Raw genomic sequence first — 282537 nt, 5'->3', positions numbered from 1 at the left:
AGCCTAAGGAAAACCTCGATGACGCTCCAGGTCAAACTCTTAGTTTTGCCAACTGCGGCTCAGGAGAGCTCCCACCTGCTCCAGGTCTGGGGCTGAGCCGGAATCAGCCCAGGTCACTGGCCTCTCAGTGAGGCGCCCTGACTCTCCCCACCCAGGGCCTCAGCCAGGCCACTGAGTCGAAATGTGCCTTGACTGTGTGGGACAAGAGAGAGCTCGAGCCACCAGGCAGGGTGCAGAGGATGAGGGCTTTGGGGTGGTCAGAGCAGGGCGCCCCATTCTCCAGCCCTGTGACCTGGGCTCCTTAGTCTCTCTGAGCCCTGGGGTCTCATCTCCAAAATGGGGCCACATCATACTCACCTGGCAGCTTTGTCCAGAGGTAAAGGAGGTGACAGGTGTAAAGTGCCCTGACACAATAGCAAACCACTGTGTGCTGTTGTTATGTTTATTGTGATTATTATTATTATTGGAGGTCTGGGCAGCTTCCACGCCCTTGGGCTAAAAGGCACACCATGTACACCATTTGGCTGCCTGAATCTGCACCTGGCAGCCTGCACCACCGTCTTGGGCGAATCACAGGAACCCCACGGTTACCCCTCCTCAGCTGTGGTTTCGGTGGGGGTAAGTTTCCCGGCCCTGAGCCTCTCTTGTGCCAGCATCATTTCCATATCTGGTGACTCACCCTGCTGGTCCTGCTGGAATGTGCTGCCTCCCCCAATGGCATGGTGCGGGGACAGGGCGCCCAGCCACTGTGGCAGCTCTGGAAAGCTCTGCCTCAGTTTCCTCCTCTGTAAAATGGCCAGCCTTCCTTACCACGGCAGACTCTGGGCATGTTGAAATCTGAAGGGAACTTAGAGGTTGTCCAGCTGTACCCTCTTATTGTCCAGACAGGGAGCTGAGGTCTAGAAAAAGGGGGTCTTCCTGAGGTCCTGAGGCATGAGCAGAACTTGCAGGCTCTTCTACATTGAGCCTGGAGTCTAGACTCCTGGGTCCTGGTCCTGGCTCCTGCTGCTGGGAGCTGAGTGACCTGGATAATTAATTCCTTACCCAGAGCTAGGGTGGGGAGAGGGTCGAATGAAGGACAGGAGGTAAAGCCTTTTTGCAAACTGTAAAGTGCTCTACAAATGCAGGGAGTTATTAGGAGGGTCACTTTGGGAGCCCTCATGAGGGTGTTGATGCTGTGGCCTAGAGACCCCAAAGGATGGACAGCAGGTGGGCCAGACCTGTCCCCGTGCTCTTCCATAGACCCAGTGGAGGGCTCTGGGATGGCTGGTTCCCCCAGCCCAGAGGCTGCGGGGTGAGGGGAGGAACAGGCCCGACATAGGTGAGGAGGGGCAGCTGAGGGGTTCCCTCCTGGCTTTGGAGGTGTAGTGGGTGTGGTAAGGTGACAATCTCCAACAACCTCAAAGTGAAACCAGCTTCCTTCAGGAACGGGGCACTTGCAAGTGGGTTGACGAGGTCCTGCCATCTCTCCGCTCTGGTTTGGTCCCTGTCCTTGAGGAGCTCTCAACCTGGTGACCTTGCCACTCATCACTTTAGCTCCAGTTCTCAGCATAGTGCCTGGCACATAGTAGGAGCTCAGGGAATGTTTATGGGATTGAAGGGGGTGATGCTGCTGAGACAACCCTGCTACTGGCAGGATGAGGTGTATGGGTGGAGACGAGGTCTGTGTCTTGCCTCGAAGTGGGAAATGGAGAAGGAGCGAGTGAAGTGACAGATTACATGGGCACAAGGCCATGAGCGGGGCCGGGGAGGACTTGGAGGCACACTGTCCTTGCTCTGTGACCTCTTACTGGCAAGCTGGTTCCCTTCTCTGAGCCTCAGTTTCCTTATCTGTAAAACAGGGACAACAGGATATATATTCATGGAGTTGTCATGAGGTTCAAGTGTGGCAGCGCACGGGTGTGTGGTAGGCTCTCAGCTGCACACAGCTGGATGTTCAGATGAGCAGAGATCTTTAGAAAGAACAGCTATCAATTATAGAAGTGTTGTCAACAGATGAAGAAATAAAGATGAGTTGCATTAAATTAGATTCAGAGAGACAAAGATAGATTTCATTCATTCCAGGGACACAGAGGGACCCAGGCACTGCCCTTGCTTTTGAGGCCCCCCGTCCCAAGAAGGAGACAGGTGGATAAACCCCCATTTCTCTGCAACACCCAATAGTGGTGGTCAGTGCTAGGGGGACCTTCTGAATCCTTGGCATTGGAGGCTCAGGGATCAGGTCCTATAGGCTGTTTTTTTTGCCCTCAAAAATGTTGGCGACCTAAGAAAAAAACACCAGCTTCAAAATATGCAAAGAAGGGCCGGCCCGTGGCTCACTGGGTGAGCGTGGTGCTGACAACACCAAGTCAAGGGTTAGGATCCTCTTACCAGTCATCTTTAAAAAAAAAAAAAAGAAAAAAATGTGAAGAAAACAGCAAAACAGAAAGTAATCAAAATTTCAAATGAAAAATTGCAAAAACCTTTTAAATCTTGTTTATGGCCATCAATTCTATTTAGTATGTGATGTGGATACATTTTAATATGCTTGACTTGGTGGGGGGGATCAGTGTGGGTCCTACTATAAAATGCACCTGTGCAGCAGGGTCTGAGGGTGCTCAGCAAAGGCTGCTGTGTCTGGGGACAATCGAGGAGGAATTCCCACTGGAGGTGATGTTTGAGCAGAGGGAAAAGTTGCTTTATGATGGTTGAGGTAGAAGGAGAGGCAGGAGCAAAGGAACAGAGAAAGGAGAGCAGATGGAGAATTCGGGAGAAAGGCGGGACACTCGGAACACAACATGTCTTGGGCTTTGGATGTAGAGAACAGGGAAGGGGCTAGAGTGACACTAGAAAAGTTAGCAGGACCTTATATACTGGCCCTGGGCTTTATCCTAAGGACAGTCAGGAGCCATGGAAATGTTTTAAGAAGGGGGTGGTGGTGACATGGTTGGTGGGGAGGGGACAGAGGTGCTGGAAGAGACTGAAGCTTGGGAGACCTATTGGGAAGTGGGGTGTTGATCCTGGTTGAAAGTGACGAGGACCTGTACTGGGTGGGGCCAGGGGGTGAGGGCAGAGGAGGAGAGATTCGAGCCATCACTGTGGGCCTGGAGCCTTCTGCTTACAAGGCCTGAGCTTCTGCTCACTGAGTCCTCATACCTGCCGGTGTGGAGAGAGATGGGGGGCAGACCTGGTTTAACTGGAATCTGCATCATGCGATCTTTCAACGAACTAGAATTCTCATGTGCCATGCACTTGTGTCAAAAAACAAGTGATAAACATTCGTTGTAGACACATTGTAAAATATAGAGAAACAAAAAGAAGGTAAAACTCACGCCGAATCCCATGGTCCAGAGAATGTAACAGTTTGGTGCAAATATTTCCAAACTTTTGTCCCTATGAGCGTGCAGCTATGTGCGTACCTGAATGTCTGCATGTCTGGCTGAGCAGTGAAATACACAGTGGATGAGCTGATCTTTAAGTGGAGGATGCGGCAGACGTTTGGAGCATGTCTGCCCACATGTGTATATTTGGGTCTTTGGGTTTATGTCAACTTCATCGTCAGCAAACTATTCTAGACTCTTGCTTTTGTTCACTCGATCTGTCAGGGAATGAGAAGAGAGGACTAAGGTCTCCTATTCCCAATGTACTTTAATCTCTCCTCAAATCTCCTATAATTTTCTGCTTTATGGATTTTGATGCTATGTTCTTTGGTACATAAATATTTGTATTTTTAGATCTTTATTATGATTGCCTCTAAGCTTTATAAAATCCACTCTTCTCATCATTTTAAATGCTTTTTGGCCCAAATTTAGCCTTGCCAGATTTTGAGGTCACAACCATTGATTGGGTTTCCTTGGCATGCCTTTACCATCAGCAAACATTTAGTACACGTGTACATATTTAAAAGTTTGAACTCCAGAGGCTGACAGAACTGAGTTGGAATCCTGATTCTGACACTCATGGGTGTGTGATCTTGGTGAATCCCTTCATGTTTCAAATTTCCATTTTCTATGAAAGAGAGTAATTCTGGGGTTGTTGTGATTAAGTAGGAAAAGCCTTGCATTAAAAATAAAACATTTCTATGAGTGAGCACCCACTGTCTGCAGGACCTTGTGCTGTGGAGAATTTGAGGATTTTGGAGCAGCTGCTTGCAGGGTCTGTGGGGTGCGAGCACATTCATCTGCAGAGTTGATGACAGGGCCAGGTGGGACACTGGACTTCCACACAAGTGGCTGGCAGAAGGGCTGTCTGCTGCAGCTTGGAGGATGGAGGCCAAAAGCCCAGAGGTTTTTAGGGAAGGCTTCCAGGAGAGGGGCCTCGAGATGGGACCTAGTGAGCTGAAGAGGAGTTGGGGTCAGAGCATTCCTTGCAGGAGGCAGTCCTGATGCACGGTGAGTGTGTAGACCAGCGGATGCAGTGGCCTCTGTGGATCCCAGGTTTGCATGGAGTGTGAAGGAGAGCAGGTCGGGGAGGCTGCAGGTGCAGGCTATGGAGGGCCCTTAGTTCAAGAGTTTGGAGCCCTGATGTAGGGGAACCAGGAAGGGTTTCAGCTCAGGGATGATGGGAGCGCCATGGAGCATTAGCAAACTGGCCCTGGCCAGGCGGGGGCAGGACCGAAGGCAGGAGAGCCAGGTACTGGCCTGGGGGCTGGTGAGGAGGGGTCCCACCAACCGGACATGAGGATGGAAGGAAGCTGGCGATCGAGGTTGTCAGGCAAAGTTGGGATGGAGGGGTGACACTATCACCTGAAATGACAAAATCTAGAGTGGCACCCTTCATGTGAGGTCTATGGACTGGTACTGTCCCTGAACTGTTTGTTGCTGGTCCCAGCAAGGTAAGAGATAAGTACAGAACTTAGATGAATATAGTTGAGAACTGTAACAATTAGATGTAGAATCACTGGTCTAGATGGACAGCTGGCGTCAAGGGAGGGCAGGCCGGTCGGAGAGGCAGTGAGCGGGCGTGTGGGCGTCTATGCATGTGCCCCAGGGACCTGGGATTATTTGTGGGGTCAGAGTGATCACGGGCAGCCGACCAGAGCCGCCCATCCCCTGGAGAGGGCCATCCTCCTGCAGCCATTCCCTCAGCAGACATTCACTGGGCATTTACTACACGCCAGGCCCATGTTGGGAATACGGAGGAGAGCGAGCCAGACCTGTCCCTGTCCTCCCACTCCAGTCCCAAGGGGTCCATGCCAGAAGGGAAACCAACTTGGCTCTGGGGAGGGGCAGGCGAAGGGAGCAAGGAGCAGCTTTTCTATCCCAGCTGACCCTTTACCCCACATGCTCCACCCACACAGAGCCCCTGGGAAGGGCCTGGCTCGGGCAGAGACAGTAGGGACAAGGGACAGGGTATAGGACTTGGGGGAGCAGCCATGGTCCCAGCATTGTCGCTCCTGTTTTTGCTGTGGTCCTGGGGAGGCCTGTCTTCTCTCGGCTCCAGCTACCTGATCTGCATGATCGGGATCCTGAATCCTCCGTCCTCACCTAAAGAACTGAGATGAAAACGAGATCCTGGTTAGAAAGAGCTCTGGGAGGGCAGTGTGCTGGCTATGGTCACAGTTCACGTTTGTGGGCTGTGTTCGGCTGCTGTCTTCTTCCAGAGCTTCTGGAAGGCACAGGCTCACCCATCTGGAAGGAACTTGGGTTTTACCAGTATGAGTCCTCCATTTTACAGTGAATAAAACTGAGAGGACTAGAGAGGGAAAGGGACGTGGCTGAGGTCGCCAGTGGTGAGCCTCAGAGTGGGAAGGTGAACCGGGCTCCTGACTTGAGGTCTGCACCCTGGAAGCCTGGCGGGAGGGGCTCTCCCAGCGCAGTGTGAGCACCTGGACCGCAGGGACCGTTCTCTGGCCAGCCTCAGCCCCTTCCTTGTTAGGTCTCCTGACAGCACCTGCCCAGGACTACATCTGGGTGGGGGCACCTGCCAAGAAGGCACAGGGAGAGCAGGCTCAGTGGCAGGGCAGACCCCAAGGGGCTTGCAGGGCAGGAGGTGGCCCAGGCAGGCAGCAGCAGGGTGGCTGGCAGGCAGGAGGGGAAGCCAACTGCAGGGAGTGATGTTGGGGGACAAGACTCCTGACCCGTGAGCACGAGCTAGAAAAAGGAAGGCCCCTGCTCAGAGGATCTGGGGAGAGGTGCAGGACCGCAGGTGCGGGAGCGGGGAAGAGGCTGGAGAAGCTGGCGCTGCCAGAGTGGGGTCAGGTTAGGCTTAAACCATCGAGCAGCCCCAAGGCCTCCAAGACCCTCTTCCATATGCACGCAACGAGATTGGAAGCAGTTCTGGTGGGGGCGTAGGTGCCACAGGGCGTCTGGTTCCCGGGGCAGCAGACCAAGGCTGTCTGTTCTTTGAGGAGTCCCCAGAGCCCTTTCATGGGCCGGCAGCAGCAGGCCTCGTAAGTTCTTATCTGATAAATGAAGTGAGGGAGTGGGGACTGAAACTAGCTGCAGCCCAGGCTGCTTTCTGTCCTGAGGACATGGTGGGTTATGGCTCAGCAGGATCTGAGGCTGACACTAAGCAGCCGTGGACCTCCACGGGCTGCGTGCAGCCCACTCTCCTTTAGGGCTCTGCCCACCCTTTTGCCTCCCCCTTCCCCCTTTAACTCCCTGGCCTTCTTTGGGATGATGCAATTTGCATTTTATGTGCCCTTCTACTCCCCCTCACATCCCTTGTGGACCAAGGCAGAGAGACCACCTAAAGGAACCCAGGAAGGGTTATTATTCCTGTTGTTATAAGATGGGACTCAACTCCTGGAATTGGGGTAGGGGAGGGGCTTGGACCCCAGTTGCTGGGAAGAATCTGGTTGTAGATGGCAGGTGTGACCAGAAGCAATGACCAGATGACCCAAGTTGGATAACTGTGGGCATGTTTAACCTCTCGGTGCCTCAGTTTCCCCATCTGTAAAATGGGGAGAATTATAGAATTTATAGAATCATAGAGTTTCTGGAGGTTTTTGTGATCTGTAGAAAACGCTTAGAACAGTACCTGGTACACATTAAACATTCCTTTTACAAATATCTATTGAACACCTACTATGTGCCATATAACTCTCTTGGGCCCTTGGGCTACATCGGTGAACTATAGCACAATACGTACAAATTCCAGAAAGAAATAAACAGAAAAAAAAATTTTTAAAAACCCCAAAACACCATACAAATTCCAGCTGAGGGAAATAAAAACCCAAATGAGTTCATTTTACATAGTGTGGTATAGGGGGAAGTGGAGTAGCGACAGGGTGTCAGGAGTAGAGAGGAGGGGCTCACAGTTTTAAGTAGGGAGATCAAGGCAGGACCCTCTGAGAAGGTGACATTTGAGTGAAGACCTGAAGTGGCTGAGGCAGTTAGGCACGTGGGTACCTGGGGGAAGAACATTCCAGACAGAGGGACTAGCCAGTGTAGAGGACCCAGGTGGGATCATGGCTGCCCTAGAGGCCCGTGTGGCTGGATGAGTGAGAGAGGGGGACATAGTGGGAGAAGAGGTCAGAGAGACCAGCAGATGGCCACCATGGAACTCGGGCTTTTACTCTGAGAGCACTGGGGCCAAGGAGGGTTTGAGCAGAGCAGAGACATGACCTGACCTGCGTTTTTACAGGATCGCTCAGTCTCCTCTGTCGAGAAGGGTTAGCGGGGCCAAGGCAGAGCTGAGAGGCCGTGAGAGGCTCCTGAGTTAATTCAGAAGAGAGGTGATGGCAGAGGTGGCCAGGGTGGTTGTGGCAGCAGTGGTGAGAAGTATAGAGGTTCCTGGTTGAGTCTGGTTTTCTTTTTAAAAAATTATTATCAGAGGCTGGCCCGTAGCTCACTTGGGAGAGTGTGGTGCTGATAACACCAAGGCCACGGGTTCGGATCCTATATAGGGATGGCTGGTTAGCTCACTTGGGAGAGCGTCGTGCTGACAACACGTAGTCAAGGGTTAAGATCCCCTTACTGGTCATCTTTAAAAAAAACAACCAAAAAACAAAAAAACAAACAAAAAATAAATAAATGAAAAATTATTATTATTTTTAACAGCTTTATGGAGGTATAGTTGACATACAATAAACTGCACATACTGAAAATGTGCACTTGGATGAGAGACGTGTTTGTATCCACATATGAAGCCATCACCACATTCAAGTAAATGAACAAATTCACTGCCCACAAAACGGTCCTCCCGCCCCTTGGCAATCCCTCCCTCCACCCCACCCCATCCGCAGGCAGCAACTGATCTGCTTCCAGGCACTGTAGATTAATTTGCATTTTCTAGAGTTTTATCTAAATGAAATCATAGAGAACTTACTCTTTTGTGTGTGTGGTCTGGGTTCTTTGACTCAGCGTAATTGTTTTGAGATTTATCCATGTCATTGTGGGTATCAGTAGTTTATCCTCTTTATTATGGAGCACTATGCAATTGCATGGGTAGGTCATAATTTGTTTCTCCATTCACCTGTTGATAGACATTTGGGATGTTTCCAGATTTTGGCTATTACAAATAAAGCTTCTGTGAACATTCATGTATAAGTTGTATGGACATATGCTTTCATTACTCGTAGGTAAATACCTAGGAGTGGAATGTCTGGGTCATGGAGTATGTATATTTAACTTTCGAAGGAACTATCAAACTGTTTTCCAAAGTGGCTGTACCATTTTACATTTCTGCCAGTAGGGTGTGAGGGTTCCAGTTCCTCCACATACTGGATAACAGTCTTTTAATTTTAGCTGTTTTAACAAATACAAGGGTACTCCAAAAAGTTCATGGGAAAATGGATTTAAAAGATAATATGAGTCTTTCCGTGGGCGTTTTGAAGACCCCTCCTAGGTAGTGATATCTCATTGTGGTTTTACTTGCATTTCTCTAGTGATGAATCATCCAGAGCCTCTTTTCATGTGCTTATTTGTCACCTGTATATTTTTGTTGGTGAGATGTCTCTTCACATCTTTTGCCCATTCAAAAAATTATGTTGTTTGTGTTCTCGGTATTGAGTTTTAAGAGTTCTTCATATATTCTGATTACAGTGCTTTATTAGATACGCAACTTACAAATATTTTCTCCCAGTCTTTGGTTTGTCTTTTCACTCTCTTAATGATGTCTTTTGAAGAGCAAAAGTTTTAAATTTTGATTAAGTCCAACTTATCAATTTTTTAATGGGTTGTACATTTAATGTGGTATCTAGGAAATATTTGCCTAAGGTCCCAAATCTTTTCTCTTAAATTTTCTAGAAGTTTTATAGTTTTAAATTTTACATTTAGGTCTGTGATCTATTTTGAGTTAAGTTTTTCTGTGTGTGATGTGAGATAAGGATTATATTTCATTTTTTTGTACATGGCTGTTCAAATGTTTGAGCACTATTTATTGAAATGACTATTCTTTCCCAGTTGACTTGTCTCTTCTGCCTTTGTTGAAAATCAGTTGACCATATGTGTGGGTCTATTCTTGGGTTGTCTATTTTTCCATTGATCTACATGTCTATCTTTATGCCAATATTACACTGTTCTTGATTATTGTAGCCTTGTAAATCTTAAGGTCAGGTAGAATAAGTCCTCCAACTTTGTTCTTTTTCAAAATTGTTTTGACTATTTTTGCATTTTCATATAAATTTCAGAATCAGCTTATCAATTTCTACAAAAAAGTTGCTGAGGTGTTTATTAAGATTTGATTAAATCTACAGAACAATTTGAGGAGAATTGCTATCTTAACAATATTGGGTCTTTTGATCCATGAACATGGTATATCTCTGCATTTATTTATGTCTTCCTTGATTTCTCTCAGCAATATTTTATAGTTTTATTTACAGGTCTTCACATTTTTTGTTAAATTTATCCTTAAGTATGTTATATTTTTATGCTATTTTAAGTGATAGGTTTTTTTGGTTTTGTTTTTACTTTTTAGTTTGAAATAATTTTAGATTTACAAAAAGAGTTGTAATGACAACACAAAAAGTTCCCATATATTCTTTACCCAGCTTCCTCTAATGTTAACATCTTACATAACTATAGCATAATTATTAAGACCAAGCAACTAGCATTGGTAAAATACCTTTTGTTAAGCTACAGACTTTATTCAGATTTCCCCAGTCTTTCCATTAATGTCCTTTTTTCGTTCCAAGATCCAAGCCAGAATCCCACATGGCATTTAGCTGTCATAGCTCCTCCAATCTGTTGACAGTTCCTGAGTAGTCTTTCCATGTATTTCATGACCTTGACATTTTTGAAGAGTACTGGTCAGGCATTTTGCAGCATGTCCCTTAATTTTTTTTTTTCCCCTGATGTTTTCTCATTAGACTGAAAATACGGATTTTGGGGAAGAACATCACAGAAGTAATGTGTCCTTCTCATTGCATCATATTAGGAGGTGCATGATATTGACACATCTTTTTAATCATGACGTCAGCCTTGACCATGTAGTGAAGGCAGTGTCTGTCAGGTTTCTCTCTATAAAGATACTATTTTCATACTGTATCTGTTAGAGTTGAGTCACTAAGTCCAGTTCACACTCAGGGAGAGAGAAATCAAGCTCCCCCTCCAGCACCGCAGGGTTATGCTAGTCTTTCTCCGTTGTTTGTTTATAGCTTATTTCTCCAACAGTGAGAAACCTGGCTCTCCTTAACTTTAGTATATTTACCTATTTGTTCAAATTTAGTATGCATGTAAAATGGTCTCAGAATTGCTAATCCTTATCCTTGTCAGAAACAAATTTACCAACTAGCATACAGTGTTTGTGTACAATTCTTTTTGTCTTTAGCCTTACAGGATCTAGTAAAAACACCACTATACAAAGTTATTTAGGTCATCTACTTCCTTCTCCACCTTCTTTGTGTCATTATGTCATACATTTATAACATAAACTTATCCCTAAATATTTCATATTTTGTGATGCTATTTTAAATATTTTTAAAAAATTTAATTGCTGGTTGGTTGTTTCTAGTACACAGTAGCCCCCTTTACCCATTGGGGATATGTTCAGAGACCCCAGTGGACACTTGAAACCGTGGATAGTACTGAACCCTGTATACGCTATGTTTTTTCCTATATGGTAATGCATGGATATACTGGACAAAGGGATGATTCACACCCCGGGCAGGATGGAGTGGGAAGTGCAAGATTTTATCTTGCTACTTACTCAGAGCAGCGTGCAATTTAAAACTTATGAATTGTTTATTTCTGGAATTTTCCATTTAACATTTTCAGACTGATGTTGACCATGGGTAACTGAAACCTCAGAAAGTGAAATCACAGATAAGGAAGGGACTACTTTATAGAAATATAATTAGCTTTTGTATATTGACCTTGTATCTTGCAACCTTGCTCAACTCACTGATTAGTTACAGTAGATTTTTTAATATATTATTTAGGATTTTCCATACAGATGATTATGTTGTCTGTGAGTAAAGATAGTGTTAATTCTTCCTTTCCAATTTATTTTATTTTATTTTATTTTATTTTTTAAAGATGACCGGTAAGGGGATCTCAACCCTTGGCTTGGTGTTGTCAGCACCATGCTCAGCCAGTGAGCCAACCGGCCACCCCTATATAGGATCCAAACCCGTGGCCTTGGTGTTATCAGCACCTCACTCTCCCGAGTGAGCCACGGGCCAGCCTTTCCTTTCCAATTTATATGCCTTTTATTTCATTTTCTTGTCTTATTGCACTGGGAAGACTTCCCAGTACAATGTTGAATAGAAGTGAGATCTAGATGTGTTTTGAAGGTAGAACTGATAGGGTTTCCTAAAGGACTAGAGTTTAGTGACTATTATGCACATCAACTTCCTACTGGAGGAAGAGTTGGTGCCCACAGAAGGGGCATGGGGTCCCAGAGGGGGTTGCGAGGATGGTTTATGGGGAGCAGAGACATGGTCGGGGTGTTTTTGGGAGGCCCCTGCTCAGCAGAGGTGTGAGGTGGGTGAACAAGAGACTTTCTCTTTCTTTCAGTTTGCATGTAAACATGAAGAGGCTAAGAGAATTTCATGTGATTTTTTAGGAAGGAAGACAGGCTGAGACCTGTTTTGGGTCTCAAATAGATTATTTAGTACTCTTCTCTCCCTCAACCCCAGAGTCCTAGTTTTGGGTCCCCCATCCCAAAGCAGTTGAGTGGACAGGAAAAATACCTAGATTTGGAGTTAGGAGCCCCGGTTTGGAGTCATGGTTTTGTAAGTGTCATCTATGTGACTAGAGGAGAGTCCCAGCCTCAGTTGCCCCATCTGTGGGGACCGTAATAGGAAGATAGGGTGATCATGAGAATCCATAACAGCAACAATAGGACACTTATTGAACCTTACCACGTGCCAGGCTCTGTTCTAAGTACCTTATTTGTATTCATCCAGTTAATCTTCCCAAGTACCCTGTAAGATAGGTTTTGTTATTTTCCTCATTCTGCTGAGGAAGGAGCTGAGACCCAGCTCTGCTGGGAACTGTTTGTCACGCTTTAGTTTGTGCTGCCTCCTCTGCTGGACATCATCTCCTCCCAGAACTATCCCCTGAGTCCTCCCTACTCCCTGCCCAGCACAGGCAGTCTCAGGCCCCCTGCCCTGGGCTCCCACACATGCATCACCTGTGCTCCCCCCAGCTGAGGAACTATGTCCTGCTCATCTTCACACCCCTGCACCTAGCAAGGGACTCAGCACCCACTGGGGCATCAGTGAATCTCTTTTGCCTGAAATGCACAGGCAGGGCAGCAGCCTGGGTTGCCGTCATGTAGACTCAATGTCGGCTCTGGCCACACCTTCAGGGTCACTAAGAAGACCTCCTCCAATGAGGTGGGCACTCTGGACAGAGCCCTGGCCCGGAGGCCTCTGGGAGCCTGTCCTCCCTCTGCACCACCACCATGGCCTGGGACGCTCCAGGAAGTGCCATGCAGGACACCCGCCCCCACCCACCTCCTCCCATTGAAGGGACCATTGTGTCCGAAGGGTTAACAAGGGCTGTGAGGAAGGGGCCCTCTAGCCATGATGCCCTCTGACCTTTCATAAATCAGAGGGGCTGGGGGGCGAGGGGGCTGCTTGGCAGGACTTGGTGGGGTGGGGGCTTAGAAGCAGCTGCGCGCGACGTTGACATTGTTCCCACCATTCTAAGTGCAACAAATCCCTCTATTGTGTTCCTGGTTTATCTGGTTCCTCTTGTTTATGAGCAGGGCTCCTTTGGCAGCGCTTCCAGCCCTGGGCGGGTGGAAAGAGTGCTGGCACGCACCGCGGGGGAGGGGGCGGGAGGGGGCCGCCGTCAATGCCCGCATTGTCCCCGTGCTTTTTGTTTCTACTGTAATGACATGTTGGAAGAGAGAGAGAGAGAGAAAGAGAAAAAAAAGAAAAAAAAAAAAAAAGACGCAAGCTGGGGAGGGAAGGGGAGGGCAGAAAAGAAAGAGCCGAGCAAGGGCCCTGGTGTGGATTGATGTCTGGGCCTGGGCGGATGTGCCGGCAGCTGGGCAGCCGGGCTGGATGGAGCCAGGCCGGGGTGCCTGGGGGTGGCGCAAGGAGACAGCCAGCCCCCTACCCCAGCCTCTGCTGCCTGGCACCAGGTCTCCCACCACCCTCCAGCCCTACTAAGGCAGCTGTGGGGCCGTGCCAGAAGGGGGCTGGTGCCAGGGTCTGGGGTCCGCATCCTGCCGTGCCCTCGTCTGGGTGTGCCACCCAAGGCAGCCTACTTAGCCTCTCTTGGTCTTGGTGTCCAAGGTCTGCAAAATGAGGATGCTGGGCGGAAAAGGCTGTTCTGGCATTTTGGAAATGGTGACATGTTCTTCCCAGTTCTGGGTTTGTATTCTGAGCCTAAGGTGGAGTAGGGGACTTGCACTGGGACAAAGAAGCCCAACTGCCCCCAGAGTGACAGTGCCCAATGCCAGCTTGGCTCTGGAGACCTCAGCTCCCATCTGGGCCTGGTCCAGGTGTGGACAGAGGGAGTGAGAGGATCCTGAGCAAGGGAGGGTGGAGCCCTGGTCCCACCTGGCTCTGTCAAGGGCTGTCGAGTTGCTCCCCATCTCTGGGCTGGGTCTGTCCCTCTAGGGTCCTTACAGATCTGGCAGTCTGGGCTGTATCTAGGGTTGTGTCCAGGTTGGGGGAAGCACTCAGGGCACCTGGACAAGTGGGAAAGCCACCAAACTCAACATCTCAGGGCTGGAGGGGCTCTCGGAGGCCAGTTCCTGCCACTTCCTGCAGGCCTCCCTGTAGCACCAGCCAAGAAGTCATCCATCTTGCTGGCCCACCTCCAGTGCCGCAGAGCTCACTACTCCTCATGTGGCTTGTTCTGTCCTTGACCAGCACAGACTTTCAGGAAGTTCTTTCTGAAATCTGTCTCCCCATAGCTTCTACCTTTTGGTTCCAGTTCTATTGATTGGAACCAAATGGAAAAAGTTAAGCCTTCCTGGGAATCGGTTTTCCTATCTTTAAAATGGGCATGATTGTCCCTGCCTCCTGCCACATCACAAAGGCTATCATGTGGATCCTGTGGAACGTTCTCCAGGTCCTCCCAGGCTTCAGTTAGGAGTTTGCTGTCCTGAGAAAGGGGGGAGGACCATCCCTCATATCACTGACGGTGGAGTTTTCTGAGAGGATTGGCTTAAGCTCAGTACTCAGGCTACAGCCAGGGTGAGGGCTCAGGCTGTGGCTGGGGAAAAAGTTCATTCTAGGAGAGAGTAAGGGCTCAGTCTGTGGTCAAAATCAGGACTCAGACTTGGGCCAGGTTAAGGGTTTAGTCTAGGGTCAGGATCAAGGTTGTCCAGGGTTTGGGAGAGGACTCAGTTTACAGATAGTGTCATAGATAGGGTAAGAGTTCTTTCTGGATTTAGAGTCATGGTTCAGTCTGGGATCAGGGCTCAGGCTCACCAGGGTAAGTGTTCATATTTGGGTTCAGGGTCAAGATCCAGTCTGTAACCAAGATCAAGGCTCGTAGTGTTCATTTTGGGTTTAGGGTCAGGTTACAGGCTTGGGTCAGGGTCAGGGTCAGGGTCAGGTCTCAGGCTCAGGCTGGGGTCAAGGCCTTAGGCTATCACCCAGTTTTGATGGACAATCTCTAACTGGTGTCAAGCCTCCATCTTTGGCTGGGCTGTGTCAGGACTCAGTCCGAGGCTGTGTCTTTGACTGTTGGGTGACACAGGCTGGGGCTGGACTCTGGAATGCGCATTTTTTGCAACTTGCTCCCTACTGGCTCAGTCCACCAAGGTTTTCTAAGGTAGACGCCAATTTCCAGAAGTTATCACCAGAGCTGGCAATGCCAGGGTGCATTGGGATAGTGCAGCAGGGAGGATGAGGGTGTCATGTCTCCAGGTGGCCCACGGAGGAGACGAGGGTGTGGCGTATGTGAGGGGAGGAGGCTGGGGGTCAGATTCAGGTGAGGGGTTGGCCTCTGGAGGGCCAGGATGGCGTGGGCAGGTGAGAACCAGGCCACTGTCCTCAGGACTTCCAAAAGATTCTTAGAGTGGTTTGGGGTTGGGAAACTGGAGAAGAATGGGCCAGGGAGGGATGGGGTGGAAAGGGTTTGAAACAGGAGAGAAAGAGGAGCCTGGGGGCAGCTGGCGTTCCTCCTATGATCATGTGCAGACATACCCTGAATGATGGTGTGTGAGTGTGAGAGGGGCTGGGAAGATGTCTGTGTGTGTGGATGCATCTGTGTCTGGGGATGAGTGTGACTGCATGTGTGTTTTGGGGCATGTGTGCAGCTGTGGATGAGTCAGGAAGGGGGTAAGGTGACACCCTCTGCATCCCCCATCCCTGAGCTGCTGGGGTCACTTCCTCAGCCCCCAGGCTCTGCATCCCCTGGGGGTCCCGGCCATCCCCACATGACTGGCATCTGAGCCCTGGATGACCCATCAGCTGAGAGCCCGTGACCACTGCCTGGTAGCTGGAGACATTCCAGGAGCGGTCCTCCCTGGAGCAATCCCATGGCCTTGGCCAAGGGCCTCAGAGAAGGAGGCTGGGGAGTGAGACTCTCAGGTCATAGATCATGGTCATGACCCCTGTAGACCACGCACCTTTCCTCCTGGATTGCCCAAGCACACCCTGTTCATAAGAAGCTGCCCAGGGAAACAGACCAGCCCAAGGCAAACTGGGAGGGGTCCAGTGTGAGGGCACAGAGTGGGGGCACCAGCTGAGGTCAGGCCACTGTTGGGGAAGCTGGCATCCCCTCTCACACGGGTGGGGCCCACTGCAGCCCACGTTTTCAGTGGCCTTTTAAGAAATCGGTGGGATCTGAAGGTTTCCTGCCACCTTCCCCCTCAACCTCCTCCCGCTGCTACTGTTTTCTTGTTTTTTAGTCTGCTGTTAGGGGCTAAGTAGGTAGAAAATACCCACTTCGATCTCTACCCCCTTGTCTCTGTGTTCTCCTTTTCTTATTCTGCCTCCTGCCCCAAGACTTCTGGGGTTTCTTTCTGGTCTGAGGGTTGGCTGCACATTCATTTGCCTCGGGGTCAGGGTTGTCATGGGGTGTCAGCACCAGAAGGGACCTGAGGGGTCTCCCAGCTCCGTCCCTGCATGCACCACCAAGAGTGGAGGCTCCTGCCCCTTCACCCGCAGGCACTTGCTGGGCCCTGCTGTGTACTTGGCTGAGAACTCAGGCCACAGAGGAGAGTCCCACGTGGGCCCATCCCCAGGGAGCCCCCAGCGAGAGGCGGCTGGGGGAAGGCTTCTTGCAGAGGCTCCCCTTGAACTGAAGCTTATAGATGAGGAGGCATTGGCCAGGCAGGTGCGTATGTGTTGGGGATAGGGGAGGGGTGGTCCAGAACTTGCTAATTAATAGGAAGCTTGGTCACAGGACTGTCTTTCCAAACTCTTCCTCGTGGCTTAATGAGAGGAACTCAGTGGAAACAGCACAGTTTTGGGGTTAGACCCAGGCAGGTTGATTCTTGGCTCTGACACTTTCTAGCCCCATAACCTCGGAGAAGCAAATGAACCTCTCGGAGCCTCAGTTTCATCATCTGTAAAAGGGGGCAATAGCATCTGTCTCCTGATGGCAGTGTGACAATGATAGAGTCTCGCTTCTGCCATCTGTCCAATGGGGCCACCCCAATGGTCTAAGCAGATGTCTCTGACTTTTTTAACTGTACACCCTTCTCAGTAAAAATGTGGGCACACAAAGTCCCGGAATGTGTACAAATATTCCTCACTGTTGGAATGTGTTTGACTCCTGAGTTTAGATAGCAAGAATCAGATGCCAGGTTTGATTACTAAAGCCATTATTGAAATACGTTTGGTGCCTGAGTTTGGGATAGTGAAGGATATCTCACGAAATTTCTGGATCTTTTCAGTTCCTAAGTCAGATGATGAGACATACCAGTTTGTTTATTTATTTACAAATTACATACCTTTTCTGCCGTACTAAGCAAACACAAAGTAGAAGTTTTAAAATAATGAGAGTAAAAATGAAAAGGGAAAGAAGTGCGAAGGTTCTCTTTCTGCACTTCTCTGGGTTGCTTTGTGCCCCCCTCGGGGGCCGCCCCTCTCTGAAGACTCCTGGGCTGCCATGGGGGGCAGGGGCTGGAGGATGCCTCCAGAGTGCTTGTCCCCAAGGCCAGTAGGGTCTGGCGGGGGACCTAGTCACAGAAGTCACCTGTTCGTTGGCAGGCTTCACTGTGTGCCCATCGTGCCGACAGCTTGAGCTGGGCCTGGGACACGAGGAGGATGAGGTCTAACATCTGCCCGTAGGAAGCTGGCGGTGTCTGTTCGTCGCCTTCTGTCACCAACAACAGGTTCCACAGCAAGACAAGTGTTTCTTAATCTATAAAAAGGACTTTCTCACAAAAATGACCGGGTCTGGTGCTTTTTTTTTTTTTTTTCCCTAAAAGCTTTTTGTGTGTGTGTGTGTGTGTGTGTGTGGCAAAATATACATAACATAAAATTCGCCATTATGACCATTATTAAGTGTGCAGCTCTGTGGTACATTCACACCGTGCAGCCATTGTCGCCACCCATCTCCAGAACTTTTTCATCACCCCAAACTGAAACTCTGCACCCATTAAACACTAAATCCCCATCCTCCCCTCCCCCGCCCCTGGCAACCACCACTCTACTTTCTGTCTCTGTGAATCTGACGACTCTAGGAACCTCGTGTAAGTGGAATCACATGGTATTTGTCCTTTCGTGTCTGGCTTAGTTCATTTGGCATAATGTCTCCAAGGTTTGCCCATGTTGTAGCATGTATCAGAATTTCCTTCCTTTTTATGGCTGAGGAATAAACAGTCCATTGTATGGATATACCATATTTTGTTTATCCATTCATCGGTCAATGGGCATGTGGGCTGTTTCCACCTTTTGGCTGTTGTGATTAGTGCTGCTGTGAACGTGAGCGTACAAATATCTGTTTAGTCCCTGCTTCCAATTCCTCGTGCCTTTATCGAGAGACTTTGACAAGTTTTCCCATGGCTCTGCTCTAGTGATGACAGTTTTGTAAACTGCAGCACACCACGAGGATGTGATAGATGTATGTGGGAGCAGAAGACAACATTATGGGGGTGCAGCAAGGAAGGGGAAGGGACAAACGGGGGAAGATGGGCACTTGGCGCTGACACCAAATTCCCCAGGCAGACGAGGTGAGGGAGTGCGGGGGCCACGTGCAGAGTGGGGAGGGGTGCGGGCAGGTGGCGAGTCCGAGGACGTGAAGTGCAGGGTGCCGAGGAGCCTGGCGTGGGAGAGAGGGAAGGGGAGCGGGACCTGACCATGGAGGGTGTGACTGGCCCTGACTGGGAGGGAAGAGAAAGCCATGAAGATTCTTGAGTGGGGTGGGAGGGGAGCTCACTCCACCCCAGGGTCTGGTCAACTGCTGGTGCCACCTCCAACGAGGGGAGGCTGGGTGGGGATGAGGCCTCCACCCCATAGCAGGTTTCTCCCGTCTTGGTGTCTCCTAGCCTCTTGGAGGTCCCTTCCACCTCCTGATGTCCCTTCTAGTCCCTCCAGACACCCAAGAGGACATTCCCCAGGCAGCTTGGCCTCTTGATATATTTGACATTTCAAGGCTTAGCTCATTTCGACACTTCCCAAGAAGTGTTCCCAAATGTGATCCTTCATGGTGACACACATGTGCTCACACTCACACACATGCATTTATGCACCCGATGACAATACTCAGGGTCACACCTCACACACAACGCTCACACAAGTGCACACATACACACTCGTGCACACAACTACAACACACATGTATACACATGCCCGTAATTCGCTGACACACATGCACATCCACATACAGGTGCACACACTCATATGCATGCACACAACTCACACACACGCACTCACACATGACCACAAACACACGTGTGCATGCACACACAACCACAACACTCACACATGCACAGGCAAATCACAACCCACATACACACTCACACACTCACATTCACACATAGGCACACGCTCACACCTACGCATGCACACACACGATCACAACACTCACAGACCGCCTCACTCCCTTCTCTCAACTCTCTCATTTCCAGACCTCTCTGCAGGGCTGGGATGAGCATTTACTGAGAAGCTCCCAGCCATCGGCCCACGGGCAGCCTCTTCCCGTGTCTCCTCCCATCGGCTTCTCCTGACAGTCCTGCTGGGTAGCTGTCATCAGCCCATTGTACAGACGCACAACTGAGGAGCAGGATGCAGGGTCACAGGGCACTAAATCCGTACCCTCTTTTGGGGACTTTTCATGCCAATTTGGTGTTGTTTTCTATGTATAAAACTCACTTTGTCAAGTTGATGAGATCCCTGGGGTCAGGACCTTGTCTCCTCCCGCTCGTGTCTCCTGCAGGGGCTGGACTCGGGACTGCTCAACAAATGCTCTGAAGGGCTCAGTCAACGACTCTGAATCTGGAAGTCACAGGGGGCTCTCAGGAGCCACGGTTGTGTCCTCGTGCTGCTCCCTCTGCCTGCAATGTCCCCCATCCTCTCTCAGACTCACCTTTTGGGGCCCAAGCCTGGGGCCCCTGGGGAAGCCCCCCTTGATATCCTCCTCCTGTATTTGGGTTGCTCAGTCTAGTCCCGTCTCGGGGCGCCTCTCTCCATGGGACTTTCATTAGAGTGGTTCGTTTACTCATCTGGGGGCTCCTTGGGGACAGGGCTGTGTCTACTTCACCTTTGGGAACCCAGAGATGCTGCCAGGGCCCACAGAGAGCAGGCGCCTGGAGAATGCACACTATATAGAATTCTGGAATGTTCTCACGTGCATTTATTCAACTTCCTGACCAAGGTGGACTCTCCCGCCTGCTCCTGGGGGAAGGCTTTGGTGGAAGACGCGCTTTGGGAGCCCCTGCCTGAGCCCCCCTCACCCCCAGGCATGACAGCCTTCAGATGCCCGGTAGGTGGGCGCCGGACTGGGGAGGAGGAGGGACTTGATTGGTGTCCCTCTCCATCCTCCTGGGCGCTGGAGCCCTGAGTGGGCAGCTTATGAGCAGAGCACCTAGTTTTCTTCTCTCCGTCTGTGCCCAGGGCAGCTGGCTTGCTGACCTTGGGAACTCAGGCGCCCTCCCTTCAAGCATGGACAAAGCAGTGGGAACAGATGACAGAGAACAGATAACAAGAGGCCTGGGATCCACTCCTTTCTCTGCCACCAGCCAGCACTGTGCTGTGTGACCCAAAGCTAGTCATGCCACCTCTCTGGGTCTCAATTTCCCTCTCCGTAACACCAGGAGGTTGGTCTCCCTGACCCCAGGGCCCTCCCCCGCTGTGCCCTTCTGCGACTGTGAGATTCCGAGAGCAGAGGCGGGAAGGCAGGATGGCCCCTCTTTCCCCACCACCTCTCCCTGTCCCCCAGGGTCACCCCAAAGCCGCCCCCTCCCCCAGCTCCCTGGAACTTCCCTGCAGCTGCAGGCCTGGTGAGACAATTGGGTGTTTTAGAGAAATACATTTTTGGGCTAATTTGCCATGCATAAGTGTTTCTCTTACCCTTTAAAGGCAGAGAACAAAGAGGCCTTTTTGTGCCCGGGCAGGCTGCTGGGGAGGGGACCGCAGCTGTACTGGGCTGGCGACCCTCCTCCTCCCTCCATCCCTGCAAGTGCCCCACCACGCCGCCCACCACCCCCTCCAGGAGATACAGCCTGGACGTTCCCAGCCTCCCCCAGTCCCCTGCTCTGGCTGCTTCTGAGGCCCCTTGGCCCTGCCGCACCCCAACCCCCTCTCACCAGCTGCCCCAGGCAAGAGGGAAAGTGTGCGTGGGTAGGTGGACAGATGGGGAGGGGGCACGCAGGGAGAGAGAGCGGCTTTCCATGTGGCTGGGTGGTGGGGCTCGCTAGGATGGGTGATGCCTGGCTGGGTGTGGGTCGGTGTTCCCGTGGGTTGTGCGGTGTGGTCACGGGATGCAGATGGCTTCAGTCATCAAGTGACTCATCAGCATCTAGGGGGGATACGGTAGTCACTCATTCATTCATTCATTCATTCAAGAAGTCTCTATTGACTTCCCCCGGCATGCAGGTCTCAGAGCGCTCCCATCCTGGTGGGAGAGAGAGCCACCCATGATTACAGAAAAGCATGCTGAGTTCACCACCTACTTCTTAGAGGGGGTGAGCCTATGGAATGGGGCTGCCTCAACCGGGTGCAGAGGCATGAAAAGGAGACATGTAGTCCTGTGTGGGGCTGGGGGGACTTTGCATAATGAGGGGGATGGGAGTCAAGAGCAGTTCATGAAGGTCTTTGTCTTCCTTTGCTCAGTGGCGACAGTCCTGAAGCTGGTGGGTCCTATAGCAAGCCCTCCCTGGCCACCGTTCACCACCCACACCTTTGCTTAGGCTGTTCCGTCAGCTTGGAACTCCCTCCTCTCACCTCCCCTCCATCAGGGCTTGGGTCCTCAGATGTTGCCATCTGTCTCGCCCAGTACACCTAGAGATAGGCGCCGTGTGTGCACGTGTGTGCACGTGGAGGCCCGTGAGCGGCTCTCTCTCTGTCTGCACCCTCCCCTCTTCGTGATCTCCCTGGTGTCTTCCCCAGCACCCAGCACAGGGTGTGCTCAGGGGCAAGGACACTGGATGCCCTCCCTCTGCATTTATAACAGCAGCAGCAAATGTTTATTGAGCACTTACTGCATGCCAGACACTGTGGCAGACATCTGTCAACTCATTTAATTACCTACCCCTATATTACAGATAAAAACACTTAAGACATAGAGAGGTTAGAATTTTGCCGAAGATCATCCAGCTCTTAGGGGTGGAGGCATCAGAGTCCAGGCTCTGAACCATTATATCTGCATTGCCGAGAGCCACCGAGGGCCACTGCTCCCTGGGGCGTCTGGGGCATCCTGGATGACATTGGCTTCTCTTTTTGACACCCTGCAGCTTCCTCTGTTTGTTTCGTCCTGGGCCCCGACTCTCCGCCCCGTGTGCGTGTGAGAGGCAGAGAGAGACTGAGGTAGAGATGCGGGAGGTGCCGCAGGAGAATCGTGAAGACGCGGGTTAGACAGATAGAGCCAGGGTCAGGGGGCCAGCGTCACCTTCTTTCCTGCTGCGCGTAATGCTGCCTCAGGGTGGGGGATGGCCCTGGGTACTCAGATTTCAAGATTGACAAGGGATTGGGAGCCCCTTCTAACAGCTCTACATGGTCTCCCCTGTAGTCAACACACCCGATGGCACGCTGACACCTCCCTGTGCTCCAAATGTCAGTGCAGGGTGATTGATATGGGGTTTGCAACCCTCTGTGTGTGTGTGCGTGTGTGTGCACACACGAGGCATGCTCATGCATCTGTACATGCATGTGCTTGGGAGGTGAAAGAGAAGGCAGAGATTGGAGAGGGGACAGTGGCCACACAGCCACCTTCATCCTCTCTGTGGAATGGGAGGAAGGGGCAGCAGTCTACCCCCATGCACACCCCTGCATGTACTCACCCTCTGGAGCTTAGAATGGGATGTGGCTGTTTGACCTGGGGACTTGAGGGGAGCTCCCCTCCCCCACACTGTAATGGACAGGTGGCTCTCAGGCCCGTCTGAACAAGACTGCTGACTCGCTAAAAGCCTTGCAAGCCCCGACCATCATGGCCATGGGCACTTATGGGTGCTGACTGCGTGCCTGGCTGGGGTGGGTAGGCAAAGCCTCTGCCCTTTCAGAGGAACCCACAGTCTGAGAGAAGAGAGCACCCTGAAAAATGGGGTTCAGGGGTCTGAGGAGTGACCGGTGTGGTCTGTGGGGTGGGGGTGAGGGTGAGGGTGAAGGCAGCCGATGAAGGGGCGTCGCCCACCGGAAGGCTGGGAGCTTAGGGAAGGGGACTTGAAGGTGAGTGACAGGTGGGGAGGACGAGCATCATATCTTCACAGAATCCTAGAATGTGAGAGGTAGAAGGTCCTTGGAGGTTATCTAGTCCAAGTCTAGTTTATACAGAAGGGGAAACTGAGGCTCAGGAAGAGAGGATGACTTGCCTGAGACAGTGATGGAGTCAATCTAACAAGGAGCTCGAAGCCTGCCAGTCACCAGGCTGAGGACTGAGCCTTAGATAAGGCCCCATCTCAGTTGGCTACAGGCTAGTGGGCCATGGACAAACGGACAGCTAAGCACCCGCAAGTGCCGTGTGTGCAACGATCAAAGCGCATACCAGGTAGAGGGGCGGGGGTAACGGAGGACCATTGACTGGGCAACGCCTCGCAGCAGAAGTAGCTCCTGCGCTGACTTTTGAAGGATGCAGAGGAGTTCAAGAGGCTGACGGGAGAATGAAGGGATTGGTTTCCAGGTAATCCGAGTGGTTTGGCTTGGTTCTTGGTTTTGCAGCCCCTGAAAGCAGTGACCAGTCTATCCTCCTGTAACACCCTTAGAGACTGCAAGCCAGCTGGGGAAGGCAGAGGGTTTTGGTAAGTTTCTGTCCTGAGGCAGGGGATTGGATTTAGGGTTTCCCAGGGTCCCAGCCTCCACCCAAGCACCAGGTCCATCCTGATTACGGAGCCTCAATCCAATCCCCTTCCATTCCATCAACAAACATTTATTGACCACCAATTGTGAATAAGCCTTACAGAGCGGGAGGTTATCGAGAGCCAGAGAAGGAGGAAGGGCACTCCAGAGAAGGGAACAGCATGAGCAGAGGTGTGTGTGTCGCAGTGGCAGGAAAGCAGGTGCCTCTTCAGCAAGCATTGTCTATTCCTGTGTGGCTTGGACAGGGGGGCGTGAAGGGCGCAGTTCCATCTGCACAGGGGAAGATTGGCTGGGCTTGGCGCTGGGACCAGAAACCCCGGGGGAGGAGTTTGGGCATTCATTGGTGGCAAGTAGGAGATACTAATGGATTTTAAGAAACAGCAATTCCCCCAAGAGCCAGACACTGGGCTGGGAGCTTGAGAGAACCCACAAGCCACCAGGGGAGCCAGGAGATGGGACCCCTGGGCTGCGTGCTGGTGAACGCTTAACAACCAGCTGTCGGCGGCGGTAGGGGGCTGAGGAGTGGACCGCCAATTTTCACAGTGTAAAAACTTCCATCAGGGCAGGTTTCAAGCTTCCCAGGTAACTTCAGACTTGGAAGATTCCAGAGAATTTAACATTGGCTCTCATGAGCTGTATGAGTTGAGTCTGGCCGCTGTTGCCCAAGGCTCTTCGTGCCTGGCCCTCCTCCTCCCCTGGCTCACTGCCAGCATGACCTGCAAATGGGGGCCCAAAGATGGAACAGTACTGTGTGATCTGTTCAAGCTCGGGGGCCGTGCCATGGTCTGAGACCCCGGGCTTTGCAGGTTCGAGCCTTAGCTCAGCTGCTCATGTGCCAGATGATTCAGGCAAACCCTCACTCCTCTGGGCTGACTTGCTGTGGAGCATTGTTCCTGGGATGAGAAGAGACTCTGCAGTGGGAAGTGTGGGTGGGGGGCAGGATTGTGCTGGAAAGGCCTAGGGAACGTGGGCAATGGTTCCCTGGGGATAAGGAACAGGCCCACCCCCACCCTACGCCCATCTCTTTCGTCTGACAAATCTATCAGATCAGCGGGCTGTCACCCATAGGGTTGGGGTGGATGGGATCTGTGAAGTCAGGAGCTTAGTGACAGGGTGGGGGCCAGAGAGAGCCATGTGGGGGCCCTGGGCAAAAGGGAAGGGGGTGACTACAGACCACCAGCAGCTTAAATCCTGCTTATGGAAAGACAGGTCTCTGGGCCTTGGCACATGCTGGAGTTGCCCTCTCCCTTCTTGTCACTTGGAAAACTACTCAGCACCAGGCCTCAGTTCCAGCACGCCCCTTCCAAGAAGCGGGGGTTAAGAGCAGCAGTTTGGGCATCCTTAGACCTGGAGGCCTTGGACAATCTGCTTAATCTTTCTCAACATCATCTGTAAAATGGGGACAGTGATACCACGTAGCTTGTAGGATGGTTGTAAGGATGAAATGAAATGCACTTGGCCCGGAGGAACCTGCTTCTGACAACAGTGATATTATTGTCCCTTGGCTACCCCCCTACCCCTGTGTCCACGCCAAAGCAGGCTTGTACCTCTGAGGCCCCACCATACCTTGTGGCTGCCTCTTAGATCAGGCTGTAACTGTGGCCGTGTCTATCTCCCCTATAGAACAGCGAAGCCCTGAGGGTGGGATTGAGTCTGATTCACCTCTGGGTCCCCAGAGCCCAGCCCAGGGCCCAGCCCGGCCCTGATGCCAACATTAACATCCTGTCCCAAGCCCCGCACTTTAGAGGTGTCTTGGCCGAATGGCTGCTCCTCACCCAGCCTCCACTTCCTCACGTGTGACCTGCGTGACCTTTGAGGTTGCTTCCCGCCGGATAATGCTGTGAGTCCATGTCCCAAACCCGCGTCACCATCCTGCCCCCAAACCAGCCCCCTCCCCGCTTCCCTGCCCATCAACAGCCCCACTGTTCTCCAGTGACCCAGGCGTGAAACTTTGGAGTCATTTTTGACTCATCCGTCCCCTTCTTCCCCCCACGGCTAGTCATCAGCCATGATAGTTTTTCCTTCAAAACATTGTTCACATCTGTTGCTCCTCCCCAGTGTTCTAGTCCCCTCTTGCTTTCTGTTTTGGTCTGAAGTCTGGATGACTTTGCCCACTTTCTAACTGGCCAGTGTCTCTTCACTTCCCATCCACGGCCATCTCCCCAGCAGAGCTCTCAGATGCCACCATTATGCTGCTTCTAGAAATGCACAGCTGTTACCTGCTGGGGGAACCGTTTTGCACCTGTTAGCTCCCTCGAATCCATTAGCAAAGAGCTCAGCTGCCTCCTCGAGGCTGAGTGGGCCCAGGAGAGACTGGGGTCTCAGCCTGCTACGTTTGGATCTGGGGGAGGAAAAGCAGCCCTGAGTGGATTGTGGGGGTGCGCCTCATCCAACCTTGACCTTTCTGAGGTTGCTGTCGGTCATCTCTGGAGCCAGCTCTTCCTGCGCTCCTGCCCACAGCCCCGCGCACATCCACTCAGCTCACATCTGTGGGACGTGGAGCCAGGCTGCTCAAGACACTGGCCCTGCCCACGCGGAGCTCACACACTGAGTGGGGACCCAGGCAGATAGTGCCACACACCAACACAGTCCATACTGCAGGCACGTACGAGGGGCAGCAGGCGCCACTCCTGCCTGGGATCAGGACGCTTCACAGAGACAGTGGAGCTGGGCCTTGAAGAAGAGCGATTTTTCAGGCAGGGAAGTGGCTTGGGCGTGAGTTAGCAGAGGGGCTGGTAGGTGTTCGGAGTGGCTGTGGCTGGGGTGGCGGGGGGAAGGCAAGCTGAGCAGGGCTCGAAGGGTGGGGGAGCAGCCTTGGGGACCCCTGACTGCTCTCTGTAAGTCATGTCCCTCAAATGGAACTGACTTCCCCAGCCTGGGAGGCACCTTCTCTCTGTTAACATCAAAGTGGCAATCTGTGGACCCAGCACTTTACAGTTTACATAGCGCTGCCCCTCCCTAGTTCCTTGTCTTTCCTCGCCAGCCCTGTGAAGTGGGACTGGGCAGGGCTTATCACCCCCATTTTACAGATGGGGAAGCTGAGACCCACAGAGGGGAAGGGACCTGCCTAGGGTGACAGCTAGTCTTTGGTGGAGCCAGGCCTGGAATTTCCCTGGCCCTGGATCCCAGAGCCTGGAGGTGGCAGAGAAGGGAGGGAGGGGCTCAAGCCCTCTGCCCTAGGTCCCTGTGCGAGGGGCTGGTTCTGTGGGACCAGATGGGTGACAGGCCCAGCTGCTGGGAACCCCGGGACCAGCGATGGTGCCCACGGGGCCTGGCCGAAGCAAGCCCTGTGGGGCTGGTGCAGCCTCTGAGGCTGAGCCCCGTCCCCCAGTGCAGTGGGGGGGTCTGGCCCAGGGCAGCGGGAGGGACTGGGTGGCGGATTTGTGTTTCCACTTGATTTCCTCAGTTGTTTTCCAAGAGCTGTGGCAGGAGCTCGAGGGGCGGGGCGGAGGCGGGGAGGGCACCGGAAGGCGCCATGGCCCCCGCGGCCTGCCCTCCATGTGACTCGGCTGACTGACGACAGTGCCGCGTGGAAGGGCCTCGAGGCTTCCGTCTTGCGCTCGCTGGGCGAGTGTGACGTGGACGAGGGCACTGGGCCCGCACTGCGCGACTCCCCGCGTGATCTGCACCGTCTCTAAGTGTGCTGCCCACTTGGCACCCCAACCCCTTTGATTCCGTGAGTTAAGAGAGGCCGTGACCACCGGCTGACCCCACTTGTGGCACCATCCCGGGGCAGGTAGCTGTGGCTGACCCTGGGCAGGGCAGGGGAGCCTGGAACCCGGGCCTGTGTGCGGCCACCTCCTGCCCTCCCAGTTCCCCTCTGCCCTCGGCAGCCACCCCTTCTCGGTTCTGCCGCCACCTGACACCTGTCTCCTGACTCCTCAACTTAGCTACTCTGGGCTCCCTGTCCCGACTGGTTGTCTTTCCTGCCTTTCAGGGTGGCCCCATGCCGAGGTCACTGGGCCTCAGGCTGTGGCCTCTTTTTTTCCACTCACCCCTGCATGCAGTCCTGTGGCTCAGCCACTCCTGGCTTCAGAACCTGCTCAGCCATGTCCTGGCTGTGTGGCAGCAGGAACGTCCCTGACCTTCTGTGGGCTCAGCTTCTTCCTCTGAGAAGCAGGGGAGGTGAGAACGGAACCAGCGACCCTCCAGCACTGGATCTAAGGAGACAGAAGGGCCAGGTGCAGGGCAGGGTGGGGGAGGCGGCAGAAGAGCTCAAAGGAGCCAGGCCTCTCTCTGAGTTAGAATCCCAGCTCTGACACCAGCTGTGCAACTCTGGACATCTCTCTGAGCCTGTTTCCCTGTAAAATGGGGATAAAATAGTACCTTCCCACTGGGAGGGAGTGAACTAATCTCAGGAGAGAGAGTCCCACCCTGGGCTTCCTAGAGGGGTGTCATATCTGCATAGCTGAGAACAATGAGTCAGAAGTAGCCAGCAAGGACACACTGGGGAGTGTTGGGGGTGGGGGGGGAGCAGGACTCAGCAGAGGCCAGAGGTAGAAAAAAGTTGGGAGCTTTAAGCCCAAGGCTGGGCATGGTGGGAGGTGAGATCTGGAGCTTCAGCCTAGGAGGAGCCGGGCCTTTCCAGGGTCCCACTCCAGCCTCCCCACTCCACCTCGCCAGCCAGGGATGAATGTCTCTTCCTGACCGCCAAGCAGATTCCCTTCTCTGTGCCTTTCCTGGTGCTGGTCCTTCAACCTGCAGCCTTCCCTCCCCTCATGTCTGATGCAAATCCTACCAGTCCCTCCATAATACACATAACTCACAACTTGCCTCTTCCAGGAAGCCTTCCCTACCCCCGCCTTGTTCTCACTCTCCTCTGCAGCACTGCCTGTGGCACAAATTCACTCATTTGTAAAAGGTGCACAAGCCTAGAACCCACTATTGCCAACAGCAGCCTCACTAGGGCTTTACATGCAACCCAGCACATGCACACCCTCCACCTCGCCACCAACCCGTGGGGCCAGAAGATGGGCCCATTTGATAGATGAGAATGCTGAAGGCTCGAGAGGCCGAGAGGCTGCCCAAGGGCCCACAGCAAGTCTGCAGGGCAGGTGGGAACCAGGGATCACTCTCTTGCCCACCCAGGGTGGGGGGCCTTGTAGGGGCATATTTCCTTTCTGTTTGGATGGAATCCCCCAATCTGTCCTGCGCCTGTCTCTGCCATCGAAGCCCTTCTGATACTGTCACTACTTTATGCAGTGACTGCTGCACCTCCGGCCACTGCTCCAGTTGCTGCCTGACACCCAGCAGGTGCTGATGACCAGGGCTGTGCCAAGGCACACACGGGTGCACCAGAAGCCCCAGGGGAGGCAGCGAGAGCGTCAGGAGGCACTGCCTCTTCCCAGTGGGTGATCATGAGTCGTAGCCACACCTCTCAGGGCTGCCCCTTCTGCCCCCTGAAGAATGAGCTGTCTGCTTTTAATGCACCCACAAACCTGCAAGGTGGGCGTGGTTTTACAGATGAGGAAACTGAGGCTCTGAGAGGGCAGAGACCAGTGTGAGGGCACTGAGCCCCTGCTTTTCGGGGCCATTTGCTGATGTCACAGCATGGTGGGGCTCAGGGGATGGGGGTGGGGTGGGAATGTCCTCAGAGCCCTTTGGGAAGCTTTAAAAACTGCCCAACGAAGGCGCTTGTGCATTATGTGCAACCAAGGTGTCCACAGGCAAAGTCTGCCCTCCAGCAGTTCCTTTTCATGGGCTTGGCACCTCCCTGTTAGTGAACTGCCCCGGGGCCACCCTGCTCCTAACTCAACAGCACGTTCCCTCTCAGGGCCTTTGCACGTGCTGTTCCCACTGTCCGAAACGTTTTTCCTGCAGATCTTCCTCTCATCATTCAGATCTTTGTCAAATGTCACAGCCTTGCAGGGGCCTGTCCCTGACCACCGTGTCTAATGTAACAGCCCTCCCATCTCTCCGGACCTTTACCAAGGCCTGTGTTTCATCATGGAGCTTATGTCGGCCTGACGCTTGCTGGTATGTTTACTTGTTTATTGTCCATCTCTCTGACGAGAACATCTGCTCTGTGAGGGCAAGAGTGATCTGTTCTGTCCACGGCCACAGCCCCAGAGCTGGAACAGTGCTGGGCACACACCCAGTGCTCAGTCAATGTTTGTCGAAGGAAGGCAGGGAGGGAGCGAGGAAGGAGAGAGGGAAGACCTCTTTATTCTGCTAACAGGAGCAACGTACGAGTTATCTTTTGTTCGGTGAGTGCCTCCTAAGTGTGGCCCTGTGCTAGGTGCTTTTTGAACAAGTAGTGTCAGCAGAGGGGAGATGCTGTCTTCAGCCAGGTGGCCCCGAGGTAGCCACGGTCATCAAGTTAGTGTGTGTGAAGGTGCCCAGAGCGTGTAGCTGTTGGTGGAGAGCAGCTTCTTCAGTGTCACTTGCCTCATGATCAGAGCTGGTCTCTGGGAGCCTGAGAACCAGGGCATGTGGGTAGAAGGTGGGGATGGAAGATATTTGATTAAATTTTAAGGAATACTTCCTAAAAGGTGAAACTATGCAAAGATGGAAGGGGCTTTCTCAGGAGGAGATAAGCTCCCCGTCAGCATAAGTGAGGCAGGGCAGCTCTAGACCGGGGACCAGCTGTGGGACATGACCTGGGAGGATGTGAGGCCTCAGAGGGATCTTTCTGAGGCTGGGGTGGGCCAGGTCCCACAGCTTGGAGCAAGCGGCTCCCTGCAAAGGAGTCACACGTCCAACCAGGCCCAGGCAGGTAGAAGCCCATGGCTCCAGCGCCCCGGTCCAGAGGCTGCTGGGGTTTGGCCAAGCGGCCATGTTGGGACTCTGGTCCTGTCAACTACAGACCAAACCTGGGAGACAGGAAATGATGCCGCTCGGGTCCCGAAAGGCCCCAAGTGCGCCCTCTCACTCCCCCCCATCTTCCACAGTGGCCTCGGGCCTCTGCGCCCGCGCCCATGGGGTTAAATCTCTCCCTGTCTCTCTCTGCTCCAAGTTGTTTTCCAAGCGAGGCAGAGAATGGTTCTCTTGTTACCAACATGGCTTCTGGGCATTGGGTAATGTGCTCCGTCTTCTCCCTGCCCCGTTCCACAAAGGGACCTTTTGTTCCACTCCCTGCCCCTCTCTCTGGCTCTTCCCTGGCCCCCCACCCACCCCAGCTCCCTCCTCCCCACGCCTCCCGCCCCACTGTGCACCCCTGGGCTGTGAGGAGTGACCGTGGCCTGGCCGTGGCGCCCCCTCTCCGAGGCGCCCTGGGAGGAGAAGGGCCTGCGCGGCCGCGGCGGCCATCCTGAGAGCGGCCCTTCTGGGTGCTCCAGTGCCTGTGAGGCTCGCGGCTGGGGAGGCCTCGCTGGGGTGGCTGGGGCTCCACAGGACTCCTGTGGCCACCTCTTGTCCTCCAGGGAAAGGTGGGAGCCTCGTGCTCCACCCTGGGCCTTCTCCCTGTGCTGAGACGAGACGCCTCCCCATCCTCTGTCCCACTTGATCCGCACCGCAGCCTCCTGGGGCGAGGGACGCCCGTCCTAGGGAGGTGGAGACTGAGGCTCGGAGTGGTGCGTGTCTGTCCCGGTGGCTCGGAGAGCAGGTGCTGCTGCTGGGACCCAAACCTCTCCAGAAAGAGCCCTCTGAATATGCCCTGACCCCTGGGAGACACCCAGCTGGGTCTGGGCTTCCAGAGAAAGCCTAAAACCAAATTTCCTGGAATTTTTGGAAAGTGAAACAGAATGTGTCTGAGATGAGAAAGTCAGGAATCCAGCCAGACAATGAAGTGTCTGCTCTCTGAGATGACAGTTTCTGCCCCCTGTCCCCTCCCATATCCCCTCACAACAGCTCTGCAAGGTAGTCAGGGATGGGCTGATGATGCCGTTTTTCAGATGAGGAAACTGAGGCACAGAGAGGCTACACAGCCAAAACTTGGAGCTCACCTAGTTGACTCCAGCTCTGGCCACCCCTTTCCAAGACCGCTGCCCACCCACCTTGAGAGAGCTGGGTGCCTGGGGAGGGAGGGTCAGAGATACTTGGGCAAATCACAGCCACCCGGGCCTTCTTCTGGAATCCTAGAAGCCAGAGCCCTGGGAGGCTGTGCCAGCCACTCACACATTCACCGATTCCTCCCCTCACCCCGTTCCTGTACTTACAGAAATGTGAAAGCCAAGCGACTGCTCGGTGAGCACCTACATTGTGTTGGCAGTGTGTAGACACTGACTTATAAACACTGTCACACCATTGTGGAGAAGAGGAAACATTTATAGACTTGGTCATGGATAGGATGGGGGGAGGCCGAGGGAGAGGGGGAGTTGTTCAGAGTTGGATAAAACCTGGGCCACCCTTCAAGGAGGAGAGACAGACCAGTAAAGGGCCCATGTGCTGCAAGACAGAGGGTCTTGGAGCACTGCAGAGCTCCTAACCCAGCCTAGAAGTTGGGGAGGGAAGGCTTCCTGGAGGAAGTGACCATGAATGGAGCCTTATAAAAGTTCAGCAGGCAAAGAAAGTGAGAGACAGGGTGGGAAAGGAGCTGGCGTTGGGGGTGAGGCTGGGGAGGACATGGTGAATAGTGGGGTGATGGGGGTGGAGAGGCCCTACCAGGCCCATGTGCTGGAGCAAAGTCAGGGGGCAGGGACAGAGGGAGAGGTGGGCAGAGGGAGCTGTGGTCTGAGCCATGTGGGCTGTGGAGGGCAGTGGGGGGTTCTGAGGACCCAGGGTGCCCTGAGAAGACATATGGACAGGATCTTGAGGTCATTGAAGGATTTTAAAGGGGTCAGATTTGTGTTCTAGAAAGATCATCACCATGCATGCTGGGTCTATGCCAGTCAGGTTTATTATTGTTTTCCCAGCACCTAGTTCAGTGCCTGGCACACAGTAGGGGTTCAATAAATGTTTTGAATCAATACACAGATGCCCTAAGGCAACGGTTAACTCCAGCCCTGGGAGTTTGGGCCTCCGTTTCCTTATCTGTAGAACGAGGGTAACAGCACCTGCTTCGTGGGAGTGTCATGATGTTGAAAGAACGTGGGTGGGCTTAGCTCCGTGTCCTGCATGTGGCCGATGCTCTATAACTGGTACCTGCGCTGTGGGAAAGATGGAGGCAAGGACCCGGTTAGGGGAGGTCGAGTCCCTCAGGAGAGAGAACAGGAATGTTTATCACATAAACATATATTTTATTCATATAGTCCTCAAAACAAGCTAATGAGGAGGGCACTATTGTTATCCTATGTTATCGTCCAGGAAGCTGAGGCTCAGAGAAGTGAAGAGACTTTCCCGAAGCCTCTCAGCCAGTGAGTGGTGGACGGATATGCCCAGCTGGTGTCCACTGCTGGGGACAGAGACTGGTCAGGGCGACTGCCTGGGAGTGGGGGGATGTGGGGACACAGTCCGGACCAATGGACCAGACAGCAGGGGGCAGGCAAGGGAGGGTTCGAGGACGCTCCCCTCCCACTGGTTTCTGCCTTGGGTGACCAGGTCATTCCATTTCCTGAGCAAGGACACAGCAGGACAGACAGGCTTGGGGAGGGGCTGTGGGGCTGTCTGGGTGGAGATGCCGGGAGGCCTGGAGTCTAGGAGAGAGGTCAGGGCTGGGGATGGAGAGGAGGGTGAAATGAGCTTATTGGGCAAGTGGGGGGCATGTGGGTGGTGGAAGAGCCCCAACCCTGGAGAGGGTGACCGGGCCGAGTAATAGTGATGGCAGCCGACGCTATGTAGCATTTACTCTGTGCCGGACATTATTCCAAGTCCTTGTATTAATTCATTTAATTCTACCAACAAACCATTATCAAATGGAGGCACCATTATCCTCCCTATTTTATAGACAGGGAAACCCAGGCAAGAGAAATTAAGTCTGGAATGTCCAGAATAGACAAATCTAGAGAGACAGAAAGTAGATTAGCGGGTGCCTAAGGGCTGGGGGATTAAGGGGATGATGGCTAAAGAAAGGGTATGGGGTTTCTTTTTTGGGGGTGATAAAAATGTCCTAAAATAATTGTGGGAGTTTTGCACAACTCTGTGAATATACTAAAACTCACTGGATCGTATGCTTTAAATGTGTGAATTGTATGGTATATGAATTACATCTCAATAGAGCTCTTACCAAAATAAAGAGAGAGGGAGAGGGAGAGAGAGAGGAGTCGCCCAGTTGGGCCCCTGACATTAAGGCGTAGGGAGAGAAAGAGCCGCTGCAGGAGTGGGGAAGGTGGGACAGAGGAGCAGAGGGCCTGGGCAGGGGTCAAGAGAGGCGCTGGAGGAGGGTGCCGTGTGCAGCAGGAGAGTGAGACCTGGACGCTCTTTGCGGTTTATCAATCCAGTTTCCCTGGTGACCTGGTCCTAATGGGTGGGGAACCCAGGCCCCTGCGGGTGGATGGGCACCTCTAGCAGCAATCTCCAAGGAGGGCTTCAGCTGCCCACCCCAGGCCTTCTGTGGCCTGTGGTCTCGAACACCACAGCGCCCCTCCCCCTGCCACCCCCCAGGCCCTAGGCATGTGTCTGTGACAGGTCAGCAGGGAGGCTGTGGGCGAAGGGCAGTGGGTCTAGCCAAAAATGGCCTGAAGGGTGGAGAGCCTGGGACCCTTGAAGAGAGAGGGCTGGATGGAGTGAGCAGTGGACACTGTGGAATTTGTGGGTCTGGAGCCCAGAAAGGAAGGAGTCTGGCCTAGAGACTTGGATCTGGGAGTCGGAGTTCAGAGAAGACGGGTTAAAGGTGAGCTCCCAGGAAGAGTGGGCATAAGGGTGGGAGGAGATGGCTGCCCAGGACCTGCTCCAGGTGGAGCCGCACTGTCACAGAGGTCGGGGGTGGCCAGCAAAGTGGCCTGGAGAGACAAGGGAGAGAGGCCAGGGAGGCTTCCCCAGAGCAGGGTCAGGAGCATTGGGGAGGGGAGGGGAGGAAGTGTAGACAGCAGGTGCAGACAGTTCTCAGAAGCTCAGCTGCAGAGAGGAGAGGAGGGACAGGGCAACAGCCTAAGGGGGTTTGGATTGTTTTTTTCTGGGCTGAGAGGAAGGAGGGGGAAGAGGGAGAAGAGGTGCTGATGTTGTGGCAGAGAGGTGGGCTAATGGGGGAGGGGTTCCTGGAGGGGGTAGGGGTCCCCCAGCTGGCAGGAGGGCTGGGGGTGAATGGTAGCTGAGAGCTGCATAGCCATTTTGCAGGTTGCAAGAGGGGAGGTCAAGGGGATCCTGTCCAGTGGCGCCTCCTCTCTGTAATGGAGGAGGGATTTGGGGAGGCATGGGGCTTTGGGGGTCCTAAGGTTTGGCTTTACCACTGAAGTCCTGGAAGAAGGAAGCCTTGGGGACCAGAGAGGGTGGTGGAGCTAGAGAGGGCCCTGCACAACTGCTGCTGGGCTGGGTGCAAGTCCTGATCTGAAATGGGATCCTCCTTTCTCTTCCTAGGGCTCTGAGTGCTGGACGTGTGCCCCTGGCCTGGGAGCTAAGGGCCTGTCCTCTGTGGGCTTATTTGCAGCTTTTCAGAGGTGCCCTCATCTGATCCTGGGCAGCTCGTCCTCATCTCGCCCAGTGTGGATGCCAACGAGAACTGACGGAGGTGGAGGAGCAGCTCCAGGTGCTTCCTGTGGCCTCCAGCCACCTTCCCTCAGCTGTGCACTGACCTCCCTTCCCACCTCCACAGGCTGCAAGTGCAGGGGAGGAGGTGGGAGGTGTCCAGATTGTACCTCGGTCACTGCCCTCCACTCCAGGGTCTCAGCACACAGTAGGGCCTCAGTCAGTGTTTGCCCTTATGCTTACATGCTCTTGGCAGATTTCAAAGTACTTTCCCACTAGCTTCCCAAGAGCCCCATTTCTCTACCAGCACCCCAATACACACCCTCTGTGAGGGCAGCAGAGCAGGTGTAATTATCTCAGGAGACTGAGTGCAGAGGAGTTAAATGCTCCTTTCTGGTCCTGGTCTCCTGGTCCACAGCAGGGGCAGGTAGTTCTCTGCACCCCCCTCCCACCAAAATCAGGCACTTTCTCCAAAGGGAGCCCCTTCTGTGCTTCATGGGTCCACTCAAAGCCTATTTATTCCTCCTTTTGACACAGTCATGATACCTTGGTGCTTTGATTTCCTGGGCTGCAGCAGGATAAAAGGAAGGCCATTAGAAAGGAGCATGGAAGGGGGGAGGGCCCAGGAAGAGGGAGAACAGTTGCTACATGGTCTCATTGATGACAACGTTTGTGGCCTCCTTTCAAGAGAGGTTACAGAGCCACTGTATACACTATATACACTGTATACATTTTATACATACTCTATATACTATATATACTGTATACACACTGTATACACCAAATACACTATACATACACACTGTATATACTACATACACTATATATACACCAGATACACTATAAATACCTATATATACTATATACACTATATATACACTGTATACACTATGTACATACCATACATACACTATATACACAGTGTATACACTTTATAGACAGTATATATACTACATACCCTATATATACACTATATATACATGTATACACTCTGCATACACTATATATACTTACACTATATGCATTATATACGCACCATATACACTATAGATGCACTATATGCACTGTAGATGAACTATATACACACTATATATACACAGTGTATACACTATATAGACAGTATATATACTACATACCCTATATATACACTATATATACATGTATACACTCTGCATACACTATATATACTTACATACACTATATGCATTATATACGCACCATATACACTATAGATGCACTATATGCACTGTAGATGCACTATATACACACTACATATACACAGTGTATACACTATATATGTATGCACACTGTATAAACTACATACACTAAATATACACCAGATATACCATATATACCTATATACACTATTTACACTGTATATATGCTATATACATACTATATATACACTGTATACACACCATACACACAGTGCATACGCTACATATACACTATGTACTCTATACTTTATATATACACTATATATACACAATATAAACTATGCACTATATACCCTGTGTATACACTATATACACCTATAGGGCACTTCAAGGAAGGGCTGCTTGTCAAAGGTCACACGGACACTCTGCTGGTTCAGTTGCTGTAATTACTTGGTGCAAGCAGAGGCTGCATTTATGTGACAGATGCTTTGTTAAATTAAGTATAATAAACATTCATGCTCAAAAATGTCTATTGCAACATGTATAATAGTGGAAAACTGGTCACAACATCAATGTTCATCAGTAGAAGATTGATGAAATGAATCATAGCACGTTCCTATGAGGGAATGTGACATAGCCACTAAAAATGATGCTTATGAAGAATTTTAATGACATGGGGAAATGTCTTTGGTAAAATCTGAAGTGAAAAACCAGGATGTAAAATGATGTATGCATATATAGAACACTCCAATAAAAAGCAAAAAACAAAACAAAACAAAACCCAAAACCCTATATGCTATGAGCTCAACTTCATTTAAAAATGTATAGAAAAAACCTAAAAGACAACACATAAAAATGCTCACCTTAGTTATTTCTGGGTGGTGTGACCTTGAAGGATTTTAAAATTTTTAGTGCTTTGTCTTTTACTGTATTTCCAAATTTCTACAGTAAACACTTTCAAATTTTAAAGTTTTGGAAACGAAGGCAAGGAGTGTATCCCATATTTAAGAAAGAGTCTCATTTCTCTGGAAAATCTTATGAGAACATGTATTCCTGGAGTGTATTTCTATACTTGCAGCTTGAGGTTAGGAGCGTGAATCGGTTAGGAATGCATTAGACTACAAGTAACAGAAAACCCAGCACAGAGGGGTTTGTTTTTCCTTCCAACAAGAAGTCCCCATTTGGTCATCCGGGACTGATGTGGCTCAAGGATGGTGTTGTGGACCAGCTCCCCACTATCGAAAAGTGAATTCCTGTTGTTCACCTGAGACCACCCCTTTCAAGCTCTGTTTCCCACCCGCTTGTCAACATTCTGGGACTGAGAACAGTTTATGCACACCTGCCTTGCTCCAGCCTCCTAACAAGACATCAGAGAAGCTCAGGTGGAGGTGTGTCAGAGCTCACCTAGCCTCTGTCTTCCAGGTTCCACTCGGAGCTGGGACCAGGCAGCCTAAAGCAGGGCCTGCCAGCGGGAGGCTGATTACAAGGACATGACCTGTCCAAGGTCACATTGCTGCTCAGTGAGCTGAATGACTAGAGAAGGAATGGATGGATGCAGAGAGGCAGGATTAGAACCTGGCTCTTAATTCTTTTCCCCACCCAAATGACAAACTGTCCAGCCTAATGATCTTAACATGGCATAATGAGGCCCTGGAGAACCTGGCCCCTGCCAGCGTACTTAGCCTCGTCTCTCACCACTGGACTCCTGTGGTTTTCATACACACCACTGGGTTTTACCTGCACCTTTGCTTTTGCTGTTCCCTTTGCCTGGAATGCCTTTCCCTGTGTCCCCACAGACTTGGGTCCAACTTCTACTCATCCTTTAAGAATTGGCCCAAGCGTCATCTCCTCTGGAAGCCTCCCCAAACTCCTGGCTGGGCTAGGGGTTCCTTTTCTGGTTCCTATAGTACTCTGTGTTTACTGAATTTACCGTACCTAGTTATAACTTTAGTTCACATGAGGAACCCCCACCTGCAGCCTGTGAGCCCCTGGAGGGAGGGACTGCCTCTGGTTCACCTCCACATCCCTGGTGCTGGCCCCATACTGGCACATTTGAACAGGACATTATAGGACCTGGCTGTGCTCCCAGTCACATGCCTGACCAAGTCATACCCCTCAGTTTACCCATCCAAAATGTGTGGGCACCGAACTTCACCAGTTCACTTCTGAGGACTCTGGTGCCCAGAGACAGCAGGGCTGGCGTGGGACAGCTTGTGCTGGATGCCTGAGATTAGATGGGGCCAGGGGCATGGCCAGCTCCCTAGGTCAGAATGCCCCACCCTTGCAGCCACCTGTAGCCCCTGGTGCTAGAGTGTGGGGTGGGTGTGGAGCAAAGGAGGTGGAGGGCTACATTCTGGGGACTCCGCAGACCAGACCCCAGCAAAGTGGATGGCCTGGTGTCCCCACAGTGGAGATGGTGGTTATCAAAGGCCAGCAGGGACCCCTCCCTCCAATGATGAGGGGCAGGGGGAGGGGGATCTCCCTGGGGCTGCTGACACTCTGCGCTGCCACTGCTGAGCTGGGCCATCCGTCAGCCCCCGCACAATGGAGTCATTAACCCCTGACCCCAGCCCCTTTTTAGCCACTTCCTCTGGAGGGCTGGGGTGGGGGCTAAGAAGAAGGGAGGCGAGGATTTCTGTCAAGCCTCCCTTTTCAGTGAGAGGCCCAGGAGCATGGCCCCGTGGCCAGTTTGGGGAGTCACAGCCTTGCGGGCCATCGTGAAGCTCGGGGTCGCAGGTTTTCCAGCTCTCATTCTCTGGGCTGCATCTGGGTCTGGAGGTACCTCCCACCCTCTGCCACCCCAGGCAGCCCCCTCAGCCAATCACCTCAAGCCTAAGCAGTGTGTATGGGGAGGGGTCGGGGACCCTGAGAAAGAGACAGAGACGGGCAGAGAGAACCTGAGAGACACTTTAGACTCAGAGATGGCTCATTCCCATTTACAAAATAAATTCAAAGGAATATTATAGACCAACCCTGCTTGAGAAATTAGATGCAAGAATCCTAAATAAAATATTAGCAAAAGAAATTCAGCAACACATGAAAAGAGTATACACATCATGACAGAATTGGGTTTATCCTAGAAATGCAAGGGTAGTTTAACATTTGAAAAGCTATTGGTGCAATTCATGATGTTAATAAATTAAGGGAGAAAAGTCATATGATCATCTCAGCACTGGAAATAAATTCCAACATCTAGTTATGATCAACATGTTTTAGCAAACTTGAGATAGAAAGGAACTTCCTTAAAGGGATAATCTACAAAACCCAGCACAAACATAGTTCTTAAAGGGGCAAGAGACACATTCCTTTAAATAGGGAACAAGAGTTTGCCATTCATCCACACATCTATTCAACACCGCACCTGAGGTCCTAACCAGTGAACTAGGCATGGAGCCAAAAAAGGAGTTATAAGAATTGGAAAGGAAGAAGCAAAACTGGCATTATTTACAGGTGTTATGATTATCTACACAGAAAACCCTAAATGATTTACAGGCAAATTATTAGAACCATAAAAGAGATTTATCAGAGATATAGGGTATTTCTATATCAAATCGATATCTAAAACTAATTTCAGCTACAACATGGATGAGCCTTGAAAATATGCCAAGTGAAAAAGCCGCATATTAAGTGATTCCATTTATATGAAATGTCCAGAATAGGCAAATTCAAAGGGAAAGAAAGTAGATTCATGGTTGCCGGGGGCTGGGGAGAGGAGGGAATGTGGGGTGACTGTTAATGGGTAAAGGTTTCTTTTGGTGAGATGAAAATGTTCTGGAATTAGATAGTGTGATGGTTATACAACCTTGTGAATACACTAAAAGTCATATTAAAATGATGAATTTTGATCTCAATAAAAAAGTAATTGCATTTATAAACATCAGAGCCAAGAAAATACAATTTAAAAAGATCTTCTATTTACAACAATAATAAAAATTAAGTCTAACAAAATAGAAGAAGGTCCAAAGCAGGTCTGCGGATGGTACCAGTGTCAGCTCCCAGATTGTAATCAAGTAGTCTGGCTTTGTAAGATGTTACCTTTGGGGGAAACTGGATGAAGGGTGCCCAGGACCTCTCTGTACTATTTTTGCCACTTCCTATGAGTCTATAATTATTTGAAAATAAAAATAGACAAAAAAGTTATCGAAAGACATTAAAGAAGACCCCCAAAATTTGCTTCAAAAGGAGGGCTGAGATGGGAGAAGGGTGTGGAGTGGACAAAGTTGTGGCTGAAAATACAGTGGCCATCAGGGTCATTGGTAAAGCTGGGTGTTGGGTAAAAACAAGGTCATTATTCAAAAATTTCCTTAATAAGAAGTAAAAGAAAAAGACCTACACAAATGCAGAGAGATAACTATTAACTTGCATAGGGAGATTCAACACGAAGATGTTCGTTCTTCCCAAATGAATGTTGGATTCAATTCAATCACCATCAAAACCCCCACAGGGTTTGGTGAAGCTTATCAAGCTGATTCTAAAAATCAGTAAGAAAGAGCAAAGCACTAAGAATAGCTGAGACACTCCTACAGAAGCACAAGGCGGAGGCACTCGCTCTACCAGATATCCACGCTGAGTAGAGAGCTATATTCTTTAGGCCAGCGTGGGACTGACTGAGGCAGAGATGGACACCAAGACCGATGGAACAAAACAGACCTGCACATATGTGGGTACTGAAGGCAGGCGTGGGAGATTGGAGGAGAAAGGATGGACAAGGCACATTTGCATCGGTTTCCACGTGTGATCCCCAATGCCTTCCTGTGGGGCCCGCCTAGCTCTTAGCATCCCAAGACCCCATTTCACACTTGGGGTCACAGTGACTCACAGAGGGCCAGCAGTACCAGGATCTTTCTGGCTCTGGTCCTAGGCTCTTTCCAAAATGGATCCTTCCAGGCTCCCCAGCATGTCTGAACTTTGGGTCCCCAAGCTGACCTGTTGGTTCAGAAATCTCTGGGGGTGGAGTGGGGGTGGGGCATCGCAGCATCTGCATGGGTAATAACTTCCCACTTGAGTTTGAAAACCCCTGAGAGACAGAGAGAGAGAGAGAGGCAGCAAAGAGCCAGCCACTCCGCACTGTGGCCATGCAGCCAGGGGTGGGGAACAATCAGGCACTGTCCTTCTCCTCCCCATCCCCCAGTCTCCCCCAAGCTTTCATCACTGACCTAAGCCAGGGGGCAGAGTGCTGGGGGGTGGGGGTGGGGCAGAGGGAAGGTCAGAGGTCATCCCTTCACATGCCAAGTAGAGCCAGGAATAGAGCGGCTTTGGAGGTGGTAGGGGAGACTTGGGGCCCCACAGAAGCCCACATCCTACCTCTGGCCAGAGGCAGCCAACTGGAAGAGGCTATGGAGAAAAAAGAAGTTGGCCTGTACCCCAACAGCGGTGAGGTCCACGGCTCCATCAAAGCTAGGAATGGGCTTCCAGAATGATGCAAATGCCTCTGAGCAAATCTAGTCCCCTGTCCCCTGCCTCCACCCACTGCTTCCCTAGTGGGAGGCACTCTCCTGTCCCTAGGGGAATCTGTTGTACCCAGGGCTGGCCCCCTGGCCGGGGCTCCCTTCTGCCTCCCCAACCCAACTTCCCAGCTGTGCAGCCCCTGTGCCCTGCTCCCCCATCTTACTTCAGACTTGTGGGGAGACAGTGCTCCCCACCTCCACCAGTGGGCCTCCCTGACTCAATCTGTTCACAATAGCCAGCAGGCTCCAGCTAAACACAGATCTGACTCCTCTGCCCTTCCTCTGCTAGCATCTTCTGTGGCTCCTCAGGGCCAGGTAGATAGAATATGGGGTCCAGCATTTGAGGCCTCCACTATTTCTGGCCACCACCTGGTCTCTGGCCTCCTACTTTCACTGATGACATCCATTCTTCAGATACACAATGAATGTTACCTCATGAAGGCACCATGCTAGGTGCTGGAGATAGAGGTGTGACCTGAGCAGGCCAGGTCCCTGCCCTCAAGGAGCTTGCAATCTGGTGGGGAGACAGACAGGAAGCTGGTTACCGAGCAAATAAACAAATGTGCAATCATAAACAGGCTACATGCATCTGTGAAATAGGGTAATAATAACACGTGATCTGGCCCCTGCTGACCTTGCCAACCTCTTCCCATGCCACACTCCACCCTGAAGTGTCAGCCCACACCTGTCACAGGAACACTCTGCCCCTAGCTTTTGCAACCCGGGCTCCTCCTCAGAGAGACCCTTTCATACCATCACAGCTAAAGAACTCCCCACCCCCATCACTGTTACTACCCCCACCCTTGTCCCCCATTTTGCCACCAGCTGCAATTAGCTTATTTCTTTGCTTCCCAATTCATTGCCTCCCTCTCCCATTTCGGGAGTTTTTCAGTGCAGGGCCTTGCTTGTCTCATTCCTAGATGTGTCCTCAAGACCTGGATGTAGTAGGTGCTCAATGAATATTCATTGAATGAATGAATATATGAATGAATGAATGAGTGGGTGAATGAATGAGCAAACAAGTGGAACCTACCTTTGAGGGCTGTTGTGCATTTTATGTAGGAGAATGAATGGAACTGCTCCGCACAAGGCCTGCACATGGTAAGTGCCCAGTGAGTGTCATTTGCTAATATCACTGTTACCTGTTCGACTTGAAAACCCATGCTCTAAATCGCTGTGTTGACGATGAACTGAGCTGAATCCCACCGACCTATCCCTGGTTTTTGGACCTTTACAGGGGCCTTCGATGGCAGATGGCAAGTTAAATGGGTGACTGCAGTAGCTGAGGGTCAGGTGGGTCAGGCACAGCCGAGCATGCACATGACCAGCCTTACCCATCGCCCACAAACTGCAAGGACTCCTGGGCTTCCCAGTCAGCCCTGAGCGGGCAGGTGGTGACAGTGGCCGGTGTGGAAAGGTGGGGGCTCTGTGGCTGCTCTGGCACCCCAGGAGTATTTCTCCCAATGGCCACAGGGTGGCAGCACTTCCCTAGGAATATTGCAGTGGGGTGGGGTATGAAATGGGCCCTTCCAGATTGAATCTGATGCTGGGAGCACAGGGATGGAATCCTGGAGGGGACCCAGGCCCAGAGAGGGGTTGGAACTTGCCCAGGGTCACACAGCTTTCAGATTTCGGGCCCAGTGAGAGGTCACCTGCCTGCCTGGACATACTCAGGAGGAGCAGCGGGGGAGCAGGAGGCGGGGAAGCAAAGCTTAGAGAGAGAGGGTCTGAACACCAGCCCTGGCTCAGCCTCCTGGAAGTGGCCAGATGTCCTCACCCTGACTTTGACCCCCAGAACCAAACCCTACCCATCCTTGAAGGTGCTCCAACATCCCACTCCGAGGCCCTTGCTGACCCCTCCTCCACCTGTGACACTGGCAGGAGTGGGGTTCGCCCTGTGCTCCCACCAGGACTTGCACAGTGACCCCATCATGCTAATCACTGCCCCCAGCTGTCTGTCTCCTCTGACAGACTGTGATTTCCTGAGGACAGGGACTGTGATTTGTACCTCCCACTGTCCCCACCATGGGAAGGCTTTGCCCCTTTTCCTCTTCTTGGCCTTGGCACCACCAGTACCTTTCAGGACTCAGCTGAGATGCCACTTCCTCCAGGAAGCCTTCCCTGGCCTTTGGACTGGCGGGAGCCCCTCCTCTGGGCCCACATACAACACCCTGGTGCCATCTGGGATGGTGAGGCCTCTGGGGCAGGAATTGTTGGTGCCTCGAACAGGCTCACCTGCGTATGCACAGATACTGGACTTCCTGAGCTTCTGACACAGTGGTCCTCCAACTGCAGTAAGCACTGACGTCACCCACGGAGCTTTGTGAAAATGCAGCCTCCAAGCTCTCCCCTTCCCCAGAGATTCTGAGCCAACAGGTCTGAGATGCAGCCCAGGAATCTGCATGCAGAGGCCTGAGCATCTTAAAGCCCTTTCCATAGGCCATAATCCTTGCCCTCTGATGGTTGGGCAAAATAACTATAGTGAAGAACGACAATAAAAACCTCTGACATCGGTGCCATGTGACTTGCTCACAAAGCACGTTCACACCTGCTTCTCCTTTTTAGCTTCATCTTTATAACTATTACCTTGGGAGGATCATCACCCTCACTGTACAGACACCCGAGGCCCAGAGACAAAGGGTGACTTGCTCCAGGTCCCTCAGCTACAACAGCAGAGCTCAGATTTGAGATGGGGTCATCCTGGGGCGGGAGAGTTATAGCCTATGCTAAAGCCTCTGGCTTTGGAGGATGCTGTTTTTCAAAAAACCAAAATTCAGGACCTATACCCTGCCTGGTGACTCCAGCCCTATGGAGGAAGTTCAGGTCACTGCCATTGTCCAGGCTCAAGCCCTCATCATCTCTTTCCTGAGACATCCAACCCTCTTGACCCTTCTCTGCCCATCCAAGTCCTTTCCTCCTGGGCCCAGAGAAAGTGTCATCTCATATAAAAGCCAGAGATATTTCTGCAAGCACTTGATTAGCAGCCGGGTGTTGTGCTAGGCTCTGTGGGGAATTCAGAGAAGGGTAGGAACCTCTTCCTCACCAGGAGCTTCCTACCCAGCTGTAAAGACAAGGCGTGCTGGGCCGGCCTGTGGCTCACTCGGGAGAGTGTGGTGCTAATAACACCAAGGCCATGGGTTCGGATCCCATATAGGGATGGCCAGTTAGCTCACTGGGTGAGCATGGTGCTTAAAAAAAAAGACAAGGGGTGCTTACTTCAGGTGCTATACTTGAGAATAAGGTGCTCAAACCTTCTTTCTTTCTTTCTTTTTTTCAAAGATGACTAGTAAGGGGATCTTAACCCTTGGCTTGGTGTTGTCAGCACCACGCTCAACCAGTGAGCTAACCGGCCATCCCTACATAGGACCCGAACCTGGGGCCTTGGTGTTATCAGCACCACACTCTCTCAAGTGAGCCACGGACCAACCCTAAACCTTCTTTCCCCACAAATAAATTCATGGTCCCAGCCTGATGCTCTAAATTGGCTGAAACAGGTTCCTGTGTTGTGTGGGTCGAGACCCCCCTCCAATAAAAAAATGAAGTGGGTCATGATATTTTCACACCAACGGATATTCAAAAACAATTCAATTTTCTTTTCCTTGTTTGTCATAGTGACAGCTGTTGATGGATTCCTAGCATTCTGTGGAAAATGGGAGTGCCAGGGATTAGAAAGTCAGTAGAGAAAGGGAAGCCAGGGAAAAGAGGCAGGGAGAAGCATTTTATAACTTGTCAAGATATGAACCCCACGTCCCAATTTTAAAGGGAAAAAAAACTCCCCAGAAAAAAATACAAGTATATAATAAGTTAATCACTACAGAATCACCTCAGGGAAACCATGAAGGGATTTTACAAGGTGATACATGACAAATTGACAAGTGAATGAATGGTTCAAATATCAACTTCAGGAGCTCAGAAAAAGGAGCAAGATTTGTGAGCTGACATTGTCTGGTAAGGCTGCCTGGAAGGGGCAGGGTAGAACTGGGCTTGGAGGATGGGGAGGACAAGGCAGAAAAGAGGGGCATTGGCATATTGCCCTCACCTGGGAAGAGGGACCAGAGTGAGTTAGGGATTTGGAGGTTCAAGTGACATCTGTGCCATGTGAATTATTTACAAAGCGCTCACTCACACCTGTTTCTCCTTTTAATCTTGACCTTCACAAATACCTGTTGAGAGGGATCATTTTTCTCATTCTACAGGTAGGTACCTGAGGCTCAGAGTCAGGCAGAGACTTGCCCAAGATCCTCCAGCTGCAAAATGGTAGAGCCTAGGCTTGAGTTAGGGCTGTCTTGGGGTGGAAGAGTCACATCCCTGTTAGAGTCTTTGGGTTTGTAGGCTGCTGCTTTTAAAACTGAACTTCTGGGCTGGCCAGTTAGCTCAGTTGGTTAGAGCACAGCCTTATAACACTAAGGTCATGGGTTCAGGTCCCCATACTAGCCAGCCATAAAAAAATAAAACTGAAATTCTGGCCTGAAAACAGGGCTTGGTGACCCCAGCCCTAACTCTGCCACTAAGCACCTGTGATACAAGGGGAAGCTGCTTCTCTGAACCTCAGTTTCCTTACCTGCACAATGGGCTGATCATACTTGTTCTCCTCTCACAGCGTGGTGAACTTTAAAATGCTGTGAAAAAGGTCGGCCCGTGGCTCACTTGGGAAAGTGAGGTGCTGATAACACACAAGGCCGCGGGTTCGGATCCCTATATAGGGATGGCTGGTTAGCTCACTTGGGAAAGCATGGTGCTGACAACACCAAGTCAAGGGTTAAGAGCCCCTTACTGGTCATTTAAAAAATAATAAAATAAAATAAAATAAAATAAAATGCTGTGAAAATGATCTGAACTGCAGAGTGGTGGGTACATTGAAAGGTTGTTGCTATCACGGCAATCTGTGACTTGGATTGCTCCGTAAGGAGGGGAAGGGGAGATTTCCATCAGGTGGGGGGATATGTGGATAATCACCCTTCTGCATCATTCCTTCCTCCAGGGCCTCTGGGGCAGCTAGTGAAGGAAACCCAAAAGGCCTGGCACTATGCTGCCTGGAGGAGGTGGATGCCAGGACTGGGGCTCTGGGAGAACTAACGTCCTTCAGGGAACCCATTTTATACAATAGAATTGGCAGCAAAGGTCGGCAGAGACGAGATTTGTATTCCTCAGCTGAGAAGCACGAATGGCATTTCCTGAGCCTCAAGTACATGGGGCTATGTATGACATTCAGTTGTATCCCAGGGGGGCTGCTCCTCAGGGCTAAGGAAGGAGGTTGGGATGTGAGGAATCTTTCACCAAATGCCATAGAAAGTATCTACTGCAATGCCCTTAATTTGCATATGGGGAAACTGAGGCACAAAAGGTAACGTGTCCAATCTACCCTTAATAGTAGACCCACTGAATACACCTCTCCTGACTCTCAGCTTAGTGTGCAGAAGTTCAAAAGGCACTGGACTAGGGCCAAGATCTGGATCTTATACCAACTGTGCCTGGCTCAGGACAAAATCATTTTCTCTCTCTGACACTTAGTCTCCTTCCTTGTGTAAAGAACTGGGATTGGGCAGGGATCTCAAAGGGCCCTTCCAGCTCTGACACTGTCTTTCTAGCAGAAGAGTCACAGGCTTTTCCTAGAACGAGCTGGTGAAGGTGTGAAAGGTCTCTGGGTTTGCAGTCCACGGAACTTCGCCGGAAGTGACCCCTGCCCAAGGATGCTTTCGTTGCCACGGAAACCGCCGGGCCAAAGTGGTCCCCTGCGTGCCGCTGAGGCCGCTGGGAAGGTGCTGTCCTTCCCAAGATGGCGGCGGCGACAGGGCAAGGGGCGGGGTTCAGCGCCTTCAGCCTGTCCGGTCCTCTACTCTGTTTCCGCTCTTCGATACTAACGGAGAGCTTCCGCCAATACGTGTCCTCTTTTCTGGTTCTGACAGTCCCGGGAGCCGGGGAGGGAAGAGTTGCTTGCAAGGATTGGGGCAAACACCCAGAGGGGAAAGGCGGGACTTCCGCCTCCTGCCGGAAGTGACGCGACAGTCGCGGCCGCCGCCAGGTGGAACGGCAGGTGAGTTCAGGTGCCATCCTGGCCTGGACCCCGCTGTGGGACCGACGCTTCCGGTGAGCAACAGAGGCAGCTTCCGAGGACCTGGAGACCCGTGGGGAGGGCTCTGGGAACGGAGCCCACCGCCCTGGCCTGGAGTTCCCCGCTGTACCTCGTAAGAATCACCTACCCCCAGCCCCCACCCCGAAGACGCCCCCAATCCCCGCTCAGAGGCGAGGAGGAAGGCCCTGCTGTCCCGGATCGAGGGTGATGGGGGAGGGGTGGGGTTGGCATCTGGGCACTTCGATTCCCTAAACCCTACGTTTCTTTCTCTCCCCGAGCCAGTTCCCCATTCCCCTCCCGAGCTGGGCAGATAGCCAACCCACCCCAACTCTCGGAACCATGTTTGCAGACTTGGATTATGACATCGAGGAGGATAAACTGTAAGTATTTTATTCCCCTGAGTCCCGGGAGTAGAGGAGCCCCAGGTCCCTCGTTTCCTTAGGTTTCCCAGTTCCACAAACCCTTGCTTCTCAGCTGTGGATCAGGTGTTGTACTGAAGCAGAAATGGACCCTGCCCTTTCAGGAGCTCACCATGTGGAGGGGGCTATGGACAGATTAACAGATAATTACAATTATGGGCCATAAGGGTGGTAATCGCATGAGTTGGCGACAAGGGGTGCAGAGCAGATGGAGCAGTGCTTCTGCTGTGGTGGTCAGGGAAGGCTTCACAGAGGAGATGGCAGCTGTGCCAGGTTTTGAAGGGTGAATAGGAAAATAATAAACATGATTCCTCTCCAACGTTTTAATTGGGATAACTTTTCAATAATTAAACTTGTCTACCCATCAGAATATATCCTCCCTCAAAGCAAGGACTGGGTCCAATGCCTTTCTGTGTCCTCAGCATGTAGTAAATACTTGACATTAATAGATTGTTAGCAAATGTTTTTGAATGAGTAAGTGAATAAATGAAAATGTTTACCATAAAACATAAATAAGTGCTGATTTATAGTGAAAACTGAGAAGCAATTGAGTAGAGTAATTAAAGATGGGAGATGGATAGTTTGACATGGGAAGACTTCCTAGAGAAGGTGGCCATAATGTTCCACATGTGCCTGAGAAGGTAACAAGGACAGAGCCTGGCTCAGATCTCAGCAGCTGAATGAAGGAAAGAGAAGAGAGACCTATTTTTATGGAGTGCCAGCTGTGGAATGGGTCAGTGTTAGTGTCTTCCATGTATGTTTTTAGAAGAATTCTGAGAAGTGGCCACATTCCCATTCTATGGATGGAGAAATTGAGGTGCTGAGACTGTGACTTACCCAAGTCCCATATCAGATAAATGGCAGTGCCAGGGTTTGACCCCCACATCTGCATGACTCCCCAAGCTGTGCATGTTCCAGCACAAGATGCTGTCTTTCTTGCCAAGTGAAGAAGAGAGGCTGTGCAGCATTTGGAGCCTCTCGGGGGTTCTGGAGGGCCCACTCCTTCCATCCTCCTTCCTCCAGGAGACTCAGCCTCACTTGCTTCTCTTTGTAGCGGAATCCCTACTGTGCCTGGGAAAGTGACCCTGCAGAAGGATGCTCAGAACCTAATCGGGATCAGCATTGGAGGAGGGGCTCAGTACTGTCCCTGCCTCTATATCGTACAGGTATCGGGCAGTATGGAAGTAGGGGTGAGGTCCTGGGTGGGGCGAGTCACCTCCCTACATGGGCATGACCAAGACAGGTTAACTTCTGCACTCTACAGAGCTGGCTCCTTTTCATTCTTGACCTCCTCAGAGAGGCTTTCCTGATCACCCAGTCTACGTAGGCCCGCCCTTGTTTTTCTCTACCGTTTCAGTCTGTTCTTTTCCTTCTCGGCACTTCTCGCTGTCCGTAATCATTTTTTTGTTACTTGTTCTATGTCTGGTCGCCCTAACAGACTCTTCACACTATGAGGGCAGGGTCCCAGTTTGCTTTTTCACTGCAGTCACCATCAGGTACAGTGCCTGGTATGTAGTATCAATAAAAATGTCTTTAATGACAAAATTAACAAAACTGTCAGCCTTGGGTACTAGTCCAAGTGAAGTATAGGGGGAAGACTGTGAAACAATAATGGCCTGAGCTCAAATGCAGGCTTCCCTGCTCACTAGCAAGTTACTTAACCTGTTCAGTCCTCAGTTTCTTTATTTAAAGTACACAGGCATAGCATCTTTGGGTTCTTGAAAATTCAGTGAGCTGAGATGACACAATGCCTGGCATGTAAGAAGCACTCAGTAAATAGTAGCCACTGTAATTTTTCTGACAGTTCCGCATTTTCCCAGATGATCTGTCAGTGGTAATTAACAACTCTGTGGTCCCTTGTAGTGGAAGCTGTGCTGGTGATACTCTTTTAGCTGTGACTCAGGAATGGGGACAGGCCTGCTGCAAGGCCTCCTTCACCATGTAGCTGGTCAGAGTCAGTGATCTTTCTGTAGCCTTGGAAGGACCTGGCTTGTACCCTGTTTTAACCCTCTCAGCTAGGTAGCTGATGGCAGATGGGAAACTGTGGTGTCTACGAGGATCCTGCAAAGGAGTTACTTCTAGGCCTTGAAGACAGAGATTCCCCGCAGTCTGGTCTTGTCTCTGCTCCGGGTGCTTCCTTCACGAGCATTTTGGCCTCCTCTGACCCAAGAGGCATTAGGGAGGCCTCCCCCAGGCCTGGCCTTGCCATGTGCCTGCTCAGCCTCTCTGTCACCTCTCCTTCCCCACCTGCTGGGGGTCTGGGGAGCAGGTTTGAATAGAGTAATTGAGGGATGGGAGGTAGATAGTTTAACAGGGGAAGACTTCCTGGAGGTGGTGGCCATAATGTTCCACATGTGCCTGAGAAGGTGACAAGGACCGAGCTTGGCTCAAATCTCAGTGGTTGAATGAAGGGGAGGGAAGAGGGACCTATTTTTATGGTGTGCCTGCTAGGAACTGCATTTATAAAATAATAGAATTGATTTTTTAACGTTCAATTTTGCATTTATCACAGTACTATCTGACTTTCTTCTAAGAAGTCGAGAACACTAAAAGGTCTATGTCAAAAAATAGCAATCCGCTGCCCTACCCCTTCTCACCCCACCCCACCCCAGCTGTTTTTTTAGGCTATGGGCTTCCATTTTTCTCAGTAGGGTGCTTATCCTGTTATTTCTTGATTTCTTACCTGTAAACATATGTTGACTTTTCCTAGTCCAGTAGATGAGAATTTAGCTCTCTTCCAGAACCACTCTGCTTCCTCTCACCTCATCTTCCCAACGGTTATCTTGCCATTTTTGGCTAAGTCAATATCAGTGCAACAGATATTTTGTTCAGGAAATTGTTTGTGAGTGCTTGGCCAGGCTCTGCTGTGGGCACCAGGGATAAAGCAGGGAATGAAGAGAACAGACACCCCCTTGCCGCGCTCCCATTCTCGTAGACACCGCTCTGTGTCTGTCCTTTTAAGGAACCTATGTTTCTTTTCTTAATTTGGCCTTTTCCTTTTCTTCTCTTCCCGCTCCCCCTCCCCCCCCTCCTACCATCATCTCCTGGGTTTCTCCATTGCATTCTCCTTGTTTTCTCAGTGCATTTCCATAGTCAGGCATTCCCAGCATCTTTCAGTCTGTTTTCCACACAGCAGCCTGTCCCCCTTGAGCCCTGCCCACCCCTCTCCTCTTTCGGATTCCCCCGTCTCTGGGACCCCTTTCTTGGTTTACCTCCCTTCTCGGTGGAGAATATCCTTCTGTAGCTTTCTGAGAAAGGGCACATGGAGGTAAAATTTTTGAGACCTTCTGTCTCTGAAAATGCCATCATTCTATGTTTTTTCATTTTTGTCGTGTTATTCTCATATTCCTTTCAATTGACATTTCAAATTGACTTAGAAATTTGATGTCATCTCTCCATTTCCTTCCCTTTAGTGTTGTCGCCATTCTCACTTGTGATCCTTTATTTGTAGCACACTCTGTTCTTCATCTAGCAGGACTTTTAGGAACCTCTTTCTATCCCTGGTGTCCTGATGACAGCTGCTGGCATCGGCCTTGTTTGTTTATTGTGCTGGATCCGCAGAGGGCAGCTTCACCGAGAACACCTTGTCTTTCTCTACCTGTGGAAGTTTTGTGTATTATTCTTGGATGATATCCTGCTCTCTGTGTTCTCTGTTCTCTCTCTTTTTTCAATTTTTTTTATTGTGGTAAATTACACATAACGTAAAATTTACTATCTTAACCCTCTTTAAGTGCACAGTTCAGTGGTATTAAATCCATTCGTAATGTTGTGCAGCCATCACCACCGTCCATCTCTGCAACTCTCTTTATCTTATAAAACTGAAACTTTGTACCCATTAAATGATAACTCCCCTTTCTCCTCTCCCCCAGCCCCTGGCAGCCACCATTCTACCTTCTGTGTCTATGATTGTGATTACTCCAAGTACCTCATATGAATGGCATCGTATAGTATCAATCCTTTTGTTGCTGGCTTATTTCACTTCGCATAATGTCCTCAAGGTTCATTCAGGTTGTAACATATGTCAGAATTTCCTTCCTTTTTAAAGCTGGGTTAATATTCCATTGTATGGATATACCACATTTTGTTTATCCATTCATCTGTTAATGGATGCTTGGGTTGCATCCACCTTTTATCTGTTGTGAATAATGTTGGGACAAACATTGATGCACAAATATCTCCTGAAGACCCCGCTTTCAGTTCTTTTGGGTATATACCCAGAAGTGGAATTGCTGGGTCATATGGTAATTCTAATTTTGATTTTTTGAGGAACCACCATACTGTTTTCCACAGTGTCTGTACCATTTTACATTGCTGCCAGCAGTGCACAAGGGTTCGATTTCTCCACGTCCTTGCCAACACTTGTTATTTTCTGTTTTTTATTTATTTTTTGATAGTAGCCATCCTAATGGGTGTAAGGTGTTATCTCATTGTAGTTTTGATTTGCATTTCCCTAATGATTAGTGATGTTGAGTATTTTTTTCATGTGCTTATTGGCCATTTGTACATCTTCTTCGGAGAAATCTGTATTTGAGTCGTTTGCCCATTTTTTAATTGCATTGTTTGGTTTTTTGTTGTTGAGGTTTAGGAGTTCTCTATATATTCTGGATATTAATCCCTTATTAAATATGTGACTTGCAAATATTTTCTCCCATTCTGTAGGTTGTCTTTTTACTCTGTTAATAGCGTATTTTGATGCACAACTTTTTATTATTTTTTTATTTTTATTTTTTTTAAAAGATAACCGGTAAGGGGATCTTAACCCTCCACTTGGTGTTGTCAGCACCATGCTCAGCCAGTGCGCTAACCGGCCATCCCTATATGGGACTCGAACCCGGGGCCTTGGTGTTATCAGCACCACACTCTCCCGAGTGAGCCACAGGCCGGCCCGATGCACAACTTTTAAAAATTTTTATTTAAAGTCTGATTTGTCTATTTTTTCTTTTGTTGCTTGTGCCTTTGGTGTCATATCCAAGAAATCGCTGCCAAATCCAACACGGTGAAGCTTTTTTCCTATGTTTTCTTCTAAGAGTTTTATAGTTTTAGGTCCCACATTTAGGTCTTTGATCCATTTTGCCTTAATTTTTGCAATAATGTTAGGTAAGGGTCAGACTTCATTCTTCTGCATGTTGATGTCTTTTGATTCCAGTGCCATTTGTTGGAAAGACTTTCCCTTCCCCATTGAATGTTCTTGGCACCTTTGTCAAAAATTATTTGACCACGTATGTGAGAGTTTATTTCTGGGTTCTCTGTTCTCTTGCATTGGTGTATATGCTCTGTCTTTATGCCAGTATCACACAGTTTCGATTAGTATAGCATTGTAGTAAGTTTCGAAAGAAGGATGTGTGAGTCTCCCAGCTTTGTTATTTTTCAAGATTGCTTTGATTATTCAGGGTCCCTGAGATTCCATGTGAATTTTAGGATGGGTTTTTCTATTTCTACAAAAATTGTCATCTGGATTTTGACAGGGATTGCATTGAATCTATAAAATGCTTTGGGTAGTTTTGATATCTTAACAGTATTAAGTCTTCCAATCCGTGAACATAGGATGTATTTCCATTTAATTTATGTTATCTTTAATTTCTTTCAGCAATGTTTTGTTGTTTTCATTGTACAAGTCTTTTACCACCATTATTGTGTTTTTTAGTGTGATTCTGGAAGGTAGCAGAAAGAAATGTTCATCTTAATTATTTCATTTCATTTTTTTCTTGTAACATTTGTGTGTATATATACACACACACATATATATGTATCACATTATAAAGCATTTTTTTAAACATGCATTTTGTGGAAAATTTAGAAACTAAAGATAAAGTAGAGGGAAGACAATGTCAGAACCACTGCTAATAATTTCAGTATCTCTCCTAGTGGTTTCTTTTCTGATAGTTTTGTATTCCTGTGCTATTTGTGTGTACACTCAGCAGCCTACTTTCCCCTTGCTGTAAGTATCACACATCTGACCTCTGACATGGCAGACACACCCAACCTCACACAGCCAGTGAGTGTGGATCCTGTTGAAGTGCTTGGGAAAAGGAGCTCACAGGCATTGTGGAGCCCTTGCTTAGGGCAGCCCCTGAGTCTTGGGGACTGAGGTCTTGGGCACAGCGATTGACAAGGGGCTCGGAGTCAACTCAGAGCAGCATTTTTGGAAAACCTCTTAAAGAAATGACCTTGGAGGAGCAACACTCATGGGTGTGTAACGTTTGGTGTATTTGATATTAGGAAAGGAAAGTCTCATCAGTTCACATTTACATCCTGTCCTTCTCCTCTCTCCAAGAATATGGGCCCCTTCATTTCGGTCTGTTTAGGAGTTTTTACGTTTGCCTTCACTGGCCCCTTTTGAGAGACTGGAGGGTAGAGATGAAGACAGAGCCAGGCATTGGCTGGTGGGGAGGGAATGACCGTCCTCTCCAGGTTTCACCTCAGGCCTCCCTTCCTCCTGCCTTATGCACCCACAGGTATTTGACAATACCCCAGCAGCCTTGGACGGCACAGTGGCATCTGGCGATGAGATCACCGGTGTCAATGGCAAGTCAATCAAAGGAAAAACTAAGGTGGAGGTGGCAAGGATGATCCAGGAGGTGAAGGTGAGGCTGCTGGGGAGCAGGGCCCAGAGGCAGCCAAGCCCACTCTGACCTCCAGGCTGCCACAGGCCTGGACAGGGGGCGGGGATCGGCCCTCTCATTGCTCACCTCCTTGGCACATCAGGGTCATGATCACATTGCAGCTTCCCTCGGTTTATCCCTCATTCATTCAATAAATACGAGTTGTGCTCCAGGACTTGCACTGGGCTTTGGCAAGAGAGTAGGGAGCAAAACCACAGGGCCCCTGTGAGCTCCCAGGGGAGCTGACAGACTCAGAACCATGGCACAGGGTGGGCCAATGTGTCAGGGCTAGAGCTGAATCTAAAAGTCCAAGTTGAACCTCCCTGAGTCAGTAGACATCCAGTAATGTCAGCCAGGCCATGCTGGGCCTAGAGGGTAAGAGGGAAAGTGGAGTCCCCTGCCCTATCCCTGTAGGAACCTTCAGTCCAGTGGGTCCTCCTGGGCTCGCAGACTCCCTAGCACCCCTCTGGGCACCTAGCACCCCTCTGGGCACTGGGGCAGCCCCCAGTCCAGCTGCTCTTCTGTTCTCAGACCACAATCACATGCCGCCTGCCCCCTGCTCCCCCTACCCCCAGCTGCTCCAGGCCTCTCCACAGGGACCCTCCCTCTCTGAGTGGCAGGCAGCATCCTGGCCACTCCGGCAGCAAGCATGCAGCCTTCTTGCCATTTCCTAGAGATTTTGCTACTAGTAAGTCCTGGGAAACCAATACAGTGAAAAAACCAATGTGAAGGAAGCACAGAGTCAGAGGATGATTTCCGAGTCATGGGGGCGATGCTCCTCCCCACCGTGAATTGAGCCTGACTGAGTGTTTTAGCCCCTTCACCCCAACCACCCAAACCACTCCTACCCTCCCTGCCCTCACATCCATCCTCCTGCGTCCCTCACAGTCCCGCTTCCTTGCCTTAGCCCAGGCCAGCCACTTCCTCGTCTTCTCTCCTTCATTCTCCCATCCTGCTCCTGAGTCATCCCTGCTAGTCTCATTCCTTCCTTTACAGAGGAAAATTCCAATCCTATAATTTCTCCTGTTGGAGTCCCTTTAGACATAGGACAGATCAGGGGCTGGGGCTAGATCTCAGAGCTCCATTGTACAGAAGGAAGTGACAAGGCTGATTGAGACCCTAGATGCCACTCCACATGGTCTGGGTATCACTGTCCTGGGCAGTACCTGTTGGGCAGATGTTACCTGATCGTGGAAAATAGGGGAAGGGTGTTTCATTCTGGCACAGCATTGGGTGATTGCGACCCCCTTCTCCTGCATCCCTGCCCCGTCTCCATCTCCACTCACCAGGACCCTCCCTGTCCTCCGAGGCCTGTCTCATGCCAGCCCCTCATGTTGCCCAGCAGGACAGGCGCTCTTCTTGTTTGTATGCAGCCTTGCTTGACACCAGTGCAGGGCTCCCCCAGCTCCCACATTTGGGTCCCAGGCAGGGATTACTGTCCCATTGTATTGGTGTCCGGAGGGAAGAAGTGATCTGCTTGTGGTCACACAGCTGCACTGGAGCTGGGGTGCAACTCCTCCTGCAGCGCGTCCCCTCTCCCCAGCTGCCGCCTGGTGAGGGGGGGGCCCTGCATACTCCGTGTTATGTGTTACATTTTGAGGGAGCGGTTTTTGAGGGAGCGGTTCACATCCCACCCCCGACTGACTGCACTGGCTCATTTTGGTTTTCCTTCAGGTCTCAATTTTTAAATTTTGCTTTATATTCGAATGGATTCAGTCCCAAATTCCAGGGCCTTAGGATTGCAATGAGGAGAGTGACCATGGTGGCCTCATATGGTCAGGGAAAGCTTCTCAGGAGAAGCCTGCAGCTCTGCTCACAAGCCCTCTCCTGAGCAGTCACTGGAAGGCAGTTTGTGTAATTCCGTGACTCGCATTGGCCTCCCCTGCTCATCCCTGTGGGGCTGGGCTGCGCCTGCACCTTGTCCCCGGTATCCCAGCACCAGGCACAGAGCAAGTGCTCAGACATGTTCATTGAGTCAATGGAGGGACTCCTGAGGATGGGCTGACTTAGAGTGGAGGAGGGGATGTTCTCTGATGTGGCAGAGGTTTACAGTGTGGTGTCTGTGGGGAGGAAAGGGGGACCTGAGCTGACCAGAGCACAGGACATCAGAGACTGCTGGGCTGTGAGCTCTGCGATGACAGGGGCCATGCCTGCCCTGTGATTCCCTATGGCCTGGGCCTAGAGTAACAGAAGGGAGGGGCCTAGGAGCAGACACGATCACAACACTGGGCCACGTCACAGCCCTCAACCTGGCCCTTACTGGGGCTCAAGATTCTCATGACCCATGGATTCTGGGGCAGATAGGCCTCGCTGGGGAAGGGACTTGGGGTCCCAAGACTACACCACAACTCTGCCTGTGCTGCTCTTCCAGGGGGAAGTGACCATCCACTACAACAAGCTGCAGGCAGATCCCAAGCAGGGCATGTCCCTGGACATTGGTAAGCCTGGCCAGAGCAGTGGTGTCCAGTGGCCCCACAAGCCCTCTGCCCAGAGGAGAAGAGCCCCAGCCCCTGTCCTCCCCATTATGATAACATCATTAGTTACATAGCCGTGGCCTCCAACTTTTTCTGACCAAGCAGATCCGAAAGGCCCGGGAGGACCTGGATGGTCTCCCTGCAGCTGTCTTGGATCCCACCCCTGGTTTTTTGCTGCCCTGTGTTTTACCCCCACTGCCCTGGCCACCTCCTCTAGGACCTTGCTGCTCTGAGATTGTCCTTTATGGACCAGCTCTGGGCTTACCGCAGCCCAGGTCTTTGCCCTTTAGGAAAGGGTGGGCAGCCCTACCCTGGTCTGGTGCCTCATGCCCACCTACACACCCCCCCATTCCCCTCTGGCCTCTTCCTCTGCCATCTACTCCTAGATCCAAGGTCTGAACTGGACCTTAGGCATTGGGCAGAGGGTCACAGGCCAGCCCTTCTGCCCACAACATGCCTTGGGACAAATTGCCTCCTGTTAGAAGGTCTGGGCCTTAGTTCTGTAGAAACATTAGGACTCAAGAGCTGGAGAGTAGCTCTGAGGTCCTCTGGACCAGCTGCCTCACATTGCAGATCCAAACCTGAAACCCAGAGAGGACTCTGGGGTTCCCTGGTGAGCAAACACCTGGACCTCTCAACTCTGGAGTCCAGCAACCGTTTTCCTACACCCTAGAGCCAGAGCCACCTCCTGATTTTAAAAGAAAGAGGCTAAGGTCAGATTGAGTCTGTCTTGGAAGGTTCTTTCTCTAAAACTCTTTGGTTCTAACCCAGGAACCCTTCCAAGGACCAAGCTGGTCCTATGCAATAACTGGGTCTGGGGTCCAAAGTCAGTGGTCATTGATGGTGCCTGTTACTTTGATGTAAACACCCCAGGGACTGACCCTTCTCCGCCTCTCCCCTCCTACAGGACACCCCAGGTCCTGATGTAGGAGAGAAGAGGGGAAGAGGTGCTTCCTGGCTTGCCTGTGAGCCGGCGTTGAGCCTGGGCAGCACTGGGCCCTCAGTGACACCGTGTCACTCATGTCCTGTACCAGGGCCTTGGCTAAGCACTTCGTGGTCACCACCTATCAGACCCAGCACCTCTGTGAAGTAAAGTGAACAGGGCAGGAGGTTCAGTCCATTGGGACTCTTCCCACTGCATCGCCACCCCCAGCACCGAAGCCCAGTTCAGCCCCTCCTTCTGCCCCCTGTTGGTCGCTCCCAGTGAGTCATGATGAGGCTGGAGCAGGGGTGGCCTGGGGGCCCGCGGCAAACTCACTGGATCCTTTCTCACCTGGCCCAGTGTTGAAGAAGGTCAAGCACCGGCTGGTGGAGAACATGAGTTCAGGGACTGCAGATGCCCTGGGCCTGAGCCGGGCCATCCTGAGCAATGGTGAGTCCCCTCCTCCCACCCAACTCTGGCCCTGGCCTCCGCCTGTGAGGCTGATAGGTCACCATCTCTGTGCATCCCTGGAGACCTCTTCAGCTCCCAGAGAGATCCACAGCTATCTGTCAGCTGGGCTGTTCTTACAGCCAGTGTCCCCCAGGTCACAGATGAGGAGGCAGACTCAGAGTGGCGAGGTGCCTCCTGCCAGCTCCCAGAGCTGGGGGATGCAGAGCTGGGGCCAGCCCGAGAGGCTGGTGCCTTCGCCAGCGTCCCCCAGCTCTCTCTTAGAGCCGGGCCTCAGCCTCCTGCCCAGTTCCAACAGGCTCCTCACCCCTCAGGTCAGTGCGCACGCTGTTCCCGCAGTGTCCACCTCGGCTGCTGCCTTCCCCAGGAGGTGGCGCTGCTGCCCTCAGCTCGGCAGGGCCTGCCCAGTGCTCTGGAGGTGGCAGCCCAGGCACAGCAGGGGAAGAGCCATGTACATACACACGCACACGCGCGCGCACACGCTTTCTCCCTGGGGTGGCAAAAAAACACTCAGTCCTACTCCGACTGTCGCCAGCCTGGGTTTATAAATAGCAGCCTCTCTGCAGTGTATGTGTGGGGAGAGATATAAATACTTATATAAATTGTAGGCTCAGCTGGGCGCGCTGGGCCCTAGTGGCTGGGGAAGTGGGGGTGGTGTACAGAAGTGACGGCTGCTATTTTCGGCCTTTTGGTGCCTATAAATCCTTGTTACTGTAGTTACCATGCCTTGAGATGAAATTAGAACTGGTGGTTGTGTTTTTCCCCCCAAACCCTGCAATTTCCCCAGTCCTAAATAGGATTTCTAAAATTGAAGCTGTTATGATGTCCCATGACCCAGCTAAAAACAACAGCACAGCTCTTACATGGCACTGTCCCTCCAACTGGCAGGTGCTGAGGCTCTGGGGAGCCAGGGCCAGAGGCTGTCAGGTGGCCAAAGCCTCCTAAGACCCTCGGGGCACTCCCTTCCTCCCTCAGTAGCCCACCCTATGGCTGCCTTTCCTGCCCAGCTCAGCCTGTGCCACTCCCCTACATTCTCCTGCTCAAGCAACCCTGACTCATGTCAACAAGGGAGACTGCTCAAATAGTCTCTGGCTGTGTGACTTTGGGCCAGTTGCTTTACTTCTCTGTCCCTTGCTTTTTTCTGTAAAATGGGGGGAGTAGTCCCTGCCCCAAAGGCTCAGATTGAGGAAGGCCTTAGATGTGTCCAGGGACCTTTCAGCAGGCCTGGCTCTCAGCACAGTAACTCAGTAAGTGGCTGCTGGTGCTAGTCAAGGCCAGGTGCTGCCCAGGGGGCCGCTGCCCTCTGCTCCTGCTGGGGAGGGGTACAGAGTCAGTGGGAGCCTGAGGATAAATGTTGTAGCCTCTCACTGTCCTGGTGTTTAGCTTCTCTCATTAGCTCCCACGCCACCCCACCCTCAGTCTGGAATGGCTGCCCCATCCCTGGCAATGATCTTCCATTTTGAGCCCTTGAGCTGAGGTGGCTGCCACCCCACCCCCACCAAAGCCCTTACTGTCATACTGCTGGTCATTGCCCAGCCACTGGCCTGGCTCCTCTGCTAGGCTTCCAGCCTGGAGGGCAGGACTTGGATCTTGCTCACCATGGCACCCCCTTGGCCTGACACAGTGGCCGGTGCAAAGTAGGTGCTCAGTAAACTCCTGTTAAGCCAATGAATACGATGGTCAAGGCCTGCCTCCCATGGGAGCCCTTCCTTGGAGGCCTTGAATTTCTCTCCCCGCCCCAAATTGCACTCTCCCTTCCGGCTGTTGTGTGCTCCTTCTGTGGCAGTGGCTGCGTGTAGCCTGCGTGAGAGTTACAGTTGACACGTCACATTCTCGGGCTTGTCTCTGATGCCTTCCTCCCAGGTTGTCAGTAGGCTTTGTGGTAGGTGCGTGGAGAGCCTTGGCTGCTGAGCAGGGCCTGTCTTCTGCTGGCCATGGGGTGCCACCACAGGTCTGGCCTTGGTCATGACCCTGGAAGTACCTGTGGCATTCATCACCCACCTGCCCCTTGGATTTGCCCCAGCCTGCTGGGGTGGGGGCTTATCTCAGCAGTGTCCTGAGGGCAGTCCTGTCTGTCCCCTCATGCCTCTCATTTGGGTTTGCTGAGTGGTCTACAAAACACCTCCAATCCCAGCTGACTTTGACGTACCAGATCCCCTCCCCAGGCTCCCCGTTCCACACTGAGCTTGGCTCTCCTCTGGAGCCACCCCTCCCTCCTCAGCCTGGTCGGGGGCCTCCTTCCCCCTGGCTTACCAAGCCAACTGACCGCCTTCCCTCTGGATCCCACAGATGGGCTTGTCAAGAGGCTGGAAGAGCTGGAGCGGACTGCCGAGCTATACAAAGGTGGGTCCGGGACAGCCTGGCATTGGCTCTACTCTGAGGAGCCCTGCTCTAAGGAGGGTGGCCATGGGGGGCAGGAATGCCAGCCTACAAAATTTAGGACCATGGCCATTAAGAATTCCGAAGAATACCTACTTTTTCTGAATTTAAAAATCATACCCATAAAAATTCAAATTTTAACACCTGTAAACATAGTGAGAGTTTCCCAGAATCCTATGCTATCCCAGAGACAAAGCCCATAGGAGCTCCTGTTCACCTGCAGCATAGGAAGTCTGGCACCCCTGTCTGATGGGGCCCCCTCATGGGTGGGCCTGGGGCTGAGCCTTCACCGCTGGGCCTTAGTGGGGCTGTGGGAAAAGTCAGTGGACCCAGAACCCACGAGGGCCTCAGGGATGGGGTGGGAGTTTGGAGACCGTGCCCCTGTCTCCTGTCACTTGGGTCTCTCCCACAGGGATGATGGAACACACCAAGAACCTCCTGCGGGCCTTTTATGAGCTGTCACAGACCCATCGAGGTAATGGTGTCCCCAAACCTGCTGTGTGACCCCAGGCAAATCCCTGCCCCTCTCTGGGCTTAGTTCCCATGTACAGTGAGGCTGTGAACAGGAACCTCCCTGGGGCTCCTCTGATGCCTATGCTGAGTCAGACACACAGCATCTGACTTGGGCTAGCTGTGGGCTGGGCAGGGTCCTAGATGCTTGGATGTGGCAAAGATGGGCCAGTGGAGAGCATCTGACCAGCTGGCTTTCTGAGGGGCACAATAGTGGGATGTCCAGACTCTGTCCTGCCTCCTCACACTGCCACTTACTGTGCACAAGGGTCCTCCTTATTTGTGGTCTCATTTCCTACAAGTCTGTAACTGGGCAGGATAGCTTCAGCTAATCCCACTTACAGCTGGGAGAATGAAGCCCAGATGGAGGAAATGGTCGCAAAGCTCCTGAGGAGCAGAGCTGGCATTAAACCCAGGCGTCCACATTCCAGCCAGTGCTCTGCCCTCAGACACCACCACCTCCTCAAATGTTGGCCTACCCTTCTCTCATGGTCTGGTCCCTCAGGAATGAGGGCCAGCTCCCTCAGGGTGTAGACCCAGCCCTCTTGGAGGTGTAGACCTGGCTCCCTTGTAGACCCAGCTCCCTTGGAGTGCAGACCCGGCTCTCTCGGAGTGTAGACCCCATGCAGACATTGGCCTTCAGCCTGCCAGGCCCCATGCCCTGCTTCTCCCCAACAAACCCCTGGCTTCTCCATTAGGGGGTCAATAGGGGCAGCTTTCAAGGCAAACTTGTCATGCAGCCTTTGGGGATGTGTTCTCCGTGATTGGGGTGCGGGAGCCCCAGCCAGCTGCAAGCGAGGCTTTTGTGAAGTTTGCCGACGCCCACCGCAGCATTGAGAAGTTTGGCATTCGGCTACTGAAAACCATCAAGCCGGTAGGTCCCACTGAGCACGTGTGTGTCCAGCATATGAGGGTGGGAAGGGGACAACATGGCATGCAGAAAAGGTCCTATACTGATGTCAGAACGCCTGGGTGCAGGCTCTGGCTTGGACACCTACACAGCTGGTAAGTCACTGCGCCTCCCTGGGCCTCAGCATTGACCTCTAAGCTGGTTTCTGGTCCCTGCTTTGCTACTGAGTCACAGCTTGCCTGGGCCTGGGCTTAGTCTTCTCATCCTTGAAATGGACAAAAACATCAGGAAATGCTCTTTGGCTCTGACTAGAAGGGATGACATATCAGTGCCACTCTTTGTCACCCTGGCCACCTCCTGGCCATGAGGGCCTAAGCAACCTCCCTCCCCTTTCAGATGCTGACAGATCTGAACACATACCTCAATAAAGCCATCCCAGACACTCGCCTCACCATCAAGAAGTACCTGGACGTGAAGTTTGAGTACCTGGTGAGTAGGCTGCAGGCATCTGGCCTGCTGGGGAGAGAGCCTGCCCCAGGGATTGGTCCCTCTTCAGTCCGTCCCACCATGGCAAGCAGGACAGGGCCAGGACCTCCATTGTGCCTGATTGGGGGTGTGGTACCAGGGACCTGGGGAGGTGCCTGGAGAATGTACAGCAGCCTAGGTCCTGCCCTGACTGCTCAGAGGAACCTTGGGGAGGCTGAGAGGCTGGGGTGGGCAGAGCTGTCACTCTGCATCCCTCTGACCCCTCGGGATTTTTTTTTGTCACCTTTAACAGTGGGTTAGACCAGGTCAGTGGTTGTTTAATTGAGTGCAAAGAGATGTTAATGAGTTTTACATTTATTTATTTATTTTATTTTATTTATTTATTTTTTTTAAAAGATGACCGGTAAGGGGATCTTAACCCTTGACTTGGTGTTGTGAGCACCACGCTCAGCCAGTGAGCGAACCGGCCATCCGTATATGGGATCCGAACCCAAGGCCTTGGTGTTCTCAGCACTGCACTCTCCCGAGTGAGCCATGGGCCGGCCCGAGTTTTACATTTAAATAATAATTCTATGGTCGAAGGAGTTGAGAAAAAATGCTCCATTAGGCAAGCCAAGGTTCTTTTGCTACAGAACTTCTCAGAGCCTTTGCATGAGTCTTCCATGGCCTTCCCAAATTCCTTTCACCATGGAACCTTTTTTCACAGAGCATCTCTTGGCACTTGAATTTGGCAAACTCTGGGCTAAACCCTCAAGCCCTGTCTGCTCTCCCAGATGAGTGCCCTCACCCATCTCCCTGGGCCTCCTTGAGCACCTGCCACCAGCTTTTCCCTGTTGTGGCTCAGCTTATCCCAGCTGGGGGTCTGCAGGACCCAGGAGGCCTGGCATGGCTGCCCTTCTCTGCATGGGCCCAGCTTCCTGGAGTGGCCTGGGGGCATAGTGTGGAATGGGAGGAGCTGGGGACATCCGGGTGACACAGCCACACTGACAGCCTGGCCTCACCTGTCCCACACAGTCGTACTGCCTGAAGGTGAAGGAGATGGACGATGAGGAATACAGCTGCATTGTGAGTGTCGAGGGATGGGGCGGGTAATACCTTCCCCCACCTGCCCCAGGCCCCAAGAATGTCCTGGGTCTCTAGGATATCAGGTGGGTCAGGCCAATCTGGGAGAGACCTGGGGGCTTGGCCAGACTCTTGTTCCTGGAGATTGGGGCGGTCCGCCCCCAGCCTCAGCCCGCTGGGCCTCTGGAGCACTGGCCGACTTGCCCCGGAACCACTCCCATGCCTGCTCCCAGGCCAGCTGCCCCCTAGCGTTTGTGAGGCTCTTGCAGGAAAAAACTGACTTTCTTTACTCCTAAGAGGCACTTTTTGTTTTTTTAATTTTTGATATTTTTGCTGTCAGGGTCCGTCTTATGACCAATGTTCATTTCTTCAATGTGGCAAATGTTTAGGGGTTTTGTTGGTTTTTCTCCCTCCAAAGCCATTTATTAAGTGCTTCTAACTCCAGCTGGTGTCTCAGAAACAAGGAACTGCAGTAGCTTTGAAAAGTACAATGTGGTACAGGGTGTGAGCTGGTGGTTGGCTCTGTAGCCTTCCTGCCCCATCTGTCCCCGAGCATACCCCCCTTCTGCCAGGGTCCCTAATGTGCTCCCCCTGTCCCAGGCCCTAGGGGAGCCCCTGTACCGAGTGAGCACAGGCAACTACGAGTACCGCCTGATCCTGCGCTGCCGCCAGGAGGCCCGCACCCGCTTCTCCCAAATGCGCAAGGATGTGCTAGAGAAGATGGAGCTGCTGGATCAGAAGCATGGTGAGGGACATAGGTGGGCGCTTGGGACCTGAGGGCCATGTGCTGCCTGAGTCAGTCCTCACATGGTCCTCAGTCTGGGGGGTCGGTACCTCTTCTCCCCATTTCAGAGATGAGAGTACTGAGACCCAGAGAGGCAATGTGCTTACCTGAGGTCCTAGGGCCAGGCCATTGCAGAGCTTTAAGTCAGACCCAAGATGCGAAGCCCTGGCAGGAGCCCACTCCCCTGTCCAGAGCCTGGCGTGGGATGCAATCCACGATCCACTCCTCTGGCAGCCTCCTCTGCTCCCTGAACTGGGAGCTGAGAGGCCTGGATTCTCTGGGCTGGCCTGCTGTGTAGGGCTGGGCAGCCCATGCCTCCCTGCTTTCCAGGGCAAGAAGGGTTGGGGAGGTGCCCGAGTGGGGAGCCCAGGGGAGGGCAGCAGGCAGGTAGGCTCGGAGGGTCTTCTCCACAGGCAGGCAGCCAAAGCCCACTGATACTATCCTGCTCCCTCCTGCCCTAGTCCAGGACATTGTGTTCCAGCTGCAGCGCTTCGTGTCCACCATGTCCAAGTACTACAATGACTGCTACGCAGTGCTGCGCAACGCCGACGTCTTCCCCATCGAGGTGGACCTGGCGCACACCACGCTGGCCTACGGCCTCACCCAGGATGAGTTCATCGATGGGGAGGACGAGGAGGAGGAGGATGAGGACACAGCAGCCGGGGAGCCGTCTAGGGATACACGAGGGGCCACCGGACCCTTGGACAAGGGTGGAAGCTGGTGTGACTCCTGAGTGCCCTGGCGGGGTGCAGACCTCGGGGGTAGGGTGAGTGGGAGGATGGCATCATGGGAGCGGGGGCGGGGCCGCCGCACAACAGGGTGGCGCATAAAGGCCTGCTGGCTCGGGGCGCCTGCCTCCCTGCTCCTCTGTCCTAGCACAGGCGCCCTCCAGCCTGCCTTCCCCCACCTCCCCAGCCAGAGGAAGAGTGGTCTCTGGGCCTGCCTTAGCAAGGAGACGAGAACAGGAAGGAAGACGGGTTGGAGGGGGCAGAACGTCCAGGACCCGATCCTCGTGGGCAACTCTGCTGGCCCCCCCGGAGCCTGCCAGGAGTGTGGGGCTAGGGGGACAGCCCAAGGTGGGGCCACTGTCTCATGTACACCCTCACCTCGCCCCAGGCGGACCCCACCCAGCGCACACCGCGGCGGCCTTTATTTATTTTGCTCCCCCGGCTCATACTTCTCTGGAACAGGGCTGGTGTTGGGCCTGTACTGAATAAACACAACCCATATGGAGCTGGGCTCTTTGCAGTGGCCTCAGATCCTCCTCCTCCCTTGACCTGCCTCTGTGGCCACCTCCCTGACCCCAAGGGAGGGTGGGAACAACATTTGTGACAGGTCCCTATACAGACACACCAGTAAGTCCTCACAGCAGCCTGCAGGATGGGCACTAGGTCCAGTTGGGGACATGAAGCTCAGAAGTATCTTGCTCAAGGCCATACCATGAATGGGGACAGAGTGGGATCTGAACTCAGATCTGTCCCCAAAGGCTTGACTTTGCCACCTGCCTCCAAAGCATTCTGCTTTGTGTGGAGACTTTTATATCCCTCACCCCTTATCCCTGACCCATCAATGCTTCCAGACTTGAAATAAACCTTTCTTTGGGGAAGGGCAGGACAGACACTGGGTCAGGGTGACCTAAGATCCTGAGTGGGGAGACAGAGTTAAGGGGAGAGTGTTCACTAACACTAGGTGTGTCTGCACTGCCCGGGACCGTGGGGAGAAGCACAGAGATGGGGCACTAGACATCTGGGTCTTTGCAAAGTCATAGGAATAGGGCAGCCACGCATCCCTATTTGCCTGGCCAGTTCTCGTCCACACCTGTGGTCCCAGTGATAGTGGCCCTTTACATTCTCAAATGTCCTTGCTTAGTCAGTGAATATGGTCATCCTGAGAGCGGGAGGCAACATGAGGGTGTGAGGTGGGCAGAGTCTAAAATTAAAAAAAAAAAGATTTCTGCTTATCAGCTTTGAGCATGCAGGTCCTGGGCAGAAACCCAAATGGGATTCTGAGGTAGGAGTGAGTGTATGGGGGAGGGATGGGCTGCCACCGGGAGACCACATGGGTCCCCACAGAACTGTCAGACTGCACCACCTCTCTGAAGGGGGAAGCCACCATGGAGGCCAGAGGCATAGACTGGAACTGACAGCTTGGGTTCCATTGGTGGCCTCTGTGACCCTGGGCTAGTTCCTAACTCCCTGGGCCTGTTTCCCTATTTGTGAAGGGTTTACAACAGTGCTTGGCACAGAGTAAATGCTCTTTAAGTTTGTTAAATAAAGTAAAGCACAGTCACTGCTCTAGTGGCACAGGGGGAACCACAGGTGCAGGATAAATGCCAGTTGGCCTGGCATCTGCAGGGCTCCCTAGACCTTTCTGGGGCCTGGACGGGAAATGAGGCCTACCTGAGACGGGGGGAGGGGTCATCAGTAGGATGGGCTCTGCTGAGGAGCTGGGGCCGGAAGGAGCAGGGAGCCTTGGGGGCGGGGGAGAGCAGGCTGCTTCCTCCGCAGGGGCCCTTTCACCACACTTGTGATTTGGAGGGAGGCAAAGAAAGAGGGTACACAACTTACGGGAGGAGAATAAACAGAAGGAGTACATTCTCAAATCTCAGCTGGGCTGAGATACAGAGATCCCTGCAAAGTGCATGAGACCAAAAGTCAAGGTTCAGAAGAGGACCCTGGGACACCCCTGGGGGGAAAGCAGGCACCAGGGTCAGCGGATGGATGACCAGGCTGCACAGAGCCACATGGTGTCCAAAGGAGAACAGTGTCCAGAGCAAAAGCACAGGTCTCTGGCCCCAGGACACCCAAGTTTATTCTCTGGAGAGAGAGGTGCATTCTTCTGAGAAGGAAGGTGACAGAATGCGCACACCTTGTGGAAGGCAGCAGGGTGACTGAGCACCTGGCCCCACCCTCTCCCAGAATGCCACTGGATGGAGTCACTCCCAGCCTCCAGTGTGCAGGATTCCGCCCTGACCCCGACCCCGGGATCTGTGCTCTTTCTCAGACTGCTCTGGACCTCTTCCTGCGAGCAGCCACCAGCCTCGTCACCTCCACCAGGGAAGATGCAGATGGCAGTCACTGGGGTAGGCTGAGCAGGAGCCAAGCACCACACCCACCAGCCCCTGTGTGTCTAGGCCCGGGAATGCCTCCCCCACCCTTCATCCATCTCTGACACTTCTCCCCCAACTCCTGCCCAACTCGGGGCTGGCTCAGGGGGCCCTGGGGACAGAATTTCAGGCTCCCTCCTACCCCAACCTTAACTCAGGTGGCAGCCAGAACCCCGGGCAGAGGCGGAGGCGCAGGAATAGAACCTTCTGTCTTTCAGCTGAGCTTTATGAACTCTAGTTTCTTGTCGGGCCACAGCAGCTTCACTGACTGGGTACAGGGCCTGGCATGGCCCGCTGGGCACATGAGGGAGGGAGTTCCCCAGACACCTAAGGAATCAACTGGAGCCCAGACCAACCTACAAGTGTGCCAGACCCTCTGAGAGGGGAAGCCATGTTCCCAAGTCACTGGATCACCCTGCCTAGTGCACCCCAAGCTACACAGACTCAGGATCTGGTCCTGACTGTGCCTCCACATCGGGGTCCATGGCCCTGACCTGGGGGCTCAGCACCTCCCGGGCCTCCAGGCAGCTGGGCTCCTCAGTGCCAGTGGGCAGGGGCTCAGAGTCCCCTTCAGCCTCAGCGTCTTCAGTGTTGCTGGCCCCGCCCTCAGTGCCTGGGCCTGATGGGGTGTCCTTAGAGCGGCGCAGGCAACAGTTGGTGGCAACAGCCATGAAGACACCGGCCAGGGCCACCTCTGAGCCAGCCAAGTAGAAGATGATCTCGTAGTTCTTCAGTGCGTCCACCAGGCGGCCTGGGGTGGGGGGATGGGAGGTAAGGGCCTGGCTGGTTCCTCCTTCACCGCCCCACACAAGGGCAGGGCTGCCAATTTGGTGGGGCTTACAGGTGACACACACATGCCTGTCTTTATTCCTGTTTTACAGATGCAAAACCCCATGTGAGTTCTGCCATTTGAAATGTTAAAAATGTCACTTGCCCTCCCTGAACCTCAATTTCTAAGCGTCTGGGGCTTTGGTGAGGCACTTTACAGTATACAAGCCATCCCCTGATTCAAGCCCCATGAGTGACCTGTGACTTGCCAGGCTGGAGGTATTTGGGGTAGGGTAGGGGAGGGGACACTGGGTTTAAACCTGCTCTCCTGAGGGCCTCCAACTCTTGCTCTTTCCAAGTAAAACCCCTGGTCCTCAGAGGCTTGGCTCAGCCCTCCTACCCCCTGCCCCCAGGCTCCTGCTCTTTCTTGGGGTTCACGAGCACCCCAGACTGAACTATGATCAGCACAGCTGGGAGGCGGGGCTTGTGGGCCAGTAACTCCTATTTCCTCTGTATTTACCAAGGTTTCTATCACATGCACATATTACTTTCATACTCAGGGAAATCTTTTAATTGCAACTATTTTCCCTAAAGTGTGGTTCCTCTGTGGGCTCCACTCTCTCTCTGGAGCATTGATGTGGCTATCCATGCCAGGCTGAGGCCTCGAGGAAGTTCCCAGTTGTCCTCCAAGCCAGCTGCCCTGCCTGAACCCCTCTGCGTGGTACTTTCCTAAATTTGCCATCTTGGTCCCTACCCAGCCAGCCCTGTCCCTGTCCCTCCTGTACCCAGCCCTGTAGTGTCCTTCACCTTCTCACTCACGTGCCTTCTCTGCCCATTAGATCCACCCCAGGGTCACACAAGAAATGGAAGATGGGTCCCTGAGCCTCTGGGTGAATTGGTTTTGTGGCTTTTGGTGGTGGGTTTGAGCCCCCTGCCCACCCCACCAGCTCAGGGGCTTTGCCATTCTCACTGACTCAGGCAAGATGACAAAGCTTGATGAAGGCACTCGGTTAGTCCAACCCTGGAGGAAGGATGGGCGGCTCACCCCATCTCAGGTGCAGCCTGGCTCCAGCAAAGGTGCCCTCCCCAGTCACTGCATTATCTGCAGCCTGACCGAATTCCTCTCCTGCCCAAAGGCAGGGTCCTTGCTGTTTCAGAAGACCCTAATGTCCCCCCACCCCAAACTTTCCAATCTTAGCTCCTGCCTCACTTGTATAGGGACACTGTCCCCCCAAACAAACCCTGTGCCTGTTCATGCTGTACCCTCACCTGGGGGCTCTGCCAAGGAGCTCTCTCTGACCACTCTCATGACGAATGTAGTGTCCATCAGACACTGCACGATGGAAGATGCCATCGTCTCTCCTCCTCGCCATTCATTAAGCAAGAACCCCACTGTACTACTGGCCTCTGGGCTGGTTCCCCAAAGATGCCGTCCCTATTCTGGTCATCCTTAGAGGCTGGGGAGACTAAAGCATCCAGATGCAGTGTTTCAAAGGTATGGGCAGACCAAGGCTCTAATTCTGGGACTGCAACTTGTGCTAACCCTCTTGCCTCAGTTTCCCCATTTGCAAAATGAGAATACGCACCTGCACGCCACAAGGCCTTTGTGCCAACTGCTTGAGATGGCCGAGTGGGCCAGCTCTCAGCGTTGGCTTCTTCCTAGCACCTTCTTGGCTTTTCCGTCCCCACCCAGAGCTGGGGGAGGGGCTCACGGGCCTTGAAGGGGAGTCCACCCACCAGACTGTCCCAGCCTATGGGTCCCGCCCCCTTATCCTTGAAAGTCCCATCTGGGACAGGGCAGGGGCTTCCCTCTGACTAAGGGGCACTAGGCTTCGCCACCCCCTCCTCCTGCGGGGCTCACCGGCAGAGGGCGGTCCGATGAGCACAGCCACAGCCTCTAGGAGCAGCACCAGGCCCAGCGCACTGGGGAAGCGGGGTGCGCCCACGGCCGCCATGAGCACCTCAAACTGCAGCGCGCCCACCATGCCGTAGGAGATACCAAAGGCGATGCAGAAGGCCACAAGGGCGCCGTAGGAGCGCGCGCGCGCGCTGCTCAGGTCCGTGAGCCCGTTGGCCATCAGGGCCAGGCTGAAGAGGTAGGGGACGCGCGGCCGCAGGCGCGCCAGGCCGGCCAGGGCACCGCACGCCGGCCGCGCCACGATGTCCACGAAGCCCACGATGGAGAGCAGGAAGGCGGCGTCGGCGTCGGGCACGCCCGCGTCCTTGGCGTAGTTCACCAACAGGATGGCGGGCACGAAGAGCCCGAGCGCCATCAAGAACTTGGTGACGGCGTACACGACGAAGGCGCGGTCCGCGCACACCGCCACGTCCAGCAGGCGCCGGCGGGGCCGACCGCCAGGGGGCGCCTCGCGCAGGCTCAGCCCCGCGCCGTCCGCCTCCGCCTCATCCGGAGCGTCCCCGGCGCGGTCCCCGACGCGGTCCCCGAGCGGCCGTGGGCCCGGCCCGGGCGGCGGCCGCATGACGGCGCCGCACGCGCAGCAGTGCAGCAGGAGGCCGCCGAGCAGCAGGAAGCCGCCGCGCCAGCCGAAGCGCTCGAGCAGCAGCTGGCCGAGCGGCGACAGCGCCGACAGGAACACGGGGCTGCCCGCTGCCGCCAGCCCGTTGGCCAGAGGCCGCCGCCGCTCGAAGTACAGCCCCAGCATGATGAGCGACGGCTGGAAGTTGAGGGCCAGGCCCAGGCCTGCGGGCGAGAAGGCGCTGTGCAGGGCACCCCGGGGCGCCCCTCCCCAGCCCCCAGCGGGAGGGAGGGGCCAAGCCCCGACGGGCGGGCAGACCTGGCAACTCAGCCGAGAGACTTCGAGGACCGCCCCTCGCGGGGACACCGAGGACAGGCCTTGCAGCAAGGACTCCCGACCCCTACGCCCACCCCCGCAGGGGAGGAGGGCAGTGAGCGCCCTCACCTGTGAGCACCCCAGCCGTCAGGTACAGCTCCAGCAGGCGCGTGGCGAAGGAAGCTAGGACCATGCCTGCCGAAGCCAACAGCCCACCCGCCAGCATCACTGGGCGACAGCCAAAGCGAGTCACGAGGATGCTGGACACGGGGCCTGTGGGCAGGGCAGGGTCACCACCCGGGCTGGACCAATCTCCTCTCCGGTGGACGTGCTCCGGGCTTTGCACCTCCCAGCCCTCGACGGGATAAGGTTATCCCTGGGTCGGGGCCCCAGGCAGGGCAGAGTCTGACCAAGGTCACACAGCTCGGCTGGGTCAAACCAAGGAGACAGCGCCCTGCCGGTAGCGATACCGGGGACCTGTCCTGGACTAGAGCACCCCCCCCCCGCCGCGCCCCTCTTGAGAACCTGGAACCCAAAACAGAAGGGGTGGCTTCCACCCTGCCCGTGCTGCTGGCCAGGGTGAGAACTCCCCCGTGTCTCCCAACCCCACAGGTGGCTCGGGCTGCGGGGAGGGGAGTGCTTCTTTAAATCTCAGTTTCCCCACCTGTAAAATAGCAGGCTGTGGGTCTGTTGGCGGGAAAGGGGGGACCAAGCTTGCGCGGCAGCCACCTGGACCGGGCTCTGCCTCTGGCTGCTGTCCCCTTCCTGTCCTCTCCCCACCTCTTTCTGGTGCCAGCATTTCCACAGGAAAGAGGGGCTTTCCCTGCCTGCCCTGAGGGCCCGGGTGTCTCCTGGGACCCGGGGAGGCGGAGGGGCCGGGTGGAGGTGCTGACCGGTGCCGTAGAGCATGGCCAGCATGATGGAGGACACCCAGGCCGTGTCGCTGTAGCCAGCGCCGAAGTCGCGCATCAGCGCCCGGAAGAAGACGCTCACGGCCTTGGGGAAGCCGTAGGCGAAGCCGGTGACCACGAAGCAGGCGCCCAGCACGACCCAGCCCCAGCCGCCATCTGGGGGGCCCACGCCCCGATGGGGGCCGCCAGAGCCCATCACTACTGCCTCTGCTGGGAGAGGAGACAAGAGGGAGTGGCTGGGTCGGTAGCCCAGAAAAGGAGGGGGATGGAGACCTGCATGGGGAAACTGAGGCACGGGGATTACCCACCCCCCTACAATCCCTGCGCAGGTCATGGAGCTAGAGGAAACCCAGTTCCCCCAAGACTCCCTCTCTGTAAGGGGATAAGGGCAAGGATAAGGGTGGTTCCCACCTGAGACTCTGCTTCTGGAAGGCTCCTTCTGGAGGGCGCTTCTTGCCCCTCAGAACCTAGCGATGGCAGGAGAAAGGGTGCATGTGAGTGTGGTGGGAGGTGTGTGTGGGGATTGCCAGTGTCCCCGATGTGCACAGGTGAGGCTCTCGGGACAAACAGAACAAGCACCCAGAGGCACAGATGCAGCTGCAAAATGGGCCTGTGTGAGTGGAGCTGGTGTTCCTCCCTGGCCTTGCAGTGTGTTCCGTTTTTCTCCATGATTAGAAATGTCGATTGCCATTAGAACATCGGAGGGAAAAACCCATGTTCTGACAGAACGTTACCCCTGTCTCAGAAGCCAGGGAGCTGAGTTCTGTTCATCCTAGCTCAGCCCTGGGTTTGCTCTGTGACTTGGGCAGATCGCCTCCCCTCATTGAGCCTGTTTCCTCACCTGTAAGATGGGTGACTGATCACCCCCAGGCTACCTGGAAATCTTGGGGCTGGGGGGAGGGGCTCTGGCTCCCACTGGACAGGTGGGGACCTTTGAGGGGGTACTGTGGAGAGAGACCTTCTGCTCTGCAAGCCCCTAGCAGTCCCCTGACCCCTCCATACACAGACAATGGCTAGAAAGTCTCACTCCTGAAGCTCCACCCTGGGGTTCTCACAGCAGCCCCATGTACCCCCATAACAGATGAGGAGGGTGGGCCTAAGAGTCTGGAGCTGGGGCAAGAACCCAGGGCTCCTAGGACAGCCTCTACCCTCCCGCAGCCCCTCAGTGCCTGGGATCTCTCCCCCTCTCCCAGGGGTATCTGGGATTCTGTCCCTCCTCCACCAGGAACAGGTTCTGACTTTTCCTGCTTGTCCTGTCATCATGGCTGGAGCCACTTGACTTAAGGATGGGGACAAGAGAGTGGTCCTTGGCAGCCCTCACCCCACACTCACCTGAGCCTGTCTCGTGGGTTTGGGTGTCCAGCCTCACATCTCCTGAGGCCTGCGAGGAGGGGCCATCAGCTCCCCTGATGGGGGCTCGCAGACTCCCCACCAGCCTCTGGATCGGATCAGCCGCTGGCCTGACTCTGGCCTTATGGCTCCCTCCCCCAGGCCTGGGGCTTAGAGTGTTTCTCCCGACTCTATCCCCACCCCACCCCACCCCACCCCACCCCCACTAAGAGGCTTTTGCCCAGGAGGGGAGAAGGGACAGGGAGTGACCAGGAGCACAGGGCCAGGCTGGACCTCCATGGTGGGGCTCCCTGTCCCATGTCCAGTCCAGGGAGGGAATAAGGAGACCCTCACCACCTCCTGGAGCCTCAGGCAGAGGACAGAGAGTGCTCCTGGGGGGGGCTCCTAGTCTGGTGCTGGGGGCACAGCCCTGCCCTGGAGAGACCCCATCAGCCCTAATCACCTCAACTCATCTGCCCCCACCTCCAGGCCACATTCCAGGAGGGGCTTGGTGGCTTTCCCCTGGATAAGACTAATCCAGGCCTGAGAGGCTGGGAACCTGGGGGTGGAGGGCAGAACAAAGGGTACTGTGTCCCAGGCCGCCTGAGGGTAACTTGCTGGTGGTCCGGGACCTGGCCACAGCCACCCCTCCCCCAACTGTGGAACAGCCACTACTTCCTGGGGAACCCACAAGCAGAAATGAGATGGGGGTGGGGGGAATGCAGCTTGAAGGCTTTGGGGCAGCCCTAAAGAGTTGCTGGAAATGAGGGATGTGAGGAGCTGGGAATGAGACTGGCCTTCCAGGGAATAGCCATGACCTTCAGGACCCCCTGGGCTCCATTCTCCAGTGTGCGTGGGGGTCTCCATCCCCAACCCCCTGCCCTGTCCCCCAAATCAGACACCACTGTTCCTACTTCTGTGTCCACTTCCTTTATTTCTTACTGTTTACAAAAGTTAAATGGGGTGGGGGAGGGGGGTGGTACAAGGGGCTCCTCCCCACTGGGGCAGAGAAGGGGGAAAGAGGTTGGGGGGCAAGAAGTAGGCCCCCCAGGGAGAGTCCTGGGCCCTGGAAGGGAAGAAATGGTTCTGTCCCCCAGTTCTGCCTGCTTTACTTGGAAGGCCCCAGACCCCAGACCAGTGCCCTTGGAGCTGCTCAGGCTGCGGGGCGGTCTGGGGAAGGGCAGCCACCCCGCCAGCAGGGCCCCAAACTCTTGGATCTGCTGCTGCTGCTGCCACCGCCGGCTCTGAACAGCCCCTGGGCAGGCGTACGGGGGTACGACCTCAGACCCCTGGTGGAGGAAGGGGCCTCAGTGGATGAGGGGTGCTGAGCGGTCGTTGGTGACGGTGGGTCGCAGCTTTACAGTGGCAAAGGGATTCGTGCCCCTGCCAGGGAAGAGGCTGGATTGAGAAGGGCTCAGAGCCCCAACTGGCTGTGGGCCCCAGGAGGGCAGCTGTGCAGTTGAGCCAGGTGTCTGCCTCCTGCCTCCTGCCCCCATCGGGTCACCACCACCCACCTCATCTTCCATTGCGAGACTCACCGTGGGAAGAGCTCTGGGGGATGCTGCTCCCAGGACATAAGTTTCTGCAGGGGGTTGAGGAAGGGCGGGTTTGGTGGGGAGAAGGGCAAGCAAGCCCCTGCCCCTCCCATCACTCTGCCCATCCCAGGAGGGTAGAGGACAGACCTGAGGACCCCTGCTGTGCCAAACTTCTGGGAAATGAGACCCCAGCGTTCTGAAGCCCAGAATTCTGTGGGTTTCAGATTTGAGAAACCTCTGGGCCAGAGTCCCATCTCCTAGGACTACCCCTCCCCCCAGCATAGATTGAGGTGACCTCGAGGGAAGGTGCCCTCCTGCCCCACAGTCTTGCCTGGCCTGTCCCAGTCCATGCTCTGACCCAGATCCCTGGTCTTCCTCCCCTGGGGAAGGGGAGCAGAGGCCTTTGCCAGTGACCCCAATGGGACACCCTCAGCTGCAGTCCCTGAGATGAATGCTTCCCCCACCCTCCACCCCAGACTCAGAAGCCTATTCCACCCCTCCCTGCACAGAGGGGCAGAGTCCCCTGGGAGGGTCCCCTGCCAGGCAGCCCGTGGCAGAGCAGGGAGGGTGACCTGGTCTCCTGTCTCCCTGCCCACTGGATGACCCTAGGGTTGAGGACAGGCTGGAGAGGCTCACCTTGACATCACTGGCCACCCCCATACTGCCCATGCTGCTTCGGCGGCTGCCAGACAAGGGTGTAGGTGCAGGGCTGGGGGCGCGGCTCGGGACCCGACTCGGGGTACGGGAGCGGGGCTGGCCGTCCCAATACTCCGAGGACATTGTGGAGTTGCCTGGCCGGTCCAGGAGGTCATCAAGGCTGTGGCTGCCCCGGAGTGGGTAGGACCTGAGTCCAGACAAAGGAGGGGAGGGAAGGGGGTTGGGAGCAGGCCCAGCTGGACTGACCCTATCTGCTGGGCCCCTGAGCATCCTACAGCCTCCCCTGCACCTGCGTAAAAGGAGACTGTCGGCTTGAGGGAGCTCCTGAGAGGAGGCAGAGGGATGGACACAATGACCTTCAGTGTAGAGAAATGGAGGCGCGGGGTGTGGTTCTCCAGGGGCTGAAGGGGGCCAGGCCCATTCAAAACCACACCTCACAGATGCCTCCCTGGGTGGGCGGGGACACACCCCACTGGACTCCTCACCCCTGCCCCACCCCTGCCCACCCAGGTACCTGGAAGGTAGCTCGTTCATAGGGTTCATGGGGTTCATGGAGGTCATGGGGTTCAATGGGTTCACGGGCACTTCCTCCAAAGGTTTCACATAGGCCTCGGGGAACCAGCCACTCCTGCAGGGCAGAGGCAGAGAGTCTCTTAAGCAAACCCTGATAGCAACGATCCAAAGAACAATTCTGAGAAGAGCAGTCACTGCGCGCTGCTGAGTGCCAAGCCTTGCTCGAAGGGCTCTGCAGGTAGTCATGCGGTTAATCCCATGGAGGTCTTTCCTGGCATTCACGGCCTTACAGAGTCTGGCCCTAACCCACTCATCCAACCTCATGTCCCACATGGGTCTGGGGTACTATAGAGAGGAGGAGATGGAGGTCCAAGAAGGAAAGCCATCTGTCCAAGGACATGTAGTGACTCGCTTTCATTCCCTACTCACTTACACCACCATGTGCCAGGCACACAGTGAGCAAGACACAGGACCTCCTCCCCAGAAGCTCCCAGCCTGGGGGAGACAGACAGGTGTGTACAAGGCAGCGAACTAGGGGTGACGATGAAGGGGACAGGGTGGGTGTGGGAGGGACCACAGGCAATGCTAGGAGCCCTGGGCACCCAAGCCCAGGGTGCCTGATTCCAAATCCAGTGCTCTTTCCACCTCGGCCCAGCTGCTTTTCTCTACCCCAGGCCTCCCCTTCTCCCAGAGCGCTGTCTGTGCCCCTGATCTACAGCACTCCACGCCTGCTTCCGGGGTCTCAGCCTGGGCTGGAGGCTCATTACCACACCTTTAGAGCAGCCGGGGCTGGGGAGGGAAAAGCACTGCGATCAATGCTCCTTAACCTTTTCAGACTCCACAGAGCCCATAAGATTTTTGCAGAACACTTGGGAAAATGTTCTCCAAACAGCCACCTTAGACCCCAGATAACCCAGTCAACAATATCCTCACCTGAAGGTAAATGGAAGCTATTTCATCTCAAACTGACATTTCAGTGTGTCTAACTTCTGTTCTCACCATAAGGTGCCCACTGATGATAAGACATGCCATCATTTTCCCTAACCTGTGAGTCACAGACAGAACGATGATGTTCCCAGGAACATGCTTTGAGAGCACTGGTCTAGAGGTTTTATCATCAGGTCCCCAGGAAGTCTGCTGCACACCCGCCGTCTGATGGGGGTGTGCAGAGCGGGCACTCCAGAGGCGAGTGTTCCTGCCACTGACGTTCTCAGCCATCTCTCTACCCTCCCCACTCCTCCCCGAACCCCCCCCCCGCCACCTGTTCCTGGTCCATGTAATCACCTGCCCAGCCATGTCCCTTTGCACCAGCTATGAGCCCCTCCGTGCATTACCCATGCCTCCACTCACCCATCCATAATCCACATGGGCAACCGCCTGTGCGCCACCCACCCACTATGCACCTAGTAGTCCACTCATCACCCACTCCCACCTGCCCAGTCACCCATCAGTCTATGTATGCACCCACACCCGCACATCCTCCCATGCCCCCAGTCACCCACCAACTCACCACCTACCCACTCATCCGCCCATCTTCTCCCACAAACACGCATCCACCTGTCCACACAGCCATGCTCTCATCCACCTGCCACCTGTGTGCCACCCACCCGTCTGCTGGTGGCGCATGCAGCTGCCAACCCCTCAGCCCGCGTGTCCATTCATTCATGCCCCTCCACTCCTCCTTGTCCACTCCTTCCTTCTCTCCTGTAGCATGAGTGGGAGTGGGCACCACACCCTCTGCTGCCCATAGAGCCCTGGCGGGCACTGCCTGGCTGCAGCCAGCTCCCACCTCCCCCTTTTTCTTCTTCAGGAAAGAGTGGTCCCTCCACACTCCCTTTTTTGACTGTCAAGCTTGGAGGCAAGCTTTCTGGCGACTACAGTGTACGTACGTCCCCATCTCCCCCCACCAATTGGGGTGTCAAAAAGGCCCGGTTTAGATTCTTGAAGGATTTCCACTGCGCATGACTGCAAGGAGGTGAGCACGTTTCACCTAAAGCACACACTGCACCTCCACCAGCCGCCTCTCTCAGGGTCCAGAGGGGAAGCTGCCTCGGCCATAGGATTTCTGTAATGATGCACACTTTTGAAGGAGGCTACCCGTCCTCCATCCTCTACCACCTCTCGAGGGCCACCACGGTGACCTTGGTAAGGAGGCTCACCCTACCTCCGCTGAAGGAAGAGGAAACTGAGGAGGGGTGGGGGGGAGTTGGTGCGGTGGGGACAGGGGAGAGGTGTCCGAGGTCCCAGGGGCAGGCAGGGCAGCCTGGGTCCTGGCCCCCGCCCTGCCCCGAGGCCGCACTCACGAGGACGAGCCCTCCAGCCTGCCGTAGAGCCAGCCGTTCTGCGCCTCGGGCACCAGCACCTCCACGACGGCTCCGGCCGCGAAGCGCAGCAGCGTGTGGTTGGCGCCCTCCGAGTGGGAGACCAGGGCGCGCACTCTCCGGCCGCCGCCGCCGCAGGAGTCGGAGCGCGGGCGCTGGGGGCCGCCGGCGTGCAGCGAGGCTGCGGGCAGGGCGCAGGCCGCGTGGGCGGGGAGCTCGGCCCGAGCCCGCCCGCCGCAGCCCCCCGTGCGCTCCGGGGCCCGGGGCACTCACAGGCCGACGGCGTCCGGGGCAGGGGCCGGCGCTCTGGCTCCAGCTGGGACGCGGACCTCGCCTCGCAGGGCTCGGGGCCGTAGGGGCCGGAGCCGGAGCCGGGCCGGCTGCGGGGGGCTCCGAGCTCTCCCAGAGGCCTCTGGGGCTGCGAGGGGAGACGGGCAGGGGCGGGTGGGGCGGGCAGGGGCGGGGCCTCGCCCTAGTCCAGCCCCCGCCCCCAGTCCCAGGCGCCGGCGTAGGGGTCGTGGTTCCGGCGGCCCCGCCACCACGGGGGCGCCGAGGCCGCGCCGGGCCGGAAGGGCGGGCCCGGGGGCGCTGCGTAGAACGGGGGCCAGGGGGGAAGCAGGCTCCAGGCCGGGGGTCTCAGGCCCCAGGGCCCCGCGGAGGGTGCCGGGGGCGGCGGGGGCGCGAACGGCAGCGGGGGCGCCCAGGGCCTCACCATGTCCAGGCGGGTGGGCGTCAGGCGGCCCGAGGGATAGGGCGGCCCCAGCACGGGGCCCAGCAGGCCCGGGGAGTGGGCGCGCGACGGGCTGCGGCTGGCCTCCGACTGCTCCTTCCACAGCAGCACGCGGGTCTGCAGCATCCCCCGGGCCTGGCCGGGTGGGGGCACAGGGGTCAGCCAGATCCGAGCAGTCCCCAGCATCCTGGGGATTCAGAAATGGCACCCTAGACCTGAGAACTCGGGCCCTGCAAGCTCGAGATGAAGGGTTTTATAGCTAAAGGCTACAAAAGATCGCTTTGCTGTCTCTTTGGGTCCGTCTGCTCCCCTTTTCCTTGAGGAGCCTCCTTTGACTCCCGTCCCCCTCAGTCTGTGTGCTTGGGCGGGGCTGCCCTCACTGCAAAGCTTCAGGTGGGTGTAGAACCCAAGCCTGGCCTCTCAGGTTGCCCCATCATCCCGGCTACGGTAATGGGCTCATGGATCGCACTTACCCAAAAACAGTGACCAAAGAACCCATTCCCATCACTGTCACAGTCTGGAAAAAAGTCCATTATTTTACCTCATGGGTTTGCTAAATAGCTAGAGTTAGGCCAACACAGGAACTAAGCAATAGACAGTTGCAAACTTCTAATGACAACTTTTTTGCTCGTGGATCCAGCTATATCTGAAACTTTTCAGCTTCCTAGTCAACTAAACTAATATCTTTTCTGTTTAAGCCAGTTTGAGTCATTTTTTTAAAACACTTTTGAATACAGTTTTCCAGTCCATCCCCATAGTCTACGTAAGCATCTCCTTTTCTGGCATCCCTAACATACAGGCATCTATCTACCTCTGTTTGAATACTTTCAAGGACAGGAAACCCAGCAGTTGACCACGCAGTCCACACCAACTTGGGGAGGTAGGGCTTTAAATGTTAGACCTCCCCGTGAATTAATCATGTTTTTTATTTCCTGTGTTTTGTGATCTTTGACATCCTGCGGGTTTGGTAAGCCTGGAGAGACGGCTACTACCAGGGATAGTAAACAACTTGTCTAGGAGTCTGCTTTTCATATGCAAACCATCTGATCCAAAGCCCGTATTCCCAGCTCCTTTATCTAGCTCTCACACGCCAAGCTAATATTTCCCATGCCCTAACTCACCCCAGAGCCAGGTACCAGACAGAAGAGACCATCTCTATAGCCCAGAGCGTGCTGAAATGGTTCAAACTATCCAATTCTAAATTTGCTCAAACTTGCCTACCCTGCCTTGCTCATTCCTTCTCATGGAAACCACAATACAGGCTCTGGGCCATGCTTTTCCATCCCTGGTTCTGCCCCATGTGGCCCTGCATGGTATGGCGTGTCCCCTTTTCTTGGGAACTGTGAGTAATAGAACTTTCAATGGCGTTGACTTCTTTATGTTGTCACTCGGTCATCTCTATAAATTAAATCCCAGGTACAATTAAAACACTCTGCTCTCCAGCTATAAAGATCTCTCCCATTTCTAGTCGAACATCTCCCCTAAGGCCTACCTCAAGATTGTAACCTTAGGAATAAGAAAAGCTTCCCTTTTCTGAGCAAACATTTATTCTATACCAGGCCTTGTGTTAAATGCTTTTCTGAGCAAACATTTATTCTATACCAGGCCTTGTGTTAAATGCTTTACCTGCATTATCTTATTTGACTCTCACAGTAGCCCTGGGAGGTAGGTGCAGTTATTATCTTCATTTGATAGAAGATGCTGAAGGTCAGAGAAGTTAAGTGAAGTTAAGTGACTCAGTCTCACATCCAGTAAGCAGTGGAGTGGCTTGTACTAGTCTGTCCTTGAAGAAGCCTCCTGTGTCTGTGCCTGTCAATGATTTCTCCCTTCAACCCGGCCTAGCTGCTGAAAACCTCACAGCTGTCTCAGGCAGCAATAACAGAAATACTCAGAGCCTCGGGTAACAAGATGGACACCCCTTCTGTTTCCTTGTGGTAATTAAAAAGACAAAATCCCCAAACCATCGTGCACTTGTTTCAGAGGCAGTAAGCACATTAAGATCATTAGGTTCTGCATATCATATTTTGAAAGGGATTTTTACTCAATCTGAGAACTTTCAGTGGAGAACACCTGCCAGGGTGCTAGAGGGTTCTAGGAGTAATGACCACAGCACTGAGTCCCAATCTGGATGGCACTCAATTTTATTGGCTTCCCTCAGCCCTGCCCCAAGCAGTTTAGCCAGTGGGTGGGAAAAAACACTGTATAGGGTTTCAAAACCATAGAAAAGACCATGGGAGAATTTTAAAAATATTTATGGAGTGGAAAAGCCACTCTCATTGTAACACAAAACCCATGAAATCTAAAAGAAAACAGTGATATATTCGAATAAATAAAACTTTTTTCACATGGCAAGACCTACTATAAGAAAAATCAAAGGGTAAATGGAAAATTGGCAAAAATATTTGCAACTCATCATCAAAAAAAGGTTAATTTCAGTAACATAGAGAGCTCCTACAAATTAATAAGAAAAATGGAGGAAAAGATACTGACATGTCATAGTAAAGGAAATCGAATGGCTCTGAAACATGAAAAGGTGTCCATCTCATAAGACAAGGATGAAATAAAACTACACTGAGATAACATTTCTACTTTTCTGATTAGCAAAGATCAAAAAGTTTGCTCATACACTGTTGTCAAAGAGTGTGGAAACACGGAATCTCATACATTGCTGGTGGAAATGTAAATTAATACAACCAGTGACTATATTCCTGGACTCAGCAGTTCCATTTCTAAGAATTTATTCTGGAAATATATAATAAGCCCAGAGAAGCTACAGGTGAGGTAGGAAGATGCTATGGACTAGCCTTTGACTAAGCAGGGACTGATTATTGGAGATGAATGAGAAAGTCACCTTACTGTGTCCAGGCACTTACAGTTCTTAAAATCTTGTTCTAACTGTGCATTCTGTTTATACATATAGTAACAGGTAAATATTTGCGCTTAGCTACCTTAGGAGTCAGATCTTGGGGGTCCTAAAGCTGAGCGGGTCAGACAACATGCCACCTGGTCCCCATGCACAGGGGACGTCTGACTGTTCAATCCATGGCTCCCTCCTGAGGGATGATCACCACCATGAGGCAGTCAAGGAAGGGGTTAGCTCTCCTATCAGTGTTGGAGGTTAACTGTTCAGAACACAGGCAAAAAGGAGTTTCCTTCCAAGGAAGATATGTAAATGGACAATAAGCACAGGAAAAGATGTTCAACATCGTTAGCCATCAGGGAGATGCAAATCAGCACCAGAATGACACACCACTTTATACCCACCGGGATGGCTGTAATCAAAAGCCAGTAGCAAGGATTGGTGAGGATGTGGGAAGATGGGACCCTCATAAACTGCTGATGGGAGTGTAAAATGGTACAGCCACTTTGGAAAAGTGTCTGAAAGTTCTTCACATAGCTACACATAAAGTTACCACATGACATTCCTATATACCCAAGAGAAATAAAAATAGATGTCAACACAAAAACTTGCACGTGGATATTCAGAGCAGCATTATTTATAATACCCCCAAAATGGAAACAACCCACATGTCCATCAACTGATGGGTAAATAAAATGTGGGCTATCCAGACAACAGAATGTTATTTGGCAATAAAAAGGAAGCCGTTCACAAAGGGCCACATACTGTATGATTCTGTTTATATGAAATGTCCACAATGGGCAAGTCTATAAAGACAGAAAACAGGTTGGTGGCCACCTACGTTAAGGGGGATGGGAGGACTGGGGATGACAGCTAGAAGGGGCTAGGGTTCTTTGGGGGTAATGAATGCACAGCTCTGAATTTACTCAAAACCATTGAATCGTACACTTTAAATGGGTGAATTGTATGGTGTGTGAATCGTATCTCAGTAAAACTGTTTTTAAAAAAAGTTGTTCCTCCCTAGAGGGTTACTCTGTGGGAAAGAAGAGGGGATGAGAAGGCTGAGCCCTGAGCCTGGGGCTGGGTGTGGTAGGGACAGTGGGCGGATGTTCACCTGAACCCAGATCAATCACGGCTCCAGTCACATCTCCCGCCTCTGCTCAGTACCAGAGGGTTCCTGGGTTTGGAGACAGAGAATCAGGGTGGGCCCTGAGCCTGGCGGGGCAGGAGCCTGCTGCTGCCTGTTGGGGCAGCGGGGTGCAAGCAGGCAGTCCTCCTGAGTGACCGCTTTTGTTTCCATCTTTGGAGGAAAGAGGGCAGGGGCATTAGGCTCCTTCATATGCGAGGCTCCAGCACTGCATCAGCCTTGGAGGTGGGAATTATTTCCCTCCTTTTCCAGACAGCATGAGGCCCAGAGAAATGAAATCATTTGCTAGAATTTGCAGCCAGGGTGACAGGGTGGTTGGGAAACTAAACAAGAATACAAAGAAAGGGATGGAAAAAGCGTTGAAGCTGGGGGAGGGGCGGGTGAGCCAGCATCAGGAAAGAGAGCTGCGTGGGTGGGTGGCTCAGCGACTCACACTCAATACAAAATAGAGCCAGGGCCTGGCCTGTCATCTGGACTCAAAAATATTTGTTGAATAAATGAGTGAACAAATGAATGACATTGGAACAATGCAGAAACAAAGTCATCCGTGTACGAGGGAATGGTGAGAAGACGGCGTCCCAATACTCCTGGCCTCTCCTCCTGCATCAGCTCCATCAGCCGCATCTCCAGAGGAGTCAACAGGTAGGCCAGGGAAGGCGGCTGGGCAGGCCCACATGCCAAGAGGGCGATAGGACTCAGGGCCCAAGCAGTGTAGCCTGCAGAGACATGGGCAGGGCAGCATCAAGTATCCCCTCTGATTGTGGCCTGGGAGGGGCTGCTGGCTTTCCTGAGCTCCAGCAGCCCATGGGCTTGGGCTTCCACTAGCCCAGAGGGTTCCTCTATGTAATTTAGGGACAGATATTTCTTTGGTTGGACACAGTGTGATGTCACACATTTAGTGAGAGCATCCCCTCTTTGTGCAAAGAAAAAGTGCTCCTTTCTCTAGGAAAACACAGTCTGCACCAAAGTGTTCAGCTTGGAGAGCAGAGCACAGCCCCTACTCTCAACCTGGCACTCTTGTGCAGTGCACAACCTGAACAATCCTCCCAAGCAGCCCTGTTTGCAGCAGTTTTCCACATGGATAGGCTAAGTTAATCCTATCCCTGAGGCTGAATGAAAGCTAATGCTTGCAACAGGGATAGAGTGGAGTCGTCCCTGTGCCACAGCAGAGGATTGGCCTCTGGACAATTAGACAAGGCAGCCCAGTGCCTGGGGTAGAGGTTACTGCACTCCCCGACTCCCACATTTGCTGGCACCACTGCCCGAGGCCCTTGCAACTCAACTCAAGCCAGAGTGAGAATAGAGTGAGGAAGCAAAGGAAAGAAACCAAAAAAAAAATTAATTAATTAAAAATAAATAAATAAAATTTCAAAAAAAGAAAGAAACAAGGCACGTAAGAGATCCCACTGGGCAAGGAAGAGAACCCGGAAGACCATGCCATGAAGCTAAGAGGAGTGACAAGCTCAACACGGACGGCCTGAGAGCCCCTGCTGCATAACAGAGACCTTCATAACCAGACAAAGCACGATTTTAAGACTGAAAATTGAATAGCTGAGCTTAAAAAGAGAACAGGCCTGTTGAGAATAGAATCAATGGCCTGACAGGTCAAGGGGGAGAAATATCTCAAAATACAGAGTAAGAAGAAATGAAATAGGGTGAGGGAGGAAGCAGGCGTTCTAGAATGAGAAAGAGGAAAGATGGGGGAGAGGTTATATAGTCACGTGCTGTACAATGATGTTTTGGTCAATAATGGAGCATGTATATGCTAGTGGTCCCGTAAAATTATAATAGAGCTGAAAAATTCCTATCACCTAGTGAGTTTGTAGCCATCATAGTGAAATTACTTAATTTTTTAAATAAGTTTAATGCAGCCCCCAGGTGTACAGTGTTTACAAAGTCCACGGTAGCGTACAGTAATGCCCTGGACCTTCACGTTCACTCACCACTCACTCACTGACTCACCCAGAGCAACTTCTAGTCCTGCAAGCTCCATTCAATGTAAGTGCCCTGTACAGGTGTGCTATTTTTTATCTTTTATAACATATTTTTACTGTACCTTCTCTATATTTAGATACACAAATACCACCATGTTACATTTGCCGAGGGTATTCAGTACAGTAACATGCTGTACAGGTTTGTAACCTAGGAGCCACAGGCTATACCATATGGCCTAGGTGTGTAGTGAGCTATACCATCTAAGTTTTCGTAAGTACACTTCATGATGTTTGCACAATGACAAAATAGCCTGACAATGCATTTCTCAAAATGTATGCCAGTTGTTAAGTGACACCTGACTGTAATTAAGGAGACAGAAAGGAAATAACTCCTCTGACCCAAAGAAAGACTTGAGCCCATGACCTGAAGGAGCACTGACCAAGGCACTTATTGACGTGGTATCTGAACCAGCTCCAGAGTCTCATGGATACAAGGAAAGTCTGTAAGCATCCATAGAGAAAGAGCCAGTTACTTAAAAGAGAAAGGATACAGACCAGCACCAGACTTTGCATCTAAAACACAGGACACTGGAAAATGGGGGATATTATTTTGGATCATGAGAGAAAAGGCCTGTGGCTTCAAAGCTCTTTAACCAGCCAATAAGGCACTCACCAGGCAGGGTAAAAGTGAGCCATTTGCAGCTACCCAAGGATTTGGACAGTGTGTCTGCAGAAAATACTCATGAAAGTTTTCTAAGCACACCAATGAATCAAAACAGAGACCGCAAGGCAGCAGGAGAGGAAAGGAGTGGAACAGTGGCAGGCAGTGTATCTGATCACATGTGTGGTGGGCTGGTAGTGGAAAAGGAGAGTGCACCAGACAATGGTAATATATGCAATCTAAGTAAAGCTTCTTGAAATATGAGGGTACTCTCCAAAGTTCATTGAAAAATTGGGGCCGGCCCCGTGGCGCACTCGGGAGAGTACGGCACTTGGGAGCGCAGCGGCGTTCCTGCCACGGGTTCGGATCCTATATAGGAATGGCCGGTGTGCTCACTGGCTGAGCGTGGTGCAGTCGACACCAAGCCAAGTGTTGCGATCCCCTTACCGGTCACAAAAAGACAAAAAAAAAAAAACAAAAAAAAAAAACCCAAAAGTTCATGGAAAAATAGAATTAAAAGATAATACGAATCTTTCCTTGAACTCGTTGAAGACCCCTCATACAAGGGCCATGCTGCAAAGAAATGACTAGTGAGAGCCTGGAACTAAAAGTCCTGAACTACCTTGGCAAAACTAAGAGGTGAGGATGGGGAAGTTGAACGGAGGAGTAAAAGCTTTGGAAAGGCCTCATCTCAGACCAGCAGGGAGGACAGGAAAATACTTCTCAATTTCTCATTTTATGGGGTGGGGGGAGTGATAGGTTGAGTGTGTATGGGTGGGTTGGGGGGTGGAGTTGGCATTTTTTGGAAAAGATAATAGACATATATATGTGATTATGAGGGTCACAAAATGAGGTCACCATGAGTAGAGAGGTAAAGAAGAGTAGAATTTCCAAATTAATAAGGGGAAAAGGGGAATGTGTAGTAACTCAACTAAACTGACAAGAATGAGAATGGGAGAAAAAGAATAAGTGACAAAGTAAATACAGTTAGTTCAGGTTATCTAGAAGGAATAAAACCCAGGTATATCAATTGTTATGTTAAATGGGAATGGGCTGAATTTACCTATTAGAAGACATAGACCGTCACATTGGTCAAAAATCATAACTCGGCTATATGTTAGTAACAGAAGACATACTTAAAACAAAGAGATAAGCAAAGAGAAGAGAAAGTAGGAGGATATATTAATATCAGACAAAGTGAAATTAAAAGAAGCAAACTTGATTAAGAGAAACATTAAGTACATAAATGGCAATTTTATGGAGAAGGTATAGTAGTCATAAATCTAAAAGCACCAAACAACATGGCAGCTAAATACAGAAAGCAAAATCCATTAGAAATTCAATGAGGAATGAGAAAATCCTGATCTAGCAGACAGAACAAAGCAAGAGCATAGAGGATTTAAACAGTACAATTAAATTAATGAACAATAAGGAAGAAACTTATCAATTAATGAATTTGTGAATGGTGAGTATATGCATGCAGGAATAAATGCACCAAGGAATAGTCTGCACCAAGGTGTTCAGATTGGAGAGCAGAGCACAGCCCCTACTCTCAACCTGGCATCCTTATGCAGTGCACAACCTGAACAATCTTCCCAAGCAGCCCTGTTTGCAGCAGTTTTCCACATGGATAGGCTAAGTTAATCCTATCCCTGAGGCTGAATGAAAGCTAATGCTTGCAACAGGGAGACCTGGGATAGAGTGGAGTCGTCCCTGTGCCACAGCAGAGGATTGGCCTCTGGACAATTAGACAAGGCAGCCCACTGCCTGGGGTGGAGATTGCTCCACTCCCCCACTCCCACATTTGTTGGCACCACTGCCTGAGGCCCTTGCAGCTAAATGGTTCGAACATGAATGAACAAATGCATGAGTTAGTGAATGCATAAAAAAAAATTTTTAAATCATGAATGAATAAAGGAATGAATATATGATGATACAAATAAACACAGAAACAAAGAAATGGATGGAAAGAGTGAAATAAAATAAATTTCTACAGAGTTTAAGGAAGGAAGGAAGCGCACAGCTCCTAGAAGGGCTCCATTTGCTTTCCCTGGCCCCAGCTCACCCGGCTGAAGAACTGCAGGAAGGTGTTGGAAAGCAGCAGGTGCTTCTCTGCCAGGAAGCGATAGCGTCGCTTCTCTTCCAGTTCAGCTGCCCTCTGACTCTCAGACACGAAGGCCTGCATCTGTGCATGTAGCTGGTTCACACTCTCCTGTGGGAAAGGGGGTTCTGGCTGGGGGCAGAGGGTTTGTGTCTCATCCCACTCCCCATGGGTACCAGCTATCTGAAGCCCCCCAGTCCTTCTAGACCCAGACACTTCCTCCTGGAGGCCTCATTCTAAGCTCCTGGCCTGCCCCCTCATGGACATCCTCATCTTTATGAATCTGGGTCCTGTGTCCCCCTGGCCTGGGTGCTTCTCATATGCAGAGCTGGTCAAGCCATTGCTCTGTCCCTGACACCTAGCACAGGGCCAGCTGGGGTCCAGGAAGGTTGGTTTAATGAACATATGAATGAGTAGATTAATAACCCCCTACCTGGGAGGGAAGATTCTGAAGAGGGGCCTAGAGGAGGAGACAGGAGAGGAGGGAGAGGGTTAATCCATGGTTTTGGTAAGGGACTGGCCTTAGCCAGGGGCAGGATACCTCTGCGTGGGCAGGAGGAAGCGGGGCATGGTGGGGCTGCAGGTGGATTACATCTTTGCTACCAGGTTCAGAAACAGCTGGACTGATGGCCTCAGTTTTCTCAGTGAAGTATGAGAAGCGGGGAGGGGTGCTGGGGTTGCAGGAGATGTCTGGGAATGTGAGGCAGGCCAGAAAGCCACAGGGCAAGGGGCGGTGCTGATGGTGGCCCTGAGGGCCAGTGATGCCCCCCCACCAGGAGCTGGCTGACCTCTCCAGCTGTGCTCGCAGCATATGGCTGGTGCTGGGTGGGGCAGGGGCTCTCCTGAGCCCAGTGTGGCCCAAGACCCTCCCACACGCCCCCAGCCCTCGCACCTTCATCTCCCGCGCATTCTTGTCCCTCTTGCGCTCCATACGCCACAACTCGGACATGCACTTCTCCAGGTTGGCAGCTCGTTGGCGGTACTCGATCTCATAGTGCTGGCGGCTGTCCTGGGTAGGATGGAGAGATGAGGGAGGCCCCCCATGTCAAAGAGCTCAAGATACCCCTTCCAGGGGTCAGGCAATGGACTGGGATTATGGGGCTCAGCTGGGAATGTGTATAACCTGGGGCCAGTTAATGCCCGCTGGCTTCAGCATCCCCACCTGTCAGATGGGGAGAGTGGTCCTGCCTGTGACAGGCTGGGGGCTGAGGTGGGAGGCCAGACTCACTTTAATGAACTGCATGTCCAGCTTGGTGTTCTTCTCCATGTGCTGCAGCAGGTCTCCATGGAATGTCTGCACCTATGTGGAGTGCAGGGTCGGGGTGACCAGGGTGGCCCCGCTGTTCCAAGGCCCCAGCATCCCCAGCATTTTCTACTACAATACACTGCCCACTGTGCTCCTAACATGCCAGGCACCTGCTCACTTGCCAGAGAAAAAGGGATAATAAGAGGACCTGGCTGGAAGGCAGATTAAATGGTTAAACATGCAAAACATTTAGTGCAGTCCCTGGCTCGGAACACACCTTGATGAATGCATCGAAGTCTCTGGTCCTTATTTTCAGTCTTGTTCTTAGTCTGTGCTCTACGTCATTCCCTCTGCCTGGAATTTCCTACCAATCTTCAGATGCTGGCTTCCCTGCCCCCCCACACTGGGAAGCCTTCCTGACTTCCCAGGCAGAACCTATTGCCCTTTTTTGCTTCTGGAATGTGCATACAGTTGTTCATTCATTGTGCATTCCTGCAACCATGCGACAGAATTGTTTGCCAGGCCCCCTTGGAGCTGCTTGGGGCATGAACCAAGTCTGACCCATTTCTGTGTCCTCAGCACCATGGGCAGGGCCTGGCCCAGCAAAAGCACTGAGAACTGCCGAGCCTTAGACGGGGGGGGGGGCTTCCCATGGCAAGCCCAAGAGAAGTAGGTGTCTGACCACTGGGAAGATGAAGAAGCCTGCTTGGCTCAGGGTCAGAAGAGCCGCATCCTAGTTCTGGTTCTGCCTCCGACTTGCTTTGTGACTTTGGACAAGTTGCTGCCCCTCTCTGGGCCTCAGTTTCCCCATCTGTAACAACAGCAAAGGCTTGACCAGATGCTCTCTAAGAACTGGATGAGCTTTGACTATGTGGGCCTGAGCAGTCACCACCTCATTCACCTGTGTCCTCCATCAGCTTTCCCTGAGCCAGTCCACATTGTTGGAGAGTCAGACCTAAAGCCATCCAACTGCATGGTTTGCCCTTCAGTTCAGGCTGCACAAGAACAAAGAGGAGCTTCTCCCATCCCTCGACACGACCCCCTTCGGAGGGGCCCCCGCACCTCTGCTCAGCCTCCTTGTCTACTCACCCTCTCCCCACAGTGGGTCCTTCCTCCTGCCCAGGGGACCTCCCACTTCGATGCAGGAGCTCTGTCCTACAGGCTAGGGTATTGCTCAGAAAAGGAATGCTGGTAATCTCCTCCCAGGATGCAGAAAAATCAGTACATTATAAAATTTCTAAAGTTTAAGTTTTTCTCCCATGACTTTCTGTTTCTGAAACCTTGGTAAGCATTGGTCTGCAAGGGAGCTGGAGGGCACCTCCTCAGTACTGGCTATGCCTTAAACCCCCGAGCTGTAGCTGCCTCTGTGTGTGTGTATGTGTGTGCGCGTGTGTTAAGAAGGAAGTGCCACGTGGTTATGCATAATTATAGAAGCATCAGGTAGATGTTTCTACCCAATGCGGGGCTGTTTTCTGCTGGACCCAATAGGAAGGAAGTCTTCCCAACCCCGCAGGCAGTGTGAACCTCACAGTGCTGCCTCCTTAAATTGTGTGTCTTCAGTTGCCCTACCCTCCTCCTAGCCCTGCTTCCCACTAGAGAGACAGTTCAAGATTTCTGCTCAAACATGATCTGTGTGTTCCTGAAGATCCCTGCCTCCTGCAAAATTGTCCTGTATAAACAACAGGGTTTATGGGAGATATGGGATTGGGGCAGATTCTCATAACCCAGGCAATGTTGTAACTACAGCACCAATAAAGACAGTGAAATGGCACCCAGAGGGTTGACTGTAACCACACCGAAAGCCACAGAAAACATTTCAAATGCACAAAACCAACAGAACAGACGTGCAGGGAATGCTTTAATGACGGCAGGGCTGGCCTACAGAGACGATGACGCAGGAGGAAGTGGCTGTCATGACAGTGGGCACGGGAAGGAGCACACCTGCCCTGAGAGCCTTGAAAGAATTGTTCCTACGAAATGAACCCAACGCCTCCCCTCCCCTTTCCTCCTGAACCCTCTCTGATCAGGCTGTTGCTCCACCATGACAACAACGTCTTGTTGAAATCGACAATGGCTCCATATTGCTACATCCCATGGCCAATTCTCGGGACTCATCTGACTTATCCTGACATCATTGTTCAACATGGTTGATCATCCCTCCACCTTGAAACACCTTGTCCCCTCAGCTTCCAGCTTGCCAGCCTCTCCTAGGCTCTCCCCTACCTCCCCGGCTGTTCCTTTTCTGTCCTTTGTTAATCCCACCTCCTCTCCCTGATTTCTTAAGCCTGGATTGCCCCAGGGCTCAGGCCTTCTCTATCTACACCCTTGGTGAGCTCATCCAGTCTGGATGCTGGTGACCCCCGGATACACATCCCAGCCCAGACCTCTCCCCCAACTCCAGCCTCATGCGTACAAGTAGCTATCCACATCTGTGACTTGTTGTCTAAAACACACATCAACTAATGGTGACTTCACCTTTGGCCAGGCTAAAACTTTGGTGTTATCCTTCACCTTTTGCCTTTCACACCTGAAATCCAATCTATCAAAAAATCCTGTTGATTCTACCTTCAATATGATCTCTCCCCACCACTACCCACCACTGCCACCCTTTCCCAAGCCACGTCACCCCTCCCCGCAGGTATTGCAAGCGCCTCCTAACTGGGCTTTCTGCTTCTGCTCTTTACCCCCTTCGCCAGTGATTTGTTCTTAGTCCAAGAGCCAGAGTTAACCTACTAAAATATAAGTCAACAATGAACAACTGGAAAGTGAAATCAATAATGCCATTTACAGTGACTTCAAAAAACATCAAATACCTAGAAATAAATCTACCAAAGATGTGTAAGATTGCTATGCTGAAAATGACAAAATATTGCTAAGAAATATAAATAAATGGAGAGAGATACCACATTCATGCATCTGAAGACTCAACCTTGTTAAGATGATTATTGATTTATTGATTAATATAATCTCTATGAAAATTCCATCAGGCTTTCTTGAAGAGATTGACAAGCTGATTCTGTAATTTATGGAAATGCAAAGAATCATGAATAGGTAAAATAATTTTGAAAAAGAACAAAGTCCTTAGAATACTTGATTTCAGTACTTGCTATAAAGCTACATGATCAATACAGTGTGATATTGGTTTAAGGATATAGAAGTATATCAATGGAATGGAGTCCAGAGTCCAGAGATAGACCTCTACATATATGACAAATCAATTTTTGACCAAAACAGCAAGTCAATTCGATGGGTAAAGGGAAGTCTTTTTTAAGTGGCATTGGAACAACTGAATATCTGTGCAGGGAAGGATGAACCTGGACTCCATCCCACTTGATACACAGAAATAAATTTAGGATGGATCAGAGAAATAAATGTAAAGCTCAGAATATAGAATTTCTAGAAGAAAACTTAGGAGACTATCTTTACCATGCAATAGGCAAAGATTTCTTGGGTGGGACACAAGCACGAACCATTTATAAAAACTGATAATTTGGGCTTCATAAAAATTTAAAATTTCTGCATATCAAAGATAGACACTATTCAGAAAATGAATAGCCAAGCTACAGATTGGGAAAAGATATTCACCTGACAAAGGACTCAGATCTTGACTATATAAAGAACTCCTACAAGTCAATGATAAGTATAACCCAATAAAAAATGGGCAAAAGACTAAACAAATGCCTCATGGAAGAACACATACAAATGTCCAAAAAGCCCATTAAAGTCATTAGTCATCAGAGACATGCAAAACAAAGCCACAGTGAGATACCATTCCACACCCACTAGAACAACTAAAATAAAAAAGGCTGACAATCGCAAACCTTGGCCAGGATATGTATAGAGCAACAGCAATTTTCGTTCATTGCTGGTGGGAGTACAGAATAGTCCACAAACTTTGGAGAACTCTAGGGTAGTTTCTTATAAAGCTAAACATGTCAACTTTATGACCCACAAATTCCACTCCTATGTATTTACCCAACAGAAATATAAACATACATCTACAAAAAGACTTGTACAAGAGTGTTTACAGCAGCCTTATTCATAATAGCCTTCAACTGGAAACACCCCAAATGACCATCGACAGAAGAATGGATGAATAATTGTGCTATATTCATGCAATGGACTACTAGGCAATAAAACAGAACAAAGTACTGACATATGCAACAACACACATGAATCACACAGACCTGAAGCCGAGTGAAAGAAACTGGACACAAAAGAAGACACAGTGCACAATTTCATTCACCTGAAGTTCCAGAACAGGCAAAATTAATCTCCATAGATAGCAGTCAGAAAGTGCTTGTCCCTGGGAGGCAGGATCGATGAAAGAGACACAAGGGAACTTTCTGGGCCATGGAAATACTCTAGTCTTTTAGCAGGGTGGTTACACAGAGTACATGATTGTCAAAACCTGTTGAACTAAATACTTAAGAACTGGGTGTTTTATTGTATGTAAATTTTATCTCAATAGAAACAAAAAGTCAGATTCTGGAATGACAGTGGCAATGAAATGTAGTTTTAAAATTTTTATCTCTTCATAAAAACGGATAGAGAAACTGGTGGAGAGCAAAACAGAAGACAATATTCACAACAAAATTGGGTGACAACATATCCCCACAACCCCCCAAATAAAAATTCTCTGCCAGCGTGAGGTCTCAGAGTCCACGTGGAGGACGCAGTGGGAGGTGACGGGGTGTTGGATGGGCCGGAGCACAGAAGCCCCCAACACAGCCAGCAGATACTCCTGGAGAGCTCAGCTGAAACTCCAAGAGGATTAGAGGGTAAGTGTCAGGGGTCCCTGGTGGAGTCTGAAGGGGCTGGAGGAGTCGAGCTCTAGGAACACTTAAAACTGACCAGCCAGTCTCCATTCCAGGACAAGGCCCACATGGAGGAATGGGATCAAAATCAAGAACAGGGACACTGGACACAAGGGACAGAGAAAGTCTAACAAAAGTAGGGAAGGGAACAAAACCAGGAAATTGCAGAAAAGATTGCAAAAATGAAGCTGCCATGTTTTTGGAAAAGTACATAAGAACAATGGGAAGAGATTCTGTGAAGTTAGAAAAGCTTCCTGACTACGCCTCCTTCTAAAATTTCAGAAAAAAGCTGGTGAGTGTTAAAAATAAATAAATAAATAAATTAATTAATTAATTAATTAATTAATTAAATTTCAGAAAAAAATTAATTTCCCATAAAAATGATCAACAGAAAACCTCTGAAGTAAAATCCAATAGAAAGTTATTATGAGAAAAAGGAGAACACGGAACAGAATAACATTCCCACAGACAGCGAGTGCTCACCAGAAAGGCCCACAAAACAGAAGAAAACAGTAATCTATGATTTAGAAGTGAACGAAAGACATTAAAAAGATGACACAAGGCAGGAAAGAAACAATATGGAAGAGAATTAGAAAAATTCAGAAAAGAGGGGACAGAACTCAGGAAAGAATTAGAAATTAAAAAAGAAAAACTTATGTTTAGTAACGAAAGCTGAACTATTAGGAATTCAAAAGTCAGTAAAATGCACAGGGCTGGCTGGTTGGCTCAGCGGGTTAGAGCGTGGTATTGTAACACCAAGGTCCTGGGTTTGGTTAATGGAACCAGCCAGCCACAAAAAGCCAAAAGAGCAAACAAAGAAACAAACAAAAAACACAACAAATAAGGCTTTAAGAGAAACGTAAAGGAAAAAGTAGCAAAGATTTTAAAAATAAATTAAGAAGAGTGTTCTGTTATAACACCAAGGTCAAGATTCAGATCCCTGAACTGGCCAGCCACCAAATAAAGACAAAACAAAACAAAACAAAGTCTCAAAAAGGCTAATATCTATATCTATATCCATGATAGGTCTCCTTTTATATGCGATCCATCCCAGCTCCAGATATTAAATCATAATATCTGGAAGTGGAGACAAACAGAAATAAAGAAAAAGTAAAATATCCAAGAGGAAGAGACAGATATTAAAGATAGGCTACGAAGATCTAACATACAGGTAATAGGAGTCCCTGAAGAAGAAATGCAAAGAAAGGGAACAAAAAAATTCTAAAAACACCTTTCTTGAAATTAAAGAAAAAAAAAAAGATTTGAAACTACATATGGAAAAACAACATCATGTAACTGAGAATATCAACCCAGACTGACCAATACCAAGATATACTCTGAAAAAATTACTAGAATTAAGAAAAAGGAAAAAAAAATCTTTTGGCAAAAGAGCAAGTGACTTAGAATGGGAAAAAAAATAATCAGACTTTTCAACAGCAATGTTCAATGTTGTATGTCAGAAGAAAAACACTAAGGCACACAAAGAAAAGAAAGAGAAAGAGGGAGAAAGGAAGGAGGGAAGGAGGAAAAAATGGAAGGAAGGAAGGGCATATGAGACAAAGATTTTATTTACAGCAAATCTGACTTTCAAGTGCAGTTGGCCCTCTGTCTCCATGGGTTCCACATCCACGGATTTAATCAACCACAGATCAAACAAAAATATTTTTTAAAAAGAACAACTAAAATTATACAAATTAAAAACCAATACGGTATAACAACTATTACATAGCATTTACATTGCATTGGGTATGAGAAGTGAGCTAGAAATGATTAAAACATACGGGAGGATGTGCGAATACTACATACGCCAGGTTATATCAGGGACTTGGGATCCATGGATTTTGGTACCCATGGGAGGTCCGGGAACCGAAGTCCACAGAGACTGAGGGACGACTGTATAAAGCGTACAGATCAAGCCCTTCCTGTGGGGACCGTTAGAGAACAAGCTTAAGACAACCAGCACAACTGGAGAGACAGTGACACCAGCGCTGGCCCTTCCTTGTGGAAGGGAGATGGATGCGGACAGGAGGCCGCGAGCGTGGAGCCCGGTGGCTGCTCTGACGGTGTGGACGGCGCACAGCTGTTTTTACACATGGGGGGGAACAGGGAGAGCAGAGGAAAACAAATTTTACCTGCTTCCAGAAATCCCATGGCGGTGGTGGAACTAGTATTGCTATTCTGAGACTGTTGAGTATATAATGTGAGATAAAGCCGATAGGTAAATATGGCACATTCTCATCCGTTCAATCTCTGCATCCTTGAGAAGCAGGATTCTTGGTGTGGAACAAAGGAGATACTAGTGTAATATAGATGAGGTTAAGTAAAAACGCTGTAGTGTCAGTATGTGCTTGTGAAGTGTATATGTTGTATATCCTTGCATGTGTATGAGTGTGTATGCATGTATGTATAGCACTGGCCACTGAAAGAGCCTAGAAACAATGACCAACAGTGCCCCGATTGTGGTCTTGAAATACTACTTGTCACTGAAAACTCAAAATAAAAATGGCTTCGTGGAGAAATGGCTAATTCCGTGTCTTGAGCAGCAAAAGTAGCAGATGAGTCTGGAACACCTTGTCATGCTAGACAGCAAGGAAGCTACCAAAACGACTAGGGTCATGTCCAAAGGACGCAGGAGGAGGTTGAAGAGGCTTCCATCGGCCAAAGATGGAACATTTTCACCTTCAACAAGGATAATAATCTCAAAGGCCTGAAATACATCAAATGGGTGTAAATCTATGATACGGGTGATAATAAAAAATACTACAATAATGGTGCTAGTAAGAAATGAAGTTAATTGGTCACCTCCAGAGGATGACAGAGGCAAATTCATTATCCTGTAATCAATGAGTAAAGGGAATGATGTAAGCCTTTCTCCCGCCTTTTGCATGTGAAACCTGCCAGTGGTAACAGCAGTAAGGAACACACCTCTTTATAGAAGTATTCCTCTTACCAACACTTCTGAAAGAGCACCAGAGGAGCAGCGATGCACGAGTGGATCTGTACACACTGGTGCCTCCCAGTGGAAGAACCCAGCACCTGCTCTGGTCTTACCAATAGGGAACAGAGTCCAATCAAGCCTCTGGAGCCAGAGGACAGAGGAACCAGCCAAACCACACCAGGAGTGTGCAGTCAGCACCTTCCGGACTGGGGGAAAACCAAGCCAAAGCCACGTCAAATGCCCCAGGGTCTTCAACAAAGTGCAGGGAAGAGAAATGGATGGAGACAGACCTGGTGGGCTAAAAGTATTCTTTTTTTTTTTTAAGAGCAAAACTAAATTCTAGTGTCTCGGGAGGTATGCTCAGGTGATAAAATATGAAGGAACACAAGGAAGTGCCAGCTCAGACCAGTGGCTGCTTTTGAAGGGAGGGAGGGGCTGTGGGTTTGTTGGGGCCACATGGAGGGGCTTCCAGGGACGCTGGCAAAGTTCTTGATCTGGGTGGTAGTTTCAAGGCTGTTTTGCCTTATAATAGTGCATTAGGCTCTAATTTGTTCAGTGAGATTTCCTGTTTTAGCTTACAATAAAAAAGGCTTTTCAAAAACACCCAACCCAAATCTAAGTCGGATCTTTCCCTCCTTTGTTCCAAATGTTCTAATGGTGCCCTTTCACTGAGACAAATGGCCAGGGTCCCAAGAGGGCCCCGCATGATCGATTGGGCCCTGCTAATGGCCAATTGTCTTCTCACACTTGCCCTCACTGCCCCCGCTGCAGCCTCCCCCACCTGTCCACGCACCTATCCCTCTGCCCAGACGCCCTCTCCCAGGTGTCTCCCTGGCTAGCTCCCTCATCTCCTCCAGGCCCTTCTCATTGTCACCTTTCTAGAGATGCTTTCCTTGAGCATCTGTTAAAAATTGCATCCCCAAACACTTCCTATTCCTGCTCTATTTTTCTCTATAGCATATTTGCATCTAACATGTTACATATATGTTCACTTATTTATTGTGGATTTTGTCTGGCTCTGTCTTTGGAAGGGCAGAGATTTATGTCTACTGCATCTCTGGTACCTACAACAGTGCCTGGCACAGGGCAGTAAATAGTCACTGAATGAATGAGCCCAAGGTAGAGGCGACCTCTGGTGATGTTCTGGTATGGTTCTGGCTGGGGGCCCTGCCCAGTTGTCAGAGCCAAGACACCAGTGCCTGGGGAGGGAAGCTTTCCTTACAGAGTGGGCCTGGGTGACGGCCACAAGTGACATGAGCCACTTGTGAGCCACAGGTGATGTTGAGAGCCACTGAACTCAGTAACAGGAAGCCACAATCTCCATAACTCCATACCCAAGCCCAAGGGGTGGCGGGGGCTTAGTGCTACATCCCAAAGTGTCTGTGGAGTCTACGGAGCCCAGGGGGCCTGCGGGCATGGTTTTGTTGTGTGTGGGCATGATGCACATTTTCTGCTAGTAAAACTGTTCCCCGTACCAACCTGATCAGTAATTTATGGTGCCCCCAAAGAGCACCCTGACTTCCAGGGATCACATCTGCTCAGCTCATTGCTCGTGCCCTCTTGGGATGCCCTCTTTTCCCCTCCTCATCTAAACAAGCCCTCTCCCTTTTCAAAGCTCATTCTTTCATTCCACAGTCAATAAAGCCTTGCTCGGTGCCAGGTGCTGTCCCAGACACTGGAGCTTCAGAGAAAAGAAGACCACGTCCCAGCCCTCGTGGAGCTCCCAGCCTTGGGAGAGATAGGAATAGGCAAGTGATGTCTACTTCTAGTTCTCCTGGTAAGGTGCCCAGGGACTTAATGAGTGCCAGGGTAAACAGTTTATACTTATTCATTCATTTCATCCTCTTGAGAATCCTACAAGGAAGTTACTATGGTTGTCTCCACTTTTCAGATAGGTAAACTGAGGCACAGGGTCCAAGGTCACAAAGCCAGTAACTGATGCACCTGAGCAATGGGCCTTTCTAGCTCCTCCCCTCACTCTGGAACCTCAGGCAATGACTAGAGTTCCGAGACTCAGTTTCTTCCTCTGTAAAATGGGTAGAAATGCCACCAGCCTCCTAGGGTTGCTGGGGGCTTGAACAACTGTTACAGAGCCTGTCTCTAGTGGGTTCCCAAAGGCAGCCATTGCTGTCACGTTGCTAAGGGCCAGGTGGGGGTCAGGAAATCCTCCCTGAGGAGGGAATGTGAGAAGATGGGCCCTCTTTCTCCTTGGAATGCAGCCCACTTTCCTTGAGTGACCCCTCCAGGCCCTGGGGTCTGATACTCACCACCACCTCCAGGTCAGAGTTCAAGTGCCGCTGGGTGTCCGACATCTGCACCAAGATCTCCCCTGGAGGCATGGAGGGCACTTCAGCTTCAGTGCCAGCAGCCTGCCCCGCCCACCCTCTTCCTGCCAGAAGCCAACAGAGGGACCCAAATCCAGGAATTTCCCATATGTCTCTCAGGGACTCAGCAGTGCTGGTCCCTGCCCTGGAACAGCCCTGCAGGGAGTGGTGGGGAGGGGCTTGGGCTCCAGGGCAGTCTGTGCTCTGGGCTGCCAGGCCTGTGTTGGGGGAGGAGGACTTCCTGGAAGGACACATGTGCTATAGGAATTGCCTCTGGACCCTGGGATGGTGGGCCACAGCAGGCTCCAGGCCCGAGGGGAGGCATCAGGAACACACAGAGGGTCCCAGAGCCCGGACAGCAGGAGGAGGCTGGGGTGGAAGTGGGCTAGGCAGTGCCCCCCAGGCCCAAGAAGAGGGAGCACCTCACCCAGAATCTGCGAGGTGGAACTCTGCAGGGCCTGCTCTCCGATCTTCTGGATGGCGTTGAAGTATACCTCGGCCGCCTCGGACAGAGCTGCAGGGCGAGAAGGATGAGTCCAGGCCCAGTGCCCCTCCATCTGTCCCCACCCTTCTGGACGCCTCCTTGAATGTGTGTGAGAGAGGAGAAGGGGTGCCCTGGGTGGTGTGTACAGATGAGGCATTGGCCAGAGGAGAACGGGGGATGGGACAGGGGCAGCTATATCCAGCCCAAGGTCTGGCACTGAACGGGGGGCCTCGGCGTGCATCTGGCAGGGGTGGGGTGCAGGTGTCTGTGTGCTCACGCAGAGGGTGTGGGTAGGTGTGCTGTGAGGCTTGGGGGCAGGGGCACTGGCTGAGGGGCATGCGGGGAGCAGGCTTTGACTCTGAGGTCTAAAGAGGCAGGGAGGGATGGAGTGGCCCTCAGCTTGGTGTTGATTAGTGCTGGTGGAGGGGTGCTGTTGGGAAATACAGGTGGCCACAGTGAGTCTGCACAGGGACTGAGTCGGTGGTGAGGGCCAGCTGTAGTGTGCGTGGATGGGAGGCCAGTTAGGGGTGAGGAAAACCAGCTCTGGAGTGAGGCCGGGGGTGGCGGTGGGTTCAGCAGCAGCATAGAGGTGACACATGGAAGTGTGTGCGCTGTCAGGGTGTGTGGGGGGTGGTGGTGGGACCTTCAGGGCCTGCCGCTGTATCTCAGGAGCATCCAGGGACACCTGTGAGTGTGTGGACTGGAATGGTGGGCACAGGTGGGCAGGGGCATGTAAGGCATCTCTGGCCGCAGGGGCGTGAGAGTGAGGGTGGTGGGTAGAGGGTGTAGGGCTGAGGATGAGTGGAGTGTCTGGTGTGGGGTGCAGAGAATATGGTTGGGGGCCCTTGTGGTTGCATGGAAGGGCCTGGGGTGTGGGGGTAGTAGAGACCAAGGGGGTGGGCACCGTGGCCCAGGCACTCACCATGGAAGGCCCGGAGGTAGTTGTTCCCCAGGTACACCAGATTCTCCAGGGCGGGGTTAAACTGCTCCATGATGCTCTGTACCAGGAAGGTACAGAGCAGGGACATGGGAGAGGAAGAAGGAAGGATGAAGAGGCGTGTCACGGGCCTCAGGGGTGGGGCTTCCCCAGCCCCACTTAGAAACTGAGGGCCACCCAGCATGCTGGCTCTCTGCTTCAGGAGCCTCCAAGGCCATCTTTTGGGGCCCTGTTCTAAGCCAGCTCCTGCTCACACACCTGCTCAGGGGGAACTCAGGCCCTGCCGAGATAGCACACCTCGAAGGTTCCCCTCCTCGCCCTGGGCTGAAGGCTGACCATCTGCCATGGCCCCGCCGGGCACAGCTTGGCCCTACCCTGTGTCCAGACCCCACTGGGTTAGACACATAGGGCTGCCACCTGTCACCTCAGGGGCAAAGGCAGATCTTGCCCTCCTCAAAGAAGAGCCCCCTGGGAGCGAGGGTGTGGCTGGGTCAGTTTGGACTGCCCCAGGCCACGGCCAGGTGGAGAGCAACCTGGGTGGTGGAGACAGCCCTGGACTTGGACCTAGACTTGAGTCTTGGGTCAAATCCCAGCAGCACCTCTTCCTCCCTTTGTTACCTTGAACAAGCTTTTTAACCTCTGTGGTCTCAGTTTTCTCATTTGTCAAACAGGGTGATTATTTTTTACTTCACAGGCAGGGTGATGTGAGGTTTACATGTGAAAGGGTCCTGCATACAGGAGGTGCTCAATTAATGTCTATGGAGGCTGCAGCAATCACTCCGGAGGTGAAGTAGGAAGTCTGAGTGAGGGGCTCAGAAATGAGGGAGAGAGAGAGTACCCACTCCCAGGCCAGGTGGCTCCTTTCCATCTGTGCTCCCATCTCTTACCACCCTCGGCCCTGGGCCCTGTCCTGCGGTCCAGTGTTTGGGAGTCGGGATCCTACGGAGTGTGTGGCTGACTGCTCCCAGGGACCCCCACCTCCACACCCACAGCTTAGTGCTCAGGCCTCCCTTTCCAGAACACCTGCAGCCCAGGTTGCCCTCTGAGCTCCAGAGCTGCCTAATCCCATGCCCTGGGAGGAGGTGTTCCGGCTGGACCGGCTGCCACGCGCTCACCTTGTAGATGGCCATGGTGGACCTGTAGAACTGGTCCATCTCGGGGGCCATGGGGGGCGCTGAGCAGGTGGCTGCTGGTGATGGCAGGGCTGGTGGCACTGGGGTCAGTACCTGCTGGTGCCCACCTCTCAGGGGGCAGTGTGGAGGCTGCAGAGTGGGATCTGGAGATGGAGGCCTGCCTGGGAGGAGGTGGCAGCTTAATTATTCACCAGCCAGGGATGTCAGAACGCGATCTGGGCCGTAACCAGACCCAGCGGGGAAGGCATCCTGTGACGCAGGCAGGTTCGTGTGACCTGCCCTTCAATTATTTACCCCTCTGAGCCGCGGGCCAGTGGGCACGCATGGAGGGCCACTCTCCTAGGTCACCTCCTCCACAAGGCAAGGCTTTCCAGGCCTGCTGGGGACCCCTGGTCCTGGGGGAGCCCCACCCTCCCACCTGCCTAGACTGGACATTGCCCACCCTATTGTGCTAGAGCTGCTCAGCGCCCCTTCCAGGGCCCTCCTGCCAGACCAGTTCTCAGGCCTTGTCCTTGCCCTGAACTCCTCAGGCCTGCGCAGATCCTCCCCCAACACATGGGAGAGGGGGCGACACAAACCCTGGAGTCACATAGACCTGGGGGCAGGCCTTGGCCCCGCTCACTTGCTGCTTGACTGTGCCCAAGTCCCCTGCCCTTTCTGGGTCTCAGGAGGGGCTCTCCCTTGTCCCCACGGTGAGGATTAGGGCTCCCCACGAGCCTGCCTGGGGCAGGTGGGCCTGGCACCTGCCCCTGGACACCCTGTGGGCCTATCCCGGGCAGGCTTGGAGGTGACAGGAGGTGTCCCTGCCCCAGGGAGCCTAGGAAACAGAGTGTCCAAGTGGGAACAGGAAGAGGACAAGGTCAAGGCTGAAGGTCAACGCCGAGGGGAGCTGGGGGTCGGGGTATGGGGCACTCACACCTCAGTGCACGCAACACAGATGAACTTGAATCCAAACCATTTATTTCACAGCTTTGAGGCAGCCCCAACAGCCTATCCCCACTGTTCGTCTGCTTCATCGGGAAGAATAACAACTCAAAGGGGTGACCTTTGAGAGGGTGGGGTGCCCCAGGGGCGGGGTGGCAAGGCGTGCATGTAGGGGCAAAGTTGAATGAGGTCTTCTGCTCCTGGAGCCTGGGTTTCCCTGCTGTGGGGTGGGGGTTGCCCGTTTCCTTAGCCTAGCCCCCAGGGAAGAGGGTAGGGGACAGAGGGGGCTGTAACCACCAAGGAACCTGGGAGGGTGGCTTGCTCACTGGAGGCTGGGGCAGGCCCTCTGGGAGGCTGGGGCCAGGCTGGGGGCATGTGCAGGCACACTTAGTGTTTGAGCTGATGGGCAAGGGGTCCCGTCGAGTCAGTCATCCTCCACAGTCAGGGAAAGGGGCCGAGTGGGGCTCTAGGCTTTCTAAGCCCGGAATGACAAAAAGTGTCAGATGGTGGGTTGCGGGATACAGGCCTTCAGGACCAGCCTCAGGCAGGAAACTCAGGCCTCCCAGTCCGGCTACGAGTGCAGAGCTGCCTAGACCCCAGCTCTGCCCGGTAGTGCAGTGGTTAGGCCTCACCTGGCCTCCCCAGCAGGGACTGGGTGGGTGCAGTGGTGTGGGGGTGGCTGGGGCCCTGGTGGCCTCATGGAGAGAGCAGCAGCTGGGTAAGCTTCTGGAACTGGTCCCGATGCTCGTAGATGTAGACCTCGGTCTCCCAAAGGGCATTAACCAGCACTGTGTCGCTGACCTCGTCCAGCATGATGTCTGTCCCCAGTTGGGGGTTCAATCTGTCCAGGCCAAGGAGGACGGGTCACCCCAGGACACTTGGCCGGGGTTGGGGACAAAAGCTAGGACTGGGGTAGGCTTGGGAAACAGAACAGCCTCTTGGGGAAAGGCAAAGTTGATGTCAAAGTCTGAGTAGGGGCAGGTTGTGGCAGGTTGTGACTAGGCCAGCTGAGCCCTCACCTGAAGTACTGGATGCCGACCATCTCACACCAGGCCTGGGCCCGGTCCACCGCCCGCCCATCCGGATCTGTGCACTGGAGAGAAGCAGACTCGGTGAGCGCCCGGCCCACACCCACCCGGCACTGCCCCCTTGTCCCAGAGTCCCCACCCGGGAATCCCCAGGTCCTAGTGGGGCTTAGCCGCCGATCAGCAGAGTGACTTTGGGCAAGTCCCCCTCCTCGGGCTGCAGTGACAGTCCCAGCTGTGCAATCAGAGGGGCAGAGGGCTGTGGTTGTCACACACAGCACAGCAGAGCCTGTCCAAGGCTGGTAAGTGGCAGCGGGGGCAGCAGCTGAGTGGACAGGCCTCGTCCTCTCCCCCCATAGTTTTCCTCCATCTCACATTCTGGGCTTCCACACCGGGCTGTGCTGCAGAAAGGGATCCACAGCTAAAAAAACTTTGAAAACCCCACTGTGGGTGGCCATGGAGGGCCCCTGCCCAGCACTGAGGCTGAATCAGGGACTTTCTTCCCCCAGTTGGCTAAAGAAGATGGATGAGCCCTGTCATCTCCCCGACACCAAAGGCCACACGGGGAGAGGGTGAAGGCATCAACCTGGGCTGGGGACCACAAGGGAGGGCCCTACTCACACAGTCCACCACCATCTTGCCCAGTTCCTTGGCCCCAAATACAGTTTTGGCCAGTTCCCAGGGGTTGCTGGGACGGAAGACATCCACACAGGTCACAGGGACCTGTGGGGACCTCCCTGTTCCCAGAGAGACAACGATGGCGAGTTTCTTCACCTTGTTGCCCTGACCCTGTTGGGAACAGACAGGAGTAGTCAGAGGGGACCTCCTCTGGTCATGGACCTTCCCATGGGTGTGGGGCACTTGGGGAGAGTAAAAGAGAGGCCTAGGTTTGGGCTCTGGGAGCACGTGCTATGAGGACAGGGACAGAGGCCTCTGGTGACAAGAGCACACCTGAGCACTAATCCCAGCCCCTGGCAGGCCGGGGGTCTCGCTGTGGACTCAACTGCAGCCCCTCCCCCCAGAAGGTCTGGTGTGGGCGTCACGTGCCATCTGCTTGGGAAAGCACCCTGCATACCAACAAGACTCCACACACACCCGCATACCCCATCTGCTGCTGGTCAAAGTCAAGGTAGTGGCCAGGGAAGGAAAGGGAGGGACATCCCTCAGTTCTGTCATTTGTGTCATTATCTCTTTAATTATCGCATCATTATCTTTTTTAATCCTCCAACCAGTCTGTGCAGAGGGCATCGATCACCCCACTACACAAATGAGGACTCTTGGCGAGGCTCGGGCAGGGACAGAGGCTTGCCCAGGCCACAGGGTGGGGAAGTAGGGCTGGGGCTGCCCTGGGGCTTCCTGATAACCACAGCCAGCAAGGACAGGGCACACACTCTAGGTCAGGCACTGCTCTAAACATTTTGCAGGTAACAGTGCACAGAATCCTCCCGAAATTCCCCAGGCAGGGTCTAGCATGATCCCCACCCACAGCTAAGTGAAGCTGGGCAGAACAGGGACCCCCAGCCCAGAGACGTCTGCTGCAGGGCCCAAGCTCACTGCACCACCACTCCAACCCTTGCATGCTGGCCTTGACCCCCTCTGCTCTAACTCCTCAGGTGAGGGCCGCTCCTCTTCCTCCAGCTCAGGGATTCTGCACTGCCCTGTCCCCAAAGGACTCGGGATGGGGTCCCCTCCTCTGTGGAGCCTCTTCCGAGCCCCCAGGCCTCTAAGCAAAGGTGATCCACCTCCTGGGCCCCCACACAGTCCTCTATCGCAGCACCTGAAACACTTTGAGGGACATGTCCCTGACCATGGACTATCTCCCCACCAGATGTGAACTCCTCAAGGGCAAGCGTTGTGTCCCCAGGTTGGACACAGAGTGGCCTGTGTGCGGTATGCATGCTGCCCTCCCCACTAACAGCAGACGCTGTTCGTTGATCATCACACTCTTTATCACCTTGTGCAGACTGGCCCTCAGAATCCATCTTAGCACAGTGCTCAGGCCGACACCCATGAAATAGGTTCAAGTGTGAGAAAAAAACTGCTGTTGAGTTCACAGATGGGTGCGTGGATGAAAGCCATTTGCTCTTGTGGGGGTTGATCCTTAACAAGGTTCGCTCAAACAGGTGGCTGCAGTGGGTGGTCACATCCAGCCCTCTGCCCTGAGATGGCTCTCACCTTGCGGATCATGTCCTGGTTGTACTCATGGATCTCGGTCATGGCGTCCAGTGTGGGGTTGTTGGCCAGCAGCCCACCATCCAGGAAGCGCCCATTGGGACGGAAGTAGGTGGGGGCTGCCCCACTGCTTCGGGCTGCCCGCCACACCAGCTGGTCTAGAGGAGGGAGCGGAGGGTGGCCCAGGGTGCAAGGGACTGGTATAAAACCTGTGCACTTCAGATCCCTGGCATGCATGGGTGTGGGCACAGAGAGGCATGGGAAGAGGGGGAGGCTGGGAACTCTTCAGAAGCAAGGCCCACAAGGCCATGCTGTCAGGCCAAGCTGTCCTGGTGGAAGACAGGGTACGGCTAAGGACCTCCTGCAGCCTCCTCTCACCTGCCCGAGGTCTGCCACCCCCCAACAATGCATTGTCCTCAGCCAGTGAAGACCAGGGTAGTGGGTGGGCTGCTGGTGGGGCGAGGGTGGCTGATGGCAGGCCTATGACTCCCACCCACCATCCCAATCACTCAGATCAATCACTTCCCATGGATGCATCAAAAATGGTTTTAACCTGAGGGCTGAGTTGGAGGCTTTAGGTTAATATTCTGGCTGAAACGAGGCTCCCGTACAGACTCTGGAGCATCATAATTCCGGAAAAGGTGGAGTTCGGCTGGCTGCCGGTCAGACAGTGTCCCTGTCAGCATCACCCTGGAGAGCAAGGAAGGACAGCTGACCCACCCACCCATCCACCTTTCCCCTTGCCCAACATTCGGGCCCTGGGTAGCAGAAGCCCCACTCCCACAGACCCCTGGGGCTCCCCTCTGTTCTGGATGAGTGGACTTCTCCCCCCACACTCTCGCCTGCAGTGCTGGAGAGCATCTGATTGGTATAACTTCAGAAGGGCCATCTGGCAGTTTTCATCCAAATTGCTGACAGGCTTATCCTTACACCCAGGGATCCTACTTCTGGGAATTCATCCCAAGAAGCTGTCACACATGTGAGAGGTGGGCTGTCCAAGGCTACTAATGGCAGCAATGGCTGTTAAAGCAAATGACTGGAAACAACTGAAGTGTCCATCAGGGGACAGTTCAATATACCATGGCCCACATACCCAGTGGGTCTGCATTGCTGCAGAATGACTGAGGAAGTGCTTTGTGTACTGCTAGGTGACAAATACGAAGATGTATGGTTATGTGGAAAAACTAATACGTATTAAGATCCTCACAAATGTCCTGCCTCTACTTGTTTTCTTTTGTGTGTGTGTGTGTGTGTGGCTGGCTGGTACAGGGATCCAAACCCTTGACCTTGGTGTTATCAGCACCACACTCTCCCAAGTGAGCCAAGTGGCTCATTGATATGAGAATTCTATTTTGGAAAATCTATTCTAAGGGAATAATCTTAATTACAGCAAAAGCTTCATGTACAGGCTTCTTTTATAATTTGTATAAGGCTACTCATTGCAATGTAACACAAAAGAGTAACACAAAAGAATAACACACAAATATATTTATTAATTGTAAAGAAAAATGTAAAGGAAAGGGAACAAAAAACTTCATAGGAAAAAAGGCTGTTTTCCATTTCTGGGAATACTGCAGGAAGATTATCTGAGCAACCCTCCCACTGAACAAAATTTAAATGGTGGAAAAAGTATTTTCAAAAAATTTCTTAAAAGCATAGAAGACCTGACAAGATAAATGGGAAATACCAGAATAAACTCTGAGGATAAGCCAGAACTCAGAGAGGTAAATAGAGCAGAGACCCAGCTTTGACCTGAAGGCAGAAACCAAACTCAGCAAACTTGAACTTCAGTGTAGATGGCCTCACAGGGTAAGATGAACAGAAGTCAATGTCCAGGGCCCACCAAAGGTAAGGGGTCTAATGAGAGACCCTCCCCACATTAGTTTGGGACCCCCAGGGGCTACACTCTCAGGATAAAGATGAACCAGAAATAAACCTGTCCCTGAAAGATACAAGAAAAATTGCCTTGGCAATAGACAAAACAGGGAGAAAAAAATCCCTGAAAATGTGTAACTACAAACTAACCCTCTTGCACATTTGTAATCTAGATTCACATGGGGAAGTCCCAAACCCTTCATGACAACAATTTAGTTAAAGTGACTCTAGATGATAATGTACCTAGGTACCTGGAAGAGACAACATAAAACACTCTAGAGAAAGATACTCTCATTCTGGGCTTCAAAGAATCTGCACATATTATTTTTCAACACTAAGGAGCAGCACATATTTAAAAATAAAAGGAGTGGGTACACACAATGAAATAAACAACATGAATGAAAACAAGCATAAACCAACATAAACAGCAAAATACACCCACATAGACTGCAGATATTTGTTTTTTTGTTGGTTTTTTTTTTTGTTTTTGGTCTTTTTTGTGACCAGCACTCAGCCAGTGAGTGCACCGGCCATTCCTATATAGGATCCGAACCCGCAGCGGGAGCGTCGCCGCGCTCCCAGCACCGCACTCTCCCGAGTGCACCACGGGCTCGGCCCGACTGCAGATATTTGAAAGCTCAAACAAAGATGATAAAGCAGCTATGCTTACAATGTTTAAAGACATCAAAAACAAGCTCAATAATATCTTCAGGGGATAGGAAACTATATAAGTAATGACTTAGAAGATTTGAGGAACCAAAGAGTACTTCTAAAAAGAAAACTACAAATACAATAACAGAATAAAAAACTCAATGGATGGGTTAAATGGAAAATTAGATAAAGCTAAAAAGGGAATTAGTTAATTGGAAAATAGATTAGAAGTTATCCAGGATGCAACCAGAAAGATAAAATGATAGAAAATACAAAAGAAGTTAAAAGACATGGAAGACAGAAAAGGACTAACATGTTTAATTGGTTTACAGAAAAAGAGGAAAGAGAAAATCAGGCAGAGGCAAGAGTTAAAGAGATAATGACTCAGGTTTCCAGAATTGAAGAAAAATACCAATCCAAATATTCAAGAAGACTAACGAATCCCACGCAGGAAAAATGAGAAGAAATCCACATCTAGAGATATCATCAACTAGAGAGCACCAAAAGCAAGCAAGCAAGCAAACAAACAAATAAAAGCCTCCAGAGAAAAAAGACCGATTACCTTCAAGGGAATAAGAGATTGAAAATGACTTTGCAAGTGCAACAATGGAAGTTTTAAAATGATAGAATGGTATCTTACATGTTCTACAAGAAAATCATCAGGCTAGAATTCTATATCCAGCAAGAATAAGTGTGAAATAAAACTTTTCAAACAATGACAGTGAAATAAACCTATTTTCAAACAATTCTGCTGGGGGAGAATTCACCACCAGCAGACCCTCCCTAAGGGAAAGTCAAAACAATATACTTTAGGCAGAAGGAAAGTGATTATAGATGGATGTGTGAGATTTAAGAAAAAATGCAGAGCAAAGAAGTGATACACACATGTACATATATGTATACACACACACATACACACACACACACACAACCAGTGGTGTGCTAGAATTGCTCATGCTGCCTTACAAGAACTTATTGCTAAATTTCATGAGCTGGTTGTTAAACTGCTGGTAGCTTGAAATTGGCCATGGTGTGATAATTTACACCATGGGAATTGGTAAACACTACAAATCAGGGGTCCCCCCACCCCCACCAACCCAGGTGTGGTTTACCAGCATACCAAGTCATACCAGATAAATCTAAATAAACATCAACTTCAAAAAACAATAATAATGTCTTATAAGGCTTAAAAAAAAAAAAGAGATTTAAAGTACAGAAAAGCAATTACAGATAAGATAGCAAAAGGTATACGGAATTAAAGTATATTAAAATCCTTGATTATCTGAGGAGAGGGAAATGATATCAATTAAATTTAGGCTTTTATAAGTATGCACTAAAAATACACAGAGAAATGAGTGCATAAATTTCAAACTATTGACAGGAAGGTGAAATGTAATGACAAAATCTATTCAGTAAATCCCAAAGAAGGCGAAAGAGAAAAAGTAACCAGAACAAAAGGATGTCATATGTTATCCCAAATATATCAGTAATGCTTAAATGTAAATAGACCAGTCATATAAACTATTAGATTAGCCACATAAGGTTCTCATAGTCAAACCAATCAGCTAAATCAGACTTAACTAATTAGTTAATTTAAATAAATGTATTACTATGCATTAAAAACCTAAAAATGGACTAAATGCTCCAGGTAAGAGCAAAGAGTAACAGATAGACAAATGACAAATCCAACTATGTGCTGTTTACAAGAGATACATCTAAAACATAAGGATTATAGAAGGTTGAAATAAAAGATAAATGCAGATATACCATGCAAATACAACCAAAAGAGAGCTGACATAACTATGTTACTATCAGACAAAATAGATTTTAAGGCAAAAAGCGGTCATAAGGAGGGCTGCTTCATAACAGTGGAAGGTTCCAGTCACCAGAAAGATACACAAAATTTTAAATTTATATGCACTTAATAGCAGAGTAACAAATTATTAAAGTAAAAAACTTTTAGTGCCGGCCCGTGGCTCACTTGGGAGAGTGCAGTGCTGAAAACACCAAGCCCATGGGTTCAGATCCCTATATAGGGATGGCCGGTTAGCTCACTTAGGAGAGCATTGTGCTGACAACACCAAGTCAAGAGTTAAGATCCCCTTACCGGTCATCTTTTTAAAAATAAATAAATAAATAATAAAGTAAAAAACTTTTTGGGGGGGTTAAAATCCTTCTCTTCCTGCACACTGAAAAAACTGACAGAACTAAGCAGCAAAAAGTCAAATCCCAAGAGCAGGAGATTCTGACATATCTCTCTCACTAACTGACAGAAGAAGTGGACAAAAAATAAGGATTTGGAAAATTTGAAAGTTTTAAATGATATTTCTAGCCAATATGACCTAATTGACATATATAGAACTTGGCATCCAACAAATGTAGAATCCACACTCTTTTAAATTATATGTTTACTTACTGGCCATTTTAAAGGACCAAAATAATGTTTCTTGGCCACAAAGCAATTAATAACAAAAAGATAACTAAAACACCCCTTCAGTTTAGGAAGTGAGAAATGCATTTTTAATAAGGTATGGTTAAAAAAAAGAAATTATAAAAAAATTAGAAAATATCTTGAACTGAATGATAATAAATGTGCTTATGGAATATAATAAGATAGTATTTAAAGTAAAATGTTGAGATGTTATATATATACATCTATATACACACACATGCACACACATATATATACACATATACTATATACATATACATTATGTTAGAAGAGAAGGCTGAAAGTCAATAAGCAAAACATCTATTTCAAGAAGTTAAAAAAAGAACACTCAACTATAAAAGAAGGAATAAATATAAGAGCGGAAGTTAATGAAACAGAAAACATACAATAGACAGCCAATAAACAGGCAAAGGTTGGTTTTCTGAAAGGCTAATACAATTGAAAAACCTGTGGCAAGACCTGATGAAGGAAAGACAAGACACAAATAATCAGAAATGAAAAGGCCATCAAAACAGATGCTGCATACGTTAGAAAGATAATAAAACAATTTCTTGAACAACTATATGCCAATACATTTGAGGATTAGATGAAATAAACACTCCTACAAAAACATAACAACCAAAACTAACTCAAAAAGACATGCAGAAACCCTGAATAGTCTTATAACCATTAAAGAAATTAATTCCATCATCAGAAATCTTCCCAACAAACAAATCCAGGCCTAGAAGACCTTACTGTCAAGTTCTACCAAATAGTCAAGGAAGAAATAAAGTCACTGTTATACTAACTCTTCTAGAAAATAGGAAAAGAGGAAACGTTCCCTTAAAACCAAAAACAGGTCAAGCTCACCCATGAACATGGATGCAAAAATCCTAAACAAAATATTAGCAAACTGAACCCACCAGAACTCTCTATAAAAGGCACCAGGAATAGAAAGCAGGAACTTGAACATCAGATATTTGCACACCCACATTCATAGCAGCACTATTCACAATACCCAAAAGGTGGAAGCAACCCAAGTGTCCATTGATGGACATATGCTATGACATGGCTGAAACTTGAGGACATTATACTAAGTGAAATAAGCCAGTGACAGAAGGACAAATATGGTACAATTCCACTTATATAAGGTACCCAGAGTATTCAAACTCAGAAGCAGAAAGTAAAATGGTGGTTGCCAGAGGGCTGAGGGAAGAAGGGAATGGAGGGTTATTTAATGGGTACAGAGTTTCAGCTTTGCAAGATTGTACAACAATGTGAATGTACTTAATACTATTGAACTGTACACTTAAAAAGGGTTAAGATGGTAAATTTTATGTTATGTGTATTTTGCAATTAAACATTTTAAAATAAATAAACCGTATTTCTAAATACCAGCAAGTTAGAAAATGAAATGTATAAAAATGTATAATTTGCAATAGCACAGTACATGAGGTGCCTAAGAATAAAAATAACAGATATGCAAGATCTCTATAGATATAATTATAAAATTATTGAGAGACTTTAAACAAATGGAATGTTGTACTATGTTCTCTAATTGGAAAACTCTGTTTTCACATGACAGTTCTCCCCCAAATAAGCTCACAGATTTAATGTACTATCAATCAAAATCCCAACAGGATTTGATTTTCTGTAGAATTCGACAATCTGATTCTACAATTTATATGGAAGCATAAATAGCAACAACACTTCTATGAGGGTACTTCAAAAAGTTCATAGAAAAATAGTATTAAAAGATAACATGAATCTTTTCATAAGTTTTTTGGTTTTGGCAGCTGGACAGTATAGGGAAGCAAACCCTTAGGACACCATGCTCTATCCAACTGAGCTCACCAACCAGCCCTCCATAAACATTTAGAAGTGCCCTCGTATGTGCCAGGCGCTTTTTAACTGCTTTATAAATATTAACCTTTTTATTCCTAATGAAAACCCTAGGAGGCAGGTAGTATATTATTCCTATTTTTGAGAAGAGGAAACTTCAGGACCCATGCTCTTAACCACTCCTCTATACTGAATCATCATGATACTCTTGAAGTCGGACAAGCTGGTAGGGCCTGCAGCCCCAGAGGCCAGGACTTGTTATGAAGCCGTAGTCACTACGGGACTCTGTGGTCTGGGCACAGGAACAGACAGCCAACCAATGGAACAGAACACAGCCAGCAACTGACCCAAGCACAGAAGGGTCCTTGACCCACTGCTAAGAAAGAAGCCCTGCAGATGTGGAGGGAGGGACAGACTTCTTCACAGAGGGGACTGAGAAAACTGGTTAATCATGTAGAAAACATTAAATTGGATTTCCACCTTCACCCGATACAAAAATCAATTCTAGGTTGATAAAAGACCTAAATGCAAAAGGCAGATCTAGAGAGCTTTCCAATTTGACACAGGAGAATAGCGTGCTGCCTCAGGGTAGGAAAGGGGTTCTTAAATGAGACATAAAACATACAAACTATAAAAAGGAAAATATTTATAAATTCTAGTACATTAAGAACATCTGTTAATCAAAAAACACCATAAAGAGAGCAAAAAGACAAGCTATAGAATGGGAGAAAAGATTTCAAATACACATATCCATCAAATGACTCATTTTCAAACTGTAAGATGATCATTAAGAAGCTTCATAACTCAAAAATCACACAACTCAATTTTGCCAAAATTAGGCAAAACACTTGAACAGGAACTTTACAAAAGAAGAGATCCGAATGGCCTTTAAACATAGGGAAATGTATTCAGCCTCACTAGTAATCAGGAAAATGAAAATTAAAGCTACATGGAGACACCATTTTACACCCACCAGATCCGTAAAGATAAAAACATGTAACAATGACCAAATGTCAGCAAGAATGCAGAGCAACAGGCTCGGGACCACTGCTGAGGAGCAAAAATTGAAACCACCTTGGAAAACAGGTGGATAGAATCTACTAGAGTTGAGGCCGTGCATCCTCCAAGACTGTGGTTCTACTCCCAGACCTGTCCCCCAGAGACACTCAAACGTGGGTCAGAAAACAAGCAGAAAGTGTTCACTGTAGGGCTCTTTGCAAGAGCCCCGAGCTAGAAACAACCTAAGTGTCCATCACGGGTATTTGGAGAAATCAACTGTGGGCCTCTTCACCTGATGGAATCCTCTACAGCAACGAGGATGAATGAAATATAGCCAGGAGGATGCTGACGACTGTAATGCCCAGTGAGAGACGAGATCACACACAAGGATTCCATCCAAGCCCAAAGAGAGGCCAAACCTAAACCATGCCGCTCATGCGTGCAGTAACTGCAGAAAAGCCAGGAAATCCGTGAGCTGAAAGGGAGGGGGTGGCTTTTGGACTTGGCTGGTGGTTAGGGGAATATTTTCTTTATAATTATTCATTAACCTGTTTATGTACTTCTTAAATGTACATTCTATTTCATCATAAAAAAAAGAAAAAAAAGGGACCCTCGTACCAGCCAGTCACAAAAAAAAAAAAAAAAAAGAAAAAATGTCTAGAATAAAATATCAAAAAAGTTTTTAAAATATCTTTTGGTTAATAAACTGTTCTTTTAACTTTCTGTATTTTCTAAATTTAAAAAAAAGACCATGTATTATTCTCAAAAAACAAAGTAAAACAAGAACCACCTTTATTATGAAAAGAAATCCTCCCTAACCCTCTAGGCCTAGCTTGCACTCCACTTCTTTCAGGAAGCCCTCCTTGACCACCTCATCCTCAGTCCTCTCTCTTTCCTTTTGCTCCTCCCATGGACAGTCAGTCGGCTGATGAATGTGTTTATTTATTTTGGTTTTTTTGCAGCTGGCCTGTATGGGGATCCAAACACTCGACATTGGTGTTATCAGCACCATGCTCTCCCAAGAGAGCTAACCGGGCAGCCCCCAATGAACGTGTTTACTGGCCTGCTGTGTGGCAGGCCCTGTGCTTGATGCTGGGGCTACAGAAAAAGCAAGGCAGTCATGCTCCTCCCTTCAGGGAGCTCACGGGCTGACAGACATGGGCGTTATTTCCAGGGTGAGGTGGACTATAGAGGAGAAGCGGGCGTTCTGTAGGCTCTTCTGGAACCTCGGAAGCACGTGCTGCCTTGCATGGCTGCTATTTTTTTAGGTTACTTATCTCCCAAGCAGATTGTAAGTGGGCGCCCAGCCTTTTCATCTGCACTGCAGAGCTGTGCTCAGCAAAGAGGGCCCAAGTGTTCAGGTGGAGAACAACATCAGACAAGTGTTAGCCATCAGGAGGGTGGTGACTGCTGCCTTCATCAGAGTGGCCTTGGACATACCACGTGCCCTCTCACCCAGAGAATGAGGAAATAACCACCTACTCCAGGGCTGCTGGAGAGCAGATGAACCCACCAAGCCTACCATGAAGTGCCCAGGACTGAGCCCCTGAGGCTCAGCATTTGGTGGCTGTGCGAATGCCCTGGCCCCCACCTAGTGCGGAGAGGATGTGTCAGGGAGCCTCCACTGTGTGTCCTCCTCCTCCCACTGCCCCGTTGGCTCTGAGCTCAGGGAAGGGGGTCTGGATCTGATGGAGGCTCGCCCCAGACAGGGATGGCCAGCTGCCCCAATACCGCACACGACTTCTCTGAGCTTTCTGTGTTGTGTAGACTGTGTCCACAAGAAGGAAGACCACGTAGGCTTTGCACATCCCACTGATGCTGTGGTTAGAAGTGGGTAAAAATAAACACCCTACGTGACTGTACAAGAGAATCGCCTAATGACAAAGTAAGAGGCCCTTTAACATCAGCTGGCTGACCTCTTCACGCTGGGGAACTGATTTTCCTCGCTAGGAACTGACAGTAGGAGATTATCATCGCATGGTCTCTGTTGCAGGTCCTGATCAATACTACCCTGGCCCTTGGCTACACTGAGCCCAGTGCAGACCCAGAGAGGGAGGACGTGCCCGAGCCACGTGGCAACCTGGTATAGAGCCAGGACCCGAACATCCTGGTCCCTCCTGCACACACACGAGCTCTCCACTGCCACACACACCCCCATCACCCAAGGGTAAGCTAGGAGACCTGCAACCATAGGACCAGGCTCTCACCTTGTTCTTCCCCTTCCTGGCCCTGTCACCTGGAGAACGTTAAGGAGCCTCAGCTTTGTTTACACAGCAGGGTGGCTAATGCACCCTGGGTCTGCGGCGGCTCCCGGGGCCACACAGCTGGTGCTCAGCAAGTGTGGACCCTCCTCCATCCACTCAGGAAATGCTCCAAACTCTCCCCGTGTAACACGCCTTTCATCCCACCCCAAATGAAGGTCAGGATGCACTGCTTACTCCTGGGATGACCCTCTCAGAGTTTGGCCTTCCTGAAAAACGCTTCCTGGAAATGTGTGACCTTCTCTTTTAGTCCCTAGTCTGGCTTCAATCAGTGCAGGTCTAGACCTTACATTAAAGGCAGCCCTGAAGCCATCTGACTGTAATCTAGTAGTCTGAACTCAGGAGCAAATCCTGTTTCAAATGTAAGAAAGCAGATGGCCATATAATTTGAAAGGCTAGTGGGTCCCTTTGCCTGGGCAGCAAGGACCAAGCCTCTGTCCAGTTGGCCACAGAGAAGCGTGGCCCAGGCTATCTCCAGACAGCCCCCAGGCCCCTGGCCAGATGGGGCATAGCCAGGCCCACAGGTCATGTCCCTCCCCTGCCCCCCACCACCCTCAGCTTTCTGGGGGCCTCTCTCTGCTCCCCTCATGGGCCAAGCACTCTCCACCTGTTCTCCAGGAGAAACCTCTCATCCGGATGGGAAGAGCTGCTTTCCTCTCACCCCGTAAGCTGTAATCAGAGCAGGATGGGAGCCTCTGCCCCAGAGAACAGCCCACAGGTGGATGGAGGGGGCGCAGCCCCACGCTCCTGCTGGGGCTTACTTGGGTTTCTTGACGTCCGTCATCTTGGTGTGCTCTCCAAACTCCCGCTTCAAGAAATCCTCCAGGGGCCCCGACTCATAGGGCCTTGAGCCCCGGAAGACCTCATCCTTCATTCGAAAGTAGACACCTCGCATGTAGGCCATGGACTTACCTAGGAGAAAGGGGGTGGGAGCATGGGAGGTGGGGACACAAGGGCCACACACAGAGCCCCCGTGGGAAAGCAGCACCCCCGACAGAGGCCTGAGCCCAGGCCAGCTGTGGGGACTGGGGCCAGCATCTGGCAGGAGGCAGCAGGAGGCAGCAGGAGGAGACAGTGCACTTACCAGGAGGCTGAGCAAGCCTAAACTTCTGGGCCTTTCTTTGAACTTCCTATACAGGCAGAAACCCCCCTTCTGCAGCCCCAAGGCTCTATACCTAATTTTATTCTCAAAATTTTGTATTATTTTCCTTAAAGAAGGGCCCTGGAAGGGTAAAAGCTTATAAAAGCTAGGTCCACCCTGTATGTCACAGAAAAGAAGGAACAGCCCAGTCCCCTGAGCCTGCAGAAGAGGGTCAAGGGGCAGTTGCCCTGTCTGCCTCATGAGACAGTGAGTCCCCGGCCGGGGTGCGCAAGCAGAGGGGTGGCTGGGAGGAGGACTTCTGCCCGTGCCAGAGCGAGGCAAGGCGACTTCTCAGATCCCTTCCACAGCGGCCGGAGTCTAAAGACCCCAGATGGCAGAGAATGTCCCCTAAAGAAGGAAGCAGCCCTTTCTCCCTTTCTGCAGGAGAAGCTAGGACTTCGGCCACTCTGTCCCACTCAGACCTGCCCTGCTCAGACCTTCTGCCCTGCCAGGCCAGAGGCAGCTCCTGAGACAGCTCTTCTCTCACAGAAGACAGAAACAGAAGACCAGAGAGGGGATGAGGACCCCTGAGGCCAGCGGGGAGAGCTGGGCAGCCCGCTGGATACCCAGTCCTGACTCTGCTCCAACTCAGTGGGTGGCCCTCTCCAGTCCTCAGTTTCCCCATCTGCTCACCTCACAGGACTATGGTGAGAATCATCAAAATGAATTGAATACTAGTCAATAAACTGCTGCAGATGACAAAGGTCCCTACAACCTGCCGACTGATGAGCCTCCTCTTGCCAGAGCCCCATGTTCCTGCAGCACCCTGGACTGGCTGGTCATGGCTTCCTTCCACAGCCCAGGAACTACCCAGATGCCTGAAACCACTGCCCCCACCCCCACCGGGGCCTCCTAAGGTGGGGTGCACACCTGATACAGCTCTGCTTCACTAGCACCCAGCACAGGCCTGGTCTGCAGACCCTAATTCTCCACCCCCTACTGGGGGGTCCTCCCCTGGCACCTCCAGGGCTTTGGATCACTTAGGATCCAGATTTGGAATCCGACCAGCACCAGGACAGGACGCCAGTGAGGGAAGTTGAGGCCAAGGACAACACCCACCTGGGTGTGAGCTGGACCTGATCGCCCCTCCCAGTCAGCATCACGCAGCTCAGACAGCTCCACAGAGCAGACACTGCCTGAGTTGTGATGCTGGCCTGCCCAGCAGAATGTCCTGCAAGCTAGGCCCCCTGTCACCTTTGCAAAGCAGCAGTGAAAGGAGGCTGTGTCAGTGGCCTGTGGCCTGGGAAGTGCTGGGCTGGGAGTCTGGGGGACTGACCGTGTTCTACCTAAACAACCCAGGATGACTTTGGGCCACCACTTCCACCAAGGGTTTAATTTCCTGAGGGTATAATGAAGTATGCAGACCAGGGCCCCAGTGTTTCGTGACTCGGTGGCTCCTCATTCCTGAGGCTGCCCGCTGCATCCCCCATCGGAACGGTTTTCCCCATGTGCAGCAGCTGTGAGGCCCTGGTGCCGGCTCGCGGGGGCGTGGGGGTAGTGCATGAGGCAGTCCATACCAAAATGCTGCCCACGCAGACAGCACCACTAGCTCTGCCCTCTGAGATGGGGGCATCAAGCCCACATCCGTCTGCCCAGCCTTTCTCTTTCCAATCTTGGGCCCCAGCACCTGCAGCCCCTGACAAAAGGCTCCCAGGCCCTCCCCTCCCCCACAGCCCCCTTTGTGCAGAGCTCTGGAAATGACCTCGGTCCCCTTTGAGGGCAGGTATCGACCCCACCCCCCTACCCCCACCCCTCAGGGGTTGTGCTCACTGTGCAGAATGGCCAGGGCCAGGATGCCCCCTGTGCTGGTCCCTGCCACCCAGTCAAAGAGGTCCTTTGTGGCCATGCCTGAGGCCTTCTCAATGGCGATGAGGAGCTGGATAATGACGAGGCCTTTCACACCCCCTCCGTCCAGGCAGAGCAGGTGGTCGTGGCTGCAGTGGGGACAGCAGTGGGAGAGAGGAGGGTCCCAGCATAGCCTGCCACTTTACACCCTACCCTCGCTCGGCCTGTGGCCCTTGGGCAGGCCTGCCCTGGAGGAGCTGACATGCCATTGGGCGTGAAGTAGGTAAAGGTGCAACAGAGAAAGGGAAAGGAAGGGCAGACAGAGCAGGCAGGGGTGGCCTCACTGCCCAGGCACCAGTGCAGCCGACATCCGGTCAGTCCCCCCGACTCTGGACAGGGAGTTCCCTGAGGGCAGCAATTCGAGTTTGGTCAGTACCAGGTCTGCTCCAAACCAGTGCCTGATAAAAGTCTGTTTGAATTACACAAGGCTGGGGGAGAACGGGCTGGCCCCCTACAGCAGGGCCAGGGATGGGTGGCAAGGGGCGTCAGGGCCCTCCACTCAGGGTGGAAGGAGAAGGCGAGGAAGGAATGTCTATGTGCAGGGCCTCAGGAGTAGGGGGAGTCACCAGCAGGAGCTCACTTCGTTGACCCAAACCCCTCTGAGGCAGACACTGCAGGCTGTCCTTGTGCACATTTCCAAATGAAGGAAGGAATGACGGTCAGAGGTTCAGTGAGTGGCACAAGGTCACATACGTGGTGGTTGGGCCCAGACTAGGTCTGCTGACTCCTGGGCCACACGCTCTCCATGCACCCTACATGTCTCCCTGGGTCCTGCCCAGACCAGCCCCAAGGTGGCAGAGCACGTGTCACCTGCCCTCTCTGTCCTCTGCCCTAGGGAAACGCCTCCAGTCTGTGCTCGGCCCTGGAACCTTTCTCCTGATCTCCTTCCTATCTTTGCACCTCAGCTTGAATGTCACTGAGTGGAAGAAGCCTGCCCTGACACCATGAGGACCCTCCAGCCCTGCCTGCCCCACGCCGCCGCTACCTGTGGCAGGCACTTGTACTCCACAAGCAGACGTTCTCTGTTCACTTGTTTACTCCCCACCCTGCCACTAGAAGCTCCCTGAGGGTAGGGACGGCCACAGGAGCCATCCAATAGTGAGCTGGCAATGAAGGAGGCCTGTGCGTCCCACCTCCAGGGGTCTTTTTCTGGAGCAAGCCCAGAGGGTGGCAGGGGAGACTGCAGTGTGCCAGGGAGGCCAGAGCAAACGAGCATGACTCTCCCGAAGACAGGGAGAGAGATCAACCCAGAGAGTGCAGGCTGAGCTGTGTGTCTCCCAACCCCTGCATGGGGAGGTCCCCCCAGGGATCTCCTGACTCTCAGCCTGGGGCTTGCTGGAGAATGTGTCTCTCCTCCTCTGACTGGCAGGAAGTGCCAGTCTTCCCTCAGGCACAGCTGCCTCACCTTGGCCCCTGCACAGGTGTGTGTGCTGACGGGGCAGGGCGCCACCTATAACAGAGTGGCCACAGAAATGAGTGGAATACACCAAAGGGACAATGACCTTTCAGGCAAGGAGCATCAGAGTCATTGGTCCAGCTGCTTGGCCCTGGGAGCAGGGGCTGCATCTAATTACAAGAGAAGGGAGCTCTCCCTGCAGGGGCTGGCACTAGGTGTTCAGCCCTGAGAAGCCCATGGCAGCAGAAAGGGCATGGCTTTGGAAGACATGGACGTGATCTTGAGCAAGTCACTTAACCTCTCAGGGGTCATGTTCTGCATCTACAAAACAAGGTTCCTCATTCCTCCCTAGGAAGGCGTTAGGATCACGGGAAAGTAAAAAAGAACGAATACATAGATGGCATCATGAAAGGGAGGGTGGACAGAGTAATAGTCGGGTGGAAATGCTGGCTGTGCGGCTGGCAGTGATTCTGTGCCTCCAGGGTCTCCTACAGTGAGCCTCCCCATCACCCACACCTGCCTCCTACAATGGGCCTGGGTACATGGCAGGTGCGTGGGGAAGCAGCCCACCCCATGACTGTGTGGAGGGAGGCAGGTAAGGAAGCCAGCCGGGAGCACAGGGGAGCAGCTGCTGAGATCTCTCTGCAAAGGGGATCGGGGCCATCGCCCCCTCCCCAAACCATGCCAAGGCCAGGGAGAGAAGCAACAAGACTGCTGCCAGCCCCAGTGTGTCCAAGCTGCATGGCCCAGTGTTAAGCACCATCCCCCTGGACCCCCAGCCTGCACCGGCTATCATTCACAAATGAGCCACCTCGGTCTCTGTGAACTACAGAACTAGAAGAAGAGCCTCATCGCAGGCTGTGGTGGGGACAAGACAAAAACCCCCAGCCTGTGGGGGCTACTGGTAAAGGCTTCACACATGTGCCTGCCCCTCTGCCTCCTCCCCCTTGTTCCACTTACGTCCGCTTCTCGTCCCTCATGGAGCTCAGGATGAATGCTGGCTTCCGGGCCCGGGAGATGTGCAGGAGATCCTGCAGTTCTGTGAGGCACAGGGCAGGGCAGGGCATGCTGGGGCCAGGCTGCTCCCAGATCCCTGCCACCCCAGGGGTCCCTAGAGCAAACTGGGGGCTGTGACCCCACCCCCAGCTGAGCTCCAACCCCCACTGCCCCTATCATCTGCTTCCTGCCCCCAGGAAAGGCTCCTTGTCCCAGGATAAAGCCAAGCCAGAGGACACAGGCCTGTCAGGGAGAAACAGGCTGGAGCAATCCCACTGCTCTGAGAAGGGCTTCCATTGTGCCCAGTCAGCTCCCAGACCCCCTTCAATGTCTTCCTCCCAAAACCCTGAAGCATGAACACCCAGAAGTGTCCTGCAGTCTTCAGGTCACAACGTGTTTCTTCGCATCAGAGCAGATGCTGCTGACAACCATCCCAATGAATGAATTATTATTCCCAATTTAAGATGAGGCTCAAAGAGGTTCCATGACTTGTCCAAGGTCATTTAGCCAAAGGGGCCGAGTCAGGACCCTTGGGGTTAACTCTGTGAATGAAAGATGTCCTAACCAATCTTCAGATGGCCCTTGTCCTGATCCAGGTCAGGAAACCCTCAGCTGCCTCTGGGACAGGGCCACTCATCCATGTCTTCCTGTGTGCCTAAGGCCCACCACCAACCGACTGGCTGCCCTCCTGATAAGGAGCCCAGCCCCCACGTGCCTGCCCAGCAGTGCCACATGCCTCTGACTCTGACAGGCCCTCTGCCCCATGCAGGGAGTCTAGAAGCAGCAGAGCAGAAAAGCCGGCTGCAAAGTGGCATCTCCCCTCACCAGGGCAAGCGGCTGCAGAGTGGGCAAGGTAAGCAGGAGACTGGCCAGGAGAGGCAGCGGACAGAGGGCCAGGGAGAGGGTGGCAAGGGAGGGTGTGTGAGTCAGGGTATGTGGCTGAGCCAAAGTAAAAGAGGATAGAAGAGCTACGGCTACTGTGGGGCATGGCTGGGCTCTGCGGCCTCTCTGGGCCCAGGATGTTACCCATCTGATGCTGCACCCCAGGCCCACCATCCAGCCCGGCTTGGGTTACTGACTGCCTGTGAAATTGAGAGATAAAGATGGGAGGTGGAGGAGCAGTTCCCTGGGGGTGGGCAGGGGAGACAGAGGTGAAGCCAGAGGACTAGCTAGACCCCTGCTCTGCCTCTCCTGAACCCCAGGCTTGGCTGCGCTCTCAACAGTTAAGAAAAAGTCTGGCTTGCCAGAGACTGCTTCCTGGCTGCCCTCTGTTCAGGGGACCCAAACAATCTAGGTTGCTGGGTGGGCCAGCCCACAGAAAACCCAGAAAAGGGTCCCAGTCTCCTGTGGGGCTGTCTCTATGGGCACCAAGAATGCACTGGGGCAGATGCTGGTTGCCCAGCCACATTCAAAAGCCTATAGATCACTAAGGGGCCAGCAGGGGTGTAAACAGGACTTAGGCCTGACAGAGATTCGCACACTGTGACAGAGTTGAAGCCAGAAGGCTAGGGACTCCAGACCCCCTAACAGCACTCCTTGCTGCCCACCCTGAGCTCCTGGAGACAAGGAGAGGCAACGAGAGCACCCAATCACAGTGCCACTGGAAATGCCCAGGCCTGAGACTGCGTCTGGGGCATCTGCTCAGGGGCAATGGACTGTGGGACATCACCAGGACCTCCTAGGCCGCCGGGATCTATGGGGTGCTGGCTGCCTACAGAGGCTCACAGTACTGCCCCATCCTCCCTTGCTCCCTTCAACTACTTCTACCCTGGGGCCCCGTTTCTTTCCAACAGGGCCTGCTCTGATCCAAGGGCCTGGGAAGCAGCTGAGAAGGAGGGACTGTGGAGGGAGAGGCCTACCTAGGTTGTTTAAGCTGATCGGCGGGGGCTGAACTCTTTCCAGGGAGAAGAGGGGGTGATGTGATGTCGCGGAGCCCTGCTCCGCGGGGACCCCCTGCAGGTGTGGGAAGCGGTAGTCGGCCCCCACGGTTCTCAGCAGAGTCAAGAGCGCCTTCCTGGTGACAACTTCTCATGGTTTGGGGAAGGGGAGATTGCACAGGATAGAAATGCTGTCAACATGTAAGTGAGAGGCCCCTCGTTTCCACACATGGTCTCTGTCCCATCTACCAGGCCACCTGGGTATGTGGGGGACCAGGGGTGCCCCAGAGGCCCCAGCCATCCTGACAGGGAGTGCTGACTCTAGTCTGCTCCATCCCAAGCAGCTTCCTGGGGCCAGAGAAGGCACTGGGGGCCAACCACAGGATGTAGGATGAGAAGGTCCATGTTGCCCTGCCTGGTTATCTTGGGAATCCCTTCTTTTCTTCTATACTACACAAGGAAGCAGGGCTCCCACTGCCTTATTCAGTAATTCTGAAAAATGCTGAGTGGATAGTTCCTTTCAGAGTTCAAGGGGGACTAACCATCCGGCCGGTGGGCATTTATCCCTATTTAATGGATGGGGTAACTGAAAAGGACGACACTAGGAGCACACACACACACATGCATGTGCACACACACGATCAGATACACACCCACAGTAACCCCCACAGCTCCCTGAATCCCTCCAGAGGGGGCTCCAGGCTTCTGGTGAGGAGGATCTGCTTTCCCAGCTCTGAAGCCAAGGCCCCTGAGTGAGTGTGCACACCTGCTTATGTGCACAAGGGTGTGCACGGGGCTTGTGCAGTGCAGCGCATGCACCGGCCCTACAGGTGTTCCTGCAAGCGGCTGCATCAGAGATTCCCCAACAGTGGGGAAGAAGGCAGTTCCTGCTGGCTATCCACCCCCACCCCCCGCTGGGAGTCTTGGCACCCAGGGGTGGGATGGGGGCTGCACAGAAGCAAACGCTGGCTGGGCAAGCCCCTTGGAGGACCTGCACCTCCTGCTCAGGGTCCCTGATCCCAGGGAAAGGAAGCTCCCTTTCTAAGTCCCAGGTGCTCCTGGCCCCTCTGGGCAGGGAGTAGCTGGGAGCGGGTCAGCACCAGAGGCTGACACCTGACAGCTGGAGTCCCTCCTCCTGAGTCCCTGCACGCCACCCACCCCTGCCTGACTCTGGTCCCAGAGTGCAGAACACATACGTTTGCTGATCTTGGAGGCTAAGAATGTAGGAGTCTCCCCGAAGTCATTCGGGGTGTCCACCTCTGCTCCAAACACGATGAGAGCCTTGATCATCTCCACGTTGTCTTTCTGTTGGGGACAGGATGAGGGAAAAATAGGCAACACCTCAGGAAAATGAAGAGAAAAAGGATCCCTGGCTTCCTCTCCCTATCCATCAACTAACTCAGCAGGTCACTCGCCAGCACGGGGAGAAACACTGGAACCCACCTGCTCCCCTGCCCGCAGCCGACCTGCTATTCCAAAGTCTGCAATTTAAGGCTGGTGCCCTGACAAACGGGCTTAAAAGTAGCCCCAGGTGAAGGTTTAACAACCCAGGCAGAAACTGGGGTCAACTTACCCCAGCTCTGCCAGCTCTCCTCAAAGGAAGCAATGCATCCGTGACCCTGCCCCAGGAGCCATGGGGACACTGAAGGGTCAGCTGCTGATAGTTTTCAGAAGTATCAGGGAGAGGGTGAGTGAGAACAGGGGAGTCTCTTGCCCATCCAGTCCAGGATGCCCTTTCCTTGGAGTAACTGAGCACACACCATCCCCAATGGTGGCTGTCGAGGGGAGCTTCCCTCTACAGAGAACTCCTCATTTAAATGCCTGGAGGCGGGGCATGGCATGGTCTCACAGGACAAACCTACGGACTGGCCACCTGGTAATCTGAGCTCTGGTCTTGTCACCTCCCTCTTCTTGGGGCATGAATCCCCTGCCTAGAGAATGAAGTGGCATGTCTACAATGGGGTTTTTCAATAGCTCTTCACGATCCATTAGGATTTGTATGGGCACAGGTAAACATGCATTGTAATTACTAGTTATGCATTTCTGTTTTAGTTACCTTTTATGTGTGGCACTGGTTTACCACTTATGGTAGTGATATGACATTTCCTTCCAAATAAATTTAAGTAAGTTTAAAAGTGAGCAATTAAGTGATTAAGTACATAATCACAAAGGTGGTTGATAAATATGCCACAAACCATGAAGTATGCAAATGAGCAAGTATGGGCAGCAATACATCAGCAGTTCTCAAAGTAAGATCTAGGGACCCCTGTGAACATATGAAACCCTTTCATAGGGTCTTCAAGGGTAAAACTGTTTTCATTAAAATACCAAAGGTCATCTGTCTTTTGTACCAAGTTGATATTTGCACTGATCGTGCAAAAACAAAACTGCTGGTGCCTCAGCACTGATCGAGGTACCAAACTAATATCTGTCACACTTTTCTTCACTGTCATGCACTCATAGTATTAAAAAAACAAAACAAAAAAAACCCCAAAAACCCTGGTTTCACTTAAGAATGCCCTTGATGAGGCAGTAAAAATTATTAATTTTATTAAATTTTGACACGTGTATTCTGTGTCATAAAAAAATACAGCACACATAAAGCATTTCTGTGGCATGCCAAAAGTAGAATGGTTATCTCAAAGAAAAGTACTTACACGACTGTCTGAGTTACCAAACTATCTGCTTTGTTCCATGAACACCATTTTTACTTGAAAGAATGACTGACAGACAAAGTAGCATTGCTCAGCCTTGCATATTTAGGAGATATTTTCTCAAAATGAATGCAGCAAGCTTGGTGCTTCAAGAAAAATGACTGACAGTATTTTTGCCAATGATAAAATGCAAGTTTTCAAGCAAAGCTTAAAATTTTAGAAAACTTATACATGCCAAGATGGGCCTGACAGCTTCCCCACATTTAGAGACTTTTCTGATGAGATTGATGTGATGTTTACAAATGTGAAGTTTTGATACTGTATGATGAAATGGGTCAACATTCGGAAGCTATGCAAACTCAGCAAACCAATATTTTCCAAGGAAGACACAAAATCATGCATTGGTAAAAGATCCATGCCAAGTACAAGAGAAGCCAGCGGACTTTAACGTAACAGAGTATGAAGAATTCACGGAGACGGTTTCAGAGCGCCCACCACAACCAACTTGTCAGAAACTACCACTTGTTGAGTTTTGGTGCAATATCAAACAAGAATACCTACAATTATCTGAAAAGGTACAACTACATACCTTTCTAACTAACATCTGTGTGAGATCAGGTTTTCTTCACATTCATCAACTAAATAACATATTGCAACAGAGCAAATGTAGCAGGAGATGTGAGAATCTGTGTGTTTTCTGTGAAGCCAGACGTGAAAGAGATTCACAAAAACGTCAAATGACGCCAACTCTTCTCACTCATCAATTATTTTTTGTTTTGAAAAATGAAGTTGTTTTCCATAAAAATATTGCTTATGTTAGCATGTGATTAGTTCATTATTTTATGCTTAAATTAATAAATATTTTGAAATTTTCATACTTTAAATTTCTAATATGGTAAACATAGATAGATAACATCCATATAAACAAAAAAAATCTTTGGGAGCCTCAATAATTTTTAAGAGTTTTATAAAGGGACCAAATAGACCAAAAAGTTTGAGAACTGATGAACCAGATCATTCCAAGGGCCCATTCAGTGCTAAAAATGTCCATGGTTTCATTTATAGTTTCAGTCTCTTGGGCAACAACGTCTCCTCTACAGTTCCAAATTTTAGTAGAAGAATATCTTTGAATTTGTCCTAAATCTGCTTCTTTTAGAGTCCCAGGAGTCTCTCCCATTCTACTACTCTCAGATTTGCTAGAGAGACTTATGCACTTATGGTGCTGCTATAGAACACATGGACACACGTGTATCTGCAACACAACCATGTCCCTGTCCCCTAGGTTTAATATGTTTATGCTATAGTTGTCTAACCAGACTGTAGGGACTTTAAAGGCAGGAACTGTGTTCTATAAAATATCAACAGGCTGGCTGGTTAGCTCAGTTGGTTAGAGTGCAGCTTTGTAACACTAAGGTCAAGGGTTTGGATCCCCATACTGGTCAGCCACCAAAAAAAAAAAAAGTGAATATAATAAACTAACAAACGTGACCAACACCTATCACGTGCTACCCCACTGTCTAAGCAGACCCTGCCTTCCAGGAGCTTACAGTCTACCAGGGGAGAAGGGAGCAACATGCGGATGAATAGTTTCCCTGGTGATGAAGGGAAGGAGCACTAACGTTGGCACGTTGCTCATTCTGTGCCAGGTACTGCATGCGTCATTCAGACATCCCACATGAAGGTACCAAGTGTCTACCATTCAATCCTCTTAACAAGTCTGCCAGGTAGTACTGACACCACCATTTTCCAGAGGAGGAAATCAAGGCTGACAAAGGGGACATGACTTGCCCAGGGCCACAGTCAACAGACAGAGCTATACTTTCTCCCTTTCACACCACGCAAGTGTCAAATGGGGGGCACAGGAGAAAAGGCACCACAGCGCAGAGGAAGGAGTCATTACTTTGGGCTGAGATGGGGACATAGAAGGCTTCCTGAGGGAGGAGGCAATGTCCAATGTGAACCCCGGGAGGGAAGATTCTGAGCAGCTGGGGAAAGGTGGGGGAGGGACAGGGAGGTGTGCTCTAGCCCTGCTGGTCCTCCAGCATCCACACCATGTGGGCAGCCAGCACGGGGCCCGGCAGGGTGGGTCTCATGGGTTGCGAGCTCACCGACATGGCCAGGTGCAGCGGGGTGTTGCCGTGTTCGCCATGGGCACCCGCGTTGGCCCCATAGGTCAGCAACACCATGACACAGTCGAAGCGGCTGCGCATCACGGCCACATGCAGGGCTGTGTTCCCCGTGGAGCTGGTGCTGTTCACGTCGCAGCCCCGTTTCAGCAGCATGCGGGCCATCTGCGGGAAACAGGGTCCAGGCCAAGTCAGCACAGCCCCTGCACACTGCTACTTCCTCCACAAGAGGCCTACAGATATTGGGCCTCTGGAAAGCTCTAACAACGGGAAGAGTCCAGGGAGCAGGTCCCGCTTTTGAGGATGGCCCTAGACCCTGGTTCCCACACCATCAGCACCCCTAGAAATCAAGGACAAAAAGCCAGAGATGTGCTTTTTTAAGAAGATTCTGGTCCTTTCCTGGAGCTAACAGGGCCCCATCCTTCCCTGCAACGGCTCCTCTGGGCCCTGTCCCAGAAGTGCCCCACTTTCTGCAGCCCTCCCTGGCACCCTGCAAAGGAGTTATTCTCACCAGACCTTGGCAACCTACATCCCCGTTTACCCAGCAGCCCTGGAGAGCCCGGGACCGTGGAGAAGAGCCTGGGCTTTGGAGCCAAACAGACTTGAGCCCAAAGCCCAACCCACCTCATCCTAGCTGTCTGAGCTTGGACAGGTCTCTGCAGCCCTCTATACCTTGATCTCCTCTTCTGCGAAAACAGGAATGCAAGTCCCTCCTCACAGCATGTGGTGACAAAGAATGACGAAACACACAAAATGGCCTGACTTGGTGTCTTGCTCCTGGTACACAGAGGTGCCGCACAGAGGTTGGCAGTCTCCTCCCTCCTGGTCCATCACGTTCGGAGCAGGCCATGGCCTTTGGGGGCATCCAGGGCACTGCCAAGTTGTGCTTCCTGGTGATGAGAGACCGTAGGCCTTCATCCTCCCAGGGGAACAGAGCTTGGCTTCAGGAAAGACCGCAGCAGAGGCGCCCAGCAGGCTCTCTGTGGTACAGCCAGAGCCAGCAGCAGCAGCAGCTTCACCTTCCTCTTCACCATCATCATACCTCCTTCTATCTCCACTTTACAATTTGTGCAGGATTTTCTCACACACCACCTCGCTGACTTCACAGCACCTCCAAATGCAGGCCGTAGACCCCCAATTCATGGATGAGGAAACCGAGGCACAGAGGGGACACTGCCACCCAGCCAGTGAGTAGTAGAGCAATCGAAGGATCTCAACTCTCCAGGGGCTTATCTGCCTATGGGCCCACTATGAGATCAGCCCCCCAAATGCCATCCTCAGAGTCCCCCCAGGAATCTCCTTCCTGTAGGCACTGAGGAAAAGAGGGCTCTGGGACTGTGCCCCTTGGCAGCCCCTCTGCCCCACCGACTCTGCTTACCTCTGCGGTCTTGGCCCAGTGGAGGGGGCTGGCTCCGTAGCGAGGGTCTTTGCTATGGATCTGGTTGCTGTCCATGCTGATGATCATTTCAGCACATCTGGGGAAAGAGGAGCCAGCGGGCAGTGAGGAGGCTGGGGATTGGCCTGGTGCAGGATGAGGCCATGACCCGGGGTTTCATCAACCAGCTAGGGACAGTTTCATCTGCTAATAAAGTTGCAACAAAACCAAACAGCATACACTCCATGATATGTCAGTGGTGTAGTGAGCCCCTCAAGGCACATCTAACCCCCTCCTCCGGAAAGCCTTCCTGATGACTGCCACCAGCAATGATTATTCTCCCTGGTGCTGGCTTCACAGTTGGACAGACCTGAGGTCAAGCTCCAGCTTCCTTGCTTGTGACCTCTGGAAACTGAGCCCATCTACAACATGGGAACAGTCCTAACAAGTGGTTAGGGATGAAAGGAGACAAAGCATTTCTAAGCCTGACTCACAGCCACCCTGCCCCCACCCCCTACCATCGTGAGTGTTCCACGCAGTGACCTGCATCCTGCAGGAAGCAGCATGGCAGAGTGGCTAAGAGTACACCTGCTCTCCACTCTTAGTTGTACAACCAAAGGACAGAAAGCAGCAACTCAAGCAGACATTTGCACACCTGTGCTCATAGCAGCATTATTCACAACAGCCAAAAGGTGGAAACAACCTTAGTGTCTATCTATGAATGAATGGATAAACAAAATGCGGCATGTATACATAATGGAAGATTATTCTGCTTTAAAAGGGAGGGAAATTATGATACATTTTATGATATGGAAGGAAATTCTGATCCATTTTACGACATTATGCTAAGTGAAATAAACCAGTCACAAAAGGACAAATACTGTGTGATTCCACTTGTATGAGGCACCTAGAATAGGCAAGTTCGTAGAAACAAAGTAGATTAGAGGTTATCAGGAACTGGGAAGAGGGGAGAATGGAGAGTTATTGATGGTTAGAGTTTGTGTTTGGGATGATAAAAAGTTTTAAGAAATAGATAGTGGTAGTAGTCGGACACGTAATATAATTAATGCCACTGAATTGTACACTTAAAAATGGTTAACACTGGGCCGACCCCATGGCGCACTCGGGAGAGTGCAGCGCTACGCGGCAGTGCTCCCGCCGTGGGTTCGGATCCTATATAAGGATGGCCGGTGCACTCACTGGCTGAGCGCGGTGTGGCTGGTCACAGAAAGACAAAAAAAAAACAGGTTAACGCTGCAAATTTTGTTACATATTTTACCACAATTTTTAAAAGTAATGTAATATACCAAAACCATTGAATTGTATATTTTAAATAGATGACTCATATGGCATGTGAACTATATCTCAATAAAGCTGTTTTTAAAAGAGTAATGTTACTAAGGATGGCCTGCGTTTAATTCTCAGCTCTGACACTTACTGCCTGACCTTGGACAAGTGATTTAATCTCTCTAAGCCTTGGTTTCCTCATCTTTACAATGGGGATAAGGGCTGGCCGGTTAGCTCAGTTGGTTAGAGTGCAGCTTTGTAACACCAAGGTCAAAGGTTCAGTTCCTTGTACCAGCCAGTTGCCAAAAAAAAAGGAGGGGAGGGGTGGATAAAATACATCTGCACATTGGGTTGCTGCAAAATACCTATATGAAGGCTGAGTGTAGTGGCTGGAGAAGCATTAGTGCTCAACAATTCTCACCTGTTATTGTGGGGACCAGGACTTGTATGCCTCATCTCCCCACAGCCCTTATGCCAGGGCCAGGCACTCAGCACTAGGCCTGCTGACGTTAGCCCAACTTCCTTCCCTGGGCCCTCTGGGGCTTGCAGTGTTCACTCAGAAAAAGCCAAGGTGGCCCAAACTGCCAACTCTTGCTGGCTCAGGCTCTGCTCCCCTGGAAGCCTCCCCTGAGTGCCGCTGCCTGAGCGCCCTCCCTGAGCTCCTAGTGCAGCCCATCTGATTTCTCCATCTCAGCCCCCACCTCACTGTCTGGGATCATCTGTCTCCCCTCCAGAACCGGTTGAGAGCTCTTCCACGGCAGGGATATATATAATCATCAGAGGGTCCCAGACACAAACCAGGCTCTGTGCGAAGGTCAGCTGAGTTGAAATAAACAGCAGGGAGGGCTCCTGGTCTGAGCTGTGACAGAACCACTGGTCAGTGACACTGACCACGTGCAATTCTTCGAGTAGGGCTATGCAGGCTGTCTTGTGGAAAAGGGATCTCTCTACTGGGGACCACCCGAGCTGTGTGAGATGCTCCCTTGGTCTTCTGTGCAAAGATCCTCCCATGTAATCTGACACCTGACCCTACAGACAGCCTGGGTGGGGACAGACAGGGAACAAGGCTGAGGGTGTTTGAGGAGAGAGCAAACTGGGAAATCACCAGGCTCCTGCACACAAACACATACGGTGGCAGAGCCAGGCAAGAGAAGGGCCACAAGCCAGCCCTCTGGGTACAGAAGAGCATCACCCATCACTTGGTATCCATGCAGATCACAGCCTGCAACTAGGTAACCTGACTACTGGGGGTGCTGGTATTTCTCTAATCATTTGGTCAAGTCTTTCTGAAAGTTCTAGTTCATGTTGGCATACTAGGGAGAATCGAGGAAAGGAGGGTTACTCCATGCTTGGCCTAGACCTTAGAAGGGACAGCAGTACCCTGTGGGGGCCAGCAAGGGGGCTGCAGACCCCAGAGGAAGGAAAATCCTGAGGGAAAGCAAGAGTGCCAGCCCCCCTGTGCTGCTCACTGCTGGTCCAGCACGCTGTACAGGGAGGTACTGGGTGACTTAGCTGTCTCCTGTCCTGGAGCTGCTTGGATCAGGGCTCATCTCTTATTCATTTCTGTAAGGCTAACACTAAGCACAGTGCCCAGGATTGAGGCACCATTTGACTCATTCATTCACTCATTCATTGCAGACATCGGTCCTGCTGGGTAGTATTTGGAGATGCTCATCTCTCCGACCCCACTTCCCTCACACCCCCCACCACACACACCCCACATGGAGAAGAATGTTCCTGAGACCAGGATTTCCCAGGTCTAGGGAGAAGGGAAGAAATAAGAGAGGAGTCTAGAGCTCTCTGACACATGGGCCTGGCACCTGCCTCCCACCAGCCAGGAAGGAAAGAGGCATCCAGGCAGACAGAGCCCTTGGCCACCTTGCCAGGCATTCCTGGGCTTTGAGCCGGGCACAAAAGACACTGCAGAGCACTGCGGCCGTGAAGGGGGCTGTTCGGATCAGGTTTATGGGTTCAGGTGGAAGAGGACCCAGGTCAGGTGGTCACCTCCAAGCCTTGGGTTGCATCAGACCCCAGAACTGGAGTACCACCTGGGGGAGCTGGAATGGGGGTACCTCAGGGAGGACTAAGATTGTTTTTCTCCAGTTTGGTAGAGGGAAGGTCATGGTCAGAAATAAAGGTGCATTATAGAAAAATAAGAAAAGTTATAGTCTTTGCACAGCTGTGTTTGTGGACTGAGACTCACACCCACTACACAAGTAACCAGTACTTTCTTTGTGCCGGGCCAGCCGTTGGTATCTGATATGTATCTAATGAGGCTTGTGCACCTGGGGCCTCTGCTCTGAGGCTGGGGGTGCTGAGATCCAAGAACACTGCTCACCTCAACTAAAGCCAGGTGATGCGAGAGCCGGAGGCCCCGCAGAGCAATGGGTTGGGGATGTGGAGGGAGGTCTTACCCCTTCTGGGAGAACTTCATGGCTGTGTGAATGGGGTAGCCGCTGGGCCCCATGATGTTGCAGCGAGCCTTGCACAACAGCAGCACACGGACCATCTCCTGCTTCCCCATCTGGCAGGCCAGGTGCAGGGGGGTCAGCCCCTGGTTATTCATCTGGTTCAGGCCAGACGATGCATTCTTTCCTAGGAGCTGACAGCATGACATCAGGGGTGGGCCACAGCCCAACACAGAGGAGCCCCCTGCAGGTACCCTCCCTGACACCACCGTGGCCATCTCTCTCTGGGGACTAAAGGGCAATGGGAGTTTGCCTCCATGGGGACACTGATAAGAACTTAAAGAAGCAACAGGGAAAGGAGGCTTTGGGGTAAATAAAGAAGCCAACTGCACCAATGTGGACTGCGAGGTATTGACCTGGCACAACTGCAGCTCATAGGAAAAATTTCTGAATCAAGAAACTTAAAAGGTGGTCATATCTGGGGATGGTACTGGGGGTCTAGGTGGAAGCGACTTTCACTTTTCATTGTATATCCTTCTGTCTGTGTGAATTTTTTCTCTACGTGCAGGTATTATGTTTTCTGTACCTTTTCTTGCTTGGTACCATCATGTGATACAGTATTAAAGAGAGAGCTAGGAGGGTTTTATTTTCTTGCTTTTGGCTGAATGCTGTCTCCCTGAGGTTAATTACAACCTGGTGTACCTGTGTGACACCAGGGTCACCTCATAGCAGCCTGCTGGGCCAGTTGGCAGGCTGAGGACAGAGCAGGGAGAGCCAGGGGCTGGCATCTAGGCCAGTGCAAGGGCCACCCATCCTTACAGCCCTGTGGCCTTCTATGGGCACATTTCCTAACTCCGCTGAACCTCAGTTTCTTCAGAGAGGAAAAGAGGATGATGACCTCCACCCTATGAGGGTATTTTGAGAATTAACTATAACACATACAACACTCGGTCCAGGGCCAGGTACAAAGCAGCACTGGATAAGGGACAGCTGCTGCTGTGTGTGACTATCGCTAACAGAGAGCCATGCCCTCCATAGCGAGGCAGGGGGTGCAGGGCTCTCCGCAGATTCTCAGGGAGCGCAGAGCTCAGCAGGGGTGTGGAATTCCCTTCTCTGAGAGCGCTAAGCAGATGATATGAATCCACATTTTCTGGAACAACGTAGTTCCATTCTAATGCCAAGGCAGAGAGAAGGATGTAACCTTTAGAAGAATCTTCTAATTCTAGACAAAATATAATCTGATATTCTGCCTTTTCCTTTCAACCTAATATATAAAGTAGCTTTTTAATAACATCACTCCATCTATATGCCCACAATTTTTTAAAAAATCTTTTTCACAGGTAATCAACAAAATAACACGAGTGCCTTTGGCACAAATGCCTATAGGAGCTGGAGAAGGTTTGGTTTGTTTTGATTTCCCATAAAAAGTTAAGCTCAGGTCCCACTGGACCAGGAGCCCCTCCAGGCAGAGGGCTGCCTCACAGTGGGAGCTCAGGAAAAGCTGAACTAAACTGATAGACTGGAACTGGGCCTTTAGTTCTGCCTGCTGGGTTGGAGGACTTCCCTGGGGTTGTCAGAGCAAAAAGGCCAGGGATGTGTGTCCTTGACAAGCTTCAGGAGGGAGGGATGGGGCAGGGTGTGCATCCTCCACAAAGAAGCTCAGGCCTTAAAGACCAACGGGGGACAGTGAGAGTCCTGGGAATGACACCTGAGCCAGGGGCTCCAAGAGAACTCTGGGCACAGACAGCTGTCATCAGTGCCAATCTTCCTGCCCCTCCCCCACTCACCTGCAGCACCTGGGAATTGTCACCCTGGACAGCATAATGGAAGGCAGTCTCTCCCTTGTTGTCAGTGACGTCCATCTGGGCATGGCAGTACTGCACCAGCTCCAGCAGGATTTCCCCGTCACCCTTGCGGCAGGCCAGGTGCAGGGGAGTGCAGCCCTCCTCATTCTCCGTGCTATTGGCGCAGCTGCAGGGGAGGGCCGGGGAGGTGAGCAGGCATGGCCCCAGCGGGCAGGGGTGCTGAGAAATCCAAGTGCAGAAGGAGGGAAGCGAGCTGGGGAATTCGGACCTTCGGGTATATGTGAGCTCGAGAGCATTCATGACATGCTCAGGCTGGTTGGTTCAAACTTAGGGTTGATTCATAATTCATTTGCATCTGGTGTGATCAGCACCAGGTTTTGGTTGTCTTTACGCCTGTATGAGAGATGTGCTACAGGGCCACACCAGCATGAAGTGGGCAGTAGGGTGGCACAGAAATGAGTGGCAGAAGGCAGAAATCTCACACCTCAGGCAATTCACTCAACCTCTCTAGGCTTCAATATCCTTGCCTACAACAGCTGCTGTGCCTGCCCTAGGGAATGGATGGAACTGTTGTGTCTGAGATCATGCCTGTAAACTGTAAAGTGCAATGAGGTTTTTGAGCTCTGGGCCTGGGAGCTGAACAGAGCTGTCTGGGTTGTGGAGAACCAGAGGAAGTTTGGTCATCTCTGGGCTAGATGGCCAGCCAAGGTTCAGTGCAAGGGTGGGCACAGTGCCCTCACCAAGCGGCATCCACTGATATATTGGCTGAATGCACATACAAAAGTAGGTGTTCCAGCTTCTAGAAGGGCAACCAGATCTTTGGAAGAAGACACCAAGGAGCCCCTCTCCAGCCCTCTGCAGCTGAGTGGCTTGCACAGGTCCTGTAAGCTCTCTTTGGGATGCTGATACTTCATGGGGGATCAGGAGGATTCACTGTCATGGTGGGTGTAAAACAGTTCCCATGGGCCTGGCACTTGATGAGCACTAGGAAGGGATAAGTTTCTCCTTCTGACATTGTAGCACTCTTATGCTCTAACCCAGGAACAAGGCCACTTCTTTCCCAGTCAAACTATGGAGGGGAACTGAGGCAGCACCCACACTGGTCCACACATGCAGTAACACACATTGTCCACATGCTCCTGTCCCCTGCCCACCTGATGACGCGGCTGTGATGGAAGCACTCACGGATCCCCAATTCTACTGCCAAGTGGGCCACCGACCAACTGGGGTGGTTGCGTATGAGGTCGGTCAGGTGCTGCAGAGCCTCAGTGTGCAGGATCTGGAGGGAGCTCTCGTAGAAGGGTGGCAACTGGGAAGAATACTGCCGGAAGTTCAGCAGGGCGTCGTCCTCTGACTCCAGCTGGAAGAGTCTGTAGAGCCGGGATGGAGGAGGGAGGCATGGAAATGAGCCAGGTGGGACCCTTGGCCCACACCCCTGCTGCAATCAGAAGCCCCAGGCCCCCACAAACAGGTCACTGCCTGCCCCAGGTTGCACCTGACCTGCTTCCGCCTGACTCCCCTCTCCCAGCAAACACACACACATCTAAATGGAGTTTAGTTTGGACTTTTTTATTTGAAAAGATTTCCTTTTCTCTCTCTCTTCCTCCCTTCCTTCCTTTTCTTTCTTGGTACCATCATGTGATGCTTTTATATTTCATTTTACCAAAGCCCAGTCACATCCACTTTCTAATTTGGCTGTTACATCTGACAGCCCCAGCCTCAAATCCTTGGCCCCTTGTATATAGTAGGAACTGCATAAGTGTTGTTTACCTAAATGTCCAGCAATAGAATATTGTATAAATTGTGGTACATCTATGTGATGGAATATTATGTAGCCATTAAAACGAGATATTGAGGGCGGTAGCGGCGGCGGCGGCAGCCTGGGAGGTTCACAGTAAAAGTGCTAAGAAGGAGAATGTAAAACAGGGAAATAATTAAATATTTTTACTGAGATAAATACCTAGGAGTGGGATGGATGACTCATATGGGTAATGAATACCGTGACAGACGCAAACAAGAGTGTGAAGGGAATGCACAGAGTGGTGCTTAGCTTGGAGGAATGAGAGAAGGGGGCCTCCCTGGACAAGCTGGTGTCTGAGCCTAGATAATTGAGCGTTCCGGTCAAGACGGCAGAATAGATGGTTCCCAGCGTTACTCTCTCCCACAAATCAACCAATTTACAACGATAAAAATGTAACATCAGTCAAGCTGGGGCTGCTGGAGCTCAGGGGAAGAGAAGGAGAGACTACAGAGTTCATGAAGGAGGGAGAAACCACGATGAGAGAAAGAAAAAGCTGCTCTGAGTGTTTTGGGCTGCAGCTGCTTCAAGGCCAGAGCTGTTGAGCACATGGAGCAGGAGCCAGCAGAAGCCGCAGCTGTGCCCTTCAGATGGAGTTACTTGGAGGAGGCAGGAGAGAAGAGGGCCTTGGTGGCCCCCAGAACAGCACGACCACTAATAGGGTTCCCATGGACCCATGCAGGAGCAAGGAGCCAGAAAAACTGAAAAAAGGGAGCCATTCAGAGGCCAGTGAGTCATCGCAAGGGACCAGTGCAGGGCCCGTCCCATGGGAAGTGTTTGGAGCATGGGTGGTGGGCGACATGGGCACACCGGGAGAACACTGGGACAAAGCAAGGACAGCCGACCTGCCCCCCAATCAGCACAGGACCACTCAGAGGAGAATGGGTTGGGAATGCAGAATTGCACAGGGTGTAGTTTGATGAAAAAACTCAGGCCCAGATCAGAGTTTCTACAGAACACAGATCCACCAGGTCTCTGGAGAGCCCGAAGTACCTATAAGGTCAACCATTAAACCCTGAGCTACACAAAAAGCCTTCCCTAGGGAAACAGCAGCAAAGCAGCAATTTAAACAACCACACAGCTCAAGTACTGGTTTCCACAGGAAGTTCCCCCGTGTTAGAAGCAAAGGACAAAAAATTAGTTCTGGCCCAGGCACACCACCAGCACCTTGGGGCCAGCCTGGGAACTGGAGGCTTGGATCTGGGGACCGGACCCCACTCCCACTTCCAGACAAACTGCGCCACTGCCTTGAGGCCAGCCTGGGTACCTGAGGCATGGAGAAGTGGACTGGACCCTCCTCTCACAACCAGGCACACTGTGCCAGCACCTTGGGGCCTGCTCAGGGACCCACAGTATGGAGTCGGGGACTGGACCACCCTCCCACAACCAGGTACACTGTGCCAGCACCTCGGAGCCTACCCAGGGACCCAGGGCATGGAGAAGGGAACCGGACCTCTCTCCCACAGCCAGGCACACCACGCCAGTGCCGCAGGCCCTGCCTGGGGACTTGAGGCATGGAGAAGGGGTCTGGACTTCTCTCCCACAACCAGGCACACCAAGCCAGCTCCTTGGGTCTCGCCCGGTGACCTGAGGCATGGAGAAGGAGACTGGCCACCCCTCCCACAATCAGACACATGGCGCCAGTGTCTTGGGGCCTGCCCAGGGACCAGAGGCATGGAGAAGGGGACCAAACACACCCTACAACCAGGCATACCGCCAGTGCCAAGGAGCATACCAAAAACAGCACCTCCACCTGGGTGGCCCACCACAGCCACCACAATAACCATGGCTGTCACAAAAGCGGCTAGACGCCACAACCACCATGCAGATGGTCCGCCAGCCACTGGAGTGCATTCACACAAGAAGAGTCAACAGCAGAGACAAAGAAAAGAAGAGGACGTCTCTTTCCACAAAACCCATTTCAGAGTGATAGAAGCATCTGCTCTATGATAATATTGGGGGACCTGATCATATCTCTCAGCATTGGACAGATCATTTAGACAACAAATTAACAGAGTAACCATTATTCTTTCAGAAGGAGAGAAGAAATCTAGGGCAATTAGAGGGGGGAGGTAGAGAGAATGGGGGAAGGGGAGAGATTGGACAAAGGCATAAAGAATAATTATGATTTGTAACAATATATATGCTAGTAATATTGATTTAATCAACATATCTCAATGTTCAACCCCCAAAATATGTATAATCGATTTTGATTCAATAAATAAAATAAATTTTAAAAAATAAAAAATAAAAAAATAAAAACGAGATATTGAAAGAACAGGGAAATGTGTATTTTGTAATATTATTTTAAAAGCCGGATACAAACTATATATGATACAATGTGATCTCAACTGTGTAAAGAAAAAAAAAGACTGGAAGGAAATGTGTCAAAATGTACATGATTGGAAAATAATGAAAAAAAAATTTAAAAATTCAGTGTGGTCCTCTCAGATGAAAAATTAAAGAAAATTTTTAAAAATGTGCATGATAGTATAATAAATAATTTAAATATTCTTTATTTCTGTAGTTCCTAAATTTTCTATAATGAGCATATATTATTTTTATAATTAGAAGAAAAGTTTTTTTCCATTTTTAGAGCGTTGAGTTTGAGTCCAATTTAGTTGAGTCTATTAATTGATGTGTGTCCTTGGGAAAACCCTTCCCCTCTCTGAGCCCCATTTGAAGATGTGACTAATTGTACCTGTCCCACCTAGCTCAAAGAGGTGCTGTGAGGCTAGACAAGAAAGCGAGGTAAAAGCACTTTTAAAACCTTCACAATTCCACGTCAGTGATGGTTCCTTGAAGTTCTGACCAGAGCTTTCAACACAGCAGAAAGTTTTGTCTTACACATCTCTACATGCCCAGAGGCCAGCTGGAGTCTAGGGGAGGTAGTGCCCAGACAGTGTTGGTCCATCAGGGCCAGCCTGTCCTACCCAGAGAGTGCAATCGCTCAACAAATGTCTACTTGAGCATGTGATCTGCACTTGGCACTTTTACATGGAGGGTAAATTAATGAACAAAAGGCATAAAATGCCCAGCCCTCCTGAAGCCTATTCTTACGGGAGAGATCAACAAAGTGAATAAGGTAAGAAAACAAAATGAGAAAGTACATTAAGCAGACTATCAGGTAGTAAGTGCTATAGAAACAACAGCGTAGGAAAGGAGGATATGAAGGAAGCCAGTCCTCATTCCCCTTGGCTGGTTTATGGGTTTTTTTTTCCATCTCACCAACCTCTCAACATTGGAGCACTCCACATCAGATGTTGCTGATATGTCAAATATAATGACAACTGAAAATTGATCACTGGTTTTGGCATCATGAAGGCATGAGTGACCTTGACAAGAGTACTTTTACTGGAGTGGTGGGAACCAAAGCTGACTGGAGAGAGTTCAAAAAAGAATGAGATGTGAGAAACCAGAGACAGCACATGTAGACATTTTTGAAGAGTTCTGCTGCAGAGGAGAGCAAATAAAGAGAGCCATAGCTAATGCAGAAAGTACAGTCAAGCAATTGAATGCTGATGGGAATAGACTGAAAGAAAATAGGATCTCTCTGAGGACTTCCACTTCCATTAAGGCAGGAAAGGTCATGAGAAACTGACCATCTACTGGGGACAACCAGAAATGCTGGACAAAATATTAAAAAATCTGCTTGAAAGCACTGGATACCTAATAAGACAGGGGTGAATCACCAGGCTGGAAGGAACAATGAGAACCCTGGAACCGAGCCCAGTGTTCAGGGCGGCTGTTGCTTGAGAGGATGGGGGAGAAGCAGCTAAATGAACAGCCTCATGGGGTGCATGACACAGGGACTGGTGTCTAGGCTCTGCCAAGGAGAGTGCCCTGATGAACATCTCTTACTTTGGGTTGCGATCCTGAAGGACTACAGCCTAGGAATAAGGGTGAGCCATACACAGGCTCTTACAGAGACCACAGCTCGGCCTCAAATAATCTCAGTTCCAGAAACTGGATTGAGGTTATCCTGATTGAAAGTGCTCCCGTGTACCTGGGAGAAGCAAACATAAATCTGCTCTGAGAAGGAAACATCAAACTAGGCTTTAAATTATTTCTATAAGCATATTTGAAAATACAATGTCCTGCACATAATCAGAACTCACAAGGCACATGTGCATATAAGACATGAAAGAAAGCCAACTGGACTGGCCAATTAGCTCACTTGGTTAGAGTATGGTATCAGTAAGACCAAGGTCAAGGGTTCATATCCCCATGCCCACCATCTGCCAAAAAAAAAAAAAAAAAAAAAGAAGAAGAAGAAAAGAAAACCAACAGAAATGATATCTCACAGAAACAGATTTATAAATGGGGGGCTATAAATACTGAAGTTCTCTGACATAGACTTTAAAATAACTGTGATTTCTGTTGCTTATGACAGCAAAATAAAATAAAATGAAATAACTATGATAACATCTAAGAGGATAAAATGATAAATTTAGAATTTTGGCAAAGAACTTTAAACTATAAAAAAATAATCAAGTGGGAATTACAGAATTAAAAAATACAATTGCCAAAATTAAGAACTCAATAGTGAAGTATAATAGCAGACTGGACAATGCTGAAGAGAAAACTAGAGAGAAGGAATATAGTCAGGAATGAGCAAACAGAATAAAGCATGGAGAGACAAAAGGATGGAAAATACAGGAAAATAGATAAGAGACACAGACTATACAATGAAAAGGTTTAACATACATATAAGTGGAGGGCCAGAAACAGAAATCACATGAAAGCCATATTTGAAAATTTTATGTCTGAAAACTTTCCAAAATTGATTAAAACAAAAAACCCAAATAAACAGTATTTCACTGATTTAAGATACCCTATGTGCCCTCCCTCCCCACAATACATTCACCCTTAGGTACCTTGAGGACGTTTAAAACATGGCCCCTAAAATTCTTTGACCGTCTTCCCACTGAGTAGTGGGAATTTGTATTTCTTTACCTTTAATTCTGACTCTGTAACTGCTTTACCAATACAATATGGCAGAAATGAACAGAATATGGCAGTTTCCAGACCAAGGTCTTAAGAGTCTGGAAGTTTCTACTTCTTTCTCCTGGGACCCAGCCACCATGCCATGGGAACACTGAAGAAACCCATAGAGAGGACTCTTGGTCCAGATCCTCGGCCCTGGATGAACTGCCAGCCAGCAGGAAGCATCAACTTGCCAGTTGTGAGTGACTCACTTTAGAAGTGTATCCTGTGATTCCACCCTGTTTTCCCCAGCTGATGCCATATAGAGTAGATTGGAGCCTTTCCCACTGAATTGTGCTCAAACAGCAGATATGCGCCTGGCAGAGCATGGTGCTGAAAACACCTAAGTCAAGGTTCAGATCCCCATACCAACCAGCCACTGCACCACCACCCCCAGTCGCAGATCTGTGGGCTAAATAATTGTTTTAAGCCACTAAGTTTTAGGGTAGTTTGTTACACAGCAATAACTGACAATGATACATAGTGTTCAACATATTGTAACATAGCAATAACTGATATATGTATCATACAGTAACTGCTAAAAGCAAGGAGAAAATATTTTAAATAGTAGAGGAAAAAGTTATCTTCAAAGGGCAACCATTAGAAAGACAGCTGGCTTCTCAACAATGGAAGCCAGAGATAATGGAATGACATCCTTAAAGAACTAAAAGAAAATAAATGCCAATGAGAATGCTATACTCAGCAAAACAAACACACAAAAAAACCTTCAAGAATAAAGTTAAAATTAAAACATTTCACTAGTCAAACAAAAAACTCACAGATTTTGTCATTAGCAGACCCACACAAAAGGAGATACAAAAGGTTTTTCTTCAGGTAGAACGAACATGATCCCAGATGGATGGTCAAAGAGGCATGAAAGAATACAGAATTATGCCATGGTAAATATGTGGGTGAATCTAAATAAATATTGATGGTACAATGTCTTCATGGGTTTGTAATAAAAACAGACTATGTAAAAAAACATGGCATAGAAATCTGGAAGGAGATACATGGAGTTAAAGGGTTCTACGAGCCTTTCATTGTTCTGGAAGAGGCTAACAACCAATTATACTTCAATAAACCAAGCATGCATGTTGTAATCTGTAAGGTTCCATCAAGAACTATGAAAGGTTTCAGATTTGGCCCTATGTGTAAACTAACAAGTTAGCCAGAGTTTCACAGACTCTGGTAGAAGACACAAGATCCCTGAGTCAAAGACAAAGGGCAATTTATGACTCAAAGCAATAGCAGTAGCCAGAGTATCAGAACTGGTGCCAATTCCCTGGGATCCAACTCCCACAGGGTGACATAAAGAGGGTCAGGTGACACTTGCTTATGTTACATTACAAGAGAGAAACCCTGAGCTTGTAAACCTGAATCTTTTATAATTGGCAATAAGCAAACCTGTCTAAGCTTTGCCCACAGGAAGACATTAACCTTATTATAATAAAAAGTAAGCAAACCTACCCTCTGCTTTAGAGGGACACCCTACCTCTATCTTTCAAGGCTGTTTGCTATACAAACATCCTTGAAAAGATATCCTGGAACAAAGGTAGCCAGTGTCTCTGCTAACAAGATGTACAGAAACACGAGAGACCCATGGAGAACTGTCTCCCACTAAAAGATAATAATAGAGTATATAACTTCCAAGCTAATATAGGAAAAATGGAATAATAAGAAAACACTCAGTCACAAATTGCAAAAGCAGTATGCTAGGTGAAAAAGCCAGACTTGTAAGACCACATGCTATATGATTAAAAGGCAAAAATATAATGATAGAAAGCAGATCAGTGTCTGCCAGGGCCGGGATGGGTGCAGGGGACTTACAGCAAAACAGCATGGAGAAAACTTGGGGAATAATAGAAATTATCTTTTTTTTTTTTTTAAAGATGACCGGTAAGGGGATCTTAACCCTTGACTTGGTGTTGTCAGCACCACGCTCAGCCAGTGAGCAAACCAGTCATCCCTATATGGGATCCGAACCCATGGCCTTGGTGTTATCAGCACCGCACTCTCCCGAGTGAGCCATGGGCTGGCCCCAAAAATTATCTTTATCCTGATTGTGATGGTGGTTATGTGGATGTGGTTTATCAAAACCCATCACAGTACAGTTTAAATTGGTAAATTTTATTTTGTGTAAATTGTTGTATCTCAGTAAAACTAACCAAAAAAGACGAAAAAATAAAATAAGAGGAAGAAAAAAGAAAGCAAATATTAAAGTGGTAGATTTAAACCCTAATATGTAAGGATTACATTAAGTACAAATAGACTAAATATTCTAAATAAAAAATATGAAATAACAGACTGGATAAAAGAAAAAAGACAACTACACACTTTACAAAAGTAAAAGTGTAAGGAAATATACAAATACAAGCCAAAAGAAAGCTAGTGAAGTTATATTAATATTAGGCAAAGTAGAGTTTAAAGCAAAAAGCATTACTAGAAACAAAGGGACAATTCATAATGATAACAGTTTCAATTCACTAGAAAAATATGACAATGTTAAATTAATGTGAACCTAAAAATAAAGCTCCAAAATAAAGTCAACCTTGCCAGAATCAAGAGAACTAGATAAATCCATAATCAAAGTGAGATATTTTAATATCCTATTATTTACTAACACAAGCAGATAAAAAAAAATCCCTACTGAATGTAGAACAATTAGTAAACTTGACCTAACAGATATACAATGCCTTAGTCCACTTCAGCTGCTATAACAAAATACCTTAGACTGGATAATTTATAAACAGAAATTTATTGCTCATGGTTTGGAAGGCTGGGAAGTCCAAGTTCAAGGTGCCAACAGATTTGGTGTCTGGTGTGGGCCCATTCCTTGTAGATGGAGAATCCCATGTGTCTCATATCGTGGAAGGGGCAAATAGACTCCCTCAGGCCTCTTATAATGGCACTAATCCCATTCATGAGCATGGAGCCCTCATGACCCAATTACCTCTTAAAACCCCACCTCTTAATACTATCACATTGGGGATTAAGTTTTAACATATGAATTTTGGCGGGGACACAAACACTCACACTACAGAACCATATGTATAACAGTTCTCCAACCAACTACAGAATACACATTCTTTGCAAGCACACACATATAAAAATTATAAATACTGGACCTATGCTGGTCATAAAGCAAATCAGAACATATTTTAAAGACCTGAAAATATTTAGACTATGTTCTCTGACCACAATGAAACTAAGCTAGAAATCAATGGCAAGAATATTGACTACAAATGGTCCCATATGTTTGAATTTCAAGCAAGATACATATAAATTTATCTATGGTTCAAAGAAGTCATGACAAAATTTGGGAATTATCTTGACTCAATGATACTGCAAATATCACATATCAAACCTGTATAATGAACTTCCACTTCTGATTACAACAGTAATTTATATTGGAAACAAATATAAAGGTAGGATAAAGTTTAAACAATTATTTGAAGGCACTAGAGAGAAAGCAAATCATGCAAGGCATACAGAGTCAAGATTTTGGAGAAGGAAGCACACTGAGGCACTGAGGTAAGCCCCACATTTCTATTTTTTCACTCAGGACACTTTGGGATCTGTGGTGCAGAATATAAAGGCCAAGTGTAAAACTGCAGCCTAGTGCTTCCAGCATTCCTATTACGCTAGGCAGACAAACACTAGCATTCAGAGCTTCCAAGATGGCCAGAGCTTGAGGGAATCACAGAGAAGTGGGCCCAAAATTCTGCATACAGTGTTTCCTCCTAAGCTATGCAGAGCAATATATCAAGAAACCAAACAGAAAACAGCAGCAGGGAGGACAGAGAGCTGAGCAGAAATTTTGGCAGTTTTTTAGTACTAGGGAAACAGAGATTAGAATTCAGGACCACCAAAGTAGAAGTACTTTGGTAAAACACAGGCTTTCAGCTGAGACTTAAGAACTGCTTGGCCAGCTGCCAACAACAACAACAACAACAACAACAACAACAACTGCTACCCCTAGAGTAAAGATTATGACCTAGCAATGACGGCAAATTCAATACAGACCAACCTTAACAAAGCCTAAAATACAGCCTTAACTAAATCTTCTGAAGAACATCATCTATAGCCTCATAATTTTTTTATATACAATATCCAGCATGTAAACAAAAATTACAAAGTATGTCAAAAAAACCCAAAACAAAACAGAACGAAATGACCAAAGAGGTCCAAGAAGAAAAAGCAGACAATAGAAACAGAAACCACAGTGATCCAGATATTAATGTTATGAAATAGAGACTTTTAAAAACCTAATATGTTCAAGAAAATAAAAGATAAAAATCTATAAAAAATAGTTGATTGGACATTTTAGAACTGGAAAATATGGTGACTGAAATTAAGAATTACACAGATCAGTCTAATAGTAGACTAGGCTAGTGAAATAGGTTGAGAGAAAATACCTCAACTAAACTACAGAAAGAAAAAGGCTAATATAAAAAAGATTAAGAGACATATGAGAAATGGTATAAAGGTTTAACACAAGTGCATCTGGAATCTCCAAAGGAGAGGACAGAGAGAACAGAAGCAATAAAAATATTGACTGATAATATTCCAACCTGATGAAAGACATCAAGATACAGATTCAAGAAGCTCTACAAACCCCAAATACAAATATAAAGAAAGAAACCATCTGGGTGCATAACAGTAAAACCACAGAATATAGAATACAGAGAAAATCTTAAAAGCAGCAGAGGTAAAAAAGACACATTACCTTCAAATATGCAATAAGACTGACAGTTAACCAGTGACTGAAACAATGGAAGTGAGAAGACAATGAAATGACATCTTTAAATAGATAAAAGAAAATAGGGGCTGGCCAATTAGCTCAGTTGGTTAGAGTGCAGCCTTATAACACCAAGGTCACAAGTTGGGCTCCCCATACCAGCCAGCCACCAAAAAAGAAAACAAAAGAACTGCAAGCCTAAAATTCAATTCAATGAAATTATATTTTAAAAATAAAGGTAAAATATAGCTGTTTTCAGACAAACAAAAACAGAGAATTCACTGCCAGCAGATGTGCACTAAAAGAATTACCAAAAGAGTTCTTTAGGCAGACAGAAGACCATCCCAGATGGAAGTATGATAATGCAGGAAGGGATAAAGAAAAATGGGAAGGGTAAATATGTGGACAAATCTAAATGGGCTGTTTATAAGAACATTAATGAAGTTTGGAGGACATAAATATATAGAGAGAGGGGGAGAAAGAGGGAAGGGGGAAGAAAGAGAGGTGCCCCAAACATTATTTTTTATTTAATAAATAAATAAATAAATATATATATATATATATTTATATATATATTTCAAATTCAAATACATATCAATAATAGCGCAAAAGGCAATAGATGGATAAATGGAATAAAATGGTTCAAAGGTTTTTTGCACTGTCTGGGAAGTGGAAAAAGTACGAATTTAAGGCAGACTTAATAAGCCTACCTTATAAGTCAAGGATGCATATTATAATCTTTATAACTACTAAAACACTAATAAGACAGCTAATGGACAGGAGAAATGGGGGAAAACTTGATTAATCCAAAAGAAGGTCAAAAAGGAGGAAAAATAGGACAAATAGAAAACAAAGAGCAAGGCAGTAGACTTTAACACAAATATACAAGTAATTACTTTAAATGTAAATAGATTAAATACTTCAATACAAAGACAAAGATTGTCAGACTGAATAAAAACTAGTTCTTATAAGAGATAACCATATGTAAAAGGATACAAAAATACTGAAAGTAAAAGGAGAGTTACCATATAAACACTAACCCAAATAAAACTTCTGTACCTACACTAATATCAGACAAAACAGACTTTAAAGCAAGAGATTCATAGAGGGGCTGGCCAGTTAGCTCAGTTGGTAAGAGCACAGCCTTAAACAACAAAGTCAAGGATTTGGATCCCAGTACCAGCCAGCCACAACCCCCCCGCCCCCCAAAAAAGTAAGTTTAAAAAAAAATAGTATTCATAGAGCTAAGGAGAGACATTTTACAATGACAAAAGTCAATTCAACAAGACGACTGATAATTTCCTATGCATGTAATAATATAGTCTTAAAGTATATAAAGCAAAATCTGACAGAAAAAGAAAAATAAATCCAAAATCATAATTGGAGATTTTAACATACCTCTCTCGGTAACTGATAAAATAAGTAGACAAGAATTCAATAAGGTTACAGAAGAGCCATATAACGCAATGAACAAACACAACCTAACTGACATTTACAGAACACTATAGCAGAAATCTGCAGAATACACATTATTTTTAAGTACACATAGAATATCTACAAAAGTAGACCATTTGCTGGCTTATAATGCAAATCTCAATAAAATTCATAAGGCTAATAACATGGAGTTTGTTCCCTGACTACAGTCAAATTAAGTAGTAACCCACACAAAAAGATGACTAGAAAATCCCTAAATGTTTGAAAAATTAAGCAATACACTTCTAAAATCCAGCGTCAAAAAAGAATTCACAATGGAAAATGAAAATATTCTTAATTGAATGATAAAAATACAGTGTTTAAGATGCAACTAAAGCATTGCTTAGAGGGAGACTATATAGCTAAAAGTAAAAAAATCAATGATTTAAGCTTTCATCTTAGAAGATAGAAAATAACAGCAAATATGGTTAAAAAGATAAAAAGAAAAGAATACATAAATCAATGAAATAGAAACTGGGTATACAACTGGGAAAAAAAAGCCAAAAGTTAGTTCTTTGAAAAGATTTAAAAAATTAGCAACCCCCTAGCAAAACTAAAAAAATAGAGAAAACACAAAGTACCATCCCTTCAGATCCTTCATATATTAAAAAGAGGATATTATGAACTATGCAAACAAATTTGACAACTTAGATAAAATGGAAGAGTTGCTTCAAAACACACATACCAAAACTAACCTCAGAAGAATGAGAAAATTTGGTAATCCTATATGTTAAAGAAGTTAAATTCATATTTTAAAAGCTTCCCACAAATAAACTCCAGGCTCAAATGGCTTGCTTCACCCATGAATTCTTCCGAATATTTAAGAAAGAAAGAAAACCAATCTTAAACAATTTTCAGAAAATAGGAGAAAGAAGGAATACTTCTCAAAGTATTAAGAAAAAGTAGGACATACTTAAATAGACATGAAAAGCACACCATAAAAGGTAAGATGAATAAATGTGACTTCATTAAAACTAAGAATTCCTGTTTATCAATAAATAACATTAAGAGAATAAAAAAGGCAAACACTGAGTATATGCCTGAACACACATAACCAACAAAGAATATGTATTTGGAATACATACGCCACCCCACCCCCAACACCCTCCTTAAATTCTCTAAGAAAAAGGTAAACTTTATTTTTTAAGTGGTCAAGAGAATTGAGCTGGTACTTCATCGAAGAGGATACCCAAATGGTTAATCAACGTCTCAAAAAGTGCTTGACTTCATTTGTAATCAGGCAAATGAAAAATAAAACTACAACAACATACTTCTAGACACCCACAGAATGACTAATATTTTTTAAACTGACAGTTATCAAGTATCAGAGGATACAAAGTAACAGGAAATCTCATTCACTGCTGCTAGCAAAACAAATGGGCATTATCTACTAAAGCTGAAGATATGTATGGCCTGTGATCCAGCCGGTCCACTCCTAGGTACATGCCTAACAGAAATGCATGCATATATGCACTATAGAAAACTAGAAATAAACCAAATTTCCATCGACAGTAGAATGAATAAATAAAATTGTGATATAGTTATAAAATGGAATTTTACCGCGGTGAAAATGATTGATACAGCCTACATACAAAAACATATATAAATCTCACCAACAAAATGTTGAGCAAAGGAGCCAGACACACAAACAAGTACCATAAAAGTCATGTTATTAGTTACCTTTTGGGGAGAAGAGACAAAAGGGGGGCTTCTTGGGAGCTGCAATGTTCTATTTCTTGACACGAGTGGTAGTTAGAGGTGTTTATGATAAATCACTGAGCTGTATATACTTTTCCAGATGTGTTATAGTTCACTATTTTCAAAAAGATTAAAGAGAAAGGACAGGAGGGGAAGAATAAAGACAACTGAATACAGGCAGTACCTGGAGGGGAAAGGGGAGTGAAGACAAGATTTTTTTAAGGGTTCAGATCCCTAAAAGACATTTTAATTTTTTTTTAAGAAAAAAGAGCACACTGTATAGTAATGGAAAATGTCTTGGTTCAGTTTGTTATAACAGAATACTATAGACTGGGTGGCTTAAACAACAGGCATTTATTTCTCACAGTTCTGGAGGCCAGGAACTCCAAGATCAAGGTGCCACTGGATGATTGGGTTTGTGGTGAAGGCCCTCTTCATGGTTTGCAGATGGCTGCCTTCTTGTTGTATCCTCACATGGCCAAGAGAGATCATCTCGTTTCTCTTCTTATAAGGGAATTAATCCCATTCATGAGGGCTCCACCCTCACTAACTAATCAACTCCCAAGGCCCCACCTCCAATACCATCACACTGGGGATTAGGACTTCAACATATGAATTCTTGGGGGACACAAACACTCAGTCTGTAGTAGAACATATATAACAGAGAGGGCAAAAGCGTTACATAGGAGAGAGGGGAAAGAATCGCTGAGATGTTGTGAAGGGATGAGAGAGGACAATGGCCTCAAGTGGGGGGACCAGCCTTAGCTAGACACACAGATGGTCATCTATGGTGACAACAGGAAAAAAGAACAGATGGGTGTGGAGGTGGTAGACGGGGTGGGGGAGCTGTGGTGGTTCTCTTCTCTTCTGCTTGTTTCTCTTTCTCAGTGACACAGAAGCAAGCCCATAAGCTGGAGTAAGCTTGGAGGGGAGGGGCTAGAGGCAGAGGGGAGAGGTCGTAAACCAGAGAAATGTGGAAAGACTGTCAAATTGCATCACAGGCTCACTTGCAGCTCACATGCAGTCAGCAGGAAGGTGTGTTCCTCCAGCCCTGGTGGAGACCTGGAATCAACTCATGCTGGATTTCACTGAACCAATATAGTGAGGAGACAGAAAAGCAAGAACACAGGCAGTGGCGATACTAGCGGGCCTGGAGTGTAAGCAAGGTAGGAAGAGGCACATGAAAGGGCAGGAATAATCCACTGTCACAGAGGCCAGAGGACCAGAATGAACGAGCTTGAAGGAGGCAGAGGATGGAAAGTGGCGTGCTTGAGACTTGTATTTATGGAAGAGCTGCTGGGACTGGTGACGATGAGGTCCCGGGAATGGCCATATGGACAAGGAGAGGTCAGGAACCAGAGTCAACACTGAGCCAGGGCTCACATCATGAGGATGTGGGGAGGGCCCCAGAGTCATGGATGCCTGCCACGAGGACTGAGAACGTGAGAGTCCAGGCTGAGGGACAAGGAGGGCCCTCCCCCACCTCCAGGCCCAGGTGGAGAAAGTCTGGGAGAGAATATTCTGGAGAAGCTGTAGGGGAAGCAGCGTCCTGGGGGAAAATCAGGTGCGGGCAAGGAGGTGAGAAAGGGATTCGGGGAGATGGCTGTGCATCCACAGGACTCCTGGAGCTGTGTACCTCTTCTTTTCTAGAACTGAGCCCCCAAGACTAAAGCTACCTGGTGTGATCTGAGAAGCCTCCCCCTCTGCCTTGGTGGGGGGGACTGCAGATAAGCCTCAGGGGGTCAATGAACCTCTTGAAACTACAGGCAAAAATGTGTGGATACGGGGCTGGCCAGTTAGCTCAGTTGATCAGAACGTAGTGTTATAACACCAAGGTTGAGGGTTCGGATCCCTGTACTGGCCAGCTAACGAGAAAATAAAAAGTATGGATATGCATTTAGGGGAGGACCGGGTCCTGTGGTACTCTCCAGGGAGACTCAGACCAAAAAATGGCCCAAAATCATGAGGTTGAAGCGTGTCTGACTGCAGTTTTGAAGCCCAGCATGGGCCCTTCCTGTCTCACAGCTTCTCCAGAGTTCGCCTCAGCCCTCTTGCCTTTGCCCGTGACGGGCACGCTCCCTGCAGGGCCCTTTCTCTCTCACCTTCCCTAGTGAGATGGACCCTTTAAGGTCCATCTCTGTTCCAACCACCTCAGTGAAACCTCTTTTGATCCCTCCTGTCAAACACACTACCTTCGGGGATCATGGATTCATTCATCCAGTCACCAAATATTCACCATGCACCTCTAGAGTGCCTGGCTGGACACCGGGCAGTAGGACACGGAAGGGACTCAGCCCCAGGCCTTGCCCTTTAGGAGCTCTGGGGTCTGGTCTAGTGGGGAGACGGATGTGTAAAGAGACACGTGGCAGCTTAAAGCAAGAGGGCTGGCCAGAAGTATGGACGGCGCTGTGGGGGAACCGATGGGAACAAGGACAGGCTCACACAGCAGCGGCAGCCTGGCAGGGAGTCAGAGAAGGGCACAGAAAGCAAAGGGGGAGGCCCACTTGGGGAACATAAGTTTTCCACATTCCCATCATTACACTTATCTCACCAACACTGGGAACAGACCCCTTTCTTGGCTACTGCCTGAGCTCCTCAAGGACAAAGACCTGCCACTTTCAGCTCTGCTGGGTGAAGATGGGCTGTGGGCTGGATAAAGGGATGAATGCACATGCCCCAGGCTCGGTGGCCAGGACTCAGGCCACTCGGCATGTCTAAAGTTTCCTGACAGGCAGTCTTACAGCCAAGTCCCAGTCCAGAGAGTCAGTCCCCTTTAGGGAGGCAAAGATGACATGGCCCCCGTGCTTTGATCATCTTTCCCAGATGCCTGGGAAGTATGGCCCTGTTTCTGCTGAGAGGTTGGCTGGTTTCATCAAATATCATGCGTTACAAGAAAATGTCAGCAGTAGATAATTAATCTGTACCAGGAACAGAAGTAGTGATGCTATCATAATGTACACAGCAAAGCTACAGTGACTTTTAAGGGCTCACTCTGGAAGCACCAGGGCCCTGAACCATGTCAGGAAGGGAGGGCCCAGGATAGCCTGGGAGCATGGAGCCCTGGCCAGCTCGCCAAACTGCAAAGTGGGCCCTGATGTAAGAAAAGTGAGAAGAGGGTTCCAGAGCCAGAATGCCAGGGTTTGAGTAACCCTGCAGCTGACCAGCTGTGTGACCTTAGGCAAGTTACTTAAATTCTCCGAGCCTGTGTGACCTCATCTGTAAGAGGGGGTCCATAATCAGCCTAGACCTCCTGGGACTACTGTGAAGATGAAATGAGTTAATACTTAGACCAGTGCCTAGCAGGCAGTAGTCACTAATTAATGAACTATAGATACTACTGCTGTTGCGATCTGTGTCAGCCAGGGGCGATCTCTCTACCCAGAAGGGCTGCTGTGGAACTCACGGGCCGTAGGAATAAAAGCCAAGGATTCAGAAGATTCTGATTCCACCCCCATCCTGATACTATTCCTGACAGCAGCAATGGCAGCAAAAGAACAAAAGGACCCCTTCACCAGGAGCCTGAGGCTGGGGGTGGGACCTCGCCATCTACTCCAATATGCTTGGAGTACTTTGGGGACAGCCCAAAGCCCTCCAGGAAATGGAGGAGGATGAGACATTTAAAAGGCAGAACCTCAGCCCCGTTATATAGCAAGCCTTCTCTCCATCAACTGCAGGGTGTTCTTGCCAGTGCCCTGAACCCTCATCCAAGGCCTCGGCCCCCTCCCCACCCCTCAGCCCTGTCCCCACCCCACTGCAGCCCTCGCTCCCAGGTCACACCCTCCGCCTTGGCATTACCTTTTTGCAACTCTTCACAACCTCAACTCCTGCACCCTACTCTCCACCTTCCTTCCACCTCCCACTGCCCAGCTCACCCCCTCTGCTGCCCTGGATGCAAGTCTTCCGCCACTCTGGGACATACCGTCAAGCTGAATGAATATGTCACATTCGTTCATCCCACTCTGGTGACCAAGAGAGACATAGCTCCTGCCCTCATGGGGTTTGTGACCTATCAGGAAGACAGGCTCCCCAGTGCAGGGATGGGGTGCTACAGGGATGTACAGCAGAAGCTCCTCCTCTAGCCTGAAAGTCAGGGAAGGGCAAGTAGAAATGAGGCAGGCAAAGAGAGGGAGAGTTTTCTAGGCCAAGATAAGAGCCTGGGCAAAGGTCAGGAGCAGAAGGTGGCCAGAGCTGAATGACAAGAGAGACAGAGGCTCCATCACAGGGTCCTTTTTAAGCCACATTAAGCACTCGATATGTTAAGGAAACAGGAAGCCCTTGAAGAGTTTAGCAGGGAATGACTTGTTCAGATGTGCCCTGAAAGATCACTCCGAGAGCAGCTTGGAAGAGGATGGGAGGAGAGCAAGACAGCAGGCAGAGCGACAGTCTGGAAGGCTCGGTGCCGCAGGAATCCATGTGCACAGTGGCCGGTCCTGGCCTGGAAGAATGCCAGCAGCAGGATGGAAAGTGGTAGAACATCTGGCTTTACATTGGCACGTAGCTGTCTGCACCACACGCTATACCTCCCAGCCTCTCCTACAGTTAGCTGTGGCCATGTGACTAAGTTCTGGGCAATGGGATTTAGGTGGAAGGAGTGAGTGCAACTTCTGAGAAGTGACCCATAAGAGGGAAAGTGCCCTTCTTCACCCCATCCTTCTGCTTCCCTGCTGGCTGGAAAGGTGGATGCAATGGCTGGATCTGGTGTGGCCATTTGGGACCATGTGGTGACCTAGAGAATGGAGGCCTCAACTGCTGTGGCTATCACTTGGAAGAGAGCTGAAATTCTATCCCGTTTAGCCACTATTATGTTAGGCTTGCTGTCACTCAAGCCAAACCTAAGCATAACCAACTGAGCAGCAGCAGCGGACTAAAGACATACATGTGAGAAGAACCTGCCAGAACTCAGAAATGACCTGGGTCTGGGGGTGAGGGAGCCTGAGGACTGAAGGATCACCCTTGGGCTTCTTGGGCTTCTGGATTGTGCAACCATGTAGACAGATGGTGATGCCATTTACCGAAATGAAATGCTTGGGTGGGAGCAGGTTAAGGAGAAGGTGAAAAAGACTCCTGAGCCAAGATAGGCATGTCAGGAATTCTGAGAGGAGATAATGTGCTTAGCTTGAAACCCCCACAATGCTCCTTATTCTGTCCAAATACATGGAAGCAGCACAGAAAGAGAAACAGCTTAGGAACCAGAAGACAGATTGTTTCTTCACTGCTTCCTGTGCAACCTAGGATGAATCACTTAGCATCCTGAGCCTCAGTTTCCTCATCCATAAAATGGGACACTGCCTTCCTTGCCTGCCTCAGTGGGTTGGTGACAGATGTGCTAATGTAACATGTGAAAACATTCTATAAAGTACCACCCTATTAATGGTAGGAATGGCACAGGTGTAGTTAATAAACTGCTGGCAAAGAGGCTCAGGCTTACTGACATAAATCTGGAATCCTGTCTAGGGATATTTACAACTGAGAGGACTTGTTAATTATTTGCAGGTGCAGGGTAGTACAGTCAGGATGTCAGGGCAGGGCATCTCAAAAGTAGAGTAGAGTGGCCCTCCAAGGAGTAGACCCACTGCCCTGGTCAGCTGTGCCTTCCCAACAGCTTTGGCTCAGGCCTGCAAAGGGGTTCTGGAGCTGCAGATTCAAGCCTGCCCCATCCAGGGCAAGTCCTGACCAAGGCCAGCCAGAAGGAGGCAGCTCATGCCCATCTGCACTAGAGTTTTGACTTTCCCTGCTGTGTCAGAACTGGTGGAGCTGGGGTCTCAATTCTGACCTGACTGGCTGAGGCCCTGATACCTGCCTTGCTCTTCTCCTGGTGTCTGGTCCCTGGCTCCCAGCTTGCCATCTGCTGAGACTCCTGCTGACATACCTCCTCAATCTGAATGACCCCCAGCTGCTCCCTCCAGCCTCACTTTTCACCAAAGCCCTGGATGCACCTGGGATCCAGCCAGCGCCCTCTGCCTGCAGGTTCACACCTCCATGCCTCTCCACTTTATTCTACTGAACAGACTCTTCCTCATTCTTCCAGCCACAGAGGAGCTCTCAAGGCCTCGGCCAGCCCACCAGGAAGTGGCCACTCCTTGTGTCCCGTGTTCCCTGGCTGTCCCTCAGTCAGAGCACTCCTCACATTGGCGTTACACCTGTTTGCATGTGACCACCACCAGACTGCATGTTCCTTAAAGACACAGACCACATTTGTCATCTCAGAGGGCCAGCTGGGCCTGGGACTCTGGAGACACTGGAGGTGCTCAGTGCATGCTGAATGGATGGATGACAGGACAGCCAGATGGAAGAATGAACAGAAAAGGGGACATCAGTATAAGCCCAACTCGACGCCATTCTGCCAAGCCCCACTGGCTCCTGCCTTTGGATCCTGGCTACTGCTTTCCCCTTGCCCCAAGCAGCCCTGCAGCTGGCCAGGGTTTGTTCAGAGGGCCTGTCAGGGCTGGACAGAGCTGTCACTTCTTAGACCATGTTGGGACACCCTTGGGCTAGAAGGGAAGGGTAAGAAGCCAGGACAGAGCTGAGGGAACCAGGGTTAAAGCTTACTCCAGTGGGCCTCACCTCTGTGGCCCTTCTCAGCTTCCCTGTCCTTCTTCCTTCCCTTGCTCTGCATAGGTCAAGCCTCCAGGCAGGAAGCAACCCAGTCTTCCATCCCCAGTCCCCTTCCATTGGGACCTTGATGGGCCAGAAAGTGTGCAATCTAGGAAACCCCTCCCTCCACTCCAAGAGCACAGTATCTCCTCTCTCCCACCCCTCTCCAGCCCCTCAGCTGGAGACCCAAAAAAGCTGCTTCTCGGCCAAGGGACATCCAGTCTGAAAACTGAGAGGAGTCAAGGGAGAGAAGTGTGTGTCCCAGCTGCCCAGCACCCACCGGAATCCACTCTGTGAGTTCCTGGGATTAACCAGGATGCAGTCCCAGGTGCGACTGGGAGTGTTCTGGAACAGAATCAGCTGCCCTTCCTCCCGAGCCCGGTCACTCAAGCTGTAGTCGGCCAGAGCTACCTCCTTCACCCGGAATGGGTTAGAGAACAAGGTGGTGACACTACTGAGGGTATTGACCAGGCGGCCGAAGAACTGCATCTTCTGTGGGGCAGGTGGGGAGGCCCCACCGCCTTCCTCCTCGGTCTGGAAGAAAACGGGGTCTCTGGTCAGCTGGGCTCGTTCTCCCATGCCCACCTCACCAAGTGCAGTGGTTTCCTGCACAGGCACCCAGATGGCTCCCCACCAGTGCTGTCGCCTAATTCTGGGCCTGGAGGGACCTGAAATGGAGAGGAAAGAAAGAGAAACACAGTGAGTGGGAGGTAAGAAGGCCTGAGGGGAGTTACACAGCCCTCGGGCCAGGCTGGAGACCTAGAAGGCTGCCTTCCTGTGCTGCCATTGTGCACAGGCAACCTTAACTGCCCACTCCCTGACCCAGCATCCCCAACAGAGACTCAGTTTCCTCATCTGTATCGTGGAATTGTATTGATCAAAGGAGACAGAGACGTGAATGCACATTCTAGGCAGCAATGCCCTGGGCAAAGAGAAGGGTTCTCACTCCTTAAGTTAGAGGGACAATTTTTGGCACTCAAATTGCTCAGCATAGGTCATTTTAATTCCACAAGCAAAAGCAGTGTCCCCTCTCTACCAGACACCGAAAGGGGACAGGATCATATCACACTCCATCAGGGGAAAAGGGACAGTGAGCATTTGTCTAAGTCCTTTGATGCCTGCTACCACTGCTTTCCAGAGAGCTCTGAGACAGAGAACACAAAAATGAGCTGCTGAGAAATGAATGTGAATGTAGACACTTACAGTGAGCGTGTGTTTGGGTGGTAATTTTACGACGCATGTTCACAGAGTCATGGTGGATGATGGAATTAGATATCTTGTTATTTCCTAGGTTCCAGAAGATACACTGCCTTCCTAAGGCACTGCCACCAAAGCCAGGTGACAATAAGCTGGAGGCTGTCCTCTGCCTCTGTGCCAGCACATCACCTGCCAAAAGAGTGCGTCAGACACTGAGGACAGCGTGGGAGTGTGGGCACCCTGGGGGAGAGTGGCCTAGTATCTGAGGGATGCTAGTCCACAGCCTTTTCTGCCCTGGCCTATGTGCTGAGGAGAGAATCAACCTTGCAGACAGAAGGAAGACAAAAACAGGAGGTCTCCAAAGAGTCATCTAAAACGGGAGTAAGGGTCGATGTTAATAATTACACCAGGAGACAATTACTGAACACTTACTGTGCAGTAGGTCCTGAGCTAAGCACTTTACTTGACAGTCTCATTTAATTCTCACAAAACCACGAAGCAGGTGCACTGAGAGCTTGGTGCGGATCTGGAACCAGACCGTGTTCAAATCCCGGCCTCACCACTGACCAGCTGTGTGACTTTGAGCAAGTTCCCCAACCTCTCTATGCCTCACTTCCCTCATCTGTAACATGGGAACCATAACAATGCTTAATAATAGCACCCAGCAGACAGTAAATGTTCAATAAACGTTAGCTCCCTTTCACAGATAAGGAAACTGAGGCTTAGAGAACAATGATGGCAAAGCTCTGAAAAGATTCTGAAGCTTTGTAATGTCCTACCTTTTATGATCAGTAGTAAGATATGGTGTGAGAAGATCGTGATCCTCAGTTTTTCCCTACTGTAAAATGGGGACAGTACTCACCAAACATTTCAGAGAATACTTAGGCTTGAGCCAAGTTTCTTTCCTCCTTCTGCACTTGAGGGCTATGTGAACAGAGGAGCTGGGGTGCCCATGCCCCTCTCCAAACTAGGGAAGAGGGGAAGACCCCAGGGGAAGGTATAGGAATCAGTCCCAGGAAAAGAACCCCCAAACGGGAGGTGTAGCACACACATCAATACGCACTGCAACCATCTTCCTTATGACGCAAAAATGGAAGCAACTTTGACATCCAACATTAGGAAAATGGTAAACTACAATATGTTTACCCGAGATTCCGTGTGGCCATTAAAAGTTGTGATTGTGAAGACTGTAACAAGTAAGGAAAAGCTCGTGCTGTCCTGTTACAAGGCTCATTGACACGAGCCACGACACCACCTGTGCTGTTTTTGCACACTGCAAGCATGGCCCGCAAAGCCCCTGCCTCCCTGTGCAGCCTCCCCTGTCTCAAGCCTCTCCAGCCCCTGCTACGTATTTTCCACCCTGTCCACTCCAAACCACGCACAATTCCAGAAAGCAATACTGTTGCACACCTCCGTGCCTGTCTACGTTGCTACGCCTACCTGGAATGCCCTTTCTCTCTTCTGTCTGCAAAAGCCCTGATCATGCTTCAAATCCAAGCTCAGCTCTCACATCCTCCTAAAATGTTCTTGATGCACCGGCCCTAGCCCCAGGTCCTCTCTCCTTGCTCTGTGCTGCCCCTACTTTCAACACATCTCTCCTATTCTACCCCAGTGTGTTACATCTGCCCCTGCCAAGCTTCCTAATAAAGAATCATACCAAACACTACTGGGCCTTCTTCTGTCTGTGCTCTAGCATTGTCCTAAGAGCTTTACATACATTAATCATTTCATCTACACACCACCCTATTATATTTATTTAACCTATGAGAAAACCAGAAAACAGAGAGGTAAAGAAATATGCCAAAGGTCATACAGCTAGTAGGTGGAGGATTAGAGCCAGATGGGCTGACTCCGGAGTCTGAGCTTCTCAAGAGCAGCTGCTGGGTCTTTTCATCTCTGTATACTCACCCCTAGCACAAAGCTTGGCACTTCTAAAGTTTATTAAAATATAATTTAACTGAGTAAAAATTATGCATAGAAAAAAAAGACTGATAGAAAACACACCAAAATACTGAGTAGATGAGGGTACTACATTTATGGGCGATTTTTTTCTTCTCCCTCTCTTCCAAATGTGACTTTAGTTTCTAAAGAAAGTGGGAGTATAAGCTGAGCCCGTGAGGTTGGCAGCCTGGAAGATGGGGTCACCTGGGGGTCATGCCTGGCTTAGAAAAGCAGCAGAGAGGCTTCTCAGAGGACAGCCCACAGGTACCCAGAGAGAGAGGTGCTCCTGGGAAGGAGGGAACATCGAGACCATCCAGCACCACCAGCCCACTCAGGTTAAGAGAAGGAAGGTCACCACGGGGGTCCACCTGGATCAAAGAAAGATTCTCACCCCCAGAGGACAGACCCCTTCCTCAGTGTCCCAGCCTGTGCACCCAGCACTGGGGCTAGGGGGGCTCCCATGGACTCACAGCAGCATGGCCACTGAAGGGACAGACCTGGCTCTCCTCCAGCCTTCCAGGGTTGGCCTGAGGGTGGAATGACGCAACACAGGGAAGGTGTCCAGGATGCAGGCCCACTGTGGGTACACAAACAGTGGCCATTGTTATCACTATGTGGAAGAAAGGAAATTAAAACCACCAGGCCACATCCTGGAACAATCACAACATCGCCAACCAGGAAGGTGGGGAGTGAGCAGAAAGAGCTTGCACCACGTTTCTCATTTCTGTTGTCCCCCTCCCATCCCCACCTCCTCTGGCCTCAGAACCCAGTTTCTTCCCAGCCCCGCAGCAGGAGGGGGCATGCTGGATGGGGGGTGGGCTGCCCCCATCTCCACAGCTCCCCATCACTCCTCACAGCCTCCTACCCTCTGACCTGCCCAGGGCGAAAACATATGCTTTTACCTACTGACAACTGTCCCCTCCTGCTCCTCACCTGGGCTTGCTTCCTGCTTGCGATTGGCATGCTCATGATGCCAGGGTTATGTGACACAGACCATACACTTCTGGGCACACAAGGCTGCGTCAAGCAGCTCTCAAAAGTCACAAGCAGAAAGACACAAACCCAAGATCTTTTGTGGTGATGGTGGCAATGACACTTCTTGTCTGTTCCAGGCAATTTCCAGGTGCCAATTTTGTCTCCCCTAGAGTGAGACTAGATATTTTCGGCCTTTTTCCTTATCTCTGTTCCCGTCCCCTGTCAAAGGCCCAGCTGGCCTGCTTGGTTCCTCCAGGGAAGACTCACGAGTGGCTGCTGGGCATGATCTCCCCCAGGAGCCACCAGGCAGGAAGAACAAATATTATTAGACCCCCCCCCTTTTTTTCAGCGGCTGGTCAGTAAGGGGGTCCGAACCCTGGAACCTGGTGTTATCAACACTGAGCTCTAACCTACTGCGCCCACCAGCCAGCCCAGCCCCATTTTAAAGATAAAGAAATGAGGCCCAGAGAGGCCTCAAATTGTGGGTGTTCAAAGTGCAAATTACAGAGGGACATGTTGATGTCTACCAAAAATGAAAAACAAACAAAAACCCCTCACTGATATCAGAGGGAGGGAGATTGAAATCAACAGGCAGAATCTTTGATGAGTTCCCTAGAAGTGGCTAGTAGGGTTCATAAGATGAGTGATCACAACAGGAACAGTGTCTGTCTCGAAGCATGCACAGTGCCTTGGGGGAAGGGTTGCCGGAGGAGATGATTCTTGAGCTGAACTGTGATAGAAAAGCATGAGTTCACCAAGGGAGGGAAAGGAGCGAGAACTTGCCAGAAGATAGAGCTGACAAGAACACAGGGGAAGGCAGAGGACAGGGGCCTGCGTGACTATCTGGAAACAACACACATTTTCATCTGGACTGGGCCACTGGAGAGGGGCAGATGTCCAGCACGGAGGGGGCCGTGGTTACTACTGTGACTAATATGAGCACCAGTGCCCTGGAGCCATTGGTCCAGCCACCCGGTAAGGCAAGCTCGAGAGAAACGGCAGTGGAGGAGAGGAGCAGTGGGTCGGTTACAGAGAGTGGCCAGGAAGAACTCAGTCTCAAAGGTCTGGTTCCTCCTCAGCCATGAGTTCCCTGAAGGACCCTGGGCAGGTCTCGGGCAAGAGAGACCTGTCTGTGCCCTCTGGGGGTTGCTCATCTGCCAAAGCTGCCAGGCCAGGCCCCGGACCCCACCCTCTCTCTTCCCTTTTGGCCAGTTTTGTGTGAAAACTGCTCTTCCAGGGACCTGTGTTTTCGCTCTCCTTGGCCTGTTCTATCTGGAATGCCCTCCCCCCACTCCCTGTTCCTGCCGGACCCTCTGCTCGTCCTTCAAGGCCCAGCTGCCCCTCTGAACGCACAAAGCATCAGCTCTGCCCCTCCCAGGACCCTCCCTCTTGGCCTGCACCTGCGGCATTTCTGCAGGCATGCACATGCCCTCTGGGCCACCAGAGGACACAGATCACACCACAGCATCTCCCTGCTTTCCCTGTCCAGCAGCTCCTCAGCTCCTTCCAGCGTGGGCATGCACGCGTCCATGTGAGCTGGCCAGGCCACCCCTCCAGCCACTCCCTCACCCCTGCTCCAGCCAAGCTGCACCATTGAGACCTCTTGGAACACATCACATTCATGTCATGCTCGTGCCTCAATGTACCTCAGCCTAGACTGTCCTCCCCACTTTCTTGTTGTCGTTGTTGTTTTGGCAGCTGGCCAGAAAAGGGATCCGAATCCATGACCCTGGTGTTACCAGCACCGTGCTCTCCCGAGCGAGCTAACCGGCCAGCATACCCCCCTTTCTTAACTTGTCTCAGAGTATGCTCTCAATTAAAGATGTCTAGACAAATGAATAAATCCCTTTTCGTCCTACAAGACTCAGTTCAGGTGCTACCTCATCGAAAAATCACACCCTGGCCCCCCCCCCTCGGCCTGGGTGTGCGAGCTCCTCAGCACCCCAACCACCCAGGGCACACCCCTTGGGAGCACTTCCTACGTGAGGGTGATGGGCATCTGCTGGCTTTGGTTACCATCCCACCACCTATTATTTGTTTTTCCAAGCACCTAGCATGCTCTTCTGGACTGATGGTGGGTTTTCAATATTATGTTTGATGAATGAATGAATGAGAACAAATCAAACAACTGTAAGACCATGGGGCCTGGCACCTCTAAGGCACCCCCATACACACACAACCTTATTACCTTGCAGGTGGTAACGGAGACCACACATCCCATTCCCCACCCCCTCTGAGCTGCCAGGCACCTCTCCACAACAGGAAGGTTGCGCTCAAATCCACGCAGTTGCTAACTGCTCCCGAGGAGCTCACCCCTGTGCCAGGAGAACCTTTACCCAGCACCTGTTATGCTTGGCGAGTGGCACTAAGTGCTGGGACTAATCCCTCCCAGGCTTTGGTCTGGAAAGTTCAGCATTATATACTATCAGAGTGCTTAAAGCTGAGCTCATTTCTACTGCAATCAGGGAAACCTCCTCAAGCCCTCTGCTTCCTCCTTGACTAAGCCAAGGCCAGCGGAGCAGGTCAGCTGCCCAGGGGGTACGTGACAGGATCCCACAGGCAGTGGGCCAGGAAACAGACCTCACAGGACTGGCCACGTGGGGGATTCTAGGAGCACACACAGGACCACCCGAGGTGGAAATCAGGCACAAACCCTGGCTGCTTACGACAGGATGTCCCATGACTGGAACAAATGCTGGATGGTCCTGGCAGCAAGACAGTGACACCCTCCTGAGCAGCTGACGCCCCTTCCCACCCCTCCATGACACAGCAAGCTGAGAACACAGGGTCTGATTGAACACCACCTACCCTGACCACAGTGGCCTTTGTTGCCATCCCTCTCGTCCCCAACTTGACTTCATTCCTGCAGCTCTCACCATGTGCACTGCCCAGCACATGAGCGCATCACCACACACTGGCCTACGTCCTCTCACAAGGCCACCACAATTTATGGCTGGCACAATGTTTTCACATCTGTTAGCTGCCTCCAAGCTCACAAAGAAATAGGGAAGGTTTGATCATTATCCCTGTTTGGCATATGGAGAAACCAATGCCTAGAGAGAGGAAATGGGGGTCTTGCCTGGGGGCTAGATTCATGCTTTCTTCCTCTGACTCCTGAACAGTACTAGGCAAAGGGCCTGGCACATAGTAGGTGCTCAATTAGTGTGTGAGGAAAGACTGAATGAAAGTAGGAGCCAAGTTAAATGTCATTTCTACCTCCCATCTGAGCCTCTGATCTCCAAGGCTTGCCTCCCCCAAAATATATCCCTCCAAATGCTCACTCTGACCCCAGCTCCCTTGAAACTCTTCCCTGAGGAATGAGGAATGGGAGAGGGCTCACTCTCATCCCCTTATGCCCCAACAGCACTGCTACCTTCATCCAGAACCTGCTGAGCACGGGATGCCTCGCCAAGTGTTTGAGCACTTAATCCTCATGACACCCCTAAGAGAAGGCATACTTCTCTCCAAACTACACACAGGAAACTGAGGCACAGGGAAGTCATGTAATTTGCCAGGATCTGAACCCAATTAGTTTGAATACAGAGGACCAGCTCTTAATCCTCAAACTGCCTTCAGGAGAAAGCCTAAATGGGAAGTGGCTGAGTGAGGCTGGATTTCCAGTCTCTTGTATTCCAAAAGCCAAGGCCCTCATCTAAAAATATGCTGCTGTTCACATGAGCCAGAGCAAAATGTCCTTTCAAAACAGGAAAAAGTGTCTCTTTCATTCACTCTGCTTGGCTGGACCACAGCTGGAGGCAGACTGCCCCATAACTGTTGCTGGAGCTCCCAAGGATGTGAGACGTGGATAATTTTAAGAGATCTTTGAACTGATGGCATGGTATGGGGTGGCCCTCTTTATGATTCACTCCACAAATATTTAGCAAGGACCCGTTGTGGCAGGCATTGTTCTAACTGCTGAGGATACAATAGTGAACAAAACAGACAAAATCCCTGCCTTCCTGGAACTTATTTTAGAGAGGTTTACAAACAAAAAATAGGCAAAATATATACATAGGGTTTTGATACTGATTAGCTGCTGGGGAGAAAAATAAACCAGAAAAGGGGGACAGGAAGTGTTAAAGGGACACTAAAATTTTAGACAGGGTGACCAGGGAAGTCCTCACTACAAACTTAACCTTGAATAAATACCTTAAGGAAGAGAGGGCAAAGTTATGTGGACATCTAAGTGAAGAGTTTTCTAGGCAGCAGGAAAAGCAAGTGCAAAAGTCCTGGGGCTGGAGCATGATCGGTGAACAGCAAGGAAGCCAGAGAGGTAACAGGGGGCCAGGCATGTGCAGTGAGGGGAAGCCACTGAAGGGCTTCAAGCAAAGCAGAGTGACAGTTTAACAGATCACACTGACTGGATGTGCGGTGAGAAAAAGAGAGGCATCAAGGATAACCTCACAACTTTGGCCTGAGCAACTGAAAGAATAATACTGCCATTTCCTAAGATGGGAAGAGAGTGAAAGGGTAGGATTTGGTGGAAGGTTGAGTAAGAGATGGAGGGGATGGATATCAGGAGTTCAACTCTAAATCCTTTAAGTCTGAAATGTCTAAGTTTGGGGTGCTGAGTGAGTAACCAGATATGGGAATCTATCATTCAGGGGAAAGGTTTCTACTGGAATGAGGTTGTAAATTTGAGGGTTGTCAGGGTAGTGACAGTACTTAAAGCTGTGAGGCTAAGTGAGATCACCAGAAAATAAGGAAGGACAAAAAAGAGAAGAGGCATGTAAGGTATGACCCTATAAAAATCCGCTATGAAAGACACAAAACACGCTCTCCCAGGGAGCCACCCTCTACAAAGTGAAGCTCATAACACGCCCTTCACAACAGATACTCACCTACCCACGCCCGCACACCCACCCAACGCATGTGTGTGTTCACACGTGCACACACACAACACAGTATATTTAAATTCCTCCTTCCTCTGTCTCTTGGTGATGTCATTCTACTGAATGAGAAGGAAATTTCCTTTTGGGCATACTGTCATCTAACAGGAAAGTAACTCATAGAAGGGAAAAACAAATGCTCTCGCCACTGAGACAACACAGCAATCACAGAGGCTCTGGTGTCACACGGCACTGTATTCAGATTCCAGCTCCAACCCATTGGTGTGACCTCAGGCAATTCATTTGCCCTCTCTTCCTCATGTTAAATGGAAATAACATTGGCTACATCAAGGGTAGCCTAGAACATTAAAGAGTTCGTTGATATTTGTTGAATAAATTACAAATGAATGAATGAATGAATGAATGGTAAAGATAACACACATAAAAAAGCCTGACCCAAGAGCCCACCTCATAGAGGGTGATCAATAAACACTGCCAAATGATAAATGAAAAACAATGTACCTTCTGCTCATCTTTCTCTCATTTTTTCATTGTATCCCTTTCCCTTTCCATTTCTTTCCTGCCCTGCCTATGGTACAATAGCAAAATCATGCATTTGTCCAGGGCCATAATGGTTACAAAGCTTTGCCTTCTACGTTTTCTCATCAAATTTTGAACCTCATGGCAGCCTTATAAGGGGAGGGAATACAATCCCCATGCACAGATGAGGAAACTGAGACTTTGACAGAAAACAGCATCCAAACTCCAGGAACATTTTAAGGCAGACAATAACAAAAACATGCATTCAGCCCAAGGGTGGAGGTTCAATGTTGCCAAACCAAACCTGCCTAACATCCTGTTGGGCAGGGAAGAGGGCAGGTGAGGGTAAGAAGCTTAGGGAAAAGGAAGGTATTTGTTTTAGGTCATGTGGGTAGCCCATTAAAAAAAATGGGCACAGATCCCTGAGCCCTGTGCCCTCCCTGTCCCACACCCACAGGCCTGCCCCGGGGCCCAGTCACATGGTCACCTGGGTCACATGCTCCCTGTCACCAGTTTCCAGGTCTTCTGTGGGAACTGGAGGTGGACACAGGAGTGGGGCTTGGGAGATTCTGGGGTGATTAGGCTGTGGGGTAGGAGGGAGCATGTGGGGAGCAGGTCCAAATGAAATCTGGACACACTTGAGAGGAGAAGCAGGGAGAAGCAGGGGGTCTGAAATGGGGAACAGGAGAAACACAAAAGGAATGCCGGAGAGAGAGGTGAGGTGGGGGATCAAATGGGAATGCAATGAGGCGGAAAATAGGAGCACTTAGAAGGGCACAAGAAGGAAGCTGGGTCCAACCAGTGGGCCCCAGAGTAAAAGTTGGGGGCACTGAGAGGCAATGAGAGTTGGGGGAAGGGAGGAAGGGGTTGACTCAGAAAGTTAGGGATATTGAGGGAAACACACGGAGGAACTCGGGGTACTGAGGTGAAACCCAGGGTCGAAGCTGGGGTCCCTGGGGGAACACGAGCTCGAGACGAGACAGGAGCGGTCACGGGATGGGAGTTGGGGACGCTGGGGATCAAAGGACAGAAGGAGGGGGCACTCAGAGGGTCACACAAGGGTCAATGAAGGACGTGCCTCAGAATCAAAGACACGAAGAGGGTCCAGAAGAGGGTCTCGCCGGAGACAGGAGTCTGGGACGCGGAGGAGGTTTGGGATGGTCCCCCAGGCCCCGCCCTCGCTGCACCGTCACTCACCTCGGCTTACTCAGCACTTCTACTTCCTCCTACTTCCGCAAACAAACGCGCCCCAGGCCACGTGACGGCCCGGCCACCGCTCTCCGCCAATCATAGGAGCCCGTGTCCGAGGCTGCCTCTGCGGCTCCGCCCCCGCAAGCCGAGCCCGCGCGCGAGGCCAGGCGGGGGCGGGGCTCCGCCATCTTTTATAACTGCCCAATGGAAGGGCCTCCCACCGCCGAGGGAGGACGGACTTTCGGCTGGAGCCAATCTGCGGGGCGGAGGGCGGCCATGTCTGTGTGGGGCGGAAGGTCCACGTGACGGCTCGTCGGCAGACATGTTGATGAGGGGCGGGAGGCTGGAGTCCCACCCACGTTCGCCTCCACCAGCCAAAACGGCCAGAGGCCTGGTGCTGGGACTTACGGCTAATGCCTGCTCATAAAGATAAAAATAACGCCAGCGGAAGCATGGAGCGTAACGGGGGGCATCTGCTTTGATTTTGCATCCCAAGCGGGGATGGCCGGCTGTAGCAAATAAAAATACAGGACGACGTTCTGTTAAGTTTGAATTGAGGCTAAACAACCTATAAAATTTTAGTGTAAGTGGAATATACGGAGTATAGTGTAGCGCTCCGGAAGCACAGCGCTAAGACATTTGCTGTCTCGCAGTCCCACCCCCAGCCGATCCTGAAATATCACTTTTAGTTGGAACTTGGGCAAATGATCTCTGTGGACCTCACACTCAGGCTTGGAAGTGGGTGCAGGAATACCTCACACGGTTGTGTGAAGACTAGAGATACATCAGTCCCCCTGCCTGCACGTAATGGGATTCAATAAAGGGCACTTGTTACGATTAATAATGCCGCTAATGAGGTATGTTGGAGAGAAGCCAGTAGACTGGATTTTAGTCACACATCTTCTGAGTAGGTCATTTAGCCTCCCCAGCCCAGCGGGCTTGGTTGTAACCTTTCTTTCCCTGATGGTCCGCCAATCCTAGGTCTGGATTAATCTGCTAGACTGCTCTCTGTCCAAGTGGGAAGTGTAGTTGCTGATGAAAAGAAACGTGTTTCCTTCTCAGTCCGTCCAAAAATACCAGTGGCCAGACTGGGGACAGCCAAACCTGTACAAGGTTTCCTTGAGAATAGACACAGGTTAATAAAATCAACCACAGTGACTAATTGTACAGAGCTTTACCAGTTACAGAGTGACTTCACTTCCATCATATTTGTGTTGTAGTTAATCTTGTCCCATTTTACAGGTTAAGAAACTGTTCCCTTAAGACAAAATTTGGGCCGGCCGGTGGCTCAGTCGGGAGAGTGTGGTGCTGATAACACCAAGGCCACCGGTTCGGATCCCATATTGGGATGGCCGGTTGGCTCACTGGGTATGTGGTGCTGACAACACCAAGTCAAGGGTTAAGATCCCCTTACCAGTCACAAAAAAGAAAAAAAGTTAAGACAAAATTTGCTCAAGAGTTACAGCTTGGAGCTGTCAAAGAACAAATTACAACAAATTTAGTTAAAGATCTCAATTGGCTTTATTTGAGATTCTAGAATCCAGCAACATGTTATTACATAAAATAGAATGTGTTCTTGTGAGCCCAGCAGGGGAGGTTGATTTTATGGACAGAAAAAGGCTGAAGAATGCAGAAACAACAAAAAGCAGACTGTTCATTTCAAAGTTACTTTCCCTGTAAGGTGAGGAAGGAATGCAGAACAATAGAAAAATAACTGACTAGTTAACATCAATTATTTTGGACTATCTCTTTTGTGTAAGGATTAAAGCAGAGGGAAATTCACTGTCATACCTATTGAAGATTTAAACCGACCTGTTTGGGAAATTGGCTGTTATCTCTTTCTTCTGACTTCTCGGAAGGTCAGACCACAACCTAAGTGATGTGGAACTTAGCAGGGGTGACTTCATTTTGATTTTTAGTCTGGTCTGTTGGGGCCTAGTGCAGGAACTTAGTCCAAAACATAATGGCCTCCGATAATTTTTATTTAACAGAGCTGAGAGAAAGTGATGAAGACTCAGAATTCTCAAGGAAAACATCTTGCCCTCCACACTCTAAACAAGTGAAGTTAGGGCGATGGTTATCAGGGAGCTTACAGAAGATCTGGCATTCCACCTACTACCAAGCAATCTTACTGGAGCAAATGCATAGGCTCAACAGGATGAGCCCCATTCTTCAGTAAACACCCACCCTTGTGTTCGAGATGAGTCTGCGATGCAAGTTTGGCAACATAGGCCCACAGTCTAATCTGATATGCAGAAAAGGCCAAGGGAGGCTGGATCAATAGTTGAAAACACTCAGTGATCCACAGACAAAATTCATAAAATAGAATCCTAGTGCATGATGAAATTAAGTTTTCCTTCCATGGGTATTTCTGATGGAAACTGTTAAATGAGTGGATAAAGCAAGAGATGAAGTACAGGGGATTATTAGGTGGCATTGAATGAGCAAGCAATGTAAAGGGAGGGGCAAGTAAGCACAAGGGACTGCACTCTGACTCTGTGGGGTTTCTTCTGGATTTCTCATTGGAGATGCTAGCAGTTCAAGTCAAAGAACTTCTCTTGGAGGCCATGCTAGGCCCTGCAGCTAAAAACATCACAGAGCAAGGTGTCTGCCCTTTAGGAGCCCAGGGTCCAGAGGGTCAGACTAGACCAAGTCTCCTCCCTCAAGGAAATTTAACTAATAAGCTAACAGTGCAATTTTACACTGTTAGGCAATTATGTTTTAGCCGATGTCTAAGACGGCAGCGGGTGGACGGGAGGAACACCCAAAATGGCTGCGGAGAGTTTCAGGTCCCTAGAACAGCACGTTTTCCAAGAATCACACAAAAAAAACCCTTCTTCACCACCACATCCCCTTCCCCAGCGCACGAATTTCTCCACCAATAGACAAACCCCAACTCAGCTTAAACCCGCTCGCTTCCCTCCCCTTCCTTCTTAGCCAATAGGAACAGTCCAGCTCAGCCTGACTGGATATAAAAGGCCCAGCCCGACTCCCCCTGCTGCTGCTCCCACTTCCGAGAGGGCAGCCCGCTTGTTCATTTTGCCTGCCTAATACACTTTGGTTGAGTCCTTCTCCCCTGGTGTGTTTCTTTTGTGCTCGGGCCAGGTTTTTCTCCTTTCATACACCTCTTACCTTTTTGATCCTCACGACAACCCTGAGAAGTAGTACGACCACCCCCACTTTGTAGATGAAGCAGCTGAGTGAGGTCCTGCAAGAGGAGACGATCCCCAGACTTGCATGTCAACAGGAGGCAGAACCAGAATCCGGACCTGTCTCGTCTTTTCCTTCCCCAAACTATAGTAGCACCTACTATGTGCCAGGCAATATTCTTGGTCCTGAGGAAACTGTAGCGAACAAAATAGAGAAAAACGCCTGCCTCATGGTGCTCACGGTCTAGTGGGGAAAGACAGACAATAAACAAGACTGAGAAGTAAAACTGTGTGTTTTGCTAAAGTCTTTGGACGAGGTGTCCTGATGTCATCATCTTACTTTCAAACACCTTAAGCATGGAATCCGGGGTTGTGTATGAGTGCCATTGCACTAGTCCTCTCACTTGCTGTGTGCTTGAATATTTTTATAATTAAAAAGTTGGGGAAAATATATAGTGGGTTAGAGGGTGATAAATGCTATGGAGTGAAAGCAGGGAGGAGGCGCAGGGGAGGGTCGCGGTTTTAGGGTTGCAGGAAAGGCCTCACAGGGAAGAGAGACAAATAAAGACACAGTGAAGGCGAGGGAGTGAGTCATGGATAATCTGGGGAAGAGTGTTCCAGATGGAGGGAATGGCAAGAGCAGAAGCCTGAGGCAGGAGTCTGCCTAGCTTGTTTCAGGAAAAGCAAGGAGGCTACTGTGGCTGGAGTAGGGTGCACAAGTGGGAGCACAGTAGACAATGAGGATATCAGGTGTCAAACCTGTAGGACACTGTAGAACATTTTAAGATTCTAGCTTTCGCTCTCAGGGAGATAGGGAGTCATGGGAGGCTTTCGAGCAGAAGAGTGACCTGATTGGATTTACGTTTTAACAGATCGTGTCTATTGCATGAGAACAGACTGTAAAGGCAAGGCAGAGGCCAGGAGACCAGTGAGGAGGCTATTTCAGAAACCCACGGGAGAGACAATGGTATGACCACCATCCCATTTAATCATCAAACTCTGGAATCATCACAATCCCAGTGTGTGTTATGACAGAATGTGTAAGGTCTAGAAGTCATTGCTCCAAGGGATTGTTTAACTCTTTCCTGTTGGAAGCTTTATGAGATGGCTCTTAAGCAGGAGTGGGTAAACTATCCTGCCTGCCACTTGTTTCTGTAAACAAAGTTTTATTGGAATACAGCCACACCATTTGTTTTCCTATGTCTATGCTTTCTGCAATGGCAGAGTTGAGTAATGGTGACAGAAACTGTATGGCCCACAAAGCCGGAAATATTTCTTTTTCTTTTTTTTTTTTTGGCAGCTAGTTGGTATGGGAATCCAAACCCTTGACATTGGTGTTATAACACCATGCTCTAACCAACTGAGTTAACTGGCCAGCCAAAGCCTGAAATATTTCTATCTGGCTCTTTACAGAAGAAAAAAAATTTACCAACCCCTGTTCTTAAGTTGGGTTTCAAAGGTTGAAGAGGAGTTTGCCAGCTAGATTAAGAAAGATGAACACTCCAGGTGGAAGGGACTGTGTGGGCAAAGGTCAACATCATGGGATTGTGTGGTCGTTTGGGGAACTGCAAGGGACTGGGCACTGCCAGAACCTGGCACGTGAGCAAGAGCAGGCCACAAAGGCTGGCCACGAAGAGCCTTGAGCACCAGGCCGAGGATGCAGACCTGATCCTGATCCTGCAGGTAGTTGGAGCCCCGGAAGGGTTATGAGTGGGGAAGCAATGTAGAAAAATCCCTCTGCTGCCATGAGAGAGGTGACCGGAGGCCACAGGCAGCTGTGTACACTTACACTAATTATGTGGCTTGTGACTTGGCGAGGGGGCCACTGGGGCTTGTGCCCTCCTCAGGAAGGAAGTGAGTGCAGGTGACCTGGAGCAGTGAGGCAGCAGCCACACGTGTTCCCTCATCCCAGGGGGAAAATCCAGGCCTGGCCAGGAAAGACAGGATTTCCCCACTCTGGGGATCCTCAGCCCAGCTTGGGGCTCACCGGATAGACTGTGGTCTGAGGAAAAGCTGGTTCTCGGGGCGCCAGGGAGCTTCCCAAAGAAGCTGGCCTGACCCTGGGTCCTGAAGGATGTGGGGGTTGGAGAGGCTGAGCAGAGGGCACGTCAGGCAGAGAGGCAGGGCGTGTGCTGACGACCAGGTGGTGTCTGGCCTCTCAGGAGGGGACACCTAATGTGGAGTTTTGGGGGTCAGTGTTCAAGGGCTTCATCCCTTTCTTCCTTCTTTTGGGCTCCTCATCCTCACTTCATTTTTTTCGGCCAGTAATAATGAAATACCTACTATGTGCACAGCCTCACTCTTCGTGGTATAAGGACACTAAAGATAACTCTATTCTTTTTTGGTATTTGGTTTTTGTTTCTGTTTGGGCAGCTGGCCAGTTCAGGGATCCAAAACCTTGACCTTGGTGTTACAACACCATGCTCTAACCAACTGAGCTAACTGGCCAGCCAAAGATATCTCTATTCTTGTTCTTAGAGTTCACAATTTAATGCAAACTTGCCTCAAATACACAGAAAATTGGCTATTGTGAAAAAAACACTGGAATGTAAGGCGAATACAATTTTCCTGAAGAAATCACGAAATCATAGTAGATCATGTTCCAGCTATACCAGACAGGATGAGCTAGGGAATGCTGTGGTAACAAACAACCCCACAATCTTGTTGGCTACTGTGGTTTGAATGTCCCCTCCAAAATTCATGTTGAAGGGCGGAGCCCGTGGCGCACTCGGGAGAGTGCTGCGCTGGGAGCGCAGTGACGCTCCCGCCGTGGGTTCGGATCCTATATGGGAATGGCCGGTGCACTCACTGGCTGAGTGCCAGTCACGAAAAAGACAAAAAAAAAAAAAAAAAAAAAAAAATTCATATTGAAGCTTAATCCCCAGTGTGGCAGTGTTGAGAGGCGATTGGATTATGAGGGCTCTGCCCTCATGAGTGAATTAATCCATTCATGGATTCATGGGTTAATGGGTTATCATGGGAGTGGAACTGGTGGCTTCATAGGAAGAGGACGAGAGACCTGAGCCGGCATGTTAGCTCGCTCTTACCATCTCACCATGTGATGCCTTGTGCTGCCCTGAGACTCTGCAGAGTCCCCACCAGGAAGGCCCACACCAGATGTGCCCCCTCAATCTTGAACTTTCCAGCTTCCAAAACTGTAAGAAATAAATTTTTAAAAAATAAATTACCCAGTCATGGGTATTGTGTTATAAGCAATGGAAGGTGGACTAAGACATTGACTTAACATGAGTTTTTGAATTTTTTCACACTATATGTCCAATGTGGGGAGGGGTGGGGATCTCTGCTTATCACAGTCGCTCAGGAACCCAGGCTGAGCAGGCACCTTCTTAACACAAGCTTCCATGATCACTGTGGGAGGGGACGGGGGATGTGGTGACCCGGGCCTGGCTCCTAAAGCTACTGCTCAGAAGTGACATATGACTCTTTTGCTCTCATTCCATTGGCCAAAGCAAGTCACGTGGCCATACCCACCTTTAAGGGAGGTGGGAGATGCAGTCCTACCATGTGGCCAGGAGAGAGGAACCAGAGTATTTGTGAATATCCCACATGACTTCTACATTGACTGACAAGGCAACAAGGTTCTGTTTTGTTTGTGAAGACAGAAATCTCCATGCTCAATCAACTCCAAATCATATTCCCAGTGAGTCTTTAGCATAAAAGATTCTAAAATGTATATAAATTAATCTAACGTGTTAATATAACCATATTTTTAGAGACTCCTGGAAGAGGGAACTGAGTAAAAAGGGACAGGGTTCTAGGGGATCAGGAAGAAGGACACCAGAATGAGTCAAGACCCTTTTGATTGCAAGTGATAGAAACCCAACTCAAATGAGCATAGACAAACAGGCTAATGACTGGAAAGAAACCAGAGAACCTCCCAGGATCCAAGGTAGAGGGATCAGCTCGAAATAGGGGGCTTCAGGGTGAGCCCTACACAGGCCTCCATGGCTCCTTTCTGCACCCCCATCGCATCCTCTTGTCGGGCTTCTTCTGCCCAGGAATGAGGAACACAGTCCCTCACAACCCACAGCTCCCATCACTGGAGATACACTGACCTTCTCCCCTTAGTTTCTGGAAAGAACTATAATTGGGCCAACTTGGGTTACATGCCTACTTCTGAGCCACTCAGCTCGGGCCAAGATTGGAGCTATGACCAAGTGCCCAGCTTGGGACACGTGGCTCTGGCAACCCCCACTACAGCTGCGCAAGCAAGGCCAGAGTTACCAGGAGAAGGGAGCGTGCTGGGCCTGGTTGAGGTTCTCTCTAACCCGCTATTGTTTGGCTGGTCACCTCTTCCTTGGATTCTGAGAGATTCTCTGGTTACTTTCCAATACCATAAAGATGCCCTTTAAGCCCCCAAGGAGGTGATACAGGGCTAGGAAGGACCAGTAGAGGCCTCGAGAACTGAGAGGGGGTCTGAAGCCCTGGGTGATGCAGGAGGCAGGCAGAGTGAGTGAAGTGGGAGGGAGAGAGGAGGAGAGGTCCCTAAGTAGGAATGTGGGCAGAACCCACCAGTCACCCCAAATGACCATAAGCTCGAATTATCTACACTCTTTCCTGGTGGTCTTTTTATACCCCAGGGGCTTCTGAAACTGCTGTGAATTACACATGGATGAGCAGGCCAAATCAACTTTGTCCCTTGGATGCAATAGTAATAAAGAGAAATTGCGGGGATCCCCAGAGAATCAGTGCTTGGCTGCCCTGCCTTTGGTGTCATGCAGGGCATGATGGCATTCAGTGAAACAAATAGTCCTCACCATCAGGGAGCCACAGGACCTCAGAGGAAATTAATCACACCCTCAGGCTGGCCAGTTAGCACAGTTGGTTAGAGTACAGTCTTATAACACGAAGGTTATGGGTTTGGATCCCTGAACTGGTCAGCTGCCAAAACAACAAAAAAAGACCCATATCCTCTTCTTTCCTCTCTCCCTGCCACAGCCTGACCCTCCCATTGAACCTAGGAAAGGGTGCAGAAAAGCAAGGACAACTCAACCATTTACCCAATGAACATTTTTTATGCTCTTACTATATGCCATGCCTTGGGGAGACAAAAATGAACAGACATAATTCTCATCCTCAAAGAGCTTGTGGTTGAAGAGAATATAGCCACGAAAACACAGAACACCAACTCAGAGAGAAAAGTGCTATCATGGAGGGATGCACAGGCAGGTTGTCCTACCTTCGGTACAGGAACCTGAGTCTGCCTGGGGGCGATCTGGGAAGCCTGCTGAAGAAAGTGACATCTGAGCTGGGGATTGAAGGAAATGCTGGAGAGGGAGTTCCAGGTAGAGTGATGTGCAGGACTGAAAGCATGGAGGTGTGAAAAGCCTGGAGGGTATGAGCAGAGTTCAAAGTGTCTGCAGCCCAGACAGGAGTGGGGAGGGCAGAGAGGCAGAAGTAGGCAGAGGCCAGATCTAGGAGGCCTATGAAGAGTTTGCACTTTGTCCTGAGGGCAATGGGGAGCCATGGGAGGGTTCTGAGCAGGGGAGCGGCCTGGTCAAGTTTAGGTTTTAGAAAGCTCTGGCTATCTTCTGTGTGGAGGCTGGAGGCAGAGAGGCCAAGCAGGAGGCTGCTGCAATTTTCCTGGGGAGAGATGCTGTGGCTTGAACTGAGGCCATGGCTGAGGGAAGAGAGAGGACAGAGAGAAGAGTTAAGGAGGTGACATCACCAAGACTTGGCAACTGGGAGGGAGAGGGAGGGACAAGGTAAGCTGGATGGCTTGGTTTTTCTCTAAGGTGACTGAGGAGAGGTGGTGTCATCAACCTGTTAGAGAAATGAGAGGGGCACAGGTGACACTGAGTTCCATTGTGACAACGTTGAGTTGGACGAGCTGGGAAGGACAGGGGAAAATCCACATCAGCCATGCAGTTGCTTAAGCAGAGCTGGCCCCCAAGAGACAGCTGTGAGCACGAGATAGCGATCTGGGAGTCATCCGCATCAGATGGCACTTGAAATCAAGGCGGGATGAGATTCCCCAGGAGATGAGAAGAGGGCAAAGGCCAAAGGCCATAGCTCTGAGCCTCACTAATAATGAAGAGGTCAAGAGGAACCAGGCATGAAGACTGAGAAGACGGGAAGAAACACCAAGCTTTAGAAGCCAAGGGGAAAAGAGTTTCAAAACGGAGGAAAAAATTAAAAAGGAAGGGAAATCGCAGTAGGGTTGTGTGCTGTCAAAGGACAAGACAGATTGGGGCTGAAATTGGACCCTGGATTTAGCAACAAAAGATAGGGAAGAGGAGGAGGAGGGCACAGGATTTCTCCACGGGACCTCAAGCAGGGCTGCCCGCGGGGAGGAATGGCGTGTGCTCTAATGATCGGCAGACTCTGGCAGGGGCTGGCTGTGTCGTATTGGGCAACTTTCCTCACCTGTCACCATCTCGATTTCCTCATCTGCAACTTGGCAATGATAATACCTAACTGCTCAGCTAGTGGAAAGGATTAAGGGCGATCAAGTTCATAAGAGCACCACGCCTGGCAACCAGGGGGTGCTTCTGGGACCCTTGGTGAACTGATCAATCTGTACAAATCCTCAGCTTCTAAATGGGGGGATCCTCTGTGCACCCCCCTCCCCCAAACAGGGAAGGCTTTTGTGAGAAGGAAAAGTTGGGGTTATAAAGACATTGAAATATGATAAAAGTACAGCTAAATTTTTTTTGGATAGTTGGTTTCTTTGGCAGTGGGAGAAAGCTGGGAAAATATACACTATGCAAACAGGTCTCAGGCATTTAGCACAGTGCCTGGCACAAAGAAAGTGTCTCATAAACCATAATGATAACTATTATATTAAATATTATTAATTGCCAGTAATAAGAAACTGGTGAGAGGCCTGTGATGGGTGAAAGCATTCTTAACAAGACGAGGTGCCTGAAGGTGCTGGAAGGGGGCTCTTTGGCATCACTCCCACCCAGCAGACACCCTCGGGAGTGTGGGACCTGGCTCAGCGATGGAGTGGGGGCCAGGAAGAGTCTGAGGGTTCTGAGCCAGGTGCTCACTGGGGCCGGGAAATCCAACCTCAGGGCCTCCAGAGGACATCTGAAGGGAAAGCTTTAAAGCCAGCCCGGCCCTCCTCCATAGCAGCCCGGCCCCAAGCTGCTTGACAAGGTGGGATGGGCTGCAGTCACCTTCATTTGAAGAAAGTTTATTGTGGTTTGAGATTGTAAACCACTGACTTAATCCTACACTCTTACTCTGTAGGTGGAGAAACTGAAGCCTAGAAAGAGGAATGCCCCCCACCGGGGTCAGCCAGGGGTGTGAATTGGAGCTGCGGAGCCTGGACTTAGGTCAAGCCTTTCACGGTTACCGAGCACCTCCCGCGGGCAAGGCACCCACTGTGGGCCAGGGTCCCATGGGGATGAGGTTAAACACTGTTTAGAGTTTTGGACCCTCAGCAGGTGAACAGAGGACCAGCTGGGCCAGCTAGAATTCTGCTGAACTGTGCTGGCAGAGGGCCGTGCCTCCCTAGAAATGGCCCTGAGCTCCTCCCTGTAGGCAGCAGGTGAGGTCTCCAGCAGAGTGAGGTCTTCCTGGGCTTGGGGGTGAGGGGGGCAGTTTTCTCAGAGGAAGTGTCCTAGGGGACTCTATAGGACTCATCTCTCTCTAATCCAATATTATTGATCTTTTATTACGTACAAAGCACTGTGCCAAAGGCTTATAAGTGTGAACACATTAAATCGTTTCACAACCCATGAATTAGGCAGTATTAGTACGCCCAGTTTACAGAGGAAGAGACTGAGGTCAGTTGGTGAGGGTTGGGGCCAGGATTTGAACCTACAGGCTGGCTTGAGATCCCTACTTTAAAAACAAAACAAAAAACAAAGAATGTTTTTCTTTAAGATATACTTTCAGATTTAAAGAAAATTTGCAAGAATAAGAAAGAATTTCTGCCTCCTCTACACCAAGATTCCCCAAATGTTGTTATTTTATCACATTTGCTTTGTAATACACCCCGATCTATCCGTCTTAGTTTGCGAAGGCGGCCATAACAAAATACCATTGACTGGGTGTCTTAAATAACAGAAACGTTATTTCCTCACAGTTCTAGAGGCTGGAAGTCTGAGATCAAGGAATCGGCAGGGTTGGTTTCTCCTGAGGTCTCTCTGGGCTTGCAGATGGCTGCTTCTTGCCATGTCCTGTGTGGGCACACCCCTGTTCTCTCTGTGTCCAAATTTCCTCTTCTTATAAAACACCAGTCGGCATGGATTAGGGTCCACCCTAAAGATATTATTTTAATGTACTTACCTCTTTAAAAACCTTATCTCCAGGGCCGGCCGTGGCTCACTTGGGAGAGCGTGGTGATGACAACACCAAGTCAAGGGTTAAGATCCCCTTACCGGTCATCTTTAAAAAAAAACAAAACAAACAAACAAAAAAAACCTTATCTCCAGAGGTGGCTGGTTAGCTCACTCTGTTGGAGCATGGTACTGATAACACCCAGGTCAAGGGTCTGGATCCCCATACTAGGCAGGCACCAAAAAAATTACCCCAAACAACCTTATGTCCAAACACAGTCACATTCTGAAGTATTAGGGGTTAGGACTCCAATATATAAGTTTTGAGGGGACACAATTCAGCCTGTAATACTATCTATCTATCTACATATATATTTTTTCTTAACCATTTCAGAGTAAATTGCAGACATGAGGTCTCTTTGTCCCTGAATACTCCAGTGTGTATTTCCTAAAAGCAAGGGCATTCTCTTGCATGACCACAAGACAATCATCAAAATCAGGAAATTAAAACCAATACAGTATTATCTAATCTACGAACCTCATGTCAATTTGTCCCGTTACTGATATTAACTTTGATCACTTAGTGAAGGCTGTGGCTGCCAAATTTCTCCACTGTAGAGTTATTATTTTTACCTCCTTAATTAATAATTGTCTTGTGGGGAAATATCTTGAAACCATGAAAATACCTTGTTTCGCATCAAATTTTCATATCCGTTGATGATTCTTGTTGCAATTCATTATTACTATGGTGGTTTCCTGATGGTCATTTTCTAACTCCCTCATTCCTTCTACTTAAGGAGGAGCTTTCCCTTCTCCCTTGTTTGTTTACTTATTTATATCAGTGTGGACTCATAGATTCTTAACTTATTCAATTCAATAATCATCCATTATTACCATTATTTATTTTGATGCTCAAATTGTCCAAGATTTGACCAGTGAGAGCCCCTTCAAGACAGAAAGCCCCACTTAAAATATAATATTGCACCATTCCTTTGACCTTGACCAGAAAGGGAGCCACGTCTGTGAGAAGCAGTCCCTGCACAGTTATAGTGAAGCACTGACCCCCTCGTTCGGTCAGGCTGGGGATGGGAGCAAAGGATGTAGGCAGCACAGTGTCCAAGAGTGCTATGAGGTCCACTGGAGATTTATTCACTAGTTGAGCCCCCACTATGTGCCAGGCATGGCCTGTGCTCTTGAGAAGCTCATAGAAAACGGGGGTAGAGAAGACAGACAACTGTGCAGTTTCTAAAATTAAGGACTTCTGTACCCCAAGAGGTAAACTTGAGTGGTTCTCAAATGGAGGGCAGTGAGCGATTGGTCCTGGGGGATTATTCTGAGTGCTAGGAAATGCTACCTCAACATTTGGTCAATTGGGAAGCTGGTGGGCCAATTCGCATCTGAAACCTGGGGTCTTTGGGAGGTAAGGGATAGATGTCACAATGCCCAGAGGCAGGAAAGGGTAACAAGGGCTCTGAAATCAAATTACATCACATCAAAGGGAGGGGGAGCCTTGCTGGTGGCCAGGACTCCACACCAAGGCCTCCCTTGAGGGGAACGTCCTATGCCCTACACAGTAGAGAAGTGAGTGCTGTGACATGAGCTTCACAGAAGAGATGGTTATTGAAGAGATGGTGCTTCAGGCAGCGAGAACAGCATAAGCAAAGGAAAGGGAGAATAAACTGCAACACTCCCCCATTTTGCCACCAAAGCCACCCGTTTGGGGTGGGGCTTGCTGCCACTGCGCACATCCCTCACATTTCTGCTGCCCTCCCCCCTGGTTGGGGTATGCCCCCAAACATCTAGACCAGGAATCGATCAGACCTGGGTTCAAATTCCACCTCTTGTACTTCCTAGCTGAGTGACTTTGGAAAGTCACTTCACCTCTCTGAGCCTCCACTCATTTGTTCCTTTAACATGCATGTGTTGTAGGCCTACTATGTGTCAAACACTATTCCAGGCATAGAACACACAGTGGCAAACCAAATAAACAAAGTCCTACCTCCATAAAACTTACATTCTGTTTGGGGAAGACGGATAATAAACAGTAAGCAAATCCATAAATAAGGAAATACCCTGTAGGGATATTAAGGTAAAATAAGAAAACTTCAGAGGTGAAGATTCCTTTAGCCAGAGTGGTCGGGAAAGTCTTCTCTGAGGCAGTGACATGTGAGCTGACCTGAAAAATGAGAAGGAGCCAGGCAAGTGAACAAGAGAAGAAATGGCAAGAGCAAAGGGCCTGTGGCAGGAATGACGTGGTGTGTTTGGGGAACAGAAAGGTGAGCAGTGTGGCTGAAGAGTAGTGGGTGTGGGGAGAGTGGCAGGAGGTAAAGCTGGACAGCCGAGTAGAGGCCAGATGGCTAGAGCCCTGTAAACCAAGAGGAAGAGTATAGTTTATACTCTAAGTGCAGAGGGAAGCTACTGAGGGTGTTGAGCCAAAGGGAGTGTTTAAAACAATGTGACCTTTGTTTGGAGAACATTGGCTGGTATACAACGAAAGCCTTTAGGCGGAAAGTAGAGAGACTATCCGGAGGCAGCTGCCATTGTCCAGGTAACTTGATGGTGCCTGGACCAGGTGGTAGGACTGGAGGTGGTGAGAAGTTCTCCGATGCAGGAGACTGTTGGAGGTAGAGCTAGCCCGACTCAGGATGTGGGGAGGAAGGGAGAAAGTGGGGTGCAGCTAGGTTTGGGCTTGAACAACTGAGATGGGAGGGACGGGGGGATCGGAAGCAGTGCCGACAATCAGGAGCTGGATTTTGGCCGCGTTGTGTTTGCAGCCACCATCTGACACCCACCCGGAGACGCAGAGTGTGTAGTTGGCCACAAGTCTGGAACTCAGAGAAGCCGTTCGCTCTGGAAATACAAATCTGGGACGCATAAGCACGGAGACGGCATTTAAAACCACGGGGCTGAATGGATCCTTAAGGTAGACTGTGTAGGTCTAAAGGAGAAGAGGCCCGGGACTATAGACTGTAAGATGAGGCAAATGACACCTCCACCCAGGCGGCTGTCACGTGAACGCATCCTGCAAGCGCTGGAACGGCTGAGACTCCTCGCGGTGCAGAGTCTGCCGCGGCCCCGGGGCGGGCAGGGGGCGGGGCTGAGGGCGGCCAGGGCGGTGACGTCACCGCATGACTGGGTTTTTATGAATGAAAGGAATCCTGTGAGTAATTCCGGGAAGCTCGCCTTACAACTCCGCGAGCCCCGGCCCCCTGCGCCGCCAGCCCCACAACAAAACTCGGCCCGGCGCTCGGCGGAGCCCGGCTCGGAGCGACCCGCTTTCGGACCAGAGGGGACACGGACAGGGCGCGGGCCAGGACAGCAGCCGTGACAGCAGCGAGACGCGCGCGTGCGAGGGCGCCAGGCCAAGCGGCCGAGAGGCGGGTGAGCGGCGCGGGTCGGGGACGGGGACGGTGCGCGGGACCCCGAGGTGGCAGTCTACTCGCCCCAGGGACGTGCCTGGGGCAGGCGCCGGGCCCGCTCCGTCGCTGCTCCGGTGTGTCCATCGCCGGGACGGCCGGCGACAGGGGAGGGCGGAGCAGAGGTCGGAGGGACTGAGACAGGGCCGAGGCCAGCTTGGCGGTGTGGGGGTGGAGATGGGGCCCCTGCCCGGGGCTGAAGGGGTCGCGCGGGCCGGGGCGGGGGCGGTGTAGGCACGTACGTGACTCGGTGAGAACAGTCCCTGGACCGGTGCCCGCGGGCCGTGCGTGCGCGGTTTGTTTACGTCCGAGGGCGGGCGGTCGGGCGGGTGTTCCCTGGCGAGCGTCCTGGGTGTCCCGCCCGGTGCGTGCATGTGTGTGTGTGTGCGTGTGTGTGGTGCGCGTGTGTGTGGTGCGCGTGTGTGTGTGTGTGTGTGTGTGTGTGTGTGTGTGTGTGTGCGTGCGTGTGTGTGCTAGCTGAGTTGTGGGTGAGGTGAAGGAGCCACCCCCCCCACTTGGCACCCTGGTGAATCTGGTAAAGTGGATTGGAGTCTATGGCCATACCACCCTGAACGGGCCAGATCTCGTAAGATCTAGGAAGCAAAGTGGGTTGGAGCCCATGTCCTTGTTCCCAGGTTTTGGGGCTCCCTGGAGAGGGGAGACCCTCAGGATTCTCCTTCATTCCCAGGGTTGCCCATCCCCTCAGTCCCAAGAGAAACAGGAAGGGCCAGAAAACCCACAGCAGAAGTGGGGGGTAGGGAGGGGATCCCAGCTTACTCTCTTTGGTGACTACTCTGGCTAGTCTGGAAACTATCTGCTGGGTCACAGAGGGTGGGGTGGAGCTGGTTTCTGCCCTCCTGGTAGTTTCGGTTCACAGGTGGGACTAGTCAGGCAGGACTGATCAATTGATTAATCAGTCTACAGCAGGACCCCAGAAGCTAGCTGACCTGTGCTGGATGGGCCAGGCAGGGTTATCAGGTAGTAGGATAAGTGGTCTTACTGCATGAAGTGTTAATGTGTGAGGGGTGGGGCCCGACTTAGCCTCACCCACCCACTCACCGGCCAGCCCTGCAGGAAGCACCTGTTTAGCCCAGCAACCTAAAGGATGGGCTGGGGGCTAGGGATTCCTTGGTCCTAATCTTCCTTACCCCTCTGCCCATCCACAGGGCTACAGAATCATGGGAGGTAGACAACTGAGCTTGCTAGGGTGAGAAACCGATGATCTTTTAACTTTGAATCTTTGAACCCTGATGAGCTCTGCTACCACAGCTGGAACCCTCAATGTCCCCATGTGCAGCAGGAACAAGGCCACATCCAGAGTGGCAGGATGGCAGGCAGAATGGAGGAAGCTCTGGCAGCCTCTACACACAGGGTATTTACCAGGGGCACCGTGGAAGAGAGCAGGGCCAACAGCCCCAGGTCAGGACTGGGGGTATGCAGGAGTATGTTTGGGGTTGGAGTAAGGGGGGTTGTGGTCAGAAGCACAGGAACCAGGCAGGCCCACCCTAAAAGCTGGGCAGGAAACATCCCTTAGAAGGGCTGGGGGTCAGAGGATGAGGGGAAGTGGCAGGTTGACTCAGTCACAGATGGAAAGTTAGCAGTGAAAGGCTTAACCTCCCATTGAATCACCCCTGGGCTCCATTAGAACCCAGGACCCAGTGTGGGCCCCTCATTCCTATTGCCCTTAGCCCTGCATTGCCATTGGGCCAGATGCCGGCCTGAGAGAAGGAACAAACCACACGCAGAGACTGCCCCCTGGGAGCTCGGGGCCAGCAGGGGACTCACAGCTGAGGAAAGAGCCACAGAACAAAATGCAAAACTACACCTGAGATGTGTGGTATGAGGAAGAAGTCACTGTGGTTTGAAAGTATATAACAAGGCTCTGACTTAGGACAATCAAGGAAGGCTTCCCATGGCAGGTGACTAGTGAGCCAAGTCTGATGGAGTGGTGATTGTGAAGCCCCTGAGGGCAGAGCTGTGATTCGTCCTTGGGCCCTCAGGGCCCAGCGCAGAGCCTGGCACACAGTAGGTGCTTCTTGGATGTTTGCGGATTGAATGAATGAGCACTTGTTGATTGAACGAATGAACAGTGGGTCCATGTCCTCAAAGAGCTCCATGACACGTGGAGAAAAAGGCCTGGGAACCCCAGGATAACAAGAAACCAGGGCATGGGCTGTAGGATTCTTGAAGCAGTCTCCCAAAAGTGTGCAGGTCCCTCAGGGCTCAGGTGACTTACACACACACACACACACACACACACACACACACACACACACACACACACGCACGCACACACACACACACACACACACACACACACACACACACACACACACACAGCTTGTTGTCCCTTTGGAAAATGAGGAACAGTAGAATTTACGGTCTGTTCGTTCATTTGAGAGTGCGGGGGAACATGGTAGAGACCTGAGGGCCCCACTGTGTGGGCTGAGGGGAGGCTGGCATTGCAGGGTTTTGAAATGGGCCAAACATGGTCAGGTTTGTAGGTTTGTGTCAGTAACGATCCCTCTGACAGCTCTTGCCAGAGGAGCTGGAGGCAGGCAAGACTGTAGGCCAGTGAGGAGGCGGCTATGGGCATGGTCCAGCTGAAAGAGGAAGTGGTCCCTGGCTGTGCAGGTGGAGAAGGCGGATGGTCAAGCCTGACGTCTGGGAGTTTGTGCTTTCATGCCCCTGCCTCCAGGAAGCCTTCACTGATTGCCTTTCCTTCAGAGCCTCCAGTCTGCTGGAGGTCCTGGAGCTCCATTTTGGGCCAGAATCTGACACTCTAAACTTGGAGATCATCATTGCTGGAAGAAGGTAACTTAGGCTCAGGGGAGGTTTGGGATGTTGGGAAACTGAGGCCCAAAGTGAGGGAGCAATGTACCTGAAGTCACACAGCAAGTGTGAGTGGGTGGCAGAATTGGGACTGGAGCCCCAGTCCATAGCTTCCCTGCGGAGCTCGGTTCTCCCAGCCTTGTTCCCCTTCCAGCAGGGAGGAGGCTCCACTGGTGCTAGTTGCCAAGACCCAGGAAAACACATTTTTTCCCTCTGTCCTCACAGAGCAAGTAAAATGGCTCAGCAGCCAGAGAGGAGACCATGCCAGCGGGTGGGCCGTCTACAGGACGTCTCTGGAGCAGACTAGGGGGGCCAGTAGGGGCATGCAAGAGGGCTTGTGGCTGCTGACTGGGCAAGGCAGCTGTCAATCCCCAAAAGAAGCTTGCTCCCCATGCCTCCCAAGAATGTTAGGAACCTACAGACCCAGGAGGTTAGCTTTCTGGCTTCCAAGGGAGAGGAGAAGTAGGGGTGCTAGTGGGGGTAGTGGCTGGCATCAAAGAGAGAGCCCTGAGCTGGGGTCAGGACCCCTGGGTTCCAGCCCACCACTGCCACTGCTGTCTCAGGCCCAGAGTCAGCCAGACTGGCAGAGGCCGAGGACCCGGGCCCCCTGGCTTACAGCCCAGTAGTCCCTAGCCTGGGTTTAGAGGCTGAAAGCCTGAGGTTATCAGAAAGCTCCCCCTTGTAGTGACCTTCCCTCTTTGCCTGACTTTGTGGAGCTAGTAGGACATTCCTGGGCAAACATGGGTGCCTCAGCTGACATCCAGGATGTAGTTGAAGGGGCTGATGCTAGGATAGGAAGGGATGGAGGAGAGGAGGGAAAAGCAGGTTCAAAGCCTTCCTAGGGCTTTAGAGTCACAGCCAGCTTCAGCCATTATCTAGGACAGGGGATGGCCATCAGCTCCACCTCTTCGGCCTACTCTGGAGGGCTGTGTTGAGAAGGATTCCGAGGCTGTGTCCAAGCTCAGTGGAAAGCAGTGCTGGGTTGAGAAAGATTCAGGGGCTGTGTCTCCCTCCTTGGGAATAAGTACAGTGACTGATTTTAGTGATGTCTGTGTCAGAGTGGCGAGAGGGGTGATGGCGAGCTGAGCCAGCCATTCACACTCCTGATTTTGTCTAAGCCTCGTGCATTTTCACACTATTAAGATAGTTCCCTCTGTACGAATGGGGAAACCAGGGCCCAGAGAGGAAAATTGACTTGTGCGAGGAGTCAGGCTATGCTTTCGAGATTCGCTCTCAGCCACAGAACCCAGTACTCAGCACCCAACCTACATAGCGAGAGGCTTCCCCCCCTCCTCGGGTCTCTCCATGTGGCCCAGACTGATTGCCCAGGCATCACTCAGCAACCCAGCTCCCCAAACAGCTGGCACAGGGGCCTGGACATGTAGGCGTCCCTTGTATATCACATCCCCAGGAGGCCCAACACAAATCCTGGCACATCAGAGCTGGGGTGGCCTTGGAGACTGGCAGGTCCAGCCTTCCCTTCACAGAGGTGGGGAAATAGGACCCAGAGAGGGTGCCTCACCAGGGCCACACGGGAGGAGGCATATGGCTCACTGTGGCCTCAGTCCTGAACTCTACCCTGTGCTGGCTGTGTGACCCTGGACAATTCTATTGCCCTCTCTGGGCATTACCTCTCAAAGTCGTTAGGAAGACCAAGGAGATGACAGTATGAAGGGGTAGGATTCAGTCCTGGCCCATTAAAGGTATTCAGAATTCCTCTCCATTTGCAGGGAAGTGGTCACTCACCTGCTGTGTAACTTCAGGCAAATGATGCCCCTCTCTGGGTCTGCATCCCCTCTTGGGTAAAGTAAGGATGCGGGGCTAGATGGGCTTTTAAGGGCCTTTCCTGAAATTTCCTATGTGACCCGGGCCAGCTGGGAGATGCTGAATCAGAGCAAGGCCCAGTGCTGGCTTCAGGCCTGACCCTTCCTGGACAGACTCAGCAATTCTAATGACCTCCCAGGTGCTCACTGACCTCTACAGTTTATACCACTTGGTTCCACCAAAGCCCTGTGAAGCAGGTATTGATACTGTAGATGGGGAAGTAGAGACCCAGAGAGGTGGAGTGGCTCACCCAAGGTCACACAGCCTGAAGAAAACAGAGATGAGTCTCAATCCAAGCTTGACTCCAATCCAGTGCCCTTTCCCTCTTTCCCACGCCCCATCTCAGGGCCAAAAGTCACATGGATGGGGTCCCTTCTGCTCCCCTTCATCTTCTCCTGGCATCTGTACCATCTCTGCCCGGCAGAAGCAAGGAAGCAGCTGGAAAGTGGGAAAAATTGGGGACTGGGCCAGTTTTTTCTCTCAGGCTCTATTCAGCTAGGTTTGGCTTGGAATTCAGTTCAGACACTGACAAGTTGAGTGACAGTGTCAGAAGCTCTACCCACCCACTGCTCCCCAGTGCCTGCTCTCACCCTGTGCTGGGCAGCCTTGAGTACCAGGGCCTGACTCAGCCTGGTCCCTGCCCGCAGAGCTGCCTGTCTGGTGGAGAGACAAGGAAATAGACCACAACACAAGGGGAGAAGGGCTGGGTGGAAGGTACCTAATGAGTTCTAGGGGTCAGGGAGGGCTTCCTGGAGGAGTAAATGTCTATGCCCAGGGCAGAAGGATGAGTGGGAGTCTGCCAGGCAATTTGGGGGAGGAGGGAGGGGAGAGAAGTGTCATGGGGTGGAGGGTTTAGGGGGAGGAAGTGAAAGACACCCTGTGTGGCTGGATTGCAGAATGGAGGGGACAGTGGTGGAAGATGAGCCTGGGGCTGGACATGCAGGGCCTGGGGTGCTGTGCAGGTGGGTCTGGACTCCGTCCTCAGGATAGTAGGGAGCCATGGAAGGTTGAAATCTGGGTGGCGGCATGGTTATATGATGCTGTGTGGAGGATAAGGGGAGGCCAGTAGGAGCAAGGAGGCATGTTGGGACCTGTGTGTGTGTGTGTGTGTGTGTGTGTGTGTGTGTGTGTGTGTGTGTGTGTGTGTGTGTGTGTGTGTGTGTGTGTGTGTGTGTGTGTGTGTGTGTGTGTAGGGGGTGGATGTTGGGACGTGTGTGTGTGTGTGTGTGTGTGTGTGTGTGTGTGTGTGTGTGTGTGTGTGTGTGTGTGTGTAGGGGGTGGATGTGGACCATTGAAGAGGCCTACATTGAAGGGTAGGATCAGTGAAGGTGGTGAATGAGCATCTCCAGGTGTGTGTGTGTGTGTGTGTGTGTGTGTGTGTGTGTGTGTGTGTGTGTGTGTGTGTGTGTGTGTGTGTAGGGGGTGGATGTGGACCATTGAAGAGGCCTACATTGAAGGGTAGGATCAGTGAAGGTGGTGAATGAGCATCTCCAGGTGGTGTGTGTGAAAGGTCAGGGCAGCCAGCAGGTTCCATTTGATTTGTCCAGGTAGGTTGGGGGGGTGGGTATGCATAGAGGCCCCCAAGGAGAGCTAGGTGGGCAGCCAGGACCTGAGCCCCATAGGTATTGGAGGGCCTGGTGGGAAAACTGAGGCCAGAGCCCAGGCTGAGCCTACATGTTCAGCTATGGAGGCTGCAAGTCAGGGGTCTACCCCATGAAGCAGGCCTCCCCTGTCCCCACCAAGGCTCAGTACAGGAGACCAGAGCTGCCTGAGTCTTGACTGGGGACCCAGCCTCCGCTTCTCCCAGCTGTACCACAAGAAGCCTGGGCAGCTCTTAGGATCCTCCTGGCCCAAGGGCCACAATGGCTGCCTCTGTCAGGGGACCTCTTGAAGTGCGAACTTCCTTTTCCTGTCCCACTTCTTCCTCTTCTGAGCTGCCAGACCCCCTGACTGTGTGGGCTGGGAGGGGTTGGGGGTTCCTGAGAAGCCCTGGACTGTCCCCACCTCGGCCTGAGTCACACTGAGAATTCAAGTCTGTGCAGGGCACTGTTCTAAGCACTGGGCAGATAGCAGTGGACGAGACAAGATCTCTGCCCTCGTGGAGCTGGCATTCTAATTGGTGGAAACAGAAACTGAACAAATACGTAAAATACGTGTGAGTAATGACAATTATAGGTAGTGAAAAGTTCTATGGAGAGACAGGAGGTAGGGAGGGGAGACAGGGAGTGTGTGTGTGTACCAGGCGCTAGGAATTCTCAACGGAGCAAAACTGAGATTTGAAGAGAGACCTGAAGGAGGGAGGAAGCCAACTTTGTGGCTTTCTAGAGAATGAGAATGCCAGGCAGCAGGCCAGCCAGCCACCAAAAAAAAAAAAAAAAAAAAAGAAGAGGTGACTGTGACTAGGGTTAAAATAAATGAAGTTATGTGATGTGACACAGGGTATTTTAGCCAGGATGGTCAGGGAAGACTTCTCTGAGGAGCTGGCATTTGGCAAAGACCTAAATGATGAGGAGTCACTATGGGCAGATAGGAGAACAATAAAGAGAACAGCAAGTGCAAAGGCCCTGAGGCTGGAATGAGCCATTCAAGGAGGCCTCTGTGGCTGGACCAGTGTGGAGACAGGAAGCCTGTAGGTATGAGATGAGTGCTAAGACAGCAGGGGCCCTGAGTGTCAAAGTAGGGAGTTTGGATTTTATTCTAAGTGTGTGGGGGGATAGGGAACACAAGAAAGTGACCTTGACCTTCTTTTCCCCCTAGGTCTCCAGCCCAGAGGGCACCTTCTGCAAACATGTCTGTGGATCCCTTATCCAGCAAAGCCCTGAAGGTGAGGAGGCAGCCCCTGCTCCCCAGTGCCCCCTGTGCTCCTTCACAGCCTCCACATCCCAACTTCCCCTTCCCTTCCTGGAATCCCCAAGGGTGGCTCAGCAAGCATCAGGCGTTCATGATGTTGGGGAAGGGCCCCGGGCTGGGAGCCATGAGCTCTGGGGCTCTGGTCACCTGCCGTGTGCTCCAGGCAGGTCACTTCTCTCCCTGGGCCCGCTTCTCTATCAGGTCAATGCCCACTGGGGCTTTCAAGGGTGCTTTCCGGGCTGGGTTTCTGTGGCTGAGTCCAGGACTTGGCGCTAGGTTAGAATTCGGGCCGAGCCCTTCTGTGTTTCCATCCTGGTTTGGCCTGGTTTCCCCATTCCGGAATCCTGCTCTCCTTCGGGGTCTTGGATCAAGTCCAGCCACCACCTCGGTGGCTACGGCGGTGAAGGAGAAGCACGTGGTGCGCGCCAGGCCCAGGGCTCGGCGCCCACGGGCGGGAGGGCGACCCTGGGCCTCAGTTTCCCGCTGCCCGCAGATCAAGCGCGAGCTGAGCGAGAACACGCCACACCTGTCGGACGAGGCGCTGATGGGGCTGTCGGTGCGCGAGCTCAACAGGCACCTGCGCGGGCTCTCGGCCGAGGAGGTGACGCGGCTCAAGCAGCGGCGCCGCACGCTCAAGAACCGCGGCTACGCCGCCAGCTGCCGCGTGAAGCGCGTGTGCCAGAAGGAGGAGCTGCAGAAGCAGAAGTCGGAGCTGGAGCGCGAGGTGGACAAGCTGGCGCGCGAGAACGCCGCCATGCGCCTGGAGCTCGACGCGCTGCGCGGCAAGTGCGAGGCGCTGCAGGGCTTCGCGCGCTCCGTGGCCGCTGCCCGCGGGCCGGCCGCGCTCGTGGCGCCCGCCAGCGTCATCACCATCGTCAAGTCCTCCCCCGGGCCCGGCCCGGCCCCCGCCCCCGCCTCCGCCTCGGGTCCCGCCGCCTGCTCCTAGGGCCTGCCGCGCCCCGCCCTCCCGGACCGCGCCCCGCCCCCAGGCCGTCCCATTCCCCAAGCCACGCCCCTCCGACCCCAGCCTTCTTCCCACCAAAGTGCCTGAGCGTCGTCGAGGTCCCCGGGTCCCATTTATCTGCAGCCGCCAGTCCCTGTAATGAACACATATTCCCTCCCTGGGCCCTTTCTCTTGCAGACCCGAAACCGGGATCTTATGGCCCTGCGGAGGGGCAACTTTGGTAGATGGGGGAATGGGGTCCAGGACCAGGGCCTCCCTTGGCTCAAAGTTCAGCCTTAGATTGGGAGGAATGGGATACAGAGCCCGTTCAGAGCAGAGCTCAGTTAGGAAACTGCTCGGATTATGCCAATATACCCTCTGGACCCTCCCAGGATTCAGGACTAGTTTGACCCTCTCTGTGACTTGTGGGCCATCCTGCTGGGAAGATGCACTGAAGAGACGCTTCCACCTCTGCTTTGGGCCTGGGGGTGACTGGCTTTCCAAAGCTAGAAGAGTTGTTAGAAACGATTAGTGAAGCTCAGTTAACAGACAGGGAACCGGGCCTCCAACTACATGACAGTGCCCCAATTCACATATCACCTAGTGGTTGAGCTGGAACCAAGAGCTAGGTCTTCTCAGTGCTGCCCCAAGTAATAGCCATGGTTCTCAGGGGGACAGTGGGTGGAGACTTTAAAGGTGGTGGGAGGGCCTCCCTGGCCTGGGCTTTCTGCAAGGGAGAGGAAGAGAAGCAGAGGGAGAGAGAAGGTGATATGGATGGAAGAGAGGGAGGGAGCTGGCCTGGCACAACCTGGGCTCTCCCTGCAGCCTGGGTGCCCTAGATCTGGCCAGCCAAAGAGAAGGGACCATGGAGGTGACCACTGTGGTGGGTGGAGAGATGAGAAGACAGCCTGGGGTCCTGCAGTGGGGGTCCTTAGAAGGGTCCCACTTTGACCCCTGTGAGTATCCACTGTGGGGTGGGGGCTGATGACCTTCTGGAAGCCAGCCCCGGCCCTTCCCCCAGCACTGTATACAGCTGCCCCTCCCCACTGTTTATTTATTGCACAAATCTAAGTTATTCTCCCCAGCCAGAGCCCTAGCTCCCGCTCCCTGGGAAAAGTGGCCCTGAGCTGGACTTTATATTTTATATCTGCAAATAAATCACATTTTACCTTATATTTAGGGAAAGCCAGATGGCAACAACAAAAAAAATTTTTTTAATTAAAAAAAAATTGCCAGGCCCCCAAATTTATTTATTTTCTGACTTACAGTGAGCGAGTTATCCGCCTTCTGTATTTTGTAGACTTCTGAATAAAGTCAAGTCCTCTTTTTCCACAGAGCAGTATATGTCCTGAGCTATGTTTTGGGGGAGGGTGGGGAGTTCTGAATAAGGGGCCCAAGATGGGGTTCTGTTTTGCACCACAGGCAGGACCCCTGATGGGTGGGTGGGCTAGCCCCCGTCACTAGCTCTTGCACATGGGCAGGCTCCAGGCGGGGTGGGGTGGAGGCTAAACTTTGGTCCTTCCCTCTGGTCACCAAGAGCCAGGAGCCTTCCTGGGGATGGCAAAGCTGCGAGGTGTGACATTTAGGGTTAAATTCCCCAGGCATCCCTTCAGCAAACAAACAGTCCCACCCAGAGAGGAAAAATCCTGGGTTCTGAAGGAATCTTTCCAGCACTGAGGTTTGATTTTCTATAGCCACGTAGAAAATACTTTCCCCATGTTCCAGAAGGCACAGGGAGTCGGGCAGAGCAGTGGCTTCCTCAGGCCCAGTCTGCAGTCCTAAAATATAACCCTGCATCTCATTGTCTCATCGTAGGCCCCAACTCACTAACTCCAACCTTATCTCCTGCCCTTTCTGGGACACCCTGAGGAGTGGGGTGTACTGTGGTCTGTAGGTCAGGGAAATCAGGGTTTGAATCCAGGTGTGCCCTTTCCTAGCAGTGGGACCTTTGGTACTTAGTTTCTTGCAGCCTCAGTTTACCCATCTGTAGGATGAAGGTGCTAAAAGGGCATAAGTGTGAAAAGCACTGGGGGCCTGAGGGCACAGCAACACCCTACTGCAGTGAGGACGTGGGGACTGGGGGGAGGACCCATTAGTGGAGAGTACAGGGCTTGAGTCTGGGAAAGAGCCATGCAGCATGGGTTGGCTGGGTCGACGGGGCTCTCTTCCCCAACTCAGGGTGGGGCTTGGCACTTTCCCTGCCAGGCCCACGTCCTGAAATGCTGAGCTCAGGCCTGCGGAAAGGGCAGCAGGAAGCTGGGGGGGTGGCCAAGGAGAGCTATTTACCTCCAGGTTACAGGCTGGCTGGGAATTTCCCCCACCCACGCTGCATTCCTGAGCACTCCTGTCAGCAGCAGGCTGGGCCCTGAGAAGGCATTCTGGGTGGGGTGGGGGGTGGAAGGGATGTGTCCCACCAAGGCCAGGTATTGCAGCCCCTGCCTCAGGCCTCCTGGTCCCCTGGGGTCCCCGGAAGGAGGATGGGCTTGGGGAGGCAGACCTCAGGCAGGAGATGCCTGCCAGAGTGGGACTGCCGTGTGCGGGCCTGTCCACCAGGAGACAACCAGGGAAAGAGGCATCGGACCCTGTGCACCAGCCCTCATGGGGACCGGACAGTGGCCCCTTTGTGACCAGCTGGCTGGAGGAGGGCTGACACCTTGTCCGGTGGGGGTCTGGACTCTGATTTTAGTTTCTGACAATGTGACACCCCCCATTACCTACACATTACACACAGGAAGGGGGAAGGTTTCCTAGAGACCCCGGCCCACAACCACTCCACCCACCCCCAAACACGAACGCAGCGGGCAGGGAGGAAGGAAAAAACCTCACCCACAGGCAGAAGAGAGTTCGATACAATCTATATTATCTCATATATATATTTCTTCCTCACTTTATTTGCTCACTTCTGTCACGCATTTAAAATGTCACAGAGACCAAAATAGAGCGGCTTTCTGGTGGAACTCATGGCAGTCATACAACGAGATACAAAACTAGGGGACTCTGTCTTCTCATACATCATACAATTAATTTTTCAAGTATTTTTTATGTACAAAGAGCTATTCTATTTGGAAAAAAATTTAAAAAAACAGAAGACAAGGTAGATTATGCATCCTAGGAAGAGGGAAAGGAGCAGAGGGCACGGTTCCCATCCCCGTGTCCCCAGGGACCGCCAGCTCCCTGCCACTGAGCTCCCCCTTCCCCCACCCCACCCCCACACTGTGCTAGCAGGCAAGTGCCCGGGCTGGCAGACCCAGGGAGCAGGAGTCAGTGACACACTTTGGCCTGGAAGGAAAGCGGGAAACCAGTCAGAGAAGCAAGTGCAGGGAGTGAACCAGCACTGCTCCTCCAATGGCATGCCCCTGCCAGCCGCCTTCCTGGGCGGCCAGGACCAGCTAGGCAGGCCCACCTGGACAGGGGTCGGAGAACTGGTCTCCAGTACCCCACATGCAGGCCTCTGTATCCCCGAGGGGCTGGCTTGGCCAAGAGGGAAGGAAGGAGGCCAGGAAGACTGCTGGGATGGAACCATACCACCCTGACCTGCTCATGGATCCCAGGTAGGGAGCCTGTCCGTTCTAGGAGTAACCAAAAGAGATTCCAGGTGATTGCCACAGGCAGGGCCCTTCTCCCTTATCCTACCCATTTCTCCAGGCTTTTGTAGCCCAAACCCAAGTACTATCGGGGTTTCAGATGCCAGGGCACTTGGCCTGTAATGAACAGGCATTGCGTCATGAGGCTCTTCCTAAGGCAGTGGCCAGTATAAGCCCGGCCTGCCTGGGGGCTCCAGCCCTGGGAGGCTCCAGGTATATGGGTGTGGTGGGGGGTGAGGGGAGGGGACTGGTGGTCCTGGCCACTTCTGAGGCCTGTCCAAGGGCATTTGGCCCAGCACTGTAGGATCCTCTGAGTGCCAGCAGCTTAAGAGCCCCCAGGGAGTCTGGAACAGACCTGGGGCTAGGAAGGGGAGCTTTCATATGTGACTAAGGCACAGAGATGGGCTGGGGGCCAGACAAGGCAGAACACCAGGCCCTACGTGGCTAGGGGCCCAGGAGAGGAGTCTGCAACCACTCCTCCCACCTCCCAGCTCCCCGCTGTATGGCCATCCCTTCCATCCTCCCTACTGGACTGTCTTCCTCTGCAAGCTGGTCTGAATGTGGAGACTCAGACCTTTCCTCTGAAATGGGAGAGAGAAGCTCCAGGAAGGGGCCAGGATCCAGCAGAGGTTCCTACTGCCCTGCCTGGGAAGGAGGGTTGGAAGGCCCCGACCCCTGGAGTAGCCAGGAAGCAAAGCCAAAACTCTAGCAAGAGGAAGGGCCAGATGAGGGCAGTGCAGGTTGCTGGCTGTCCCTGCAGGCCAGGAGGAAGGGGCAGGAGTAGAGGCGCAACCATGGTGAGGACACCCAGAGGCCCACAGACCCCTGCTTCAACAGAAGAAGGGCCCAGAGGCACCTGAGCACCATCCTAGGAGGGACCCATGGCTCTTGGTGTCTGGCTCTGATCCTTGCAGCATGCCAGGCAGGCCTGGGTCAGGAGGGGGGTCCACAGAGTGTCCACATTCCCTCCTCCTGCCAGGGGTGAAGCAAATCTAGCATTGGACAAAGGCGGGCAGGGGAGGGGAGCACACGGGGGAGAGCCCAGAGCAGAGTATTGCACGGTGTGGGGTGGGCTGAGGCCTGCCAACCTCAGCAGGAGGGTCTCATGGGGGCAGGGGCTTAGAAGGCTGTAGCTGCTGGTCCACACACAAGCATTTGGGCCCGGGTGCGGCTGGGCCCAGCATACCCTCACTACAGGGCAAGCAGCAGGGGCATGGGAGCTGCTCCCAGTGTCCTCTGCCCCTTGCCGGGGCAGTGCAGGGTTGGCTGCGCATAAATATTCCTGAAGGCTCGTGGGAGAGCCTGGGCTGTCCCCTGGGCAGACAGCTCTGGTATTTCCTCTGGAAGTGATATTGTGTTTCTGGTCCAATAAATAAAGGGCAACGCCAAAGCCATGCCAGCCACCTCCCAGCTGGCGGTGAGGCTGGAGCTGGGCACAGCCTGCCCTCAGCCAAGCCACCAATCCCGCCACCAGCAGCCCACACCTAGAACTCATCATCAGAGCTGAGCAGGAGAGTCTTCTCATTGTCACGAGCGCCACTGAGGCTGTGGGAGCGGGAGAGGCCGTGGGCGCCACCGCGCCAGGTAGGCCCGGGCTCCAGGGTGGACTGCTGCGTGTACTGCTGGTAGGCAGGTGAGAAGTTGTGGATGGCATCCTGCACGATGTCATGTGGGTTCATGGTCTCCTTGAGGCTGCTGGAAATGCTCTTCATGGGGGCGCAGCGGCCTGCGGGGCAGGAGGCAGGGGCCAGGGTGAGGAGGCTGGGGCAGTGGGAGGGATGGTGGTTCAGCCCCTGCTCCTAAGCCTTGGACAGAACCCCCCACCCCAAGACCGTGTCATTCAACCATCCCCTCCTAGGACAAAGAACAGGGTCTAGGACATGAGAAGGTGTAGGCAAAGAAGTGACTTGGTGGGAGTGGAGAGCAGCCAGGGAGCCCTGCAAGGGGCTTGTGGTCCACAGGCACAGAGGTGAGCAACTCTGGGAGCCAGATCAGCGGTGGGAAGGTCCTGGGGTGAGATTGGCAAGCTGCAGGCAATGAACCCAGAATGCCCCAGAGAGGCTACACCAGGCCCAGCATTGGCTGAAGTCCAGGCATGTTGAGGAAGGAGCCTGGGAACCAGGAGTGCCCAAAGCACAGGTGCCAGGCCCATGTCCCCCTCTGCCACCATGGGGGTGCACCGCTCTACTCTGGGGAGTGAACCAGCCACCCACAGCAGAGCAGACACAAGGCTTCCCCTTCTGAGAGGACGAGAGCACCCTGGCCTGATGGGCTTCCTCCTAATTCCCTCTAAGGAGCATCCCCACGGGCTCAGAGGGGAGTAATGGGCTAGCCAAGAAGCCAAGACAAAGAGATGAGCCCTACTCTCGAACCCAGGACTTCGACTCAAACTTGTGTGCTCTTTCCACCCTTCACATTCTCCACCACAGAAACATTGTTACACGCCCCTGACGTCCCATAACGAGCACTGTGCCTCCAGAACTGAGCAGGGCATATTCCAGAACAATGAAAGAGTAGGAGGGAAGCAGGCAAGCACTACGAAGGACGGCCCTCAGCAGGTAGGTGCTCTGGGCTCTCCCACCCAGGGGTGCCTGTGGGGAGGAGATGGGGACAGAGGAGGAGCTAGGGAAAGAGGCATGCCAGTGACAGTGACCAGAACTGACGTGCAGGACAGACGTGCAGACTGAGAGCGAGCGAGACCTACCGTAAGGGCCGTATGTCGGCACTGCCCGCGGCCAAACCCGGGGCAAAAGCAGGACAAAGGGAGCAGGGGGGAGAAAAAACAGAAATAGAGAAGACAAGAGACAGCTGAGTGAGCAACACACGCCCACCACCAAGGCCCACCGCACAACACAGCACACACCCTTCCTGCCCCAGCCCCAGGACCCAGCAAGCATCCAGGCAGCCCCAGCTGCTCCCTGGGGTGAGGAGCCGTCTGCCTGGGGATGACTCCTCCCACGGCGCTCCTATAAACAGGGTGCATCCTATCCCGACTGGTGATGGGAGTTCCACCCCAACCCCACTTCTCACCAGGCTTGGCTGGCACTACATCTACACCACACCCTTTACACTTCACAGAGGAGGAAACTGAGGCTCAGAGGAAGGAGTTACTTATACAGATCAACAACAGAGCTGCTTTGCAAGCCTAACCTGAGTGGGGAAAGGGGTTGGCTCCTCGGTGAGAGGGTGGGCAACGGGCCTGCACCAGCAGGGAGGCAGGCAAGGCGCTAGCAGCTTTCCTTGGCAGGGCCAACTACTGGCCACACTATTTCTTGTTGGGGGTGGGTGTCTCTGGGGGCAGAAATTGTTCTTGGCCCTTGCCTGCTCCTTGGGGTGGCCCCAGGCTCCAGGCCCAATGGTGACATTCCCATGGGCACAGGCTCTGCCAAACCAGGTCGAAGGGACATCACCCTCAACACTGGGTGGGTGTTTGCCAGATCCTTCCAACTGGGGGCCTGGCAGGAAGCAGGCGGGGCACCAGCTGGCAGGCCCTGGCCAGCAGAGGGTCGGGCAAGAGCAGGTGTACAATCAAAGACTGAGCAGTGACCTAGCACCCCCAGCCAGCAGGTGCATCGGGAGAATAAAGTCCAGCACAGGCATTTAAGGCCTTTTCCCAGTCAGGGAAGGAACGGGGGAAGAGCAGGAGGGATTGCGCCTGAGGAGCCCTGTTGCAGGCCAGGCGATCACACTCTACACCACTCATACTGGCCAAATGACCATGGTGGGCATTGTTGGGAGGGCCGGGGGAAGTGGGCTTCTTGCCTGTAGCCACTCAGGAAGAGAGCTGGCAGCAGCTGTTAGACCAGGAGGCTTCCCTCTCCCCAGTCCTTCCCGCCTCCTCACTGGGTAGGTCAGTTTCGGGCATTCCCAGCCTCCTCTTCCTGGTCCCCCTGGCTGGTCCCCCTGGAACGACCTCCCTCTGCCCTCAGCAGCCAGAGGCAGCACTCCTGGTCCCTGCTTCTCCAGGCAGCAGCACGTGCACATCGCCCAGGGAGCTCTTAAAGCACACCCTGCCAATTATGGCAGACTCTCTGAGGGCGGGGCCGGACATGGGCACTTTAAAAGCTCTCCAGGGCATTTTTATGTACGACTGGGGCTGCTAACCACTATTCTAACAAGGACAAAGATTAGCAGGTGTAAAAAGAAAGCTGTTAAAACCTACTAACATCTGAGTTTATTTCTTAGACGTAATCAGGGTTTTTTTTAGTTTTTTTTTTTTTTTTTAAAGGAACTTTAGAGAGGAAGGAATAATAGGACAAAGTGAATCATCATGCAGTGTTGGGTGTCAGGTGCCCTTAGAAATTTGTCTATTCATTAGCATCTCTGACTTTCTATATCATCTCTGGGTCTCCACACTTGGACCTGCTGCAAGAGACAGGTGGGCTTAGCTTCCAGGACTAAATCAGTAGCGCTCGTGGCAGTAGTGGGGGTCCCTCCTTGCACCACCACTCTCTCTGCCTCAACCTCTGTGTCCCTTCTCCACGTGTAAAACTGGGAATCCCACGACCTGACCCATCAACACCTGTAGTATGATAGGAGGTGAGCAGGCCCTGGGATGCTTCAGAGCTTCCTGCTCCTCCCCCGGGGGTGGTTTCCCAGGACCATGCCTCATACCTTGCGCGTCCAGCCTCTTGTCAGCATAGACCTTATAGGTGAAGGCGTGCCGCAGGGCTAGGGCTGCGAAGAACATCTCCACGCAGATGATGAAGTCCTGGTAGCCAGCAGCCACGGTGCCCTCGCCCACGGACACGCGGGCCGAGTGGATCTTGGGGATCGCCCCGCACTTCTCCAGAATGGCCAGAAGCATGCCTGGGTGGGGCAGCATGAGCATCTGGCCCCACACTGGACCCTTCCCGGACCCCCTCCTCCATGCAGCCCCACCCAGACGCCCATAGTTGCTCCTGAAGGGCAGGGATTGTGACACAAATCCAAAGCCTCCAGAAACCCCATTCTCCCAGGGTCTTGCCGGCCATCAAAACTGAGTCATTACCAACTATAGGGAGTCCCCAGGATCCTGCCATCCATGAAGTGGCCCTGCTGAAGCTTCCCTGTGGCTCCTGTGAAAGACCCCTGAGGGCCTAGATTCTGCCCCCCCCCACCCCCCAGCAAGAGCCCAGGGAACTGAGGCCCCTGTGAGCTCCAGGCCAGGATCGCCCATGACAGCCTCATGGCCTGTGCCCCTCAGGCACCAGTGATGGAGAGGAGGGGACGGAGAATGAGGATCAGAGGATAGGGAGGCACAGGCAGGCCTCACAGCGGCTGGGAGGAGGCTCACCTTGCCAGAAGGATAGAAAGATGACGGACTTGACCATGAAGAACTTGAGGACGGGGCTGTAGGGGCTGAGCAGCTCCCGGGTGGCAAAGTAGAAGAGGAAGAGGGCATAGAGGGCCAGGCTGACTGACACATTGTAGATGATGGTGACATAGAGGTAGCCACTGGTGACGCTATGGGACAGGAGCACACTCTGCTGGGACAGACCCTCAGAGGGACAGGGTCCTCCTTCCTCCGCCCTCCCAGATGCAAGCCCCCATAGCTCAAGCCTCTGAAGGGAGAGGACAGCTGACCAACATGTCAAACACATGTGAGGGTGTACACCCCAGGACAGCAGGACAGGACAGCCTGCCACCCTGCCCACTCTCACATGTCTGTCTCAGCTCCAGCACCCACACTCCTGAGGCCAGACACTGGCATGGAAGCCAGGCCTGAGCTGGGGCCACAGCCTGGTGGTCAGACAACTGCCATCAAAGTGGGTGACACCAGGCTTGGCTCTGTCCCTTTTCGTTTGGCCATCATACATCCCCTTCTCACCTGGGTGCTCACCTGCCCTGGTGGGGCTGTCGTGCAGGTCACAGGTTGTGTGCATTAGCGCTTGCAAGCACAGGGTGGGACACGTGGTCACTTTTGCTAACCCCCAAATGAAATGTGCAGGGACAATTGACGCAGCAGGGGCTTTACACCCAGGCGCTCCAGGCCGGCCTCTCGGGGCTCTGACCCTCTTACTCCCTGCCTTGGGAGTGATCACTGTCCCTTCACAGCCCACCCACAGGCACTGTGCTACACCCTGTACGTGAACACGACCAGAGTCGAGGGCTCACTCCTGGGCCAGCAGCAGGGCCAAGGGCAAGGGTGGCCACTGCCAGGCTCAGGCTCAGAGGTGCAGTGAGGTGCCAGAACCAGGACACTCAGGAAGGTCACGACTGTGGGGCCAGTCTGGCCACCCCTCTCCCCGACACAGGGTGCCAACAATCCTCCCCACATGCCCCAGGGGAGGACCCGCTGCTTACTCAAAGTCTCCGTCCCGGTACTTGCCAAAGGCCTGGAGGATGACAGTGGTGACTGCCATGAGTGGCTTCACCACGCAGAACTGCAGGGTGGCCTGTTCAGGGACAGGAAGGAGGAGAGGTGGAGAAAAAATGTGTGAAAAACACCTCCTCTAGCATCTGGGCCTGCACTGGATGCTAGAGACAGAGGGACGGGCCCCTATCCTGCCCTTGAGGGGACTGCAGCCGGAGGGGAGGCAAAATATGTGGGAGATGACATGCGATGTAGTCACGTGAGAAGACAAAGGACGCTGAGGGAGGAAGGACCAACGATGGGGGCACGATGGACCAGGAGGCAGGAGATACCATCAGAGAAGGCCTGGCAGAGAAGGGCACGTCAGGAACGTCAGGGGGAGCTGCTCATACAAAGGCCCAGAGGCACAGAGTGGACAAATGCAAGGGGTTGGGTGCTAGGGAGGGGCAGCAGCAGACAGATGGCCAGGGAGACAGACAGGGCCAGGTCCTGAAGGCCTCGGTGCTCGGGGCAAGGCTGGGGCCCTGATCCACGCTCCTCGTCCATGCTCCTCGTCCACACCTGGGCTAGTTTTTTACCCCACACTCTGGGCCTAGGCTGGGATCTCACTGGGGATGGTGATGACCTACAGGGCCACCAAGTGGGAAGCAGGAAGCAGCCTGAAGCTCATGGGCCCTGGAGTCTTGAAATCTGAGTCTGAAATCCAGTCTGGCCATCGACCAGCTGCAGGGGTGCAGGCAGCCACTTGGCCGGTCAGTGGCAGCCTCACTGGTAAAATGGACATAACCAGCCCCACATCACAGGGTCGCTGCTGTGGGGACAGAGGGGCAAGACAACACAGGGTCTCCCTGGCAGTCTCCCACCTCTGTGCATTCAGCAAAGGCTGCTGCTAGCTTCCAGCCACAGAAAGAACTTCTTAGGCAGGTTTTCACAACTCCCTATGGAGGCCCAGGTAAACTCAAGGTGTATCTATCCATGGTGCCTATAAAATCACCAGAATCACCACTCTCTTGAAAATAAATCAATCTCAGCAATAAAGCCTCTCTTGAGGAGGTGGGGAGTGATTTACAATCCAATCAGCAAGGCTGAGCTAGTGTGACTCCAGACAGGGTGATGCCTGGAGCCGAGCAAGTGACCTGCTGAACCCTCAGTTTCTGTCCCGGTTGGCAGGAGAGCCTCGGCCTGTGCTGTGGTGCTGCTGCTGTCAGGAAGTCCCGCAGAAATTCCCTGGCCCAGTCACCCCACCCAGAGGAAGTGGGACCAGCTCCCTCCGGAAAAAAGGGAAGAGTGGCAGTTTGTGCCCAATGCATGTTATGAGCCTGGCAAGAGGCTGGGGCTTCCCTGGGTCAGCTCACTTGGTGCTCGCGACAGCTCTGTGACGTGGGTAATATCATTATCCCCACACTACAGATGAGGAAACCAAGGCACAGAGAAGCTGAATTGGCAGAAATGGCAATGCAGCCCAAGCCAGCAGGCCCTAGAGCCATCTCCCAAGCGTGCCCTGGATCCAGGTTGGGCATTGGAGTCACTGGGTGAGCTGTCAACAAGCGCCAGGTCCCGGAGCTCCACTCTAGACCTCCTCAGTCAGCCTGGGGGCGGTGAAGGATGGCTGATCTGGGAGTCTCTACTTTTAACAAGCTGTCCAGAAGATTCAGACACTGGGCCCTAATCCCAAGGATTCCTGAGGCCCATCTCAGTGCTGCTGGGACTGCAAGGCACTCTCTCTCACCAGGGGAAAGGGATGGAGAAGTTTCTTTTGTTCTTTCCTCTTACTACCTCTCCCTGCCACCTCCAGGATCAACAGCAGAACATCCAAGCCCACAGGGCTGGGGAATAATTTATAACAGGGCGAGGCTGGCCTAGTGCTCATGAGATCAAAACTGTAGACAATATAATCGTGGAACAAGGCAGTGAGTCACAGCTGGGCCGGAATCTGGGTGGCTGAACCAACTGGTAAACAATGGCTCTAAGTGCCCCACCCTGACCCAGGGCATTTTTAACTCTTTCCCTAGAGTTCCAGTGGTGAGATTCTGAATTTAGAAACACCCTAGGGAAGGAAGATCTGGAAGCAGAACTGAGACCTGGCGCATCCAGGTGGATGCTTTGCGGGTGCACCCACGCTGTGGCCATGGCCCCTGCACAAAAGGCAGCAGACAGGCTGGCCCTCCATAGGCCACCATGACTCGGCTGTGGGTTTCATTTCCACTTGTAACTACTCCTGGCAATGCTGGAGGGGCTGGCAGAGGCCCTGTGGAGCCTCAGAGGAGCCGAAGGCGAAGCCATGAAGACTGGTGTGACACCATCAGATTCTACCCCTGTGCCAGTGCTGTGTTGAATGCTTTACAGCCATTACCTCACTGTTCCTTACAGCCATCCCTTGAGAAAAGTACCATTATACCCATTTTACAAAAGAGAAAACTACAGCTCAGAGAGGTTAATTAAATTATCCGATGCTACACAGTCAGAGGAGAAGTTTGAAATCAAACGTTGACGGTCAGACACCCAAGCCCCATGCACTTTAGGATACCACCACACAGCCCCACCCAGGCTACCCTAAGCCACAAGGAGGGCGGCCAAGAAAACCAGAAGCTGCTGGACTGCCAACTGGGAAATGAGGGAAGAGACCGGAGAGACTGCACAGGCCTGTTTTGTCTTGTGTCTAATGCTGAAACCCTCCTGCCCTCTAGCCACAGCTGATGAGAAGTTTTCAAACTCAGATTCTAGAATCCCCATGCACTTCCTCTGATTCTCACACACACCAAGACGTCGTCAAAATGAGCAAGAGTCTGGGACCTGTTCCTCCTGCACAAAGGTGCACCAGATACTCCCAGGACACTAGTTGCTGCCCCTCTGAACACATCCTGCTAATGGCTTAGGGGGTAAGTGCCAAGGGTGCTTGTAGGAAACAGGAACTCCACAGGTGGCACCCTGGGCAGCCTGCAGTAGGGTCCTCCCAGCCCCTGCACTTGCTACTCCAGGGCACAGACCCAGACTCCCAGTCCCCAACCCACCCCTCTTGGCCTGGGCAGCTGCAGGAGGCACACACCTGCTTGCAGAACCGCAGGAATCCGATGGAGTAAGTCTTGCCCCAGAGACAGCATGTGCCATACATACAGCTGGACCTGGAAGAGACAAGCACAGAAGGCGTTGTGAGTTGAGAGCCAGGATTCAGGAAAGGTGGGACTGGGGAAGGCTGCCTCCCTCACATCCAGACAAGCTGGGGGCACAGATCTGGGGTGGCCTCCCAGCCCGAGGCCAAGTACAGGGAGAGGCACAGCAGAGCGTCTGCACACGCAGTGGGCTGTGAGGGAAGCAGGGTTGCCCTGGCCCTGGGGTGACAAACCAACTGGGAAAGCACCGAACTGAGAACTGCCAGAGGGAGAAATAGACAAACAGGAAAGGATGAAGGCCCACAGGAAGAGAGAGAAGAACAAGCCAGAGAGGACCTCCCAGAATTCAAATGAATGGCCTTGCTCTGGAAGTGTGGGAGAAGCCCAGGAGGTCAAGGTCACAGGCAGAAATCGTCTGTACGCCCAGCTGACGCCAGGACAGCTTGAAGAACGTCAGGTCCAGGAAGCGGGGTGGTGTGGGCGCTCCAGAGAGACTCCATACTCACTCGATGGGCTTCCCTCTGATCTCCGACATGATGGAACTTTCTCCCCCAAGGTATTCATAGCACAGGCTCAGGAAATTATAGATGACCAAGGCTGTGAAAGTGTCCAGAGAAAACCACTCAGATCAGTAGATTGGGCAAACAGATGGTGGGATTTAAACTGCAATGACAGGGAAAGAGCCACATACATGCAGCAATGGGAGGAGCCTCGGGGACATGAAATTGTGTGAAGGAATATGCACAGTTAATGTTCTAGTTGTGAGTCCAAAATCAGGCACAGCTAAATTGTCCTGTGTAGCAATGCATACCCACCCTGGTGGTAATGCCAGAAAGGGAAGCAAGGAAGTTATTAGCACAAATTCAAGATCATGTGGGGAAGCTGCAGGCAGCCAAGGTCAGGGTGGGCACTGGAGGGCTTGGGAGAGCTGCTGGTGTGCCTGTTCTGGGGTGAAACAGTCTTTAATTGCTTTATAATTATTAGTTTAATGTACTTGTCTGTTACAGATCACAATTTTACAAGGCAACAACAAAACATTCTCCAGAGGGATCTCAGGAGAAATTCTAAGCAAGAACAAGGGAGCAGAGCCTCTACCCAGTCAACAACCCGCAGTGGTGCCTGGTGTACACGCAGCACTACCAGCTGTGACAAAACTCTGGAGCGGCGCTCAGGATGCAGGGCAGGTGTCCCGCAAGGCTCAGGTAGCTTGTTCTGGATCAGGATGCTGCTCGCATCACCATAAAGACCCAACGCTGGCAACAGTGAGCAATGGCAGAGGAGAAGTCTGCTGAAAACATTGGTGTGTAAATACAGTAATATGCTCTGATGGTCTCCTGGCCAGAGGATTTCTGCTGGGTCAGCAAGACGAAAGCCAGAGCCTGCAGGGTGCGGACACGCACGATGTGCCAGGATGGAGGGAAGGGAGCGAGCGTGGCGAGTGGGAGCAGGAGGGGCGCAGCAGAGGGTGTCGTGGAGGAGAGAGTGCAGGATGAAGGGCCAGGGCCGAGGACACAGGAACAGACGAAGTAGCCAGCAAAGGTCAAGGGAGCCCCTGCGGCCCTGCAGCCAGAGGGCTCCTCCTCTCCAGTCCTGCCTCCCCCTGCAGCACGGAGGCCTTTGAGGCTCCCTGGTGCCACACAGCCTGGCACTCATGGCTTCAGTGGGTGACTTGGTCCCTGCCCATGCCTGTGTCGCTTCACAGCAGCACAAACGCCACTCCCTTCACCCTTCTGTACCTTTGCACCTCCGGATCCCACTGCTTGGAGTGTCCTTCCTTCCACTCTGCTAGGACACTTCAAACCCAGCTCGATGTCACCCACTCTCAGAAGTCTCTGGTGGCCATGATGGAGGTCAGTGCTTTCTCGCCTACAGAACATGATCTGTAGACACTTCCCAGTGCCCCCCACCCTGAGGAATCAAAACCAATTGGTCTCAGGACCATGACCCCCTGGAAGGGGGCCCTCTCTTTCCTCAGACGCAGGCACGAAGCTCAGTGCATGGGAGGCACACCTCAAACGTTTTACTGCCTACAATGGAGCACAGAAAACCCTGGTGACACAGTTTCAGGCAAAAGTTGGAAAGGAATATGTTTGGGTACTTTATGCTGCTCATGGCTGCTCTGACCTATTAAAGGCTCTGTACCTGTTCATCACCAGGTAGCATCCTGCACAAACATGACCCACAGCACTTAACCACGCTTTGCTGCAACTGTCCCTTTATGCACACACAGAATAGGGTTTGCAGTGTGCCTCTGTCACTGGCTGGCTGTGTGAAACTCGCTGGGCTTCAGTTTCGTCATCTATTAATGGGGATAACAGGAGTTCCCTCCTTGACAGGTGGTTGTGCGGTTTAAGTGAATATGCCAAGTGCTCAGAGGAGTGCCAGTGCTCAGCGGCGCTCCCTGGCTGTTGGCCGTCACGGCCATTACTGCCCATCTGCCTGCCTTCCTCATGCCCAGATGTCCCTTGGCGGGCTTGAGAACCTGTGCATGGCCTGCCCGGATGGGAGGTAGCTCAGGATGTCTAGTGACAGAAATTGCCACTATCTTGAGATCACTCTTCAATGACAAGAACTTTGGAGTGGGGGAAGCTGGGGTGGACATCAAGCCAAATCTGTTGTCAGCCTGCTAATAACCTTTGTCCCAAACAACATGAGGCCAAGTGCAATAGATGTGTCCATTCTAAGCTGGGTCCAGCTATATAGTGACAGATGGTATTTTCCCAAGATGGCCACACTCTGTGATGCTGACACCCCTCCACTGAGAGGTGGGGTCTTGTTCCCTCCCTTTGCATCTGGTGGACCTGGCTGACTACAGCGTAAGTGACATTTCATGACATCTGATGCTGTGGTTAGAGAAGGGTTCGAGACGCTCGCCCTCAGACCCAGCCAGCACACTGTGTGGAAGCACAAGCTAGCCCATGTGCAGAGACCCCACAGAGAGGCTCACGCTGGGGGAGACTGAGGCCCCCATTCAGCAGCCAGCATTAACTGCCAGACACCAAGACTTCAGATGATTCCTGACCCAGCCTTCATACTCCTTGGTTGAGGCACAGACATCACGGAGCAGGGACAAGCTATCCCCAACACACCCTATCCAAATTCCTGACCTACAGTATCTATGAACAAAATCAATGGCTGTTTTACCCTAGTATGTTTTAGTAGCAGGAGAAACGATTTACTCAGCCATAGTAAGTGGAATACATACAAAACCTGCACTGAAGCTCCCAGAACAGGCCATGTTCACTCACACTTCCATGCAGTGGCACATTCTGGTCCTTCTGCTAAGTCCCAGAGGCAAACATAGCTGAGATGTCACCTCCTGTCTTCACACACCACAGTCTCTGTCGACCTGTCTGATCTTTGCAGTACAAGAGGCAGCACAGAGTCAGGTAAAGAGTCATGGGCCCCAGAGCCAGACACCTGGGTGTAAACTGTGGCTCCACCACTTAGGTGCTGTGGCCTCAGGCTAGCTTCTTAAGTGCTCTGGGCCTCGGTTTCCTCATCTGTATGCCAGGGATAACTCCTTCCGGGAGGAGGGGGCTGCTGTGGGGGGGAGTGAGTGTGCATAGCCTTGGAGGAGGCAGAGCCCACACAGCAGTCCACATGTGTTGCCTACTGTTTTTCTAGACTGTAGACGCCTTGCAGGTAGAAACTGAGTCCTGCCCCAGCAAATACCAGAGAGCCTGGCTCCTATATATGTTCAGTTAACACTGAAGGAATGGATGGATGTGTAGACGAACATGAGCCACCACCCCAGGTGATGCTGCCTGACAGCAGGCTTGGCAAGGGGGGCAGGCAGGTACAACCTCCTCTCAGCCCCATTGCTGGAACTCTCCTTGCACAGGCGGGGAAGCTGCACCTTCCCCAAAGTGGCCAGGCTTCTAGTCACCAAAGACAAAATCCTCAGGGGAAGGAAGCCACAGGGGCCCAAGGCTCTTCAGCCCCCTCCATCCGGAATCCCCTTCCCAAGCAGGCGGTCCCTGCAGTCGGCTCCTGAGAAGGTCCTGGCACTGAGCTCCCACCCTGCCTGTGTCCCAGCACCCACCAGCACACTCCTGAATCACGTGATCAAGTGCCTGCCCGCATCCAGCTCTGCATCCAACCAGTCAGAATCATCAAATTTCATCCATTTCCCTCAGTTTAAGATTCCTGACCTTTTAAAGGTGCTCTGAGGCCAGCCAGTCTATAAAATACCAATTTGCTGATGGTTTCCTTTAAAGAATCATCAGTGAGTCAATAATGGAATCACTAACTCTCGGAGAAGTGAGATGAAATAGAATCTCCTCAGATATGACTCAAGCAGCCCAAACCAGGACCTGCTGACCACCTGGAAAAATCCATCCCCCTCCTAGGAAATTACAGAGCCACGTAAGACAGCACCCCGACATCCCAGCAAAGGTGTTTAAATGGAGAACTCGACACACACCCCAGAAGATACAGTGGCCCTAGACACAGGAAGAGCAGAAAAGCTGAACTCAAGTTCAGGAGCGGGGTTCTCTGCAGCAGGCTTGTTGCCCAACCCCCTTCTGACTATGGTTCCAGTTCTGGTCCCCTAGAGAGGTCCTAGAGACACAAAATGACTCTATGCCTCCCTAAATATCCACCACAGCTAATGTGCTGGGCTCTGTGCTAGGCCCTGGGGATACATAGGGACCAAGAGCCTGTAGGCCATGCCTGCCAGCCCAGAGTGTAGCAAGCAGGGTGAGGGAAGGAAGGTGTTTCTCTCCTGCTCTGGACAATCAGGTCCCTGGAACTCTCTCTTCCATTCTAGATCCCAAATCCTAATCTACAGACAAATGCACAGTCAGGAGAGAAGGACCAGGATGGACTGTGCAACCCGAGACTGGGGCTTGCTTTCCTCATGGCAGCTTTGCTAATATGGAGCTACCTGGACAGGAACTTGTAGTCCAAGTGACAGCTCTCTACAAGGCTCTCAGCTGATGCCCCTTGGACCAAGAACCATGCCCCTTGGGCCAACAATTGCAATGGCACAGCCCTGAGCGGCCCCCCAGGGCTTTGGGACAGATCTGCAAAGAAGAGCCCTTAGCCGTTTCTGCCAGCAACTCCCAGGGTCATTTGGCAGACACATCCATCTGTGTGTAAAGTAAACACTTGCAGAGCACCTACTGTGCACGATGCTCTGTGTACAAGATCTCGATGACAGGCCACTCCAGGCCCACCTCTGCCACACATCTTCAGCACCTAATGCTGGCCTTGTGGCCCAGCCCTCTTTGCTACATAGAAACCAGGTTATCCAGAAAGACTTGAGGCACTCCAGATTTCAGATAACTGCATGCACCTGGAAAACTTAATTTTGACCACTTTAGACAGAAATCTCTTCTGCTCAGTTAATAGGGGCCTCAGAACATTCTTTCACCTCTTTCAGTGACTGGTGATCATCATGGACAAGAACAGGTACACATGCTACAATCATGGTAGCAGGGGATCTGCCCATGCAGGTGGCCTCGGGCTCTGAGCTGCTCCAAATGGCAACTCTCTTCTCCCTCATGACCTTTCTGTCCTTTGTGGATCCTGCTTATTCCTGATTCTTGCCATCTCAGATGCGGTTTCTCATCTTTCTCTTCTATTGGCTTCTTCTGAATGTCTTTCTTTACATAGATTGACTGAGCTCCTGTTATTCTTGGCTCTATCTGCCAGAGCCATGGCCAGCCAGTGCCACTCTCAGCCTGTGAGTCCTCTAGCAGCAAACTGGCCTTTGGCTCTTTGTGGCCCTCAGTTGTGTTCTTCTGCCTGGACTCTCTCTACCTGGGAGCACAGTTCACTTTGGGCCACATGCTGGGAAGCTGAGTTTGTCCAAAATCTGACACAGGATGAATGAAGCACCATTCTCTCATTGTTTCTTTCATGCATGCAAAATCTCTTTCCCTAACAAGAGCCCACACTTTTCCAGGGAAGAAGCCTGTCCCATCCTCTCCTTCACCACGCCTGGCACAGAGCAAGACCAGGGAATCAGAGACCCAGCTGAATCTGGGTTCTGGCCATTTCTACCTGGATCATCTTGGGCAAGTTCTGTAGCCCACTTGAACTTTTTTTGTAAAATGGGGATGATTATATATACTCCACCAGGTAACTGGGAGGTGAGAACAAGCTAACGGTGATGACAAACATGCGGCAGCACTGAGGAGCCACACAAACATTCTTAACAAAACCGATGCATAAAGCAACCCTGGAAGCCATGTCTCCCGCCTTTGAAACCCCAGGGCCCCTCTGAGCACAGAGTTCCCTGGGGCTGTCTCAGAGTATCTATGGTTTACCTTCCATCCCCAACTACAATCAAGCACTGATGCATGTAGGGGCTGGCTCCTACTTCTCCTTGGTCTGTCTGTCCGTACTCCCGCTGGTGATGCATCCCAGCACTGTGAGAATTGCAGCCCTCACCAGACAGTGCAGCACACAAGCAGTGGGTCCCTGGACAAGCCACTTTACTTTTCTCAGCCTCAGCCCTCTCCTTGGAGAATGGCAACTCTACCACCAATCTGCGGTTCACAGGTTGAACCCACATTTATCTCCATTCTCTCCCCTCCCTCCCCTCACCCCCAAGATGTCACTGAAATGAGAACAAATTGGGCAGGAGGTGCAAACCTTCAAGGATAAGGACAACGGCAATGGAAGCAACAGACAAGAGACACCAACAAAAGCTCTGGACGATGCGGTGTGGTCCCTGACCTGGGGCCGGGGGTGGGGGACGGCAGGCAGTGAGAGTCCCAGGAAATCTAAGCATGCGACATGCCAGGTGGCTCTGATGGTTGGGGGTGACAGTGCAAATGGAAAAACTGGCTACAAGTCTCCCCGTGGAGCCAGCGGATTATCACTTTCAGGAGGTGAGACACCTCTGTCCTCAGAACCTGGCCCAGCTGAGGGCAGTGTTGAGGAGACTTGCAGGAAAGACAGAAACTAAGTCTGCATATGAAGGGGAGATGTCCCTGTGGGTCCCTTCTCCTACTCTACATCCAGGACTCAGCCTGTCCAGTTTTTTCTTCCAGGAAGGAGATGAGAAAACTGTTCTCTAGAGAAACAGGCCCCAAATCAAAAAACCATCGTTTGGTATCTGCCCCCACTGCTGCTTAAAAATGGCAGAGGAGATGCCCCACACTCTGTCACACAACTGGGAGGCACAGCAATTTAAGCCCCTCAAAAAACATAAAACATTTTATATTTTTAAGCTATAAAAAATAGCCAAGGACACTAGATATCTGAGGAGAGCATCTAACACAAGGTCAAAGATCAAAGCAAACAAGCAGATGAAAGGAACTCAGGAGACAGAGATAATGTAGGCACAGAAGAAAACTGTAATTAACATCCCCAGAGAGAGAACAGGAATACTCTATCCCATACCAAGAATGAGGGTCCATAGTAAAAAGTACAGAGAAGAGCTATTGACATTTTACAAGAGGAAATAAAACTTTCAATAGAAAAGCTCAAAGGTTACGATTAAAAAAAAAAAATTACGGAAAGCAGAATAAAAAAGAGCTAGAAAATTCAAGGCTCACTCCCGAAGTGCAACATCCCACTAACAGGAATTCCAGAAAAGGAGAATAAAGAAAAGCAGAGGGGAAGAAATTATCAAAGAAACAGGGTAAATGTCCCAAAAGCTTAGGACAGGAGTTTCCACACTGAAGAGGCCACCAGGTTACCCAGCACAACCACCTACTGTCAGATTTCAGAACACTGGGGATAAGACAAGACCCTACGAACAAGAAAAAAAAAAAAAAGGTCAGCAGGGAGGGCTGGCCGGCTAGTTCAGTTGGTTAGAGCGCGGTGCTGATAAAACCAAGGCTGAGAATATCCCTGTACCGGGCAGCTGCCAAAAAAAAAAAAAAAAGATGCAACTAGGTCACACATACAGGCATGAAGGAGCAGAATCCAGCAGACTTTACGAAAGACAACAGGAGGAGCTAAAAGACAGTGAAAACACGCCTTCAAATTTCAGAGAGAAAATGATTTTCATCTTAGAATTGGACTCTCATCAAACACCAGTCAAATAGGACAATAAAGATATTTTCAGATTTCAAAACACTGAACTCCCATGTACCCTCTATCTCAGGAAACTCCTGGAAGATGTACTGCCACCAACCAGAGAAAAAAAAAACCACGAACGAGGAAGAAATAGCTTCTAGGGAACAGGGGACTTGGCATAGGAGAAGCAAACAGAACTCCCAGGATGTTGGTGAATGAAAGAGCCAGGGCAATGGTGGAGCAGCAGAGGCCAGGGAAAGCGTGCAGTCCAGCCCGCAACAAGCAGAGAAGGGCTCCAGGAGAAATGTCGCCAAGGAAAAATGCCAGAGCTGACAGTCACTGACAGTCCGACTGAGAGCTGGGTTGCTTTTTCAAATTCAATGAAAGCATTTCGGAATAAATTAACAACTGGTACAGTTGTCCCTTGGTATCCTCGGGAGATTAGCTACAGGACCTCTACAGATACCAAAATCCGCGATGCTCAAGTCCCTTACAGTTGGCCTTCTGTGTCCATGGGCTCCACATGCACCGGTACACAGGGCCGACTGCACACGGAGAACTGAGCAAACTAAAAAGCAAGACTAGTAGTAGCCGTAGCAAAAACAAAAAGTTACACAAGAAAAGGAAGTGTAGTAGCCTTGGGGCACTATAAGCCTCAGCTTTGAACAACAGTTACGGACACTTACTGATACAAACACTGACTGCAGACGCAGACAAAACTGTGATACAGTCTTGTTGAAAAGAAAAAAAGGAAAGTGTGCATAGTGTTGAGGGGTCTGGGGTAAGACACCTACATCAAAACCTTCTACAGTAGGAAGCCACTATGGAAAGCCACATAAAACAGAAACCTCAAGAAACAATAGTATAAACATATTTTTAGGTTATTCTTGAAAGAAACAGTTGAAAGAGTTGAAAATGCAGGAAACTTGAGAGTGAGGAGTCAAGTAGTTGTGCATTTCAACTAAATACATGCACATATTACTTTAATTTAAAAAAGTAAAATTTTAGTGTTTTTTATTTATTTGGTGGTTGGCCAGTACAGGGATCCAAACCTGTAACTTTGGTGTTATAAGGCTGTGTTCTAACCAACTGAGTTAACCAGACAGCCCTGTTTTTTTTTTTTATTAAAAAAAAAAAAGCAGAATTTTATTTTTTAAAAAAAAGGAAAAAAGAAATGTCTGTGCTATGTCTGGCTGTGAGCTGGCCCTCGGTGTGGGCTGGCTGGATGTGAAATAAGAGCTCTCTGGCCCAGTCTACTCCCGTTCCCTTCCTGGCCCCTCCTTGGGTCTTGGGGCACTGAGGAGGAAGGATGGGAGGGTGAGCGAATGGGGGCTGTATGTGAATTTTAAGGGACACCCCCATCACTGACTCTGCAGGGGCAGTTGCACATCTCTTCCTGACAGAGCCCCAGAGTGGAGGAGCAGGAAGGGGCAAGGCAGGGCCAGGCCCGCTGGCTCGGACGTGGCGCTGGTGAACTCTGGGGCAGCCTGAACTTCACAGCAGCTGCTGTGCTGTTTGTAAACTCCCTTGGAGAGGCCAGGCTGGGCGGATAATAGTGTTGCTAGGAGATGTGCTTCACAGGACGGCAGACTTCCTGCGAAGACCTTTACCCAGGCTGGGAGGCAGGTCGGGACAGGCAGGGCCTGAACAAAGAGGCTTCTGGAGTGGGGGTGCCTGCCAGCCATCTGCTGCTGCTCCCTGGCTGTGCTCCCCCACTTATTCCATGCGCCACGGTCTTCAGGGCCTAGCCAACATTACCACACTTGCCCCTCGACCACACAGGAGAGGCCACCAACAGCCTTTTGCTTCTGAAGGAACCAGGTGGGCAGAAGATGCTCCCATGCGAGGCTGGCAGCTAAATGGAAAAGGATTCTCAGCCCCACCCCTCCCCAATCCCAGCCTTTACGGCTCCCCAGAAACCCAGAGGCTTCCCTGGGGACAATGCTGCTTCCAGGAACATCAGACACTAGAGTCCCAGTTAAACCCTGATAGCGCCCCCACCTGGCCTCAGTATCCTCACCTGGAAGAGCAGGATGGGAACACCAGCTTGGGAGGAGGGCGCCTGGGAATTCAATGAGACCCCACTTGGAAGAATGCAGGGCATACAGCAGGCATTTAATAAGGTTCCTTATTCGTTCAAAAACTATGGAGTAAACACTTCCCATGTGCCTGGCTGTCTAGGCATGGGCTACCTGCCTGATCCTGCTCTTTCATGGCTAACGGTCTACTCAGGAATACACAAAGTGAACAAGGTAACCACAAACCATGGTCCAGCGGTGGAGGACAAGGACAGGGTGCTGGGAGCAATGGCAGCAGGGAAGAGCTCCCTGAGGAGGCGGCGCTGGAGAACAGACTAAAGGATGAAAAGAAAGCTGGCTGTGCAGAGCGGGGGGAAGAGCTTTCCAGACAAGTGGGGAACGGCACATGCCAAGTCCCCGAGGCTGGAAAGTGCCTGCTGTGCTCCAGCAGAAAGGAGGCCAACGTGGCTGCAGTGGAGGGCGAGGGGTAGGCGCCAAAGGCTGGGGGCGGCACAATGGACTCCTATTAGGTGCCTCCATTTCCTGTGCCCTGCAAGTCCTCAGAGACGCACAAGGTTCAAAGTGGGGCAGTAAGAGAGGCTCCAGCTGCTTGGGGACTGAGCATGCTGCACCCCAGCATCCGTGGGGCCCAGGCCCAGGGGAAAAGCCCTCCAGGTGAGAGAAGCCGACACGTCTGGTCACTTTACCCAAAACCAGCAGTGCAGGCATAGGGAGGAGACAGGAAACCACACAGCACTGAGAAGAGGGTGGGCATCAAAGTGGGGATCTTGAGTTCAAGGACCCCCAGCCCACCCCTACTGGCCTGTTCGAGGCCTGTGACCTGTCTTAGGGCCTCTGGCCTCTCTTTCCTCGTGGAGATTTTTCTAACCTGAAATTTCAAGCTCATCCAATTTTTGTGCATTAATAGTAGCAAAGAAAATCTAAACTCCTCTGTGTGGCCTGCAGGGCTGCACATGTCCCTGTCCTCCCCTCTCGGTGCAATCCTCTCTCCAGCTGCTGACCTCTCCTCCAGCCCGGGCCGGCACCCAACACAGCTCCCCCACAACCTCTCTCCCCGTGATAGCAGCTTCCTCGTCTCCTTGTGGTGACTGTTTAGGGGCCACAGGCTCCCAGAGGGGAGGGAGAGTGAGAGCTAGCTTTTCCTCTTTGCATCCCAGAGCCCAGCCCATGGGTGGAGCTCAGTACAGGCATCCCAGAGCCCAGCCCATGGGTGGAGCTCAGTACAGGAGCGGGTGATGTTTCTACTCCACACACAGAACTGAGGCCCTTGAAAGGAAGCACATCCCCTCCCTGGGTGGCACAATAGAGCACCTCACAGGGCAAAGCCCTTAGAATTAACACATGAGAACAGAGGCCCAGCCCTGCTTCGTCAGATAAATCCCTACCCATCTGCACGTGGGGTTACCTGGGATTTCCGTCTGCAAATGAACCACTTACTTGCTGCCCACCCCCCAATCCAAGATGCCAGGACTGTGAAATGAGACCCAGGTGGAGGGTCTCTGTTTCTAGGTACCTACAAGGTGAGACTCTGGCTATACGTGTCGTTACCTGTCAATGTGGGACAGAAGCCCTGAAGTGGGTAAAGAAGCGAGGGGTGGGTCAAGACCAGTCTTTGTGAGGCTCAGAGGCCCTACAGAGAGGAGCTCGGCGAGAGGGGCTTCTGGTCCCAGACACCTGGCAGGAGGGTGGGCGTGTGGCCCCCTCGGTCCCCGTTGGCCCACAACTCCACAGCCCTCCCTGTGCCCACCCTGAGCTCACCCTCGTAGCAGTCACGGACAGTGCCAAAGTACACGTAGTACTGGTCGTTGGTGAAGAAGAGCAGGCTGAGCCAGGAGTCGAAGGCGTAGATGGGCACGATGAAGAGGATACGCACAATGTAGCGCTGCTCGTTGGGGCGGCTGTAGCAGCGCAGGTGCATGTAGATCTGCAGACAGAGCGCGAGGTCAGCGGGAGCCTGCCGTCCCCACTCTTCCTCTGCTCCACACGGGAGCGTGTTTTGACTCTAGCTTTGCCACTTATCGCTCTATGACCTGATGCGAGTTACTCACCCCGAGCCTGACTCCTCCTCTGTAAAATGCTGGTGGTAAAACTCCCATCATGGGCTGTTTTGAGAACCACACCAAAGGGGACACACAATGCTTGCAGAGTGAACGTGGGTGCCCAAAAGCCAGCCTTGCAGATACAGGTGACTGTGAAACCACACCTGAGACCACAGGGTTGTCAAGGGCAAAGACAGGGAATCCACAATTTTAACAAGCTCCCTAGGGATTCTCATGCAGCTTGGAACTTCAATCAGTGTGGGTGTCTTGTTCCCTCTCTGCCTTCCTAAAAGCCTGGCCTCTGGGGTTTACAGCAGCAGCACTGAGCTAAACCGCAGCTGTCTGGTCACCCTGCCCTGTCCCTCAGCTTATGGTGTTGAGGGCGGAAAGGATGGGGCATCACTTCTATGGAATGTGACGTGCTTCCTGGATGAGTGGCCACAGCAACATCCTCACACTGTGCCTCATTCTCCCATCTGTTAACCAGAGGCAGCGCCTCCGCTTCCCAGGGAAGTTAGGAGAATGAAATGCAACTTAGAAAGCAGGGAAAAATTAAAAGCTACACAGAAATGCCAAGAATTGCTCTAGCCATGGTCCTCAGTCCCAGCAGCCCCCAAGTGTCTCGTCCCAGTTCTTACGACATCACACTTAGCCCAGCTGCTCCCTGGGTTGGGGAGGAAAAGAACAAAATATTCCCCATCTGCTATGAGCCAACTGCCTTGGAGGTAAACGGGTTCTAAAAGGGATGGGGACCCAGGGCAGCTGGCGAGGGGCTAACTGGGAAATTCGAACAGACTCACACCTCTTCACTGGGCAACCTTCAAACCTCCTCTCAGGCCACCAAGGCCTGTCCCAGCCAGATCAGTCTCCTCTGGGGCCGCAAGTATAGGGGATGAAAAGACTTGACTTCTAGCCCAGCTCTGCCACCAACTTACATGTGACCAGGCTAGCTCCTCTCCCCCGTCCCTCTCAGGCTCTAATTTTCTCATCTGCAAAGGAGTCCCTGCCATTGGCCTGGTCCCATCGTTCCTAGGCTCCCTACAGCTCAGGCTGGACATGATACTAGTTCTGGCCAATGGAACGTGAGCAGAAGCGACAGGTGTCATCTCTGGATTGAGGTGGTTAAATATCCATAGTGCTTTCCTCAGCTCCCACCTCCAGCTGTCATATGCATGATACCCTCAAGTTGCAAGATGCTGGAGCCACTAGACAGAACCTGACCTGCAATGGCCTGAGCAGAGATGCAAGCAAGAAATCAACTTCTAGTGGGTGAAGTCTCTGAGAATTTGGGGTTGATTTCTTATTGCAGCCTAATACTTTGTTGGACTGGAAACTCCTCAGGACTTTATAGAGGGTCCCCTATGGGTCTGAGTACCTGGTGGCAGGTGATGAGCAGGGCCGTCCACACAAAGAAGCCGGAAATGGCTTGAGCAGCAGTTGTCATCAGGAACACAGGCTGCTCCATAGCAGTGGGGCTGCCCTCAGGGATCGTGGAGATGCTGGGCGAAGCTGCTGTGGTCGTGGGCAACGCTGGATCTGGGGCCAGCGCAGCCCCTCTCACTGTCATGGTGCCTGACAGCAGCAGACCCCCTGAGAGAAACCCTTGGAGTAAGAGATGAGCTAGCCTAAAGAGAAGAAATCACACCATTAGCCTCCTCTCAGGGGAGAGGCAGTACTGGAAAGAATCTTCCAAGTCTCCACGTCCACCCTCTGATCACATCTCGCCCCAGCCCCAGCTATGACACTGGTCCCAGCCACCATTGTCTCTCCCCTGGATGGATGGAACAGGCTCCTGACCAGTTTCTCTGCTTCTGCCCTTGTCCTGGTTGTCCAATCCCCACAGAACAGTCTTATGAGCCTTCTAAGACCTTAGCCAGACAGAATAAAAGCTGATGGGACCTCCAGTACTCTCTGATGTCATCTCAGCTCCTACAATTCCCATCTTGATCACTCACTCCAGTCACACTGGCCTCTTTGCTGATCCTGGAATGCACCAAACCTGCTCCCTCCACAGGGCCTTTCCACTGGCTGTCTGCCCAGCCGTGTAGCTCACCCCCACATGTCCTTTAGGTCTCTACCTCAACCTCCCATTCCTCGCCCAAGCACTCCTGACCCCTTTGCTTTGCTTTTCTCTGGAGCACTCATGATACCTGACTCCCTCTGACTAACTACATTTACTCATATATTGGTTAACCTGCACCCAAGCCCCTACCGGAAGGCAAAGTCCCTGAGGATAAGACTATTCTGTTCACTACTGCATCGGCAGCACTTGGAACAGTGGTGGGGACACACAGGCAGAGGTACCTGCTGGATATGGACATCTTCACACTCCAGTCTAGCAATGGCACTTGATTGCTAAGGTCGTCTCCTCAAAGGGTTTGCATTTCCTTTGCCATCTCTCCCCAATTCCCCTAATGGCTGACACCCATTCCTCACCATCCAACTGTGCTATTTTGGAGACTTTAAAGCTCTTCCCCAATTTGTGCTCCTTCAAACCACTTATCCTTTTTAACTGGGTGCATGTACCGCCCTTCCTAAGAGCCTGCCCCACATGCCTTCTCCGTCAAATGCTTCCATCCATTTCCTGCGCCCTTAGTGCTCTGTCATCTGCTCACGCTTATCCTCCCACCTCTTCTTTGGAGCAAAACCCCATTTCTGTCTCTGAATCCTCAGCACTGAGCCCAGCGCCCAAGCCATTTATAACGCTTAACTTTATTACCTGTTGATTTTCACCCCTTATTTCAAAAAGAATTTGAGGTACCTCACAGAGAAGCAAAGAACAACATAACGAGTTGAGGAAACTGGCATAAAGGGACATCTGGGGGGGGCAGGGGGTAAAGCTGGGGTGTAGGACTCAGGAAGGCATTTCTGTGGAAGAAATGCATTTCTAGGAAGGTAACTCGGGTCCCAGGTGGGCTATCATGCCAGCCCGGAGCTTCCTAGTGGTGACTTCAGTATCCCTGGGAACAAATAAATGATTTCATGTTGAAAAGTAACCCAGAAAAAAAAAAAAAAAAAAAAGAAAAGTAACCCAGACACCACCCAAAGGGCTGCCGTTGTTAGGGTTCTCCTTGGAAGTTTACAAACAGGGGCCAATGCCCAGCCAGCCGGAAGTGCTGTGAAAGGGCAAAGCCATTCCACCACAGTCACCTGGGATGTGCTCTTGGGAGGTGCTACGGTCTGAATGGTTGTCCCCCAAAATTCAGATGCTGAAACCTAATCCCCAGTGTGATGGTGTTAGGAGGTGGGGTCTTTGGAAGGTGACTAGGTCATGAGGGTGGAGCCCTCATGAATGGAATTAGTGACTTTATAAAAGAAGCCTGAGAGAGCTGCTGTGCCTCTGCCACCATGTGAGGATGCAGAAGGAGGTGCAATGAACCAGGAAGCAGCCCTCACCAGACACTGAATCTGCCCACGCCTTGATCTTGGATTTCCTAGCCTCCAGAACTGTGAGAAATGAACCATTATGGTATTTTATTATAGCAGCTCAAAAGGACTAAGACAGGAGGGCTGGCCGCTCCCACTACCCACAGGCACACAAGCCCCACAGTGTGCAAGCCCCATGATGTCCCTTTCAGTGCTGTTCCCTGTTGACAGGCTAGTCAACACCACACGGCAGATGACCCAGAAGAATAACTGCCCAAATCACAAATGCAACCTGAGCTGATGAAACGAGGAAACAGTTTTAAAAGATGCGAAGTGCCAAGCATGACACTGGAAAGAGCCTGGCCAGCTCCATCACCAACAGGCCCTGTGTCCTGGCACGTGTTCCCTGGGCCCCAGAGGGCCTCTGCTGCTGAACCTGAAAAATGGCCAAATCTGAAACCCTAACCATCTCGGCCTGAACCCCAAGGTCAGCCCAGATGACTCTTACAGTCCCTTCCAAGTCTGCAAGCTGCGATTCAAGCCAGAATATACTGACACCAATGGGTGGGTTTCCCCCTGACCCTATGACCAAGAGGCTCCCCAATGTCGCCCCAGCTCCTCCCCAACATCTCCAGCATCCTCTGCCACCATCTAGGCCAAGTCAGCTCTTAGCTATAAGTTTGTACCGTAGGAGAGAGAGCCCTATACATTTCTATTTTCCTAAATATAAATGATCTCTAACACACAGACCATGAGGTAAATCTAGATTAAAAACTCAAAAATGGAGAAGACACCTATATAAAGAAACTCGAAAATGGAGGTGTCTATATAAAGACTGGTGGCAAACTTTGAAAAAGAGACACAGTGACAAGTCTAATAATAACTCCTGTAAGTATGGTTGCAAAATGGAAAACCAGTGCCAGAAATATTTCTTAAAAAAGAAGATTTAGATTGTAAATCATCATCTTTGTCTATCATTCCAAATTAAATGAATAAACACAGGCCAGAGGAAGTACAAATATTCTCAAATCTCCACCTTCCAGTCGAGGGGCAGGGGTGTGTCACAGACTGGTTTTTTTTGTTTGTTTGTTTTTTATTAAAGGAGGTGTTAAAAAAATAAATAAATAAAGACAGTGCTGAAAAGCCCCCTGCATAGACTCTCTGCCAGAAGGGCACCCACTGCAGCCTGGCTCCTGCCCTGGCTGTGGGATCTGTGTAAGGCTCCAGACCCAGCTTCTTCCTGGGGCTTTGCTCACTCACACTCAAGTGTCCCTGGCAACACAAGCAGCCCTCACCATCACAGGGCTCTCACATTCTGTATGTGGGCCATTTAGCTCACAAGAAGAAATTCACCCAAGAGCGTGGGTAACTTTTCCCCAAATCAGAGCCAGGACTCAAACCCAGGTCCTATGAACACACTGTCTCCCCATCTCCCTCCAAGTGGGGGGATATGGATGAGCTGCCCTCCCACTTGGGGCCTCCTCACAGGCCGGGGCCACGCTTTTCCTGCCACTGCCTCAGACTCCTCTAGCAGGAAGGGGTGAGAAGGCACACGGGCAGGGCGTGCTTCTGCAGGCAACCCATGCTGGCCATGTTTCTGCACTGGGCCCTGGGATGTAAAACCACTTGCTTCACTCTCAGGTAGCCCTTGGGGTATACAGACCATTTCCCCAAACCTTGCCTTATTGTTCTCTCACAGCAACTTTGAGGTGAATAACGTTATCCACATCTTAGAGTTGAGGGAAACGATGTAGAACTTGGTTTTACAGCCTCCCCGGGTGACACGAAATGATGAGGGTTTTCATATTTCTCCCCCCAAAACACTTAGAGCAATATTCTGACTCACAGACACATGGTCTCTGATGCCCAAGAGAGACAGGTGTGGGTGCCTCCCTGAAGGAGGCGCACAGAGGCTCTCGGACGTACTAAGTCAGGATCTGCTGGGCACATCGCCAGGCCTGCAAGCTGTTCGGTGTGTACTGGGGTGAGGGGATGGAGATAGGGGTCTGACCCTTTCACACTCAGTACAGACACCCACTGGGGAGGAGCTCTTGCCTGCCCAGGTCCTATGAACAAGCGGGGAGCTGGCCTGGCACAGCTCCTTTGCTCCCCTGGGGAAGGGCTCCATGTCTCCCCATTTTTAATACAGTCCACACACCCGTGGGGGGTGATAAACAGGTTGAGGCTCAGAATTCCAGCTGCTCTGGCAGGTCCCCATTATTTTCTTAACTGACCCAGTGTTAAACCTCTGCCCTGAGGGGGCATGCTGGAACCATCTTTCGAACAAACATGTCCTGAGGCCTCTGGAAGACCCGGCCTCAGCCCTGAGGAGCTCTTGGCTCCTCCACGTGCCTGCGCTATGCGATGGGGTGACCTGGAGGCTTCATTCTGTTGCACTGCTGGGAGGTGAGTGCCTAGAACTACAGGAGCCCAGAGGAAGCAACAAATGGTTTGGCCAAGGCCAAGAGGGTCAGGGAAGGCGTCCAAGTGGTAGGGACTTTTGGGCAGAGTCCTCTAATAACATAATCCAGCTTCACCTTTGAAGTCCCTGAGCAGGATTCCCACCAGATGCAACCACCTACAAGTTGGGGCAAATGACTTCTCTCAGAGCCTCAGTTTCTTCTTCTACAATATTTCAGTGTAAACTACATAATTGACAAGGGAAAGTTCTGGTTTACAGAGTTCCTGTTAATAAATGGAGGTGGAGTAATAGAATGAAAAGTGACCATTTTGCAACTCCTAATAAAAATAATGATGCAGATATGGACGATAAAACCACTAGGTGAAAAGCTGATGGGGAACTTGATAATGGAAGAATCAGGCGGCACCCTCTGGACCCACAGTCAAAATCAATGTCACTGAGATGGGCAGCAGATGTCTCCAGCCTGCTGACAAGATGCACGGGAAGCACACAGTACCACCTACGGAAGACTCACACCCAAACGTGAACTGGCATCTAAGCAAGCCTCTAGAAGTAACCACCAGTACCCAGGAAACACAGAGGGCAGCAGAACAGCCTAGATGACCATGAGCAGCGGTTCTAGACTGTGGCATAGACTACAGGCCAGATGACCCTGATTATCCAGCAAAGTAATGGCTTAAAAACAAGTAGGTTGATGGGGCTGTTACAGAAAAAGAGAGTTGAGAAACCTAACTAAACACAACACTTGGACCTTGTTTGGGTCCTTGATGCTCTAACAAACCAATAATTAAAAGACATCTTTGAAATAGATAACACACAGGAATTCTTGTCAATTTTGTCAGGTATGATAATGGCATTGTGTATATGTAAAAATAAAATTCCTTGTCAATGAAGGAAGAATAATCTTCCTAACAAATAGCAAATGATTGGACATCCAGAGGCAAAAAAAAGAAAAAAAGAATCTTAACCTAAACGCTTGTACCATATCCAAAAGTTAACTCAAAATGAATCACGGATTTAAATGTAAAATGTAAAACTATAAAACTTTTAGAAGACATAGGAGGAAATCTTTGAAACCTAGGGCTAAGTCAAGTTTCTTAGACTTGACACCAAAAGCATGATCCATAAAAGGAAAAAACTATAAATTGGATTTCAGGAAAAGTTAAAAATTTTGCACTGTGAAAGAGGATGAAAAGACAAGCCACGGAGTGGAAGAATATATTTGCAAGTCACATATCTGGTAAATGACTAGCATCTAGAACATATCGAGAATGTTCAAGAAGCTCAGTGGTAAAAAAACAAATAAACCCCATCAGAAAATGGGCAAAAGACATGAACAGACATTTCATTAAGGAACAGACACATGGCTAATAAGCCTATGAATAGATGTTCAACATCATTAGCTATCAGGGAAACACATATTAAAACCACAGTAAGGGCCAGCCTGTGGCTCACCTGGGAGAGTGTGGTGCTGATAACACCAAGGTCACGGGTTCGGATCCCCATATAGGGATGGCCGGTTAGCTCACTTGGGAGAGCGTGGTGCTGACAACACCAAGACAAGGGTTTAAGATCCCCTTACCGGTCATCTTTAAATAAATAAATAAATAAATAAATAAATAAATAAAACCACAATAAGACATTACATACCTATAACATAAAAAATGAATCTCACATACACAGCAGGTAGGAAGATAAAATGGTACTGCGACTGTGGAAAACAGATTGGTAGTTTCTTATTAAAACACACACACTTCCCATACAACCTAGTAATCACTCTTAGATATTTATCCTAGAGAAATGAAAACTTATGTTCATACAAAAGCCTGTACGCAAATATTCACAGCAGCTCTACTTATAATGGCCAAAATCTGGCAACAATCCAAATGTCCTTCAACAGGTGAAAGGTTAAACGAACTGCGGTACATCCAGACCACAGAATACTATTCAGCAGTAAAAAAGAACCAACTGTTGATACCCGCGGCAACCTGGACGGATCTCAAGGACATTACATTTAGTAAAACTAGCCAGCCTCTGAAGTTCACATACTGTATGATTCCATTCCTATGACATTCTCAAAATGACAAAACCATAAAGACGGAACACAGATTAGTTTGGTAGAAGGGGTGTTTGCAAATAGAGGGGTGGCAAGGGAGTTCCTTCCAGGTGACAAAACAGTTTGTATCTTGATAATGGCAGCAGTTACACGAATCTACACATGATAAAATCACATAGAACCCCCCCACCCACCCACACACAAATACACACACACACCCCCCTACACCCCACATGTAAAACCAGTGAAAACCAAATAAGGCCTGAAATCTAGTTAACAGGCTGTACTAACGTCCGTTTCCCTGTGCTGATACTGTACTACAGCCAGGTGAGAAGGCACCACCAGTGGAAGCCGGGTGAAGAGTACATAGGGCCCTGGGTACCACTTCTGCAACTTCCTGTGAGTCTACAATTATTTCAAAATACAAAGTACTTTCAGTCTCTATCAAGTAGAGGTGCCTACTGAAGTATTTAACCGTGAAAAATAACATCCACCTGAGATCTCCTCTTTAAGAAGGGGAGAGGGAAAGATGCAACAAGTCTGCACAATGTTGGTAACTGCTGGAGCTCATTACAGTATTCACCAACAGAGAGTCACTACACTATCTGCTCTACTTTCATGTGCTTGAAATTTTCCATAATGAAAAGTCTTGGACAGCAGAACAGAATTTTTTACAAAATCTGTAATGAGATGGGGAGCGACTCAGGAAATGGTCTGTTACCAGGGATGGACTGGTTATCTCCTAGAAAAGCAATCAAAAAGAGTCAAACCTAACAACGGAGTTTACACTTTTCTTTTACAAAAATTGTTCAAATTTGCCCTTTTTCCTGTGACAACTGGTTATTAGAAACATGCTTCCTAGTGATGTTTTCACAACATCTTTAAGCATGTTTACATGTCCCTTCACAGGAAAGGCATGTTATCACAATAAATGAGAAAGGAACTACTCTTTGAAGGAAACCTAGGCTGGGGCAGAGGGTTCAAAAAAGGTATATTTGAAATTGTTTCTACTGTCGTAGAATTTTGTTACTAAAAACATCACTAGGGCTGGCCCGTTAGCTCACTTGGTTACAGCGTGGTGTTGGTAACACCAAGGTCAAGGGTTTGGATCCCCGTACCGGCCAGCTGCCAAAACACAAAAACAAAAACAACATGTCTCTGATTAAGCAAACAACAACAACAACAACAAAAACCTCTTATATCTGAGCTCCTAAAAAACTACATAACAGAATTTTCTAGTCTGCTTAAAAATTTCCAAAGCATCTGAGTGGGTTTTGAACTCTTGTGTTAAGAACTTTAAAATAAATACCTTCCATTTAGTTTACAAATACATCTGATTGGCAACAGAGAGGATGGAAATATACTAGCCAAATTTTCAACAAATCCTTTGCACACCCAGTGGATGGGATGGAAAAATGAGCAACCCGATTTAAAAAGAAAGCCAACGACGCATTTCCTCCGTGTGCAGCTCGGTGTCCAGGGCAGGGATCTTTTTCAGAGAGAGCAGCCATTAAAACTGAGTATCTAAACAAACGGAATGTAGAGCCAGACCTTCCAACTGCTCTCTCACAGAGCATTAAAGCACACTTTCCAGAAATAACAAAGCACATGAAGCCATAAAATTTTCGTGCCATCAACAAAATAAAAATTTTCTAATTATTACATCTTTTGCTCGTCCTTTGGTTTCTGTTTTTGGAGTAAGTTTTATTATGTGCATAGTATAACAACAAGGTAATACGTGCCTTATTTATAACTACGCCAATATCCATATATTGGGATTGCATGCTCAGAAAGGTTTTTTTTGTTTGTTTTTAACTAATAGGGACGTGTGATCAAAGAAAGTTTGAAGAGCATTGCTGTGAACAATGGGCAAAGGGCAAAGGCTTCCAAACCGGGCTGTCAGGCGGCTCCCCTCTTCTCTGCAATCTCTCTGCCTCTCTGTCCTTATTCTTCCCCAGACACGTCCCCCACACCCCTCAGTCTCAGGCTGCAGATCACAGAGAAAGCAACGTGAAGCACTTGCCCCTCCTCCTGGTGGCCGACCTGCCAGTGAGCACGGTCACTCCACACCTGTCTCCCATTCACATGCCACCCAGCAGGCTGTGAAGATGTCAGGCCATGCAGTCAGTGCTCTGTCTCAGGCTGTCTCAGGCTGAGTCAGGGAACTGAGCTGGAATCTCGGCACCATCACCTGAGCTGGGGCAGGTGACTGTTTCTTGTGAAGAGCACAGGTGCACTGTCCCATAGACAAGGCCTTTGGGCCAAATGGGTTCAGGAATTCGGGATTTTTCAGATCCTAGAAGGGATTATGGGGCTGTATATGGCATGACACTTCTGGAGGGGTCTGCACAGCACCCCAAAATCAGACGCATAGTATTTCCATAGAAAAATGTATGGCTAGTCACCCTAGGTGAGATATTTTTAAAGACCATAATTAGTCTCGCATCAATTCAGGTCAAATTTTTGCCACAAAATTAGTCTGCTGCAGACTTAGAAGACCCTTTGGGATTTCTGAGCATTCTGGATTCCAGAACGGTGATGAAGGGACGTGAGCCTTGACTGTCCTCGAGAGCTGCAGAGAGGTAGATGGTTAAGAAAGCTGCTTCAAGTGTGGCTTATTTTACACTTATTTTCACACAGGATGGTATACCTCCTTCCAACCTGAACACAGAACATGTCAGGAGCAGTTCTGGCTCCTGTGCAGGAAGCCTGGGCCCTTGGCTTCCCTTCCCAGCCTCCTGTCTGAGCGTATGCAACAAAAGGCCCTCACAGCCCCTGTACATGTGAGCCCACGTTTCTGTGACCATGTGTCCTTTCCTGCACCCCGGTCCCCACGGACCCGCAACTCTTCACTCTTGACTCATTCTGAACATCATGGCCTTCCCCTAAGGGCAGCCTGCTCTGCAGTACTGAAAAGGTCAGCTCTTACAGCGTCCGTGTCTTCCATGCCTTGGCACCCATCTCTAGGCCCAGTCGTCTGATGCCAAGCACACAGCAGGGATTTCGAGAAGAGAATCGACTGAATGATGGAATGCCTGCACACTGTGGGCAGTCTGTCACTCTGACCCTCCCCACCACTGACACATTCCAGAGTTTGCTGAAGGCCCTGGGTGTTTGGCTGGAGAGAGGGAAGGGCCAGGTGAGGGCAGAGGACAGGGGCTGAGTCACACCACGGTCTTGCAACGTGGAAAGGCCACACCAGGGAAGGAAAAGGGATCTGTTTTATGGACTCCATTAGGACACAATCCTATCCACCTGGTGGGGGCAGCAGGAAGGTGAAGTCTGCCAAGATAGAAATGTTTTGACCAATCAGAACAATCTAGCAATGTTCTGGCTGCTTCTAGAATAAGGAAGCTCCCACTCAAACAGGGCTGGAACACTGACTGAGAAACTCTGTTGGGTAGTTTACTTCTACCTGTCTTCTCCCCAACTAGACTAGACCTGGTCGTGAGAGGTCATGTCCTAGGTGCACCTATCTCAGAGCCTGCACATAGCACTCAATGTGCTTTGGCTGGATTAGGGAACAACTGAATGAATAAGTTTGTCCTTTGCAGTTCCCTCCAACTCTAAAACTCTGTGACACCCTCCACCACCACCACCACTGTGCCAACCCTGCGGACTGGAACGTTCTCTCGTTCTCCCCACAGACCTTTACTGCCAGCCGCCTTAACATCTATCACCTTCTACAACCTATTAGTCTGTGCATGTTTGGTATGCCTTGGTACCTGCTCTTTTCTTTCATAGCATTTACCACAACTGTGACTATATTTGTTCACTTAACACCTGTCTTCCAGGAGGGCAGAGACCATGTCCACCTTGATGACCACCACGCCTCTGACCCAGGAGCTGGATGACAGTGGGTGCTAGAAAAGCATTTGCTGAATGACTGCTTTGGGGACAGAAGATACAGCATGGACAAACTCATGAAGACAATGTGTTGATAGACACTGGGCCAAACGTCTGCTGAGAACAGTGTACCTATATGGGCTGCTGTGAACAGGCCTCACAGGGGGCAGTGTGGCCTAACTGGCAGACCACCTATGGCACATTACAGTTTGTGAAGCCCTCTGACAACTGTGTGAAGTGGGTCCTGTCCCAGTGAGAGAACCTAGGCAGGGATGCAAGTCCCCTGGGAGGAGCGCTGGGGAGCCCCGAGAAGTAGAGTCCACAGGGCTGCCAGACCCCGGGGCTGGAGCTCACTTCTTGAGAAGAGAGCTCAGGTTTCAGGGCCTGGAGCTAATGGGAATGAGGGGAACAGACTCGGCAAATCCAGCTCACAAAACCAGGGGGGAGCTCCAGTTTACAAGTGTCCTCTCCACCTCCTATAAGAGAGCCAGAAGGGCACTGGAGAGCAGAATCAGAGGGATGGGGAAGTGGGAGTCTTGGGTCAAAGTCAGCCAGGCCCTGGCGAAGCCTAAGGAATGATCCCAAGACCAGAAGGCACCTCAGAGGGACACAAACTCTCACTTCCTGACACGGCCCCACCCCCATCCTTCTCCAGGAGCGATGCCTTCTGGCTGACCCCCTTCTGGAGATGCCCTCCTTTTTCAGACAAGCTCCGAAGCTATGTGTCGTCACTCTGGCTTTGCCACTTATTAGCTTTGTGTCTGTAGACAAGTTACATAACCTCTCTTTGCCTCAGCTTTCTCATCTGCAAAATGGGGATGTAAGTCACTAAATTTGGGGTTACCTGCCTTGGAATTTAAGCATTTCAGAGAGCATCTCACCATCTCAACCAGACTTTATTCTCAGACTCACTGTAACTTCACGTTCAAGGGACACCTTCCTGTTGCCCCTCCCACTTATATTTTATTATGTCCTGTGTACGGGCTGAGTGATGACCTCCCAAAGATGTCTATGTCCTAATCTCTTGCACCTGTGAACATGTTACCTTACAGGGACTTTGCAGATGGGAGTAAGTAAAGGATCTTGAGATAGAGAGGTTATCCTAGATTATTTGGGTAGGGCCAATGTACCATAAGGGTCCTTATGAGAGGGCTGAGAGTGGGAAGAAGACAGTGTGACATGGAAACAGAGAGAAGAGAGGCTGGAAGACTCTCCGCTGCTGCCTTTGAAGATGGAAGAAGTGGCCACCAGCTAAGAATGCAGGTGGCCTCTAGAAGCTAGAAAAGGCAAGGAAATGGATTCTCCCCTAGAGCCTCCCAAAGGACACAGCCCGGCTGACACCTTGATTTTAGTCTAGTGAAATGCATTTTGGACTTCTGACCTCCAAAACTGTAAGATAATAAATTCGTTTCTTAGGCCACTAAGTTTCCAGTAATTTGTTACAGCAGCAGTAGCAAATGGCTTGCAGATGAGGAACAGAGGCCTGAGGGCTGAAGCAGTTTGTCCACGGTCGCCTGGTAAATGGCCCCTCACACAATCCTCGCTATGCTTTCAACCCACACATTTCCAAGGGCTGAGAGACAGCCTTAGGCTCTGGAGCCAGACCACCTAGATTTGATTTCCAGCTCTGCTACTTACTAGCTTTGTGTTCATGCCAAATTATATAACCTCTCCTGGCCTGAGCATCTCATCTGTAAAATGGGGATGCAGCCATGCCTACCTCAGAGAGAGCCGTAGGCAATAAACAAGTTAATGTAGAAAGCACTGAGAACGGGACACAATGTAATGTTATCCAGTACAAGGGCACTTCAAAAAGTCTGTGGAAAAACAGAATTGAAAGATGAGATGAATCTTTCCCTCAACTTTTTGAAGTACCTGTGTGTAGTGGATTGAATTATGTCCCCCCAAACTCACTGAAGATTGAATTGTGTCCCCAAAGTTGTACGTATTAGAAACTTAGCCCCCACTGTGACTGTAAGGAGGGTGGGAAATCCTATTATGGTAATTGAAAGGTAGGGCCTTGAAGAGGTGATTGGATTGTAGGACCGTGCAGTAGTGAATGGATTAAAGATGGTGGTCAGGGGCGTGGTTCTGTGGGCTTTAAAAGAAGAGGAGAGTCTGCCTCTCTCTCTCTCTGCTCTCTCTGCTTCCACCATCTTGCAACGTGGGACCCCTGGATCACCGTTGCCACCACCAAATGGACTTCGGACTTCTCAGCCTCAGAAACTGTAAGCAATAAATTTCATTGTCTTTATAAGTCACCCAGTTCAGTGTACTCTGTTATAAGCAACAAAAACGGACTAATATACTGTGTATTATTACTCTCCCACTGCACGGTTGTTTCGTCCTTCACCAGGCTGGGAGTTCAAGTTCCCAGTGGTCTCTGTCTCTCCTTGCTCACTCTCTTGTAAACCTTCTGAGGTCACATATTCACTCATGAGCTTCAGATCCAAACCCTTTTGAGCTGCAGCCATGAAATGCTCAGGCAGGCCGCTGCCACCCACAAGCCGGGTTAAACCAGCAACACATTCTCACGTACAGCTCTGGAATATTAATGCAACCTGGGAGGGTTTTTGTTCTTTTTATTGATTATATATGAAGAAACGTCCATCTTACATAACTCACTAGGTGGAATTTGACCTGAGCACTGCTAATGTGAACTGACCACTCTGCTCCCACCCAGTTGCCTGGGAATGGCAAGTCGCCCACCTCAGGACTGCTCCGGCTGTTAGCTTCTGGGTGGCTGCCGTTTGGGGGGAGGCCGACGCACATCAGAGCAGGTCAGCAACCCACAGCCTGGCCCTTCTCCAGAGGGGATTAGAGGGAGAGAGCAGCCGGAGGCTGAGCAGTTCTGCCTGGTGAGCCTTTTGAAAAAGGATCACGTGCACTCACAAGGGGGCAGGGGTCTGCACTGTTCCCACTCCCCTTCCACCAAACAAGCCAAGGCCACTCTAGAGTCTCCACAATTCTCCCCCTTCTCTTGGGGCTGAGTTCCCATGAATGTCTTAACCAGGAGAGAAAAATCATCCAATCGTGTACCTATCTGTCCCTTGAGGGGAGGTGGTGCAGAAATAAAGGGAACAACAAAGGAATCCAAAATCCTTCAGCAAGGGCTTAATTCAGCCTTGTAATTCTTTTTTTTTTTAAACATATACACCAATCCAAATTTTGGTCATCTCAGTTTTCTCCGAAATTGAGAACACATGGACCAAATGCTCAACCTCTACCAAGGCTTTTGAGCCCTCTAAATGTGATCGCCTTTCCAGCCAGCTGAGATCCCATTGGGGCCTGAGCAAGTGGATCCCCTTTAGATGCAGAATCCTGAAGCCCAACAGTCCTACGGCCCTGTGGGAGCAGGCTGTCTAAGCCAAGACCCCCATACCTGCCCATCCTCTGAGACCCTGTCAAGCAGGAAGCTGGCTCCAGCCCAGGATACCTCAGTAAGAAATCCCAACCTGAACTTTATCCACGCAAACACGTGTTGAGCCAGGTGAGCCAGCATCCTGCCCCGGGTATACACCCAGCATCTATGAGCATGCATGTGTCCCCAAAGACAGGAACAAGCACCTTCACAGCAGAAGAGGCTGGACACAATCCAAATGCCCATCCACACAGTGATCTACTCAGACAGTGGACTCCTATGCAGCAGTGGAAAGGAGCAAAGGACCGCTACAGACAACCTGGACGACCTCACTGACAATGCTCAGGCCAGGAAGGCAGACAGACACTGAAGAGTACTTTCTCTATGCTTCCATTCATGGAGGGTCAAAACCAGGCAAAACTAATCAAAGGTGCTGAGGTGTGAGTATGGCTACCTGCGGAGGATAAGTGACCAGGAGGTGGCCCCAGGGAGCCTCCTGGGGTGCTGGGACTGTTGTGCGGCTTGATCCGAGCAGTGATTTACATGGGTATGTACTAATGTAAAAATCCATCAAGCTGTGCATCTAAGATCTGTGTAGTCTACTGTAGTAAGTTAAACTTCCATAAAAAGTTTAAAAAATATAAATATGTACCTTTGAGCACCATCTATGTCCTAAGTCCAAGGGTATCTCAGACAAGACTCTGACTCTTTTAAGAGCTTACAGTCCAGAGGGGAAGAAAATACACTCAACTAACAATACAAGGATGTCCGTGGCCAGTGGGACAGGTCATGAGAGTAGGTCAAGGGTTTTGGTATCACTCGAGATTTGGGGGAGGTGGCAGAGCAAACTGATCAACTGCAGGAATTTTGGAGGTAGCCAGACCTGTGTCTAAATCCCACTTCCCAACATACAACCTCGAAAAGGTATCTGCTCTGCTTCCTCACCTGTAAGGAGGGAGTCACAGTAGCTGCATGTCATGGGTTCTCAAGGACACAAGGAAGGGATCCACACAAGGCATTCCACGCAGGACCTGGCCTCAAGGCACGTGACTGTTGTGCTCCTGCTTCGAGGTTGGGCCTGCCCCCCACCAGGCACTGAGTTACATGCACAGATGTCAGACAGGCTCTGGCCCCCACAACATCCCATCCCACCCATGAGGAAGTCAGCTACGCATTCACTCACGCAGCAAATACCTAACAAATCAGGGGCTGTGAGCAGTACACGGACTTTGCCTGCAAGGAGCCCGCCACCCAGTGAGCAATCAGATATTTAGGACACAATGTAAAAAGCCCCAAGTGCCACTGGAGAGGAACAGACACAGAAGAGGGGGAGGGTCAGTGGGCGGTGTGGAGGTGGAAACCAAGCTGGGCCCTGAAAGTCAGGTGGGATTCAGGCACACGAAGAATGCTCTGGAGGGCAAGGCAGGCAGGCGGAGGGAACCCCATGAGCAAAGCCACGCTGGTAGGAAGTCAAGGTGGCAGAGAAGAGGGCCACCAGTCAGGTGTAACTCAAGAAGAGGCCCAGAAAAGAGGGCCTGAGTGCCCGGGGTTGAGCGAGACTGTATTCTGCAGTCAGTGGGAAAGCCCCGGAAGGCTTCAGAGGTCAGAAAGTGAGCCCATCAGAGCTGAGGTGTAAGACAACAAGGCCAGCCAATGGCAGTGTTTTGGAGGGGCCAGAGGGAAGTGGCTGAGTCTCTACAGGACTGGGGCTGCAGTGTATTTACCCAGGAACACCCAAACCTTCACAGTAGGTCTCCTCTGTACATATATAAGCAAAGGCACTTAGTATTTTGCACAGATAGTGGCTCTCAGACACTCTGCCCTATACCTGCTAGTCACTCCGCGATCTATCTTGCTGAGACAGTTTCAGTGTGCGGAGTTTCCACCTTATTTTTTATGGCTGTACTGTACTCCATGGTTTGAATGAACCATTATTTGTGGCTCCCTACTAATGAACATTGAAGGCACTTCTAATCTTTTGCTATTACAAATAGAGCAGCAATGACTAACCATGCAAATAAATCATTTTGCACATGTGTTAACACATCTGTAGGATAAATTCCTAGAAGTGCAGCTGCTGGTGAAAGTGTACAAGCATCTGTAATTTTGAAAAATGTCACTAGAGAGGCAGAATACCTTTAAATCATTCATCCAAGAAATGAGCCTCAATGTTGGGGAAAATACTAACAACATGTAGTTTTAAGGTGCCCTGGTGAAGAAACAGTAAACAAAAGTTCAGTTTTCAGCAAACAGAGTTCTGGGTCAGGAGATGGTGCTGGACCTAGGTCAGCCACAACTTGCTCAGTGCTCTGGGCCACTAACTTACATTTCCTCAGCTGTCAGTACAAGGTTAGACCCACCCAGCCCCTCACCCCTTCCCAGGGCAGACAGGCTCTGATGCCCTCATCCTGGGGCAGGCAGAAGGGTAGACGGTGACTTGAGTCACCACAACATCCAGCAGTAACTGGTCTCCCTGGGTGATGGTGCCAGTGCACAGAGGAGGAGCGGGCAGGCATGGTGGGGAGGGGGTGGGGGAGGAGAGACTGAGAGAAACCAGTGGTCCCAGTACAGCTATCCCAATGAGTGATAAGCACCTCTTGCAGGGGACACCACAGCCATGCAAGGCACACTCACACTTCACAACATTCACTCTGGGCTGGCTCCGCTCCCTGCTCCATCATGAACTTGTGACATAACTCGTGTGCCCAGCAGCCATCGGCTCCTGAGCATAGCTCTTCCTCACCTGCTGGCAACTTGCGGAGGATGGAGACGGGTCTCTGCAAAGAATATCGAGTGTCCTCCCTGAAGTGAGATGGCTGAGTAAAGGCAGTGAGCAGGGCAGGGCTTCCTCCAACCCCACAAATCTGGCTCAACTACTGAAAACCATGAACAAGAGAAAAGGTCTTCTGCCCCCAGCTGAGTGGGAGATGCCTCTTAGCAAATTAAAGCCAGCAATGGAGAGAAAAAACCCTCCTCAACCTTCCCAGCCCAAGCTCTGCTCCCTCTGGCTAGGACAGCAAGGAACCCCAGTAAATCAAATCCTACTTAAATGTGCGGAGGTTACTGCTATTAAAGTTTTTCTAACCAAGATGCAATGCATCAACCTTTTGGTAAATCTAGGTTTTCATATATCCTATTTGTTTAAACCCCATTGACAAATGTGTACAGATGCACTTTCTCCTCCTGGAGGTGAGGCTAGGGCCCCAAACGCACCCAATGCCTGTGTTTCGTGCCTCTATGTGTGCTAGAGGTGGAACCACCATCTGTAAAGCCCTTTCCCCACCTCTCCACCTGCCAACTTCCACTGTCCAGAGCCCCAAGCCCAACTGCCCTTCCTCTGGGGAGCACTGGCTCCGCAGCCCATCACCAGGCAAAGCAGACTGCTGCCTCCTGGAGCCCCCAGTTTCGACCTGAACCTTTACTAAGGCACTGTCCAAGTCTAAGCAGCAATTCAATTTGCTGGGCCTCCCAGGAGGGCTGCAAGCTCTGAGCACAGGCCTGTGCTGGGATGGCCCACTCAGAGCGGGAAGGGCACAGAACTCAAAACCTGAAACCCTGGGTTTCTCCTTCCCCAGGATCTTAGGCAATTCACCCCTCTGAGCCTCAGTCTCTTCATCTACAAAGTGGGCTCAATAATTCCAAGGTTCCAGGGCCTTTGGGAGGATTAAATGAAACAATATATGTGAAATGTAATAATATATATGAAATGTAATTTGCAAAGTCCTACACAAATTCCAGTGAGGATGTTGATATGATTAGTACGCTAATATTAATTAGTTAATATCCTCACATACCCCCTTCAACAACACCTACCACTGTGCCTTGCAGGTACCTAAACCAATTGCTGATAGGATCCCAGATTTGCAGTTCATTCCAGACTAAATAAAAACCATGGGTGCTAGAGGCGGAGACCAGGAGGCACTGCCAGTGGCTACAGCAGCGCCATGGAGTTATTTTTCTCTCCCAGCTTTTCTGTAAGTGATGACCCAGAGGGCTTTGGGGAACAGCCCCACCCAGCGGAGTGGAGGTTCTCAGCCACCTGCCAGCAGGACAGGGCCTCCTTGAGAGCAGGCTGTCCACAGGGGTTGTAGCAGGAGAAAAATAAAGGCACCAAACTCCACATACGTCTTTCAGGGTGGGGAGGCTATCTGATCTGAAAATCCTGTTTAGGGTGACAGATGCAGTAACTTGCAGAGGTCTCACTCCACCCCCTTTGTTGGGGGAGGGGAAACAGCCATCCTGGGACTGTCCATGACTTACAGGTAAAGGGTCCACAGATCACAACCTTCCAGCAAGGAGACTGGTGTCTTCCAGGGGGTCACCAAACAGATTTGGGGTTGGGAAAAAATCACACACATGCCCACATGCTTCTGCTTCCATCTTCAGTCACACGACCTGGTTCTCTCCAAGCCATGTCCCTTCCCCGGGGGGCTCAAGGCTTTCTAACCTAGGACCTCACCTGAGCCTTGTGGCACCAGGAGGTGGGCAGAGGGGGTACAAGTAGCTCCCATGAGAGGGAGTGAAGCTCAGAGAGGGCAATGATTCATCCAAGGTCATCACTTGGGTTTTCCGACTCTGAGTCCAGTGTCCTGTCCACCACTCATGCCATGGTACTGTCCAGCAAAAACATTGGGGATCTCATCTTTGAAACAAAGTGCCAGGGTTCTGATTTATAGCTTCTCTGACTCTTTTCTACCTATAGTTAACCTTTTAACTTAGTGGGTAAATGCTTATGACCCCATGGTAAGTAAACAATGAGATAACCCAAGTTTATGCCTAGAAAGAACATCCACCCAAACCTTAACAGTGATTATTGTGAAGTTTGGGGTGATTTTTATTCTTATCACCAATCTTTTCTGTGTTCCAAGTTTACTATAAACCACAAGTACTACTTCTATCCAAGAAGTACTATCTGAGAAGCCTACTATTTTTCAAAGGCTGCAACCCTGAGATTAACGTTGCAAACTTTTCAATAAATACTCACTTACTTGTGTGTGACTTTTTAAAACATGGTAGAGATGGAAGTGACGCAAGTTGGGCACAAAGGTTTTCTGGGTGGGATCTTCCCCCTCTGGTTTCCGCCCAAGAAGGAAAAGGAGGTGTCTGCCAGGCTTCCTGCTCCCATTACAGGCCTGAGACCTCCCCCACCATCGACAGGAGCCTGCCCTTGGGCAGACCCAAGGCTGTTTAATGGGCACCCTTGGCTCCAGATGATATTAAACTCATTCCTAACAATCAATCCTGTTCTGATCAGCCTTAATATTGGTCACTTTTCGAGAATAATTCCAGCTTTATCCTGAGTGGCAATGCCATTAACCCACCAACCTGTTCATCTGCTTATTTCAGCACCTACTCTGTGCAAGGCACCATGCCAGACACTGAGCCATCATTAACCTAAGACTGGAAAAATTACCAACCAGAAGCCATATGCCGTCCTTCTGTGTTCTGCCCAAGCACAGGGTTTCAGCCGTGCTAAAATAGCAGCAAACAGGCATGCAAACAAACGTTCCCTGGGTGTCCAGCCCAGTTCCAGCTTCTTGACTACCTCTGCATTTGATTTGATTCTCTCCAGTCCTTAGGAAAGCAGAGTTTGAGAATGAGCACCTGGCAAGAAGGCTGGCAGCCCTGGCTGCCTTTTCACAGTACCTGTGCCACATCCCATTTCATGGAGGTGGAGGCAATGGGGAGGCATGATGAGAAAATCCAAAACTTGGGTGACCACCCAATTCTTCTCTCTGCAGCCCCCTCACACTTTACTTCTTCCCCTTTCTGTCCTCCCTGAGGCCCAGATCACATTCGATAAACATTTGGGCCTACCTGGTGCTGAGTTCTAGTGCCAAACAATTTTATAGACATGAACTCAGACCCTTGCTTCGCGCATGCTGTTCCCTCTGCCTGGAACCCACTTCCTCCACCTTTACATATGGTGGCAGCTTAGACATCACCTGTTAGAAAAGTGCCGCCCAGGCAAGAATGACCTAAGGTTCCCCCAGAGCACCCATGATGACTGTAATTGCTCGTGAGTGTGATGTCTCTCTCCCCAGCTAGACTCAGCTCATGGGCCTCCACACTGCCTGGCACACAGGCCTGCAATACCTCTTCACTGAATAGATTAAATGGCCTGCTAGGTAACAGTAACTGCCAGTGTTTACTGAGCATGTACTATATGCAGAGCTGTGCTGAGCTCCATGCAGACATGGCTAGGTCACAGACAGGTCAGGATAGTCGTATGATGAGGGCTATGCTATTATTACTCCCATTTTCAGATGAAGAAAATTGCATCCTTTCCCCCTTATTTTTAAAGAACAGGAATTAGAACCTGGTAAGCAGCTTGCCTGAGGACACACGGCTAACAAGAGCAAGGATTTGACCCACATCTCGCAATTCTCTCCCAGCTGCTGGGACTGCTGGGCTTCTTTTCACCCTCTCTCCCTTCTCCTCCTGTGCTGCTAGTGACCATCTTTGACCCCTTCCTGAATTCTTAGCCTCCTATCCCAAGGCACCCAATTCAGCAGTCTTCCCTGACTCTTCCCCTCACATCCTACACTATAACAGCTCCCACACCCCTCCACCACGTCCCAAAGTGGACCCCCACAGCTGTGCTTTGGCAGTACTCTGTGAAGACTACAAGTGCAGCACGTCCAACCCCACAGCCTTCAGCCCTGCAAGGAGGGATGAAGTCTTATTCCTCACATTCCGTGTGCCTAGTATATAGCTGCATCAGATGCCGGACAGCCCAACAACCTGGCCAAGCAGTTAGACAGAGCAGGTTACTCCTCACTGAGCTCACAAATGACACCTGGTAGATCAGGCCGACTTTCCTGGCTCCAATTCCTGCTCTGTCCCCGCTCCCCTCTGCCTGTATTTATAGAGCTGATGACTGGGGGTGTGGATGATGGACAGCCACCACAGCTCTCAAATGCATGAAAAGTCAGTGTGGACCCACGAAACCTGGGAGAACGAGCAAGAACTTCAGTCCTTAACAAAAAGTTCCAGCTCAGTGGAGCCAATTCACAACGGGCAAAAAGGCCAGTTACAGAGCAGACACCGTTACAATGGTGGGCTCCAGAGGCCTGGCCTAGGTCACATGGGGTCTTCAAGAGGAGAAGCTGCTAGAAGAGGAGACGGGAAAAGTAGCAGGGACGAAAAGAACATCTGGGACCTGAAGGAGAGCAAACGAGAGGGAGGTTGGGTCTTCTGGGAGTCATTTATAGAAATGAAGGAAGGAGGATAAGGGATAATGCTGCCCTGTGACACATGGATGAGTGTCACTTCCTTTTTGAAACTTTCAAGGGCTCCCTGTTGACCACACCAGGATCAAGTCCAAACTCCTTATTGGGGCCTTCAAAAGTCTTCACGACCCAGGCCCACTGCAGCCACAAGGGAGAGAGGAGACATTCCAGACCTCCACATCTGCCCGGGGTTCCCTCCTCCTAGAACATCATCCTCTTTCCATGGGTGGAGCACCCCTCATCCTTCAGGGCCAGGAGACTTCTGGCATACGCCAGGGTTAGTGGGGGAAGAGCTCGGGCTCCGAAGTTCAGACTGACTGGTTCAAAGCTCAGATCCACCAACCAGTTGTGTGACTTCGGCATGGTTTAACCTCTCAACACTTCCGTGGCTGACTCCTCTGCAAAATGCAGAAGGTGATTTTGTCCCATCACCCAGTGAGGATGAAACACATTAATTCATGAAAGCACTTTGAACTGTGCCTGGCACACAGTAAGGGCTCAATAAATGAGCTGTTGTTCCTATTGTCCTCTGGGCCCCTTTAGGGCCCTCTGTTTCGATCACAAGTAGAGCACTGTCTTGCACATATTTGTTACAGGTTGGGTCCCCTCTGCCAACCACAATCTTTTAAAAAGCATGACCCACAACTCTGGCCTCTCTTCCCTGAGGCCCAGCACAAGAGGGCACGCAGTAGGTGTTCAGTAAGTGCTTACTGCCTGTGAGTGCCTCAAGTCGAAGGTCTTGGGGCAGACCCCACACCTAGCTCTCCCAGAAACACACCAAATCCCCAGTCTAAAGGCCCCCAGAACAAGAAGCACATTTGCTGTTACTGGTTTTCAAAACAATAAAGGGCCGTACCCTGCCTTGCCCAGGCTGTTTCCACTCCAGGGAACTTACACAGAAAAATGAGCACAGCAGGGACTAGAAATAGCACTGAGCCCCTCTAAGAGAGAGTGCTGGACAGGCCAACCAGAAACCAGGAGCAAAACCTCAAAGACGGAGTGGGAGAAAACAGCCTCCAGACAGAAGCCCAAGCTCACAGAACTCGGCCAACAAGAGGGAAGTAGGACAAGTGGATCACTCACGCCCAATCTGCCTTGAAGCTCTTCTTTCCACCACTTGAAGAGATTTAGGAGGGGCTGCTTGTATAATCTGCCACCACCACGGCAGCAACTTACAACAGAGAAGACAGCACAAACTGCCACAAGGCTTCTGGGGGAATTCAAAGCGACTTCTCCACCCACACTGGCTATTGGGGCCTCATGACTAGGCTGAGGTCATATATATGTCCATCTCCCCAGCAGACCGGGAGCCCCTAGAGGGCAGGCACCAGGTCCCATTCAACTTCAGACCTCTGTGCCGTTGGCATGTTGCCTGGCACGTAGTAGGTACTCAATAAGTTACAAGGCAACAAGATGTGGCAGCAAGAGAGAGGTCCTGGCTCAAGGATGACTCCAGCCAGCCCTGCCATGTATCATGGACAATCGAGTCACGAATTTCCTTGGGGCCTCAGTTTTCCTCATCCACAAGTAGGGAAAACAATAGTTCCTTACTCATACGGCTGCTGTGAGAACAGGGAAAATATATGTGGAAAGCGCAAAAGCCTCAGATGGATGTCAGTCATCCTTCAAGCTCAGCTCAGCAGCTCGCCAGTGCTGGGGTCTTTTCTGCTGGCCTCATTCCCCCTCCCCCAGCACGGAACTCACCACTGCACTCATTCTACTCCTTTGTTTTGTATTTGTCACATCATTGTGATTCCTTGTTTCCAAGTCTGTTTCTCCCACCCTCCTGAGAGCTCCTTAATGTCTGAGGAGTGGGCGCACAGGCCTGGCTGCTGGGATTCTCCCTCCCCACAGTCCCAACTCTGATACACACAGCACCCTCGACAAGATACTCAGATGTGAACAGCCTGGGAAGGCCACCAAGCTTGCTGAAAAGGGAGATGTAAAGGGGCATTGCAAACATAACCTGTCAAGGAAGTCACACCTCTGAGACCTACACCGCCTCTGCAGGTGCAAGTGAGCTTGTTTGCCTGGCTGACTCCACAGCACACAGGCCTCTAGGGCACAGATTGCTGCTTCTTTCCTTACGTAGAGCACTGGCAGTCAGATAAATAATACATGGCCTTCATCTCACACAGGTATCAGGCATGCAAACACCTACTTTGCCCCAGGATGCCCTGGAAGAGAGGGAGGGATAAAGTGTCTGGCCATATCCAGAGGGGATATGGATTGGGAACCCCTACCCACTCCCCAGCCTCACTGCCTCGCCTGGCCTGGAACCACCTAGCACTACATACAAGTAGATCCAAGCAAGGTGCCCAAGGGTGTGCCCAGGGAGGAAATGTACAACCCACAGAAAGGACACACACACCCAAATCCAGTCTCTATGGTCCCTTTGGAGGCAAATATCCTTGGAGACCCAGGTTGCAGTCAGTCCCCCTCCACACACGCTGACCTGTGTGCAAGGCGTGTACATCCTCCATTCACGCAGCCTTGAAGTCCTCCCCGGCCAACCAGCTTTCCAGGTCACCAGCACCCGCAAAGGGCACGATGCCTCCCCCACTCATTCGGCCGTGCCAGGCGCCAGCACAGCCCCCCGGGCGCACACGATCCCACACTTGCAAAGGGCCTGTCCATGCACCTCCCCTCTTCCCCAGCTCCCCCCGGCAGGTCCGATTACACTCCAGCGCGGCCCCCGCCACGTCGGCGTGGAGGGGGAGCGGGCACACCCACGGGCCGCCCCGAGACCCCGCAGGCCAGCGAGTGGGAGCAGGGCTGGGCGGGCGGGGGGGGGCGACGGACACCCCCTCCCTCCTCGGCCAGGCCGGCCGTTTACGTACCTTCCCCACCCGGGGACCGGCGGCCGACGCGACCCTCTCCAAAACGGAGCAGCCCCCCGCCCCCGAGCGTCCGCAGCCGCCCCCCTCCGGGCCTCCGGCGCGACGCCGGCCGGGCGGGGTACCTCAGGATCCCATGGTGGCGGCAGCGGAGGGTGCGGGCGACGCGGGGCTGCAGGACGGTACGAGCCGGGCGGGCAGGCGGCGCCGCAGCCCCGGTAACTCGGCCGCCGCCGGCACGTCCGGGACCAACGGAGTGCTGCCCGGCGCGCCTGCGCACTGGGAGCGCCGCCGGGGAGGGCGGGGCGGAGAGCGCTCTGCTGAGATCACCGGCCCGGCCTTAAAGGGGACGCGCCCTGAACTCCAGCCCTCCGTCCCCGGGGCGGGCGCCACCCCGGGATTCCTGCCGCTAGCAAACAAAACGGCCAAGACCAGTCCCCCAACCTCGCCCACCACAGCTTCCTGGGGTGCAGGACAGAGCGTTGGACTCCAAGCTCTGTCTCTGGGCTCTGTCCCTGCCACTCTCTGGCTGTCTGGAGCTTCACTTCTCTTAACCCTAATTTCTCCATTTGAGCCCGATTTGAAGATGAAACAAAATAAAATGGTTATTTGCTGAGTGAAGGATGTGTGTGGAATTGTGGAATGGACGTATACCGAGTGTTGTGTGCAACTACGCGAGATGAAATTGCAAAGCTCAGAAAGAGGCTTTTCCTTCCCACTCCACGTAGCAGCGTTTCTCTCTTGTTCACCGCGCTCTGGGCGGCCTAACTGGTCAATTCGCCCGTTCTCTTTCAAGCCCCAGCCCATTTCTGTTTGCCAGGTCCGCACGTCACCCAGGTTAACTGAAACACATAAAATGCAATCAAGTTCCCGCGTTGAGGTGCTCGAGATCCCCCAATGTATTTACATCTCCAGCTCAGACTCCTCCCCTGAACTGCTCAACATCTCTTGCTTGGAGGTCCAATAGGCATCTCAAAGTCCACGTGTCTGCAACTGAGCCTACCTCCCTTTCCACAGCCTGCAAACCTGCTCCTCCACAGCCTTCCCTCAGATGTCTATCCTTCCAGTCCTGTTGGCTCTACCTGCAAAATAGAGTCAGCTCTCTGCATCCACGATTCAACCAACCAAGGATCAAAAATATTTGGGGGGAGGGGGAATTGAGTCTGTGCTGAACATGTACAGATTTTTTTCTTGTCAATATTCTCTAAACAATACAGTATAACAGCTATTTACGTGGTATTTAAATTGTATTAGGTATTATAAGTGATCTAGAGATGATTTAAAGTATACGGGAGGGTGTGCATAGGTTATATGCAAATACTAAGTCATTTTATATCCCAGACTTGAGCATCTGCAGATTTTGGTATCCGTGAGGGGTCCTGGAATCAATCGCCAGAGAATACTGAGGGATTACCGTATTATCTAGACTCTGACCACTTCCACGCCACCGCCACTGCCCGGGATTATTGCCATGTTCTCCCAATCCATCACCCTTTTCCCAATCTTGCCCTCTGGTCTAGTCTACATCAATATACAAGTCAGAGGGATTCTTTTAAAAACTAACTCAAAACATGGCACTTCTTTGCTCAAATCCCTCCACTGGCTCCGCATTTCACTCCAGTAAAAGCCAAAGTCCTTACAAGTCCCTACTAAGCCTTGATGTGACACTCTACCTGGCCAGGCATGTCTGTCCTTATCTCTTACTCTTCTCTCCATCCACACTGACCCCTTGCTGTTCCCAGAAGAAGCCGAGCACAGTACTCAGCCTCAAGTCCCTTGCACCAGCTGTTCTCTCTGCTGGGGTCTCTTTCCCCAAGATACCCAAATGGTTTCTCCCTCACCTTCTTTAAGGGTTTGCTCAAATATCCCCCACACAGTGAGGCCTCTGCCCCAATCACCCTAGTGAAATGGCCAGACCCTTCACATGCTCTGTTTTCCCCCACATCACTTCATTTCCATGGTATTGTATAGTTGGCCTATTTTACTGTTTGTCTTCTTCCAGTAGAACATAAGTTCTATGAGGACAAAGATTTTTGTTGCTTTTGTTTCCTGATGTAATCCTAGTAGTTAGTACAGGGGCTGACGTAGAGAACATGCTTGAAAAATATTTGTAGCATGAACGAAGATCCCATAATAGCAAAGTCCTACAGAAAAATTCCTTCCCAGCCCCGGGTAGGAAGTTCCTCGGTCTGTCCCAACACAACAAGGCTTATCAATTGCCTCATAGTCATTTATGATTTCCCAGTCTCCTTCCCTACACACTAACCCCTCCAGGGCAAAGTCCTTTTCCCAATTGTTACCATATCTGTGATGCTTAGCACAGAAACCTTACAAATCAGACACACTCTGACATCCACTGTCCTCTCCAGAGCATTCAGGCCAAACCACAACCAACTTCAGGTTTCTAGTCCCTACTCCTCAAGGGCACTTTTGGGTCTCAATTTACAGAGGCCCCAGGCTGGCGGGGGCAGAGGCAGGTGGTGGATATTTTTAGGCTTGAGTTGCCAGAAAGGGGCTCAAAGACAGAAAGTCACCTGGCCTAAGTGACATGGGAGGTCAGCAGGTGGAAATGGGAGCCCTAGTTGGTTGCTCGCTGCTGGGAGGTAAAAGCCACCCCCCCCAAGGCCTTCACCCAGGCTTTCTAGAATGAAAATAAACACCTACTCTCCCTATCCTGATTCCCCTTCCCCCTCCATGCAACCACCCATTCATTGTTTCTAAACACGCTTATATCTGTCCCCTCTCCTCTCCACGCCTGTGGCCTCTGCCTGGTCAGGCACCTTATCCTCTGGATGATTATGAGTTTCCCAGCCCAACAGTCTCACCTTTACACCTGCCTACTGGCTAATGAAGAGAGAATAACTTTCCCCGCCTCTAGCTCCACTTCTTTCCACCCAGCAAACAGCTATTCTTCCTCGAAAGAACAGATCGGGTATTACTTTTTGGTTCCTTCTTGATCCCACCCCCCTATTATCCCCTCCCCAATTCTGTTTTAATTACTTTCTCGCTAACAAAATATTGGAAATAACCCGAAAGTCATTGAATGGTTTAGTAAATTATGGTTTACTAATACAAATGACATACTGTATAGATATTTAAAAATTCTCTTTACACATTCCTAATCACTTCCATGGAGGGAATACTTAGGGATAATATTGAGTGGAAGACGCAGTAATAGATTTGTAAGACAGTCTGGTCTGAACTCTGTTTTAAACAAAAAAATGCTTAGAAGAAAGATTAGAAAGGAATATAACAAAATGTTTACCATGGGTCCACCTAAGCGGCAGGATTATGAACATTGGTTATCTTCTCTTTTTGTTTCTCTGTATTTTCCAAAATTTGTTTGCAAAATCATGTAATATTTTTGAAATAGAAAGAAAGCTACTTAAAGAAATGGCTTATTGTTCCCTTCTGGGTTTTCTTCTCAGCATGTATCATAATTCATCTCAATGCAACTGTCTCCCCCACCAGACTGAGGGCCTCTCAAGAATAGGGACTCAGGCTGGATTTATCTCTGCATCCTCCCATGCCCAGCTCAGTAAATATCCACAGACAAGAATTCCACCCCTCCGCTCAGTGCCAGCTATAGAAGGTGAGTCTGGCTGTGTTGCAGAGGTTGCTGACCAGTGACAATTCCACAGTTCCATGTCTGGGCAGCCAGAAAGAAAGCCTAGATCTAATCATCCCCCTTCCCTCTGCCGCAAATCCCCATCTAGCATCTGGCAGGGGAGTGTGGAGGAAAGAGCAGAAGCCTCAAGGATGCAACCTGATGAGTGGCCCAGTGCCCAGAGCACTCCCGACCCATTTACCTGTAGCCTTTGTGTCTCCCACTTGCCCCCAAGGATGCTGTGGGAGACTTGGCCAGATGCCCTGGTGAGGCAGCATGGTGAGACCAGCAGAGCACAGGCCCAGCTCCATTATTCCCCAGCAGTGTGACTTTAGGCATGTGGCTTTGCCCCTCTGAGCTTCAGTTTCTGCATCGGTAAGTGGAATGTAAGGGCTACCATTTGGCAGAATTGTCCTGATAATATGTATGAAAATGTTGACACAGCACTTTGCACATGACTGATGACCAGGCTGCTGTCCATAGAACAGTGGCTGCTGAAGACCTAACCAACTTCCAACCTGAATTAGACCTTTTAGGTTGCAATGGACTAAGACTCAACTCAAACTAAATTAAACAAAGGAAGAGAATTGATGGGCTCACTTAATTAGGAAGTTCAAAGCACAGCTGGATTTGAGGCCTCACGCAGTGTCCGTGGGATGCCTTTCTCTCTATCTCTTCGTGTGTGTGTGTGAGTGTGCGTGCGTGTGTGTGTGCGTGCGTGCATGTGCGTGTGCGTGCGTGCGTGCGTGCGTGCGTGTGTGTGTGTGTGTGTGTGTTGGTCTCATTCCCAGGTGGCCTTTCCCCCCAGTGGCAAAGAGAGTTCTTCATTCCCAGGAATTTCAGACTATGTCCCAGGATTGCCTCTGACTGGCCCAGCTTGGGTCACATTCCCATCTCTGAGCCAATCATTTTAGCCAAGAAGTGCATGGCCTCACCCCTGGAGCCAGTGAGTGGAGTCAGCCCTTTCAGAACCAAATGTTCTGAGAAGGAGGATGAGTCCCTAAAGGGAAATGAGGTGTCGTGACCAGAAGAATGGGGAAAGAGTGCTGGGAAGGAAAAACCTCAGATGTTCCACAGCTCAGAGAGCTTAGGTGGCTCTCCCTGGGCTACCCAGAGAGGAAGATCAGGGACAGGACTGAGGTGTGATCTCACCCAGAGCAGAGATGGAAGGAACTAGGAAAAAGCCATCATCATGGGGTGGCTCTTTGCAGGCCTTTAGGCTGTGCAGTGACCAAACCACCTGGTTCAAATCCCAGCTCCACCACCGGCAGGTTGTGAGACCTTGGGCAAGTCTCTCAAGCCTTGCCAAGCCTCGGTTTCTTCACCTGTAAAATGGGGATTTTAAACAGAGCCATCCTTTCAGGAGGGATGCGGGGATTAAACGAGATAACACAAGTAAGGCTGTTAGCACCGGGCCTGGAGCATGATCAGCACTCAATAAGTGTTCCTTCTGATATCTATAATAATAAGCAGAGTAAGAGGGCCCTTTCTGAAATTCTTGTTTGGAAGTGAAAACATAAATAGCCCCAATGGGCCAATTTTTAAGCGAACCTGCCCCAGACGCTGCCACCAATGATGCTATTTCCAGCAGCCACCTCTTGTCTAGCGGCAGGTCCCTGATGCTGCTATTGCCGTCACCTAAACACTTGCCCTCACTCCCGCCTCTCTCTCTTTTCTTACCCTAGTTAATTCCTACCCCTCTTTCAGGTCTCTGATAAAATGTTGGTTCTCCCTGGATATGGCATTAAGTGGAAAAAAGAAAATGTCATACAGAACAATACATCCTGGATGTCACAGTTATGCAAATATGTGTGTGTATATTTATGTGTGTGTGATTTTAAATGTGCAGGAAACTTCTGGAAGTCAGGAGAATGGGTGCTCACACAGTGGGCAAAAAGGACTAGGTCTTAATCATTTTTGTGTTTCCAGAACCTGACACACAGGGCCTGGCATTACTGTCCTCTCTCTCATCACAGCTACTATTTATTGAGCATGTACTATGTGGCAGGCAACGTACTAAACTCTTTATTATCTCATCAAGCATCAGTGACCGCCAGTGAGCAGATGAGGAAACTGAGGCACAGAGAGGCAATGTTATTTGGCCAAGGTCACACCTGAGCAACCTGGCACATAGCAAGCCCTCATGGATGTTTGTTAAATGAACACAGGATCCACACCAGCCCCCACTGGTGGAAACCAGTCAGTAAGAGAAAATGCCTCCAACCTCACACAGCCCTTCCCATTGGGGTGGTAGCATTCAGGACATCAATGGCAAGTAGAACAAGGCCATTCCCAGGGGACACCATCTGGGATGTGTGTGAGTGAATCGGATGTGGCTGGTGATGATTTACAAGCTGCTGTGAAAAAAGCCTAAGTTGAAGACACAGGAGAGATGAGCTTCCTTGATCTGTCTCTCACTTGCCCACACACCTGTACCTCTGAAGAGGTGAGGTGAGTCCCAGTTCAAGCTTACCCAGCCAACACAAGCAAACAGAAATGGCCAAAGAGAAGGATTTACTGTCAGCTCCCTTGGAATCACCAGAAACATGTTTGAGATTCTTTACAAAATCCCAGGTTGCAGCCAACGCTCCTGGAACACTGCCATCAGGAAAGGGTGATCCACCCTTGGGCCAGGGACACGCAGGGAGCCGGGGAGTCCAGTCCTGGCTTTTCTCAAGGAGGCTTTAAAGACAGGAAGGAGAAGAGGAGAGGAGGAAGCAAGCCCACTCCCTGAGCTGCAGTGACTCATTAGGCCTCCTGCCTGCCCTTGGTAAACCTGGATGGGATGACTTCAAAGGGGGTGGGGGCATACCTTAATCACAGGTGCTTTGAAGACGCTGGGATGACAGGCCATGGAACTTGGAAGGCATAATTACCCAAGAAGCTATTCTCCTAGGGGCCTGGAGGAACCCAGGCTACTGTCTGCAGTCATCCCTTCTGGGGGTTCCCAGTGAGGCCTCCTTAAAGGGACAGTGCTTTCCTTTGTAGGCCCCGGGCTGAGCCCTCTGCTCCCCCACCCCTGCAGCTGGCTGGGCTGCCCTCTCATCCCATCAGCGTCTCCTGCACGGGCAGCGCAGTCTTGGCAAAGTCAAACCCTGGGTGTGCAGCTTCCTGAACCTCAACAACTACAGGATGTGCATGGCCTAACACGGGACATGTAAGAGGACAGAGAGATACTGTTGGTGCCTAAGGATGGAGTAAAAGAAGAGGAGGCCAGAGGAAGGCGGAGGAGGGAGAGGTGGCTCTGTGTCCCCATGGCAACGTTTATTCTGCACCAGACCCCTTCTCCCTCCCCAACCCATGTGTGGGCAGGGAAATGGGAAGTGCCTTGAGCGGGAGCTGTAGATGTCCAGGGATTGGGCACTGCTAGGCTGGAGCTTGGAATGTGTTTACCTCTTTGAATGCCTGGTGTTCCTGTGGGCGCCTGTGCTGTAGGCTGGGAAAGAGGATGTGGGGGCTCAGCATTGTTAGCTGTAACTATTCCCATATCTGTTTCTGAAATAGAGCATGGATGGAGGAGCAGGGAGAGAGACGGGGAGAGAGAGCATGTTGTAGCAGAAATCTTTCCCCTTTGCTAACGCTATGCTGGAGGGGTTACCATTAGAGCCAGATTCGGGAGTCCTGATCCACTCCCCCAAGGGAGGCTCTGGGGTGGAGCGGGGAGCGCCAAGGGTAGGAAAGCAGGGCAGACAGTGAGTGGAGAGGGGATCCACTGACTTGGAGGGAGCAGGCCAGTGACATGAGAAGCTTCTATTTTTGCAGGTGATGAGAAGCACAGGTGAAGTGGTTGGACCAAGTTCAGAGGAATCCTAGCCCCTCCTTTTGTCCCAGGCCAAGATCTCCTTGGCTGCCTCCCCACCCTCCTCCAAATCTTCTGCTGTCCGCTCTTTGCCCACCTCCTCAAGGGTTCTTTGGCCTCCAAAACACTTGCAGGCCTCCTAGACCCTCACAACTCAGGACTTCCTCCTCCCGTCGGTGTCTCGAGCTGGAGGCTTCCCCCTTCTCGCCTCCTGTTCTGATTCTTCTCCCCAGTCAAAAGGCGCTTACCTGTGCATGTAGGGAGAGCTGGCATGGGCATATCGAATGGGAAGGAGCATGCGGGAGAACTTGCTGGAGTATTGACAACGGCCCACATCTTTATCCTGGTGATCACACAGGTGTAGAGAAACAGGGGGAAAGCTACTGAGCTGTACACTTAAGATGCATGCATTTTTCTGTAGATAGATTATAATTCAATTTAGAAAAAAAAAAAAAGGGAACTAGGGGGGGAAACGTCAGCTGGGACCTCTTCAGCAGCCTCACCCTTTCCTGTCCTTATTGCTTGGGGCGCACTGACCACGCCCCTTCCCGATGCCCCACCACCCCCAGCCAAGCACCTGCCCCGCTGGCCGCCCCTCCTGGTTATGCACCTCTTCCCCACCCGCAATCTCGCTTTTTATCAGTGTCCCTGCCGTGCTCCCAGGCCCCCAGACTGGTGACCCCAGAGCCTCCTGACCCTGCCCTCTCTCGGTCTGCTAAGGACAGACCTTGTTCTGAAACAGTTCAGTTATGCTCGTCTTCTGGATGCCTCCTGCCTGGGTTCTCTGGCTCCTTTCCCCTTCCTCTAATCTCCCTGCCCACTGCTGCCAGATTCACATTCCTCAAGTTAACATCCATCGTGCCCTCTCTCCTAAACAGCATTCCCCACAGTGCAGGTGCTGGCATGGGCGTTAGGTGTGTGGCCACTGAAGTGGTCAGGCTAAGGGGGATAACAGCTCTGTACAGTGTGATTCTTCCCATTTCACAGACGAGGAAACCAGGGCTCGAGAAGGATAAGCTGCTGGCAGGTGGGGAGTGGGAGAGCTCTGGATTCACGTCCACTGCTGCAGGATCTGGCCTCCGCCTCTCCAGCCTCACTCAGCAGCTGTGGATTGCTTCCCCTCCCTTGGTGCTTGGAACTCCCTGAACATATCAAGCTAGTTCGTACCTCTGGGCCTTTGCACACACTGTTTCCTCTGCTGGGAATAACTTTCCTCATGTCATCCTCCGGCAAACTCCTACTCACCTTTCAAGGCTCAGGTCAAGTATCTTTGAAACACCTTCCTTGATGACACCAGACACATTCCCTCCCTCCTTCATCCTGGTTCACACTGGGCATCTTACACTGGATTCCAGATTGGGATGCACCATTTGCTAGTCTGTCTGGGTCTTTCCCTGACCAGGCTGTGAGACCCTGGAAGCCAAGACCATACCCTGTGTTTGAAATTTGTAGTTACCATTGCTGAGCACTCACGAGGTACCTGGCTACAGCAGAGGTTAAGAGCATGGGCTGTGGAGCCAGAAAGGCTTTTCTGTGTCTCAGTGTCCTTACCTATGAAATGGGGATCATAATACACTTCACGATTGTCACGAGTGAAGGGTTGGAAAGGGCCTGGCACAGGTGAGCCCTCAGTTAACACAGCCCTTGCGTTCATCCATGGTCTTATTTAATCCTAACAACCCCCACTTCACAGAGGAGGAAACTGAGACCCAGACAATGCCTAAGGTCACAGAGGGGCCCAGCTGATCCTCTGGACTCCAACCTTGTGCTTCCCATCCTCACCCCAGCACCCCGTTGTGCCTCAGACTGGCACCCCTGGCTCCCACCCAAGCCCAGTCGGTGTGTGTTTGTTGCATGAATGAAAATGACTCACCAGGTGGCGTGTTTGCCCACTCCGGTCTAGGCAAAATTTCCTGGCGATTGTTTGGCATGTTAAATAAGCTGTTTATATGGTTGATGCATCCTGGTCACCCCACTGGCCTCAGCTTAATGTCACTTCCTCAGAAGCTGTCAGGCACTGCCCCCTCCCATATCCATTAGCTGCCTGAATAGGAAACACAGGAAGGATGAACCAGAAACTAGAGAAAATGATGGGTAGGAACAGAGAGGAGCGGCCAGGGATGGCAGTGATTCTCTGATTATAGCTTTTTCTGTAGCTTGATGTTCGTATATGTAAACATCTTACATATGCAAAAAAGAATTAAAAATAAAATTATTAAAATTGATTAAATAACCACACAGAGTAAAGAATTATCTCAAGTTACTTCTGGGCACTGTACACTCTCTCAATACTTCCTTAGTGAGATATACTCTGAGGACATAAAAAAGAAAAAACTTAAAAAATTCTTCACTCTGTAGGTTTATTTTTAGCAGTAATATTAAAATTACTCTGGAACTTACATGTATTGTAAATAAACACAGCAAATAAGTAAACACATTAATGTTATTAGAAACTACAGTTTTCTCATGGTGCTGATAACACCAAGGTCCAGGGTTCAGTCCCTGTATTGGCCAGTCACCACCCCCCCCACCCCAAAAAAGAAACTACAATTTTCACTATAAAAGACATAAATAAAAAGATCAATAAAAAAGATTAGTTCCTTATATTTTCCCTCAGGGTCCATAGCTGATAACTTTTCTTGGTGGCAGCTGGCTGGTATAGGGACTGAACCCTGGACTTTGGTGGTTTCAGCACCACACTCTGACCAACTGAGCTGACCAGCCAGCCCCCATAGCGGTAACTGTAGACTTAATGTTTGATGTCAGGTGTTCAGCCCTAAAGTCCTGAGCGGAGGGCCTGGGGGCTCTCTGCTGTACCTCCGCCAGCACCTCATTCAGCCAGGTGTGGGTGAACGAATGGCACTTTATGGGTCGCCCAACTGACCAATGATTCCTCATTGTCACTCCGCCCCGAGGCAGGTCTCCCTATAGCCTTTTACCCACTGGCATCTCCTGGCTTTGGGTAACACACTCGGATCCACAATGTCTGTGCACAAAGACCTGCCTTTGCCTAAATCCCACATGTTGGGGGCTAGCAGGAGACCTACTAGGCCCATGAACCAGGCTGTGGGGTCCCTGGTTCTTCAAATGCTAGCACTGGAAAGGACCTTGAGCTACACCCAGGATTTCAGAATGCCCAAGGGAACCGCCCAGAGCCCTCCACCCCCTCTCCAGGCTGACATCAGTCAGGGGGCTTCGCTCTAGTCTCTGGGTTGAGATTGTGGCAGTAATGGCTCCTGGGTCTCGGGTTAATGACAAGTAGGAAAGTAGACCGTGTTGGAGAAATGCAGATTGATCAATTCTTTTACAAGCTAATGAGACAAAGGCAGGTCAGGCTGAGGGCTGCCCCTTTATCAAGGCTCAACTGAGGAAACCTGCCCAGGGTCATGGTGGCATGGTCAGCAGTGGAACCCAATGCCAGTACCCTCACTCACACAGCTCCTTGATCAGTGGTGCAGAGGTTCAGAGCATCCACTCTGGGCAAGACAAGCTGGGCCCAAATGGTGGCTCTGCCACAGAACTATAACCTTGGGCATTATTTTATCCCTGGACTGTTTTCCATCCAAAGGCAGGGCCATCAATAGGTCCTAACTCACAGAATTCTTGAGTGGATAAAATAATGTCATGAAGAGCTTTAGCTCCCTGCTTCTCCAAATGTGGTCCTAGCTCATCAGCGTCACCTGGAGTGTGTTGAGACGCAAACTCATGCCCACTCCATCCCTCCTGAATCAGAGTCTGCACTTGAACAAGACCCCCAGGTGGAACCTGTGTACACCTAGGTTTCCAAAACTCCCTGGATGTACCAACCACTGCCCAAGTGTCCTGAGATGACAATGGTCCCAGCCACACCCACCTACAATGGCGTGGTCTTGTTCCTCAGTGAGTAGTGCTGGTCCTGGCAAGAATGGCTTCCAGGTCTGCAGGGGAGAAAGCCCAAGGGCAAAGAGGTGGACAAAGAGCTGCCTGCATCACTTTATCCTTTTCTACTTTATTACTTCAAATTAACAACCACAATAAAGCTCAAAAAAGTCCAATATTTACACAGGAAAAAAGTACAAAATTCCCCCCAAAGTTCATCAGTTTTTTTTCAGTTTTTTAAGTTACAAAGTAATAAAAAGCTTTGCTCTTTAATTAAAAAAAAAAAAGGAAAAAGGGAAAACAGAGGTAAATAAATTAGGAAATACACACACAGAGAAAACAAACAAAAATAAAATAAAAATAAAAACAGGTGTTAACTAGGGAGAATGGGTAAATTCTACACCCAGCCCTGACCCCAGGCTCCTCCTCAGAAGGGCAGAACCCAGGGAAGGGGGACACTAGGTGACTGTTGGGACCAGAGAAGTAATTCATAACCCAGAGCCAGATACTTTCTGGAAGTAGTCTCCATGGATGCTGCCCTAAGACCAGGAATGGAAGATGGGGCCACAGGCTGACAATAGTCAGGGACTGGTGGTGGCAAGGACCTTCTGCCCTGAGGGACGTGCAGCTCACTGCTTGCCCCGTCCTGTTATAGGATGATGAGCACAAACACTCAGACTGGCAGGTGGGGCTTCTGGTGCCCTCAGAATATGGGTCAACTACATACACGCACACAAGGAATCTTGGTCCCCCACCTCTCCACCCACGCGAGGTCTCTATGGAGAGGCAAAAGAGGGACCCAAACGCTCAGGGGACACTGCGAAAAGCCCAACACAGAATGTCGGCCCCTGTCATCTCAGAGGGAGTGGGGCTGTGCGTGTCTCCTCGGTTCCAAGGCTCATGAGACTCGGTGGGACCTGCCTTTGACTGACAAAACCATTCCCAGACGTGAGCTCCTCAACCACCTCTGATGGCACGTGAGGACCGGATGCATCTCCAGCACTGAGATGCTCCCCTCCCAGCAGTGGTGGGTGGTGGCTGGGGCGGAGCCTTGGTGTCTTGCTCCTGTAGCCTGGCATCGTGGGGGGAGCATTTGGCAGCCTGAAGGTTGGGGGCAGCGGGCAAGGCAAGGGGACAAGAATCCTCAGTGCTGAGGTCATTTCATCTTCTTGCCGTTGGCAAAAAAAAAAATCAAAGAAACAAAATCCATCATCGATTTCTGTGCTGGGCTTTTTCTTTTTGTTCTTCTGAGTGGTTTTTTTCCATCTTTTTTGTCATTTTTTAAAAGAAAATACAGTGAAGACACTAGAACGGGGAAGACAAAAGACAGATTAAGTGCACAGCTGCCTCTGGCCATCCGTCTGCCAGACCCCTTCCACTCCTGTCTTCATGTCTCTCAGTCCATCCCTCTCTGGGGCCCAAGAGCCTGGCTCAAGGCCAGCACACAGTAGGTGCTCCATTTTCAGGTCTCCCTCCTCTGCTCTCCTGGTGAGCGGCCATTCTGGCCACACATGTGCCCCACCCTGCCATGGATGGACTGGTTCCGGGGCCTGCAGTCTGATGGACATAAGCCCTGGTTTATGCCCCAGCCCTATCGTGGATGAATTTCTGCAAAGTGAATCACACTCAGGATGTCCTGGTATGAGGCCAAGTCCCCTGAAGTGTAAAATGCTGTCTACCAATGCATATTTAGTCCCCAAGGAGCTCAGATCTTCCCCCACACACCCAAAGAACCCCTGCTACCTCCCCTTCCCCAAGCCAGGCCCCAGCACAGAGCACGTTGCTGTCCTCAAGGCTTCAGTCTGCCAGGAAGTCCCAAGAGGTCCATACTGGCCAGAGGGCCTCTCCTGGGCTTGCAGAGGCCAAGGGCCTTCTTCAACAGCAGGTAAACTCATAAGTGCATGGCGCCGTTCTAAGCACTTTGCATGAATTAACTTAATAGCCCAGAGACTGAGACAGGGATAAAACCCTGGGGAGGTCAAATTCCAGGCCCCTGGCCCTGGCTCAGCTAGGAACCAACTTTCCAGAATATATTAAGGCAATGGGGATGGAAGACTAGCCCAAGAGCAGGAAAAGGGTTCTCCAGCAGAAATTAACCCATGTGGGGTCAGGCCTGTGCAGAGAAAGCCTTAGCCCTGAGTCGGCTGGCTCCAAGGTTCTTAACTCCCTCGAGGCCCCTTGGTTTTGGGGGTGCCTGGTACCAGCTGCCACTCCCCCCATCCCGTCCCCAGCACACTGGTCTCCTCCTGGGGCCATGGGTGTTTCTAGACCTGGCTGGGCTGCACTGTGTCTGCAGCAGACATCAACTCACCTAAGCAAACACTGGTCAATGGTGGCTCTCCTCATTTCCCGAGATGGTCAAATGGCACGCTTGTCTTCCGGGAGGGGGCAGAGAGATGGGGGATAAGCTTCAAGTCAAGTCCCTCAGCTGTTGGCAACGGCGAGCTGGCAAGTCTCTCCCCACTGTGGAGTCCTCCCACCCCAACCAAGTATCTCAAGCCAAGGGAAGGGGTTCCCGACAACCCTAGGATGTCCCTGCTTTGTAGATAAGAACATTGCACAGAGAGGCAAGGCGACTGCTCCAGGCCATACCCACAATGGTGGCCAATCATCCCATCAAGGGCCCGTCCCATTGAGGCTCCTGTACCACAGGCAGGAGGATGAGGGCAAGTCTCCTGCCCACCTATGCCAGGCAACCTTCCCCGGGCAACCACAGATTTCCCCTTCCCAACTTTCCTAGTCCAAACATGGACCTCACATGGGGCTGTTGGAGAGGACCTCACCCACCCGTCCATCCCGTACTCTCGCCAGTGCTGATAGGGACCCTTGGGGGACTCCCTGATGGCTTCCTGACTGCAAGTACCAGCCAGGCTGGGCCCCTGGCAGCAAGGGCTGGATCCCAGCACTCCCACTTGCCAGGGCACATTACTTCTCCAAGCCTCGGCTTCTGACTCCGCTCAGTGGGGCTCATCAGACCTCAGAGGATTCAATGAGGCCAAGGGCTGGCTCAACAGAAGGGGCTCGCTCCGTGGTTACGAGTTAGTGGGGAGAGAGAATGGATCCAAGAGGCCTGACTCCCCAGCTGGGAGTCTTGCTCAGCTGTGTGGCCCAGAGGGGCCAGGGTGAGGGCAGCTCACCTGCGAGGCTGAGATCCGGGAGACCTCTTGCCGCCCAGTGAGGTCTGAGGACGAGACGTTGGCGGGTGCGCCCCGGTGCAGCCTCATGCTCACCTTCCTCTCCCGGTCGACCCGAGAGATCGCTCTGGGAGAAGTATTGCCTGGGGGCGAGGTGGGGAAGCACCTCAGTGTGGGCACAAAGGGGACCTGGCCCCCTGGGCCCAGCCCACCACCCGAAGCCCCTGCTCACCAGCTTGCTGGATGCGGGAGGCTGGGGTGGAGGCCACAGGCTCGGCCGTACTGCGGAGCCGGTTGGCGGTGGCCCCTGTGGGTGGGCCAGGGGGCAGGGCCCGGGTCGCAGACCCCCGCAGCTGTCCCATCCTCTCCTCGCGTTCGTGTTCTCGCCGCTCCCGGTCCACGTCTTCGGGATTCCGGGCTGCACCCTACAGGGATGTGAGATGGGACACAAGTCAGCCCTGTGGGGCCAGGGTGCTCTGGGCCCCAGCACCCCTGCAGGGCAGAACAGGGGGAACGAGGCTGGGTGGGCATCTCAGAAAAACTCTCTGGTACAACCTCCTCCCCATGGAGTGGGAAAACATGACCCAAGAGGGCTAGAAACGACCCGTGATCACACAGCACAGGGAAACGAAGCCACGCAACCACCCAAAGGAAGGAGAAAGCAGCTATCTGAGAGGCAGAGGGAGGTCAGTCTGCCCTGGTCTCATGGGCAGGAGTCGGAAGCCAGGAGGGCTAATGCTCCCAGGATGCCCAAGGGTACCCTCTGGCCCTCCCAACCTGGGGCTGGGACCTGCCCTAGCCCCTCTGTGTACCAATAGCCCTCAAGCCCTTTGAGGTTTCCAAACTAAGAAGGGAAGGTGTTCAGAGGCCCACATAGCAGACAGGCAAGCAGTCTCCAGAAAGGGGAAAGGATAGGCCTGGAGTTACAAAACTAGTTGCAGTCATGGCCAGGACTTGGAGCAGGGTTCCTGGTGCCCAGCCGGAGGCTCACTCCATCAGAGGGCCATCCTTCCCCTGTGCGGGGACCAGCAATGGCTTCTGGCAGGCACTGTGGAGGACACAGTCAGGAGGCTCAGGGGACCCACACAGATGCTTGCCTGCCTTGGGACTGGAGCTCAGGAAGAACTAGAGAAGAGAACGGATGCCCCATGGAGGAAAAAGAGGCCCAGCAGGCAAGGCTGGAGCAGAAATGGTGCCCTGAGCCCCCAGTGCAGGAGGAAACAAGAAAGGCCCTGAGTGGAGCGTGGTGCAGAGCAGTGCGTGGCTGCATTACCTAGTTGGTCCTGGGGCCGTCCACAGGGAAGGGCAGGGGGCTGGCATGCGGGGGGCCGCATCTGTGGAGGAGAGAGCTGTGGGCTGAGTTGGGGAACTGCTTATAGGCCACAGGGTATGGGCTCCTGCAACCCCGTGCCTCTCCAGGGGGACTGGCCAAGAAAGTCCTGCTGCCCTGGGAAAATGGGGATGGGGGTGGGCCTTCTCTTTAAGCAACTCTGGGAGGTAATTGCTGGGATCAGAATGATCCCTAAATCCTAGTGAGGACCAAGCAAGGCCCAGAGAGCCTCATGATCTGCCTGGGGGCACACAGCTTGGGGCAGAGCTGGGGAATCTGAACCCAGGCCTCCACCATCTAGTCCTTCTCAGCTCTCTGCACCCCAGGAGGACAGTGTTCAGACACCTGGCTTAACAGAACACTCTAGGGATGCGTTTCCTCAGTCCTCCCACCCAGAAGCCTGTCAGGCAGGCCTGAGACCACCAAGACTCCATCCTGACCTCTGGTCCTCACCCTGAGCTCCCCACCCACTCAAGTTACAGGGGAAGCAAAGACAGTGACTCAGCCAGACCACAGCAACACCCCAGTGATAAATAAGAGCCAAAGAGCTGCGGCACCTACTTATTAAACCTCCTGTGGACAGTGGCATATCAACCCTGCAAGGCCGAGAATGAGGTACGCTCTCACTCCCTAGTTGGGGAAACCGAGGCTGGGTGAGGCTAAATGATTTGCTCAGAGGTGCACAGCCCTGCAGCCAATAGCTAAGTGAGGGCTGGAGTCCCTGCCCTTTGAGACCCCAGCAGATTCAGGCCAGCGCCAGCGGCAGAAGCAAGTGCGCTGCTCTCCCCATTTCCATCCAATCCAGGTGACGCCTTAAGAAATGCACACCAGGGAGCTTTCTCGGCCTTTATTGACGCAAGAAAACACAAAAGTTCAGTGTCAAAGTCACACAAGCATCCCCTGTTGCATGGACCTCTGTCCTTGGCTGTGTTGAATATCCTCCTGGCCAGCTGGTTGGAACCTGGAATCCAGTGGCTGTGTGTGCTGAGAAGGGTGTCCCAGGCTCCAGGTTTCCAAGGATTCCAGCCCCAGTGGATGGGGAGCCACTCCAAGGGCAAGGGCAGATCCTTCCCATGAAAGAGTCATGGTGCCCACACTGTGTCCTGTCTGCTGGTAGGAGCTTGTGAGGCTTCCTGCAGGGAGGATGGTGTGGGAGAGGCCCAGCCTCAGGGTGAAAAGGTCCCCATTGTGTGTTCTGCGGATGCTTCTGCCAGGGGCTGCTGAAGTGGTCAAGATTACCACCATGGTGACAGGTCAGAGATCACTGTCGGCACCTCTGCCCGACTTCTGACTCCAGGGCTTGCCTCAAAGGGGACTCCACGAAGAGGGTCAGAGCACGGCTAGGGGAGGGTGCTGCTGGCCTGGTTTGAGAAGAGATCTTGCCAGCTAAACAGTCCCAAGAGAGGCTCTCTCTGTAGAGGAGGTGTCTAGAGCAGCGCTGTACACAGAACTTTCTGGGATGATGGAAACTTTCACATCTGACTTGCTGGATGTGGCAGCCACTAGCCAGCCACCTGTGGCTTCTGAGACCTTGAAATGTGGTGAATGTAACTGAAGAACTACAGCTTCAATTTTAATTTTAATTAATTAAAAATTAGCCACAGGCAGCCAGTGGCTACCATATTGAATGGCACACGTCTGGAGAAGGCACAACCTGTTCTTGGAGCTGTGCTGGTCGCAAGGGCCCAGCCTATTACAGGAGCAGACTCGGGTATGACTTTCCATAGGGATGAGCAAGTACCCAGTGCCCAACGCCATGAGCAATGCCTTGCAGTGAGAAGAGCTGGCCCACACTCCCTGGCCTTAGCCATACTCCCATCTGGAATGTCTGGGGTGAAAGAGAAGGCAACCCACTGCGCACATCTCCCACCCACAGCCCTGGAGAGAGGGCAACCGAGGCCTCTCCCTGAGGTCCCCGGCCTGTGAAACCCCCCTTCTCTGCCTGACCTCTGTCCTACTCCTTAGGGAACAGGACCAGGCCACTGTCTGGGACCCAGGGAAAAGAGAAACCCAGGACCAATGTGCCAACCTTGGCGTCCAGGAGAACAAGGCCCCAGCCTCTGGCAGAGCAGGCCGAGGACCTGCCACGAAAGGACAGGCACACCAGGATGAAGCATGGGGAGGCGTTTAATGAGTTCAGGTTCAATACAGAGAATGCCGATAGGGTCTGGCCTTGAGCCTGATCCTGGTGCTGTTTCCACCAGGCCCCTCCCAGGCAGTGGCCATCATCCCTCCTTTGGGCTCTGTCCTGGCCCTCAGGCAGCTGGTTCATTCCCAAGAATCCTGATGCAGGGCCTTTTCCACCATGCCCTCTCCACTGCATTGCCATCTCTAGGGAATAGGGGGTCACCCCAACCATCCCAAGGGACACTTCCTCAGTCCTGGCCCCGATGGGCTCAGGCACACCTGGTGACATCAGAACTGGGGCCCCGGAGTCCAGACCACAGGCCAGTAGTTTTGGGGGGGAAGCTCCTCCACCTCCTCCACCTCCTCCATGGGCCCATCTGGGGAGCCCTGGGTGCCCAGGGGGGCCGGGCACCTGGAAGGGACAGACAGAGCACAGCTGAGGCTCAGCCTCTTGCACTCGCGGGCCAAGTGGCAAATCTTGGGCAGACCAGGCCTTGGTAGGTCCTTACCAGTATGTGGGTGTGCACGTGGGCCCGGCCCAGGGACAGGGGCGGGGGTAGGGCGATGCAATAGCTTCGCTGTCACGGGGCTGAGCCTGGCTCGAGGAAGCCCCCTTTTCCAGAAGAGATGTGAAACAAGACATACGATTTCACGGATTCCAGAGCTCCAGGCACAGCTGATAAATACTTCTCCCCACCCAACCCCCAGGACCCTTAAAAGAGGGAAACAGAACAGCCACCTAGCAAGACCCAGGGTCCCATGACCAAGAAGAAAGAAACCACTATGAACGGGTCGAGGGTGGCCAGAGGGGCTGTGGTGAAGGCAGCCGCCTGGGACGTGCAGAACAAGAAGAGCAGGATGGTGTAGGCAACGATCAAGGCGGTGGGGGGGCCCACCAGCACCACCCACGCCCCACCACCGGCACCTAGGAGGGTCTCGAGGCCCAGCCAGGTCCTCCTGGGTCTGGCAGGAGGTGGTGCCCTGCCTGGGCCCTGCTGACCACAGCAGTCAGCATTGATGAGGCTGGAGGCGGAGGGCTCTGGGACCCCAGTGAGGTCACTTGCACTGTCCAGCTCATACCTCCCATTAGTCGGGAGCCCTGCCCTCCACTGGGTCACTTTGGCCTTATGAGTCAGGGCCTGCCCCGTCCAGTCCCCCAAGCCCGCCTTGGCTTCCAGGTGACTCACGAATTTGAGCATGTTCCAGTCGAAGACGTAGTCATAGGAGAAGCCCTGCCGGTGGAAGAGGTTGCGGAAGAGCTGGCGCAGGTAAGAGTAGTCAGGCTTGTCGTCAAACCGCAGGGAGCGGCAGAAATTGAGGTATGTTGAGAACTCGGCTGGTGGGGGTCACAGGGGACAGAGGAGGGTGCTGTGAGGCCCACACTCCCAGGGCCCCCAGCAGCCAGCATTATCCTAGCCACCCACTGTTCCTACAAACACTTTCAATCTAAGTGGGGCAAGATGAAGACAGAACAGAACTACAGTCCTCCCTATGGAGATGAAACCCTGGCTGGCCTGTGAGCAGAGCCCTCTCTCAGGAGCTGGCTCTGGGGAACCGCATACACAGCTCTTCTGCTCTCACCAAGCATTCAGGGGTCATAGAGACCACAGACCAACAACTGACATACACTCAAAGGACACTCAAGAGCCCTGTGGGAACTCCTAACATGACCTAAGCAACAGGAGGAAAACTGCCATTTCTTCCTTGAAAAAGCTGGGGTAGGTGAGAGCCCCTGGGAGATAAGGCAGGAGTGTGGGTTGGGGAGCACGTAATTAATGTTCTGGTGCCAATTATGGGCTGTGTGTCCCTTAGAAAGGGCCTCAGGGGTCCCCAGGCTGACCACCTCCTCTACTGGGCTACTCACAGGGGTAGCCTTTGCAGAGGACCTCGATGGGTGTCGACATCTTCTTCTCACTGATCCGTTCGTACTTCTGGCGCTTGGTGGCTGCTTTGAGGCCCTGCCAGGGCAGGGAGCCCAGGTTGAAGTACATGAGCACGTAGCCCAAACTCTCCAGGTCATCTCGACGGCTTTGCTCTGCAGAGAGTTGGGGGCAAGGTAAGGGGCAGGGTCCATTCAGGCCCTTGGCTCCTCCTCCAGGTCATGCTCCTAGCTGTGCCCCCTGCACTGGACCCTGCGCGGCCACTGCATGGGGGCTCAACACAGCTCTGTTACAAACAGGCACTGCCATTACCCACCTCCTACAGAGCTTTATCAACTCAATTTGGGCCTAGTTTTTCTAGCTCAGGCACTTACTCATTCAACAACTATGAGTGGGCACCCACTCTTCTCCTTGCCTAGCCCACATTGTGGAGAGGGCACAAGCTTTGGCATCAGACGGGTCAAATCTGGCTTTGGCACCTGCTAAGCTACACAATCTTAGGCAACCCCTGTTAAATCTTCGAGCCTGTGTTTCCCAGCCTGCACAAATAGGGAGACGTCGTCACCCACTCACGGGGCCACCGTGAGGATGAGGCGGGGTGTGTGAAGGCCCTCAGCACACACAGCTCTGCTTATGAAGGGGAAGGCCTGACTTTGTGCAAGGCTGAGAGTCCAGGCCTGGGGGCAGATGGGGTGGGCAACTCCTCAGTGAGGCTCACTAGAAAAGTGCCTGGGGATCTCCAACCAAGGCGGGGGTGTGGACCAAGAAAGCCAGATGCTGGCCAGCAGCCCAGGGTGCGCTTGGCTCCGGGCCTAGCTCACTCACCAATGCCCAGGTGGGTGTTGATGGAGGCGTAGCGGGCAGTGCCGGTCAGGTTCTTGTTTTCCCGGTAGGGGATGTGCTGGTGCGTGCGGGCATCCCGGTACTTCTTGGCTAGGCCAAAATCAATGATGTATACCAGGTTGCCCTTCTTCCCCAGCCCCATGAGGAAGTTGTCGGGCTTGACGTCCCGGTGGATGAAGTTCTTGGAGTGGATGTACTCGATGCGGCTGATCTGGGGGAGGGGGGAGGCAGGGGAGGGGACAGCAAGTTATTCAGCCAATATCCCATGGAGGAACCTTCACCAAGTGTCCCAGTCCAGGCCCTGGGCTGGGTGCTGACAGCTGGAAAATGCTCACATGGTCCCTGCCTGGCAAGGGAGATGTGTCCACAATTGTGTAAGATGATTTCAAGGGGCAGGCCAAGGAAGGCTTCCTAGAGGAAGTGACATTAGAGATGAACTCTGAAGGAGGAGTTCACCAATTTTGCTGTGAGACAGGGAAAGAGAGAAAGGTAAGAAAGCTAATGGCAAGACTCAGAAATGAAGTAGAGCAGGAAAGGCATCCAGGGTCTGCGGAAGCCTCGCCTGCCTGGCCTGGTTCTACCCTAACAGGGAATAGGACGTGGGGAGCCAGAGTCAGAGAGGCTACCTGATTTGGGGGTAGGGGAGGGCAGGAAGTACCAAGGAAGCCTAAAATCGGCAGGGGTGCTAGAGACAAGCACAAAGACAGGACTTATCTCCTGGCTTCCAAAGGACAAAAAAGTCAAGCAGACACACAAGCCCTCTCTTCCCTTTAAGTGATTTTTATTTCTTTTATTTTGGCAGCTGGCAGGTACAGATATTGAACCCTGGACCTTACTGTTATCAGCTCCACGCTCTAACCAACTGAGCAAACCGGCCAGCCTCCCCACCCCCTTTTTTGAGGGCAGATTTTTTTAATACTTCATATTAACATCCATGTGCATGACATATGATATGTCCTCTGGCAGGTCGCTGAGCTCTGGGCCTCAGGCTTCTGTAAATCAAAGGCTTTGGCAGGGCTGAGTATCTCCTCCACTTTTGAGCCTCACGCCCCATGAGAACCTGCACGTGCATTTAGCCTAAACTGCAGGGCGCCTGTGGACTTTCTGCAAGCCAGCCGCAGACCAAGACTAAAATCCCTGTATAACAAGATCTCTACGCTCCATTCCAGGTCCAAAATTCTATGGTCTTATATTTCTGAGAAGCTTTCCTCCCTGTGTTTGTAAAGGGCTTTAGGACCTAACAATCGCTTGTTAGTGGGCACCTGCTCTGGCCCAGGCACTGCGTGGCATCCCACTCAATACCCACAACAGCCCTGCACAAGGGAGACTCTCAGGTGAGGCGACTGAGGCTCAGAGAGGCTTAGCTATTCAGCTGCGGTCACCACACTGGGACAGGACGAAAGTCTGTGTGAGCACAGGCTTTAAAATCACCAGAGGCCTGAGCCCAGGAGCCTGACCCGGCAGGTCTGGAGTTGGGCCTGGAATATGCATTTTAAACAAACACTTCCAGGATTCTATAGCCGGTGGTCAAGGTTCCCTGGTCCAGGAACCAGGCCTGGCCTATGCCCCTGCCACTGCTTGCTCCTCCAGCATGTCTTGGAGGCATGTCCACTGGCACCCTGGAGAAGTAGAAGTTGGAGGGAAGCTGATGGCCCAGCAAAGCCCATGGTCACATGGCCAGGTGGTAGGTGAAGACTCACCATCTGGTCGGCCAGGAGCAGCACCGTCTTGAGGCTGAACTTGCGGGAACAGAAGTTGAAGAGGTCCTCGAGGCTGGGCCCCAGCAGCTCCATAACCATCACGTTGTAGTCGCCCTCGGCCCCGCACCACTTGATAGATGGGATCCCCACTGGGGCCAGGGAAGAGGTCGCTGTTAGGGGCAGTGGCTCCCCACCTCTCCCTCCTCTCCACATCATCACAGCTCCCTGCCCTGGCCAGGACCCTGCCAGCCTCACCTCCGCCCTGCATCATCTTGTAGAACTTGCTCTCGATGTGCAGCTGCGGATGCTTTGTCTTCACACACTCCAGCTTGATGGCAACTTCTTCACCAGAGGCGATGTTGGCACCTTCCAGGGGCAGAGAAAGCAAGGGACCAGGTTCACCCTCTGCCAGCTGGGCAGCCCCAGGCCCCCCACATGACATGTCTGAGGCCTGCTGAACACCAGGCCTGGGCTGACTCAGTGTCTGCCCTTGAAGAGCTCAGCACCTCTTGGGGGAGGCTGGAAAGGAGGAAAGGAGGCTTTGGGACACAAAGCGGTGGGAGGGGGGCTGAGCCAGGGATTCCCAAGAGGAGAGAACAGCAGCCTGTGCAAAGGGAAGGAGGTGAGACACCACAGGCTACTCAGAACCTCGGGTCAGAGGCGGCAAGGGGGTCGGATACATGAGGGGAAGGAGTGGAGCCACCCAAGGGACAGACTTAATTCTAGGCCAGTGGGGTGTGTTGAGCTGAGGTGGTATGTGGAGGAGAGAAGGGGCCAGGCAACACTGGTGACAAGGACCCAATGGAGATATGGTGTTGTATACACTGGGACAGGCCTGAGCTGTAGGACAAGGCTCAGGAAGCGGGCAAAATAACCAGCCCCTGCCTGCCCACATCCATGCTGACACCTTCAAAGGCAGCCCACATACTCCACCAAGCATCTCATTGAAGTCTCATCCCCATTTTATAGAGGAGAAAACTGAGACCCAGCTCAAGGTCATATGGCTAGTAAGCAGTGGACTTGGGGGACAACCCTGGCTCTGTTGGCCTCTGAGTCTAGGTAAGAGGGTCGTGCCTGCACCTCCACCTCTCTCCCACTCCACTCCTGGGCTCTCACCTGTAGCTTGGAGGGGCTCTAGGAAAATACCTTCACACACACCGAGCTCCCTGCCTGGGACCACCCTATAGCTCAAGAAGTCACGAGAAAGACCAAATCTAAACTGCAACTTGCCTCAGGTTGCCCAGCTGTACTAATGGTGGGCTGAGCTGGAGGGCTGGGGGTTAGCTGAGGGACAGGGAGTCTCCTTCATGGACTGAGGAGTGAGTCTAGCTGCCAGAGCTAAAACAGTGCGGTATGAACACCCAGACGGACAGAACAGGAAGTTCAGAGAGGACAAACCACCAGATGGACCCAGGACAGGATGAAGCTGGTGCTTCAAGTCAGGGGAATATGGACCTATCCCATACATGACCTTATTGACATCTGGCTAGCCATCTGAGAAAAGACACCGTAGCTTACGCCACAACCAGAAGAAATCCCAAGTGGAGCAAAAGTTTGGACATGAGAATAGAAAAGGTGGGGGTGTAAATTTGCACAGCTGCTCTGCCTTTACCTAGTAAAGCTGAACACACACCGTTGACTGAGCAGCTCCACTCCCGAGCACGTGCCCTCCCAAAACTCGTGTGCACCAGGGGGACAGGAACCAACAACCCCACAGCCCAGCAGTAGAGAAACAGCTGCCATGATGCGATCACACGGAGGAACAGTGAGGGCAGGAGAGGAACAGAGACAGCCTCACTCTGCAACCAGGGCGACTCCCAGCCATCAGCTCTGGGCAAGACAGCAGCAGCACACGCATGGCCAGAGGCTGGAAACGACCCACGTGTCCACCGGCTGAGGGCATGCAGTGTACCCATCCCACGTATAGACATACAGTTTACCCATTCTATGTGTACATAGAAGGTACACACAGTTCTATGTACACAGCCTAGGTTACACAGATCCATGTATATATCATGAACATACAGTGAATCCATGTACACACTTTGTACGTATATGGATATGTATGTCCACACAGTGGAACATTATTCACCATAAAAAAAGAAAAAAGTCCTGATACATGCCACGACATCGATGGACCCTGGAAACATCATGCTAAGAAAAGAAGCCAGACACAAAAGAACAAATATTGTATAATTCCATTATATAAAATGTCCAGAGAAGGTAAATCCAGAGACACAGAAAGTAGATTGGTGGTTGCCAGGAGCTGGGGCTAGTGAGAAATAGGGAGGGACTGCTTAATGGGATGGGGTTTTCTCTTGGGGCAGTGAAGAATGTTTTGGAACTAGATGGGGTGGTGGTTGCACAACATTGTGAATGTACTAAATGCAACTGAATCGAACACTTTAAAAATGCTAATTTTATGTGATGTGAATTTTACCTCAATTTAAAAAAAAGGGAATACCGCAGGTGACTGAAGAACGCAAACACGGCTCCTGCACCACTGAGCAGCGCACAGTTTAGGGACACAAACATGTTAAAACTTGAACAAAAGGGACTAATTTAAAATGTCTGATAGTGGTTACCTCTGCGGAGGATGGGACAGGGGAGGGGTACTGGGGGAGCCTTCAAAGTGACAGGCATGTCCTCTTCCTTCAACAGGGTAGTGCCCAGGGAAAGGTGCCGTACCCTGCACATATTTTATATATTTTCTTTGTATCTACACAACATTTAATTAAACATAAAATAACATGTTAGAAGGAAAGAAGGGAGAATTGCCCTATAACCTTGGGATTAAGCAAGGTTTTTTAAATCCCTGACTTAAAATCTAGAAGCCATTAAAAAAAAATAAAAGGCTCCCTCCCCTCCAAAAAAAGAATCCCTTCTTCATGGCAAAAACAGAAACAAAGTTATAAGAAAAACATACCTGCAATTCTTATCACAGGCAAAGAGCTATTATAAAATGAGCTCTTACAAAACAGTAGGAAAAAGACTAAGTAGGAAATAAGGCAAAGGATTTGAACAGATACTTCACAAAGAAAGAGATCCTTAATATAAATGGCTTACTCACAGGAAAAGATGCTCAACCTCCTTGTAAGAGAAATGCAAATTAAAGGGATCCTGAAAAGCCATTTTCCATCTAGGATTGTCAAAAATCCCACAATAGGATAACATACGTTTGTCACAGGCAGTTGAGTACCCAGGTGGTCGAAGTATGAACTGATAAATCCCGACTGGGGGCGTGATTTGACACCACCCAGCTCTGACCAGCAACTCTACTTCTGGGAGTTTACCCGGCATCCTTGCATGGTGCAAAACAAGGCCTGGACAAGGCTGTCCACTGTAGGCTGTTTGCAACAGCAAAGGCTTGGAGACAACCCAAATGTCCACCACTCCGAGACTGATTAAATAAAGAATAGCCCATCCATAAAACAGAATACAATGGAAAAAGAATGAGGAAGCTCTCTCTGTACAGAAGTGGAAAGATCTCCAAGATACAGGAAGTGAAAAAGTGAAGTGCAGAATAGTTCTACACTCTCATTTCAGTTAACAACAACAACAAAAAGACGGGGAACTAAGTATCTGTTTGTATCTACATAAAGAACTGCTGAAAAGAAACGTGAGAAACCAGTAAAGAATGGGCAGGGCTAGGTGGGTCAGGGAGGGGAGGGGGATACTTCCCTGGATACTGTGTTTTATCTTGTGATTTATTTCAACACCTTTATTGAGATGTAATTCACATACTATACAATTCAAAGTATACAATTCAGTGGTTTTTAGTATATTCATGAGGTTATATAACCATCCCCACAATTTCAGAACACTTTCATCATCCCCAAAACACCCTTGCCCTTAGCGGTCACACCCCATCTCTCTCAAAGCCCCCAGCCCCTGGCAACCACTAATCTACTTACTGTCTCTATGGATTTGCCTATTCTGGACATTTCACAGAAATAGAATCATATAATATGTGATCTCTCATGACTGGCTTCTTTCACTTAACACAATTTTTTGATTTTGTATATGCATTTTGACTTTTGAACCACAAAATAAAAGAAAAAGAAAAAAATAGAACAGATGGCTCCATCCAGTGAGCAACAGGAGAAAAAGTACTTTGCAAACTGTAAAGTGAAACATCAAAACTCATCACTGGACCTGGCCCATGGCTCACTCAGGAGAGTGTGGTGCTGATAACACCAAGGCCACGGGTTCGGATCCCTATATATGGATGGCCGGTTCGCTCACTGGCTGAGCGTGGTGCTGACAACACCAAGTCAAGGGTTAAGATCCCCTTACCGGTCATCTTAAAAAAAACTCATCACTAAGGACAGCCCCACAGATTTCCAGGGGACAGTGAGGATGTGGCATGGGAGGGGAGCTGGGGCTCCCTGGAGTCCGCTGGCTGTGCCCCATCTTGCTGCAGGCACAAGAGGCAGGAGAAAGAGGTTAGAAGCACAGGCTCCAGAGCCAAGCTGCTGAAGCCCAAATCCTGACTCTGCCATCTCCTAGCCAAGGGACCTCAAACAAGTCACTTCACCCCTCTGAGCCCCAGGCGCCTCTCCTGTAAACCGGTGACAGTACCTGGCTTACTGGGCTGTTCTGAGGTGCAACATGCATAGAAGAGTGTCTGGGGCACACAAGTGCTGCACGGGTTAGGTCTGATGAGGGAGTACTGGCCTGGGCTACAGGGAGGAGCGGCGGGCGGCAGTGCTCTGACCACGTGCTGGCCAGAGGGAGCAAAGGAAGAGGGAAGAGGCAACACTATGGGGGAAAGGAGAACCCCCTGGAGGGAAGGCTGCAAGGACTCCTGACACGAGAGCAGGACTGGGCCAGACAGACAGAGGCCACGGCACACGCAAAGGTCTGACGGGAGTGGTTTGGAGCAGCAGGACCTGAGTTGGCTGAAGGAGACAGTAGAAGAGGTGGTGGACAGGGGAGAGATCTGAGGGTCTCGAACGGCCAGCTAAGATTCTGACCTTCAGCCTGAGGTTTCAGAGGCCAGGTACAGGTGTGTGATTACAGGGTTTCTCAGCCTCAGCACTACTGATCTTGTGGGCTGGATAATTCTTTGTTGCGGGTACTGTCCTGTGCATTGTAGGGTGTTTTAACAACATCCCTGACCTCTACCCACTAGATGTCAGTAAATACCCCCCTTCCTCGTGAGTTGTAACACCAAAAAGGTCTCCAAACCTTGATAAATGTCACGTAGGGGACAAAAAATCACCCCCCCCCCGAACTGAGACTCGCTGGTATACTAGAAAGGACTGGAGGGAGCTGGAGGGAGACCCAAGAGGAGGCCACTGCAGCTGTCCAGACAAGAACTGATGGTGGCCCTGCCCAGACAGGGTGGAGAGACCCAATGACACTTTGGTAGCAGAGCCTTCAGCAAGTGGTGATTCAGCAGATGTGACAGGGAGGAGGGGCTGGGGAGGCAGACGGTAGACAGAGCCCTTTGCCCCTTGAGCCCTGACACTATCCTGACTGCGCTGCTGTTTGTATCTCTATTTGACACGTGGACAAATTGAGGCACCAAAGGTCAAACGACCATATGCCACACAGCTTCCCAGGAACTGGGACCCAAGCTGTTGGGCAATCTTCTGACTCCCACTGAGTGCTAGAAACCTTCTTCCAAGGCTGCCTCCCGCAATGGGTCCCACCTGGGCTGGGTCCCTTGGCTGCTCTGAATTCTAACAGGAAGCCGCCAGCCTTTTCTCTGCGCTCCCTTACTCTCACAACTGCTGAACTAAGGTTCAGGGAGGTTAAGTCACTGGCCTGAGGTCAGACAGAACTGGTTGCGACAGAGACAGGATTTGAAACTTAGTTCCCAAAGCCCCTCCTTTTTTCTCCATTCCAATTTCCTGGCATCTCATTCATCCAATCAACAGACACATCCTGAGCCCTGGACCAGTGAGGCAGCCCTGCCCTGGAGCTCAGCTCACCTTCCCTGGGAACAACAAAAGATCACTTTAAATGAAAAGTGCCAGGGCAGGGGCCAAAGAGGGGAGCCCAGGGCAAGGCAGCCATGGAGGCAGACAGCCAGGTAAGGCTTCCTGGCAGAGGTTGTGGCTGTGAGAGAGTGGGCTACAGGGGTCCTGCACTCAAAGGCCTGGGAGCTGGAAGAACCGAACGTGACCCATCAGTTAGACACAGCAGCCCTGTGGGGGGACTGGCCAGAACAAACTGGGACACAGAGAAGGGCTTGGACCTGGCTGGCCCTGCAGGGGCTGGGACCTTGAGAAGCTCTAGGTGGGGAGGGGGGTGACCAGCCTCACAGGCAGGATTACTCTGGACACCCACAGAGATACGTGAATGCAGTAAGGGACATGGCTAAACTGAAGGGTGGGGTATGAAGCCCACCCCTCCCAGCAACAATAGTAGCAGCAACTTTAGCTCCCACCTATCAAAGCAGAGGCCCAGGGTGTTCCCTACACTGACTCTCACCCCAATAACCACCCATCAGGGGAGCACTGTTCCCCATCCTTAAAGAGCTGGGGACCAGAGACACTAAGAGGTCTAGAGAGTTCCCCAGGACACAAGGCCAGTGAGTGGGCCCAGGCTTGGCCACCTCTGGACCCTGTGCAGCCAACTTAAGTCCTTAACAAAGCAGGCTCCACTCTCCTGACTGTCCCCTTATGATGATGAGGGTTAGGGAAACCTAAAGAGGGGCTGTGGGCTTTGCAGCTGCATCTACAGTGTGTTCACTCTTGGTGGATCCTGGAAAGCAGGGCTTGGAGGCTGCGCCCAGCCTCACCTGCAGAGGCCATCTGGAGTCAGGCCCTGGCCTGGGCACCAGTGACAAGAATGTGGCCAGAGCTCCGAACAAAGGGAGCCAGCGAGGCTGGCTAGGGAGGCCCTACCATCACCACTGTCCCCACACCAGCAAGACAGGGGCCCGAGAAGGCGCTGGCAGGACAGTGCATCAGGGCAGGGCCCCCAACACCCTTGTACCCAGCGAAGGCTGGTCAGGGAAGGACTAGTCCCCCTTCCCCAACTCAGGCTCAAGAGGACCCAGATCTTTTGAAAGCAACAGTTCCCAGGTAAGACTGAGGGTGAGGAGCACAGCATAAAGCAACTGCTGGGCAGGGCACATGCAGATGTTTCACACGCTAGCAGCTCATTACTTCTTACAACCCCATTGTACAGATGAAGAAGGCAAGGCCGGCGGAGGTCACATTTGCTCAAGGGCACACAGCTAGTAAAAGGAAACACCAGCACTCACACCTAGGTCAGCATTTACTTCAGAGCTCCTACAAAGAGCAGTAAATCTGGGCTTTTTGAAATGAACAGGATGATTATGAGGATAAACAGGAAGTCCTGCTCCCTGGGAGGTCCCATCACATGAACTAGGGCTATCAGCTGAGTGACCTTGCGCTGCCCCTCCCCCTCTGTGGGCCTCAGTTTCCCTTCTGCAAAAAGAGAAACCTGGACTGGGTGTTTCTAGAAGCAGGTGTGTGTGTGTGCCAAGAGCTGCCTCCGTGACCTCTGCCCTCGAGCCTGTAGCTCTTCAGTCTTGAGCTCAAGAACCTTGACAATAAGAGGGTCCTTTATGTCCACTCCGATTTCACAAACAGTAAAGAGATGGCCACCTACACTTCAGATGAGCATACTGAGTCTCAAAGAGAGAAAGTGACTTACCCCAGGTGACACAGCAAATGAGAAATAGACTGGAGACCTAAACCTGGACTGGACACCCAAATCCCAACCACCTTCTATCCTGCCATCAGTGAGGCCACTTCACAGGCCTCTGCGCATCACAGTCCCCACTTTCTCCTCTGCTCACTTGACAAGCCTTCAGTGCACACCCCTGCGGGCATGCCACATGCTTGGCACTGGGGAAAGGGTGGACATGCCCAATGCCTGCCTCCCCTGGAGGGGCTCGGGGTCAGAGAAAACCGTTAAGAATGAGCTGCACATTCGGCTGGCACTTCACAATTTACAAAACGCTTTCCCATCCACTTCATGTGTGCCTCACAACAGCTCTTGGTCAGTCAGGAAGCATCACACAGACTTTACAGCTGGGAACACAGACACGGAGCAGCCACATGAGGAGAGGCCTAGAACCCGGATGTGTCTAATGTCTCCCTCCCACGTTCTGTCTTGTACACTCTCCTGCTCGTATGGAGGGCTGTGGGTATAAAGGCCACATTTGCTAGTTTTCTAGAGCGACCTTGGGAGGCCAACTTGACCACGCTGCACACAGTTTCCTGATGTGTGAAACAGGGATAACCTGGCGTCTCTAGGGGCCGCTGCAAGGGGAGGCCATGCTCAGGAAGGGCCCTGCAGGTAAGTGCTCAGGGAATGTATGTGTGCATCCCTTTCCCTGTCCCCTCTGCAGCTCCCTGCAAAGCAGATTTCATACTCCATAGGGGGCAGGAATCCTCACCACTGGTAAGAGAAACTCCCAAGCGCTGAATTAATAAACACAGCACCTGTCTGCCCAGGACAGAACTGATTTATTTTCATTTTCCAAGGGGAGAAACAGAGGCACAGATTCGGCTCTAGCCTGCTCCTGAGAGCACAGGAACAGGAATGAGGATCAGCCCCACCGGGGGCTTGCCATCTAGCTCCAACAACTCCAAGCCCCCACCCTTCAATCCACAATTACCAAAACTAAGTATCTCCCTTACAGACCAACAATTGCAAAGGAAGGGCCAGGACTCATGACTGTGCCCCCCAGTGGGCTGAAATGTCGGTAATTTATTTAAAATGACAACATCAGGGCAAACTCAAACTTTCAACAGGAAGCACATCCGGAGACAGAGAGAAATCCCTAAATGAGGAGATTCCCCTCCACAAGGTTACTGAGCCTGCCAGGGCCGCATTCCAGGAGGCCAGACCACAGGAAGGGGGCCTGGCTGGGGTCAAGCGGTAGCCCAGGCCTCTTCTCTACCAGCCACATCCTTCTCCCAGGAGGCAAGAGACAGGGGATGTCAACCCAGCCTGGGCTTTCCCACGCCCAGCTGGAGACCCAGGTCAGCTGCAGCTGGAAATCAGAGCTAAAAATACCCTCCTTGGCCCAGCCTGCAGCAAGTAGGAGCCCAGCCTGGCCCTGCCTGTGAGACGAGGGCCTCTGGCCTGCCAAGGCCCCAACCTGCTGCCTCGGCCCCAACCTGCTGCCTCCTAACCCATCTGGGATGGCCCCAGGGGCAACACATGCCACTGGAGCCAAGTTCTGGCTTCAGATCCCCCAAATCTTGGGATCTTTCCTCCTTCTTGTCCCCAGGGCAGTCCCAGGGGTTCTGGCTGGAGCTAGGAACACTTACCCAGGTAGATATCTCCAAAGGACCCGCTCCCGATCTTCCGTCCCAGGCGATACTTGTTTCCCACGCGCAGCTCCATGACTCACTCCTGCTGCAGAGGGAAGCAGGAGCACTGGGGTCAGAGAAATGGGGGGCTGGAAGAGAGCCCAGCTTGTTGAACCATTCCCCCCCACTCGCCACCCCGCACTACCACCAAGGCCAGGCAAAGCCACAGGAACGTGGGAGGCCAACACTCTCCCTCCCACCGTCCAGGAAGAGATTTGGCCTCACTCTGCCTGAGGGCAACCAGGTGCCAGGTAGCCCAACAGCCCCCACTCCAACACATCTGGGGAGTAGCTGAGGCAGGTTCAGAACAGGTCTCAGCTTAGCCTGCATAAGGTGGAATTAGAGACAAGGCCCAAGAGCAAACAGCCAAGCAAGCATCTCTTTGGGGGACACTCATTCGGGGACCCTACAGTAGGAGCCTCTCAAGTGGGAGGCTGGTCACAATGGACCAAGACCCTGAAAGGAAAATCAAGGACAAAGGGGGTGATGGAGAGCAGTGATGCTGGAGCTGACCATCCTGGAACATTGTCATGGCAACCACCAGCAAGTCCCAACCTCCAAGATGAAATAACAGGGTCCCGCCGCCACACCCATCCCACCCTAGGCTTCTACTGCCAGGAACTGGAGACCTGACCTTGCCAGTTCCCAGAGTGTTCTGTGGGAAAGAACTCATCCCCCATGGGGAGAAGGCAGGAAAGGGACACCTTAGAACATCTACCTTCCCATCATCTCCCCCCCACCTCTCCCCTCTACCTGGTGACACTAAGAATCTCACACAGGCCTCTATGCACGTCTCTTTCTGGATGGACCGCCTGGAGCTGGCTTCCTTTAGAACTAGAAGGGAGGGTCTCCCAAGAGGGCTCTTTTGGAGCAACTGAGGGGACAAAATCCAGGTTTATAGCCACCAGTGGGTAGCTAGGGGTTCTGTGGGGTGGGAGGTGTTCTGATTTGAGCAGCTTCCCTCCTTCCTGCGACCTACTCTGAGTGCCCTAAGGCCATGGGACATCAGGGCCTGGGCAAACCTGGTACTGACTCTTCTGTTCTGGCCTGGGGCAAAGGTCTGGGCACTCTGTGCCCCTGGCCAGCTGAGGAGAAAACTCAAAGGCCTGGAGGCAGTCTCACCTGTTGGGGTGACAGTGGACCATGAAATAGGGAGAGAGGGGGGGATCCCTGAGATCTCAGAGTGTTTCCAAGAGGGCCAAGGAAGAAGACTATCAAGAGGGGACTCCTTTTTGCAGACAGGGAACAAAGGCCCAGAGAGACCACACCACCTGCCCTATGCCACCCTACAGCAAGTCAGTGGCAGTCTCACCTAAGACCCTAGGACAGGGTTCCTGCCACCCCACCTGGAGGCCTCCCACCCTCACAAATAGGGTGTATTTCATGCCAGGGCTGGGAGGCAGAACAGGGAGATGGAAGAGCACTGCTGGCACAGGGACCCTGCTCCTTCCCCAGGCCAAGTGCTACCCTGAGGGCCAGGCCCACCTGGAAAGGGAGTTGGGAGACACTGATCTACAGATGGTCAGGCCTGAGCTCTGTGCCCCAACAGAGCCAGGGAGCTGACAGCTCCTGCTCAGGATAGACATTGCAGCCCCAGCACCCAGGCAACCACCACTAGCCCTTCGCCAATAAACACAGCGAAGTAGCCTCCACCCGGTGCCAGCCAAACTCGCAATCAAGGGCCTTTGTCCACATGCCTGGCCTGTCCCAGCTGAGGTGGCGTGCCTGCCAGCAGGACACACTCCACATTTGCAGGAAACCCACAGGCCACACACCCCACGTACACACACTGTCCAGCTTCCCAACTGTGTACACTCTGAGGGAAGAAAGAACGTCAGGCAGAGAGCCCTGCTGGGGGGGTGGGGGCGTGGGTGAGTACACACAAACAGCCCCCTCCCCCCATCCGTTTTCCGCCAACACCAATTCAGAGACCACACATAGCAGCCGGGAAAGCCGCAGGTTAGGAAAGGAACATAAATATACCGGCATCCTATATTACATAAATACCCAGGCCGGGTTATATAAATACCCGTGCCCTCTGTCTGGGTGTCTTACATAAATATACCGCACATGACCCCCAGCCCCTCCCCACTCACCGGGCTGTCTGCAGAGAAGGGGAGAGGGGTGCAATGAGCCCTGCAGGACCCCTTGTCACCCAGACCCCCAGTGTCTCCTCCACACCCTGGGGGCCAGGGCTACAGGGAGAGCCTATACTGTCCCAGCACTATCTCCCCAAAAGCTCCCGGAGGAGCAGAGAAAGGCTTCATTCAGGAATGGGAGAGGCTTCCCAGTTTCTTCTGCTGTTTCTCCCATGGGGGGGAGGGGAGGGTTGATAAACAAAGTGGGGGGAAATAAAAAGGCGGACATGAAGATTCAGGAGTTTCAGCTGGTTAAGGAAATCAGGCACACTACCAACCAGCACAGCACAGGGGCAGTTTTTTTTCACTCCCTGACCCCCCCACCCAGGGCCAGGGCCAGGGCCCTCCTCACAGGACCATTACAATCGAAATTGAAGGGACATCCTAGACACCAAGGCACAGGAGAGCCGAACGCAGGCATTTACTGGAAGCAACTCAGACACTATCCTCTTCTCTCTCCCCAAATCCCTCCCCCTGACGGAGGTTATGCCAAGAAGAAGACACGCAAGAAAACTAAGGGAAAAGTTGGGGAGGGGGCTCATCCCACTTCGAGTCTGGGTACTCCGGGGAGCCTGGGAATCCTCTCTCTAAGGACACTCGGTCACAAACAGTTTTACGTTCCACAGAGACTTGCAAAACATGAATTTCTCACACACAGCGGCGGAGAATCCGATCTGATAAATAACCCCCACCCCTTTCTTTCTCTCCACAAAGGAAAACAACATCGGTGGCCTGGGCGACCACACTCCCCATCACCTTAGGACCCCCAAATGCCCCCACCCAACATGCGGGAGCAGCCTTGCTGACCCCCCAGGTCCGGGGCACCGGGGCCCAGAGAGGACGGGGGGCGCTGCTGATTGTCCGGTGGAACCCACAGAAGCCCAGGGCTTGGCCGGGGTCGACAGCAGCGGGTGCCCCCGGAGCCCCAGTCCCGGGCCCCCCTCCCTCAGCGCCCCCAAATCACAGCCAGGGTGACCGCCTCGGCCAGCTGGGGCCTTAAAGGGTCCAGCTGGAGGAGGCGAAGGCGGGCCGGACGGGGGCCCCCCAGGCAAGCCTGCAAAATAACAGCCCCCTCCTCCTCGTCCCCAGCCGCGCCTTTGTCCTCGCCGGGCCGAGCGGGCGGCGCCTGGACCGGCCCCCACAGCCCGGGCGCGAACGCGCGTGTGTCCGCCGCCCTCCCCTCCCTCTCCCGGCAAAAACAAAGAGGCGGAGGCAGCCCCGTTTCCCCCAGGCTCGCGCCCCTCCGCGGGCCCGCGGCCCCCCGATATTTACCCCGCCGGGAAGGCGCCGGTGCCGGGCCGCTGCTCGGGGGGCTGCCGCGGGAGGGGGCGGCCCGCCGGGGCGGATGCCGGAGGATTCGCGGAGCCGCCCGGCGCGCCAGCCTCTCCCGGCCCCGCCGCCGCCGCCGCCGCGCTGCGCTGCGCTCGGCCCCGGCCGGGCTTTGGCTCGGGCTCTGGCTCTGGGCTCCCGCCGCCGCCGCCGCCGCCGCAGCCCTCCTCCCGGCCCTCCTGCCGCCCGCCCCCGCCGCCGGCTCGCGCGCTCCCGCCCCGCGCGCGCCCGCCGGCTCCCATTGAGCCCCGGGCCCGCCCGCTGATGTCATCCCCGGCCCGCCGCCGCCGCCGCCGCCGCCCCGGAGGATTTAAAGGGCCCGCGTCCTGCGCGCCCGGGGACGCTGGGGGCCGCAGCCGGGAAACGCAGTCCCCCAGCCGCCAAGGAGCGCTTCGCAAGATCGCGGTCTCACGCGTGGGGCCGGGGAGCGCACACGGACAGCGACACTCTCATAGAGTTCGGGGCACAGTTGGAAAGCCCGGGCGAGGGGCAGGAGTTAGAGGAGGGCGCGCAAAAAGTGGGGGTTTCCTCGACCCAAAGCTTCCTCTCCCTCCCGCGGGGTTCTCCTCTCCAGCCAAAGCAGCGGGCCCCACGCAAAGGCCAAGGCGGGCGACTATGCGCCGCCCTGCAAATGACATGTTAGAGAGCTGGGCGCTCACTCGTCTCCAGGCTCCGAATGCTGCAGGCCAGGGGGATGCGGGGGCGAGAAATTCGAGAGGACAGCGAGAAATGGAGGGGCTTTGACAAAAGGCCCGGAGAGGCAGCCTGGGCTCATATGCTCTCTTCCCAAAGAAAAATCAATCCCCCGTCCCTTTCCCCGCAGCTCAGACTGTGATGGGCACAGAGCAGACCCTCAAATCCTAATATGATTCTCGCCCATTGAATGAGGGACCCCACACACTACCACGCAACCAACTCTCGAGTCAGGGCCCTGAATGGTGCACATTTAGCCAAGTCACCTCCCAGCTAGTTCTGGGCTTGGGTTTCCTAACTGCAGTTGGGGAAGAAGGACCCTGCCCTCCCCAGGTCACTGGGAGAATTAATTAGGGCTTCCTATTCAGCTTCCGGAGCACCCCACGAAAGGTTCCAGGACAGGATTATTAAAATGATGATATTTACACTGTGCCATGCAAAGCTCCAAATTATGACACACCTACATTCACAAACACAATTGTGAATCTGGACACTCAAAATGCCTGAGCGCATCCAATCGGGAAGTACAGTTCCCAGGAAGAGTCACTTCCATAATAACTGCATCTTCCCTCAAGCCTGAGAGACTTAGTCACACACTGTCCAAACCTGCAGGAACCCCACAGATCAGGTCCTTTCACAGGTCAGGAAACTGGCCCGGAGAGGAGAAGGGGTTTGCTCTGGACCACAAAGCCCAGCAAGACGGTTCTGTTCTCCCAGTGGTCCCATGAAGCTGAGTCTATCAAGAGCCCATTTCCAACAGTGGGAGACCGAGGAGGAGCCTTCTCCCAGGAGAGACATGCAGCAGCCAGCGGAGGCCCTGCCCCCGGTGCCAACTTTGCACTGGAGCAGGGGTCACCAGCCAGGTGGTGGGCTTTGCTTGGCCTACATGGTGTTTTTGTTGTTGTTTTGTTAATGATTCCCAAAGTTTTAGAACTGGAAGATTTTATATTACAGACCCATACTCCCCACTTCTCTTGAAGCATTGGCAGATTAGGCAACTCTGGGCCCAAATTCTCACTGGGCCCTGGCCACATTCAGCTAGCTGGCCTGGGCAGCAGCCACCCCCTTAGTCAGAGCCCCCATTGTGTTTCCTCACATCAGCCCAGGCAGAGGGGCCCTGGCATGACTGAGTAGGGGTGGAGTCCACCCCTGTGTCCTCCTGTCCTCACCACCGCTCCCTTCCAATCTGGGCCTTCCCAAATATAGGCCTTCGTCTACTTCAGGACCTACTTAGCACCTAGCACTGGGAGAGTCGGTTGTGTCATTTAATCCTCTCAAACAACAACAGATTGAACCAGTATTCTTTCCCTGTTTTACAGTGGGGAATCTGAGGCCCTCACAGCACCCGCCTTAGGGCACAGGAGCCTGGAGCCTGGGTTTGGCTGGAACAAGTCCCCTGGCACTTCCTAACACAGTCAGATGTTCTCAGGAACAAAATTTCTTGTCTGCAGCATACTATCCCAGCTTCCCCTCCTCATCTTGTCATTTGCCCCCTTCTGAATTCCAGGACTTGTAACCAGTCCTCCCACCACCCCACTACTCCCACTTCCCCCATTAAGATCCTGGTCAGTTCCCTGGTCTAACCAGTCTTAAGAGTGTCTACTCCCTCCAAGACCTGCTAAGGAACTCCAGGCTCCTGGACCCTCCCAAGCTGCTGCATTGTGGGCCCAAGTCCTCTTCCTTCCTACTTCCCAGAAGACCAGTCTGTGGATCCTTCTAAAGAACTTCGCAGTTAATCTCTAAGGGGAAACAGACATAATGTAAAACCCAGACGAGGAGAGGAGACTGTTCCAAAGCAAAGACATCTTACGCCCCAGGCTTGACTTCTCTCTCCCACTTGGTTCTCAAAGATTCCTCCTGGCCTTAACTCCCAACTTTGAAGCCTTAGGGTGTGGCCAGCTAAAGTTCCCCTAGCCACCTTCCCTGTGCACCCACCCAGGCAGAAGATGCAATCAGCTGGAACAGTAAGTGTGGCGTGAAGCCCCAGCTTCAAGGGCCCCGCCCTGGGTTTCAGCTGCTCTGCATTGGGTTGGGAGCTGCATTTCTCCCAGCACCTTTCCAAATTGACCTTTGCTACTTCCTATTTTTAGATCCCTCAAGACCCCTCAGCACCCTGGAGTACTAGGCTGGGGATCTCAATGATAGACCTGGAACTGCCAGACAGTGAAGAGACGGATGCAGGTGAAACCAGTGACAAGGAGACAGATTTTGGTACCTCCCAAAGGAATCTGAGTATTGACTGTGGACACACTGATTTATTAAACGTCAAGGACGGTCCTGAAAACGGCCCACCTTGGTCCATCCATGACTCCCCCTTAGATTTCCTGACCTCAGTTCCTGTAAGTCTCCTTCCGGCCCCCCAAGGGCGTTGCCTCTCCCCTTCTCGGTTTCATTTTTTTCCTGGCACTTACCACTATCTAAAATACTCTATATGGTACTTTTTGAAAAAACCTTTTTTTTTTCTGCATACCCCTCTTCAAGGACTAAGTCGCACGAAGGCAGGGAGTTAAAGCTGTTCTGGGCACCACTGTGTCACCAATATCTAGACTAGTGTGTGGCACATAGGAAGTATTTAACAAACTTTTGCTGAATGACTGAATGAATGGACTGTAAGGAGACAGTCTTCTGCCCTCTACCAAACACTCAGAGCTGCCACCTGCCATGGGCCGCCTCTAGAGACACATCACCTGCACTGACTGGCTCAACACTCACGTGCACCTCAGAGCAGGTGGGGGCACGGCAGGCCTGTGCTCTTAACCACTTCGCCCAGGCTAGTCGAGGACACAGATCCAGGACAGGTCTCTGGTTCCCCCTCCATCAGGCTCCTGCCCCTCAGCCCCTTTACTACAGAAGCAATTCTAAACTCCAGTCAAGAAAGTTACAAGGGCCCATGGGAGTCATTTATTCTATTCCATTGCTTTACAGACAGAGAGACTGAAGGCCAAGGAGGGAAAGTGCCTTGCCCAAGGTCGCAGGGAGCCCCAGGCAGTAGCCCACCATGGTTAAGAAGCTGGCTTCAAACGCGCCAACTCTGGAACTTTTTAATGGTGTCACACTAGGCAATTTCCTTAAACTCTCCGAGCTTCATTTGTAGAATGGAGATAATACAGATAATTACGCACAAAAGCAACTTAGCCCAGAAGTCCTGAGTAAGGGGAAGATGTTGATACTATTACTGCTCTCAGGAGCAGAGCAGAGTTCAATCCCGGCCCCCTGACATGGCCTCCCTCTAGCACCACACAAGGCTGCCTCCTGCCTCTTTCCTCCTTTCTTTCCCCTTCCTCTGCAGGGGCCACCAGCAGCCCCTTCTGAGCAGGAAAGGGGATGGAGATTTGGGGGGTTGGAGGTATCAGTCCTAGCTGGGCCTGGGTGAGCCAGTAGCTTTGCCCGTCTTGGTCTTGGCTCTCAGAGGTCCCTGCAGGAAGCTTCTCCAGCTCTCCCCTTCCTCAGGTCCTGCTCACATCTCTCCCAAGACCCTGGTGTGTCAGTGGCCCACACAGGCTCCGAGAGCTCCCCTAGGCCTGCCAGCCTGCAGATGCTGCCCTGGCATATCCTCCTCTCCTTGTCCAACTAGGCCCTGGCTCCTTGTCTCCAGACCCTCCTGTGATATTCTGCCCTCCTCTCATGCTCCCAGGGCAGTGCCTCAGCCCAGCCTCTCCTTTCAGATGCTTCCCCCGGGTGACCTCACTGCATCGCCATGCCTGGTCAGGTCATTCCCTGCCAGTGGCTCCTCCCCACTCTTCCATCTGCAGCAGAGCAGGAGCAGGGCGGGGTAGCAAGAGGCAGGGTCTGAGTCCCAGCTCAGCCACCGAATCTCAGCAGGACCTTGGAGAACTTCAGTCTCCTCATCTGTACACTAGGGCTGGACTGCATGGGGATGGCCTCTATGCTCCATGTCCAGGGCACTGTGTGGAGAAAGACTCTGAGGTCCTAACACATCTGGGCTCAGAGGGAAGGGGTTCTCTCCTGCCTACCACCCACATATTCAAAGCATAAGCAGTTCCAGACAGTTCCCCCTCCCAACTATATTCTTAACCTGCCACAAATGTCTCTCACTTGGATACTATAGTGCCTCGTTAACCAGTGAGATCATGTCCTTGGCCTCTGAAAATACCCCAATGGTTCCTTCCTCCCTTAGCATGAAATCCACATTCTTTCCCAGGGCCTGCTATGATCTGGCCCCTGCCTGCCTTGGATCTCATGTCAAAGCTCGCTCCCACATTCGCCGCTCTTCTTTCATTTCATCACACCTCAGGCCCTTTGTACTTGCTGTTCCCTTTGCCTGGAATCCCTCCCTCCCCCCGATCTTCAATAGTGGTCTCCTACTCATGACTCAGGCCACAACTCAAAAGTCACCTCCTCACTGAGGCCATCTTTGGCCACACAGCCTTAAGTGGGCTTCCTTCCCCTCTGTCCTTCTCTTCTGGGGATACCTGCTTTATTTTCTTTATGGTACTTATGACTGGCTGAAAACATTCACTTGTTTATTTTTAATACCCTTGAACATAAGCTCCGAGAGAGAAACCCTCCTATAGAGGCTCCTGTGGGTGTCTGCCATGGGTTAAGTGTGTCCCCCAAAAGTTCATTTATTGAAAACTTGACCCCCGTTGTAACAGTGTGAAGAGGGTGGGAAATCCAATTATGGTATTGGAAAGGTGGGGCTTTGAAGAGGTGATCAGACTGTGAGGGCTGTGCCCTAGTGAATGGATTGATCCCATTCGTGGCATAATGGGCCTAGTTCTGATGGCTTTAAAAGGAGAGCGAGTGAGCAGGTTCGCTCCCTCTTGCTCAGCCTGTTCTCACCATGTGACACTCTGGTCAGGACTCTGTAGAGTGCCCACCAAGAAGGCCCTCACTAGATATGGTCCCTGGGCCTTGGACTTCCCAGCCTCCAAACTATAAGAAATAAATTTCATTTCTTTATAAATTACCCAGTTTCAGGTATTTTGTTATAAGCAACAGAAATGGACTAATACAGCAACCAACTGGAAATGGGTGCCCCGTAAATGCTTGTGCAGTAAGTGATGTTGTGTGTGGTCTCTGGGTTGGAGGCAGGCCTGGCACTTTCCATCCCTGGGCCAGATCATGCCTACCAGCCTTCCCTCAGAGACAGGCCTTTTCCGATGGCTCCTCCCCACCCCGTCCACCCTTCTCATGGTAGGTTCTCTGTCTCCTCACCCCCTGCCCCCCTGGGGCTGGAGGTGGACAAACTCTCTCAGCATTCCCTATGCTGCTGGTCTCCTTTGGGAAATCAACTCCCAGAGGAGTCAAGAACACCTGTCATGTGTCCCACAGGCACAGAGAGCACTAAACAAATCCCCCAGCATCCCCAAAGGCCACCCTCACCCTGCCTTCAGTTCCCTCTGTCTGCTTCCCTCCTTTACCTTGGCCTGTCACCTCCCTGCCCCTTTGGGCTCATCTGACCCCTGTGCTCAGCACAATGTACCCTGTTTGTGCTGCTACCAACTCTCTCCAAAACTTGCTCCTTCCATCCTCCGGGAAGCCAAGGATTCCCATTGCCGGGCACACAACCACTCATTAGCTGGGTCCTGGAATGATGATGATGGCTGCATCTAATGACCCCGATTCCCACAACAACACTCTTCGGCTCAGCACAGCTGGCGTGATTCATCAGCTCCTCGCCACATCACACGTCCATCCACAAACACCTCCTGATGCCAACTCCTTGCGGGGCCTCAGAGGTCTACACTGGACCCTGCTCACTAGGAAGTGACAAGCCGACTGGACAGGCTGGATACACACAAGAAAAAGAGGCACTAGCAACACTGGAGGGAAGATGCTAGACATGAATGCTGCAAGACAGATCCTTGTGGCATCGCATAAGCAGAGGCACCAAGTGCCGGCGAGCAACCCTCTCACCTTCCACCCTCCACCCGGGGCACCCTGTGACACACACGACTGCTGCTCTCTTAACCTCATGGGGAGCTCTGCACAGATGCAGAATCAAGACAAGTCCCTGACCCCCAACCCCATCCCCAACCAGACTGCCCCCCAAGCCCCGTCTACAGAGAAATTTGGAAGCTGACACTGGGGAGGGTGAAAGTCAGTAGGATTGAACGACGGGAGGAGATGGAAGGCTGGAGGAAGGGGCAACCAGAGCAAGGCCTCTACAGAAGGAACCTCAGGCATTTTGGGATGGGAGGGGTCCACTGTGGGGTCCAATCAGATGGCACCCAGGATCCCCCTCCCTCAGGGGAGAGGGCTGAAGAGGAAGGTGGAGGTAGGCAGGGTCTCCAGTCCCGGGCA

At 51.4% G+C, this 282537-nt stretch overlaps 7 protein-coding genes across 19 annotated transcripts; 2 read left to right on the top strand and 5 right to left on the bottom strand.

The window, feature by feature from the left end:
• The first annotated feature begins 47699 nt into the window (after positions 1-47699).
• Positions 47700-66024, top strand: PICK1 (protein interacting with PRKCA 1). 5 transcript variants are annotated; one of them, XM_063075219.1, is made up of 14 exons: positions 47700-47811; positions 48133-48230; positions 49324-49435; positions 54725-54853; positions 57243-57309; positions 58628-58717; positions 61025-61078; positions 61527-61589; positions 62365-62498; positions 62871-62963; positions 63975-64025; positions 64623-64767; positions 65268-65526; positions 65722-66024. In XM_063075219.1, the coding sequence occupies exons 2-14, from the start codon at positions 48190-48192 to the stop codon at positions 66017-66019; spliced, it is 1536 nt and encodes a 511-aa protein (XP_062931289.1). In that variant the 5' UTR covers positions 47700-47811; positions 48133-48189; the 3' UTR covers positions 66020-66024. The 5 variants fall into 5 exon arrangements, with proteins under 5 accessions (XP_062931289.1, XP_062931288.1, XP_062931287.1 ...); XM_063075218.1 differs by having other exon boundaries at positions 47700-47864; XM_063075217.1 differs by having other exon boundaries at positions 47700-47962.
• A 2322-nt stretch (positions 66025-68346) lies between these two features.
• Positions 68347-72579, bottom strand: SLC16A8 (solute carrier family 16 member 8). The gene is made up of 4 exons (XM_063115628.1): positions 72366-72579; positions 71602-71745; positions 70542-71381; positions 68347-68663 (listed from the first exon to the last, which is right to left on the bottom strand). Exons 1-4 carry the CDS (start codon positions 72577-72579, stop codon positions 68347-68349), a joined length of 1515 nt encoding a protein of 504 aa, XP_062971698.1.
• A 2440-nt stretch (positions 72580-75019) lies between these two features.
• On the bottom strand, positions 75020-102083 carry BAIAP2L2 (BAR/IMD domain containing adaptor protein 2 like 2). Its single transcript, XM_063115627.1, has 14 exons — positions 102033-102083; positions 100903-100978; positions 99924-100010; positions 99440-99501; positions 89400-89471; positions 89064-89180; positions 88136-88282; positions 79451-79603; positions 79012-79156; positions 78721-78919; positions 76419-76532; positions 75884-76091; positions 75251-75294; positions 75020-75095 (listed from the first exon to the last, which is right to left on the bottom strand). Exons 1-14 carry the CDS (start codon positions 102081-102083, stop codon positions 75020-75022), a joined length of 1551 nt encoding a protein of 516 aa, XP_062971697.1.
• Positions 102084-102988: 905 nt separating this feature from the next.
• PLA2G6 (phospholipase A2 group VI) lies at positions 102989-167135 on the bottom strand. 4 transcript variants are annotated; one of them, XM_063074668.1, is made up of 18 exons: positions 167107-167133; positions 157062-157095; positions 156708-156961; positions 136295-136510; positions 135123-135306; positions 133342-133529; positions 129644-129740; positions 128248-128430; positions 124682-124790; positions 123468-123632; positions 121573-121651; positions 119142-119305; positions 116992-117142; positions 106725-106861; positions 106175-106329; positions 104621-104788; positions 103994-104067; positions 102989-103815 (listed from the first exon to the last, which is right to left on the bottom strand). In XM_063074668.1, exons 3-18 carry the CDS (start codon positions 156914-156916, stop codon positions 103671-103673), a joined length of 2424 nt encoding a protein of 807 aa, XP_062930738.1. In that variant the 5' UTR covers positions 156917-156961; positions 157062-157095; positions 167107-167133; the 3' UTR covers positions 102989-103670. The 4 variants fall into 4 exon arrangements, with proteins under 4 accessions (XP_062930738.1, XP_062930737.1, XP_062930739.1 ...); XM_063074667.1 differs by having other exon boundaries at positions 156708-157095; positions 167107-167135; XM_063074669.1 differs by lacking the exon at positions 123468-123632 and having other exon boundaries at positions 156708-157095; positions 167107-167135.
• A 14529-nt stretch (positions 167136-181664) lies between these two features.
• MAFF (MAF bZIP transcription factor F) lies at positions 181665-191702 on the top strand. The gene is made up of 3 exons (XM_063075137.1): positions 181665-181879; positions 189328-189394; positions 189914-191702. The coding sequence occupies exons 2-3, from the start codon at positions 189359-189361 to the stop codon at positions 190364-190366; spliced, it is 489 nt and encodes a 162-aa protein (XP_062931207.1). The 5' UTR covers positions 181665-181879; positions 189328-189358; the 3' UTR covers positions 190367-191702.
• A 1881-nt stretch (positions 191703-193583) lies between these two features.
• Positions 193584-240772, bottom strand: TMEM184B (transmembrane protein 184B). Of its 4 annotated transcripts, none has more exons than XM_063075053.1 (10): positions 240531-240772; positions 216783-217032; positions 215127-215292; positions 203859-203949; positions 203289-203364; positions 200233-200324; positions 199223-199392; positions 198562-198756; positions 196652-196672; positions 193584-195673 (listed from the first exon to the last, which is right to left on the bottom strand). In XM_063075053.1, exons 2-10 carry the CDS (start codon positions 216972-216974, stop codon positions 195432-195434), a joined length of 1245 nt encoding a protein of 414 aa, XP_062931123.1. In that variant the 5' UTR covers positions 216975-217032; positions 240531-240772; the 3' UTR covers positions 193584-195431. The 4 variants fall into 4 exon arrangements, with proteins under 4 accessions (XP_062931123.1, XP_062931124.1, XP_062931121.1 ...); XM_063075054.1 differs by having other exon boundaries at positions 240653-240772; XM_063075051.1 differs by having other exon boundaries at positions 216783-216997; positions 240653-240720.
• An 11129-nt stretch (positions 240773-251901) lies between these two features.
• CSNK1E (casein kinase 1 epsilon) lies at positions 251902-275726 on the bottom strand. Of its 3 annotated transcripts, none has more exons than XM_063074985.1 (11): positions 275521-275722; positions 272069-272156; positions 263061-263171; positions 262806-262954; positions 261088-261316; positions 260247-260417; positions 259570-259718; positions 255158-255350; positions 254929-255068; positions 254103-254166; positions 251902-253096 (listed from the first exon to the last, which is right to left on the bottom strand). In XM_063074985.1, exons 2-10 carry the CDS (start codon positions 272142-272144, stop codon positions 254134-254136), a joined length of 1251 nt encoding a protein of 416 aa, XP_062931055.1. In that variant the 5' UTR covers positions 272145-272156; positions 275521-275722; the 3' UTR covers positions 251902-253096; positions 254103-254133. The 3 variants fall into 3 exon arrangements, with proteins under 3 accessions (XP_062931055.1, XP_062931056.1, XP_062931057.1); XM_063074986.1 differs by having other exon boundaries at positions 272069-272153; XM_063074987.1 differs by lacking the exons at positions 251902-253096; positions 254103-254166; positions 254929-255068; positions 255158-255350 and adding exons at positions 257048-258794; positions 258892-258995 and having other exon boundaries at positions 275521-275726.
• Positions 275727-282537: the final 6811 nt, after the last annotated feature.

The sequence above is a fragment of the Cynocephalus volans genome, chromosome 12, assembly GCF_027409185.1.
Source record: "Cynocephalus volans isolate mCynVol1 chromosome 12, mCynVol1.pri, whole genome shotgun sequence".
NCBI lineage: Eukaryota > Metazoa > Chordata > Mammalia > Dermoptera > Cynocephalidae > Cynocephalus > Cynocephalus volans.
This window is presented reverse-complemented; position numbering and strand designations above follow the sequence as displayed.

Excerpts from the sequence above, each read along its gene's own strand:
- PICK1 (XM_063075219.1), top strand. The coding sequence starts at position 48,190 with ATGTTTGCAGACTTGGATTATGACATCGAGGAGGATAAACT. Across the intron at positions 58,718-61,024 it reads CCGGGCCATCCTGAGCAATG|ATGGGCTTGTCAAGAGGCTG; the intron begins GTGAGTCCCCTC and ends TGGATCCCACAG. Across the intron at positions 64,026-64,622 it reads ATGAGGAATACAGCTGCATT|GCCCTAGGGGAGCCCCTGTA; the intron begins GTGAGTGTCGAG and ends CCCCTGTCCCAG.
- SLC16A8 (XM_063115628.1), bottom strand. The coding sequence starts at position 72,579 with ATGGGCTCTGGCGGCCCCCATCGGGGCGTGGGCCCCCCAGATGGCGGC. Across the intron at positions 71,382-71,601 it reads GACGGCTGGGGTGCTCACAG|GCCTGGGCCTGGCCCTCAAC; the intron begins GTGAGGGCGCTC and ends TCTCGCCCGCAG. Across the intron at positions 68,664-70,541 it reads CATCGGACCGCCCTCTGCCG|GCCGCCTGGTGGACGCACTG; the intron begins GTGAGCCCCGCA and ends CCCCCACCCCAG.
- BAIAP2L2 (XM_063115627.1), bottom strand. The coding sequence starts at position 102,083 with ATGGCCCCCGAGATGGACCAGTTCTACAGGTCCACCATGGCCATCTAC. Across the intron at positions 76,092-76,418 it reads ATGAACGAGCTACCTTCCAG|GTCCTACCCACTCCGGGGCA; the intron begins GTACCTGGGTGG and ends GTCTGGACTCAG. Across the intron at positions 75,096-75,250 it reads CCCCCAGAGCTCTTCCCACG|GGGCACGAATCCCTTTGCCA; the intron begins GTGAGTCTCGCA and ends CTTCCCTGGCAG.
- PLA2G6 (XM_063074667.1), bottom strand. The coding sequence starts at position 157,006 with ATGGGAGAACGAGCCCAGCTGACCAGAGACCCCGTTTTCTTCCAGACC. Across the intron at positions 133,530-135,122 it reads ACAATTCCCAGGTGCTGCAG|CTCCTAGGAAAGAATGCATC; the intron begins GTGAGTGGGGGA and ends TCATGCTGTCAG. Across the intron at positions 119,306-121,572 it reads ATGAGGGACGAGAAGCGGAC|CCACGACCACCTGCTCTGCC; the intron begins GTAAGTGGAACA and ends TCCCCACTGCAG.
- MAFF (XM_063075137.1), top strand. The coding sequence starts at position 189,359 with ATGTCTGTGGATCCCTTATCCAGCAAAGCCCTGAAG. Across the intron at positions 189,395-189,913 it reads TATCCAGCAAAGCCCTGAAG|ATCAAGCGCGAGCTGAGCGA; the intron begins GTGAGGAGGCAG and ends CGCTGCCCGCAG.
- TMEM184B (XM_063075053.1), bottom strand. The coding sequence starts at position 216,974 with ATGACAGTGAGAGGGGCTGCGCTGGCCCCAGATCCAGCGTTGCCCACG. Across the intron at positions 196,673-198,561 it reads CAAGAGGCTGGACGCGCAAG|TGCCGACATACGGCCCTTAC; the intron begins GTATGAGGCATG and ends GGCCGCGGGCAG. Across the intron at positions 195,674-196,651 it reads GCCGACATACGGCCCTTACG|GCCGCTGCGCCCCCATGAAG; the intron begins GTAGGTCTCGCT and ends CCTGCCCCGCAG.
- CSNK1E (XM_063074985.1), bottom strand. The coding sequence starts at position 272,144 with ATGGAGCTGCGCGTGGGAAACAAGTATCGCCTGGGACGGAAGATCGGG. Across the intron at positions 259,719-260,246 it reads CCTCTGCAAAGGCTACCCCT|CCGAGTTCTCAACATACCTC; the intron begins GTGAGTAGCCCA and ends GACCCCCACCAG. Across the intron at positions 254,167-254,928 it reads CCCGGATCTCAGCCTCGCAG|ACAAGCGTGCCATTTGACCA; the intron begins GTGAGCTGCCCT and ends CCCTCCCGGAAG.